The following is a 233,479-nucleotide window of genomic DNA, read 5'->3' on the forward strand; positions in this document are numbered from 1 at the left end:
TGTGTGTGTGTGTGTGTGTGTGTGAGAGAGAGAGAGAGAGAGAGAGAGAGAGAAATAAATATCAGTCATTCTAATATAAACTTCCTCAAGCACTAAAAGGCTGATGCTTTGATAACTGTGACATTTTAAATCCTCTAAAAAAAAACAATAGCACTGCCTTGCTATTACCTGTGGGCTTCCCGTTAGTATGATTTATTTGTGACTCTCAAAAATGATGGAGACAAAAAGAAGTCTGCCTATACATGGGTTATGCAAATGGTTATTAAACTAACCTTACAATGATGCTCTTTTGCTACTAAAATCCTTCTCCAACATAATAGGTTCTGAAATAATTTCCTTTTGAAAGTTATAACAATATAGACCAACAAGGCTTGTGGCCATTTAATAATTAACCAATTTTACTTGGCATAAGCTCTTGTGGAGCCCAGCCACTTCAGCTGTAGTCCATGAAAACTAATGCCAGATACAACTGGTTAGTCTTTAACATGCCACAGGAGTTGGGGTGGAATTTGCTGCAGGAGACTAACATTCCTAACCCACTGGCCTGTTACAGACTGCCAAAATAAAGCTGCTTCGGGTCTCTTTGGAGGTATGCTATTTAAATGATGCATGGGTCCTAAGAGTCCAGAGGTCGCGCCAAAGCCACACTCCATTCCTAAGCACTGGAGTGCAGCTTTTGGTGCAGCTTCCGGATTCTTAGGATGCATGCATCATTTAAACAGCATAGCTCCAAAGAGACCCGAAGCAGCTTTATTTTGGCAGTCTATAACAGGCCACTGAAAAAGGGTGGATTACCACTGGTACAAGTGGAACCAGTGCTGCAGGGCCTTCCATACTGAGGTGCCAGTATGCTGCTGACATCTCACACAGAGACACATGTTTGCTTCTTGTATTGTGATACTGTCAAAATACAGGTGCTTCTAAGAAAGACCCAAGATGGGCAACTGTGGAGCAGTTGGGGCCAATTTTTACCCTGGACTCCCCAAGTGGGTCGCACTGGTGCACCAAAGCCAGCATCTATCTGTCCGTCCATCCATCCCCAGTTGATTTTCCTCATCTTTAGAAAATAGTTCAAATCTCAGCAAAACACAGTGGTTTGCTCCCAACCCCCAAACATCCCAAATACCTTGAACCACTCCCTCCAAAAAGCAAGCCAGAATTGGCCACAAATTAGCCAAAATAGAAAGTGAGCATTATCGAGATGTTTTGAGCCTTTTTTTCCTGGGCCAGCAGAATTGGCCAGATTTTTTTTTTTATTTACTTTTTATTCAAAGACATATATGGCCAGAATTTTTAATGTTTATTTAGCGAGTCTGGAAGCTTCAGAGCCCACACTTGGGGATTCCAAGAACTACATGTGGCCCATGGCCAACGCTTTGCCCACCCTGACCTATCTTGTCCCCATTTCTTAATTCCAGAGCTAATGAAGAAGTGGGAAGAACAAGTAGGAACAGGTAGTGCATGTGGAGTCCTGTCACAGCAGAACTGAAACATATGCAACTCATACCCTCAAAAAGATACATAACTTCACACAGCTATATGAGGAACATGACCTGATGCCACTTTGATAGGAATTAATGGATTTCTCTGTTGGGGGGAAATCCAAAATAAGATGGAGAAAAGAGCAGAATCAATATGGAACCCACAAGAAAACGGATGAGCAGTATGTAATTTGATCAGATTTGGAGAGCCATTTTGAAACATCTTGAGCCCCTTGGCATGCATAGAGTAAGTTCTATGCTATGGCTCGTCTCCAAGCCACTTCTGGCTCCCTTTTCCTTTATCTTCTTTATAATCTCAGCACTAGGTAACATTTTCAAAAGAATTTGGAAAATGGAATTAGAATTATGCAACTTTTGTACTGTTTATCATGAGTTTAACAATTGTGTTCTTAAAGCAAAAGAAGAAGATGTGGGAAGGAAAAAGAGAATTTTTTTTTACTTTGGCCTAAAGAACATACAGCTCAGCATTTACTACACAATTCTTATTTTGCCGATATAGCAAATTTTGAAAGACAACATCATTGTTCTGAAACTTAAAAGGGAAAGGGGATGTTTTTGTAGGCAATCTACATACATTACTGTTTATTGTTTCTTGATAGTTATTATAACTGATCTGTTAACTGATTTTATTTGTATTTTTTTCTTATAAGCTACTCTTTTACAAATAAAAATGACTATTAAATGATCTTGCCATTACTCACACTCTTTTGTGCTTGTATATCCTACCGCCTCATTCTGCATAGTTCTTTCAAAGCTTGGGAATTCTGGGTGCTGACATTTGTTTCCATAACTTTTTGCTGGACACCTGTTCCAAATGCAATTGGAAAAGCTTGTCCACATCCCAGACTTTCAGTTTCTATCCAAAAAGAAAACCTTTTAAAGGCTTAAGGCATACAATACTGTGTTTCACTTTGCTGAGTTCTTGAATGTTTTATGGGAGAATTTTGCACTACAAAATTGTTGTTGTCTGGCTTGTGCAATTTGTTCCAATATGTGCAATGCAAGAACAGTAATTCAGAAGTTCTGTGCTTAAGCGTCAAGGAAAATAAAATATGAATAAGTACCTGATTAAGAGATTGCCCGTTTCATATCTACATTATTAGAAAGGTGCCAAGTGTCATGAACAGAAAGTGCCAAGTCGTGCTATCTAGTCTAGGTTGCCATCAGCACTCCAGGATCTCAGACAGAGAAGTTGCCTCATCCCTTCAACTGTTAACAGGAAATTCTAGGACTTTAAACAGGAAGCTTCCACATTCAGAGTAAGAATCAGTGTTTTCCCACTACTCTGATCTTGCCTTCTGCCAATTCGACCCTGAAATTGTGTGTATATGCCTACAAGTTGCATCTCAACCTATGGTGACGCCATGAATTCCATAGGGGTTTCTTAAGCAACAAATAATCAGAGGTGGTTTTGCCAGTTCCTTCCTGTGAAATATAGCCTATAGCACCTGGTATTTGTTGTCAGTCTTCCATCCAAGTACCAACCAGAACTAACCTTGTTTACCTTCCAAGATCAGATGAGTTCTGGTGGTTTTAGAAAAGGTTCAAGCAGCTCACATAGAGATGAATTTTTTTTTAAAAAAAATAACACCTTCCTCTGCCCTGTTAAAGGAGGGGGTTATGTATGTTTGATTAACCTCTGAGTGAGGTGCTGCTTGGACCCTTCCAAACAATAGTTACCCACTCTCAAAAGAGGTCTCCAGGCTGTCATGGCTCAGCTCTTGCCTCTCACTGATAATTTTATTTTGATTGCACAGTTTGATAGCACTAGGACAAATATTCGAGGCAAGATTGTCCTATCTATATCTAGATATCTTAGGAATCAGCAATGGTGTGTGTGTGTGTGTGTGTGGCTCTCCATTTGGGGCAAGGAGGATTGAGGACATCTAACTTATGTGTACCTAGAATGAAGCATTGATCATAATGGCAACAGCTGTGAAGAAATAAAAAGAGAATAGATAAGGAAGCGTTGAAAGAACTAGAAAAGATTCTAATGAGCAAAGGCATACAACTAAACACCAAAAATTTGTCCAAGCCATAGTATTGCCCATCAACATGTACAGATGTGAGAGCTGGAATGTGAAAAAAGTGGATGAGAAAAAAAAATCATTTGAGATGGGGTACTGGAAAAGAGTACTGAGGATATCATGAGGACAGCCAAAAAGACAAACAAATGGGTTCCAGAACAGATCAAACCAGATCTCCCCCTGGAAGCCAACATGATAAAACTCAGGCTGTCGTATTACGGATACTTCATGAGAAGGCATGACTCATTCAAAAAGACAGTGATGCTGGGAAAGGCTGAGGGCAGTTAAAAGAGAGGAAGACCACATGCCAGATGACTGAACTCAATTAGGGAGGTCATAAACATGAATCTACAAGACTTAAGTATAACAGTGGAGGATAGGAGGACTTAGAGATGTCATATCTATAGGTTCCCCATGAGTCAGGGCCAACTCAAAGCCAGTTAACAACAAACAACAACTTAACTTCAAGATCTAGAGCAAGCATTGTGAAAGAAACAAACAACCAACCAGCCATGGCATCTCCTTTGTTGGGTCCATGAAGATGTCTTAGTTTTCAATAACACATAAGACTTCCTCCCTTATGGATTTTCATTACCTAACCGCTTGGAAATTGGGAGGAAAAAGCCTTCTAAAATTACAACCTAAAAGTAATTACAACCACTTTTCAGAATTTAATATCCTGTCCATTTAAATTTTTTACTAGAGGTTAATGGCAATGAAAACACACTGTTTGCTTACTGATTGTCGGTTGAGTTTCATCACATGGTAACTATTTGGTTCATACAATTGCTGAAGTCAAAGGAAGTAACAATATTAAAAACTGAAGATTAAGCTTTTGGTTAACATAATAATGTGATTCGTTAGAAAATGGAACACGAGTACCTCAAAGTGGCTGCCATCCTAATTTTTAAAAATTATCCAGGCTGCTCTCATTTAAAATTAATTTTGAAAATAATAATAAAACAGCAGAAAGAAGGAGAGTGCATATGTAGGGATTCGGCTTCATGCCCAGTTCATAAAACCTTAAAAACAAGAACTTATAATGGAAGTTTTGACACAGTCTCAACTACGGGGGACTATGACAGTGCCAAGGCCATAAAATCCAACACCACAGAGTTACAACTTTGTACTAAAAATAACATTAAAAGAAACAAATAGAAACACATTAAGAAATTAGACACATACTCTGTTAAAGCTTTTAAAGGCTAATAAAATACCTTAGTGTATAAGAATTGCCGCCAAATAGTATCAAGGACTTCATAAGGAAAAAATAAATTTTAACAAATGCAAGAGCTTCCAGGATACGTGACAATTAAAGGGCTATTCTCTGGACAATTTCAGAATGTGGCAGCCACAGATCAGCCTTTCCTTGATGACTGACTCCCTGCCACTCTCAACATATTTCAGATCTGTGTACCTCACGTGCCATGCATTACATTAAACTTTTGGCACTCTAATGACACCTTCTATTTGGGAGCAGGAGGCTTTCACTGTGCCAGAAGTTACATATATTTTCTGTTTTCTTATTAACTCCTTAAAGTGGTTTTCATATTCTTTTGAGGTATACTCGTAGCCAGCCAGGTATAAAGTTTCATTTGCCTAGTTGAAGTGATAGAACTGCTCCACTGCCAGAACAGCGCCAGAGAGCATAGTCATCCTCTATTCCTGTGTTAGTCAATTACTCTGATATGCTTCAGCTGTGTGACTGGATGGCTTCTGACCCTGGAATGGAATATCATCTTGTGCTCCACCTGAGCATCAAAGAGCCTTTTCACACTACATGGTTAATTCACTATGGCCCAAAACACACAAGACAAAAATTGCAGCTTTTGGCCACTTTGGGGTGGGGCGTGCAAATGGTGCACACCGCTAAAGTGGCCAGAAACTGCTCTGAGGCTGCTGGCAGAAGGAATGGGGAAAATATGCTCTTTGCCATTGGCCCATTCAGGACCATGGCAGCAGCCCACTTTCAGAGTGGGCCATCTGATCCTGCAACTATGAAAGGCTCACCAAGGCTGGAGCATCCAGAGGCTGCTTCAAACCGCTGGTCTGCTTCACCTGTATGATTCTATCTTAACTGCTATGGCACTGTCCTACAGAATCCTAGGGTTTGCAATTTAGTGTCACACTAAACTATATATCCCAAGATTCCATAGAATGTTGCAATGGCAGAATCATAGTGATATAACTGATTTATACAGAGGCTGGATGGCCATCTGTTGGGAGTGCTTTGATTGTTGTCTTCCTGCATGGTAGGCGGTTGGACTGGATGGCCCATCTGGTCTCTTCCAGCTCTACAGTTCCATAATTCTGTGCAGTTATATGGTGACTTGAAATAGCTCTGGTTCTTGGATACTGAAATGTGTTGACTTGGCATAAGGACAATTTTGGAATTGAGATACTCTCCACAAAGTGTCTTCTGATGCCCTGCTCTTAATTTGTGAGGTACTGGATCCTGCTGGCAGGTGGAAGAGGAAGAGTGCCTGATGTTTTAGAACTGTCATTTTAATCCTTAGTGTAGGCATTGCAGGAAATTTTAACCATAGCTTCCAAACCCAGTTGCATGGCATATCTAACCACCAACAGCTGCCAAGGGTTCCATATGCTGATGCCAGGCTTGAGTACCGAAGAGGCATCAGCACAACTGGGAACAGCTTGAATTCATCTGCTAAACTTTTCCTGCAGCTGCTGCAATTAACACAGTCCTGTGATTCAGGACTTTACTTCTGAGTAAATTCAGATACAGATATTACTGCAAACAAATGGCTGCTCCTCATTTACTATTTCTGCCTGATTAGAAATCTATTTCAAGGCCTCTAAGGATGGTACAAAAATCATGGGACCCATATATGGTCAGGCTGTTTTGGTTGTCCACCAAGTATATTTGCTTGAATTTCCTGAGCCACCTCCTAGCCTCTTACCTGCCCTGGAAGTCACACCTGGAAGTGACCTAAACTGATTTCTGTTTGTGATTTCCAGCTGATTTTGCATCCAAAAAATAGCTCACAAGAGGATAGGGGTAAAAGTAGGTTTCCATGCCCAGCATAGCTGCCCACCTGTACTCTAGAGAGTGAACTACACTCTAGGCTGGATGTATTGCGTGCAACTGAAACATATTTTTTTAAAAAATCTTTCTATGAAGGAGATTTAATCCTTCCCCCTTGATAAGTTTTCCCCTAATTTGCCATTGCAATATCTTGCAGTGACTTTATGATTCTATGGGGGGAAAGTTTCAAAATTACCAAAACCACCTCCCTGCTTTTGAGTTTTTCTGCTGGAAAGGAAGAGGAGGTGGGATTTTGGGAGGATCCATCTGGAAGGAAAGGATTATGTTTTTCCCACCTGGTCAAGATAATTCTTGCACTCTCAATCCCTGCCCTTCGTGGTTGACCGCCCAGGGAGGAGATGCCGTAACTACATTGTTACGATTCATAATCAATGCAGCCTTCCGGGAGGGAAAATTTCCATCTAAATTGAAATTAGCAGTGGTTAAACCGCTGCTGAAAAAATCCTCCCTGGACTCCCTGGTGAGAAACAATTATAGACCAGTCTCCCTGTTGCCATTCTTGGGCAAGGTGATCGAGAGAGCGGTCGCCTTCCAACTCCAAGCTGTCTTGGATGAAACTGATTATCTGGACCCATTTCAAACTGGCTTCAGGGCAGGATACGGAGTTGAGACTGCCATGGTCACCTTAGTTGATGATCTCCATCTGGGCATCGACAGGGGAAGGGTGACCTTGTTGGTGCTCTTGGACATCTCAGCGGCTTTTGATATCATTGACCATGGTATCCTTCTGGAGCGCCTGAGGCAGCTGGGCATCGGGGGCACTGTGCTCCAGTGGTTCCGATCCTACCTCTCAGGCAGATTCAAGATGGTGAAGCTGGGGGATACTTGCTCCTCTAAGAGGGAACTGACATCTGGTGTCCCTCAAGGATCTATTCTGTCCCCCATACTATTCAACATTTACACGAAACCACTGGGAGAGATCATCTGGAGACATGGGGCACAGTGTTATCTGTATGCTGATGACACCCAAATATGTTTCTCTATGTCTCCAACTGATTCAGTGACTAAGGATGGCATCTCTCCTCTGAATGCCTGCCTGGAGTCGGTAATGGGCTGGATGAGGGAAAACAAACTCAGACTGAATCCAGAGAAAACGGAAGTACTTGTGATAGGTTCCTCAGGCCTAAGGAAGAAAATTTGTCAACCTGTCCTGGGCGGGGTCACACTTTCCCTGAAGGACGAAGTTCAGAGTTTAGGAGTACTTCTGGACTCGTCCCTGCAATTGACATCTCAAGTAGATGCAATGGCCAGAAGTGCCTGCTATCAACTTTGGTTGAGACGCCACCTGCAACCCTACCTAGACCGAAGGGACCTTGAAACGGTGGTACATGCTCTGGTAACCTCTCGTCTAGATTTCTGTAATGCGCTTTACATGGGGCTACCCTTGTACCAAGTTCAGAAGCTTCAGTTAGTGCAAAATATGGCAGCCAGATTGGTCACCGGTTCATCAAGGTTTGAACATATTACACCTATCTTAAAAGATCTTCACTGGCTCCCTATCTGCTTCCGGGCACAGTACAAGGTGTTGGTTATTACCTATAAAGAGTGTGGGGTGGATTATATAGGGAGATGCAGTCCCCGAGTTACTTACGGGACCGCATCTCCCTATATAATCCGCCCCGCACTCTTAGAACATCAGGTAAGAATCTATGGGAGATAGCAACATCTAAGTATGTTGCTACTTTGCAAAGAGCATTTTCAACATCAGCTCCAAGACTTTGGAACTGTCTCCCTGAGGAGATCCGCTCGGTGACCTCGTTAGAAACATTTAGAAAAGCGATTAAAACCGAGCTTTTTAGCCGAGCATACTCCACCTGATATGAATACCCCGATATGAATGACTTGCCCTGTCTGTGTATGATCCCTGCCTTGTTTGTTGATGCTATTGTTACTGTATGATGTTTTATATTTTATTGTTTTTAGCTGCTTTTAATTGAATTTTTATGTAAACACTTTGTGCTTTTTTAGTCTGTAACCCCGTGTCAATCCACTGGGAGAGGCGGGGAAACATAAATAAATGTTGTTATTATTATTATTATTATTATTATTAATTCATAGTGAAGGCCCCACAACAACAACAACAAAATCAACATCAAAACAATGGTATGCAAAGGAATCTTGTAGCACCTTTGAGACCACCCAAACCAAAGAAGTTGTAGCATAAACTTTTGTAGACTTGGGCTGTTGCCACACTGCAGTAGTAATGTCATTTGACACTGTTTTAACTGTAACGACTCCATCCTGTGGTATGATGGGATTTACAGTTTGTTGTGGCACCGGAACATGGGGAAGTATCTGAGGAAGTAGAGTCATGTAGATCCATGCATCTGATAAAGTAGTCTACGAAAGCTCATGCTACCAGCTTCTTTCACTTAGTCTCAAAGGTGCTACAAGATCCCTTTGTATAGTGATCATATTAAACGAATATTAAAATCACTCCACTGGTTGCCATTTAGTTTCTGGTCAAGGTAGAAACCTTAAGCCCTACATGGTTTGGATCCAGGTTACCTATGAGATGGCCTCCTCCCCTATAATCCACCCCATAAACTCAGGTCCTCTGAGGAGCGTTTACTCCGGTCAGCAAGGACTAGGTTGGCAACCTTTCTCTCAGTTGCTCTTGGACTAGAATGATCTGCCAGAAGAGATTCAACAACTGAATATGCTGGTCTGAATTTAAAACAGCATTAAAATAGTCTCTTCTGACAGGTCTATCCAGATGATTTTTAAATTCTGATTTTTTTATATTATGGATTTTAAACTATGGATGGATTGTTTTAATATGTACTAGTCTTGTTTATTGTTATAAATTGTTGTTAGGTGTTTTAAATGGTTTGTGTGTTTTTAATTTCTGTTATATGTTTTTAACAGATGCTATCTGTTGTATATTAATCAGTTGTTGCTCCCTGCTTTGATCCATGGGGAGAAGTGGGGATGCCGATGATGCTGGTGCAGATGCTATTATATAGTGTGGGTCAGTCGCAGGCTATAAGCAAACCATTTTGTCTTTCTCAAAGGAATACCACACTGTTATTTTTCCTTCAGCTCTTAAGCTCATAAATATGTTTTTAAAAAGCAAGTTTTCCATGGCCAAAATGTGTCAACTGATTTATGCAAAAATATTTGTTGGCATGACACTGGCATTTGCCTTTGCCCGCATCCAAATGGGTCAAAGGATAGTTTTATGGGGAAAACACTCTTACTTGCAGCATGCAAATATTTGAATATTTCTAAGGAGCATTGGCCAGGGCAAGCAACAAGTGTCAAGTGAACACGGCAACCTTCATGGAAGGGGACTATTCGGTTTGGGGTTTTTCAGAGTCTTTTTGCCTGAGCTGCTGCGTTTTAAAAATGTTTGCATAAAATGCTGCTCCTGTAGACTAAACAAACTGAGTGGCTTGGAGACGAGGTTACAGGTGTAAGTGCCAAAATATACAACAGTGAGCTCTCGAAAAGCAGGAAGGTTAAAGCTAATATTTGGGGGAAATCATATTGCCTATTTTCTGCCACAACGTGAATACATTTAAAACGTTTTAAAATACCTCTGCAGGATTCTCTAGGCACAAGTCAAAGTATCTGAGCCTTACTGTGAAATTCTATGAGGCTTGGAGGAAGACTTCTGCAAGGAGTACTTGTCTTCATGTGCACCTGCCTATGTTTTAAGATTGATCTTCCTTCTTCATGAAGCTGAAACTAAAGAATTTCCCTTCTTTGTAGTGGAATGACAAGTAACAGCTGTAATCTTAATTATTATTATATTTTTCATAATGAGGGCAGAACAATGTTACATGTTAAAAGCAACATAACAATGGGAAACCAAGGTCCCCTACAATGACAAGTTACAGCTGACTTATATTTTACACTTATCTTATGGGCATCTTATGGTGTTTTGGATTTCAGACTTTTTTTTATTATTTTGGAATATTTGCATATACATAATAAGATATCTTGGAGATGGGATCCAAGTCTAAACATCAAATGTATTTCATAGACACTTTATAGATATAGTCTGAAAATAATTTTATACATAATATTTTATATAATTTTGTGCATTAATCAAAGTTTGTGTACACTGAATAATCAGAAAGCAAAAGTGTCACTATCTCAGCTCACTATCTCAGCCACCCATGTGGACAATCTTGAATTTTTGAGTATTCTGGATTTTGGAATTCCAGATAAGGGAGACTCAGCCTGTAGTAGGAATGAGTTCTAGGAACAATGTGGTAGGAATATACTAGGAATGGACTGAGAGCCAGCATAGTGTAATGGTTTGAGTGTTGGGCTAGGACTCTGGGGGACCAGAGTTCAGATTCCCACTTGGCCATGAACCCAGTGGGTGGCCTTGGGCAAGTATTCTCTCAGCCTCAGAGAAAGGCAATGACAAATCCACTTTGGACAAATCTTTCCAAGAAAACCCCATGATACATTCACCTTAGGGTCTCCATAATTTGGAAATAACTTAAAGGCAAACTACAACTATGAATGGAAATGAGTTCCTTTTAAAAAGTAACTTTCCAAGCTGTACTGTGGAACTACTTATGAACATGTAATATTTGTGCTTATGTCTTTTTGATAGCTGTTAATTCTTACAGGAGATTTTCATACAGTATGGAGGGTCTGTGTCATAAATAGTGTGAACAACGCATTGAATCAATGGGATTTATGTGTTGACTCATCATTCAACAATTGATTGAGTGGGTCTGCTCTCATTAGCAGTAACCAACAAGATGTCATTGTTGGAGTTAATGTAATTGGGTTGGGTAATATTGCTAAGTCCTCTGAATATGCAGGAAAAAATGCAATACAGAAACACATTTTTAATTAATGTTAGTAGGATATTGATTTGATTGAGTTTCTTTTAGTGCTGTAAGTGATTACCAGCAAGAGACAAGACAAGGTGATGGTCTCTCATGTATGAAATATTTAAGCAAGGGGTGGGAATAATGTAGCCATACATACATCATCGGACGGCAATTCCCATTACAGTATTCCTCACTACTAGTTATGCTAGGGAGTTATCAGTCAAATAGTATCTGGAAGACTGTTTGGCTCCTATCATTGATTTAAGTAGTGTTTAATAGATAATTATGATCGATATGGGCAATGATAGGTTATAACGCCACTATATTATGTTTTGATTATAGTGGCATTTACTTATAATAACCAAATGAGGTTAACTTAATTCCATCAGAGAAGGAGGATGAGGAGTATGGTGATATCAGGTCTTCTGATTAGTGTTAGTATTGATGTCACTATTAATGTTACTGTGCATTAGTACTGTATTGCTAAATCTGCATCAACAGAAGTAGAGTGTCTACATTGTGGGAAGAAATAGCCCCACTCTATTCAGCTTTGGTCAGACAAGACAGCACTTTTCAAGACATTAGCCTTTATTAGTGTGCTTTTTATTTAACAATATTTTTTGGCAAGGGCTTCCTTTCTTACAGAGTATTTATATATTGCAGGTGACTAAAAAGTTCTTGTAAAACTACAGGAGGCTTAACAATATAATTTTCACAATGGATATTTAAAATTTATACAACATGACGGTGGCTGACAGCTGCAACTACTTTCTCTCCCTAGATAAATGACTTGACATTGTCTGTAACCAGATCTGTATTTTGATTGAAAAGCTTCCAGAGATAGCAGCTAACTACTGAGCTATGGCCCCAAATCATTCAAGAGTTCCTTGGAAAACTGAGTTTCCTAGAAAAATATTGCATTGCAGAGACATTCACACCTAAAAGTTGGTAAAACTTCCTTCCTTCCTTCCTTCCTTCCTTCCTTCCTTCCTTCCTTCCTTCTCTCATTCACTTCCTTCTTCCCTCTGGCATCTTCTGCAGCTGCATAAAGGAACTTAAAGGTGCATGTCACAAGTGGCTTTGCTCCATAGCAAAGAATGTATTTTGCACACAGATGATCCCTTGGAGATTGTATATAGTCACTGGGAATGATTCCTGGCTGAAACCCAGAAGAGCTGCTGTGTAGAGCGGGGGGGGGGGGGGGAGGGCAAATGGTTCAAAGGCCAATTTTGCAGCCCAAGGAAAACTCACCATTGGTTGCCGAAGCTCAGAAATATGCTTTTTTAAAAAACCTGTGAGGGGTGGGAGAGTGTGTCTGATTCTAAATGAAAAGCATAGCAGCATTTCTTTTTTAATTTCCATAAAATTTTAAGGGAGGGATAATGTTGGACTTCAGAGGCCATAGTCTGCAAAAATGGCCTTGGATCCCTCCTGTTGAACAGGGAGATGAGAAATGGTTCTTACGTCTGCATGACTATTAGTAGGAAGCTCAACATTACTGGAGAGTCTGGAATATCATTACGCAAAGGGATCTGGCACCACTTCTGAGACATACTGTGTGATAGAGGTTGTAGCATAAGCCTTGTAGACAAGGTCTGAAGAAGTGGACCAAGTGTACAAAAGCTTATGCTACAACTTCTTTCACACAGCTAGTCTCAAACGTATTGCAAGATCCCTTTGCATAATGATTGGAGACTGTATCCCAGTTTGCACAGGATATTCGGCTTGTGTTCAGGTTTATGCCTAGAATCTGTTTGGTGTCTTACATGCAAATTCCCCTTGTGGAAGAGAGGTTGGATGTTATTGACTAAGGGTTGCACCCAAGATTGCCGAAGCAAAGTTGTGCAGGCAGTGCCACTATATACAGAGATGCACATATGGTTGCACAATATTGCTGTTCAACACAAGGGCTGTGTAGCACCAATCACTGCAAGATTTGCATTACATGGCCCTGATGCGAGATCTTGGTAGATGTGGTGCACTGTTGCTGATGGATAGGACAAGGCTAGAGACTAACTTGGCACAGGGATATATAAGATGGAAAGCAGCATAGGTCTACCTGTCAATGTAATGGATGAAGACACCAGGGTTCAAATCCTCACTCAGTAATAGAAGTCCAATGGGCAAGTCATATTCATTGAATCTCAGTAGAGATTTACTCCTCTGAGTAAATCCAAGAAAACTCTATGATAAAGTCACAATTAGTCAGGATAGAATTGAAAGCACCTAACAGCAACCACAAAGCAGGGGCTTCTCAATGGTCCTCCTCCTTCACATTTTTCACCATCCTTTCAGACTAATCTCTCCATCTTTTCCCAGTATTTCCATTTCTCATGTTCAGATAATTAAGAGTGCACTTTATTATTTTTCCCTACCAATTGTGTTTGGAGCTTTTTGGTTACATTTGACCAAGTTCTGGCATTACAAGTGAAGCAGAGTCAATGAAGACCCAACAAACAGAGGTGGGGAATTAAAAGCAAAACTTGGGGGAGTGGGCGGGGAGTATTCAACAATCTCACATGTCCTCCTTCCCCCCAACTTCTTTTGTGCATGTAGAACATGTGTGGGGTTTCGATGTACATACTGTAAATTATTTATTGATGAAAATGCAAGTAAAGCTTTTCTTCCCAACACGGCGTGCATGCATGTGTGTTTCCGTTTGTGGCATCATTTAGGGTTAGGAGATGTCACCAACTGGGTTGGGTGTGTTGTAGCTTTTGTCTGTTCAAAAAGGGATAAAGAGTGTGGATTTCCAAATTGCATACTGAGGGGTAGAATAGTCTCTGTTACACTATACAATTGCAGCATTATTACTCCACTTCGAGTGCCATGACTTCATCCTATGAAATCCTAGGATTTGTAGTTTAGCAAGATACTAAAGCTTTCTGCCATATAATTCTAAACATCTGAGAAAACCACAAATCCCAAGATTTCATAAAATGGAGCTAGGGCAGTTAAAGGAGAGACAAGATTCCCCTAGAGCTTGGCAAAGGTGCTTTCCGGAAAGGAAGGTTACATCTCCCAGAATTCCCCATGTTTCTGGGAGAGTCTGAAAGTTGTCCCAGAAAGGAACTTTGCCAAGCTTTGGGTGAGCTACCAATATCCAAAAAAGCCAACCTTGACGTTGCCATTTTATATCAGGGACACGATTTTACTACCCCATTAAATACAATACTGATAACTCCACTCATTTTTGTATTTTACTGAACACATAACTAGTTGAGGAAAGAAAGAAAGTGACAGAACCTTTCATGGGAGGTCAATGTTTTAAATTTCATTACAAAAATAATGTGGGCAGAGGGAGAAGCCCATGTAACATAACTCAGGGATATAAGTGGCCAAGGAAATGCTTGAGATATGGATGACCCGCCAAGTACAGGATTAGATTAAAATGTCAGATTTTAGAATGCTCCACAGATTGGAGTTTGGACACTTGACAGACGATATTAATCACTTTTTAAAGGATGCTGGCATCAAGGGATTTGCTCTTCATTATCCCCCCTGTTTCTCACTCTCACAAACATGCACAATACATAGTCTAGTTGAGTCCTGCATTCAAATGTGGGGAAGAAATTTTACACATTGGACAATCCCCAAGAGAACTGCCATCCTGTAAGGGAAATTCAAAGGGACTGCATTGTTAGTCTGGGAAATCAATGTGCAAAGGGATCTTGAAGCACCTTTGAGTGAAGCTGGTAAGAGAGAGAACAGTGATGGTGAACCTTTTAGAGGTGGAATGCCCAAACTGCAACCCAAAACTCACTCATATATTGCTAAGTGCAATATCACTCTGGCTTTCTAGTAGCAAACTCTGGCAAACTCTGTGCTGGGGCGATGGCATTCCACCTTTGGCACATGTGCCATAGCTTCGCCATCAATGAGATAGAAGCTGGTAGCATGAACTTTCCTAGACTTGAGTTAACATCTGCATCTGAAGAAATAGAGTCAAGTCTACAAAGTCATGTCACCAGCTTCTTTCTTTCTGTTAGTTTCAAAGGCGCTACAAGATCCCTTTGCACACTGTATGGAAAATAGCATCAATGTATGTATTTATTTATTTTTGCATTTTACAATTCACTTCTAAGGCAAGGGAGGTGGTCTGTGTTTGAAGTATTTTCAATCTTTTTCCTGGTAAGAACTTGAAAAACCCCAGATGTAAAACTCACATATGCATGTGATGAACTGACTCCAAAACCAACCAATCAGAAGGCAGCTGAGGACCAGCCAATAGAATGTGGGCTGGGACTTTTAAAAATTCAGAGCTGACAGTTGGGAGTCAGCTGGAACTGGGACAGTTTATAACTGCAGTTGGGGTTTAGACTCTTGAGGGAGGAGGCTGGTGTCTAGTAGTTGAGTTAACAGTCAAGTCCAAGAGAGGACTGACGTTCCTGAGGGAATAGTCAGTTAGGGAACTGCTTTGTCCAGAGAGGGACCGTATTAGTTTTGGGGAGTCTAGAAAAGAGAGACTCAGTGTAGCCAGACTCTAAAAGAGGGGTTTCGGTTACATTATTTCTTGAGAGATATTATAGCCTTGGTGGCTGAGTTAGTAAAAAGAATTGCCTAAAGAGGGACAGGGAAGTCCTGAGGTGGTTAAAAAATATCTGGGGAAAGAGGAATAACAGTAACAAAGTAAAGAGTACCAATGTAACAAAGTAACACATACCTGAACTAACAGCTGTTTAATGTCGTTCAGTTCAAGTAATAGCTGTTCAAACCCTTTGTTCAATAAAGTTCATATTTTGTTTTATCTAAAGGCTTGTCAGCCATATATATTATATAATCCTGTGAACCTGCCACATAAGAAAGGGGGTTCGTTACATAAATTGTTTGGTGGCAGGGTGGGATTAGAAAACCCCATAGGACTGTCATAAGGTGAAGGAGTGTTGTCGTTACATAAATTGGTGAGCAGCGTTGGGATACGTAAAATCCAGTGGCTGGAAATTTGAGGAGAAGTGTGCTGGAGACAATTGGTGTTACTGGGTTCTGAGTTCAAGTTACCAGAAACCCGAGATTTGATTTGAACTTGAAAAGGAAAAAGTTCAACAGTTCAAATAAGGAGGCATAAGTCAGTGAGGAGAATCTCTGAGCTAATAGTCAAGGGTACTGTGTAAGAGATTACCTGGAGACTGACCAGGCTGGATAAGAGAAGTAATACCAGTCCCTGAGGTAATTTGCTGAGGTAAATTGTAAGGGACTGGAAGAAAAAGAAAGTTGCAGTTTTAGAGTGCCTGGATTTTACAAACCAGGTGGCCAGAAGTGTGCTGAAGTTAAGGGGTCTGAGTGGAAATACCAGATACCCAATAGTAGGTTTAAACTGAAAGAAAGGAAAACCTACAGTTTAAAATCTAGGCGTTGGATTCAGAGGAGTGATCTCTGAGGTATTCATACAAGGGTATTGGTAGGAGATTGCTTGGACACTGACCACGCCAGAAATTAACTAGTCTCTGAGGTAAACATACTGGGTAATTGTAAGAGACTAGTTGACAGAGGAAGGAAAAGCACACATAGTGATTCCTGAGGTAAAAGTCAGTGGTGAAGTAAGGAATCCCTGATCTAACTATAAGGTTCAAGTGGATCTGTGTTATTAAGTGGAAACACATTCACATTTGAGTATTTCCTGAGATAAAAGTTTTAGGTATTTGTAAGGAAATACTATCAACCATGCCTCCTAAGAAAGTTAAACCTCCAGCAGGGACAGAAGTGGTGGAGGAGGAGGAAAAAGAAATTGAAAAAGAAAAGGAAAATACTTATAACAGAGAAATACATGAGAATGAGATGGCTCATGAGAGAGAAATAAATGACATAAAGATAAAGACATGGGATTTAATGTTCAGTTTAAAATCTAGAGTTATTCATATTGTCAAGAATAACATTAATGGGTTCCCTCTATATGATACAAAAATTTCCTATATATGTTACTGGATGTAACTTTGACTTATATGTAACTAATTTTGAAAAAGCTTGTGATGACATGGGGATATCAGACAAGGAGTTTGATTTGCCTAGGCTTAAATTAAAAGACCTGAAACATGAAAAAGAATTAAAAGGAAAAGAATACGAAGGAGAGTTAAGAGAACTGAAATATCAGAGAGAAATGAAAGAAAAAGAATGGCAACATGAGAGGGAAATGAGAAGAAAAGAATATGAGGCACAGCAAAGAGAGATGGAGCTTCAAAAACAGTTGGAAGAACTGAAACATAACAAAGATTTATTAGAAGAAAAATATGAGAAAAAGTTAACAGAAAACTGGATGGTTTTAAAGAAAAGTTTAAAAACCAGGATAAAGTTATTAATACCCTTGAAGAACAAGTAACTGAACTGGAATCTGAAAACCAGACTTTACAAGGTCTTATAGAAGGAAAAACAGAAGAGATTGTTACTTTAAAAACAAGTTTGGACAATAAAGAAAAGATTGTTTCAGAGTTAGAATATATCATTTCTGATATGAAACATTCCTCAAAAAGTGATAATGAAACCCTACATAAATATGAAAAAGATATTACCAGACTACAGGGTTTGCTAGATGAAACAAGTGAGAAATTTATTCAAAAAGAGAGAGAAAAAGAGGCTTTAATGCAAGAAAATAAAAAGTTGCAAGAACAACTATATGATTTTAAACAAGAGAATCAGATTCTGCATCAAAAAGTCAATAAAGGTCAGAGTGAACTTGATAACATAAAGTTAAAAACTGAAGACCTGTACACAGAGATTGCCAAATTGGAAGACAGGCTAAACTCTAAAGACAGAGAAGTTCAGATGCTTTTAAAAAAATTACCACAGAGCCAGTAAACAGACAAAAAGATGGAAAATAAAGTTTTGTCATGTAAAAACAAATTGCAACTCTATTTGCCTTAAACTTCTCAATATAAAGTCCAAGAGTCACAGACAAAAAGAAAAAATAAAGATTACACAGCAAGAAGAAAAAGCTTTACTAGAGCAAGTAGACATAATAAATAAACAGAAAAAATAACAGTCATGGATAATGAAATTAATAGGTCTAATGAGCCTGATGAAAAATTAGCTGTGATCATAGGAACTACAAAGAAAAAATAATTTAGCCAGGAAAAAGAAAAGAGTCCTAAATGTTTAAAACCTTTGGTAAAATCAGATAAAGAGAAAGCCTCCAAGTTAAAGGGAAAACATCCTTATAGAGTCAAAAGGACACAACATCATACAGTCTGCAAGTTTTTAATAATAATTATAAAATTCATGTGTAATCCACCTCTTATAGAAATGGAGGACAAACTTCATAGATCCCAGCTAGACAAACTTTCTATACTTTCAGATCTGACATATATCTGGAAGCTATATATTAAATGGGACAGTGTTGAAAAATGTTTAGTTTTGATCTAACTCAAGGGAATGGTTTAATTCATAGATACTGGAAGAATCTTTAAAAAATAAAACTTGAAAGAATAGATCTATATATACAGAACGTGTTTACATCTATAAACTTCACTGTCAAGCATACTGGTGGTGACCAGATGACAGACAATTGTTGGTGGGACCTGAAAAGCCATCAACCAACTGGGAAAGGAGATTCAACAGAGGAAGAAAAGCCAAAGATCATGATGAACTATCTAGAGAACATGATGATTTTGATAAGGGACACTTTACAGTCTACAGAAGAAGATGTAAAGATTGCTCAACGCACTCAAAAAATTTGGTCCAGTGAAACAGGAAGAAAGAAAGACTTTTTACCAGATGAGGTGTTAAATCCACAACTGATAAAAAGAAACACGTTGTCAGTTACAAGGACTGATCCAGAGAAAACTCCTAAAAAGGACAATGATATAATTGAATTGATAGACTGGAAAACCAATATATTGTTGTTTGCCATTAATATAATGAAAAACGGAATAGTTTCAAAGCCGTACTGGGAACGGGGAAAAGTGGTTGGAGCTAATGTTCCATCAGTCTTCAATCTATTCAAAGAGAGGTTAGAAGACTGAATATATGGTTGGGGAAAAAAATTTTTTTTTAATGGAACATGCAAAGGATCTGAAGTTGGAAGAAAAGGTTATTTAAGTGTTATTAAAGTATTAAAACCCAACAAGTGATATGGGGTATGGTTATAATATGCTAAACTTATAAGAAAAGTAGGGTAAGTTGTTATAACAGGTAAAACTGATATTAGATATGTTTAAAAGGGAAACATACAGAAAAATCCCGAAGATACTTAAGTTGGTAATGGTTATTGATAAAACAAGTATATAAAATATATTAGATGTATAACCTGATGTATATATGATGTTATATATAATATTGATAAACGAGTAAGCATAATTTATAATTGGGGATTCATTGACCAACATAACCATTTGGTTATGTGTGTCAATGAACCTATTAAAGGGGGGAGGTGTGTGATGAACTGACTCCAAAACCAACCAATCAGAAGGCAGCTGAGGACCAGCCAATAGAATGTGGGCTGGGACTTTTAAAAATTCAGAGCTGACAGTTGGGAGTCAGCTGGAACTGGGACAGTTTATAACTTCAGTTGGGGTTTAGATTCTTGAGGGAGGAGGCTGGTGTCTAGTAGTTGAGGGAACAGTCAAGTCCAAGAGAGGACTGTGTTCCAGACGTTCCTGAGGGAATAGTCAGTTAGGGAACTGCTTTGTCCAGAGAGGGACCGTATTACTTTTGGGGAGTCTAGAAAAGAGAGACTCAGTGTAGCCAGACTCTAAAAGAGGGGTTTCGGTTACATTATTTCTTGAGAGATATTATAGCCTTGGTGGCTGAGTTAGTAAAAAGAATTGCCTAAAGAGGGACAGGGAAGTCCTGAGGTGGTTAAAAAAATATCTGGGGAAAGAGGAATAACAGTAACAAAGTAAAGAGTACCAATGTAACAAAGTAACACATACCTGAACTAACAGCTGTTTAATGTCGTTCAGTTCAAGTAACAGCTGTTCAAACCCTTTGTTCAATAAAGTTCATATTTTGTTTTATTTAAAGGCTTGTCGGCCATATATATTATATCCACTCTACTATATTATATAATCCTGTGAACCTGCCACATAAGAAAGGGGGTTTGTTACATAAATTGTTTGGTGGCAGGGTGGGATTAGAAAACCCCATAGGACAGTGATGGTGAACCTATGGCACACGTGCCAGAGGTGGCACTCAGAGCCTTCTCTGTGGGCACACATGCTGTTGCCCTAGCACAGAGTTTGCCAGAGTTTCTTACTAGAAAGCAAGAGGGATGTGGCACTTTGCAATAAATAAGTGGGGTCTGGGTTGCAGTTTGGGCACTCAGTCTGTAAAAGGTTCACCATCACTGCCATAGGACTACCATAAGGTGAAGGAGTGTTGTTGTTACAATGCACAACTTTAATTCTGTCCAGCAAAGAGCTAACACAGAACTCATAATAACCACCGTTTGCATCTCCCTTTCACTGACCAAGCAATAAATACATATATAAATAAATAGCCAAAACACAACAAATAACCCAAAAAGCACAAGGAAGCAAGCAGATTTATAATAAATAATAATGATAATGAATAATTTATTTATATTCCGCCCAATCACTAGGAATCCAGGCAGGTTACAACAGTAAAAATGCATTAGAAATACAATAAAATACTAAATTATCCTTGTTAAGGAAAATGCAACATGGGATATACAGTAGAAGAAATAAAACATGTATGTGAAAGTCACAGTGACTAAGCAAAAGCAATTAAGTAGCCACACAGGTGAAAAAGCTAATGTAATTTAGCAGTCCTGAATGTCAAGGACAGAATTATAGAATGTACAATTGGAAGCACCTGAGATTCATTAAGTGTACAAGGTGAAATGATGAAATTCTTAAGTATAGGTGGAACTATGAGAGCCAATCAAAATGAGTGTACACGCCCACTGGGTGGAAACTGACTAAGTGGGTGGTGTTTGACAATGGCTATAATAATTGCTATGTTTGCCAATGTATTTTGTGAGTAGTTGGAGTGTTGTGGGTAGTTTGGAGATATAGTTGGAGTATTGGAGATTGTGATTTGTAGGGCATATAGTTATTTGTATATAGTAGAATAAAGTAGATCTTTTATATAAGACTACTGAGTTGTCTGGTGTCTTGAGCCAGCAAGATCCTGGAGAAGTTAGAAGACTTCTGAGGAAGAAGAGTGAGAAGGCTTGGAGAGTTTGTCAGGGTCTTCAGCCTATTCTCTGAAACTCTGCTGTTTGGAGAAAAGCACTAACCACTGACCAAAGCTGGTCAGCTCCGCTGCATAACAAAGTGGTGAGTTAGAGCCAGAGGTGAAGAGCTACAACTCCCATCATCCCTGACAATCCTTTCCTAACCCACTCCCCAATATTAAAACTACAATTAAACAATCAGCGTTAAAAATAAAATAAAATGCAATATAGCAAAATATCCACCTCATATTATAATATAGAAGAATCCAATACATCCTAATACATCCTCTATAAAAACATGTTTACATCAGGAACCACTACTGTTTGCTTGTTTCTTAAGGCAACCAGGACTAGTTGGTCTTCCCCTCTTACATTCAAGGTTTTCGTGAGCAAGTTTAGTTCAAGCTCTGGACAATGGAGGAAATGCTCAGGGCAGGACAGGAGAGCATTGTGGAGGATAGCTATGGGTCACACAACACATTTGGAGGACCAAAGGTTGGGAACCACTGGTCTAGAACATCAGTATGCAAAGGGATCTTCTGCTACCTTTGGCGCTAAGAGCCTGATCACACAAGGAGAGGAATTTGTAGCATAAGCCTTCATAGACATGATCTGCTTCCAACGAAGTGTTGCCTAGGAAGTGTGGCTCATTTCAAAATGACTGACAGCTTTCAAAATGACAATCACAGAGAGGTGTCACCTCAGAAGAAGTCATTCAGAAAAATGTTCAGGTTGGCTGGGGCCCGGGGGCTGTAACACCCGCCGCCGGGCGAGGGCGGCGGGCCACCTGCCCGCGCCGGGCCTTCTGGTGGACATGTAAAGAAATTCAGTCATTTTGGAGGCTTGTTCACGATACTATGCAAAAGATGTTTAAAATAAATATACCACACGATCCAAGGCTCTACCTTTTAAATATGACATCTTTACTTAAAAAACATGATGAGAAACGATGTTGGAGAGTTTTATTATATTGTATAACCGCAGCAAGGATTGAAATTGCCAAAAGGTGGAAAACGGACAAAACCCCGTCTTGGGACATTTGGATGCAGAAAATCGAAGAGTATAGAGACTTAGACAAGATTTCTTGCAATGTTAAAAACTATAGTAGGTATAGGAGAAAAGAAGAATGGGAAAGTGTGGTAAATGTCTGGGGGGAAAAATGGGAACTGAATAAAGCTGAGAGGAACACAATAATAATAATGCTTTCTTGCTTCTGTACTTTGCTTTGCAAAAGAATCAATAGTTACAGAAGGCCCATAGATTGAGCCTACAGAGTAAAGTGCAAATGGGCTATGCTGGCCCCCACTCTTTCTTTCTGTGTGTGGCAGTAGCAAACACACTCACATAATCACCCCCTCCTTCCTCTGGAGGGCTCTGAATACAATGGCCTGTGTTTAACCAGCGGCCTTGAAGAGCCTAGCTTAGCCGAGTATGTATCTTACAGTTATCTCTCTGTACATTCCAAGCAAGCAAGCAAATGTAATACCAAGCAAATGTAATGCCAAAAAGACAATGTAGGACATAATGCTGTTTCGCTTTTGTGATTGGCTTACGCTAGGAAAAGTAGAGTTAGAAGGGCATAAAAGAGGATGGCAAGAGGCCCTCGGGGCTGCAGTTTTGATAACGCCCACCTTACTGTGTGTGTGCGTGCTGCTGCCCTGCGCAGAGAATAAAGCGTTTTTTTTATCCTAGCCAATTCGGTCTCTTTGACTCTGCTTGTCCACCGGCAGGCCACGGGCCTTCGGGTTCGTGGATTTGGGGTTCACCCACTACAAAGCTAGCTTTGAAATATGAAATCCCAAAGATGGATATACTTTAAATCTTTCCCCAAGACCCATAACTCAGCAGTGCCAGGGAGAGTGCAGTTGTTCACAAAGGGGGCCTTGTTTGTATATTTACTTATGGGCTAGAAACCCCTGAATTCAAACTTGACCACTGTTGATCTTCAACTTCTGTTGTGATTCATTTCCTACAACTGTCTGGATTAATCTTCGGTTGTCTCATTTCTTTAGAGCTTTGTAAATGCCTCAATTTCTATTACTCTCTCTGGCTTTTCTCTGTAACCAATATATAATCAATGGTTTAAACTGAGATTAAAGGGCAGAAGTAATTTTTCTATTTGTTTTCAGTATCTAGTGGATTGGTTTTAGAGCCTTCAAAGCAGAAATGTTTGTCTAGGATACAATTTGATTTGCTATGGACAATTTGTTATAAAAACCAGAGTGTTCTCTTGACTTGTAATATTATTACTCATGAATGTTTCTTTTCCTCTTCAGCTTTTTTTCTTAATCCTGTTATGTAACCATCCTAGAGGAAGTGATTTGATGTAACTACCCCAAGAAAGAGATGGAAGTCTTGTTTTTATTATTGAGTCATAATTTGAGCTAAGAAAACCCACAGAAGATGTATATTATGTGATTTGTTTATCTTAATAGCTTGGTAAAACAAGCTTTAAACTCTCTGTATTAAGTTTATTATTGAATACTTATGTTGTGATATAAACCAATAAAAAGTCAAAATAAGAGAAAAATGTTCAGGTTGCCCCCTAAATCAAGTTCCAGGTGTTGTTGGTCCGAACTCCCAGAGACCCTAGTCAACACAGGAGATGGCAGCGAACACTGGGCATTGCAGTCCAAGAACATCTGGAGGGCTGCCATAAATAGGGAAATGGAATGAGACTAGTACTCTCTGGCCAATATGATGCATTCTCTATCTCAGCATAGCATAAATATCCAATAGTGGAGTCATGCTATGCCAGTCCTATACTGGATACCTCTTTTCTGCAATGTAAGAAAAACGGTGAGTGCCCCTAACAATCAGCTAATGGCACAATAGGCGATTCGCTGCACAGTTGCAGTATGGGGACGCACATTGCTGAGGTCCAACTCGTATTAAAAGTTTAATGTTTTGAGCCCTCAGTTCCTCCTAGTTTCCAACATGTGTTGGAAGGAATGCACACAAACAGGCAACACATGAGATAAATTTGGTTGCTGGATGAGACAAACAGGAGGTCCCAAAGGAGAAAGTAAGGTCTCACCCATTGTGGCCCATGTCATCCTGGTCAGAGTTGACCTGATCGTATGACCGCTTGCGAGATGGACTTTGCGGCTGATTGTTGGCTTTTTTTTTTTTTTTTTTTTTTTGCCTTTACAAGTACTTTATTGATAGCCTAAACAATTGGCTGACACTAATCCCTCTGGTTCAGCTGTTTCCCAGACTGTAACAACAGAATAATAATGCCAAGTGTCAAAAATCCTAGTTAAAAAAAAATGAGGTAAAGTACATTGAATCCCATAAATAAAGGATCCTTGGTTTCGACAATCTTCTTATTGGGATCATTTGCCACAGTTAATAAGCAAAAAATTAATATGAGTGCCCAGTTCAGATCCATTATACAAAAGTTGGCAATTTGTTGGACTCCTGTCAGTTGCTGAATGGGTCTGGCTGCCCGTCGAGGTCTCGCTACTGGGTCCTCCAGCGAAGTCTGGGTGGCTATATGCTCCGTTGAGGTCTCGCTACTGCCGCCTTGGACTTCTGGGGGCAAACGGAGGGCAGCCCGGCAGGCCGGCTTTTTAAAGAGCGCTGCTCCCACCGGCACCCCTCCCCTCTGTGTCCTCCAAGTCCTCCCTGCTGCGCAGGCGTTGTTCCAGCGCTGGTGCCCTGGACTTCTGGGGGCAAACGGAGGGCATCGGCTGATTGTTGGCTATTTTGAAGGTATCCACCTCCACATCTTCCAAATCTTCTTCCTCCTCCTCATTAACCAAAATCACAATGAGGTCTTCCTCCTCTACTTCTTCCTCCTCTTCATCAGAGATCTCGATGGGATCTTCCTCCTCGTCGTCTTCATCAGAGATCTCGATGGGATCTTCCTCCTCCTCATCTTCATCAGATATCTCAATGAGATCTTCCTCCTCCTCGTCTTCATCAGATATCTCGATCGGATCTTCCTCCTCCTCTTCTTCCTCTGAAATAATGATGGGTTCCTCTCCTCTTCTCCCTCTGATATCACAATGGGTTCTCCCTTTTTTTCTTCCTCCTCCTCCTCCCGATCTGATATTATGATGGGCTCACTCTCAGCTGCAACGTGGACAGCACAATTCTCTTTGTCTCCAGCTGTGGCCTGGATGTCTTTGGGCTGTGAACCAAGAAACCATACACTTCTATGAACGTAACTAATGAATGTCTGCATAAGAAGGATGCTATCAGGTGAGCTCAAGCAATCCACCTTGTTTAAAGTGATGCCTTCACAAAGCAGTAGTAGTTACCATTTAAACAAAGAAAGGATTGAAAGCACTTACTATGACGAGGAAACAGCCAGAGAAGCCAAGAGAGCACTTCAAATGATCAATGAGACCAGAACCAAATGAATATTATGGCTCTGGTCAGTTGAGGTCTCTCCACCTTCAACCTCCTCTAGATCTCAACTAATCCAACTTCCAAGGATCCGTTGGCCAAGGTTCTCCCTGATCTCCAAGGAAACAAAACAAACAAACACATTCCATTCTATTTTGTCCCATCTGACCACTTCCCCACCAGGTCCAAATAGATGGGTTACATTGCTTTCAATGGGATGGTTTCAATGGCATTTTAAAATTTCGTAGTTTTTAGCTGATTCTTTTGGGGAGCTGCCTTGGGTCCCCCTTGGAATAGTAAAATGAAATAAATCTTTGCAACAAAAACTGGAAATGCTGTCTCCCACTTCACAAGAAAGGCAGCATATCAATGAGCTTATGATCTTGATTATGATTTGGATAAGTTGGGTCTCCCTTATCTGAAATGCTTGGGACTAGAAGTGTTTTGGATTACGGACTCATTCAGATTTTGAAATGTTTTCCTAAACATAATGATAAATCTTGGACATAGGGCTCAAGTCTTATCATGATATTCATGTATGTCCATATACGCTTTCTCCACATAGCCTGAAGCTAATTTTATACACATTTATTTTATTTTATTTTATTTATTCATTTATATGTTGCCTTTCTCCCAGGCTGGGAGCCAAGGTGGCTGATAATTTTGTGTATTAAATAAACATTGTCTGGCATTACAAGAAGGGCAACTCTGAGGCTTACACAACTTCTCTGTTTCTTTCTCTTGGGCAGACATCAGGATGCCTAACCTTGAATCAGAAGCATGGTGTGTTAATGAAAAGGTGGAGGAGGGATGAGAAAAAAAGACCACCCAATGCAATTATAGGCTGCTTTGCTAAATATGTGAATGAAAGGACTAAATTAGGCTGACATTTTCATCCTTCATTCTCATAGTGCAGGTATATCCTTTTCTGGGTTGTATGAAGACAACAACAACTGAATATTGAAAACACCATTGCACTTTAAAATCTTATGTATCCAATTTGGCACACATGCAGTTACCCCAAAGTCCCATGCATCCAATGAGGTGCCAGAGCAGGAAATGATTACAGAACTCTTCTTCCTGAGCTGCTCAGCATTAGAGCAACATTTGGGTGCAATCTTAATGCTCTAAATCAAAAATACAAAATAGAAGCAAATGCAATTCAGAAATTATTCTATATAGAATGTATCCTTTTGTTCCCTCCTAGGGGCTGTATGAATGGGCCAAAAGGCTCTCTTTCCCTCTGACCTGGGCAGGATCAAGTAGACCAGACACTGCTCCAGTGCCTCTGGCCCAACCCTAGCCCAGCTGGCCCTTGTCCTGGTTTTAAAAAAAGCCAGCTGTTTGCCAAGGAGTTTCTCAGAAACTCTGTCACAACACCCAGCAGACTAGACAGTGACCACACACCCTTACTTGCCACTGCCACCATTGATCACTGTGAAGACCACAGTTGCAGCCTGAGACATCAGAATGGGTTGCCTGTCCCATGTTTGCCTCTCCTCAAACCAAGAACTCATGAGGTGTCACAGGCATATGGCTTGATGTTCTTATTTCTATTTCAACATTCCTAGATGGGCTGGACAAGACATTTTGAGACAAAGGTACAATGGTGCTCCTCTGGTGCCAGGCACACAAGCCAACTGGGCTGGCAGTTGAATCTCACTTAATAAAATAATAATAATAATAAAAGTTTTATTTATATACCGCAACCTTCCATAGATCAGGGCGGTTTACAACAGTGAAAAATACATAAATCAACAAATCGCGCGCAAACAGTGCATCAAAGAAACAATAAAAACAATAAAAAGGATAAAACCCCAATTAGCCCTTCCTCATGGCCACGGAAGAGGAGGGAGGCCCTAAAAAGATGTTCATGGGGGGAATGCTTGATGAAATAAGAAGGTCTTTAAATCCTTCTTAAATTGGGCCAGGGAGGTAGTCGAGCGGAGCTCAGCGGGCAGCGTATTCCAGAGGGCCGGGGCGGCGATGGAAAACGTCCGCTTAGTGACGGAAGAAAGCCTAGCCCCTGGCACCTTCAGGAGTTGCTGCCCAGATGTTCTGAGGGTGCGGGACGGAATATATGGGGAGAGGCGGTCCTTCAGGTATCCTGGACCCAAGCCATTTAGGGCTTTATAGGTAATTACCAACGCCTTATATTGAGCTCGGAAGCGAATAGGCAGCCAGTGAAGATCTTTTAAAATCGGTGTTATATGGCTGGTCCTGGGAGCACCAGTGACCAGCCGGGCTGCCATATTCTGCACCAATTGTAGCTTCCGAGTTTGGTATAAGGGTTGCCCCATGTAGAGTACATTGCAAAAATCCAATCTTGAGGTTACCAGAGCATGTACGATCGTTTCAAGGTCCCTCTGGGCCAGGTATGGGCGCAGCTGGCGAATCAGCCGAAGCTGATAACATGTGCTCCTGACCGTCGCACTCACCTGAGCAGTCAGGTGAAGCGACGAATCCAGAAGCACCCCCAGACTGCGCACGGAGTCCTTCACAGGGAGCGTGACCCCGTTCAGGACAGGTGGAACCACCACCATTCCAGGACCAGGGGAACCTATCACTAGTACCTCCGTTTTCTCTGGATTCAGCTTGAGTCGGTTTTCCCTCATCCAGCCCATTACTGACTCCAGACAGGCCACAAGAGGAGAGACACCATCCCCAGTCACTGCATCAGTCGGAGACATAGAGAAAATAATTTGGGTGTCATCAGCGTACTGATAACCCCGCGCCCCATGTCTCCGGATGACCTCTCCCAGCGGTTTCATGTAAATGTTAAATAGCATGGGAGACAGAATGGCCCCTTGAGGGACCCCGGTTTTAAGGGGCCTCTCGTCGGAGCATACGTCTCCCAGCTGCACCATCTGGGACCTCCCAGAGAGGTAGGACCGGAACCACTGGAGCGCAGTGCCCCCGATTCCCACCTCCGCTAGGCGCCCCAGAAGGATACCATGGTCTATGGTATCGAAAGCCGCTGAGATGTCCAAGAGCACCAGCAGGGACACGCTTCCCCTGTCGATACCCAGACGGAGATCATCGACCAAGGCGACCATGGCCGTCTCAACCCCGTAACCCGCCCGGAAGCCAGTTTGAAATGGGTCTAGATAATCCGTTTCATCCAAGACCGTCTGAAGTTGGATTGCAACCGCCCTCTCGATCACCTTCCCCAAAAATGGCAGCAGCGAAACTGGCCGATAATTATTATATACCAGGGGGTCGAGGGAGGGCTTTTTCAGAATAGGTTTTACAATGGCCAATTTGAGTTCTGATGGAAATTGGCCCTCCCTCAAAGATGTATTAATAATCCGGCGTAACAACGAAGTTACCGCCGGTCCCCCCTGGGCCGCTAGCCACGAGGGACAGGGATCGAGAGAGCAGGTCGTCTTCCGGACTCTTCCGAGGAGCTTGTCCACATCATCGGTACTCACCAACTCAAATCGATCCAGTACAATAAAGTCCACGGAGGCTCTGGACACCTCTACCCTAGGTTTTGCTTGAATGTCGGCGTTAAGACCTTCGCTTATCCGAGAGGTTTTATCCGCAAAAAAGTCGTTAAATTGGTCACAGCAGGCCTTAGAAGGTTCAAGGATCTGGTTCAGGGAGGGGGGGAGCTGAGTTAGCTCCCTGACCACCCTGAACAACTCTGCTGGACGCGACTCTGCGGACGCAATGCGAGCAGCATAGAACGAATTCTTTGTTGCTCGTATTGCCTCTCCGTAGTCCTCTAACAGTTGGTCTAGGAGAGCCTTGTCGTCTAAGCAAAGGTATTTCCGCCAACGGTACTCTAGCCGTCGCAGTGCCCGCTTCCTAGCCCGGAGGTCTTCCGTATACCAAGGCTTACATTTGGAAGCGGGCCTGAGAGGGCGCTTCGGGGCGATACTGTGTATAGCCCTTGAAAGACCGGTATTCCAGATACCGGTGAGGGCATCAACAGAATCGCCGTCGCTACCAACCATGAGCCCCTCTAAGGCCTCTTGGAACCTTCCAGGTTCCATCAGCCTTCGAGGGTGGACCATCCGAATAGGTCCACCACCCCCGGGGGGGATCTGGGTAGAGACCTTGATTTTTGCCTCTACCAGGAAATGATCCGTCCATGACAAGGGGGAAATATTAACTATTTCCGCCCACGGATTTTCCGCATCCGAACAGAAGACCAAATCGAGAGTATTACCTGCACAATGTGTGGGACCCTGTATCAGCTGGGACAGGCCCATGGCTGCCATGGTTTCCATGAATTCCCGAGCCGCACCGGATGGAACATAGCTGGCCGCAAGAGGGATGTTGAGGTCGCCCAGGACAAGAAGCCTGGGCGTCTCCAACATCAGCTCTGCGACCAACTGTGTCAGCTCGTTAAGGGAGTCCGCTAATGCACGGGGTGGCCGATACACTAACAGAATCCCTAGACTGTCCCTAGCCTTTAGGGTCAGGTAGATACACTCAATATGGGACGTCTGTCGGATGTGGTTCCTGATGAGGGACACGGTGTTCCTATGTATCAAGGCCACACCCCCCCCCGCCCACCTAACCTGCGCTGGTCCTTCACCGAGAACCCAGCAGGCAGGGCCTGAGCCCACACAGCATCCCCTTCAGGCCCTAGCCAGGTCTCGGTAATGCAAGCCAGGTCACATTTTGAGTCCTCCACAAGGTCGTGGAGGATGTGGGTCTTGTTATTGATAGACCTGGCATTGCACAGGAGCAGTGACAGGGTTTGTGGCACGGTTGGAGCGACCCTCAGGTTCCTTTGGTTGGGAGGGGGACCGGAAGGAGGGATAGATATGATGCATCGATCCCTCCTTCCCCTGGAACGTAAGCCCCTTCTCCCACCGCCATACCTCCCCTTGCCCCACACTACCTCAATAGGAGCTCCGCTCAGCACGATGTTATCCCTTCCCTCCCCAGCCTGTGCATTCCCCGCCACCAGTTCCTCCCCCCATCCCACCGTGGCAATATAAAGAGCAGGGGTTTAGCCACCCCAGGCATCCCCTGCTCTAAGGGCTCGAACCCAGCCTCCCTAACCCACCTAAAAAACGCAGCTGCGCAGTTGCGCAGCTGCGCGCTTGCTCTCTGGGGAGCCGCAGATGGTAAGTCCTGGGCGGCTCCTCCGCGTGGGTGCGCAGCAGCGCAGTGTCCTCCAAACACGGAGGGCCGTCCAGCGGCACAGCGGTGGCCCCAGCAGCAGCAACACAGTCCTTGGGGGCGGGCAGAGGCGGGACGGAGGAGGAGGGCCAGACGCGTTGGATTTATCTAGGTCGCTCTCACCGACACGCCCCCTCCTCCGCCTTCCTCCAGGTGTTCCTGGCCCCCGGGATGGGCGCTTGCTCTCTGGGGAGCCGCAGATGGTAAGTCCTGGGCGGCTCCTCCGTGTGGGTGCGCAGCAGCGCAGTGTCCTCCAAACACGGAGGGCCGTCCAGCGGCACAGCGGTGGCCCCAGCAGCAGCAACACAGTCCTTGGGGGCGGGCAGAGGCGGGACGGAGGAGGAGGGCCAGACGCGTTGGATTTATCTAGGTCGCTCTCACCGACACGCCCCCTCCTCCGCCTTCCTCCAGGTGTTCCTGGCCCCCGGGATGGGCGCTTGCTCTCTGGGGAGCCGCAGATGGTAAGTCCTGGGCGGCTCCTCCGCGTGGGTGCGCAGCAGCGCAGTGTCCTCCAAACACGGAGGGCCGTCCAGCGGCACAGCGGTGGCCCCAGCAGCAGCAACACAGTCCTTGGGGGCGGGCAGAGGCGGGACGGAGGAGGAGGGCCAGACGCGTTGGATTTATCTAGGTCGCTCTCACCGACACGCCCCCTCCTCCGCCTTCCTCCAGGTGTTCCTGGCCCCCGGGATGGGCGCTTGCTCTCTGGGGAGCCGCAGATGGTAAGTCCTGGGCGGCTCCTCCGCGTGGGTGCGCAGCAGCGCAGTGTCCTCCAAACACGGAGGGCCGTCCAGCGGCACAGCGGTGGCCCCAGCAGCAGCAACACAGTCCTTGGGGGCGGGCAGAGGCGGGACGGAGGAGGAGGGCCAGACGCGTTGGATTTATCTAGGTCGCTCTCACCGACACGCCCCCTCCTCCGCCTTCCTCCAGGTGTTCCTGGCCCCCGGGATGGGCGCTTGCTCTCTGGGGAGCCGCAGATGGTAAGTCCTGGGCGGCTCCTCCGCGTGGGTGCGCAGCAGCGCAGTGTCCTCCAAACACGGAGGGCCGTCCAGCGGCACAGCGGTGGCCCCAGCAGCAGCAACACAGTCCTTGGGGGCGGGCAGAGGCGGGACGGAGGAGGAGGGCCAGACGCGTTGGATTTATCTAGGTCGCTCTCACCGACACGCCCCCTCCTCCGCCTTCCTCCAGGTGTTCCTGGCCCCCGGGATGGGCGCTTGCTCTCTGGGGAGCCGCAGATGGTAAGTCCTGGGCGGCTCCTCCGCGTGGGTGCGCAGCAGCGCAGTGTCCTCCAAACACGGAGGGCCGTCCAGCGGCACAGCGGTGGCCCCAGCAGCAGCAACACAGTCCTTGGGGGCGGGCAGAGGCGGGACCCTGGTTATGGGACAATATCTCCACTCCAACTGAGGAAACCAGGTTACCTTAGAAGTCATAAGGCATGCAAAGGGGCACACAAAATTCTGTCATCTGACAATTCACTTCCACTCCCCAGTCTTCAATAACTGCTGCCTAAGGTAGTCACTTTACTCTGTAATGGCAGGGCCAGCTTCATTTTCATTTCTTGTCAGCCCTGTTCAGAAAACTGTGCTCCACACTAAACTACAGGTCATATTACATTGCATGAACCATTTAACCATTTTTTTAAAATTACATTTTTAACAACATTTGATTAAGTTTGTGAAGCAGAATCTTACCATTTAAAAAACACAAGATGTTGCATGTAGTGTTTTCAATAGAACAAAATTGCCCATCATTTCCCATGTGATACAAATGCTGGGGGGGAAACATTGATTGTGGAATTTTGTAAACACAATAAAATATTTAATTCACAGATCAGTTTCTCTGCCACACCAATATACGTGATATTTGCCTTCTGAGTTAGAAAGCCAATTTTTTTTCCTGAAGGGGGTTTGGAAGAAAATGCCTAGAAAAGATAGTTATGAGATGAGAAGTTTAAGGATTAATAGTTTATCCCCAATGATGTAATCTCACTCCAATGGCTACCCCCCTCCTTCTCTCTTGTAATTATGCTGTGCATTCCATGAAACAAAAAGCCCAATGCACTTCTCAAAGTTCTGTGTAAATGTACATTTTCCCCAGCATTTAATTCAGCTGCTGCCAAAACATATGTGCCCACAGGAAGACATTAACACCACCATAGGGGATAGAGATAGGGAGAATACAGCAAGAGATATTGGCTGCAGTCCATGTTACAACACCACATGGAGAAAACTATTCCAGATGGAGAGGTATTCCAAAGGAGTTCCGACCCTCTGTCAAATGACAAGGCAGTGGATCAAGTCAGAGATTAGGGCCGGAGAGTTTCTGGAGTTGTTCCCCTTCCTTCCAAATGCCATAAAGTAATCTACCGAATGTGTGCAGTGGCGTATCACCAGATGAAGCACATAATCCACATACCACAAACACACAGTGGGGTTTGTTTAAAGCAATGAGCTATGGCAACTAACCTTTAAGATCATTCCATTTTCCAGAGCAGCTGCACAAAACATCTACTTGAAAGATGTCTCTTGTGTTTTTATTTTGCATTCACCATAGAAAGCTAATATTTTGGTGCAGGCATAGGAATTTGATTTATTTATTTTTTACTCCTCTTAGCCCACTTTTTAAACATATTAAAGTTTAATTGCAACTATAGCCAGTGTTCCTATTTGAATGATAAGCTTTCATAAGCGTGGGAGTTCAGACAAAATGCCGCATCAGGGAACTTTAGAGACATAGGTTTCAGGGGCAATCTTGTACAGTGGGCCTGGGGTTTGGTTTCAGGATCCCTCTTGGATAACAAAATCTGTGGATGTGCAAGTCCCATTTAATACAAGGGCATAATAAAATGGTGTCCCTCAAATACAATGGCAAAATATAGGTTTGCTTTTGGAAATTTATCTATATATTTAAATATTTTCAAGCCATGGGTGGCTTTATGGATTGCCTTCTCCCATACAGTGTCCATTCAGGTCTTCTGGGAAATGTTTGCTTCAGTTGGCCAAGACTGGCAACGGTTTCCTAGAAGACCTTTTCATCTGCTGCCCCCAGACTGGAATGACCTGCCGGAAGAGATATGACAGTTGAAACTCAGACTGCATTTAAAACAGCATTAAAGACACAGCAATTTCAGAAGGCCTATCCAGGCAATTTTAAATCATGACTTTTTAATCTGTATACGAGCCCTAATGAATGTATTTTAATAATTTTATAGTATTATATTTTAACTGGGGGTTTGTGGGGTTTGATTGTGTTTGTATTTGAACATGCTTTTATATATGTGTGTAAATTTACAGCGCTTTATAAATAAAGAATATATATATATATGCATGCGCGCTGACAGGTATAAAGGGCATGGGGAGAGAAAATATTTTCAGATATTTAAAAACCAGTCAAGAAAATGAAGGATATTCTTTCTCAGATATCTTGAGCTCCAAATATCAAGGGCTTTAAAGTTAGTACCAGAACCTTGCATTTAATCTAGATATAAATTGACAACAGCCTCACTCATAAAGAATGTTGTCTTGTCTCTGTAGCCCAAGCCAGTATTGTGTTTGTTACCACGTTTTGAACTAGTTATAATAAATTCACTGAAAGGAAAGGCCTATACCTTTCCTATATAGGAAAGGTGGTCAAAATGTTGATTGGAGTAACTGGAAGATCTCAGGTTTTTCTAGATGAGGTTTGGGTTTTTTTGGTGAGTTTTTCTGGCCTCCATCCAGGGCTTTTATAGGAGTCCAGATGTTATTGCTTCATATTTGTAACCATTCCCTGTGTTTCTACTGCTTCTGCTTTTTTCATTTTACAAAAAGTCTGTTCGAGGTAAAGGTGGAATAGCTGTTGTTTAAGTGATAATACTAGGAGCTCAGCGCAGGCGGTCTGGGACCTTTTCAGCCCTAATGGAATTCCACATCTGGTTTTGGGAACTAGGAATTTCACGTCTGGTTTTCTAGATCCCACACTAGCAGTCTAGGGAGGCAACACAAGTTTGAGTGGGCTGTGCCCTGTTTTAAGTCAAAATTGTTGCAGAGCCATTTTTCACAATCAAAAGTGGTTGTGAGGCTTGGGGGGTACATCTGCCATGCTAACTGTAGAATCCCTGCTCTCAGTAATTTGGACATATCACTATTTTGTGCATAGTACAACTAAATCCAAAAAGATAAAGAAATGTGTCCTTGAACAAATCAATCTCCAAATCTTCTTGGAAGCCAAGATGATCAAGTTGAGGCTGTCACGCTTTGACCACATCATGAGAAGGCATGATGAGGCCAAAGATGGAGGGGTGTAGAAAGAGAGAAAGATCCCAAGCTAGATGGATAGACTCTGTTAAGGAGGCCACAGATATAAGTTTGCATGACCTTAGCTGAGCTGTGGAGAATAGGTAGTTCTAGAAGTGTCTAATTCATGGGGTAACCATGAGTCTGGATTGACTCAATGACAGTTAATAGCAACAACAACCAAACAGAGTGGCAAAAGTAACAAGCAGATGTAGGAAGCCTGAATTTGCCCTGGGATACACTTTATTCCCTTGTGTGCCTTAAAAAAACTGCACAGGGAGACTTCTGCATGGGCATAGCAACAAACTGTATGTAAAGTGAGTAAATTCCATGCTACCTGCCACTATCTGTCCAGTTGCTACAGTCTAGAAGCCTTCTGTATACCACTTCACTCACATAGGAAACAGTTCTGGGTGCAGTACCATTGAGCCTCATGGGTCAAACTGCAGAAATACAAATCTTTTCTCCCGCTTTGTAAAATCCAGCAGTGTGCATGCACACTTGTGAAGAGGAGATAAGGAGCAAAAATCACTGCCATTTTACACAGCTGAATGGACCAATGGCTGTCTTGGTCTAGAGCTGCTCATGAGGCTTTGCATCTTGATTTATATATTTATCACTAGCATGGATCCAGGAGATTTATTTTTAACCCTTCAGCACTAGAAATTTCAAAACCACATAGCCTGAATTGCTTGAACTCTGGGGTGTTTTCTGACCCCAATGAGAATTCCAACTAAGTGTGGGATATAAATATGCCCCTCCAGGAATGTGTGTGCCAAATCAAATATGTTTTCTGCCAGAGTCAGAAAGCATAAGCTGGGATAAAATCCCCACTTATGTTGATATTTTTTCAGATAAAACATGAACTTTTGGGCCTCATTTGCCTCACCCAAATGAACTATAAAGGCCCCACCCATGGAAATTTTATAGGCAAATATGATGTCCCCTCCCCATGTTACCACCAGAAGTGATGCCATGTAATTGCATTGAGATCATGAGCTTGGAGCAATCTGTTCCCATGACAGGATGAAGCTATAGCAATCTCAACTATTTGGAGCTTGGTAGGGCAAATATGAGGGGTGGTGGAGAGTAGTTTAGTTGCATTTGGGGTTTTTTTAGAACACCACTCTCATTATTGATGTGGCTACCTTGTAGTGTTGCTACCTTGTAGCATTTTCTCCCTAAAATAGCTTGCTCATGTGAGATGGAGCTTCTCATGTGTGAACTCACCTTATCTTTCTAGTTCACAGAAGTCTTGCAGTGGTCCATTATTTCAGTGTGAAATTCTTCTAACTTGTACATCTAAGATAATCATCAACAAATCGGCAAATCGGACCTTAATTGACTACTAGCTGAAGTACTGGATGTGCAAATCCAGCCTCTTGACTTCTGTGTGCATACTTGTGAATGCATTGAATAACAAAAGCAAGTGGCATAGGCAATGATATGTATAACTGAAAGCTTCTGCCCATGGAAAAGGAAACTTTTATCATGCAGGAAGACACAATCAAAAGGCTCTTGACAGATGGCCATCCAGACTGTTTAAAAGCCTCTCAAGAAAGAGACCCCACTACCCTTTGAGGCAGCCTATTCCACTGTTGAATAGCTCTCATCATCAAGACTTGGGCCAGGTACAGATGGGCCCTGAATGATGACGTCACGTGCTAGAGTTGCCTCAGGGCAGAGTGCCCCCACGCCCCGCAATCGTAGCACATGACTAGGGTGTCATCGCTGCGCAGCGCCATAGAGATGGTGTGTGCAGTGATGACATCGCTGCTGCACTGCTGCATCCAAATGGAGCAGTGCAGCAGCGATGTGTTTGCACCACTGCAGACTGCTTGCGGCGGTGCAAAAAGGAGCCGTTTCTTAGCGCTCTTTTTTTCCTGCGCAGCAACACTGCACAATTTGGTTGTTGCAGCACTGCTGTGCAGCAACGAAAGGCAGCCTCAGCCCACCCTTTTGGGCCCGTCTGTACCGGGCCATTCTTAAGGTTTAGGTGGAATCTCTTTTCCTATAGTTTGCATCCATTGCTCCATGTCTTTGTCTCTGAAGCAGTAGACAACAAGCTTGTTCCATCCACAATATGAGATCCCTTCAAATAGTCAGGGCTATCAAGTCACATCTTAACCTTCTCTTCTCCAGGCTAAACATACTCAGTGCCCTCAGCCACTCCTCATAAGGCATGTCTTCCAGACCTTTCACCATTATGGTCACCATCCTGGACACGTTCCAGCTTATCAACATCCTTCTTGAATTGGGATGCTCAGAACTGGACACAGCATTAGGTCCAGTTGAGGTATGAACAAAGCACAATAGACTGGCACTATAACTCCTCTTGATCTAAACACTATTCTATTGAGGCAGGGCAGAATTATATTGCTTTCTTTAGCTACTGCAGAGGGAAAGAGAGCGATATGTTAAGATCATTTTGAATTCTAATAAGCATGTCCTCTATTCCATCATCTAAGTCATTGATAAAAATGTTGAATAACAGAGGGCCCTGTGGTATCCAGTGAGTCACATCTCTCCTGGAACAGGAGCCACTGTTGAATACTCTTTGCATTCACATTGTCTAGTTCACATTTTACAAGCTTTTTTGAACAAATATCACAATGACCTTATCAAAGGAGTTACTGAAATCAAGATATGCTACAGACACAAACAGCATTCCCTTCATCTACTAAGCTTGCAACTTTTATCAAAAAAAAGATTAGTCTGATGTGACTTGTTTTTGAGAAACGCATGTTGACCTTTAGTGATTATGACTTTCCTTGCTAAGTGCTTACAGATTGTCTGTTTAAATGATCTGCTCTAGACTCTTTCCTAATATTGGTGTCAGGCTGACTGGGCAGTAATTATTGGGGTCCTCTTTTTCCCCCTTGTTTTTTTAAGAAGGAGACATCATTTGCCTTCCTCCAGTCTGCTGGGATGTCTGTTCTCTAACAATTTTCAAAGATTATTGCCAGTGATTCTGAGATTATTTCTGCCCATTCTTTTACTACTCTTGGATGTAGTTCATCTGGCCCTGGAGACTTACATTTATTTAGAGTAGCCAAGTATTCCTGTACTACCTCTTTACCTATACTGTACTCTATATTGCCCAAGTTGTGCACTGTTTTCCTTTTGGAAGAAGACTGAGGCAAAGGAGGTGTGGTGTAGTTCTGCCTTTTCTCTGTCCCCCATTAACTTTTCACCAACTTCCCTATGTTCCTTGTTCTTTTCATTATAGACATAATGAACAAAAACAAAGCCCTTTTATTTTTGTTAACCTCTCAAGCAAGCCTGAGCTTATTCATTTGAATTCCTCTTTGGTGATTCCTGACCGCCCCCGCCCCCCCATTCCCATTTCTTGTACATGTCCCTTTTAAATCTTAACAGACTTGAACGTTCTTTAGACATCCATCCTGGTTTCTTTTGACACCTGGCAATTTCCCTCCTCATTGGAAGAAACATAATTGAAGAAGAAGGCCTCCCTCCATCCACCATGCAGAGGGAGAGAAGGGCAGGCCAGCTGCATCAGGCCTAACCAGAGTAAGAAGAAGGGCCCTCCCTCCAGTCCATCTGCCATGGTCCAGGCCTCAGAGGGAGAGAAGATCTGCTGGACATTTCCCCTTCCCCACCCCACTCCCTTCTCCTTTTGTGTCTTGTCTCTTTAGATTGTAAGTCTGGGGGCAGGGAATTGTCTAATTAACAATTTGTAAGCCGCTCTGATAGCCTTTTGGCTGAAGTGTGGAGTATAAATTATTATTATTATTATTATTATTATTATTATTATTATTATTAACTGAAGAGTTGCTGAAAGCAGAAAAAAGTAATTGCTCATCAGACAAACCAGCTAGACAGAGTCAAAAGTTGCCAGATCTATTGTTAGCATTTTCTGAAAGCCATTACTGTATTTTCAAAGTAAAAATTGTGGAAATTGGTCCCATGTGTGTATTGCCTAATGTCCATGTTATATTGTAGGTAAGTGGATATTTGCAGGCTTTTGTTCCACCTATGCAAACCAACTGCTGCAACCGAGAAGGAATCAGTGTGTCCACTTCTACGCTGTTGAAGAGGCTCAACAAAACTCTTCTTAGCCTCACTGTATAAAACAGTATTGGGTCTGTTCTTTGGATTGAACTTTTCTCATCACAATGGAGTATCAGATACAAAGTTTGTTCCACACAAAGACTTGAGAGATGTCAAAGAAAGTTCACAACTTGTTATTTATATGCCATGTTATCTTAGGACAATGATAATGCCACCTTTGCTTAACAGAACATCTGAGAAGCCTTTCACATATGAGGTAATTTGGCTAAGAAATATGTAAATATAAATATATGTTGCATAGCATTTAAATGTCAGTTCCCGTTCCAGGAGAACGTTTTCTAGGCCAGGGGAATTACTGTAATATTTAATTATACCTCCCTGTATATTATCAATGAACAACAATATGACATTTCTTATGTGCCACCGACTCATGTGTCTTTTAAAAAATGCTCTGGCATGAACTGCAGTCTCTACAATAAGTGCCTAGTAAAAAAATAGTTCTGTGAAACATAAAGGGAATAAAAATAAGGTACAGACAAAAAAAAGCCTTCCCCAATACATTTGATATAAACCTGTCACTTTCTTTTTTGCTTTACAAGTCCTTTGAAGTAAAACTGAGATTATAACATTCAAACAAGGCTCATAACAACTCTGACTTAACTAGAGTTTGTTGTTGTTAACTGCCCTCAAGATGACCCTTGGATGAGACATCTCCTATCCCTCTGTCCTCCACTGCTCTGCTTAGGTCCTGCAAACATGGGACCACGACTTCCCTCATTGAGTCCATCTGTCTGGTATATGGTCTTTTTCTCTTTCTACTTCCTTCTACCTTTCCTAGCATTATCATCTTTTCTAATGAGTCATGCCTTCTCATCATGTGACCAAAGTACAACAGCTTCAGTTTAATCATCTTGGCTTCCAGGGAGATTTCAAGTTTGATCCCTTGTCTTTTGGGCCATCCACAGTATCCTCAGTGCTCTTCTCCAGCACCAAATCTCAAGAGAGCTGATTTTTTTTCTTACAGTTTTTCACTGTCTAGCTCTCACATCCGTACATGTTGATGGGGAATATAATGGTTTGGATCATTCTAACTTTAGTGCTCAGTTGTTTTATCTTTGCTCTTTAGGATCTTGCTTAGTTCTTTCATAGCTGCCCTTCCTATTCCTAGTCTTCTTCTTCTGGTTTCTTCTGGCTCCTGTCTCCATTCTGATTAATGTTTGATCCAAAGTACGGGAACTTAACTGTTCTGATTTCCTCATTGTCTAGGTTGAATGTATGTACATTCTCTATGGCAATTATTTTTGCTTTATATTCAGCATTAAGCCTGCCATTGCACTTTCTTTGACCTTCCAAATTCTAACTAGAGTAGACCCACTGAATCAACAGACCTTACATATGTGCTGATTTACCAGTTCCCACTGATTCAATCTGTCTGAGCTACCTTGAGTTTAACAACTGCATTTCTCCTAAAGTTATTTTTTGAAAACAAAAATGATATCTGAATTACAGTGGGGCCTAGCTATCTGCAGGCTTGCCATCCACAGATTTAAGCATATGTGAAAGACAAGCCCCATTGTCCCCAATGTTGGTGCATACACACAGCTGCACTAGCAGCTGCACATATGTTTCGTAGCCATTAGGGACAATGGGACTTGAGATATGAAAAAACATGTTTTTTCATATCCATGGGGGAGGGGGTCCGGAACAGATCCTCTGTGGATATGAAGGTCTAACTGTATAACCACTAAGAGCTGCTTTACAGAAACAGAAAAGTTTGCAGTCCACCCAGGACGTATGTATGTGTATGTACAGATTCTTTTTGTCTGTAGAAAAGAGGAATACCTATTCGCTAATGAGCCTGAAATATCAATGATTTCATTTAGAATGGAATTATTTCACCATAACTTTGGCTGAGTATTACTACCGCCTCTTTCCCATTTTAAAATTTAAATAGCACAGAGAAGCCAGTTGCCTTGGGAAGGTCCAATGATTAGAACCAAGTTCTCCTCAGAGGAATTTTGACTCCTTGTTAATGAGTTGGTTTCGAGTAGGAGCTGGGCTGTTTCAGAGACTCCTATTTTGCCATCAGTAAAGTGTGATTTCCTAATAAATTTCCATCAAGCAAACTATTTCTGGTAACTCCCCCTAATTAACACCAGACTGCTAATAATAAATTAGGCTCTATGTGTTTCTGATATAACCAAGATCTTGTCTGAGCACAAGATATTAACGTCCCCAGAAAAGTAAAACTCCGGCCTAAATTAAGCTTTTGCTGGTTAAAAGGATTTATGTGCAGTTCTGTAAGAAAGGCTTTGAAGATCTTTAACACAGGACATTTCAACCAGCAAACCTTTGACTGAAAGATTTGTTCTAGGTTGAGCAATGAAAGGGGATTTATTGTGAAAACACACTGTTGAGTTTTGAGGCTATAAATATTACACTAGATTACAGTTTCTTAATGAATGAATGACAGATCTCTTATTTTTGTTTCTCATTGCGTTTTAATGTTAAATTATATTGTGGGTTGACAGAAACCAACCCTCTGCTGTTAAAACGTCAAACACAGCCTTGATGCCTTTAAGAGTTTGGCTTCTGGAGTTTAATATACTATTTGCAAATAGACTTGCATTTGTCTTTAATTGTAGCCTAAACACTTGGAGCAGAGGCTGAATTCCTGTAAAGCTGACTCTAGCTTTTTATAGTTATGCAGTGTTCCCTTTTCCTTGTACAAACAAGGTAGAAAACAACAGCACATTCTCCTACTCAAAAGATACCCAGCTCATAAGAATCTTATGAGGCTACTGTTATCACGAAGTAATTGACCATGTTACTATAGATGGTTAAGTATCCTAAGGTGAAATCAGAGAATACTCTGTGCTAAGGCTAAATACAGTATCAGATAAACCTCGTTGGAGAAGATAGAATTGCAGTTCCTATTTACTGTCTTCAATTTAGAGAGAGCATCAAACAATCCTTGCTTATAATTCGGTCAAATATTCGGTTTTCTGGCTAGGACTGTGAGAGGATGGGGGCAAATGGGATATGGATCATTTATTTCAGATAAAATACTAGAATGCTTTACCAAACATTTTTAAAAAGGTGAAAAAACACATATGCAGTTCCACAGTCATTTTTATTTATCTATGCTCATATCAGGTTGCTGGCTGCTTTCTGCAACAACTGGATCCAGACACCACTCACTACAGAAGCACAGAAATGTGTTTCAAAAACAGAGCCAAATAATTTTAATAGAAACAATAATAAAACAAAATAGAATAGAATAAGAATAGGCATAGAGATAACCAAAACTTACTAAAGGAAGCAAAACAATGCTCAACGGAACAATCTAGGAAATTTGAAATCATCTATTTCCTATGGGACATCAGATTACCACACTTGCTAAGTATTATCAAGTGCAAAAAATTCTACATTTTGCTGTAGCCCTTGCACAAATTGAACTTTAAATATTTACAGTATATTTACAGAGAATGATGTTCTAAAATCTCTCAGCTCAGATTGATCTTACACCTTAATGCTTGCTGCTCATAGTTTCAGTTTCAACTCTTCTGGAACAGGCTGTCAATTTTGGTGTTCCTAAGCATGCAGGTAAATATACTTTCCATTTCAACAAACAAACAAGCATTTTCAAAATATATGGTGACACAATTTCTTAAACACTGGGCATTCCTTGTTAAGGTCAAAGTTGCTTTGAACACTGTTTTGCAAATTGTTGTATTTCCAGTGGACTGTGGATTGATTACATTTGCTCCATCACTGTCATAGTAGGAAATGGAGACACACAGAAACCATCAAGAAGTAAATGAGTAAAACTTCTAGGGCCTTATTCCCACTACCTTTTAAATCGGATCGCAAATAAGTTTGAACCAATTCAAATGACCTTGGTTCCCACTTATTCTGAATCGCTGAAGCGATTCCTAGAGGGGGGCCATGCTCTAGACCCATTTAACCCACATCTTTTTGATGCTGATTTTTTCTGCTTTTTTGATAAATCTACTCCGCACAAGTGTGAACCACATGTGGATTGGAATCGATTTAAATTTGCGCTTCGACCACCTGGAGTGGGTCCTTTTTGAATCGATTCAGGCATGAATAGGAACCACAAGTGGATTATTTTGGAGGGGAAAATGTGATCAGGGCAAATGTAGTGGGAACCACGGCTCTGCTGCTGAATTGATCCATTGATTCAGATCGCACACTGATTTATCTGTAAATGGGAATGGGGCCTAAAAAGAAATTCCAACCATGTTGGATCCAGACTCAGTCATACTTAGAACAGATGAAATGAGCATCACTGTATCTGGATCCACCTTCAATATTTCTAGAAGTGTCACACCACAAAATAAGTATTTCACCATTATTGGAATCAAATGCCCTGCTAAGAAATTGGTTAGCACTATGACAATCATGCTACAAAAATGAATTATTTTAATTTAATCATGAATTTTTCATCTCTAGACATTATTTATAATTTTTGTTTTCAACACTTGTTTTGCAGAATTTAATAGAGACTAAATTAATAATGTAACAGATTATACAGGCTATACTTCAAGAGGAATGCAGACAACCACTTGCTAAGTTGTGCATGTAGTCACTTGGTTAAGTCAGCCTTTTGCATTATCCTGCCAAGCAGCCAGGAGGATTGTACCTGAGCCAAAACATAGACAAACAGTAAAACTTTCTCTCATCACTTGGTTAGACAATAGCAATTCTTGGCTTAGCAACATGTTGCATGCAAGCTATGGTATACTTTTGTACATCATCATCTGTATCAATTGACACATTCAATAGTTACAGATAAAGTACATTCTTCTTCTCAAAAAAAGAGAACTTATAATTTTATTGCTTCCACTGCACGTACATTAATGAACAGGATAACCCAAGTTGGAAACACAAACTATCCCACAGTCAAGAAAATCACCAGGCATTAAGCTTGACTGGGGCAATGGAAACTATGCAAGGAAGAGCTGGCGTGTGACTGCTTGCAAATAAGAAACAAGAAAACATTCTAAAAACATTGGGTTGGATGGAGAGTTAAAGTCAGGCTAAAATCAATGAGACTTATGTTAGTCATTACTGTAATTCCCACTGATTTCATCAGGTCTGTTCTAAGCATGACTAAATCTGAATCCAGCCCATTCACTGTATGTTTCTAAAGTTCAAAAGCTAAATAGATATACTGTATGTATCATTTCTGTGGAATGAATAAAATGGAAAACTGCGTATTTCATACCCTAAAGTCTAGTCTGTAAACTCATCAAAATATGAGAAAGCTTTCAATAATTGAAAGCAGCAGCACTTTCTTTCTCAGTCATTCTTGAGAAATGTTTGAGAACTAAGAAAAATATGGCTAAATTGTCTTTTTAAATCAACTCTCACCTGGAAAAGATTACTTGAGCTCCCTGGAAAGGATTACTTTGGTTCACAACTACTGTAGATTTCTCTGAACTAAGCTTTCTGTATATATAGGCCACATAAACACTCTTGCATGGGAGACAATCACTTGCTTAGAGATTATTTTAATGGTTTGCCCATGTGGTGATTTATCAGATCATCTCAGGGTGGAATATACGTTATAAACACTTTTTCACACAAGAAAAATTACTGTATCTCTTCTTGCTCTCGATTCCTCTCAGAAAAGGAAATATAAAATATCATCTTTCCATTGCCAGAGAAAGGGACTGAGATATGTAAGAATTGCCTCAACTTATTCATTCACACACACACACACACACACACACACACACACACACAGAGAGAGAGAGAGAGAGAGAGAGAGAGAGAGAGAGATATTATGGCAGACAAGAAAGCATTGTGTATTAAAATGGCAAGTTAACATAATTCACACATTTGTATATAATGAAGGCAGCTAAAAGTAAGACCACTGCAGAAAAGAATAATCTCAGTTTTTATTTACTTTCTTGTGCAATGATACAGTATGAATCTTGTCTTCAAGATAAATCCTCTAAGATAAATCCTTTCTCATTCTCCACCTTTCCCTTTTGTATTTATTCAACCAAAAGAAGTACTATGTGTACACAGAAATAGAAGTACATTTCTAAAAAGATGTAAGAGATAACTTATATTATCTAAACCACTCTTATTCCCCATTAACCCCTGAAACTTCTTATATTTGCTACATTTTAGGGGCAGGTAAGCTGCATTTTTTTCCTGGATGCTCATAAAATCTATTTTCTGCATGGCCAAGTATCTCATTACCTAGTGTATAAAATTTTAGTTATGTGCTCTGCATCATTTAAGGAAAAAAATGAATGCAAATCTCTGTATGTATGAGCAAAAATAATAGGGTTTAGCCATCTTCTATTTCCAATTCCCTAATTATGTATAACATGAATGTACTCTTTCATACCAACAAGCAGTTTCATATTTCTAGTTATACTTTTGAAAAACAAAATATAAACCAGTTTAAAGGATGAAAGCAGATAAGCGTTCCTTCGTAGATGGAAGGCTTCCACAAACAGGGCAATGAAGGTCAGAATTTTCAGTGACTCCCCTTCCTTCCTTCATGCCCCATTCTGCCCTGATGGACTGTGGCACTCACTGAAACAGATGATGGAAAGGATGTAGGGAGGATCAGGGCAAGGTGATACTGAAAACAGCATCCTTCCCTGATTTGCTGGTGGATGTGTTCCATCAACAAAGAGATACTAACGAGGATTCTACTTAAACTGATTAATGATCTACAATGGAATCCCTTCATCCTCTCCAGCTTTACTTGTAAAAAGGTAACAAACTCAATTCTGGAATCATCTTGTGTCTATAAATCTTTTTATCATGTGTTGGCACTTAAATGGCAAAGTAAATTGAGCTACAAAAAGTCACGCATTTTGTACATATTTCTTTTTTTGCAAAAGATAACTTTTTAAAAATAAAAACCAAACCAAAACAACCACGAGAAAATCAGCATAATCCTGAAGGCTTGTTATCATTAAGAAGATCCATCTTCTTTCTTTCTACTACCGTAGCTCACGCTAAATATTCCCTATTGCATTACATGAACTCACATAAGCCCTCACATTTTCCCACAGCTTCATGTCTAAAGTTTTATAACACTACATAAATACTTTACTAAGCCTATTGAAAACCAGCAGAGGACAACTTTTTCTTCCTGTTATTATGTTTGCTTTAGTAACTTCCAAATATTTCAGATGTTTACAGAGTGAGCATGTTTCTTGCACAAGGGCTTGTCCTTCTTGGAGAAGAAAGTCTGACCTTCCAAACTCTCACAGCATATCTGAAAATGGCATAAAATATGTTATTTGTAACTCAAAATATTAATACATATTGATAATAATTACAGTATATACTCATATACAACAGGAAGGTTTAGGGCCAAAATTATGGGTTTTGATATGACCCATGGATACAGTAAGTTGAGGGTAAAACCTAGGGGAATGTAACCAAGGATGTAAAGGGACCTCTCCCAACCACCTAACACTACTTCCTTGTTGCTGGAGGAGAAGGTTTTAACTTCAGATTGAGGAAGGAGGGAATGGAGTTTAATGGGGTGTTTGTTTGATGGGGAGATAAGGTTTTAACATTGGATTGGGGAGGAAGGGAAGTGGAGTTAAATGAGGTATCTGGTGGGGAGAGAGATTCAGAGGAGGATGAGGAGGATGGGAATAGAAGGTTGTAACATCAGACTGAGAAGGAATCACCTCTTTCACATACACTCCCTGCCTGAGCATCTCTTTCAGAAATCATTGCTGAGGCAGAGAGAGTGGGTCATCCAGCCATCTCTTTCAGGACCTTTCTAAGCAGTATTACTGTACTGACCCATGCATAAGTTGACCCAAGATTTTAGGGTTAATTTTGGGCACCAATTTTTTATTTATAGTCAGGTATATATGGTAAGTGCCCAATGTTCTACATCCTCTAGACCTTTCTGGGGGTGGTGCAGGGGAAACTAGGACTTGCAATAAACCATTCAATGTGGAATGCTGCTAAAGTACCAGCCAGCCAAACCTTCTTCCAGGATAGCCATCCTATCCCATGCCACCCAACCAGGAATATGCTAGTTTAATAATGAAAAAACAAACAAAATAAATAACAGTCTCAATGGGTAATTCATAACCATGGCATGTGATACCAAAGAGGGCCTTATAAATAATAAGAATAGAACATGAACCATCTAAAGAAAAGTAAGAGATTAGTTGTAACTTTCTAGAATAGTAGTTCCATAACTAAGAGTTTTCCATGAAAAGGTTGTCTTGCATCACCATCCATCTGATTTTATGTACAGGTGGCACTTTCATTAAACTACAACCTTTTCTTGATGGGATGACCCTATATGCAGCTTTGGATATATATATACTGTTATATCCATTACTGATCTTGAATCTCAGAAAGTGTCAATGCCTTTGCCCTACTAGGGCGGGTTACAGACCGCCCATTTGGGGTGGGCTGCACCTGCCCCTTTCCCCGGTGTATCGGGGCCTCAGCTGCCAGAACGGCAGCCACTGAGGCCCCGATCCACCACTTTCTGGGCTGCGGGGAAGTGGCAAAAGGCCGCTTCCCCGCAGCCTGGAAAGGGGTGCCCTTGGGGCTTCAAGCCCCAAGGACACCCCGCGGTGGCGGGGAGGAGAAGAAAGGGGCTGCTTGGCCCCTTTCTCCTTTGGTCCGCTGGGCGCAGCCGTCTGAAGGCTGCGCCCAACGGACCAAACCAGGAAGGAGCTCCGAAATGGAGCTTCTTCCTGCTCCGCGCTAAGGGCGCACTATGCGCCCTGGCGCGGAGCGAGGACGTCACGTCCGCGCTGCCCTGTATAGAGGCGGCGCAGCCGTGAAGTCCTCATGGCGGCGGCTGTGTGGAACGGCCACCGCCATTTTGTGCGTGCGGAGCGCGCAGTAGGGTTAGGGGGTGCGGAAGCACCGCCCCTTCCTAACCCTAGTGCGCGCTCTGCACGCACAAAACGGCCCGTTTGTAACGGGCCCTTGGGAAAGTATATCTGGACTCAGTGAACCATGTTTCATCTCATCTTGTCTGGACTGAGCTGCCTTTGAAAACTGTTCAGAAACTACAACTAGTTGTGGCATTTGCTATATTGTTATCCAGTGTTTGTTTAAAAATCTGGTCATGGAGCATCTTCACTGGCATACATTTTGTTTCCAAAATCATTCAAAAATGTTAGTTTGTTCATCTGATGTTCTAATTAGCTTGAGGCTAGAATTTCTGTAAGACCACATCTTCCCATCATCTTAGATCACCATTAGAAGCCTCATTGTATGAACTACCACTGTAGGAGGTTAGGTTGCAGAGAAACAGGCAAAGCTTTTTCTGTAGAAGCATCCTGAATTTGGAACTCCAGGGGCCAAAAATAAATAAAGTTACAATAGAGATATTTATACTTACTGAACACACAAAGCAGGTATCATGCCAAGTGTGGCCCAAGGCTTCCAGGAACCTGTCCCCAGCTTCAATGGGGAATTCACAACCATGGCACATGGTACCAAAGAGGGCATAATAATCTGTATAACATGTAAGCATGGCATTTTAAAAGGAATACCTTCATTTGCATAACAAAACAACAAAAACAAACACAATGTTATAAGCATAGATTATTTGACTAACATTCTAGAAATGTATCAAAATGCAACAGAGTTAGTAAGGATCAGGAAGTGTAAGCACAGACTACATTGAAGCATAGCTCCATCCTTACCATTATGTGTCCTTTTCTGCTCCTGGAAGCTGTCAAGCCCCAGGATAAGCTGAGGCTAATGCTTATCAATGGTACGTGGAGGGAAGGAGAAGGCAATTCAGACCATGAACTAGCAGCTGGTATAAGGATGCATCTGTGCTGTAGAAGCAATGCAGTTTGATACTTTGCCATGTCTCCATCTTAGATAATCTTGGGATTTGTAGTTTTGTGTTGTACCAGCACTATTTGGCATAGAAGGCTAAAGATCCTGTAAAATTAAAAATCCCAAGATTCCATAGAATGGAGCTATAGCTCTTAAAGTGATGCCAAACTCCATTATTTCTACAGTGTAGATACACCCTCATCTTGGGAACAGAGAAATGGAGGCCTCCCCCTCTTTGCCGGCCCCTGACGGGGCCCCAGGCCCCGTCAGAGGCCAGCAAAAAAGCCGGCGGGGGCCGCCAGCACTGGAGGCCTCCTCTTGGAGGGTCCCGGCCATCACAACGGGCCTCCCAGAGGCCCGCTGCCGCTGTTGGAGCCCTGTAGCAGGGCCCTGGTGACCACAATGGGCCTCCTAGGGGCCGCCGCCAATGGCGGCTAAGTCTCGTGCGACCTTTCTGTGGTTGCATGAGACTTCACCTCTAGGCCGCCACCATTTTGTTTCTCAAAATGGTGGCGAAAGGTTGCGCGAGACTTCGCCACCATTTTGACAATTAAAATGGCGGCGCCCGGAGCGGTGAAAAGCTGCAATCGGCGGCGGCGGCGGCGGCAGGAGTGGGCAGGGGCCGGCCGAAAGGCCTCTGCGGACTGCATTCGGCCCGTGGGCCGGAGGTTGCCGACTCCTGCTTTAAAGCCATTAGGAAAGCCAGCAAATGCACCAGGGCCATCAATGACTAAAGGCCTTATGGTCCTGCTCATGCTCTGTACATGGTCTCAAACATATTTCTTGCACTATGAGGCTTCTGTTACCTTCTATTCTGATGCAGTTTCCTAACTGTGGAGTCAGTGAAGTGGTTGATCTATAGCAGTTTGCATAATCTAACACTTTGCCATGCTCATGACAACCTGGAAACAAGTAGGAAGGTATGTCTGGAGCTGCCCTCTCCTTTTGGCCTGAACATGGTTGGTGGATCTTGGTCTGGTACCACTGGCAACCCTGATCTGCTGCAGCTTGAAGCTGGCCCCCAATGGGGAAACTCACACATGTGCAGAAGCAGGGCCTGTTTTGGAAGTGCTCCAGGCTCTGAACTGACTTTATCTGGCTTTGAGCTAAGCCATGCTTTCACTGTCTGAATACAGCCCAGTCTGTGTACTGGGACACTCTCTGTTCTTTGCTGATATCCCTTGCGGCTTCTATAAACCATCAGGTGCAGCCTTGTCACACCCACCAAACTACTTTCTCAACACAAAAGAACTTAACAAACTTGAGTGTTGGCTTTGATATAACATATTCAAACAGAGTTGTTTCAAATCTGACAATGCCTTCCCCTCTCCTTTTCACAGTCTCATACTGAAAATGGGTGTATGCCTGTTTGACTTGGCTGCTGTTTACAGTTTCAAGAGGTTTACAAGCTTTTTTTTTTTCTTTTCATGGAAGACAGAAAACAGTAGCCATGGCAGACTGAAAAGCTTCTGTTCTCTGTCCTTTTCAAACCCAGACATAAAGTCTAAGATTTTTCTCCTGTTACGTTAACCATGGTAACAGCAGCATGAAGTAATCTATTCACAGAAAGTTTACAAAAGACAGGTCAGTGATGTGTTAGTTTCATGCCTGGACAACTTAAACAGCAGTCTCTGATTCCAAATGGCAAATAAAATACAGCATTAGAGAAGCTTAGCAGGAGTACTCACTGGATGCAAAACTAGTGTCTTAGGCTACTTTTTCTATTGTGTGGCTTCACTACTGTCCCAAGTTTTGCACTGCTTTTATACTATCTATCCTTAACTGTTGTCATGTCTGAGGCATATTTTGGTTGGAAGAGACCTGTCCCTTGGTTTTGCCAACCCAATTGCTCAAAGGGGAAAGCCCAATATGCTATCACCTAAACATCCTACAAATAAAGGATCCTGGAATGAACATACTAAAAAACAAATATAATAGTGATTTTTTAATTTACATTTCCTATTGTTTGTGACAGACATGGAGCATTATGGGGGGAAAACAACATAATGAAATAATTTACTATTGGAAAAAATCTCTGACTCCCGTTCCCATTTCAGATACATTAACTAGCCAATCTTTACTTCAGCATTGCCACTTTTATAAGCTGTAGCTTCAGTGGCTTCAAATTATGAAGTGTCAGAATAATGAAGTATAGAAAGCAAAGCTGATCCAAAGCTTCTCTTCAACATTAGAGGAATTCAATCCTCCTATGAGTGGATGAATATACACAGGATTAATGAAGAAATTTTTCTGGGTACTCACAAAAGTGCCACTCTCGTGGGTACCAACTCTGCTTCTATCATGTTCTACTGAAGGAATACTACTCAGAAGATGAATCAGACCTTGCTATGTCAGATGGCACAGAACTACCTGCCACACCTGTTGATCCTAGATTTTGAGGGAAGTAGTTGAGAGCTCTGCTCTGGGGTCACAGCAGTTCACTTCATAGCAGTTCATCTCACAGAGTGAATTGCCCAAGAGAACTGCCTATGTAATCTTGAGCATGTGAATGACTAAAGAATTCTTCTGTCATCCCTTTGGTCTAAGTTTACAAACTACAAATAGTAACAAAAATGAAATGCCATGTTGCCTGCATTTTTTCTACCAAATCAGAAAAAGTCACAATAAATTTAACTGAAGAAAGTCCTACTCTGCAAATGTCCAAGGTGTTGCATAAAGTAGGTCTTTTAAATAAAGAAATAATAAATAATGTCAAGTGTAACCATGAGAAATATAACAGGTTAATTTGAAATAATATGAAGTAAGTCAGCAAGACAGCAATCTGCTAAATTATTTTTTTCTCCTGTAGTTTTTCTGATTTGTATCTGACCCCAGTGGTTAAATGCTTACCTGTCTCACAGTAGGGATCACCATCTTCCAAATGGAAAACATTGTTCCGAATGGGCTTGTGGCAAGCCACGCACACAAAGCAGGAAACATGCCAGGTTTGTTTCAAAGCATTTATTACTTCCTAGGGCAGAAGAGAAATAGAGAGAGATAGAAATCCAGAAACTGCTAGATTTAAATTAGAAATGCTGATTTGCTGCTGTTTTGTACACTTCAGTACATTTAAGGCACAGGACACAAATACTGATTTGGAGAAAGGTAGGTCTTGAACCACAGAACTATTCAACTCTACAGTTACTGCGCTATACAAGCTAAAGGTGGTAAAACACAGAAATGTGGTATAAATGCTTAAAATGACTTTTCTCACCACCAGTATACTATTTAATCCTAGTTAAAGGACAAGGGGACTATCCACTAACCCCCCCCCCCACAAAAAACTATAATTCACTAAATGGTTGTGTTTGATTTTACAACCCCCTCTCAGTCTTTAAACCATGGTAATGAGGACCCCTTCACCACAGCTGAATATCTTTCAGTCCAGAAACCAAATTCAATTTCAAAGAACCTTTTGGGGACCACATTCACGTGGTAGGTTGGGTCAAATGCACACAGGTACTCTTAGCTTAAGCTCTTAATGCCATAAAGTAAGCCTTAATAAGTAAGTAAGGTGTTTTAACGTAAGGTGTTTTAATCTTTTAGAATAAGAAATATCCCTCATAAAAGTTGAGAAACTACTAAATCAGGGGTCGGCAACCTACGGCCCGCGGGCCGGATCCGGCCCGCCGAGGCCTTTCTACCGGCCCCCACACAGTCCTGCCACCAATTGCCGCCGATTGCCCCCGTTTCCGCGCCGCTCCGGGCGCCATTTTGTTTTTCAAAATGGCAGCCGAAGTCTCGCGTGACCTTTCCCAGGACGGGAAAGGTCGCGCGAGACTTCGCCGCCATTTTGAAAAACAAAATGGCGGCGGAGGAGGAAGAGAAGGGCCGCGCGGCCTGGGGTGGAGGAGGCAAAGGATGAAGACCCGCGCCGCCCTCCCCGCGGGCCTCACGCCACTCTCCCCGCCTCCCCACAGGGCTTCACGCGGCCCCGCACCGCCCACCTCCTCCTCTGTCTCCTCCGTCCTGCCCCCAGGCCGCGCGGCGCATGGAGGAGGGGGAGGAGAAGAAAGAAGAGGAGGAGGAGGAGGAAGAAGAGGAGGGAGGAAGAGCAGGAGGAGGAAGAGGAGATGGGGGCAGCAGGAGGAGGAAGAGGAGAAGGTGGTGAGAGGCCAGAGGCCACAAGGTTTTTTTTTGTTTTATTTTGCATTCTTTTTAATTGCTAACAAGTCTCCCTGCTTTGACAATGATAGTGTGATGATGATGATATTAATGATGACGATGATGATATAAGCCAGCTTGAGAGGCATGGAGGCACTGTTTCTGAAGCCAAGAGAGTGTCACCTTCCAAAGTGTGTTTTGTGTGCTTTTAATGTTAACAAGTCTCCCTTGCTTTGACAATGATAGTGTGGTGATGGTGATGATGAGTCAGTTTGAGAGGCATGCAACTACTGTTTCAGAAGCTGAGAGAGTGTCACCTTGTAAAGTGTGTTTTGTGTGCTTTTAATGCTAACAAGTCTCCCTTGCTTTGACAATGATAGTGTGCTGCTGCTGCTGCTGATGATGATAATGATAATGATATGAGTCAGCTTGAGAGGCATGCACGCACTGTTTCTGAAGCCAAGAGAGTGTGACTTTCCAAAGTGCCTTTTCTGTGTGTTTTTGGTTCTTTAATGGTGATATTGATATCAGAAAGCCTCTGAGGCAAGGCCAATGTAAATTGCTGTGATTTTTACAAACCCATGCGCAGTGAAGAAAAACCAAAGTCCCTTGTACAAGTACACACTTCTGAGAAGTACACTTGGTCCAAGAACAGTGAAACCACCTTGACATGTTCAATATGCATAGCCATGTTAAACCATGCTAAGTGTTAAACCCAAGGGGTTTGGTTATGGAATAAGCCTCTGAAATATGCAAGAGGCCATGTTAAGTAAAGCCATGTGAAATGCACAACTGTGCTGTTGTGTGTGTTTTGGAATGCAGGTTGGGGGTGTTTGTCCAGAAAGGGACCGAGGAGGAGAGAGCGGGCACACGCCTCCTCCTCCTTGCAGGGCTTCGGTGGAGGCTCCGCCCCGGAGGGTGGCTCCGCCCCAGAGGGTGGAAGCTCCACCCCCAGCATGTAGCCCCGCCCCCGGAGAGTGGAAGCTCCACCCCCCGGCTTTGGCCCCCCGACTTGTCTGAGGGACAGCAACCCGGCCCCCGGCTCCAAAAGGTTGCCTACCCCTGTACTAAATGATGGTTTTATGGGCAAAAAAAAAAAACAAACACCCTCCAAGGAATGCCAGAAGATTTGATTGGAACCCCAAGGGAGCCAGATTCAAACCCAAAGCTTCAAATTTCCTGTGCCTGATTTAAGCAAATGATTTAGGCTAAAAGTTTCCAACTGCAAGTCTAAACCTTTAGTAACATATTGACTTATTACTTACTCCCAGTATCTTCCTCTGGCATCGGGCACATTCTGGGGCAAAAAACTTCTCATAACAGCCTTCACAATAAAGAGCTCCTTTCTCTTCTACAAAGCCAATGTAAGCCATGGAGGTTTTGCAGTGAGCACAATTAAATTCCTCTGGGTGCCAAGACTTCCCTAAGGCCACTAGAAAAGGCCCTCTGTTTTAAATAAACAAACAAAAACGTTATGAAATTTGCAATTAGAAGCACTGAAATGTAAGGCAATTAATGCTAATTTTACATTTGACATGGCATAGTTAAGTATATGCTGATAACAGTATTATGAAAGTATAACTGCTACCTAAACAATATATTGAGAAAATTAATAATTTTAATATAATTTCATTTTTAAAAACTAAGATTTCAAATGGATTTACACAGCTCTGAAGATTATGTATTTTTAAAAAAGCAGGAGTGCAGCAACTTACATATAGCTATACACATCTGTAATCAAAACTAGTTTGAGAATGCAAGCTGATGAAGGATATGTGAGGATAGCCATACTGTAACAATTGTAACAATTACAAAACAACTATAGGCATTACATTTATGTTTCACCTTGAATTAGAACACTAATTTTTAAATGGGAACAAAATGTTTTATTTTTTTAAAAGCAGTCTCTGCATGTCCCTGCAAGTCACCTGTCAACTTATGGTGACCCCGTGAATTTCATAGTTTTTTTAAGGCAAGGATTACTGAGAGGTAGTTTGACATTGCCTTCCTCTGAAATATAGCGTACAAACACCTGGTATTCCTTTATGGTCTCCCATCCAAGACCTAGCCAGGACTGACTCTGCTTGGTTTCCATAGTTAGATGGGTCTGGTGCCTTCAGGGTGAAAGCAGTCTACAGATCAAAATACAACACGCCTTTCCCTTATGGGAAGATCCGTTCTGGACCCCCCTCCCCTGCGTAAGGAAAATTCTGTGAATGTTTGAGTCCCATTGAAAACAAGGGGCTCGTGCATATGGTGCGGTGTGCGCACCATGCGCATGTGTGCCATTGTGTTTTCTGGCATGCGGCTTTCAGAGTAATCTGAAAATTGCGTATGGTGCACCCACATATGGCACGGGAGTACTGTATAACCCAAATTTCAGACTTTGCAGTTTCCAACTCCATAGCATGTCACACCTGCACATCCAACTGAAGATTTAGAAAAACTTCAATATATTATAATAATTAATTTTTAGCCAACTCCAATATCTAATTTATTTAGTATCACAGAATCATAGAGTTGGAAGAGATCTCTAAGGCCATCCAGTCTAACTCTCTGCCATGCAGGAACTCAAAATCACAGCACCTCTGACAGATGGTCATCCAGCCTCTGTTTAAATATCTCCAAAGAAAGAGAATCCACCACACTCTGAGAGAATGTGTTCCACTGTTGAACAGCTCTTACTGTCAAAATGTTCTTCCTAATGTGTAGGTGAAATCTCTTTTGAATCCATTGCTCTATGTTATAGGGAGCATATAACTCCCTTGTTGAAACAGCTTCACTGGCTACCAGTTTGTTTCTGGGCACAATTCAAAGTGCTGGTCATGACCTATAAAGTACTGTACAGCTTAGGTCCAGGCTATTTGAGAGACCACATCTGCCCATACAAAACTGCTAGAGCCTTGAGATCTTCCAGGGAAGGCTTTCTCAGTCCCGTCACCATCCCAAGCTCGCTTGGTAAGAACATGAGAAAGAGGCTTCTCGGTGGCTGCTCCCACCCTCTGGAACACCCTTCCTGGGTAAACCTAGGCTGGCCCTCTCCCTCTTTGCCTTTTGCTGGCAAGCCAAAACATATTTATTTAGGGAGGCTTTTAAACATATAATAACAGCAGGGTTTTTTTTTAAAATATATATATGGGGTGTGTGTTTTAGTTATGTTTTTAACTTTTGTATGTTTTGTATTAATTTTATACTATTTTAACTAGATAATTTTAATGGTTTTTGTATTTTTATTGTGATGTTTTGGGAGAAAGGCGGCATAGAACTGAACTATATAAAATAAATAAATAAGTAAGTAAATTGTACGAGTCTCTGGAGCAGCAGAAAACAAACTTTTTCCATCCCCAATATGACATCCCTTCAAATATTTAAACTTGGCTATCATGTCACCTCTTAACCATCACTTCTCTAGGCTAAACATACCTAACTATCTAAGCCACTCCTCATACAGCCTAAGCTGCTCCTCATAAAGGTTTCCCAACCTTTCACCATTTTGGTCACCTTCCCCTGGACATGCTCCAGCTTGTCAATATCTTTCTTGAACTGTGGTGCCCAGAACTGGACATGATATTCAAGGTGAGGTCTGGCCAAAGCAGAATAGTGTGGCACTATTTCCTCCATCAGTCTAGACACTAGACTTCTACTGATGCCAGGTGACAAATTCTTAACTTTATCAATTTTCACTACCAAAGTACAAAGGCTCTTAGTTTATACAACAAATTATATTAGTTTATACAACAAATTAAATGTCTAGAAAAAGAATGCATGCTATTTCATTTGTAAATCCGTCTTTTTTATACTACATGGCCCCTGTGTATATGTTTCAGAACATACTGCACTGAGTCTTTTTAAAAATTCCTTCATGCAGCTTCATAAAATCAGTTTAGAATTCGAGAGACGCCCCTGCTGTCATGTGGTAACCTGAACAGTGCAAACAGTGACCTAACCTGATACCCTCCAACCTCTGTACAAGCACCTTTTTACATCAATGCCTTTTCAGTTATGTAGCAATCAAACAATACAAGTCCTTATGTACAACAAAGTGCTCTCTTCTCACCGTGTCAGCACAGACTAATTTACCAAACTCATTAGGAAAGGACCAACACTGAAGAGGTTCTTCTGGCCCCAGGTAAGATCAAATTTCCAACTGTCTGCTCTAATATGATATATGTGAGTATGAACAAAGCAGGAAGGGTGTGTGTGGTATTTTGATACCATCTGCTACATTTAGTAAGGAATTTTAAAATACATTTCAGTTTTCTCCTGCCATTTCACAGGTTTGACATTACAATCAAAGCTGTTGAAATCAGTATTAAATCCAATATCTCACTATATTCAGAATACGTTACTGAATTCTGCAGTTGACATTATCATATGTAATGAATAAATCACACATAAGATCAAAACATCCACAGAACATTACTTTCAATGAGTCAGGTGTCAGAACATGTGCTGTGTATAATGTAATGTGAATTAAAATCTGGGCCAATGATACATATTGGAAGAAATGGCTGTTATTCAACTCACAGGATATCTTTAGAGCCAAACATAGAAAACAAAAAATACCCCCTTTGATCTGAGCATACTTTCATGGGATCATGAACAAGTCCTTTAAATATTTTGCTGGACTTTCTGCCTGGTATAGAATGTGTTTTGTGGCCTCTGTTTATTAATGATCAAAGACAGTTTGAAACAAAAGGGCCATCTTCTTGTACTTATTTGGTTTTCTATTATTACACTGTTTTCAGATATTTAGGACCAGTTTTAAAAATGGATTTTTTAAAGACACAGAAGGTGCTCCCATGTATGAAAGAATCTTTCTTAATCAAATGAGTAGATAGTACTTTCTTGGACTTGTCAGAGCACTCCAATAACTGAAAGAGCACAACTATGTAGATTAAGACGCTTGTTGAATGGTATCAATTTATGTCAGTTTACACTGTAACTATAAAGTTGTGGATGAGTACAAAAGCCAGATTTGATTTCTTAAATGTGCATTAATAGATTATAAAATAAAGATTTTTATTCTAAATGTCTCATTTTTATAATGTGCTGATTTCTCAATTTCCTATGTTAGGGCTGAAACAGATGGCCTGGTAAAGCTGCCTTCCAGGTGGCTTGAGAGCATAGCCTTTACATGCCACACCCCCAAGATCTCTGGATGCGGCACTGGCCAATAGCACAGGCGCAGCTTCAAGACACTCCAGGGGTGCGATGTTTACACGCTGCACACCGCTTGATTGCCCAGAAGCTGCCCTGGGGCTGCTAAAAACTTAGGGCCAAAACATATGGCCCTAAAGGGGCCATTTGATGCTCCCCCTAAGAATGCGGGGTGTGGCTGTGGCAACTGCACACCATGCCCCCAACCCAGATTTATGCCGGAACCAAAAGGAGCAGCAAAATGCCACTCCTTTTTGAGCTGGCAAAAAGCCAGCTTTTCTGTCACCACTGCAGCTTTGCGGTGCTCCTGCAGTGTGTAACGTATAAATGCTGCACTGCCAGAATGCTGTAAAGCTGCCCACTGTGTGGTCAGGCAGGCGGCCTGATGCTGGTTTGGGGGCAGCGTTAGAGAATGCAGTGTCTAAACTCCATGCTCTGATGCTGCCCTCAAGCTGGCACAAAGGGACGGTCTGTTTTGCCCCTTAGTTTAAAAACTGTCTTGGAGAAAAACTCGTTGTTGATGGCTGACAAATGCCATGATAAATATTTTAACTTAATAAAAAAGTGAGAGAAAACATGTAAACAAAATTTGAAGATTTCTTTTTCAAAAAATTCTCTTTTACATGCCAGTTACAAGAGGGAAAATACATCAGCCATAAAGGTCCTGAGAAATAGGCATGTGTGCACATGTTTGTCATGTGTTTTTAAAATGACAACTAACTTAGGTCATTGTAGCATTCAAAGACACACCAAGAATCCTTGTATTCTCCCAACTTACCTTCCTTGTGATGCATATTACAAGGATTTAATAGTTATTTTGTACATTGAAAAACCGTTCTATCTTGGATTTTATTATTATTACACGAGTTTTACAAAGAGACCTTTCAGATGAGAATCATATCAATAATTAAAGATGAAAATTAAAAAGTTATGAGATAGCCTCTCTTAAATTTTAGGGACTTGCATGCCATGGTTATTTTATGCCTTTGTGTAAACTAATCAAGTCTACATTAGGTTTGGCTGCAAAACAGGTGTGCAGTGGAATGTCACTTGATCCACTTCTTACCTTTTCATAGGTAATACTGTCTCAAAGGGCATGAACTGTAATTATGCTAAAAACTCAATCCTGAAGGCTATCACAAGCTCCCCAAAGCACTGTAGTGCAAAAGTGTAAGGAGAACATGATATATTGATTAAAGTACTGCCAGGTGACTTTAATATGCATTCTCATTCAGTGTTTAAATATATTCTTATCATTTGATATATTCTTAATTCATCTGTGCTATAAATTTAAGGTGGTCGTCCGTCTGTTTCTGTCTGTTATGTTGTACAGTCAGCCCTCCATCATTTGTGGAAGTTAGGGGCCAAGAACTGCAATGAAAGTGGGAAAACTGCTAATACATTAACTCCCTGCAACATGAAAGATAAAGAGGTCTCTCCCACCAGGAGCACCACACGTAACTCTCTTTGCAACCTTGAAACACACTCAGATGTGGTTTTGCCCAGTTCGTTCCTCCAAAACGAACCTACATACAGTACCTGGTATTTGTTGGTGGTCTCTCATCAAAATATCACCAGGGCTTGCTTGGCTTACAACATCAGATTGGATCTGGTAGCTTTAAGGTATTTAGACCTGAAACTTAGGCCTGATACAAACAGGCAAAAAGTTCCATCCTGGGGCCGAAATTAGGGCTCGGGAGAGCAGAACGACCGCATGCTCCTGAGTCCTACCACGCCATTATGGTGTGCCTCCATCTACATGGGGGCTGCCATGATGACCTACGTGTGGCACAGTGCCCAAATGGCACCGCACTGCATGGATGTCATCAGCATGTGCGAGGGTGCCAATGGTGCCGTGTGCACGGCCTAAAAAGAACCCGCTGGGAGTGGGTTCTTTTTAAGGCTCCCGGAGGCCGCAACACTTGGTGGGGCAGAAAGGGGTGGTGTTTTGGCGCTACTTTCTGCCCATCTGTATCAGGCCTAAGTCCAGTGAAATTTTTTTCCATCACTAAAGTTTAGTGCATGGCGTTCTTCCTCATTTTCTCCTTACAACTCTGTGACATAAGTCACACTGAGAGAGAGAAATTGAAGCAGGACACTCAATGAGCTTCATGGCTCAGTAAGACTGAAAATTTTCAAGTTCCAGTCTGTCCTGGTAACTACACTACGCTAGCTTTTCATGATGATGGTGATACCTTCCCTATGTCAATGACCCACAAATGTACTTTACTACTTTACTTACACCACACTTCAGTTTCTGGTCACAGCTGGGTTTAGGTGTGAGCTCAGTAATCTCAGCAGACTGGGACAATGAATATTATTAAGCCCATCACTGCTAACGTCTGTTGCAGCAATAATAAAGGCCGTCTTTCATCAATGTCATTGGGTCAGTAAGTAGTGGTCTCTTGTTGGATGCTAATTTGGCAGCAACAACCATTTGTCTAGACCAGCAGTTCTCAACCCTTTGGGGGTCGAACAACCCTTTCACAGGGGTCACCTAAGACCATCGGAAAACACATATTTCCGATGGTTTTAGGAACTGAGACACCGCTCCTCTCTCCGGGTGGGTCAACACAACATGAGGAACTGTATTAAAAGGTTGCGGCATTAGGAAGCTTGAGGACCACTGGTCTAGACTATCGTAACATGTGTTACATGCAGCTTCACCATCTGAACATGACAGGTAAACTCCTAACAAACTTTCCTATACATTATTCCTGTATGACGTTTGATATGGATGCCAACTACTATTTTCTTTCTATGTCTTCCAGTATTTGTCTTTAAACATATTTGGGCTGGAACAGATGGCCCTTTAAAGTTGCTGTCCAGGTAGCTTGGGAGCATGGTGTTCATATGCCACACACTCCCATGATGCCCTGAAGTCAGGTGGCTGCCCAGATGTGGGCAGCTTCAAGACACTCCGGTGGCGTGTCAGGGTGAGAATAGCTGCACGCTCCCATGCTGCCCTGAAGCATGGCAGGGTGGAAAAAGCCACCTTTTCTCTGGCTGAAAAAAGAGCAGATCATCTCCCCCCTTCATGCAGTTATCTCTGAGTGCTTATTTAAATACATGCACAATGTATGCAAAAGATATACCAATAAGTTCTTTAAAATCATGTTCTGAAAGGAAAATATTGGCTATTGTATAACACATAATGCTCTGTCTCAAAAGTCTTAGAATGGTCTCAATCTATGCGCAGAGAATTATGCCCTAAAGTATAAACTGTACAGATTAAGAATTTATAAGATACATGTAAAACATATATATATATATATAAGGTGTTACAAACCTAATCACTTGGTTGCAGTGGGCACACATTGGAGTTCGTTTTCCTGCTGGAATATGCTCTGCTCTCTGCACTAAAGTGTCTTCATCTGTTAGTGGAGCTGGTGCTGTAGTTTTTTCACCTGAGACAGTTGCTCCAGGTCTAGCATTATTGTTTGATGTCCAACCACTTCCAACTGGAATAAAATAAAATGGAAGGAAAGCTTAAACTAGGCTTGCCATGAGGGAGTAATAACCTCCACAAAGTTTTGAGGCCTAAAATAGATTTATACTGATAAATTTATCTGATAATGTATGATCAATCTGCTAAATGTATAAATATAGAGTGATTATTTCAGTGGAGGTGCATATGGATTGGTAGATCTCTATGTCATATTTATGAATACTGATATCTTTAAAATGTGTGTTTCCAAATTTACACAGATTCTATCCAAACTGGTGAATCTATGAACACTTAATTGAAATTTTAAAGTCTAAAGAATAAACTAAATTTTCAAGAACTTTTAAAAGTCCAATTTAATCAAAGAACTGACAAATGAGAGAAATTTCAGTCTAACAAGAAACATTTTAAAAGATTGTAAAAAGCCCAAACAAAAGTTAAAACAGGCTGGCAAAACTTCATTCCAACTTCAAAATTCTTACTGACAAATGAAATCTGGATGGCAGCCATAGTTACTGCCTATGTCACATTAGCCTATATCTAATGTGAGAAAATTCAAATGAGTTTGATATTATATATGATCTTCCTATTGCCAATAGACACTTCAAAAAACCTCTAAAGCAAACTCTAAACAACCATAAAGCAACTGTAATCCTATTTTGTTTGAATGCTGCTAGTACAGCATGACTCTGTAGCAAACTACCAATAAGTTAAATAAAGAAAACTTCAAGCAAATAAATGACAGATGAATGGTATTTCCTTCTCTGACAGTGCAAAGAGAAATCTGTTAACTTTAAGAGACAATTTTTAAAAAAGCAAGATGAGGAGTGATATTACTGGCAACACACACACACACACACACACACACACACACACCCCTTGGTCAGCCATAGCCAATGCCGGACCACACCGGCTGACACCCCCCAGAGGAAGGTGTCACCTGGAGGGGTAGTACACCCTCGAAGAATGGGCGGCTGCCTTCCAGGTCTTGGCAATAGGCACACAGGACTCGGAAGGCCAGGGGGAGGTGGCTACCTTTGGGTCCCATGATGCCAGGGCCACATGAGAATCAGAAGGCTGGGGGATGGATAGGAGGTGGCTTTCTTCCAAGTCCCATGCAGCAATGGCCATGCGGGACTCAGAAAGTCAGGGAGTGGGTGGGAGATTGGTTGCCTTCTGTGTCCTGACTCAGAAGGCCAGGAGTGGTGGGGGGTTTGGCTGCCTTCTGAGTCCCACGTGGCAATGACCACATGGGACTCAGAAGGCCGGGGGGCTGCAGAGAGATACAACCATGCCCCCACACCTTGCTGACGCAGCAACATTCTATCCACCATGGCTGCAAGGTGGGGGGAGTGCTCTCTGGCCCCAACTCCCCACACTGGGTAACACCCCAGACAGGGATGCCACTGGCCATGGTCAAGAAAAATATATATATTTAAGAATAGGTATTTTGGTGATTAGTGTCCAGAGTTTCACTCTACAGCACTGAATAACACCTGCACTCATGTATGAACAAAAATGGTACCAAAATTGGAACTGTGAGAAATCTCAGCAATACTCATTACTCTGGGTCCCTTACAAGTGTGCAAATAAAAAAGACACAGAACTGTGACAAATCCAATGTTCAGGGCTCTAAATATCAGCCAATAGGAGACATTCTTGGAGAGTGGCACCTTCAAAACGCTGGCTCCTCGGCCCCCTCTCTGGACCATCTGAAGCCTAGCATCTGAGGCAGGCAATGGGAGAAGTCATTGGAGAGCGGTACCTTCAAAACGCCGGCTACTTGGCCCCCTCCCTGGACCACCTGGAAGAAAGGAGGCAGAGGAGCGTGGCACAGTACTTTATGCCGCTCAAACGCTCCCAGAACACCCAGCTGCACCGGCCTAGAGGATAACGACTTTAGATATGTAATTGATAACAGACTGTTGTTTTGCTACTAGGGAAGAGTTGGGGATAGTCATTTAGATTATTATGCTATATTATGCTTCGATTATTATGCTATGTTATGTATTTTGGATTTTTTGTACTTTGTAATTTTTTAATGTATTTTTTACTTTTTTGAGTAATTAATTCATTGTATTATGTTTGCTCTGATGTAACTGGTGGGGGTGTATTTTGTATTTTATTTCCATTGCTTTGTAATCTACCTTGATTCTGCAAGAAAAGGTGGAATATAAATAAATCATATTATTATTATTATTATCTGAAGTATGACTATGAAAGGTTTCTGCCAATAAGGGAGTTATTCTTTATCCTTTGTCAACAGCCAGTCATTAAAAAATAAACAAACACAAACTGAAATTCAGAATAAAATATTAATAATATAAAGATAAAAATACAGCATGAAAAAACTGTGAGGATGAACTACTTATGGATAAACTGCGCATATAAATTGTTTTCAAAATTAAAAGAACACAGGCACATTTCAAAGTAAATCAATTAACATCAATTTTTTGTTAATCAATACAACAGCTACTCAGGTTTTTTACTTCTGCATTTGATCATTATGATATATATATATATTTAATCCACTTCTATTTTGCCCATTCCATTGCAAGATTAATTTAGTAATTCAAATGTTCTATCTAATCAAACTGTGAAGTTGACAACTTGATGGAAGTTAGGTCAGTTTAGAGATAATACTGGCACCTTTCTGAAACTTTTCCACTCCCTAAGGCAACAGGAAGTATATGAACATTTTTAGCTAAGTGTTACACAGACTTTAATGATGTATACCAGGGACACACCCCTCACAAATACACATGCACACTCTTGTCATACACACATATACAAACCAGAACATATTATACAGTAATACTGGGGACAGGGCTGATTCACCCCCAAATCTGAATTCTTCACTGGAAAACATAGTAGCATTTGCAAGCTTCAAGCTGCTATCTCATATCTCTAAAGCAGTTCACCATGACTCAGTGATTATTCTATAGCAGTTTGTTTTACATTATAAATGTCCTTCAAGTCTACAAATAAGTGGAGATAACAGAAGTGGGAGAGAGAGGTTTTGTCAGAGAAAAGCTTTGTCTGGTGTGGTTTTTGACAAATTGCACCTTTTAATCCAGCCTCACATAGTTTGGTGCTTAATTTTCCAGAAGTCAACTAATAGGAAAATTGTTAGATATTCTTTGGAGATTGCCAAAGGAAATGTGTTTGTGTAGATTTGTATGCCTTTAATGGCCCTAATAATAGTACAAACACATTTGCTGACTATTTTCTCTCTAATAAAGAAGTACTCCTTGGGAAACTGTTCTTATCCAAAACTATTTTTATAACCAAACAGTATGTTTCATAGGTGACAAGCTTAATTTCTAGAAAAACCTGTAGGAGCTCATTGTCTTCATATATCCCAGGTAAAGCCCTGGAACATACATACATATATACACACACACCCCAGAAGAAGGCACTGAAACTTAAGTGAATCTTGCCACAAAATTCATTCTTTCAGCTTAGGTTTTCTAACTATAGTGGGAATATAATAGTAGCCCACTTCATAGGGTTTATCAAAAAGGCAAATAATGAATTCTGAAAAGCATTCTGCAAGTAAAGCATGATATGCAAATGCTAATTAGTAATATATGTCTAAACATTTTCTAACTTCTATTTAATTTCTATTATATATTGTGCTACAATATACAATTATTATATAATAATATACTTTCAGAAAGACCTTTTCGGACAACAGGCAGGTGCTCCCTGGGCCTATATGAAAGGAAAGTGTTTGTGTCTTTTTACAATTCTTTAGTGTATTACTCATGCAGTACTATACTCTGATAATTAAATGAAAGATTTTCCTCAAACCCATCCCTAATATTTTTCTCTCTCACTTGTCTTTTCCCTCTCTCTTTTCTTTTTCTGTACCCTTTCCTTTCTGCTTTTTATCTACATCTTTTCAATAATACTGAAGAAGTAAAATGTGTGTAGAGAACAGTAGACTTGGTAGATACTTGCAGATGCCACTGATTGTATTTGGGATCCCTGGATGCTGCATGCAAAACCTACAATCTACCACTCTTGCTTGCACACCACACTTCTTCACTGGGAGTGTGAGAGCAGTGATTCAGTTACATAGAAAAACATTCTGCACATACTCTGAGACTCTTTTTAAAATTCAGGTTCAGATTCAGGCTCTCCACAACTAGATTCGCTGGCCACTCTTTGTAGCTTTTCCACTTATAGTGATATTTGCAGTGAATCAGTGCCCAGTAACAGAAATAAATCACTCCATCTTAATCTTTTAAAAATAAGGCATTTGATGAACAAGTGAAGTGAATGTATTGGTGCGGATAGAAAGAAGAGATGCAGATTACTGACAAACCAAATGGAAGAGACTGCAAGATGAGATCCCATGTTTTGGAAAAGCCTTCCCCAACCTGACGGTTTCCAGAGTGCTGGACCATCACCATTTCTAGGTAATGATTCTATTTTGGGCTTTGTAGTTCATGTGAGTAAAAATTTTAGGTTCAAGGAAGACAACTTTATAACAACACAAAGAGAACTTTTGAAGGCGTCAGTAACAAAATGTGTTCCCAAAGGTCATCAACAACCTCATGTCACACTCTCTAAATCTCAAGGCATAACACAGCACTAATGTCCCAGCCAACAATTAATTAACAATAATATGGCAAATCAAATGAGTTTAGTTAGTAGTGTTTATTCTGTTTAACAATTAACTTATCAATTAATTTTCAAACCTAATATTCCAAGCTCTGAGGAGGCTTTAGGGTGGTATATCAGTGCTGACCTCTAAGTTGCTGTTGTTTTAATCCATGTAGCAATAATATCAGGCAAATACAGCTATCTTGGATCATAAGAAGGAGAAATACAGGATAAAAAATAAAATAAAACTGTCAAAATGGGGCCAAGCAATAAAATAAACTATAGAATACAATGCAAGTGCAACAGTTTTACATGAGAAACAAGACAGTCAACCTGACAGCCATCTCATAATCATTCTGTATCCGCAGTAGCAAAATGGCACTCCTCTGATATTGTTCTTCCGAAATCTTTCCTTTTCATTTTACAAATGTCTATGCCATACTTTAATATAATGTTCATTCAAGATTATGTCTCCATTTAGAAGTGTGTGTGTGTGGTGGGGGGAGGTCAAGGAATGTGTTTCAGCTGCTCAGTACATCCAACTTCTCCATTCTCCAAGAACCCTGAAAGATTTAGAAGTGGTTCTAAAATTATGTCCATGAGCTCCTTTAGATTCCTGAGATGAATCCATCTTTCTGGCTATAAAGTCATTTAAATTGGCTAGGTGTTCTCTAACCATCCGTTTGTCTACTGGGGGCTATAATTCAATTATTCCAATATTTAATTTCCCCTATTGGCATTATCCCATGAAACTGTATCAGCCAGGCTCTCCCAAATCAAGGAAGAAAGAAGTAAAACCCCAAGTTTGTAGGAACTTGAGACCCAGGTTTAGGTGAAAAGAGGGATATAAATTAAATAAATTAACCACAAAGACATAAATAAAGCCAAACCATCTGCAGATTATTGTCACTCTATCTCCTTAGATGACTGAAATATAACGTTTTGTTTTAATACAGCATGAAAACAGAAACATGAGACTTGTTTTATCAATAGCACACTCTGATACTATCCACAAATAATGACTCACGATACAAATAAATAATTGCACTGGGGAGGGAAGTCTGCTACGTGAGCCAAGCTTTCTCTGACACCCCCACCCACCCCCCCCCCAGCAACAATACAGGCTGAAAAGTTTAATGCCTACTTAAACATAGGATCCTGTAATTCTATAAATAACAAAGCTACTTCTATGAATAAAGTGCCAACATTTCATTTTGAAGTGCTGCAATTTGCTGATTTATATAGCATCATCAGACTACTGGACAAAGGTTTTTCAACACAAATGTGACTTAATATATTCTTACATAATAACAACTCCCCCAGCTCTTATTTCCAGCCTACATGAATGTCGTTTATAAGCTTATAACATATAAATTAAAAAATAATTATGCTAAATGTAGGAGGCACTTATCTTCCCAAAAGCATGGGCTTAGGGAAGGAAAAGAGAAAGGGCAAAGCCGTGTGTGTGTGTGTGAATTTGTGGGATACAATTAAAGCTTTAAATCCCTTCATGATGAAAGGCAGAACAGGAAGGATTATACTGTTATCATTTCTTAAAATGACTGAGAATGCTAGAATGTGTACCATGAAAAATCAGAACAGGTGCATCAGAGGCCCAGTTGTAACTTCAGAGAGTTAGTTTCCTGCTATAGTAGCTAGCCTTTCATCTCTAAAGAGCTCAGATTAAATGGGCTATGAAGTTTCTTAATTAAAATGAACATTCTGCATTGGCTTGGGTCAGGTCACTTTCTCATCTGCAGTATCTTGAACCACTCAAAATTTGGCATAATACAACAGTTTTGATTTTTTTAATGTGTGTGTGTGTTTGAGAGAGAGAGAGAGAGAGAGAGAGAGAGGAAGAGAGAGGGGCGGGGATAGTAAGAGTTAGACAGGAGCCCGAAAGCCCAGTTTATGCTCAATTATATTTTTTGGTTATGTGGTGTTTTCTAGAGTCAACCATACAGTGTTTTGAAAGAGTCAAGCCAAAACAGAATATATTTATACTTCATTCAAGCTTTACACACATTCACAGGAATGAGGGTCATTCAAAACCACCAGAATAATTTCTGAGCAGTTTTAATATGTTTGCTGCTTGTTTCTACCATTAAATTAGATAATGACCACTTTTCAATGTAGAACATAGGGCTATGATCCAGGATTTTGGATTTTATTTAACATGTTGAATATTTTCAAGTTGTGAATGGTTGAATCTGTGGTTGCAAAATCCATGGATATGGATGGCTGATTGTACTTACACTGTAAATAAGGTCCTCATCTAAATGTATTTTTTACTTGATAAGATTCTCATCTAGATGTATGTATAACTAGGTAAGATCCTTGAATGCAAAAATATATAACTGAATACCAAAGTTGAAATCACTGATGCCAATTTCTATGTATAGATGTGAAAATTACAGAAAGAAAATAAATGCATTTGAAATGTAGTGCTGTAGGAGACCAGAAATGTGATTGTTCTATGGAGATACATGGACTGCCAGAAGGACAAATAAATGAGTATGAGAGAAAATCAAGACTGAACCCCTCACTGTCATATTCTGGACATATCATGAAATCACTTAATCTGCTGGAAAAGGCAGTAATGTTTGGCAAAGTGGGAGGAAATTGGAAAATCCAAAATCTGCATCACAGGTGACTTGACAGACTCTTTTGGAGAGCTCTCATTCATAGGGTTGCCATAGGTTGCTGACTTGACAGTACATAACAGCAACAAATATATTATACATGTACAATATTGGCATATAACACATAGTCTATATGTAAATGTAATAAATGCACATACTATTATATATGTACTATATAAGCAAGAATACATAATAATTTGGAAAGAACAACAAGGCCTGTTCAGAATAAAAGCACTGCCCATTATCGTCTTAGTCACCCCCAAAAAAAACAATTGGCTTGTTTTAGTTTCAAAAGACACTCAATAAAGGATTCAGTGGTAGGGAATGTAACTAACACTGCAAACTCTTCTATAAAGCTTACAAAAGTCTGGGGAAAGAAGGGAGGATGGGAAAGGTAGAAGATCTGCTTGGAAAGGAAATTAAGAGCCAGCTCAAGACAACAGGAAACTTAGTTCCTCACTAATTTTACACTAACTCTCACCAACAGCTTCATTTTCATGACCCTTTATATACCCAAGTTAATTTGCTATTGAACCACATTTGTCTCATTGTCCTTTTCAAAGCAATGTAGAAACACCTGAGCTGATTTTGAACTGCCTGCATCTAGTCTAATCATAGCAACCCATGCAAAGTTGGTGTCAAATGCTACCCTTTTGATCTGATAGCACCTTCTTTGCAGAAGTATATGTTACAGGAGAGAATCAGGCTCATTAACTAATCAACCCTTAACAGTCAAACCCCCCTCCCCCCCCCCCCACTTTCTCTTGCCATGAGGTGGGCAGGAAGAATGCTTTGTTTTGTTTAAGACAGCTTTCTGAATATATTCTTGATGATTTACATACATTTTCATCCGACATTAATGCTGGACATATCTTTACTTTAGATTTGTTTTATATATGCATTCTATTTAAACATACTGTTATCTGTCTTGGCCCTGGGCCTTCCTTGCAAAATTGGAATGAAGTTGAAGAACCTTTCTCAACAAGCAACACATAGAAGCATATTAGGAAGGCCAGACATATATGGCAGAGGAACCAGACAACTGGGAAGCTTCTGCAAAGAACTAAGAGTGAGGCAGCAGGGCACAACTCTGTCTAGTTAGTGAGCAGGGGAAACTCAACTGCCATAGGATCTGCACCATGTGAAGAAGAATACTTGTCAGAATAGAGTAGTGGTCCAAGGAGTAGTGGTTTCAGCCTCAAACACCACTGCTGGAAGGCAAAGCTGGTCAGAAGAGGAAAAAGGCATGGATGCATATTAACCCTTTTTCTCCTTAACAGAAGCTAATGGGAATAAATGGAAATATCAGAGAGATGAAGAGTATAAGAGTTCCAGAATAATCTCTCCCCTAGTCATACCACACAATTATAGTGCTATAATTAGAGTTATAATTTCATTATAATCACATTACAATTATAATTGCATCTAAAATATCATGGGAACACTTTATAGAATTCTGGGATTTGCAGTTTAGGAAGAGGCGTTTACATTTTTAGCCAGAGTAACTCTACTGCCTATTCAAACAACAAATCCCTGGATTCCTTAGGATTTTTCCAAGTAATTAGAAGTGGAATCATAGTGCTATAATTGTTTAGTATGTAAGCATCTAGGTATGAATTATTTCACAGCACTTTAATAACTAAATACAAAATACAATAAATATAAACAATTAAAGATTAATCTACCTCTTAACATGTCTTCTAGGTGGTGAAAGAATGATATGAGTGTGTGCATGCATATATACACATGTGTGTGTCTGTGTATATGTACCCAACAATGATTTTGAAAGGTTAACATTCTTAATACCCCAGCGTAAATAGTTGACATTTATGAATAGCTTTGCTGTGGTTTCACAATAGACTTTGCTTGGCTACAAAGGAATTCACATTAGTTAACTTGCAAGAGCTTGTGGTATGCCGCCTCATGACAGAAAAACAATTTGGAATTATTAATGCCAGACAGTCCATTTGTCAGACTCAAACAGCACTGATTATGCTACTGAATCTGCAATTCTACACAAGACTTTCAGGCAACTAAAAATGCAGGCATTTACTTAAATCTGCATTCCACTCAGTTTCAAAGCATTACAGATAGCAGAGGTAAAAATGAAGTAAAAATGAAATCAAATCAGTACTGTGTCAATTTAATTCCCAGGAATCAAGTGGCGTGCCAAACACAAAGTCTATTTATACAGTATTGGATCACTGCAGGATAAATAATCTCACCTTCTTCTATATACATTTGGTACCAGGACACAATTTGAAAGCAGATGGAGTAGAAATGTGGCTTATGTTTAGCACATTTGGATCTACTCAGTGACTTGAACAGATGACCACCTGTGAAGCCCTATATATCTGACCTTGAGTTTCATCATAGAAGATACAAATCTCTCTCTCTCTCTCCCACACACACACACACAGAGAGTTAGCAGAGCAGATACTGATAGATTCCTATATGCATATTTTTAACATTTGATTCTCAGAATTCAGAACAGATGAAATCACAACTTTTATGTGCTATGGTATTTCACTGAAACTGACAATTTCATTAAATAACTGTCCATTTTTATGATGTTCATTTGCTCAGCATAATGATAGTTTCTGTTCATCAATTAGACAAAATTCTAATCTTGTTCATGAAAACACAACTTTTTCTGTGAGGTCGAAGGCCTTCATAGTTGGCATCCATCATTTTCTGTTGGTTTTCCTGGCTATGTGGCCACATTCTGGAAGAATTTATTCCTGATGTTTCACCTGCATCTGCGGATGGCATCTTCAGAGGGTGATGGCATGGAAGTGTGTGGGGTATATCTACTTGTGTGATCCTTGGTTGGGAGGAAGTGATTTACATGTTAATCTCTGTGTTGGTCTGTTGTGAATGGCAAGGCCTTAGAGTGAGAGGATATGCATGATGGGTGTGTGTCTGTTTAATTAGCAATCCATTGTCTGTGTAGAAATGCTCTGACCCTAACCCTTTTCTATTTAGCACAGTTAGAAATGGCAACGAGGGGATGGTAAGAATGTCTAAAATGGAGAATAGCACTGTTCCATTTCCTATAGTGTTCGGCTTATTCACACTGAGCTAGTTCATTGATAGGTTAGCTTCCATGAATAAGTAACAGACAATCAGAGCAGAAACTGAAAACATTTTATTTGTCATAACAAATATTTCTACTGTCCTGGTGAACATTTTTCTAGGTACATATTAGCTCTAAGGTGAATTTTTTTTGCATCAAATGGGACCATTTTCTTATTTCATATTTGTCAGAACAAAGATTTCTGAGTCCCTTCTGAATACCCTTTATATTTTACAAAGGAGAGGGCTTTTTGTTGCAACACTCTGGCTGTGGAACCCTCTACACAAAGAGATTGAATTTGTCCCAACACTATAATCTTTTAAGAACTATATAAAGACATTCCTATTCGGTCAGGCATTGTAGTAGAAATGTTAGTGTGTTCTGATGCCATAGTCTGTTTTCCCCCCCTGCTTAACTGGTTTTGGTCTTCTGTTATTATTATCTGTTGTTTTCTTATATTGTTATATCACTTTTATAATTACTTCAGAAAATTTTAAGTGGTGAGGAGGAATAAGCTCCAACATGTTTTTGCTGTTCCTAAAGCCCCTCATTTTACTCTTAACCTTTCCTCCAAGAAATGGCCAACATCCTCACCATAAGTGTCTGAGGGACATTATTTGGATCTAAAGCTTTATTTATTTACTGGCCCACAGACACATTTTTAGCACACACACACACACGTCCCAAAAAACCCACACACAACTCTTACCAATTGTAAGAAATAGAAAATAGCCAAACATTTTGAGGGTGTGGGTCCAAGAATTCAAAGGTTTGAAGGACAGGGGCCATGTGGGGGCATTTAGGCCATACTTTGTCAATACGTCCTGCCACTCCTAAAATGTGGTAGACAGCACCACAAAAATTAAAGAAGGTCATATTGGGAATTGCTGGTTTTTTTTAATCTTTTGTAACATGTTCGGTTAAAAAAACCCAGCAATTCCCAATATGACCTTCTTTAGGAAGAGAGGACAGGAACTCTGTCTATTTGCTTCAGTTTCATGGAGCTGCATTAAGCAGAGTGAGACATCATTTCCATTTCATAAAAGAATCAAGGAACCAGTGTCCACTTGCAATCATTTCCTAGAGTGAAATTTTATTCAGTTACTGAACAAAGTGTCATTATGTAAGCAGTTTCACATCATAAACAGATGAATAGCTTTTGCATGTAATGGGCAATTTGATGTACAGACCAAAACATATACTGTTTAGATGTTTCACTGAAATGAATGGAGATGAGATACCAAAGACTTGTCACCTACCAGCACAATAAGCAGATCACTTTAAGGTGATATGAGAGTGCATGATATTTGAGTTAGATATCACAGCACACAATATTATGTAAAGTGAAAGTCATACTATAAACCTAGTGAATTCAAGCTTACCTTCCTATCTTTTACATCTTACTGTAGAGATTTTATGGCACAGCCATAAAATCTAGGATACAGTAAAGACTTTTAAAAAGCTGCCGAAATAAAATAAAACTTAGTCAGTTTACAGATATAGCACCATTCAGAGAAAACTCAAAGGGTTTACTTATGAATCAATACTGTAACAAGGGATCTACACACTTTCTGGGTGATTAAACAAGCACACTTACACTCCTTATGTATGCAGAAGTCTGCATTTAATTAAATGAATCTTATTACTACTTTGTTACTTAAATATTTATATATATATATATATATATATATATATATATATATATGTAGAGAGAGAGAGAGAGAGAGAGAGAGAGATTAGAAGCTGCATCATGGCATCTGTCTCCCAGGCAATGGCCAGGTGTGGTTACCTTCAGAAGCTTGCTGCTTCATGAAACTTCAGGCATTTCCACACCCCTGGCTTTACAAATTACCATTTAATATTAACCGATGGGTAGGCGCAATTGTTCAGATCGGGCTCAGGTTTTTCAAAAGTGACACTGACAATTCCAAGCTTTCCTTTTTAAGACTGCTCAAGTTTGAGAGTAAATCAATGTGTAGCTTCCAAACAAACAGAGTTTGCAAGGACATGAATGAAGGCTAATTTCTATTGAATGCAACTAAGAAGTGGAACCAGTGTCTGAATACACGTACACACACATACATACATGTCTTTACTAAACTTCACAGCTCTTTGTTTAGTTCTGAAATGCTTGGCTTACTTTCATCCAAGACTGACCTGCTGAGGAGTTTCCACTGGCATCAAATGATAGTTGCTTTTAATCCATTCATCAGATTCCATATTGTGGAATATCTTCTTATTGACTTACTAACTCTAGACAAATTGTTACTCACTTTGATCAAGATTGAGAAGATATATAAACAAAACCCATATTTATTTTGGCAGAAGGAGGGAGAGAAATATATCTTGGCTCATAAATGCCATTTGAGAAAAACAACCTGATATTGTTGTTGCTTAACTGAAAGAGACTTAGAAAACATCCAGGGATAGCCATGTTGGCCATTTAATAAATCCAGTCAAAAATTCACTGAACAGTGATGCCTTTATTGGCCATGTATGTTGCAATCTTTTTAAGCTTCACTGGCTTCTTCATCAGGCAAGGTGTTACAAATCAAACATGGGGGGGGGGGGGGAATGAAGATATCAGTCATAGGCCTGCATTTTGCATTTTCTCAACTTGGAGCTTAAACAGATGGCCCCGAAGGAACAGCTTCAAGCCTCCCCTCTAAGGACAGATTGGGGCCGCAACGAACACATGCCACGGCCCCAATCCACCTTGAAGGTTGCCAAAAAAGGAGTGGCAAATTGCTGCTCTTTTTTGGGGCCAGCAAAAAGGCAGCTTTTCCTGCCTGCTGCGGCCCATGGGTGGCTTCAAGCTACTGCAACAGAGTGTGACATGTAAATGGTGTGCCACTGGAGTGTGTGGAAGCAGGCCCACCTCTGAGTGCTAGTATAACTTCTTGTCATCTTGGGGACATGCAGCATCTGTACGCCATGCACCCAAGCTGGCTTGTAGCTGGCTTTTCATGCCGATGTATTCTTCCCTTAGTAAACTAAATTTTTTTCACACATTCTTTAAGAAACAGTGATTTTAGGCAATGCACATGGTCTCTGCTGAAATGACATTTCGCCCACTAATGCTGACATCATTCTTCTTTTTATCTTTTATTTAACCGTACCTCTATCTTTTTTCAATAAACCATATTTTCCCTCCAATACACTAATCTAATATTCTCCACTGATCCTGGCCTTCCGTGTATGATCAACAAGGGACAAGGGACAAACTGCAGATGCATTTTGTTTGTAAGTCTTCTCATCTTGTTCCTATGATGGTTGCAATGGATTACAATTTTTTAAAAACCATTAAGAAAGCAAAAACATATTTGACAAAAATGGGACAAAAGAAATAATTAGCAGCTACATTTTTTCCTTCTTACTTGGAAGTTAGCACACAGGGCGCAATGCAGGATGCAATGCAGAAGTTAGCAGAGGGAAACAGTGGGCCTTAATTCTTTGGAATGTACTCCTTTCTGAGTCAGACTTCCCTTCCATACTTCTTTAGTTACTGCAGACTGCAGGTGTGAGAGAACAATCAAGACTGTGAAGGCAAAAAGCCCCACCACTGCCATTCATGATCAGATCCCTATCCAAATCAGGTCCCTCATGGTTACATCTGCTACATTATTTGAAAAATAATACATAATACATTCATTAGCAATTTATCCCCTAAAGATGTCAGGCAAGTGAGTGGTTTTTTTTTTTTAAATCTGGAAGAATTATCTCTTTCTTCAGCCATTTTTATTATTAGATTTGCATTCATCTCAAAGAGTTCTCAAGTTAATGTTATAACCCCCGAAGCAAATAAACATACAAGATAATTACTTTCTGCTACTTCATCCTTCTCCAGCTTTACTTTTACCATCCCTGTGTAAAACAATACTGAAGATGGCTTACTTAACTAAAACAAACAAAAATAAAAACTATGACTGCAACCAGATAAGAGCTATGAAAAAACAGTGACAGCAACCATTAATTAAACTAGTTTTCTAGCATATATACAGACAACCTTGAAACATCCAGTCTTATACTGAAGTTGCTTGATTCAACAAAATGTCATTCCATTTTGCCAGCTCTAAGATCTGTCACACAAGAATCATATTAACTTCACTGAAGCATACCACACAACAGAATGACCACATATGAATGTCATAATAAACCATAATATTTTAGAGGTAAGTTTAATTTAGACTAGTAAGCATGTGGATTCATCCTGACCTATACCGCTACCTTGTTGAGAGAAGGACAAACCAGAGATCTCAGGTCAGATATTGTGCTGTCTGAAGGAAAATCCCTGGTGTCTTTATCTGGACCTAGTGGAAGCAAAATAGCAGAGTGTACTAACATGTTTGCTAACTCCACGATATGCCATAGCTTTACAAATCTCTGGACTATTCTAACAGCCAAGCGTGGGCACTGTTGCCATTAACACTGAACAATTCAAAGAACTGGGATAGTGGCAATACCAGTACTGCAAAGTACAAAGTATTCTGAAAATAACCTCACAGAGTAAGAACCAGCACTGGCCACCTTTGGAGGACTACATAATACTTTAATCAACATACTTTCTCCTACAACACAGAGAAGACTGAAGATTAAACTTGAAGGGGCACTTGTGGTAAATGTAGCATATCAGAAAAGGACACAGTGAACTAAAAATATAAACTGAGATCTAAAAATCAGTCTTAACTGAATCTAACATTTTGTGACAATTAAAAAAAATTGTTTTACACAGGGATGGTAAAAGTAAAGCTGGAGAAGGATGAAGTAACTGGGAACACATGTGGTGATCTATCGCCATCTTGAGGATACTTTGAAATTCCACACTTTTTTACTGTACAGTCAAGCAACCTACTTTAACTTGCACAATTCGAAAAGCAAGTAATGTAAAATATTGTGTTAGGAAACTGGGAGGTTAAAGCTCTTATTAACATTGGAGCTCTAGGCTATACCTTGATAAAAGACCAATTTCACACAGTTTCATAGGATTTCATACATAATGATTTACCATAGCTAATACATGATGCACAAACATACTTGGACAATCTAGCAATGCAGATATTCTAGTTCATTTTGGACCTGCTAGTTACCTGAACGTAGAGATGTGGGTGACATCCATGATCTATCTAGATGCAATTAGCTGAATCTTTGAGATGTATAGTGAAACAAAATTTCCAATTAAACAACGGAAACATATTCTACTGCTCTAAACTGCTGAAGATGTAATTTGGTATGCCTTTTTACTTTGATTTAATAACCAAAGTTTTAAAATTATGTCATATTAATTTTATATGCTTATGGGAAAAGTCTCCTGTCCACAGCCAAATGCACTAAACCAAAATGTGTGGGTGGGTAGTGTCGATAAAATGTCTTAAATACTCCAAATTAAATGTGTCTTAAATATTCTACTAAAAAGGCTTCACTCAGAAATTATTTTTATTGGAATATATATTTTAAGACATGATAAATCAATCGCAAAAACTATTCTTATATTATTTAGACTTTAATAATATTGTCGTATTCATGTTTGCTCGTAAGTAGGTACTCCTGAGTGAAGAGGATTGTCCTTTATCTGTTGAAAGTGGTCCAGAAAGTTTCAAATCAATTCTGGGGATGTCAAGATAAGGAGGACTCCTTTTTCATATGTGGGAGACTTGTAAGAAGGTGAAAAGTTAATGGTCTAAGATTTATATGTTAATTCAAAAATTTCTAACGGTAGATTTTGTAATGTTACCACAAATGTTTTTGTTGGCATTATGGATAAAGAAGTGAATAGTAAATATAGATCACTTCTTCACTATATGACAAGAGCAACAAGAATATTGCTTGCACAAACTTGGAAATGAACTGAAGTATTGGCGATGGAAGAATGGATTATACAGGTTGCTGAGTTAGCCCAAATGGCCAAATTAATATTGGCCTGTTACAGACTGCCAAAATAAAGCTGCTTCGGGTCTCTTTGGAGGTATGCTGTTTAAATGATGCATGCATCCTAAGAATCCGGAAGCTGCACCAAAGCTGCACTCCAGTGCTTAGGAATGGAGTGTGGCTTTGGCGCGACCTCCGGACTCTTAGGACCCATGCATCATTTAAATAGCATACCTCCAAAGAGACCCGAAGCAGCTTTATTTTGGCAGTCTGTAACAGGCCATTGGTTCTTAAGGATATGGAAACTGAGGACTTTTTGAAAGACTGGAAACCATTTATTTAAATCTAATGATGTAATCACCTGTGGCTATAGTCATTAACAATTTTAGTAGGATTTTTTAGCTTGATCTCTAATGGTAGAATAATATTTTCCTCTTATTTTTCATTTCATTACAGTCAGGACTGGGGGGTGGTCAGAGCCTTACTGTGTATTAGGTGTATGTCTCCTCCTCCACTTTTTCTTTTCTTTTTTTTTTCTCTTTCTCTTCCTTCTCTTTGTTATCTTTGTCTATTATTTTGATTGCAAATTTAAATCTGTTTGTACTGAAAGCGAATACAAGTTAATCTCATTAAATAAATATACAGTATGCGTTTATTATGTTTATTATACCAACTCCAAGGCAAGCCTGTCATGGGGTTTTCATGGCAAGATTAGTTCGGAGGGGGCTTGTCTTTGCCTTCCTTTAAGGCAAAGTGTGTGTGACCTTCCCAAGGTCAGCCAGTGGATTTCCATGGGCAAGCAGGGATTGCTCAAATTAACGTGTACTGTGTCATTTGTTATGTTACTACTGTCCTTATATTTACAAAACAATGCATATTTTAAAGTAGAAAACTGCCTATAGAAAAAGTACTGTAATTCAAAGATTTTTCCCACACCCTATAAAAGTACATTACATCACTCAGATGAGCTGATGCTCTCTTACTCATTTTAAAGCTGAATGTAGATAGATATAGTCCAGTCTGCATACCTCATTTGATCAGCAACACTCTATTGTGGCCCCCGCCACACTGCTGAATCAATGCAATCTGACACCAAACTGTATTAATTATGCAGTGTAGGTACAGCCTGTGTCCCATTGTGTGACTGCTGTTCCATCTTCCTCTTTTTCCTTCTCAGCTAAATGTCACTGAGACTTGCTGAGGAGCTCAACAAGAAACATGTTCATCAACTGAGAGGGACATGAAAAGCAACATTTAAATAAGGATGATGGTGTACTGAAAGAGTCATTCCAGTGCACCATCTTCCCTATTTAAACTGTGCCTCCCTGCTTCCTAGGCAGCTACAGAAAGTCTGTATCTTTGATTAACAACTTTTGGAACACAGACAATTCAAATGATGCAACAGCTCACAAATGAAACAAAGCTGCAAGTGTATTCATGAAGAATGCAGATATAAAGAATTACAGTACAAAAGATCTATAGCGCTGTGAAGAAAGAAAATTATAACTCTGTGCAATATTTGCTTGAAAGCAGCTGAAATTTGCATTATATTTTTATGGAAAGCTTAAAATGGACCAGTGAGGCCCTCCTGACTAAAGAAACAATGATACTTCAAAATTACAGGGGAGAGAGAATCACTAGTTTCACAGATTAAGGGCCAATATGCACACACAGCTCAGGTAAACAGATTCTACATATGCCAGAAAGAAGAAATAATCTACTGTATCATTCTCTCTACTGTATAGTTTTATCAGTTATTTATATGTGTTAGTTCTATCTTTATTTACTTTTCTTCCATTATGAGACTCAAAGTGACTCCCCACAGTTTCCCACTCAGACACTGACCAGACATAGTACTTAAATTCAGCAAGGTGCCTCCATTTTACATTTTCAGACAATGTCCAGGGTTTATTTTTGTAAATCCTACAGATAGGGCTTATTTAAAATATGACATCAAGGGCAAGAATGTAATGATCTATGGTATATGCAGTTCTCAAAGGGTCCCAATTAACAGTATATGCATCTGGGATGTGCCTAATGCCAAGCTCTATGTATGCACTATGCTGCAGATGTTACCTATGTGGAAGCCAGGTCATAGATTTATTTAACAGAAGAGCTGAGAGAGGAATTGAAAGTACTAAGATGAATATCTGGGTGTAGGTCTGCGGATTTTAAACAAATGGTAATTATTCACAAGCAACAATAAATATGCATAAACCTTCCCTCCCTCCCCAAAGAGGAAACATCTCTATGGTTCCCTGGTTGCTTTCACTCTGTGCGTGCATATGGGGTTTTCCATCAGTATTTTATTGATTGTATCTTTGTATTTGTATTTTGCATTTATTTTATCAGATGTAATCCTGCCTCGATCTGCAGGGAGAGGCGGGAAATAATAATAATAATAACAACAACAACAACAACAACAACAACAACAACAACAAGTCCAACTGTTAGTATCTCAGCTGCCTATTCTGTAACAGGCCTCTTGCATGCCCTCACAGTCTTTTTGTCCCTTGCTGGTCACCTCAGTTCTTAAACAAAGCTTTCAATTCAGATGGTGAGTCCAACCTTCTTCTCCCATTAGAATCACTGTAGGGGTGGGCTTTACTGTCTTACTTTTTTACTTGGCCACTGTGATGTAACAGTCCTTAAGAATAAAAAATTAAATTACATACTTAAGATGGCATTTCTTAATATTTTGGAATCAGTATTGGTTGTGAATGTGGTTTTACTTTCATCAGGGCATAATATGACATGAGACTGTGGATTCAGAGAATCATGGAATTGTAGAGTTGGAAGGATGTTGTGGTCCAACCGCTTGCTCAATTCCTGAATAACAGGGATATGTCATCAGTTTTTTATTTATCCTGCCATGCTGTAGGAGAGGACTTTATTTCAAATTAAAAAAAACCCCAAAGTAAACCAAAATAGACATGAACTTTAAAAAATATTTTGTATCAGCTTACTTTTCCATATGAAAACTTTTGCAATCCTAAATAAGTAAATAAAACCAGGAGTTGGAAAATTTACCTGGCTGATTAGAAGACTGCCAGCCTGAGGTTTTGACAGCATATTGAGGTTCTGTTGGCTTCAAGGCTGGTACCGATGTTGCACTGGCAGACACTGTCCTATTCACATCATTTTCTGAGTTTTCAGGCATATTTCTTACTGTGGCAGCAGTATATTGAGCAGGTTCCAGAGAATCACTATATGGAGACAAAATGCTATCTTAGTTTAAAGCTATCACAAAACAAGAGTAGATTACCAAATAAAATAAAATAAAAAACAAAACAAAAAACCCCAAAACCAAAACAAAATATAAACATTTGGTTAATTTTAGCTGAAATTGCTAAGCCGTGCAAATACACTGAGCCTTCATTGTTATCACACTCACTCATTCATACCTACTTACAAATGTTATAGATGGACTTGATTTATTAGGGACCAATTGGATGCATTATGGCACTTCTACAATACTTAGAAAACTGATGACTAGTAAAGCCTAAAATTACAGTGTGCAATACCATGTGTTTCTGATAATGCTCAATAGAGCACTGTTAAAGAAAATAAGGCATGAATAAAATAAACAATGGTATTTAAGAGCGCTAACAAACTTGAACTACTTTAGTGTGAAAGTAGAGGAATACTCGGTGCAGAGATAAACTTAGTCTCTGGAGGTATTGGTCTTACAGAAAGCCCCCACCTGACCCACACCCCCAAATTCAGACAATAAAGTATTACTTCACTTACTCTGACATGTGTGACACCTGCTTTGCTGTATTTAGGAGTTTCCTGCTTTGGCTGAGTGGCCTTGAGCTTCTTCCTCAATGTCCCACCCATGGTCTAGAACCACTGGTGGAATGCAGGAATGTATCTTACAGAATACAATTATCAACTATTTGTCTTATGACAATTTAGTCAAAATCGTGAAATTAACTAGAAAAATACTGAGAGATATATTAATTACATAGTTGTTAAATAGTATTAAGGTCCAGTGTTCTGGAAGTTTTTAAGGCTCAAGTGAAAAATTCAAAAAAGCATGTCAACAGTTTTGAGAAATAACAAAATGTTATTTTTACGTTTGAATTGCGGTGTAAGACAGGATTAGAAATCTAGTGCTTTCATTATTAAAACACTGACCTCATATATCAGGTTTTCCAATACATTCTATGTATATACACCCCTCCCCCCCATGTGCAGAGCTTTCCTTTACACTGTCATGGGAGGGAGGTGGGATCAATTAGCATTTTATTGTATTTCTAATGCATTTTTACTGTTGTAACCTGCCCGGATTCTTAGTGATTAGGATAGTGATAAATACAGTGTGCCTGCGTTATACGCAGGCGCGCTTTACGCGGACTTGAGTGTATGCGCTCAAGCCGCAGGGCAGCGCGCCCATTCAAATGAATGGGGTGCGCACCCATGGCGCCCCGCACGCTCCCGTGCTGCTGCGCACAAATGAATGGGGCTTGAGCATAGGCGGAATTCGCCTTACGCAGGGGGTCCGGAACGGATCCCCGCGTAAGGCAAGGGCCCACTGTAAATCAACAACAACAACATTATTATTATTATTATTATTATTATTATTATTATTATGTTTTGGATGTTTTACACTTTACCTGGAGTAGCCTCACAGCAGTTCTCCCATTGCTGCCACACAGGCTACTCTAGCAACCTCTTAAAACACAAGGCTAGGGCATATTATATATGAATATACAGGTTGAGTATCCCTTATCTGAAATGCCTGGACCAGACATGTTTTTGACTTTTTCAGCTTTTGGAATATTTGCATATACATAATGAGATACCTTGAAGATGGGAGCCAGGTCTAAATATGAATTTCATGTATGCTTCCTGTACATCCCTTATATTCATAGCCTGAAGGTAATTTTACACACGATATCTGTAATAGTTTTGTGCATGAAACTAAGTTTGTATACATTAAAACATGAGAAAGCAAAGGGATCACTATCTTGGTCACCCATGTGGGCTATTTTGCATTTGGGTATTCTGGATAAGAGATACTCAGCCTGTATTAATACTGCTTTTGCTGGTCTCCCAGGATGCAAGGGATAATTCAAAACAAAACTGTTGATATGTAAAACAATAAAAATGAGAGTATTTGCAATGAAGAATTTGCTGAAACAGTGATGGTGGTGTATAAAGGGAAAGAAAAAAATTGATGTCTTCAAAATGATTCCAAAAAGTAAATCCACATTAGCTGCTTTCTACTGACACAGACTATTGATTTATTGAGCCAATATCTTACTGACTGCAGTGGTTCTCTTGGGTTTCAGACAGGAATCTTTTCCAGACCTACTTGGAGATGCCAGGAAATGAACCTAGAGACCTTTCCATGCCAAACATGTACTTTATCACTGAGCAACATTTCCCTTTCCATATATTCATATACAGCTGAGTTAGTGTAACATGGACTATAACCCTGTGTTCATTTAAGCAAACTGTGGTTCAAAACACACTGGAGAAATACAGTTGGCCCTTCTTATACATGGATATTTTATACATCGATTCAAGCATCCACGGTTTGAAAACGTTAAAAAAAGGTAAAAATTTCAAATATCAAACCTTCATTTTTCATTTTTTATAAGGGACACCATTTTGCTATGTCATTATATTTAATGGGACTTGAGCATCCACGGATTTTCTTATCCACGAGGGATCTTGGAACCAAACCCCAGCGTATAACAAGGGTCCACTGTAATCCAGTTTGAGATCACTTTCTGCCCTAGCTCAATGGTAAGAAATTCTGAGAACTGTGGTTTTGTAAATTATTTAGCCTTCTCTGTCAGAGAGCTCCGGTGCCACAATAAATTACACTTCCCATAATCCCCTAGCACTGAGCCAGGGCAGTTAAAGCAGTCTCAAGGTGGATTATTTCTGCAGTATGTTTTGGACCTAAATCAGCTTTAGATCAGCAAACAACTTTCACAGCTTAGTGCATTGCCTGCAAGGGAGAGTCTATAAATGAACAATACCGCTCACTCTGGAAAGCCAGAAAAAGCACAGCCAATTCTCTGGCAGATGTTCTATAAAGCCTACCCTTTTGACTCAACAACAGCCCTCTTCTTCATACTCTAGTCTAAAATAATTTACTTTTAACATAGTGAACACCCTTTGCTTTGGAAAGCAATTGAAATCAAGGCTGTTCCTCTTCCTGAAACAACGGGAAATTTCAGGAATACTAAAATACCCTCAGAGGCTGAAAATTTGTTTCTTTTCATTAAAACAAACAAACAAACATTATTTCATTTATGTTGCCTTTCTTCATAAAAAGGTACCCAAGGCAGGGTTCACAAAATAACAAACAAACAAACATGCTGTCACTAAGTACCAGTTGATCACCACCATTTCATAGCTCTTGTTCGCCTAATGGCTGTTCATGGAAAGAATGAATGGGTAATTCCCCGTTAACAGACAAACCATAGTTCTCAGATTTCACACAGATAAACCATAGTTCTCAGGTTTCACACAGACAAACCATAGTTCTCAGATTTCACACTTCTGCTTTATAATTAATTAATGAAATAATTAATTAATTAAAAATGCCTCTACTTGCTGCAGATTCCAAGATATGGGGCACAATGAACAGCCACCATTCTGTCTATTCATTTTGCAAGCACCTAATCCTGTTCCTGTATTTTCAGTCAATGACTGAACTTGTAACAACAGATACACCTCCTGTCTAGAGAAGAAATAGCCATGTTCATTTTATAGCTCCCCCGCCTTCCCTGGTGGGAAATGATTGTTGCTACATTAATCAAATTAAGAAATCCAGCCTTTTAGTGCAGATATAATTGGACGAAAGTGTGCATACCCCCAAAATAATAGCAGTGGAAAAGACAGAAATTCGTGGTCTTTCTAACTCAGATTTTATTTAAAATCAAAGCAGAACATTGATTTATTTACAGTGCATAAACATTTACAAAGGACCTTGTCAATTCATGAAAATAAAGTCTATCACTTTAGGTACTGTACATTATGTATTATGCCAGCCTTGCAAAATAACCCAAATGTATTGTAGCAGTTATTCTAAGGGGAAGCAAGAGTGATATACGAAAGCCTGCAATATAGTCTAGTGTTGTTACCCAGTGTCCTTGTATGTTTTCTGTAGGGAACATGATGGTAGGGTTAACTGTGAAGTTGATTGTAGCAGAATTATAACTTATTAAACCACTGAGAAAGCTGTCATGTATTTGTGTGTACATACAGCTTTACAAGAGGCTCAATTTTTAATTTATTTTTCTTCCCAGAGGCTGCGGGATGAGGCCTCTTCCCTTTTCTCTTACTGTAGAGGACTTGGAGCAGAGGCCATAACAAAAGTCATTTGTTCTCTCTCTCATGTACTACAGTAAAAAAGTCCCAATGCTCATCTTGTAGACTGTAGTGTACAATCCAATGGAGACCAAATGACATGTTTTTTTAAAACCTCAGCAGTCTCAGGGGCATTCCCTAGTTCATTCTAAAATTATGACAATTTTTTTAAACTATGTTTTTACTGCTGTAAACTACCTTGAGACTCAAACTGGGAAAATGCATGAAATAAATAAACACAAATATACTAATAGTATCATATCACCAACTAGAACTTAATTTGAATGTTTCTTTGTTGGTGTTGTGTGTCATAGGCCCCTGCACAATACACAGTTTTAATTGCCATGAATTCCTATGCAATCCCAGAGTTTGTAGTTCAAAGTACTTTGGCTGAGAATTCTAAATGTTTTTCCTTAAAATTCAGATCCAAGGATTCCACAGAGTCAAACCATCACAGTTAATTGGAATCGTACTGATATAATTTTGATGTGATCCATGATTTCCCCCATTCCCCTTAGAAAATTCTTCTAAATGTTCATGATCCTTCTGAAAGGGATGGAACCATTGCTTAATGATAGACAACTAGTTCTGCACACAAAAAGCCACATTTCCTTGCACAGGCAAAGGAAATGTATATAAAATTATACACTGTGGGAACTGTATAAGGGGACAATAGTATGAATAGATTGTTTCTATGCAGAGAACTGTGGGTATTTTTATGTTGAAAAGGCTGAAGCTTCCATGAAACTTTTGATTTATGGCTCACTTCAGTGCCTACTGAGCATAGCAGGAGACACTCTATTAAAATTTGCAGCAGCCCTCACACACCAATAAGATTGGAACTGTTTGTGTAAGATTTACTTAACCAAATCAGAGAACACTTTTGTTTCCTCCAGGCTTGGTTCCAGTAGTACTCTTTATATCACATTCAAGTAATCAGGGAAATGCTGTCAATATGGAACATACTTGACTGAAAAAGTGCTAATTTTCACAGCGCCAGCTTCCTAACACAACTCTGTCTATAAGTCAGAGACTGATTAATGGGCCAGTGTTCTGAGGAAAGAAAATCCCACATTAATATTGAGAAATCCTACCAGAGGAGTTGCTCATCTGTCAAGTCCATTTTTAATGTATTGAACAAAGAGGCTCACGAATGAGCTCCAGGGCAACACTATATGTTTCTCAAGGGAGTCCATCTACCATCATTAAAAGAAGTTAAGAAAAAAGAAGAAAAATACTGTCTCCTCCATTTAACTTGAGATTTCCTTGTGCCACAGAGAGTTTCCTTGAACTAATACAGTTTCCTCTGACTTCCAGGTTCAAGAGCTAAGTCCAAATTTCTTTTCTTTTTTAAAGATCACAGAATGTTTTATTTTTTTTTATGTCTTAAAAAAACCAAGGTAGGCAGAGGATGTTCATTAATGTAGTTTACTGTAATTTTCTGACAGGTTGGTTCTGATCAAATAAAGAATGGGGTTTAAAATGTCTCATCTAGGCTGAACAAGTAGAAACTTAAATCAGTAGTGAAGTTGAAGGCTTTCACGGCTGGCATCCATGGGTATTTCGAGCTATGTTGCTGTGTTCTGGAAGAGTTTATTCCTGATGTTTTGCCAGCAACTATGGTTGGCATCTTCAGAGAATGCTGGCATGGACGTGAGCGGGGTATATATATACTGTGTGACCCTTGGTTGAAAGGAAGTGATTTACATGTTAATCTGTGTGTTGGTCTGTTGTTGAATGACAAGGTCTCAGGGTGTCTCTTTAATTAGTGATCTATTGTCTGCTGGGAAATATATCCCACTCACTTCCATGCCAGCATTCTCTGAAGATTCCCTCCACAGATGCTGGCAAAACGTCAGGAATAAATTCTTCCAGAACATGGCCACATAGCCCGAAAAACCCACAAAAACTATTAAATCAGTAGCTTGTGAAATTTCACAGGGAGAAGGAAATGCTAACATGCTGTGACAGCTAAAGTTTCCTTTCCCACTCTTCTCTCTCTTATCCCCAGCATCTGTCCACTACACCTTTCCCTCGAAACTGGTTATATCCATTACTTTTTCTGCCTGATTCCTCCGTCTCATGCTTTCAATATCTAATGGCTAGAACAAATACAGCAGGAAAGTCATATTTATCATTCAGGTGTCTGCCCTATTCACACATAAAGTGGAGAAAATGGACATTTAAGGATATGTTCATAAGAATGAGAGTTGCTGACTCTTTCCCCAATCTCCCCAAGCTTTGATTCTTAAATGCTTAAAGTAGAAATGGCCCCTAAGGGTCAAAACATTGTTTTGAAATTTGTTTTAAAAAAAAATATTTTTGTCCCCAATGCCCTCCGGTGTTTTTGGCCCAGGAGAGGCCTTTACTAAAACAGGAGGTTACTTGTTCCTGGTTTAAATAAATAAATAAATAAATAAATAAATAAATAAATATTTGGGGGGGGGGTGTTTCCTGGCTAGAAAATGGCCCAGAGGACAAAAACATGGTGAAAATACCCCCATGAGACCTAAAAATCATTGGGGGGCATATAATTGATTTTATTGTGGTGGGTGTGGTGATGGGTGGCCCACCAAGTCTTCCTAGGGAATTAATGCAGCCTCTAGCCTCCCAAAGTTGCCCCCCAGCCTATAATGCTGAAGAGTTCCCCAAGGTTGGTGAGAAAGAGCTCAGCTTCTCATCCACCATCAGTTGTGTCACATCCAATTCAATTTAAAGCCAGACACCTCCATTCCTTTTAATAAACATGTGTATGTGTACCTTCCAATCACCGTTTAACATATGGCAACTCTATGAATTTCATAGGGTTTTCTTAGGCCAGGAATTCTCAGAAATGGTTTTGCTAGTTCCATCTTCTGAAATAAAGTCTGCAGCACCTGCTGTTCATTGGCAGTCTTCCATCCAAATAGTAACCAGGGCTGACCTTACTTAGCTTCCAAGAGCAGACAGTATCTGGTGCCTTTAGGGTATTTAGGCCAGGGAGACAAAAACAGATGTTTGGCACATCCAGTTTGTCTAGGTGCGACATTTATTTTCCACAGCAGATATGAATAACAGCAATTCAATTCAGAGGCACACAATAAAGATGGGGCCAACTTTCTTCCATCAGTGACTACCCAGTGAGAATGAAGTCAACTCCTGCCTGCATATATCCAACCGAGATTCTGTTTCTTAGCCACTCAAAACTGTGACAGAATATCTGGACTGCTGAAATAATTTCCTTGCAAGTCATTCCATCACCAGTAGCACTAGTGTCCTGTGCTTGATACCACTGAAGGACCTGGAACTGCCATGGACCCGGTGTAGATCCTCTTCGTCCAAAGGCTGCATTGCCATTGCTTCACTTTATACCTTTTTTTGCACAAGGGGGGGGGGGGGTTGCATAGCCTTCTTCTCTTTCCCCCCATTTACTCCAACAGATGGTGCCCTGTTTTCCCTACTTCTATTCCCTAGAGTAGATGTTTAGGGCCAGTCATGGAGCCACTTTCTACTGAAAATCAGAAATATAGGGAGTTTGGTGCCTGTGGGCCTTGGCAATACCAATGTGATTGCTATTCCTGCCTCTTTCCATTTTCCTGCCCACCCACAATAGTAATTGTGGCACTTTCCCAGCGACTTATTTGACGGATAGTTGAGTAAGCACTGGGAAAGCTAGTGATGACAGGGCATTGAACCAGAAGGAGAAAGAAAGAGAAACCCACCCAAGACCAAAGCTGTAAGAGAACTATTTTCTCATTTCAATTCACAGCAGAGAGCCACGCTGACAATTTGCCAGAAATCCGATACTTGAGTATGAACTTCTGACTTTTGAGGTTACATTTCAGGATATTCTGCTTGCAATTTTAGGATTTAGAAACCTGCTTCAATCCTCAGAGATTTGTGGAAAAGACACAAAATAGCATTAATGAAATTTAGCAGAGGCTGCAGTGACTAATGAAGAATTAGAACAATAGAGCCACTTAAGTAAAAGTTAATGAGATACACAAGAGCTGAACTATGCAAAGCTTTTGCTTAACTCATGTCCTCTGTTTCTCCAAAAAAGCATTAATCTGATAAAGCAAATCTGCACATATATAAATTTTAGATAATAAATTTTGCTCCTTTCCATCTATCTAATTTACTATCTTACTTCTGAAGAACAAGAAAATCTCCTTAAGGGTTTTTAAGGGGGGAAAGTACGGGCAATTGGTTGAATCAAATCAGTCCTTTTGCACAGAAAATTTAATAATGTGTTTCAACACAGAGCAGGGTTTCCTCTTAAGAAAAACAGGTACTTCCAAGATGAATAGATTTGAAGTTTATTACATGAGTAGCAAGTAAGCACAAAACTTGTGTATAAAAGTATGTTCAGAAAGAAAAAGAAAAAAGAAAGAAAAAACAACAAAGAACTGGGCAGCCATTTCAGGAACAGCTACTGAATTAAATCCAGGCATTTGCAGAAATCCTAAGAACAGTTCCAACAGGGGCACAATTTTTATTCTCCACTAGTCAGACCTTTTGTGGTAACCATTATGCCTACCAAATAGTAGAGAACACTGAAACAAGTGGTATGGAAAGATTGCTAGAATGTTAACGGCTTATAGCTCATGATCACATTGATGAGTTCATAGTGATCACTATAAAGAAGTTGTACTTTCTACCTTCACTACAACTGTTCAATGTTGTTTAACAAAGCTGTTCTGTTTTTTGAAGGACCTTTTTATAATTTCAGGAAGAAAGTCAGTCTCAGAAAAAAACAGAGGCTTGCTTAGAGGTTTGCCACATATGATCTGTTTGCCACATATTTTGCTGGAAACAAAAGATGTTTAGATCAGCTCTGGCTTGGGTTCCAGTTTGCAAATATGCCAAGAGAATCTAGGCATAAAGTAAAATCTTTTATATTTTGAGTGTGCTTTATCAACTTAAACATGTTGCTTATACTATCAACTCTTAGTGACTTTCATACGCATGCCTGGCTATCTTTTCTAAATCTTAACATTAAGTGAAGCTACTGCCTCATTTTTATTTTTGTAAATTTCCTTGAGGACTAAGATTGCCTAAGTATGGTAAATATATTTTAAATGAAAATAAATGTGGAAAAAAAGGTTATATGTGTGTGCAATGTTCAATCTACTAGTTTTTGGTGGGGTTTTTTTTTTGGGGGGGGGTGTTATGTGGCCATGTTCTAGAAGAGTTTATTCTTGTTTTTCTGAAGATGCCAGCCACAGATGCTGGCACAACTTCAGGAATAAACTCTTCTAGAACATGGCCACATAGCCTGAAAAACTCACAAAAAACAGGGGAGCACCTGTCTTTTTACCTTACTCTGCACCATGCCTCTATTTGATACTGAAGGGGTCTTTATTTTGCCTTAGACTGCTCCTCAGTGGTCTTCCTCACATAGTATTCCTCTTTGGTTCATACAGCATCTTTGCCTATCACCTGACATTAAAAGATACCAAAACTCCTTGTTTCTTTGCAAGGAAGATGACATAGCAAACCAATAACAATAGCAATAGCAAGTACATTTCTATACTCTTTATCAGTGAATTAGCACTCCTTAAGCAGTTTACAATGTGTAAACCACTTGCCTCCAACAAACTGGATACTCATTTCACTGGCCTATGAAAGTATGCATGGCTGAGTGGACTTTGGGGCCCTTCTATAGGATCGAACGTACAACATTGTGGCTGCACTACCATCATTTAACCACTGCACAACCAGGGCTCCAGTTGTAAGGAAGTCTCTTCATGGTGTATGATATCTAGACATTGGCCCATAGGCCCTTTCCTTAGGCACACCCTACATTGCAGTAGAATCACAACATATAATGTTTCTTTTGAGAACAACCTGGTGAGGAAGGTTATATTTTATAGGTGGGGATAAGAGGCTGAGAGAAATTGAATTGTCAAATGTCACAGGGTAAGAGCACAACCAATCTGGATTTTAGATTAAATTTCATCAATTCCTGATCCAACAATTTCTTGTTACAGATCTAACCACTGGTTCTATCAAGTGGAAATTGCGAACTCCTACACAAAAATTTAAAATAAGCTGAACCCTGCTGGGAAATTTTGATTTATCTGTTAAAAGGAAGTGAAAATTCACAGTGGGATACAAAATCTGTCTATGGGACGAGGATAGAAGAAGCACGAAATGCTGATGGAAGACTTCTATGTTGATAATTTCACTGAAAATTTTACTCTGGAAGGATAAGCAACCCTACTTCTGAGGAAGTGATCTTAAGACACACAAACTTCTGCTGGACACATCAGATCAATCAGATCTGCTCAACATTGTTGTTTTCAAGGTATATATCTACTGGTACAGTTGTTTGGAATAGTGGCCATGTAGACACTGTATTAGAGAAGACGCTTAAAATAAGGGGAGCACACAAACTCATTTCCACAGCCAACATGTTCTAAATGGTGTGTCCTTTAAGTATCCTCCTAGGCAGAGTTTATATGTGAACAAGTCATGCACCATTTGGCAAATCTTGAAATTGCATACCCATCTGGGCAAAGCTAGCTGCCCAGGTCTTTCTTCACAGAATCAACACCTGTTGCTCATGGATAAGTGTCTAACAAACAGTTAGGGCCAGGTCTGTACCAAAACAAATTTAAAATGTGAATAGTTGCTGTTCCGTTCTTGAAAACTGAGGAGCAGGAATGTAGAAGACATCTGAAAAAGAGCTGTGTATTTGTAACTGTTTCTAGAGAAGTATGAATAAATAAAGCAATCATTTCTGAGCAGAGTGAAGGAGAGAATGCAAAAAGCCAGTCAGTCATACAGCTGTATGCTTCTACTAGCTACACTGAAAATGTGTAAAGGTCAAGTTACCTTTCATGTCAACATTAAATCTAAAAATATGAAAAAAAATATGCCTCTCAGAAGCAACAATCAATCAGACCTATCTCATTCTAGGTTTCCACAGAACACAACTATTGTATATACCTGTCTGTAAGTAAACTCTATCTGTCTGTCTGTCTATCTATCTATCTATCTATCTATCTATCTATCTATCTATCATCTATCATCTATCTATCTATCTATCTGCCCAAAAATTGACCCCATAATCCTTGGTCGACATATATACAGGTCAATATTGTAATGCTGATGGTTGCAGCTCATTCAGTGACAAACACACACACATACACCTTCCTCCCCACTTTCCCTCCATGCCTGGGAATGGGCTACTGGAAGGAAAGAGAGTACATGGCAATTTTTATTTCTCTTGGACCAATAGCTGATCCAGTCACACACACACACACACACACACACACACACACCTTCCTCCTTACTTTTCATATTCCAGCTGGCAGACAATTGTGGACAGGCCAGCGGTAAAGAGCTTCAATTCCTGGGAGAGTGTACTGTAAAAGTAAGTTTCTTGTAGGAATTGATATATAATATCAATATATAATATATATCCCACTCACTTCCATGCCAGCATCCTCTGAAGATGCCAGCCATGAATGCTGGCAAAACGTCAGAAACAAACTCTTCTAGAACATGGCCACATAGCCTAAAAAACTCACCAAAAACTGGATGCCAGCCATGAAAGCCTTCAACTTCACATTGGTGCCAGTGACTGTTCAACCAGACACCAAGGGAAAAAATGGCTGCAATCGAGGCTCTTTGCTGCTTCCTCCCTGCAGTAGAGAAACAGCCTCTGTCCACTGCCAGGGAAATGCTGAAGAAACACCATGGAACTGAGGAGCCTCAAAGTTTTACCCTCGACTTATCCATGGGTCACACCAAAATCTGTAGCTTTGGCCCCAAAACTTGCCGTTGATTTATACATGAGATCAAATTATAGTCAGGTAAATACAGTATATAAACCCAATAAATATGTCTACCTATTTAAAATAGTAATTAGCCATAGGCAGTACATGCCACTACCATCCTATTCATTGTATTCCACTATTCTTTCCCTGGGGTTTTGGGATTGCACAAAACTTATTTAATCTATATCCTGTCTTACTCACAATATGGGACTCAATGTGAGCTTCAAAAAGAATCCACCAGTTCCATCATTTAAAACAGATGTTTTCAAAAGTCTACAATCATGATACAGCATGTGAAAAGTGCAGGGGTGGCTGGGTTCAAAAACGTCACATGGCTCACACACAGACATGAAAACCTTAGACAAACTTGTATTGTAAATTTTCTTGAGTTGTGAATTCTCTTATGTTTGAGACAACTCCTCGCATAGTTACTTATTTCATTGCAAGTATTTAATATCCTGCTTTTCAACCTGAAAGCTTCTACACTGGATTACAAAGAGTGGATGAAATTACACACTAAACAATAGAATCCATTAAAAACTTGCAGACCAACAAAAAGTCTCAGTGGAATACTATATTTAATAACCCATTAGAGCTTATTTGATTTTTAAAAGCATAGGCAAATAAGATTTTTAAAAGTCTAGGGAACAATATACACCATTAAAATTACCAGAACAGGTAAAAGTCAGAATAGAGCATTATGTAATAAAGCAATTAAAAAAAAACCCAATTTAGGTTAGCTTGAATTTTAAAATATGGGGGGGGGGGGGGGAATAAGTTTGTCTCATTTTCAGAAGAGAGATTCAGTTCCAGGTCAATGTCCCTCAAGAAAACATCCTATTTAGAACCAATGCAAGACAAAATGACCTAATGCCAGTGAACACCTGTCTCACCTATCATAGCATAGGCAGGATTCAGAACGCATCATGGGAGATCTTAATATTTGCCCATGTCCATTGTAGAAAAGTTATGTCCACTTCACCAAGAGTATTTCCATGCCTTGACATATGAGGAAACTTCTTCCTTTGGAGGTCTTCAGGTCCATTGTTTTAACTTCAATTAACTTCATATGTTTATCTTTCCTTTATGAAGGAAAGTAGGGCCCATTACAAACAGGCCTTTTAGTACGGAGTCAGTCCGTATTAGGGTTAGGAAGGTGCGATGCTTCCGCACCCCCCTAACCCTAGTACGGACTGAGTCCGTACAAAATGGCCGTTTCGGAGCTCCTTCCTGGTTTGCGCTGCTGGGCGCAGCCTTCACACGGCTGTGCCCAGCGGCGCAAAGGAGAAAGGGGCCAAGCGGCCCCTTTCTCCTCCTCCCCGCTGCCGCGGGATGTCCTTGGGGCGTGAAGCCCCAAGGACACCCCTTTCCAGGCTGTGGGGAAGCGGCCTTTTGCCGCTTCCCCGCAGCCTGGAAAGAGGCGGATCGGGGCCTCAGCCGCTGCCGTTCTGGCCGCTGAGTACCCGATACCCCGGGGAAAGGGGCGGGTACAGGCCGCCTCAAAGGGGCGGTCTGTAACGCGCCTAGGTTTCTTTTCACATCATTAAATTAGCTGTGGTGGCGCAGTGGTTAAATGCCTGTACTGCAGCCATTCACAGTCACAAGGTTGTGAGTTCGATCCCAAGGCTCCAGGGTCGACAGAGCCTGGCATCCTTCCGTAGGTTGCTAAAATGAGTACTCAGCTTGTTGGGGGCAATTAGCTTACACATTGTAAACCACTTAGAGGGTGCTTAAGTGCACTGATAAGTGGTATAGAAATGTACTTGCAATTGCTATTGCTATATTAAATTATTAATACTGCAATGCTAAACAGGTCTACACAAAAGAAAATGCTACTGAGAATAACAGTATTTATTCTAAGTAATGGTTGTAATGTTGCAGCTTGGGGCTCTCCTGGACTCATCAGGTGCCCCCTACTCCAGATGAAAACAACAACAACAACAACAACAACAACAACTGAGGCACTAAATTAGTACTGCCACCTCTGGAAGCTCACTGGAGTGGCAATCATCCCTTAAAACAAGATGCATCTTCCGTCCCTGGGACATTACAAAACCAGAACCAGCTACAAATCGAATACTTCTGATTTTATTTTTCAGGGTTGTTGGGTTTTGAGGACTGAACATATAAAATGTAGGATGTACAGACCCGCAGTCCAGACAAATAATATTTTCTTCTTCTTTAAACATATTGCAATTATTGTATTAGAAACAATGTTACTGTTAGAAATCAATTTTTTTACATTGTAACTGTTATTTTTTTAAACAACGTATCAAGTTCATTTTTAAACATAAAATGCTGCCAATGCAGCATTTGCTATATTTACAGATAAATTCTATGTATGCTACCTGAATTCTGTGGAGCTGTCTTCTGAATAAGGCTTGAACCCAAGGAAGGGGCCTGGGGGCAGGGAATCCCAATTTTGGGACATAATCTCTAGCACAGCTTCTAATTAAAATTAGAATAATTTGGAATGATTAAGACATGCTTTTAAAAACAATATGACCTTTCAATCTGCAGTTTCTGGAACTTTAAACAACAGAATACCAACAGGTGTAAAAATAAACCTGCCATTTCTTACTGGTTGCAGAGAAAAGAGAAATATTTGGAAAAATTGCCTGTGTGATGGCAATATAAAGAGTGCTTGGTGCCAGAGTCACAAAAGACACAAAAGGAAAAGTTTTACAGGGAAGTGTCTTACTTTCCTTCCCATAATTCAATTTTGTTTTTGTTTTTTAAAAAACTTTCCACTGTAAAATTACAAAGACAAATGTTTATGTTGCTAAAGGTAACAGTGTTCCTGTGCTTCATAAGGAAAAAGAATTGCCAAGCTTACAAAAAGGGTGTGGAGCATAAAGACAAGCAGGGCAGTGTTAATTGGAGCTCTTTTTATCTCACTCAGTTTCTATTAAAAAGACATAAACACAACTAGAGAGAGATTCCCAGTTCTATTAAGTTCAAAGAAGAATTTGTTTTTTCAGCAACAAGCTACATCCATCTCTTCAACACACACATACCACACACACATCTCCTCATAACTCCAACTCATAAACACATTTCTTGTAGGTTTTATGAAATTAAATCTCCCATGAAATTACAGTGGTCATGCTAAAAATGGTAATATCATAGAAGCTATTCATTCAAAAATTGTTTTTAATTTTTACTGTACTGCTTGATGGTCTGGGTCTCTTTTAACTATGAGCATTTGATCTAAAGTCTTATTTTGGTGGGGTTATTGTGATTGTTCATCGAATCATAGCATTGATATTTTGTTTGGTATTTTATTAGTTCTATGTTATAAATAATGACGAGGGTTTTACATGCAAACACAGCCTAATAATAAATCTAATATTCTAAAAATTAGAATTTTTTTTAAAAATGGAAAGATCAATTGAAAGTAGATAAATCAGCCAATTTAACTATCTGGGCTGCCACTAAAGTTATATCCTAACTTCTAATCCCTAGATTTTACAGCTCCTTGGGAAAGCACATTGGTGTGGCAGATGTATGTATGTATATGTTTGAAAGTTTCCCTGATTTTTGGCATTATTAATTAGGAAGCCGCATTCTTCTGCAAATGCAGTCCTGGCACCCTGCAAACCCTGATTGAAAAGTTGGTCAGCACAGACTCATTGGCCTCCCTCCATGATTAACTCCACTCCTTTACTTTGACAGAGTCAACGATGGCTGAGTTACAAGTTCACAGATGTTAACTATAGTTTATGTAAATCTTGTTGAACCATAAGGCCATTTCAGACCACAATTCTAGTTCATGAAAACTCTATGGTTAAGGTTAACTATTAGTAATTCATTCCATGCTACAGGAGAGTAGAGGAGGAAATGGAAAAGAACATCTCCTTCTGAGGCAAGTTTCTCATTTGAAAATCATTGTTTGCAGGGAACCAGTGTTACATCTGTATTGGGCCAGACAACAGATTCACACCTCAATCACCGACCCTTGCCCTAGTCTAAAAGGCAAGTTTATTCTAGTGCTACACTTGCACACAAACAAATAAAAATTATGTATAGCAGGATATGAATCATCCAACGTCTTTGGGAATCCTCAGATGTCAGACTAGTCCAGTTCAAAGATGCAGGAAAAGCAAGGAATGCATGATAGCAAGGGTATACTGTAGTGGTCAGATGAGTGGAAGCACACTAAAGTGTCTGCAATTACAACTGTGCAAATGTAACACCAGATCATTTACTTAAAGTACAGCCTATAAAGTTTGACTGTTTTCAATTGATTGTGCTGCTAGAACCAGAACCCTTCTATAGACATGGTTTTGTAGTATTTTTTTTTCATATGCCTATTAATTGGGGAAAAAAACCCTCACTCTACCTTCTTTTTCTGCACCCCAACAGTGGCTATAACTGGCATAACCAACCAGACTTGAAAAGAAGCAAAGACAAAGTTTTATAAAGTACAAAAATGTCACAAAAAGGACAACTGTCTGGTTATGGAACAGGCATTCATAGTTCAAGAAACTTGTGATACAACAAAACAAATCCCTCCTTATACTGTGACATTTAGGTATTTTGAACTATGCCTACTCCTGAGGCACATTAATACTAAATGGCCCATGCATGCAGTGCTAGAGGAAACTAGTTTGCTAGACACAATAAATGAGCTAGCTGCATCTAAACCATCAAAACACAGACGTCTGGTTTGTAGGTTAAATACAAAGCTTCCAAGGAACATTGGTTCTAATATTACCATAGTTGTGGTCAGGAAGTCTGACACAGAACAAAATGTCCCACCCCATCAGGAAACATGAAACACTTTATGGAGTACAGCTGGCAGATGTGTGTAAAATCATTTGTTGCCCCATTTACCGAAAGGAACATTCTCGCAATATTAAAGCACTGAAAAACTGAGGACTAGGAGCTCCTGTTCCAGTAATACACTTTTAGAACAATATGAATTTCCCTCATTGATAGCCATGTTGCCTGCATCTCATTTAAAAATCTCGATACCACTATGGCAATACTTTCCTACCTGAGGCTTAATGGAAAGGTCACACAACTTTAAATAAAGCAAAATGGCTCAGTGCCACGAATCACTTCATATTTTCAAAATGAGTTGGAAGGCTAGCATCATCTTGCATATTTTAAATTAACATAATCTGCATACTATGATGGGAACTAGTGGTGGACATGAATCATGTGTACCATGTAGTCCTGCTGCTATGTCTGGAGCAGTTAACTGGAAAATGCTCTTTCTGTCTCACCATTTCCCTCATCCATGTTATTATGCTGGAACAGACATAATGCTGGCAGTGGCTAATTGGTACTAGTGGAAACAAAACACCACTAAATACTAAATCCTCCTTTCTTTTCCACCCCCAGTAATACTGGATAGGGAAAAACTTGTAAGTATTATAGAAACAGTACATATTAGTGTATGTGATTTAATTCAAAATAGTCTTTAAAATGTGCAGGTTAGATGGTAAAAGTGTGGGACAAGCGGACAGAGTGCTAAAAAGATGTGTCTTATGTTAGGACCAATTCTTACTATCTCCAGTTCTTTTGCATGTCCAAAATACTTGTTGATTTTCTTGATGGTCTGCTTTCCAGAGGCGGAGGTTTAATAATAGGAGTAATGAGAAGAGCATCCAAGAGAGAACGGTAAGTATTCTGATGGGAGAGTCTGGTGAGTATTTAGAAAGAATATGTAAATAAACCTATTATTTAAATAAAGTACAAAGCTAACTATGCATGTTATGGCAATGCTAAGTAAATTTCTCAGTTTGACATAAATGGGTTGCCAATTAAAGAACATTTTTTAAGAGAACTCTGTGTGAAAAAAACCCAGTCCCGCACCCTCAAATGAAATGAGTTGCAATGTTGGTTGAACTATATGATGCTCCTCAACCATCAAGGGAAAGATACTGTGCTACACCAGGAATAACCAAGATCTAGGAAGGCAGCTTTTCTTGTCAGATTTACCAAGCCTCTACAGATGTCTTCCAAGAGGCCTCCAGGTTCAATTCAAATATTTATTTGAGAGACATATTGTTGTTTTTGAAATTATGAACTAGGCAATATTACATGCTGATTCTGCCAATTCCAAGCTTTAGCAATAGCACTGTATCAAAACTGCAATACTGTTAAGATTTCAAATCTTTAATGGATTGATAACATAACCTATAGCTTATGTTCCAAGTGGTACACCCAACCTACAGCTTATTGTTTGTGTGTGGTATGCCAACCCATTTTTGCAGTCCTTGTTGCTCCTATTTGCTACTTTTTCTGTAACTATATTACTGCAAAGCTATCAGCATTCTCCTTTATTTTCTGGATTGCAGATTAGCGGTGCCCTATGATGTAATTATTGCTATAATAATGGCAAGGACCTGAGTGACTGCAATGGAATTTTGGTGCCAGTAAGAGCAAACACTGCAACAGTGCAGCAGATGGAGAGTTCTTGCAGCCCCCAACCCCAGCCATGTACTCACCTCTGATTTAAATAATTAGAATCACACACTCAGGTTTTGAAGTCATTACAAAATCCCAAGGTAGCAAACTGGTTTTTTTGTTTTATGTATAATCAACCCAAGGCATGAGTAGAAGTATCTCACAGCTCTATTAATCATGCCATGGCAGCTTACACTGTATATATTTGAAAGTGGCTGGATAAGTGGAGACCATTTTTCTTGGTCTGTGGGTCCAACTCATTAATTCAGTCAGTGAGGAGGAAAATGGTGAATAGGTATCTTGAGGTTCAGACAGATGACCTGAGGCTCTGGATCATTAAAGATTCTGTTAAAATTAGCCATTTTAAATTTCACACATTTATGCAATGGACAGGATTTTTTCTTTATAACATTCATAGGTATTTAAAGGCTACAACTCAACATCTACCTGGCCCGTATAGCAACAGCAGCAGACACAGCAGCAGCAGCACTATTCCTAACTTGTGATGATATCACCTTTGAAAATGAAGTTGAAGGGATAGCAGAAAGTGATAGGCAACTTTCCAATGGATTTTCCAGAGGCAATTTCCTAGTGTAGAAGGTTAGAGAGGAAAGTGAAAGTACAGAGAAAGTTGTGCAAGCAACATACATTACACCAGTTATTTCAAAAATCATTTGAAAAGTCTTAAGCCCAATCTATCATACAGCCACACTGATATTTGTCTCAATTGTGTCAGAAATTCTGAAAGGTTTTTTCTTTAATGAGGAAGAAAAACCTTTTTCATGGATGGCTGAGATAGTGACACCTTTCTTTTCTGATGGTTCAGTGTATACAAACTTTGTTTTGTGCACAAAATTATTTCAACTATTGTATAAAATTACCTTCAGTCTATGTGTACAATGTGTATATTAAACATAAATGAATTTTGTGTTTGGACTTGGGTCCCATCTCCAAGATACCTCATTATGTACATATATGCAAATACAGGTATTCCTAAAACCAGTTTCCCCCCTCAAATCCTCAACACTTCTGGTCCCAAGCAATTTGTATAAAAGAGAAACAACCTGTATTACTGTTGCATATTTACTGCCAGAAAGATGAAGAGATTTGTAGGATTTTATGCTTTGGGCATCAAAATTTCTTGGTTAGCTCTTGAACTGTGAACCCTGACTTTGATGGAAAGAATACCATTTGCTGGTCCATCTAAAGACGCAAAATACCTTGGAGGGGCCCTGATGTGACCTTTAGTCTAATTTCAAAAGCTCTCTGCAAGTGAATTTGCAAGAACCATTAGTCCTCCCCCGCATCCAGCATGCTAGGCAGAAAGGAAGAAGCAGTGTGAGAAACAGAGAGTATAAAACTATATGCTTCTTTCCATATGAAAAAGAATTACTTGGTGACAGTGGTTGGTAGGGCAAAGAGGAAGAGAGAGGGGGAGAGAGAAATATATTTAAACATTCCTAAATGGGATCAGATCATATAAATAGTACTTATTGATCAGAAAGATTTTAAATCTGCAGGCTTTAATATTCTCCTTGTTGATAATTGCCCTCAAATGGACCTCAGTTTTTAAAGAATACAGTATATTTTATGTGGTGATAATTGGTGGATAACAGGTACTTGGAAGCTGGGGAGAAAAGAACTGGTTAGAAAACTCAGGAAAGCTGCTGGAATTAAAACTGAAATTGTTTCAGAGACATTTAGGGTATTTGGGCTGAAAGGAGGAAAAAATTTCTTGCACAGCTAGAAATAGCAATAGTCTTTATCAAACAATATCAAAGATGACTGCAAACTATTTATTTAAAATCATCAATCCTACTATTGAAATTTTCTTTGATTGTTTATTCCTGTATGGCAGAGTGTGCTTGGACTTTATAGCCCTCGAAGTCTCTTCCAACTCTATGATTCTATGATTTGTTTGGAAAACAAAATCCCTTTTAACAATTTGGGTCATTTCAGGGAGTGGCATTTCATCTAAATCTGAAAGTGCCCAGTACCAGAAGAGTTTAAAACATTGGGAGCAATCAGTATGAGTCAGGTGAATGAACCTGGGCTGTATCTTTTTTTGCTGTTGTTACAGGGAAAGTTTTTTATGATAGTGAGCTGAAGGGAAGTAGTAACTTGAGAGAGAGAGATAAAAGAAGGAAAAAGGTGAGTCAGTCTCTAACAGGTTACCCTAGAGAAAGTGTGGATGCTGAGATGGAGGAAAACTACCATAAGAATATCAGCTTTATCTGACTGCTTGATTCATAATGTGGTTGTGGGGAGTCTGTAACCCTTCTGGCCTACAATTCCCATCATCCTTAGCCAATGATAAGGGATGATGGGAGTTTCAGTCAAACAGCTCCTGGAAGGTCCTACATTCTCTGTCCTTGATTTATAAGTTTTCTAAAAAAATATTATTGGAGATTTTGGTCATCCACAGCAGGTCAAAATCAGTGTAGCAGTTTCACACTTCCTTTTCAGCTTAAACAAATGTCAGGTCTACATTTTAAGTCAGTACCTTTCTCTAACCTAATTATGAAAAAAATATAACATAGGATTATTACATGGCTATTATTCTTAACAGTATAAAAATTGATTAAATCATCATCTTCACCTCTTCCTCTGACATCCTTTTATCTTAAGAAAAGGGGACTTTCATTTCAGATCATCTTCTAGATCATTAGTTTAACCTTTTTCTTTAATGACTTATATGGGATACTAAAAGAACAGTAGCTGCCTCCTCATTAAAACAGTAATAAAGGAAAATGCATGAAGTTATTTTGAGCAACACTGATATTTGAAAGATATTAAGCCAAATGTATCTTCAAGGTTACTGGTCCCACAGAAAAAATAAGTACAGGTGTGGTAAAGTCAGTGTAACTTTGTACCATTAAGCTTCCAAGAACTTTATTATATGTATTATTTTCTCCTGGTTCCAAATTTATGGCAATTGAAAAGTTATTCACAAATATTACATTCAGTTTTTGTTGAGAAATCTGTGTTACTTTGATGTGAGGCTTTTATTTTGGGGGTTTTTTTTGGAAAGAAAAGTATTCACTTTTTCAGCTTCATTTTGGTGGACAGGGTTATTATCTCTTAACGTGATTATGCACAAATATAAAATACATTCTGGAAGGTTTATATTAAGCAACAAACACAGTATTGAGGTTTTAATAAATCTGGTGTTTTAATACCTGCCAGTAAGTTGGGGTACCAGTGCAGGTTTCACAGGCTGGACAGCTAAAGTAGATTCCACAGAAGCAACTGGGTAGACCAGTGGCTCAGAAGTCTGAGTTGCTTCTGTGCTCATCACAGGAAGGTTTCTTTTATTATCAGCTCCATCTGCTCTCAACGATGCAGCATCTGGGGCACTCAACACTGGAGAACCAGTTTTTATCCTATTTGACCTTAATTCAACAGTAATTATTAAATGTTAAACACAAATACTTCACTAAAATGCTAACCAAAGCAATACATTGCCTAACAAAAAGCAAAAAAGAGCTAAAACACTACTTGATTGTTTTTTGTGGGTTTTTCGGGCTACGTGGCCATGTTCTAGAAGAGTTTCTTCCTGACGTTTTGCCAGCATCTGTGGCTGGCATCTGATGCTGGTGAAACGTCAGGAAGAAACTCTTCTAGAACATGGCCACATAGCCCGAAAACCCCATGAAAATCTATGGATGCCAGTCATGAAAGCCTTTGACACTCCTTTATTTATTACAAATTAGAAGTGCTCAAAGCGCAGAAAAATCTTGCATGTATGTCGCCAAGTATCCTAGTTATTTTCTTTCTCGTTAGGTTAGTTCTGGTAGCCATCTCTGTATATGTCTATAGATACCTTGGCTGATGATCAAGACTCAAGGATCACAGCGCATCTCAGAAATATCACTCTCAGTAAGTGTACATGCATGTGTGCGTATACACATATATCCATGTCTGTATGTACACAAACCTCGTATTTTCAAAAAGGCAGAGGGAGCATTTTATCCATTAAAAATGTATCAGCCAGGTAGAGTACATCTGCCACCCAGTCAAGATATATGCAATGTTATTAACAATCACTGGAAATTGTTTTTCTTATGTGGGGAGTGGTAATTAAAACAGAATTGTAATTTATGACAACTGAAGACTAAGTCTGTGTAAATTTGCATTTATGTGTCTAACTGACACCAGTTTTTCAGTGTCCTCAGGAACTACCGTGTTTCCCCGAAAATAAGACATACATATATAATAAACCGTAGCAGGATTTCTAAGCATTTGCACAATTTAAGAGATATTGTTACTGACTGCTGCCATCTTGTGGGCTACAGGACATCTGGCAGTAAAAATGTTTATACTACCTATCTATTCTCAAGATACTATCTTAATACTATTTATTAAGCCAGCCAAAGCATGCTGGTGAACTGCCATCAATTAACAATTCTAGATAGCAGGAAAGCACAGGATTAGCTTTAGAATAGTTCTTATTTATTTTTTTACTTGAAAATGAGTCTTCTAATGATATAAAGAAAGGCAACACAGTGAAATGAAGTGACACTTGTTTTGCTCCAAATCTACCAGATAAGAGGCACTTAGAATATTCAGATCTTGATCTTGCAACTTTTGGTGGTGTGTGTAAAATCTTCAACATTTCCATAACCATTCTGGAAAGAAGGTGCCAACCCTAGCACAATAGAGCTACAGACCCCAAAACGTAAGAAGAGAAGGTGAGCTATAACAAAGAGAAAAAAGAAGCAGCTGCAAAAATTTTGCGGTAGTAAAGATAATTATCTCACTCCCTCTCTCAACTCTCAATTTGATGAACATTTTGATAGCTTCAAAGAAAAGATAAATGACCAGTAGTTATCATTTATGATGCAATAAAATCAGAGTGCAAGTAATAGGTGTGAAACTACCTAGTATAAGTTGATGCTCTTTTAGACACAATGGCTACTTGTTGGTTAATGTTTAAAATATGAACAACAGCAGGTGGATGAGGTGCACACTTGGGTAGGGCTTCCAAAGGATTCCTGAAAATAAGGTCTCTGGAGAAGAAAAATGTCAAAGTAAATTTACAACAAAAATACTATCTTCAACAATCCTTTTAAGGACCCTCTATACTGTTCACTTTTTTGTGCTGTGTTCCTGCTAACTTTTAACTAGGAGGCACTCTGAAAGCACTTTTAAAAGAAAATAAGTTCCTTTTGTAGGCATGATTACCTCCATCCAAGCTTTGTTAGGACAGATGCCACAAATAATTGGCTATCAACATCGGGAACAAAATATAGTGCTAGATTTCATCACCTAATCCTTAAAAGGGGTTTAATCATACTTACAAAGCAAATCTGCTAAAATTCATAGGTCCTAAGTTTTGTTGTGACTAAATATCTGATTTAAATTGACACAGGTCCTATACAGACTGGCACTTTGCGCCAGTCTGTGGCCAAAATTAGGATTTTGTAGGGCTGGGTGTCCGCACGTGTGCACCCGTCCATACGGGGCACGCAACAATTACATCCGTGCGGCACAGCTTCCAAACAGTACTGTACCGCACGGATATCATTGTTGTGTGCAAGGGCGCCAATGGCGCCTAGTGCAAAAAGAACCCACCAGGAGCAGGTTCTTTTTAAGTCTCTATCAAGGTACTGAATCTGGAAAACAGGTTCTTTCCCAATGGTAATTTTCTAAATTGTGTTTCAGAAGCTTGTTGAGAAACAGTGTTCCTTCAATAGAAGCAGAAGCAGAAGCAGAAGCACAAGTTTTCATTTATATACTGCCTTTTCGCCAGAAATGGGACTCAAGGTGACTTGAGTAGAAATTGAATGAAATGCAAACAAAAATAAAACAGACATAAAGTAATACTTAAAAAGGTAATTGAAGTATCCACAGAATTAAAATCATTTAAAAGATAGATGTTAAAAGGTAATGGGAGAAAAAATAACTGACCAGAACAGATTATTAAAAAGGTCTTGCAGTCAGTTTTCAAGAGCCAGTCTTCAAAATGAGTCCCATTTTGAGAGACAGGTGAGATATAAATAAAATGAAATCAACTAATCGATACTTTTCACTGTTGACAGAAGGATAACAAGTAAAAAGCATGAAAAGGAGGAAGAAAAGAAGAGAAATGTGTCAGTAGCTTTGAGACTATTTTTAAATATTTTTTGCTGAGCTTTTGTATCACATTCTCTCCCACTCCCACAAATGTATAAATATGCTTTATACCTGAAGAATTAATAGCACTTGGTACTGCATCCAAAGAAGTAGTTTACACACAGGAAGCTCATGCACAAATAAAAAACAGTCTTAAACATTCTGACACATTTCTTTTTTTTTCTCCCAGTTCCTTCATCCTTTTAATGCTGCAAGAGACTCACAAGGCTGCATTTTTTAAAAAGTAGAAAGCTAGTGCGGCCTCCATAGAAAGGATATTATAGAGTCAAGGGGCAGCCATGGAGATGACACTCTCCTGGGTTAACATCCTTTAGGGCCTAGGCAAGCTCAACTTGGAAATATATTCAAAATGTCTAATGGAAAACTGAAATCCTGAAATTACACATGATGACTATAACCAATAGTTGTTAAGATAGCAAATCATATAAATAGATTAATGATTGCTAGCAGTTCTATGGGGCATCAACCTCACACATCTGGATAACAATACATTATTTCTCCCCAACCTGGCACATTCCTGATGCATCAGCTTACAGTACCCACAGGCAGGACTTAGTCTGGATGGGAAGGAGAGGAGCTATTCCAAAATGTATCACACTTTGAATATCAGAAGTCATTAGAGTAGTACTTGATTCCAAAGCAAATAAACTGTGTAAGTTTCCTGACTGTAAAATATTGTGTTTGAGAAATGGTGTCTGATATTCTTGTTTGGTGGGAATTGGTTCTTATAAGCACACATGGATGTCCTTGTAAATTTGAGATTGTTACTATGATGCTATTAAAGTGGGATACCATATATACTCAACCATAAGTCGACCTCATGTATAAGTTAAGGGCAGGTTTTGAGGACAAAATTATGGATTTTGCCATGACCCATGGACGAGTCAAGAGTAAAACTTGGAGGCTCCTTCAGTGTGCGTATGGGAATTATCACATCCAAGGCTTACTGTGCTTAAATCGCTGGTAAAACGCTCCAGAAGCACAGAGGTGTGATAGCCAGTTGCACTTCTAAAGCGTCATTGAAATCTCCCCTCTCCTCTCCTGTCACAGAGCAGCCATTTCTTCAATAATGGGAACTTCTGTTATGAAGAAATGGCTGCTCCATAAATGCTTTGCTGACAGGAGAGGTGAGGGGATGCCTCAGTGACACTTCAGAAGCATGACCGGCTATCACATCTTCGTGCTTCTGGAGCGGTTTGCTGGCAATTTAAACATGGTAAGCCTCCATGTGACAATTCCCTATGTGTGCGTACAGCAAAAGTGACTCTAATTGAGGCTTTTTGCTTTGGCATTTCAACTTTGGTTTCATCCTTGACTCTCCAGAAAGCAGCAGGCAGCATGAGCAAGAGAGGGACTCTGGTTGTTTAATAGCAATAAATCACCCAGGACTCTTTCTGCTTGGCTCAAGAGAAAAAGAAACTCTTTCCTGACCACATGCGGAAATCTGAAAGAGCTGCTATCACATTACCATACTGACTCATAAGTAAGTCGACCTGGGATTCTGAGGTCAATTTTTGGGCATAATTTTTTTTTAGACTTATAGACAAGTATATATGGTAACTCATTTGGGATAGCTATATATCTATATCTATCTAGATATAGATGGAATGTTTTAAAAACATTTTAGAATGATTACAAACAAATATTTACCTCTTGAAAGATGTAGTGGAAGCAGCAGGTCCAGAAAGTTTGGTAGAAGAAACAGTGATAGGAGATGGGTCTCTTAGCAAGAAGGAGGTAGTTGAATTTGCTTCTGCCCTGACAGTAGTTTGTTTCAACTCACTTTTCAAGGTCAGAAAATAAGATCATAACGAAAATTTTAAAATCTGTATCTTAATATGATTTTACCCATTATGTTTGTGCTTAGAATATTAATCTCTTATTCTGATAGACTGTAGATGCTGGCATGATGAAATATTAACATTGCCAAAGCAGAAAATTGTTGTGTGTTGTAGATTTCCTAGCAGTCATTCAAAACAGTAAAGGGTGAACAGATTCAGTTCAGAATTTTGTGAACATTCTACACTTAGGGACTAGCAAGATTTTCCTCTATACAGGAGCTGAGTGAGCTCTTAATCTACATGCCACATAGTATATATATATGGAGGGAACAAATGATCAGTTTTAATTTCCCCACCCACTGACTAACTCCATACTCAAGCAATAAGTAGTGTGGTTAGGTAATGAAAACTATGACAAAGGTGACGTTTAATCTTTCAGATGTAAACCACTTACCGCTAACTCCTTAAAAATAATACTGACCTTTAAAAGTATTACCAATGTGTGTAATGTAGGACATAAAATAAGTTTACCCAATAAAGTTAAGTCATGCAAGTGACTTGTGACTCAATGGAACAAGAAGAGAAAAGCAGACCTTTGAGCTGGGGAAAGTAACACTGGTTGTTCTGACACATCAGACATCTCACAGGTCTGGGTAGCTACTGAAATGGGATGCTGTGTTTCCAGTCCATTGATTAAATCTGTAGAGAAGCTTTATACAAATGATAAATACAGAACACACACATGGTTTGTGTTACTAGCCACCTGCTTTTAGGCTATGTAATATTTAGGATTACATTTTCAAGAGACAGAAAGTTGCTAACTTGAAGCTACTCACAAATGTCAGTCTGAAAGAGCAGTCATTACTATAACAATTAGCAGTGGAGTTGTTTTCAGTAAAAGGGCTTAAGTTCAGGGCAGAAAGCTGTCTGATGCACAAGTACTAGATAATGACCAAGGAATATACAAAGACACAAATACCTATTAATTGTTATTAGCATTTCTTTTGAGAACTGTCACCATATCAGCAATAATGGTAAAGCTAAATAATTTTCTGATCATTTTATTCATCTGTTTATTTCCCATATCCAATGTATATGGAGTGTTTTCTCTCCCTCTGAAAGGCCATACAACTTTTAATATCAAATGTGAGACTTTTCCCTGTGGTCTAGAAGCCCTCTTCTGGCTTATTTATACAAATTGCAATATTCACATGTTTCCTCACACAAGAACTACTATTACTGATTAGGAGATTACAAATTATTGTTGTAACTGAGTAAAACTCACTGTTCCCTACAGCCTGCTCCTACTATTTATATTAGATGAAATTTGTTGCCTTGTAGTGTAACATGCTTTCTAATCTGACTGACAAATAAGTCTGCAGAATCTACATAAAGTTTGCTAGTATTTTAATGTACCTTACTATTTTTACTTATGGACTACATAAACCTCATATGTACCAGATGTGCACAGCAAAATGAATTAATGGTTAAGAGGGGTTAAAAGTAATGGTTAAGAGTGCTAGCTGGGGCTTGAAAAATCCAAGGTAATGTCCCCACTCAGCCATAAAACTCATAGGGTGATCTTGGGCCAGTCACTTTTGCTCAGCTCTACTGTGATGATAAGTGGAGAGAAAGAGAGCTATATATCACTTCAAGCTCAGTGAGGGAAAGGCCAGATATAAAAGTAGCAAATAAATAACTTAAGGTCCACTAACCACTGTTTGTGGCTCTTTTCCATATCTCTGAAGACACAATAAAGTCTTGCTTGGGTACAGATAAGAGAGTATCTGCTTCCATACATCTGCAATACTCTTTCCCCTCCCAGATGTCTTTTGAAGCTGGCTCAGTATATTACCGCCAGTTGGTTAAACTGAATACTCACATACCTATCTGCATCTGACTGCTAGGACAGTGAAAGTCTTACACACCTTTATCCCTGAACTCAGTAAGCAGTGATAAGTTATGAAGTAATTGAATCAGAGACTGAAGAAAAGTGAGAACAACGACAGAGACAAGGGGTTCGGGGGACAACAGGAGAATAGCTGAGAGATGATATATCCACAAATTTATGGGGCAGAAAAAAAGAGTAAGGAGGCAACATTAATAGAAAAACATCATATTTGCAGTCATAAATGCAATTCATCTATATATCAACACCCAAGCTTAGGGTTGGGAAGCCTGTTATCAGATATTTGCAAGACAAGAGCCTAGGCTGAGGCTAAAATAAAATCTGGTAGATATTAACAGCCTCTAAGTATTTCAACAGAATGGAAGAAAAATTCAGGTAAGATGAATACTCGCTATTGCCAGGAAAAAAGTTTTTTCTTGGGCTATACAAACATGATGATGATAAAAACTTAAGAGCTTGGAAGCAACTAGAGCACTTTTCATCCCTTCAAAGTAGCCAAATGCTGGCATAGAGTTTTGGGGATATGTGGATGCATTGCACATGATTAAGTGTCACACATATCCACATGCATTAAGAAATAGCAATAAAACACAAGAATGTTGATATTATGGGTTGCAGAGAAAAGAAAGCAACAGAGGAATGGGGCTACAATAAAGTCTGTAGGAAAGGAAAAGAGAGAACAACACAGGTTTCAGGGAGAGTGGGATTGAGGGGGGAAAGGAGCTTGTGTTGTGGAGAAGCATAAAAAAGGAGGCATGAAGAGTTCAGAGAAACCTGTAGCATGCAATCCATGGAGTCCAAGCAATTCATATTTCTCTTTCTGCTCCCATTTCTCCAAAACCCAATATACAAACTTGATAAACTTTCAGAGTAATCCAACACATGTGCAGCACTTTCAAAGATTCACATGTACTTCACAAGCATTACCTAATCTTTATAACTGTATGAGTTGAGATTAATGCTATCTTCCCTAAAAGTGTAGAAAGACCTCATCAAAGGCCACTGGGTGAGTTAATGGTCAAGATGACATTTGAACCAGGAATTTTCTGACCCACAGCTGAATCTCTTTAGTAATATACGGCAATATCTGATGTAGAACCTTACTAGGTACTACAGAGGTAATGAATAAAAAAGTGAATCCATAAAAATAAATAAAAACTTCATATGCAGTCTAGTATAAAGGGGGAAATAAAATCTCTCTCTCTCTCTCTCTCACACACACACAGAAGCTATTAAAAATGGAAAGATATGGCATTCCACATTATTTTTAAAAAACCAAGCATCTGTAAGGATTTAATACAAGCCACAATGGTTTTCTCATAATGAAAGACCTTCAACAGTTGAACCAATAGTCTGAACTGAAATACACAGCACAATAATGTTTTTGAACATTCAGTATATTTATTGTAGGCTACCCTCTACACTTTTGTGTACACACGTTAAACAGAGATGCAGTGTATTATTCAATGTACAAATGTGTGACAGTTCAAGTAATTATTTTCATGAAATAAGAATTATTTTAAAAACTCTAATATGGACTTCACTGGACTCCATCCACCCTACCTTGCAGCGGAAGAGCTTGTGAGTCTGCATCTGTTTTAACAGATTTGATCACATATAACCAACATACAAATATTAAGAAGAATGTACTATGGGTCAGTGCCTTTATATCTATCATGTAACAACAAATCACGAGCACCCCTTAGTAGTTTTATAAGTGCCATAGTGTTCCAGTTTTTTCTGCACACGTGGCTGTTAAATGTCAAACAAGTGAATAGTTACCTCCAATCTCCATTTTCTGTTTGACTTTCCCTAGAGATAATTCAACAGATAACAATTCACATATTGCTAAAGAAAGACCTGTTGTTTCCATGAAATAAATACTATTGGAGAAAACCTTTCAAGCAAATGTATTTGCAAATAATATTCTATTCAAAAGTGTTTTTTTACAAAAAAGGATGTATAAGGGGGAAAATGAAATTCATCCAACCACGTTGCTTTTATTACAACAAGATGTCTTTTTCAGTAATTCCAGATATGTGTGTAACAACCATTAACAGAGTTCAAAAAACTTCAAAGAAAAATTCAAGGGGGAGATTGATGAACTTAAAGACAACATTTATTAAGTACTCCTCAAGCATTATAAAGGCAGCAATTATTATTTACTATAATACATTATATTACAGAAAATTATGCATAAAAATGGCTAATAAAGTCAAAGAATTGCAAACTGTTATAAATATAGTGTATATCCAATAGCACCTACTATGTTCAATTTTAAAATATGTCCCTAAGATAACATTATTCACTCTTGAAGCTATGCCCAGGGAGAGGTTGAAAACATCCTTATGTGGCATTTTCTCTCACGTACAGCTAATCAGATCTAGGCTAATATTGCTAAAATCCCTTTAACTGGAACCAAAGAAGTTCCACCTTTCCTTTATCTGCTCTAAAATACACCAAAGAGTGCTATATAGTAAAAAGATAATACTGAAAGATCAAAATATTGATTTTATTTCACACAATGCTATATAGGAAGAGTAGAATGCCTCTTTCCCAAGTTAACCTTTCCTGCAGCCTATTTTCTCCTAAGCATCTTGTGCCATGGGCTGTAATTTATATCCTGCAGCTAAGACTCTGCCTCTTTTTTCAGAAGTGGTACCCTATTTGTCAAGCCATTATGAATATTCTAGGTCAAGTGTATGTTGATTTCCTCTTCTGGTACTAACTTCAAAACAAACATGTTCATCTCAATCTTTATATATAAGTAGGAAATTATTAGAAAAAAGTATAGAAAAGGCTGTAATTTATCTTGTAATTTAATCTTATTTTTCCCCTCATTTCATTCCTTGCAAGAAAAAGAGGACGAGGAAGAGGACATGCTTTTGTCTTTTTTTTAAAAAAAGAAATAACTTGTGAAGTCACTGGACGTTAAGGACACGTGCTGAGACGCCATGGTGCCAGTCACGTAATTTTGTATATCTGGGACCTATGACGTGGGTGGGAACCTTTTCCCTGCAGAAAGAAGTGACAGAAGAGACAGATGAAAGGAAAGAGGTCTGCAATCTAAATCCACTTCATGTGTAAACCAAAACATGCAGAATTCATGCACTACTGAAAATACAACTAGCACTTTGATAAAACTTTATTAAATTATTAGCACTTTGATAAAACTTTATTAAAAAGGGGGAATTTTTCACCCTTGTATCTATGAAGAGACATTTTAGAGTGCATATGGGCTAAAATACCAAAACCCAAACTGAAAGCCATACAGCATAACTACAGCCCAGATGGTCACAACCTATTTCACAACCACTTTGCAATGCACTGCTAGAACCACAAGAGATACTTTACATATACAAATTCTACAATGTATTCTATATAAATTGGAGGGTGTGTGTGTGTTTGTGTGTATGTAACTTCAAGTCACCTGTTGACTTATGGGGACTGCATGTGTTTCATGGTGTTTTCTTAGGGAAGGAATACTCAGAGGTGGTTTTGCCAGTCCCTGCATTTGAGCTATAGCCTATAATACCTGGTATTTGTTAGGGCTTTCCTATCCAGGTATCCAGGGCTGACCCTGCTAAGCTTCAAAGGTCAGATGGGATCTGGGGCCTTTAGGATGTTTAGGTATTCCAAACAGATTCTACAATGCAAAAAACCACAACTAATTCAGAACTGCTTAGTTAAACACAGATTTAAAGAACATCTATATCATAGTCAAAATGAATCCTGTGTGTTTTTTTTAAAACAAAAATTAAAAAGGCCAATGTTGAAACGATAAGACCTTTCATGCTTTGGTAGTCTAACAGAAGCTAAACTGCACTTTTGTCCACCCACCCTTTACCTATCTACGACATTCCTCCCTCCACCTCCACTGTCAATCAATATTCCTTAGAAGATGTTGGAAAGGATGAATGCCTGTGGAGAAGACCACATCCAGAACAGGAAGACTAAAGGATACAAAGAAGGCTTAGACATACCTCTACATGTGCATGTGCACAAGAAACCTGTCTGGGTATCTGGGGAATTACACAAGCCTATCTCACTGGTAATGTGACTTCACACTTAGAGCAAGCATTCAAAAGCATTGCAATTCAAGCTTAACAAGTTCATAATTATTGGCCAATATTTTATTAGTGCATCACTGTGAGAAACTGACCACATTTTAAAAGATAAAGAAAAGGGAGAAGAGTTCTGAAGGCAGCTGAAAAATGAACAGGCAATTTGCTCTAAACATCTGGTTAAGAATTCCAATATTTTAGTGGGAAACACATTTTACATCAGCAAATGTCTGATTTCCTGCTGTCCTGCTTCTCCTCAATTCTCTATGTATGTACTGAAAACTCCTCAAAATGGGCCAACTTTTAAAAAACATACACACTCAAAGGCCAATTCTAAAACCTACTGCATACAACGTGCAAATAAGGCTTACATAAACATACTTGCTTAAACTTGCTTAACATCAAATGAATTTTCACACTCAAACATGCATACAGGCATTTTCACACCATCAGTTATAAATAAACCATGCAACACATCAAAACGTATTTGAGATCATTAACTTACTTTGTCTTTTTTGGATTATCAGGTTCTGGTTCTTTCACTGCAAATAAAGAAAGTGCTTGCTAAATGTCCATGAACTTGTCACATAATTTTTCAATAATGCTCCAGTGATCTTTGGAAGCACAATGCTTAATTTCGTATGAATGATGATGACTGTGACATCACAATAAACCAAAATTCTAAAACAACTGCTTATTGCACATAAACAGAATGCATGTAGACACAGGTAAATTATTCCTACTTGGCTTCCCTTGCAAACAGCAGCAGCTAAAAATCCTGGAAAACTTCTATGCATAGTTTGTTTAGTGTGCAGTGGAAAACAAGAACATTGGCTTTTCTCTTGTCCAACAAGCCAAAGTTCTAAACCAACACAGCTGTTTCTGTTTGCAGGAAAAGTAACAAAGTAGCACAGAAGGATGCTACTTATATATAAACAAACACATTAATTAAACAAGCCACTGATACAAAGCCTCTTCAGTGCTTTCAAAAGCCACACAATTTCAAAAGACAGTTCATTTGTTCCACATGATGAAGTGGAAGTAGCCACAATCTAAAATCTTATGAGGTTCACAAAATTAGTTTCTAATAGTTTGCCTGTTGAAGCTTCTCTGATATAGAATATACTTACAAGCTGCACTACCATTCACGTGAATTATCACATGATTAGGCTACATTCTCAAACACTCTTTTTACACTTAATTTTTTATTGCTGTGTGCTTTCAGGTTATTCCCAACTTGTGGCAATCCAACCCTAAAGTCATGAATTTTGTTTGGCTGAGGCTGAGAGGATGTGGTTTGCCCAAGGACACCCAGTGGGTTTCATGGCATAGCAGGAATTCGTACCAGAGTTGTAGTCCAACACTCAAACCACTATTCCATGCTGGCTCTCTATTTGATTTTTTTACCTTATGTTATTAATAAATGGTGAGACTACTGGCAGAGTAAGAATTCCCTTTCTATTTCTTGCACAGACAGTACTATTGATGTAGTGTGTGTGTGGGGGGGGGGGGGGGAGAGACCTACATATAATTGTTAGTCTTAACTACAGTAGATCCATTTTTGGAAACTCAGTAAATCAACACTTACTTAAGTTCCATTGGTTTAACTGTAGTCTACTATAGCTGAAGCTAACAACTGCATTTAGGACAAACAGTCAAGGTTGGAGGGAAAAGGAGAAAATGTATAAAATCTCAGCATGCTCCTTCTTGTTAATCCTCTATCAACATCAGAATTACAAAATTTGCAATTTCAAGAATATTTGTAGAAAAATCATCTTCATTTAAATCCAATGTTACAACAAACTAGAGTAAACTACTGGAATGTCTCAGGTTACTTTTCAGTAACAGCAGCCAACATCTTCTGGACCTAATCCCTCCCCTTCCTCCACAGCCATCCTCTTTTCCTTACATTTAATGTCTTATTAGACTGTAATCCTGAGGGAAGGGAATTGTCAAATTAACAATTTGAAAACCACTGTGAGAGCCTTTTGAGCTGAAGGGCAGGATATAAATATGCTAATGACTGAATGGCCCCATTCATTTCTACTGGTTTATTCTAGCTGGAATAAATATTGGCTATACTCCTTACACTTCTTACAATATTTGAAAGCAAACTTCCAAGACATGTGCATGCATGTTACACATTTTATGCGTAACAAGATGCATCTCCCCCTTCCTTTCTCTTTCTTTTTCTCCCTCACATACATACACATAATTTTATGTGCCTCCATTTTTCATTAAAAAACCCAAGTGATTACTCACTGTGTTCGGTCCCAGTAATCTGGGCCAGGATGCGGAAGGAACGTGACTGGGTAGTTCCTGTTCTTGGATGCCAGTCCTCAGTATCCTCAATCAGGCGTTTCTTGCTATGATTGCTATGAGTTGGTGGGTGGTAAAATTCTGTATTTGTATAAACAACATGCTTCCGTGGTGGACTAAAATAATGAAAAAAAGATATAAACTAGTAAGAAAAATGTAAGTTGAGTAGCAATATTATTTTTTCTGCTACCTTGACTAAGGTAAAGATGCTAAACATCTGTGTTAAAATGAACTTCATTGGAATGTAGAGTCAGTTATTTCAAGGTATGGATTGTTTGACATATTCATTTCCAAATGAGATATCCAATTTATGGCATCCTTATCCACCTGTCCTGACCTCTAGAAGTGAAGCAAAAGCTCCACATTCTCAGAGATGAGAGTCATTTTAATGCTTACTTCCCGGCCATGCCCACATAAAAGGCAGTTTTATACAAGACATAAGACTAAGGTAAAGTATTTACATATAAATGATTGGTTCTATCCACAGTCATTTAAAAGTGTTTTCCTCTTACTCAGTTACCAATGCATTCATGCATAATCTATAATCCATGCCATAATTTGTTGGAGTGTCAACTAGAGGTGTGAAGGCCCAGAAGAGAAAGATACAAAAAGGGGAAACCATTTTTTTCCTCATTTCCCCCCAGTTCCCCCCCCCCAAAGAAAAACTGGAAAAAATGAATTATGGAATATTTATTTTAGATTAATATATATTGTTTGAGACAAGGTGTCTAAATATTTATGTATCCAAATTGACTGCAATTCCTGGACCTGATTTTCTTTTCTTGTTTTTTTTTTGGGGGGGATGAGTGTTTCATGAATGACTGACACTAGGTAGGCCTAGATGAGGCAAAATAATTTCTTTTGCTAGCTGATGCTTTCTCCTGTTTACATTGGGGGTTTTCCTGCACCTCATAAATTGGCAAAACCAAAGAGAATCTTTACAGTTCAAGTTTACACTTTGCAGTTCAGGACCCTGTATCTCTCCATTCATAACAGAAAAATTGCACATTTTTAAAAAGTATAATTATATTTGTAATAACTGTCTGAAGAAATCTTCCTTTTAAAGATTGCAAACAATGGTATTACAATCACATTTTAAATCCCACTTTTTTGGGGGGGATGACCCCCCCATACCCTTCCCCCATGGTTTCAAGATTTCTGGATATTTTACACCTCTATCGTTAATAGAACATGCAAATGAACAGCTGAATATTTTATACCATTTAAAACAAATTGTTAATAATACAGAAATCAATGCAGCTAAGTTCTTTACCAAGGCTGCATCTTATGAATTGGCTTCATTTCTAATGCAACTAACTGAATTACATGGGGAAAGTTTACATTTTTAATATAATTTAGTTTATTTAACAATCTAAGAAGTTTGCAGCCATCAGCAATTTCAGGTGCAATAGGAAATTCTGGGCTCTCTGTGGAGCTGTTAGTGTGGCGAACCTTGTAATTGAAATACATGCATATTTTGGATAGAATACTGAGCCTAGTGACCTCATTTTCTCTCTAGCAACTTTGCTCAATATTATCTTAACTCATCCTGGTACAATTTAATTTTGAGTACACATGTGGGATTAAAAACTATTTTTGAAGGCGCTTCCCCCAACCCATCCAACTCTCGGAAGCCAGGAAAAGCAAACAGGAGTTCACATGGATGAACAGTTCACCCCCCTTTATCACACCCATAAAATCTCCATCTGAAAACAGTACACACAGTGGAACTACAGACATGCATGCTAACAGTTACCGTTTGGGTGGATTTTTCCTGTTATGTATTTGAAAGAGCAAGACAGCAGAATAAAAAGAGTCCAGTATAACCAGGAAGGAAAAGATAAAAAAAGAAAAGAAAGAAGAAGAGTCACAACTTATTTTTAAGTTTTGAAATTAAATTATTTTTCTTTCAGACACTTTTTTACTACTTTATATAAACAAGTATTATTGTTGTCCACTACAAAAGACACTGCTTGGTGATAGGACAGAGCGTTCAACAGAACTAATGGCAATAACAACAACAATAAAATTACCCAGTAGCCACAGCTACTTATGGTCTCACAACCTTTGGATATTCTTATTTGCAAACTTTTATCAAGTTAACTGAAGCAATCCTACATGCTATATCATATCCATGAAGAAAAACTATCCTATTTGAAAAGCTGGGCCTCCAAAGCTTGTTCTCCTTTTCTGTCTGGGTAACACAGACCACAAACTGAGAAGTCCTTGTGTCAGTTGTCTTCATTAGAGAATAATTAAATGCAAACATTAGTTCTAAATTGTCACATGTTAGATAACCCTAACAGAGTTTTAGAGCTGAAAGAAACACTGCAGGCTATTTAATCCTACTCATCCTCAAGATAGGATGCAGCTGCAGCATCCCAAACAACTTTTCCTCTGTGAATGTGCCTTCAAGTTACTTGTTTCCTCTCTGTGCATATGTGCCTTCAGGTTGCCCATCCACTTATGGTAATTCCATGAATTCCAAAGGAGTTTTCCTAGGCAAGGAATACTCAGAAGTATTTGTTGGCAGTGTCCCATCCAAGATCTGGTGAACCTTCTTCCTTCTATATAAGTATCTCCAGTGCAGGAGAGCTGATCCCCTCCTAGATTCCCTTGTTTCATTGTCTAGCTACTCTTATCATTATGAAGTTTCCACCAATGTTTAGTTGAAATTTTCTTCACTGAAGCTTCCATCCTTTAAACCACTTTGAACAACCATTTCAGTATAGATTTATGAAACTGAAAGGAGGAAGAGATAAACCATCCTTGAAAACAGTACTAGATGGCCTACAGTACTTGAGTTAATCACTTCAAGCATACTTGATGTGATACAATTATGTAACTTCTCCTTTAAAATTTATTTGAAACAAGGTACTGAAGAAAAACTGATTTGAATTCAGAAGTTGACAGAGGATAGCTACCAAAATTGACAGAGGATAGCTACCAAAATCAGCATTATTTTATGTATTGTTATAAAGCAAGAGTAGCTTAAATATTAAGAGGCAAACTATATTAGTGAAGTACTTACACTTCATCAGGGTTACTGAAGTAAGGAGACACAGAACAAAAGACAGACAATGTAGGAGATTCCAGGTCATGGAGTACAGATAAGAAATCACATAAAAATGAAGTAAGAAAAAGTTAATAAAAATTAATTGTGAAATTAAAGCCATGTAAGAAGACAACTCACTCTATATAAGTAAGATTTAATTGCAAGTTGATTTAATAATTTACAAGCCTATTAGTTAATAGCTAACCAATTTTACTTTGGCAATATTCTAGCATATTTTTGTTGGCTCTTTCTAGCAGTTACCAAGACTGGTAGCAAGATGGTGCCACATGCAAAGATAAAGCTATAATACAGTATCTTTCTCCAGAAGTCAATCTGTATATACTAGGGATTTTAATTTTCTCATGCCAAAAGGTGAGGTGGATTGCATTAAAGGAGCTGCTGTAGTTATCTTAAATTTAATTGTAGGAAGTTTTAAACATTAACATATTTAGCAACATTCAGTGGTCTCAATTACAACCACTTTGAAAGTCTAAATTGCTGCTGTTAGACATTAATAAAACTGGCCAACACAAATCTTTTCTGTTTGCCACTCACAAAAGCCACACATATATGAAATGAACAGTAAATGATTTAATGTTTTAAAAAATCCTCACGCCAAATCCAGTGTGTTACATTCTTTTTCAAAAAAAGCCAGAGCAGATATGATTTTTAAAATTCTGACACACACACACACACACACACAACAGTCATACATGCCTGTTATTTAGAAACACAAAAAATACAATCCAAATGCCAATGATACTAACTTTGTTGCTGATGTTGCCTGAAAAGGAAGAAAGCATTTATTTTTTTTTTACTATAATAGCTTCCTTACTGCTCTGTTTTAACATATTGCAGGTCTGCATCTACATCCAAATGCATTCACAAATTTTTACCTGAAATAGGCCAGCAACCTTGTAAGAAAATATTTTAACCAGTGAGGAGTGAAGTGAACTGTCTTATGCAAAAGAATAGCTTTCATGCAAGAATTGACAAGCCATGCTATTAAAAAAGAACAGCAAATAGTCACTTAAAGAGCAACAAGGCAAATGTCACCTAAGCCATGCTACATATTTGAATATATACTCGCCCTTCTGTTTTGCAGACTTGGAGTCCTTGTCCCTTGCCCATTTGAGGGTGGCAAATGGAGGGCAATAAAATGGGACACATGCCCACCACAGTTCTTGCAAATCACGCCCCCTGGAATGGAGCGGGGACGCGATTGGAACGCCCGGCGGCAGACTGCAGCGTTCCTCCATGCGGTAAGATGCGTTCTGGGGCCCATTCCGTCCCCAGAACGCTCCCTTTTTAGTACACAACTAGCCCATTCCTAGGTCAGTGCAATAAACTTCCTAGACTATGAGCACTGATGAAACATGAATAACATCATGATGTTAATCGTAAGTATCTTTCCAAAGAATAGCTTGAGGAGGAGGTCCAATAGCAAATGAGTGCTAAAAAGGGAGTGCTAAGAGTGCTAAGTTCAAATCTTAGCCCGGCATGTATTTTCCCATGATGAGTTTAGGTCATTTATTTGGGGATAACAACAGTGGCAATTAATTTGTAATAATTGATTGAATATCCTGTGTGAAATACTTATGGGGAAAAAAGTCAGCGATACTAAATACATACATAACACAATCTTATACTGCTCAGAAATAAATGCTATTGTGTTTAGTAGACCTTACTCCTGGGTAACTATGTACATGATCATAGCCTAAATGTTTGCAGGTAAGGGGTTAATAATGCTCAATATGCATTATGTCTCTTATATAAATATTTCATGTTACACATTTTGTTTCAGCCTAAGAAATTAGGAATGACTGAATGTTTGTTTAAACATACAAGGTCCATCAATTATCAACTCATTTCATTTAATTAGCTTGTAGTTTTCTGTACTCAATTTTGCTCATGCTATGCCTCTAAGGCACAAGAACAAGACTTACTAATTGCTTATGCTTAATACTAAAGTACACTACATATGTAGATGTGATGTGCTACTGACTACCAAAGACCTTCAGTAAACAGATTGTATTACTGAGGTCTAAATATATTTATAAAAAGGGCAGTGCAACATCTTACTGTTTAATCAGCACTACATCTTCCATGTGTAAGCAAATTCTTCTCACACTAATAATTACTCAAGCATCATTTGAAACCATAATATTTTCAGTACAGCTAAGTCCAACAAGTCTACAGCTTTTTCACTTCAGCAGATAATATCAATTAATATTTGCAAACAGAGTATATTGGCAGAGGGGTTCTGAATACTTGAAGATTGCTACATGTGTATCCAAACTGTAATAGTGCTTCCAGTACCTAACCAGGGAGGCATACAATGAAGAAGCCTTACACTTACTATGCAGCACTGCAATGAAAAAAGTTTTTGAAAGGAAATAAATATAAATGTAATTAGTTTGTTTATTCTGGTTTCATACATCAGAGTTTCATTGATCTTACTACATTATTTAGTAAATAAGAGTGGGAAGTTAGTACAGTTTGGCAGAGAGTTCCTTGGAGTTATACCTTAATAAACTCAATATGCAAGTCTATATACATGTTTGGTATCTCACATTTATAGTCAAGATAATAAGATTAAAGATAAAAGGGCTTCTTAAATATCACAACTCAAGAGAACAGTGTGCTAGTGATGTTCCACTAGATTTTCTATGTATCTGTGTGGACCACAATGTACATATTGTTGTAGTCCAACAAAGTAATTTTCTCCAAGGTCTGGACTGAACAGCATTTGAGGTAGTGACTCTGGCTCACACCAACTATGCTCTTGACTACTTATTTTTGGCTCAGGTTTCAAAGGAAATATCCTGGAAAGATTTTTGGGGACACCCACTGTATTTAAAATAATCTTGCAATATTATAGAGACATTTTTAAATGTTTATATCTGAAACAGAGAAAAAGAGAACTCTGCAAGAATATAAACTAGGACCAGATAAAATACATTACTCGACAAAATGGGCTCTCCATCTGCCCTTTCTCCATTCCTCAAGATGAAGTGTTACAACTCTCAGTATGAAACTGTGCAGTGTGCACGGTGAAGGCTATTTCCTCTTCAGTGTCCTGTTACAGTCTGAAAGATTTTTCACAATTCTAAAAGAATGTCTAAAAAAACATCTTCTGTCATTCAAAGCCTGCTTCTTCCCTTATTGAAATGAGATTTACATTATACTATAAACAATATAATGCTTCAAAGGTCTGCAGAATGGCCTGTCAATTAAATGTTTCAAATACAGTATCATTAAACCTACAATTCAGTACTTTTTGTAATGTATCATCATGATGTAACAGAACAGATCCAAGCTCTTTACAGTCTTTCCATGTATTTCCAATATTCGGAGGTGAATGTCATTGCTTATGCATTCATGGCACCATCCACACTAGTCTTTTTCCCACATAAGGTCGGCCGTTAAGAAAATGATATAGTTGAAGCAGCCCTAATTGCCAAGGAACTGCATAATGAAGACTAACCTACAGACTTCAAATGGGGCTGGGAGAGTATGAAGGGAGATTTGAGGTGCCCCCCCCCCAACCCTATGAGGCTGCCACCTCACAGAGCAGGGGGGAGTGCAAGACAGTTCACTGACCTGCACACCAATCCCAGTGACGCCCTGCTTCACAGCCCAGTTTTGTCCCAAGAACAAAGCTGGACTGTGGAAGAAGGGGATGGGTGAATGCTTGCAGGGTAGTGTTCCCTCTTCCTCCCTCCACCCCCCACGGTTTGGCCTCTACTTGCAAGTAAAGGCCAGGTTGCAGAGAAGGCTTAGGGAAGCTGCCTCCATAATTGAGGGCCACTGAAAATCTTCCGGTGGGCTGCATGCGGCCCCTGGGCCGTATATTTTAAATGACATACATTTGTGCACATGAATATAACGGAGTCATGGGTTGATCGGTTTCTCTCTGTGTGTAACAAAATCTGGTAGGAGCATGAGGAAAATTAAGTATAGTTGTCACAAATCACTGAACAAGGACACTGCATATTTGGGGGGGGGGAAGCTTCTGCTCATTACAAATAGAGGCCTGAACACATGGGCCAAAAGGTGCAGCTTCCAGCTGCTTTGGTGGTATGGTGTGCAGGTGATGCATCCCCCAGATCTGCCGGAAGTCACTCTGTCTAAGGTGGTCCAAAGTCACCGGAAAAGGAGCATAGACAAAGCACTCCTTGCCAGCAGCCCATTTAGGACCACAGTGGCAGACTACAAGATTATTAATTTAGAGGAAAACCATGGCAGTTGAATTATACAAAAGATAGATAGATAGATAGATAGATAGATAGATAGATAGATAGATAGATAGATAGGCAAGCCTAATGAGTATTTCAGACAATAGTAGCACCATAGAAAAGTTTTTAAAAAATATTTCACAGGGTAGGAAGACCAATCAATAAACTGCATTGGGAAGATTTTTTAAAAACTCTGAAAGTGAAAAACAAAATGTCCTGAAGCTACCTACCCATTTTGCTCTTTATTTTCAACCTGGTTCTCTTTGAATCCTCTGCGTTGCCCCTCTGTCACCTCCTGTGCATTTTCGTTGAATGGGGAATTCAAGGATGCATTGTGTGTGGGTTGCCATGGGATATTAACTGCAGGTTTGGCAGCACTCAATACAGGTGAACGCTGGTCAGGATTTGATTTGGCATTAGCATGCAATCCGGAGGCAGTGAATTGGGGAGGCGTGACAGTAGCCAGTGGTGTAGGGGAAGCATGTGATGAAAAATTTGCATGGGCTGGAGTGAAGGCAGACGATGGTGATGGAATGGAAGTGACCTTGGGGGATGACACTGCCCCAAATGGCCTTGGGGCTTTATTGAAGGCCATGTTGGTTGTGGATGAAACTTTGGGCACGACTGTGGATGCAATGGGCACAGGCTTAACTAGCTCCTTAGGTTCTACCTATGTGAAATAAAAACACAAGAATACACAAAAAGGCCACACCCACAGGCAAATATAAATGGCATGCAAAATATCATTGGCACCTGTAGCATTTCTTCTTGAAACACAGACTGATGACTAATGATGAAATACATTGACTTAGCTTTACCCATAAAGAACTAGTAATAACAACACATATGACATGCATTAACAATGGGAGAAAAGCTGAACATGCACAAGCTGGGAACCTTAAGATTTTAGGAATATCTTGACCAAGATGTTTCACGTTTAATTCATTCTCACTCTTGGGCAGTTAAAGAGGAAAAGGAGACTCACCCAGTGCAACAAGTACAGACTGTAGAAGGTACAAATTTAGTAATAAATCTTTTATTGGAAGGGGATGCAGAACTAGAGAACCTTTTGATTAGCCCCATGTTCCTGAGGGAGCTTTGTATTTCCGTTACTTAAAAAACCATCACCTCTAGGAAAAATGGTTAAACTCTTTTAGAACTGAGGAAAATTGCAAAAGCAGTTTAATTTAGCTCATAAGCCTCTGTTGTTGAAATACTGAGAGGACTTCAAAAGTTCTACTGGACCAATCCAAACTGCCCCTAAAGTAGTTCTTTGTATCTTGGCTTTCATTTAAAATGTAAGAAACTGTTAGCAATAAGCCAAAAATTTCCAGCTTCACAGCACAACTTCTCTGCAGTTTGATAATTTATAATGCCTGCTTATTTCAATACTAGTTGTTAGTTTGTATGTTTGGTTTGTATACTGTTAGGTTTCAGAGACGTAGTACAGAGCTACTTTTCTTCACCTTCAGTGAAAAGATTAGTGCACAGCATTTTGAACATGAAATTTCAGAATAAGATGTGAAACACCTATTCAAACATAGTTTCTTTGTAGCAAACTGGCCACATGTTTCAGCTCAAATGGGATATGCTCAAATATGTCAAAAACATATTTGAGCATATCCCATTCCAGCTGTAACTAGCAAGCACATTTCTGCACTGCTTACCAATGTACTAAGTGGTAACTTTGAATCTCACACTTCTAGTGCATCCCTATGCAAGAACAATGCTTTTGTCTATGCACATTCTACTATGATACCTTAAATTAAACTAGTTGTTCATTATGTTCATGTCACAAACCATATATACACCATTCCTTTTCAGAAGGCCTTATATACCACAACTGAACTCCAGAAGAAAAGGAATGAGGTATTAAATATGAAATAAGATTTTTTTTTAGCATTTTTTTTTAGCATTTTAGAAACCAATTACAACAGGTATTTTCTAAAGATATTTGATTTTGAATGCAATCTTGAACTATGGCCTTATCCTGACAAATTCCGTTACCCTCAAAATGGAGACAAGGAAAGAGCCCATCTCAAGTGTGTGGAAGCCCAAGGTAGGGATTTATAGATCATGACAAACATCCTGAAATGCCATATTTAAGGAAGAGAAGTTCAGATCCACTCTCTGAAGAAAGGCAGGATACACACTGAGTAAGTAAACAAATAAAATACCAATGTTGCACTGGAAGAGCTCTTCAAACAATGGTGTTTGTCAAAAGAATAATTAGCTAGCTATTTCCATGAATTTAAAGAAGGGGGGGATTCTTACCTGCTGCACAGGTACAGGATCAGGCTTGGGAGCTGCAGGTGCTCTGAAAGATACAGAATAGAAATGGGCCATTTCAATTCAAAGGGAATCTGTCCTCTGTGTAATAGCAATTACCCAAAAATCTAAGTTTAGCCTCTAAGGTAGCAAATTGCAATCAATTTTAAACCTTCTTGTTAAGTACATACTTAATTGTTAAGTACAAGGTAGTCAAAGCAGAGTAGAACATCAATGAACCCACAAAGCTTTATGCAGGATATTAGTTTTCTTAGATTTTAAAGTCTTTTTTGCAAATTTCAAGAATCCAGTTACCTACTTCAGTACTTTATACGCTGTCTTGACTCCCAGTTTCGTTGAAAGGATAGTGTATAGATAACATTCATCATCATCATCAACAACAACAACAACAAGAAAAACAACCATGATGGTGCTTGAAAAGGGAAACATTTGTATCCTGGCACTAAACAAGAACTTGTTCAGACTATGTTCAATGCATAACTGAATTGTTACGTTGGAAATTATAAATAAAACAAAGCACTCCAAAAGAAGTTTATCTTTTACAGGAGGCTGAAAGCAAGAAGGGGAAAGAAAAATGTAATTCCCATTAGGTATTACAAGTTAAAGTTGCCACTAATCTGTACCTCAAGCAAAATTGAGGGAGAATTCCCAGGTTCCTGCATGAGCAAAACACTTAATATCTACACTTCAACGTTTCCCGTTGAAAACCATGAACAGACACCATCTCCAGCTGTCTTCCATATTCTTTCTCAGCCATTTTGGAGGGTCTGAATGTATGTCCACATAATCTGCTAGTCCTAGATCACTGTAGGTTTTTTTTAAGCTAAAAATCCCCTGGGATTTGGGGTCTTAGGATGGCATACACTTTAGTGTTGCAAGAATGAGCTTATCCACCCCTGGTCTCACACATCCTCCACAGCTCTGGCAATGCCAAAATGAGATCAGGAATTGCTAGTCTCCTTTAAATTAAGGAATGAAACTTTGGTTAGTGAGGCAAAAAGAACCAGCTTCAAAAACTGTGGTGTGAAGTTTATTTGTTTCTAGTAACCTTAGTAAAAATTAGCCACCATTTGTCCCGGTCCAGGTATCAGTAAAGCTAAATACAATTTCTTAAGAGCTTTCACATTCACATTAATTAATTCAGACTAATTACCAGTAAGAAGAACAAGAGCAAATGAGGCCCTTTGAGCCTCCATGAAAAACATGTATTTCTTCAGATTCACTTCCAATGGATAGGATTAAATAACCTTAATGCTGACAAAACACCTGGTATATCAATTTTCATGTACAATGGCAAACTAATCGACCATTTCATAGCACACAAAAAAGGAACAAACAAAGCTTAAATATGAGGAAAGCTTTAGTTATTGCTGTTGCTAATTTTTCTCATAGTTGTGCAGATAAAGTGAAAAAACAGGTATTGCTCTCATAACTACCTTCATCATCACTGGAACAAAGGGAGTAGGAGAAACTAATATTTGGGCATCTAAAATTTCAACTAAGTATCTTAAATCTATCTATCCCTTTTTATTTTTTTTATCCCGCCTTTCTCCCAAAGTGGGACTCAAGGTGGCTAACATATATTAAAAACACAACAATTAAAATTGTACAATTAAAATAATAAAAATATAAAATTACAAATACAAAATTTAAAATATACAATGTTAAAATAATCTAAACCAATCCCCCATCCCCCGATAAAACCAGCCCTGCTTGATTTTAAAAAGCTTGCTGGAATAACAATGTCTTTGCTTGCCGGCGAAAAGCCACCAGGGAGGGAGGGAGCCAGCCTAGCCTCCCGTGGAAGGGAGTGCCACAGGGTTTAGGCTTTTGCCCTAAACTACTGTACAGTGGGCAATTGATATCTGCTGGGGTTTGGTTCTAAGACTCCTGTGGATACTGAAATCCGTGGATATTCAAGACCCATTAAATATTATAGTATAGCATAGTATAATGGTGCCCCTTGTATATAATGGCAAAATCAAGCTTTGCTTTTTTGAATTTATTATGATGAGCTTCATGAGTGCAATGATTAATGCTGGGTAGTCCAGATTCTAGTCCCACTGAGGGATGAATCTCATTGGGTGATCTTGGGCCAGGATTTTTTTTTTTTTTAGTTTAACCTACCTCACAGGGCTATTGTGGAATAAAAGGTAAGTGGGGAGAGTCATGTACACTGCCTCAAGGTCAAAGGAGTAAAGGCATGATGCATATATAAGTAATTAACTAACTAACTAACTAAAAATGAACAACTAGCCTATAGAGAGCAACTTCAAACTATGCAAAGCTCTGGCTTGAGGCCGAACATAGTTAACGTTTAAAAAGTCCAGATGTAATATTTTACCATGGGGAAAAACAAAACAAAAAGCAGATTTGTATGGAAGAGTGGAGAAGTCATGGGATGCAGCAAGTTACTCTGAGCAACCTTAATCTCAGAAAAGAAACTAGAAAATGTTATGTCCACATCAGAATCAGCTGTCCTTTATGAATTACTGAGAAAGAAACTGATAATATTAATTGGTTGAGGGCACTGTTAATCAATAGTTTCATTTGACAGTATATAATATAGGCCAGGGCATCTAGAGAGAAACATTTTGCAGAAGTGGAAGGAGAACAACAATTCCCATTACTTTCTGAAGCCCCCAGTGTAAGTACCTCCACCCCAAAACTTCTCTGCAGTAGGTTTTGGTTGTTGTTGTTTTTTAAAGCATCACAGCAGTCCACAATAAGAAGGGGAACCAAATCCAGAAGCAAACTAGGCTACTATATTTGGGGGGGGGGGGGGGTGTGCGCGCACACATGAACCTTCAAATTGTCTATGGACCTATGGCAACTCCATAGATTTCATAGGGTTTTCTCTGGCAAGGAATACTCAGAGGTGGTTTTGTCTGTTCTTTCCTTTGAAATACAGCCTACTGAAACTGCTATGTGTAGGCAGACTCCCATCCAAATACTAAGTAGGATTGACCCTCCTTAGCTTCAAAAACCAGATGGGATCTAGAGTATTTAGACCACACCTTGCTTTATTCAATGGAACTCCCGACAGATTACACAAGTGTTTTCCTACCCAGAAATTGAGCAAACCCAACCCAGGTCAGCTTCAGTAAGGCTGCTGTATCATAAACCTTAAGACAAGAACCCTGATAATTTAGATGTGTTTCTATCAAGAAAAAGGTTTAAATCCTGGGATTATTCATGTGATTGCCTATAACATTAGTGTTTAAAAATGTACTCGTTACCATTCAGATGATAATGAAGGGGATACCTCAGGTGCTTCTGGTTAAGGCTTTTAGCAAGCTACACCCCTGCTTTCTTCATTAATTTCACAGAGAGCCAAAACATAGTATTGCACTGATAACCCTCCTGTGCTTTCCCACTCCTTCTTCTATCTGTTTTCTTACCACTGGCAACCCATCAAGAAGTAACAGACAGAATAGTTGTATGATATCTTTGACTGGCAGTACTAGCTGCTATACATCTGGAAGGACAGTAAGAAAATAATAAATCTACATCATGTCATTCCAGTATTCAGCAAGACCATTAGAAGATATTAGAAGATTAAGAGTCAGGTTTTGGGTTTTTTTTAAACAGAAAAATTTGAAACAGAACAAATTAAGGTTAAAACTATGGTGAGGGTTACTGATTATTAATACTTCAGGCCAAATTGTTGACTTTCTTTCAGCCTCAAAGACAGACTAATGTTTTTGACACAAAGCTAACACTAACATTTTAATGTGCCAGAAAACCTTTATGTGGAAACACCGATTTCACCTCTCCCACAGGATTCCAATTACATTTTTGTAATTATATGGTCCAGTAATATGGAGCTAACAAGTTTTGAGGTTATGGGGAACAATATATTCACCAATGAAGGCCTAAATCTAATTGCTGATCGCAACCACTACAGACCCCTTGAACCAAATGCTGGATGCTAAGTCAACAGTTATGTAAATACCACTGATTCATTCCATTTATTCCATTTTAATTATGTTAGATTTAGCCCCAAAGATTTTTCCCATCTTGCTTAACACTCTCATTACTATTATTAGCCAGTTATTATAGTAAAATGCACTTTCTGACCCATTAACTGAAGAACTATCAAATGGAATTTAGAGGGTTAGAGGATTAAATTATGTTATAAACTGACCATCAGAGGATGCCTTTGTTAGAAAAGGTGCAATAACAACATCTAACAGCACCAAGAACTTGATGACAGCTTTATTGCAGGAAATGAACATTTATTCCTAGTCAAAATTACTACAGTAGAAGAACTTCAGTAACACAGCCAGAAGAAACTATCTGATTATAGATTTTGGTACGTCATGCTAAAACAGAGAATTATTATTTATTTGTATAAATCTTTTTTCCATGAACTAAATGAAGAAATCACATATTAATATTAATAGCAGCCAGCTTTGCCTTTTCATCCTAGTAAAAATGCCCTAGCACTTGAAATAAAATGCTGATCACAACTTTTAACTGCAGCAATATATAAAGACAGACATGTATATTAAGGCATACTAAGTGTAATTTACATTTTCCCATGGAGAACTTAATACTTCTACTTCCTGTCAGCTAATGAAACATTATTTTCCTTCCCACGTTTATTTTACAGCAAATTATAAGGTTCCTTCTAATGAGAGTACTTGAAATGTTCACAGGGGGGGAAATGGCAAAGCATTAAAGACAATTAGAGCCATTTCATAAAATGGCTAACCTTTGAGGTAAGACATTAAACAAAACTTCAAATGCTTAAAAGGAGGAGGAGAAGAGCACACACTATCAAAAGGATGATTTCAAAAAGTATTTTAGCATACATTTAAAATAGACCTACTTGCTTCACTTACCTAACCCAGGCACCCAAAATAGAGCTTACAAAATAATGTTTATAATCTTCCCCACAGATGTTCTTTTCTAATACCAAATTAATATTTACCAATCTGTGCTGTCAATTTCATTGATTTACACCTGACAACTAAAACAAAAGTGTTATGCTTCTGGCAAACACCCCCATCTTCTTTTTAATTATTACTAAATGGGTAGCCACATTAGTCTGTTGCAGAAAAAAACAAGAGACCTGTGGCATTTAAAGAGGAACACATTTATTACAGCATGAGCCTTTATAGATTGTATCCCACTTCATTTTATGCAAAGTGGGTTATCCAGTATTTCAAGTATGTTTTACTTTTTTCAATGTCTGCTACTGTTAAATAATTAAATTCCACTTTAATTCGACTCAGGATCAAGATGCCTGAGAGAAAGCCCTCTTTTCTGCCCACCTTCTCAGGCCCATATGGTGAGAACATGGAAAAGTGGCTTCTCACTGGCTGCTCCCAATCAAGATATTGGGGTTCAAGGAATGGGTGACAGGTAGTTTGCACCAGAGAGGCACATGGTTTGGTCAGAGAGCCTGAGACCTCTGTAGCCAAAAAGTTACTTTGCTTCTTGTGTTTTTCCAGGTCAGCATCTGTACTCTAGAATGCCTTCCCTGCAGCTCCTTGAGAGTTAGCATCTTGTTGTCTGTTTTAGACAGTTCTTAAAGATAGACTATTATTAAAAATAAATATTTTAAAAATTAAAAATAAGTATTATTTTTTAAAAAATACACTTGTTTGCTCAGCCTTCTTATTAGTTTTTTCTTATACAGTACTATATGCTTTTTTTTAACTTGTAATGTTCATTGTGATGTGGTGTGTTTACAGCAAGTCACACTCTCTCAACTTCAAAAGGAAGGCAAGGGCAAAAAAATTTGCTTCCATTTTCAGACATGTTCCTGACCTAGTTAGCGTGTCTCTTGCAAAGGTTATGTTCCTAAATCCAGGGAACCAGGCCAATACATTCCCTTGGGAAGTGTGCATGATGATACCCATCTAGACAGGCCTCCTTCATTGCCTTTCTTTACTATGCCTGCCAGCTCTCCTGTGTGTTTCAGTATGGGAGATGTCATTATTCTTTAAAAGGAAAATATTCTACAGTGCAATTCAGGATAAGAATATTTAAACCAGTAATATCAAGGAGAAGACCATAACTTGGCATGATCCATTGGTCAGAGACAGAGCAGCTGTAGGGATCTGCTTCCCCTGACCCTGCAAGAAAGAACACTCTGCTCCAACTGCCAGCTGCTCTGGGACTGTAGCATAGAAGCAATGCACACTTCAGCTTCTGATGTTGGCCAGGAATTAAGAACTGGGAAGTTGCCCTCCCTTTGCCTCAAGCAATAATATTAAATTAAGAAGGAGTGCAACCTTGCCTGATCTGTTGGCTAGATATTAACAAAAATTTAATGAAGCAGGGAGACTGTGTCTCCTCTGCCGACCAGAAATAACACCAAACTCCAACTTACAGCTAGCCTAGGACTGCAAAGCAGAAGGAAATAATGTACTAGCCCCATCCCTAGATCAGAGAATTAAAGACTTTATTAACATAGGAGCATTTTAACATAAGGAACATAAAATAACACACCTGATCCAAAGAATGCAATTGCAAATAGTATAGCCATACCTCAGTTAACAAAGCCTATGACAACAAAACTTCTTTTTATAAACTTTTTATGCTTGCCTATCCTCCTTTCCCTCTGTGTTCTTTGTCTAACTGAATTTTTTTTAACAACATCACCAGTAGGAAGATGGTAAAGGAAGGCTGGAGAAACACTTTCAGTCAATAAAGCTTGAGCTGGGCAAGAGTAGGACTGTACTATATTGCTCCTACTGCAGCTGTGTGTGCATCCCTAATATAGACAACTCCAAAATCTCTTCCTGAGCATATGTGAACAGCTAAGCAGATAGAAAAGGGGTAGAGAGATAAGCCTGTCCTACTACCTTGCCCCAGCATGTTTTTTTTAAAAAAACAAAAACAAAACAGACCTATAAGTTTGACCACTAAAAAAAATGCAAATCATAAGAATAGAGAAGGCTGATGAAAAATCATCCTTGCAGGCATTCAAGTGGTCACTAGAACTTTCAGAATGTTTAAACAAAGCTTATCTCAGCTGATTATTTCATTTCACATGTACATATTGTTGTTGTTTTATGCCTTCAAGTCATTTCCAAGTTACGGCGATCTAAGGCAACCCTATCACAGGGTTTTCTTGGCAAGTTTTTCTCAGAGAGGGTTTGTTATTGCCATCCTCTGAGTCTGAGAGAGTGTAACTTGCCAAAGATCACTCACTGGGTTTTCATAGCTGAGCCAGGATTCAAACCTTCGTCTCCAGAGTCATAGTCTAACATGCAAACCACTACACTACACTGTTAGCTTTGAATAAAAAGGTTGCTAAAACAGATTGAACTGTTGTTTTTTGTGGTGTGGGAATTCAATCCTGTTCTTTCCATGTTATTTCTGCTTCTGGTACCAAATGTTATGTTAAAGAAATAACACTCAGGAACACATCTACTTGGTCAACTGAAGAATATTTGTAATATAATTGTATATAAATAGTACTGTATATACTCAACTATAAATCGATCTCATGTATATGTCAAGGTCAAGTTTTGGGTCCAAAATTATGGATTTTGCCATGACCCATGGATAGGTCAAGGGTAAAGCTTGGAGGCTCTTTGAGTGTGTGTATGTGTGTGTATGGCAAGAAAGACTCTCATTGAGGCGTTTTGCTTCATCATTTCAGCTTTTGTTTCAGCCAGGAGTGAGATAAACAGCAGTATCAATCAATCACTCAGGACTCTTTCTGCTTGGCTACAGAAAGAAATAAACTCCTCTTTGCACCACATAGGAAAATCTGAACGAGCTGCCTTCACATTTCCATAGTGACCCGTAAATAAATCGACTTGGGATTTTGGAGTCAATTTTTGGGCATAAATTTTTAGACTTATAGACAAGTATATATGGTATATGTAAAGCAAATTTCATTCCTAGAATAAATTAGAATATTAAAACATAGTCTAATAAAATAAAAAAGAGCACACGAAGGAGACCAAAAATGTATTTTACTTTTAGATCACAGGCAAGTGATCAGTAATATACTCAAACAATAACATCCCAAATCCAAAAACAGTGATACTTTTATTGGGCCAACCAAAATGTTCATAATGCAAGCTTTTACAGCCCCACTGGTTTCTTCATCAACAAAGGTGTAAAAATCATACAGGAAAAAGAAAAAAATATGACAATATTGGAATTACCGGTCTATTTTTTTTATTTATTTATTTTTGGTCAAGATGTTGTTAAAGTTGTTCTCAGTTAAGAAAGTATGGAGAGATATCCATGTATGCAGAGGCTATTCTTTTTGGCCATGCAGGTTCTGAGAGACAGAGTCATAAAGTCCAACTAACAATTTAACTCACTTAGCAACACGAAAAGAAATCCCCTATGAGATGGAGGTTGTTTCTGTTCTGTGTGGGTCACAGAACAGTTTATTTTTATTTTATTGCATGTATTTTAAGACTCTTTGTCTCTCAGTGCAATTCTATAGTATGCTTTTGCTGGAAGCTGACTAGAGCGTTGCCATGGAGAACCTAGAAAATGCGTTGAAAGAACACTTCTTTGTTCATTTCAGGTAAGAAAAGCAGTGTTCCAGATTATACATAACTTTGGTATTACATGGAACAGATCCCTCATGGAGTACAATACAAGGAGTACTGTATTATTACCTATGATTTATAAGACAGCTTGAGAACTGTTTGACTGAAAGGTATGGTACCCACCATCATTTTTCCAAGCCCCCTCAATAAAATTTGCATTTATTGTTTCAGCATCTTTCTATTAGATTTACTGACCAAAATAAATTTATTTACTGTACCTGGCTGAACTCTTTCAGGTAACTACAGGAGGTCCTTGGTATTCTCTGGTGTTTGGTTCGAGGACTCCTTGTGGATACCAAAATCCATGGATATTCAAGTCCCATTAAATACATGGAATAATATGTAATGGATGGTGTCTCTTATACTGTATAAAATAGCAAGGTTTGCTTTTTGGAATTCATATATATATATATATATATATATATATATATATATATTTCAAGTTATGGATGCTTGAATTTGTAGATACAGAGGCAGTAGAAAGGAGCTTCAGCTGTACACTGTATATTTAGTACATGTACATCCTATTTTTATGTTTAAATGCAACTGTGGAGTAAAATGGTATTTAATCAGGATTACAGGATGCTATTTCATAGCTCAGCAAAGTGTCTTCAGCTGATCTAAAATGTTTTGTATGGTACCAAGCAGCTATTTTTAAAAAAAGAATGCCAACAAAACTAAATGTCACCAGAGATCATGCCACCACCCAAAGCATCTGTATTATTTTAAGCAGTTATGATAAATGCTGGCCAAACTAACATTGTTTCCTTTTGTCATCTTCTCTATATCCAAATGGACAGGTCTTAAAATAAATTGTACAAGGACAATGGTGTCCCATTCTGCATGTTGCCTAGCAAGTCCTAATGCCAAATGAACAGCTACTGGTACAAAAGACACTATGCATAAGGTGAACAGCCTGATTAATCTCTCCTAACTAAGAGCAGAGAGCAAAAGGAGGAAGGTTATGTGATGGTTTAAAGTAGTCCCATTCCAGACAATCAAAGTAGTGTGTTCAAGAGCAGAAAGGTCTTTCCTTACTTGCTTATGCTCACAAAAAATTTTCCTGTCAGTAACACAGTGCATGTGCAACCAGTGCAACACTGGTTGTAGGCATGAATAGACCTCCTCTGAGAGAAAGCCAAAACATAGGGGTGAACAGGTTTATATAATTTACATTGCACCTTTACATCTCTAACTGTTAAAATTTAATGAAGCCAAAACTGTGTGTTGCATACTTAGTAAATAAAATCTGCATGCTTACAGATATGTGAAGTCATACCTGGCTCAAAAATTCTGAGAGTCCTAGTCCAAAAAAGCATATCTTCCAAACACTAATCAGGGTTGTACTAATATCTCTACAACAGATACAATTAACATTTCTTACAAATGTATTAAGTCACCAAGATCAACAGCAACATCTGAAAATATCACAATGTGCCATTTTAAACTTGTGACATGAAGGCCAGACACAGCATTGTACAGCTTACAGTGGCTCTGCTGGAGGTGTGTGTAAGACTTGTGTCTGACCTTTTAGTTAACTCTAATGTCAACAGCAACCTTTATAAAGCAACCTAACAGGAATTCCAGTCTCCTGAGGTAAAAACAACAGAGCTTGCCAGGTGAGAGGGTGGAGTAGAAACAAATACAGACCATCAACAATTATTTTGCCTGCTTGCAAAGATGTATGTATTTCCTTACAAATTCCCCACTAAAACCAGAATTAAACTAGTTTGATAAAAAAAAATTCACAGCATAATAGGAGTTGCAGTTGTTACAACTTTTAATTAGCTTGAATGGGTTCAATGAACTGATAGCAGCTGATTTTTTAATGTTCTTGAGAATGAGAGGGTATGGATGTGATCCACATCACAGGTGGAACATTACCCTGGGCACCATGCATATGCAGAATTCATCAGCCTAAATCCATTGTCATGCTAACATCTAACTAGAAGAAAATAGCTATCTTTCAAGTCCCCTGTCATGACAAGCCCTCCATTCCATCCCAAAATTGTTCCAGAGAGCTTCTTGCAGAAAACATCTGCAAGACCACATTAGTCCCACCCTTGGTTTAACAATACAAAATATAATTTGATTGCACAAATTCTCTGGATAAACTACTGACAGCCCCAGTATATGAGTTTATTAGCAATTAGTGCCTACTACATAACATTATATATTTTGTTGGGGGAGAACCCACAAATGCAACTACAATAGTTCAACATCCTCTGAAAATGTATCTAAGTATTCAAGAACACAAGGTCCCCCTTTTTTGTTATTTGCCACCATGACCCTCCTGACCCTGTAAAAAGGAGGAATAAAGAGAACAGAATAATAAAAGACTTATAACAGGAATGCACACATCCCCTCCCCCCAGCTGCTACAGCTCTTTTAAAAAGTTCATTCCCAATGAATGAATGTCAATCATCAGCGAAATAAAGACCACTACTGTATTAGGATGTCAGGTGAATTAGTCTTTACGTCATTGCAACAAGTCTGGTGGCTAAATATGGGAATAGAAAGGCTTTGGAACGGCTAATCCAGCATTCCACAATTACTCGAGGAGAGATACTTTCACTTCATAATAGGAAGTAGTCTCGCCTGACTGTGAAAGACAATTGGGACATTACTGTGTGGTTGCCATGGGTCAGCAGTTTCCGTTCTGAAGGATTTAATAAGGATGTTACATATTGAAAGGTTTGTTTGTGGGTTGCAGTTTGGCATTTCAGAAATATGAAGAAATAAGAGCTCTGTGCAGTCACTTGGAGAATATAGCGACTTAAGTAAGTAAATGTCTCAGCTGCAAAAGCAATGAAAAAAATGCCACATTTTTTAATATTTGGTATTGCTCCATTAAAGATTCTCTCTCTCTCTTTTAAAAAGAGTTCCTAATCCTTGACTTGATATAATACAAAAGTTAACATGAAAAACAGAAGAGTACACTAAGTTAACAAATACAGAAATATGTTAAGATTGTTTGTCAAATCAATGAATTAATGTCCAAAATTACACATAACATTGATTTCACAATCTTCTCCCCAATACAGCCATTTCTAAGTTGCTGGAGAATTGGGGGGGGGGGGGGGGCAGCTGCTAAGCCATGATGCATCTAGACTTTTTTCCTGATCTCTGTAGCTTACAGGCAACGTATCGCCGGGGGGGGGGGGGGGATTTTGTCCATTGCACATGGAACAATGCATACAAGGGAACTGTGATGTTATAAGTCAGACCTAAAGCATTCCAATTACTGAACAGGATGACAGCTCATTAATCTTCTTAAATTTTTATGGTCTGCCAAAAGCCCTAATTGGAGGTAGTTCACATCCAAAGAATGACATCTTTTTTTAAAAAAAAAAAATCAATTTTAATCTTCCCAACAATATAAAATAGCTGATGGTGTGAGGCCTTAGACAGAATAACTTACGATAGAACTGGGGATGCCATCCTTAATCAATCCTTCCTGCAACAGTGATAGGATTTCATGTTAACTCAAGCCTCACACTTGCATCCTACCCATCATTTGGCTACTACAAAATCACTGAAGCAAGAGACTCAAGAGTAGTGGGTGAATCAGCAAAAAGTTTAGGGGAAATGGACACTCGGCAATTTTATTTAAACAGTGTGTTGCACTAAAATGCAATGAATGTATTTTAAAAAATGTTAAAATACAAAGCTAGCGATCTATAAAAAGTAGTTCAAGCCTGTGGGCCATACCCTACAGACATACACGTAAAATGAACAATCAGTACTGGGCCAGAAAACTACAAATCCCATGGGAACATATACAGTACAAAAATATCAGTTCATTTGTGTAAGATACTTATAAGGTGTATGGGGACATCCCGTCTCTATGGGTATTTGGTCCATTGGGAGCTACAACTTACAGTGGAACCTAAGGCTGAGAGACAGTATCTTTCCAAGATTGTTTCAGTAGGTATTCATGATTCATGCTTTTTTAGTTATATGGTCTTTGTTACTATTTATATGGCAATGTATGTGACCCATTTTCATTTTATCTTTACAGTTTGTACATGACCACTGAGGAAGACACATATGTCAAAACGCGTTTGGTCAATATCTAGTATTTTGTAATGGACATACTGCATTATCCCTTTTTAATTTGTTAGTCATTGTGCACTCTCTAACCGGTTGTATACCCTTTTATCTCATTTTGTGAGGCACAAATGAACTGATATTTTTTGTACTGTATATGTACAGTACTGAATCAGTAAGGCTCTTACCTTTCTAAGATTCTTGCATTTTCTTTTTTACTGGGGTTCTCAATGTGAAATCTGAAATAGCAGAGAACCATCCTGAAAGACATCTCAGTCTGCTCACCACTACTAATCTTCTTCTACAACACAGTCACAAGAGAATGTACACTGTGTTTTAAGGCAAATTCTCAGTTCACACACAATCCAGTATGAAAGTGATCATAGAATCATAGGGTGGGAAGAGACCACAAAGGTAATCCAGTCCAATCCCCTGCCATGCAGGAACTCACAATCAAAGCACCATCAAGTGGCCATCCAGCTTCCATTTAAAAACCTTCAAGGAAGGATGAACTAAGCAACCCAAAAATATCTACAGCAAAAGCAATGTGTTAAATTCAACCTCACACAGAAGGGAACTTCTGTAATGCCACTACAATTCTGAAGGGCTCAAAGTTTCATATATATTTATTTTCTCTGGTTCAGATTTGGTAAATGAAAGAATCCATTTCTTCCAACACTAAGAATTACACTGCATTGGTTAAACACAAAATACAGTAGTACTACATTAGCCAGAAAGTCATTTCATATTAGACCTACACAGAAAAGTGGAGGAAGGAAATTCTCAGTGTAACAAAAGAAAATACTCCCTCTACAAAACAGGAATCAAAGTAATGGAAGTGCAGAGGAAAAACAAAAGACGCATCTGTGCTTTGAATCAGAGGTCACTGATCCAGTTTTCTAAAGAATTATTATCAAGCTGTTTTTAAATAATCCCTTGAACTTTTGAAAGGTGAGTGGTAGCTTCTGAACAATACTTTGGTTTAAAAATACCCATGGAAATGAAGGGAAAAAAGTCAGACATAAACAAATTTGTCAGCCACATTCTGATCAGTATAGCTCTATCTATCTAAAGGCTTCCCTTTAAAGATAATCTAATAAAAACAAAACAAAAAGACTTTTTTTTTGTTTTAAATAAAATAGGAGACACACTAAAGGAGACTCAAACCAAGAAGCAGGAGCATTTAATAACAGTTCAAAACAACATTCCTCTCCAAGAGCTTCTTTCTTAAATATATCCTTTGTTCTTGTTATTATTTTCTTTAGACAGTTTAGTCTTCTCATGCTAGGAATATTATTTTGAGACACAAATAGTGAAGATTTATTTTCAAAGGTTTGCCTCTTCACTACCTAGTTGTGGTCTGATTAAATTCTGTGCACACCAAAGCAGTTCTGTCTTATTCAAAAAGGAAGAAAGAAAATGTCCCATTCCTAATCTATTACACATGTAACATACATAAGAGAGAGACAAGATAGAACATACAAGAGAAACATAAGAACATAACAGCAGGCCTACTGGATTTGACAAAAAGCCTATCTAATCCAGTTCCCAATTTCCCCCAGTAGCTACCCAGGAACTTATGGGAAGCCCATAAGCAGAAAGGAGAGACTATAGCCCTCTTCCACTACCCTTCCCCAGAAATTCACATGCATATTTTGGTATTCAGAGATTAATAGACATGTCTCTGAATACCTGCATCTCCAACTGGTATTCATTTGGTGGGCAATGAATACTCACCAGTACCCACTAACTGCCTTCCTGTTGTTGTTGTTTTTATGTGACTGCAAATCATTTACAACTTGCTATGATTGTAGGCTGAAACCCCCTGATCATGGGGGGTTCTCAGGTTGAGTGTGTCTGACTTGCTCAAGGTCACCCAGTGGGTTTCTATGACTGAGTGGAAAATCGAACCCTGACCTCCAAAGTTGAATGCTAGTCCAACATTCAAACCACCACATCCTGTTGGCTCTCCCAAATGACTTATCGACCACAGCTTGGAATTATTTAAATAACATTTTTATTTATTTATATAAATATATACATTTATATAAATATATAAATTCCACAAAACAAACATTGCCATTTTATCTAAGGGGTGCCATGTTGCTATCCCATTGTATAGCAACTTGAGCATCCACAGATTTTGGTATCAAAGGCAAGTCCTTGAACCAAACCCCAATGGATACTAAGGTCCCACTATAGTTCCTCCCCCCATTTTCTCTCTCTCTCCCCACCCACCTCACTTTTTTGCCTGCCCGAAAATCTCTCGAGCTTCATTGGATGTCCTCCTGATTCTGGGAGCTTGGGGGGGGGGGGGGGACAAAGAGAGAGGGTGAAAAGGAGTTCTCCATTACACCTTAGATAAGGAATGGCCAAATTTCCAAAGAGCAACCAGAAGAGGCACTGCATCACTTCCTGTTGCCATTTTGCAGGAGAAATTAAGGTATTTATGGCAGTTCTGGAAAGGGCCTTTTTAAAAAACACATTTGTAAGCATTTGGGTGGCCTTTGACATGATTTTCAGATTAAAAACTGCTTGATAATCACAGAGCTTTAAAAAAAGGATTGTGGCATACTACTGGAGGGTTTTATATCTATATCTATAGTTCCCAGTCTTTGGGCCCAAACAGACAGGCCAAATAAAGCTGCTTCAGGTCTCTTTGGAGGTATGCTCTTTAAATGATGCATGCATCCTAAGAGGTTGGAAGCCGCACCGAAGCCATGCTCCAGCCCTAAGGACTGCAGCGCAGCTTTGACGCAATTTCTGGCCTCTTAAGATGTGTGTGTCATTTAAAGAGCATACCTCCAAAGAGACCCGAAGCAGCTTTATTTTGGCCTATCTGTTCGGGCCCTTTTATACCTTTCAGTTATTGATCTCTATCAAAAACCATGTTGCTGTGGAACATTCAATTCAACTCTGTTTAAAGACGATGCACCATTCTGTCTTCAGTAGCATAGAAAATAATTTATTTAAGTTTGTGTTAAATGACGAACTGAAATTGTTCAAAACAAGACAAGCATCTGGTTTCCATCTATTCTTGTGGGAAACAAGAAGGCACTCTGGCTTTGACAGAAAAATGAAATACTGGGAAGCAAAAACCCTACTAAGTCATTGGAGAGGTTGGAATGCAATGAAAGAAGCTGGTGTGTTCACAAACTTCAATTGATTGATTACATACATCAGATGATATGCCCAAACAAAAGTATACTATTCACAAAGCAAATAATTTAAAGTGGAACCTACCAGTGAATTTACTAGATAAGGGAGATACTCTGACTAGTTTACTATCACCTCCCTCCCTCTCTCTCAGTCTCTCAAGTTTCATTCTCATCTTGTCAGCCTGATACATGCAAGCCCTCTGGAAAGGGAATATATCAGTGTTGTGCTCTGTTCAATGCCTGACACACAGTTGATACTAAAAAAGATAGTGTTCCTAGCTGTTGCAGCTGCTGAGAACATTATCTCCATCACTCCCTGAGTGTCATTCTTAAAAAGAACAAAACATTTAAAATAATGTACATGCACATGTATTTTTAAGTGGATGAGAGAGACAGACTGTATCTAACAACATAAGCCACAGAAGTACATTCCTTTATATTGTCCCTAATTACACTTTCCATTCTTCTGAGCTTTCAAGCATACACTGTGCAGTTATTCAACTGTTTCGTTACAAATCACAGTATAATAGAAGTCCCCTTAGTACATGAAATGTGGATGCCTGAATAGGAGAACCCCAACTGAGCAGAGTTCTTGTTCAACCTGAGCTCTGCATAAGCAAAATTTCAATTTACAGATAGGCTTGTGCAAAGCAGAGGCATAGTAAAACCTATATTTTTTACTATATAGTACAAAAACCTATTATTTTGTACAAACAGTGATAATTTTATTAGACCAACCAAAATGCACAATATATATGTTGCAAGCTTTCAAAGCTCCACTGGCTTCTTCATCAGGCAAGGTGCTAAAAACATACAGGAGAAAAAATGGAAGATGTTAGTTTCATTCTGTTGTTGCTGTTCTCAGTTTAGATGATATGGAGAAGTTATTCATGCAGGCTGGCCCCTCCTCCCTCTGGCCATGTGGGTACTGAGAGATTCTCAATGTCCAGGCAGTTTAACTTCCATTTGCAACACAAAAACATACTACCTTTGCAACCCAGTATGTCTCCATCCATTGTGAGGCCACCAAGGCAGAGAGCACTGAATTTCTCAAGAAGCCTTCATGCTTTTGCATAAGGAAAACATTTAGGTGATGCTGAGGAATACTAAAGAGAGCCAATGGACTGGGACTTTACTATTTGAGCTTTCTATCTCCAACAAAGGTAAAACAATTTTTGTTAAAAAAAAATGGGACTCTATTGGCATGTTTTCCTTATGCAAAAGCATGAAGGCTTCTTGAGAAATTCAGTGCTCTCTGCCTTGGTGGCCTCACAATGGATGGAGACATACTGGGTTGCAAAGGTAGTATGTTTTTGTGTTGCAAATGGAAGTTAAACTGCCTGGACATTGAGAATCTCTCAGTACCCACATGGCCAGAGGGAGGAGGGGCCAGCCTGCATGAATAACTTCTCCATATCATCTAAACTGAGAACAGCAACAACAAAATGAAACTAACATCTTCCATTTTTTCTCCATGGAGCCCTTTTGCGCGGAGGAAAGGGCCGAAGAGAAGGGGGCTGGGACGTGTACCCAGCCTCCTCCTCTTCCTCAGCTTCTCCTTCCTCCGTTCGCCCTCCCAGGCCCAAGGCAGCGCTGCCTTTGGTTTGGGAAGGTGAGGTGGGAAAGGGAAATGGCCCATGCCAGCTTCTCTTTCCCTCCTCGCCCTCCCAGGCCCAAGGCAGCATTGCCTTCAGTTTGGGAAGGCGAGGAGGGAGTGTAAAGGGTGGGGGAAGAAGCTGGCTTCCTCCTCCTCCTACCCGCGGGGCTTCGCCAGGCCGGAGGTGTCCTTCAGAGGACACCTCTGGCCTGGGGCAGCCCCAAGGATGGGAGCAGGGGCCGCTGGCTTTCTCCTCCTCCCGCCCGCGGGGGTTCGCCAGGCCGGAGGCGTCCTTCAGAGGACACCTCCAGCCTGGGGCAGCCCCAGGGACAGGAGCAGGGCCTGCGGACCCTTTGCTCCTGCCCCCCAAGGGCCCTTACTGGTCCTCAGATGTCTCTGAGAGACAGCTGGAGGCCGGGAAAGGTCGCGGGGAAAGCCCCGCCCCTGGAGGGTGGAAGCCCCGCCCTCAGAGGGTGGAAGCCCCGCCTCTGGTACAGGCCCCCACCCCCGGAGGGTGGAATCTCCACCCTTGGAACAGCGACCTAAAAAGGTTCGCCATCACTGCTTTAGTAGAACACATTTTAAAGTGCTAAGAGAGATTTGCTACTAACCATTAGAAGGAAACTATGTTGCAAAAAAAAAAAAAAAAAACAAGCATTTTTGTTGTACTGTTAAAACTTTGCAAATTTATTATGTTGTAAACTTTTCTGGACTACAATCCATTTCATCAGATGCATGAATCACTATCCTCAGTTGTCTGATATTTTATTATAGTTTACAATTTGCGATTTGGGGTCAATTTGGAGAGGATAGAGGGTAAAGTAAAGCAAAAATGGTGCACAGGTTCTGTGATATAAGGTGTCAAAAAACTATTTTTGCTGCCAACTATGACAGTCGGAAATTATTTCATAGGTATTTCTACTGAAAGAACACTGTCTAAAGCTTCTGGGATCCAGGAAGGATTAAAAGCAGATGGAGAATATGGGACTGGAAACTGGCACAAATTCATAAGACAACATTCTCACTTAAACAATGCTAAGATGCCAGGTCTGGAACCAGAGGACAATTTATTTGATCTTTGCTTGCTTAATCCTGTGATAAGCTGCCTCTGCCTCCAGCTGTCAGGTAGCAGACACTAGTGACTCATATCCTGTATGGGGTTGAAACACTGAGTCATTTGCTATCAGAACACTCCAAGGATCTTCCAAGCTAGGCATCAAATAAAGACTAAAAACCAGGAATGCTGCCACTTCCTTTCCTGTATAAGCTGTCACTGTCCCACAAGTCCTCCCAGAAAAAAATGAGAAAAGTACTTGTTCTTGCAAAATGTAAAACAGTAAAGTGGGGGGGGGGGGGGATTAAAACCTGTTTCTTTGGATTTTACCTATAAACTACATGACTTCTCATCACAGATAATGGGGATAAAAAAGCAGGAAACAAACATAAAACTAATCTATTAAGATTTTTTTTTACTATAACCTGTTTGTTAGTGACAGACATTAAAGATTATGTGCATAAACAGAGGAAGAACTCCATTTATTTTCAAGTTCTGATCTGACACAAAATGACCATGTTAATGGCAGCTGATTTAGTTGTTTCACCATTAACACATGCAAATACAGTGGACCCTTGTTATACGCTGGTGTTTGGTTCCAAGATCCCCCATGTATAACAAAATCCGTGTATGCTCAAGTCCCATTAAATATAATGGCAGAGCAAAACGGTGTCCCTTATAAAAAATGGAAAATCAAGGTTTGATCATTGAAATTTATACTTTTTGGAACATTTTCAACCCGTGTATGCTTGAATCCGTGTATAACAAATCCGTGTATAAGAAGGGCTGACTGTAATTATTTTACTGGACACAGTAATGGTGTAAGTTAAAACTACCCATAGGCTGCAAATCCAAGGGCCCAGTCAGGTATACCTTGTGTTAAAAAGAATGCATCTCAGACACATTTCCAGAAATATCATGAATTTGCTAAAAGAAGAAACAAATCACACTAGAAAAAGTAAAAAGGATTTGACAGTATGTCACTCTACTAATGTAAATTATCTAACTATCCTGCAGCAGTGGAGACAGTAAGTAGTACTGGAACACCGACTTGTCTGAAAGATGTACTCTCCAACACTGACATCCTGGTGGCTGGCATGGTGGATGAGCTGTAATCAACACTATGATGAACAGAATGCATGCTCAGACTTATTCATGGCAGCTTTTCATGTTTAAAAGGTTAAAACATGTTAAAAACTGGTTCCTGGACTGAACTGAAACTGAATGCATTTCATCTGCACTGCCATCCCTCTGGCCATCCCACCCCCCTCCACGCCGGACCCACCCACCCGCCGCTGGTATAGTGTGAAGTTTCACTTGGTTGCCTAGGGGCCGCGTAGGAATTTCCCCCTTTTCCAGGGTTTTTTTCTCCTACACCACACTGTTTCCAGTGGCATAAGGGAGATTGGCTGAGGTGGTATCACAATAATACATGATTTGGTTTGAAATTTGTTGATTCTAATTGGACATGTTATTTATATTTTGCATAAATCTTTGGATTTGATCTCAGTGAACACCTTGGACACCCTACTGGGTGTTAGGAAAATTTCTGGAAGCAGCTCTACAGGTATTGTAACTGGGGGGTGGATGAAAGGAATGGACCTTGGGTCTGGCTGGAAGGTATACCCTGACTTTAATCTTAGCAGATTGGGAAGGAGGACTTCTTGCTGGGCTTCCTTATGCAGGCTGTCCAACGGCAACCCAACTTATGGACTGTCGTTGAGGGCCCAGGTGTTATCGGAGGACGCCTGCCTGCCTGCCTGACACCAGCTGCGCGCGCCCCCGCGCCGGGAGGACTCTTGCCGCCTCGGCGGCGTCTGAAGGAGGGGAGGAGCAAGCCGGTGGGAGCGGCTTCCTCCTCATAAGCCGGCCCGCCGGCCCCCGTTCTGAGGACGCCTGCCTGCCACCAGCTGCGCGCGCCCCCGCGCCGGGAGGACTCTTGCCGCCTCGGCAGCGTCTGAAGGAGGGGAGGAGCAAGCCGGTGGGAGCGGCTTCCTCCTCATAAGCCGGCCCGCCGGCCCCCGTTCTGAGGACGCCTGCCTGCCTGCCTGACACCAGCTGCGCGCGCCCCCGCGCCGGGAGGACTCTTGCCGCCTCGGCGGCGTCTGAAGGAGGGGAGGAGCAAGCCGGTGGGAGCGGCTTCCTCCTCATAAGCCGGTCCGCCGGCCCCCGTTCTGAGGACGCCTGCCTGCCTGCCTGACACCAGCTGCGCGCCCCCCCGCGCCGGGAGGACTCTTGCCGCCTCGGCGGCGTCTGAAGGAGGGGAGGAGCAAGCCGGTGGGAGCGGCTTCCTCCTCATAAGCCGGCCCGCCGGCCCCCGTTCTGAGGACGCCTGCCTGCCTGCCTGACACCAGCTGCGCGCGCCCCCGCGCCGGGAGGACTCTTGCCGCCTCGGCGGCGTCTGAAGGAGGGGAGGAGCAAGCCGGTGGGAGCGGCTTCCTCCTCATAAGCCGGCCCGCCGGCCCCCGTTCTGAGGACGCCTGCCTGCCTGCCTGCCACCAGCTGCGCGCGCCTAGAGATTTTTTTTTTTTTTTTTTTTTTTGGGCAAAGTACTGGCGTCTCCTCCCTAGGAGGAACAGGAATTCATCTGCTCGCCAGAATGTCATTCGGCTTGAGCATGGCCTTGTAATTGGGGTAATTTGGATTGTTTGCACCCTAGGAATGACACTCTTTTCTGTCTTCCTTTGCTGTTGCGGGGGTCTCTTGTTGTTATTGGGTTTGGGGGTGGATATGGGATGTGGGAGGCCAGCTGTGGTGGCGGATGCATATGGAATGGGAGCCCCGATTGAGGTTGTGTGGGGCAAGGGGAGATATGGCGGTAGGAAAGTGGATTGGTGTCAAAATGGAAGGAGAGATCGATGCGTCATACCTATCTCTCCTTCCTTCCACTCTCCTAACCAAAGAGGCCTGAGGGTCAGCCCAGTCGTACCACAAACCCTGTTACTGCTCCTATGCAACGCCAGGTCCATAAAAAATAAGACCCACATTATGTACGATCTCTTACAGGATAAAAACTGTGACCTGGCGTGCATCACTGAGACCTGGCTGGGGCCTGAGAGCGAGGCAGTGTGGGCCCAGGCCCTTCCAGCCGGGTACTCAGTTAAGGACCAGATCAGGTTAGGTGGGCGGGGTGGTGGTGTTGCCTTGGTTCATAAAAAACACTCTCTCCTTAACCAGGATCCCAGTCCGGAAAACAGACCACATCGAATGTATTTACCTGTCCCTGAGGGCTAGAGACAGTCTGGGGATTCTGTTGGTCTACCGACCACCCCGTGCTCTAACAGACTCCCTGGCCGAGCTGACACAGCTGGTCTCGGAACTGGTGTTGGAGTCCCCTAGGCTTCTTGTCCTGGGGGACCTCAACATCCCTTTCGAGGCCAGTGATATTCCAACAGGTGCAGCTCGGGAGTTCATGACTACCATGACAGCCGTGGGCCTGTCTCAACTAGTCTCAGGGCCAACACATTGTGCTGGTAATACTCTTGATGTGATCTTCAGTACGGACATGGAGGTTCCGTGGGTAGAGATCTCTAATGTCTCTCCCTTGTCATGGACGGATCATTTCTTGGTTGAGGCCAGAATCAAGGCTTCTACCTTTATCCCCCCTGGGGGTGGCGGACCTATTAGGATGGTCCACCCTCGAAGGCTGATGGAACCCATAAGGTTCCAAGAAGCCCTAGAGGGGTATACGACTGGCTCTGACGGCGATTCTGTTGATGCCCTAACTGACATCTGGGATACTAATCTCTCTAGGGCTATACACAGTATCGCTCCCAAGCGTCCTTTCCGGCCTGCTTCCAATAAACAACCCTGGTATACGGAAGATCTCAGGGAAAGGAAGCGGGTCGCGCAACGACTAGAGCATAAATGGCGAAGACATCAGCGCTTGTCTGACAGGACACTCCTTCGCTCTCATTTGAGAGCTTATGGAGTGGCAATACGTGCAGCGAAGAACTCTTTCTATGCTGCACGCATTGCGTCCGCAGAGTCGCGTCCAGCAGAGCTGTTCAGGGTCGTGAGGGAGCTAACTCGGCTCCCTCCCTCCCTGAGCCCTATTTTGGAGTCATCTAAAGCCTGCTGTGATGATTTTAACAACTTCTTTGCGGATAAAATCTCTCGGATAAGGGCTGATCTCGACGCCAGTATTTGTGCAGATCCTGTAGGAGAGGTGTCCGAAGCGTCCGTGGCCCCTGTTATACTGGATCACTTTGAGTTTGTTAGTACCGAGGAAGTGGACAAGATCCTTCGAAGTGTTAGGAGGACGACTTGCTCCCTTGATCCCTGTCCCTCATGGCTGACAGCTCAGGGGGGAGATGCGGTGCGACTTATGTTGCATCGCATAATTAATATATCCCTAAGTGAGGGTCAATTTCCATCTAAATTAAAATTAGCAGTGGTCAAACCCCTGCTAAAGAAGCCCTCCTTAGACCCCCTGATTTATAACAACTATCGGCCCATCTCGCTGTTGCCTTTTTTGGGGAAGGTGATCGAGAGAGCAGTCGCTTTCCAGCTTCAATCGATCTTGGATGACACCGATTTTCTGGACCCATTTCAAACCGGCTTCCGGGTGGGCTATGGAGTTGAGACTGCCATGGTCGCCTTAGTTGATGACCTCCGTCTGGGCATGGACAGGGGGAGCGTGTCCCTGTTAGTGCTCTTGGACATCTCGGCGGCCTTCGATACCATCGACCATGGTATCCTTCTGGGACGCCTGAGGGAGTTGGGAATTGGGGGCACTGCTTTGCGGTGGTTCCGTTCCTACCTCTCGGGCAGATCCCAGATGGTGGAGCTCGGGGACTGTCGCTCCGACAGGAGGGACCTGACATCTGGTGTCCCTCAGGGAGCGATTTTGTCCCCTATGCTATTTAACATTTACATGAAGCCGCTGGGAGAGATCATCCGGAGACATGGGGCGAGGTGTTATCAGTACGCTGATGACACCCAGATAGTTTTCTCTATGTCTCCGACTGATGCAGTAACTAAGGATGGCATCTCTCCTCTGAATGCCTGCCTGGAGTCGGTAATGGGCTGGATGAGGGAGAACAAACTCAGTGTGAATCCAGGGAAAACGGAAGTACTGGTGATAGGTTCCCCGGCTTCGGGTAGTGAGATCTGTCACCCGGTCCTGAACGGGGTCACGCTCCCCCTGAAGGACTCGGTGCGCAGCTTGGGTGTACTCCTTGACTCGTCGCTCCAGCTGACTTCTCAGGTGGATGCGACGGTCAGGAGTGCTTGTTATCAGCTTCGGCTGATACGCCAGCTGCGTCCCTACCTGGACCGTAAGGACCTTGAATCTGTTGTACATGCTTTGGTAACCTCTCGATTGGATTTCTGCAACGTGCTCTACATGGGGCAACCCTTGTACCAAACCCGGAAGCTGCAATTAGTGCAGAACATGGCAGCCAGATTGGTCGCTGGTAGTTCCAGGTCAGACCATATAACACCTATTCTAAAAGATCTTCACTGGCTGCCTATTCGCTTCCGAGCTCAATACAAGGTGTTGGTTTTGACCTATAAAGCCCTAAATGGCTTGGGCCCAGGGTACTTGGAGGACCGCCTCTCCCCATATAATCCGCCCCACACACTCAGAACATCCGGGACAAACCTGTTGAAGGTCCCTAGGTCTAACCTTGTACGGACCTCTCAGAGGGCTTTTGCCATCGCTGCCCCTTCATCTTGGAATAAGCTCCCCGCAGAGCTTCGCTCCGCCACCTCACTAGCTATCTTCAAGAAAAATCTGAAGACGTATTTATTTCGGTTGGCCTTCCCGCCTTAGTTAGACTGTTTTTTCCTGCCCTTTTTTCCCCTTTTGACCCCGGTTTGCTGTAAATTAACTCTTCTTTTCCTCTGCCCTTGACACGCACATTTTTATTGATCTCCTGTTCCTGTTTTTGTAGTAATGTTTTTAACTTTTATATTGAATTTTTCTTCCTCTATTGTACTGTTTTTAAATTTTGTAAGCCGCCCTGATCATATCTATGGAAGGGCGGGGTAGAAATAAAATTTATTATTATTATTATTATTATCGTCCTTGATAAGCTGCAGAGGTAGTCTGCGGTAAGACACCGGTATGCAGCTTTCCCTGTCTCCCACATTTGTTTTGGTTATGATACTAGTTGCAGTTCCGTTAAGAACTTAATAAATAGGTCAATAAATGGCCCTGTTTTAAACCCATACATCTTGTGTCTGGTCTCTTTATTCCAAGGGTAAGGTAGCAATTTCTCAAAACAAATCACAGGCTAGAAAATGTGTACACATGCACATTGGACTCAAGAACTTTTAAACCTTTTAGCTACCAAGTAATTCAATTTAGACATTCCTTTTTCTATGGATGTCCCACACCGATGCAGAAGTATTATTATTTATTATTATTATTAACCTTATTAATAATTATTATTATTAATTAGAAATTCTTAACACCAGTTATGCTGATTTCATTCCCTATATAAGGATATAGGAAATGGGAAGCTGGAATATATAATTTCAAATGGAATTTCAAATGGAGATGTGTTATTAAGTGAGATTTTAGTTCTGTATTAGAAAGTGAAGAGTCTGCAAATGAATTTATGTGGATGCTTGAAAGTTTGGGACTACACAACTGCTGAAACATTTTATTTAAAAATTAACTGATCATGCCTTTCAGGGTCACAAAACTGATGGGTATTACATAACAAATAGGTGCCATCAGACAGACAAAGAACTGCAAGCATTCCAGTATGCGAAGACAAATAACTATTTTTCCCCATGATGACAGAGGTGCTACTAAAAGTAAACAAATAAAAAGTTTCTACCTTTGCAGATTCATAGTCAGTTTGCCAGTACAGGTCTTGATCTTGTTCTGTGCTTCCAGATGAGTCATGCCGTCAGCACTTATTCCATCAATAGTGAGAACTATGTCACCGATTCCAACGTTTGCATTAGCTGCTTTGCCTCCATCACTCAACTGAAAGATCACAAATAAAACAGTACCAACATTATTATATTTTAAATAATTTCCACTTTTTAAAATTGCAATCTTTTGAGACTATGGGCCCATTCATATTATATTACCGTAGTGCTATGATTCTACTTTAGATGCCATGATCCCATCCTATGTAATCCTGGGATTTGCAGTTTAGGAAGGGACATTTAGAATTTTCAGCTAGAGCACTCTAACATCCCATGAAACTACAAAGTCCATGTTTCCATAATATGACATCATGGCAGCTGAAGGGGAATAAACGGCATTGCTCATCTACACAAAATTGGGGCTGAGAAATGTAAATTGTCAGTAGCATACACACTGGAAAGAGCTGAACTGATAAATATTCTCTTCCCTGGATCAGTTGAACATTTTTGTGCACATTCATTCATTGTATGCCAGCCATTCTTCAGCTCTACCAAAACCATTTTTATCTCCCTAAATTGAACCATGGACACAGAACTCTAGTTCCTTCCTTCTTGCACTGAAATACTGTTATCCATCAAGCTCAAGTGAAGATATTAACAGAACAAAATGACATGAAAACTAGACAGGATCTGCATGTTACGTTACATAAATGGAAGCCCAAGACAAGACTCAGCATACTTGTACACAGCATATTTGTAAGAAGGTACAAGTTTCCCAGATCCCACCCCTTTACCACATATCTACCTATGAATGTCAACGGCCCCCCCCCCCAAAAAATAAATAAATAAACACTCTTCTGACTTGGAAGAGTCTCCAGAACAATGTCAGATGGAGCATGGTGAGAAGGAGAAATGACACTCTTCTGCTATTAACTTATTTAATTTAACTTACAAGCAAAACAGGTATGTGTCAGTTACGGAGTAGATGTATTCTGAACATTATGTCTTTAGCAGAAAATTTGATACCAAAGGCAAAAATAACAGGGGAAAAATATAGATTACTACACCATAATTTTTATTTAAATTTCAAACTAACAATGTGCATGTGAACTGAAACAAATAGGTAAGGTAAGGTTTGAGAGCCAGTGCAGTGTAGTGGTTTGAGTGTAGGACTAGGACTCTGCAGATTAAGATTTGATTCCCTGCTCAGCCATGGAAACCTGATGGATTACCTTGGACAAGTTGCTTCCTCTCAGCCCTAGAAAACCCTGTGTAGATTTGCCTCAGGGTCACCATAAGTCAGAAATGTCTTGAAGGCGCACCACAACCACCACCACCACAATGCTTGCATAACAAACAAAAGTATTTTTAATCATATAGAGAGCACTTAAAAACTTCTTCCAAAATGCATCCAGGAATTATTTTTTCTTTCACCAACTTCCACTTTTCTTACAATGTCCATTTCTGTGGCCAAATTTATAGATAGATGGTATTCTGACGGCAGCTGTTGTTTTCTTGCCTGTTGTAGGCAGACAAACACAGGTATAGATAGATCAACTATAGTTGGATCAACTTTCCTGGCCCAAGCTTTACTGAATAGTTTACTATAGGCATACTTCTGCAAACTAGCAACAAAAGTCTGTGGTCATTCAGCCCTCCTCCCAGTGTTTATCTTGCTAAAAACACAGAGAGATAGAGGAGTAGGAGGAAAGAGGGTCTAAGCCAGTGGTTCCCAACTTGTGGGTCGGGACCCCTTTGGGGGTGGAATGACCCTTTCATGGGGGTCGCCTAAGACCATTGGAAAACACCTATTTAATTACAGTTATGAAGTAGCAACAAAAATAATTTCATGGATTTGGGTCACCACAACATGAGGAAGGGTATTAAAGGGTCACGGCATTAGGAAGGTTGGGAACCACTGGTCTAAGCAGATGTAAAAAGGCTTTATACAAAGGAACATCTCTGTCAGGGGCTGTGTTAACTGTGGTATTCCTATATTGGTAATCTTCTAAATTATCACTTGATAATTCATCAATATGAAGTAAAAATCTCATTCTGCATGAAGGATAGAGCCTGATTTCATAGCTTTTAACTAAACTTTCTAATATTTAAAAATCTAGAGTACCTTAATTGTAATATCCAAACCCAATTTTGAATTATTTCTCCCTTCTTCAATATCCACTCTACAATCCTCCAAAGAGGTATAGGAACTGAAGAAGATATTGAGGAAAGAATCTTTCTATGAGCTTCCTTAACTGATATTATTTTCAAGTTAAGCTTGGTTAGTCTACTTTAAAATGATTATTCCATACTGCAAGGCTTACTTTTACCCTTTATTATAAGAACAAAAATAAAAATATTATTAACTGGCAATATATCAATATGGAATAAAAAGCTAAAGATGTATTGCATGAAATAGAGAGCTATCCTTATAGCTTTAACAGAGCTATTTGATACTTAAAGACTGACAGCAGTTTTGTGACTAACGTCAGCTTCAGATTATTTGTCTTACCTGAAAAGAATGGATACAGAACAATTATTCATCAACAAGTAAATGAATAGCATCACTATTGGGAATATATATGAAGTTTTAAGAGAACCTAGAGATGGAAAGAACTGGTTATCCTTTCCATTCAGCCTGCCAATGTGGAATTATTCCCTACTGTATGTTCATGTGTGCTTCTGTTCTGTCTAGTTTCAAGTGTCTCACAGCATGGGATTTCCATAGATTTCTCTAAGAATTTATTACATCCATACACTGTTATACAGACCTGACTGTTGAGAAATTAATTACTTCTGGCCCATTCACATAAAGTACATTCAGTTTGGGGAGGAAAACTTTTTCCAGTGCACACTTTTCCATCCATTACTTCTAAGTATTGACTATAATTCATTTATCAGTGATAAATCATGCTTGACTCTAGGTTTCCATTCTTACCAATCCACTTCAACTCCTTTAATGTTTATTTGGTAATGCTATACGAATTCACTCAATTGATTATATTTATCTACCTGTCTTGCAGACAAAAATATGACTGCTTCTCTTATATTTTTCCGCATACTGAACCTCTGTTGCCTAACATATTGATTAATATTTAAACTACTATAACTAACTAGAAAGCACAGAACTCAGTCTAGCATGTAGAGAATGTGAGACAAAGGCATTCAACACATACCTCTCACATTTAAATACAACTCACTGCATACATACAACCATTCACACTCAAAGTTACTGCACTCAGATGTTCCGCTGGAATGCTAATCTAATAAATTAACAGGCCAGCAAAACACCTAAGTATATTTCAACATTATCAAGTCCTTGTGGAATAATTATGCACAGAATAACTTTACAGATGGCCCATATTCGACATAAAAATCAGGCAGAAACATAGTAGAAACTCTTTGACATCAACTATTGAAAATAACTATTTCAGACTAAATAGTGAAGGATCAAATGTTTGAAGCTTCTCGTGCAAGAAAGGCTAAACTAACCTGGATCCTATTTCATGACATACTAGTTTAGTGAACTAATTAGCTTTATATTAACACCTAGCAGGGAAGTTTAACACTAGTAGATGCAGCAGCAAATTATAGCTTCCAGATTTGGACACAAAAAGGCAAAACAGAGCATAAATACAGAAATGCTGGAGCAGAGTGCTAAGAATGCCATGGACAGCCTGAAACTCAAACAAAATGCCTGCTTTCTTCCTAGAAGCCAAGTTGACCAACTGAGGCTGTTATATTTTGGACACATCATGAAAAGGTACAGCTCACCTGAAAATATGATAATGCTAGGAAAGATGGAAGATAGTAGAAAGACAGGATGGTCATATATTAGATGGATAGTTTCAATCAATGAGACCATAGCCCTGAGCCTGCAGGACCTAAGCAGAGCAGCTGAGAACAGAGAGGCTTGAAGGTGTCTCACGCATGGTGTCACCATGAGTCGATATCGACTCAGGGGCAGTTAAAAACTAGAAAAATCTGGCCTGCAGTTAATGTGGTCCCGAAGGCTATTTTCGTGGGTCCCCCCGGCAATCAATTTTTTTTGACCTGAAAATGCACAAAAGGCCAGGGAAGCAATTTTGTTATGTTTCTGTCCTCCCCGGGCTGGTTTAGGCTTGGAAGAGGCTTTTTTAATCAACAAGTGATGACCAAGAATTCACTTGAATAAAGCATGTGTGGGGAAGTTGTAAGAAAAAAGTTACCAAGTACTAAAAGCCTAGCTAATCTATAACTAAATCATCATCATCATCATTTATTTATATAGCATCATAAATTTACATGGCGCTTTACACCGTAAAGTTACATGGCATCTAACAACTGAAAATAATGGGTTCTGTTGGAGGCATACAATGTAAAATGTGTGATACACATTCAAACAAAGGGAAGGAAGGAAGAATAATGTAAAACTATACAAAAATAAAACTATACAATACTCTTATAAAACAAATTACCTAGGTGAAACACAGCTTTTGGAAAAGTATTTTATTATGGTGTAACATAGGAGTGGGCAACTGTGGCGGCAAAGAATGCTAATTTCTCCCCAGAGCCACACCAACCAATCATTCCCCCCAACACATATATGCACACCAAGCTCAATAACCTCAATTTTCTTCTGCAGACACTCTCAAAATGGCAGTAGGAGTAAACACAACTTCAGTTCTTGTTGCCATTTGAGAGGCACTACAAAATGGTGACAGCAAGTGAAGGCAGTCTCTTTCTCTTGCTATTTTAAGAATGGTTGTAGAACAAAATAGAATTACTAGGAAAGCATGGGGTTAAAGTGTGCTTGTGGGAGTGTTTTTGCATATTTTCATGCATAAGAATTTTTTCTATTGTTAGGGCTAAAAAATGTCCCAAAAATATAATGAAGGGTTTTTGCAGGGGTTAAAGGGCTCGAGGGACTCAGGGACCACAGGCAAACCACTCTCTCTCAGACTCTGAAAGAGTCAATGGCAAAGCTTCTATGAATAATTTTGCCAAGAAAATCCTATGATAGGGTCACCATAAGTAGGAGTTTACTTTAATGCACATAACAAGAAATAAATCTCATTGTCTCCTGGAAAACATTTCTCGTCTCTTTGAAACAAGCCCATTTTAAAGCCTTTTTTTAAAGTGCCAAACATATTAAAACTAGTTTATCCACATTACTGCTTTTGAATGTTTATTTCACAATACACACATAATATACAGCAGATGCTAGAAACTCTGGTATAACCGGACTGTGGCTATGAAATGACACTCAGATTTGCTGCTCCCTTTGGTGACCATATGCTGCTTTTTTTTACAGAATGAAAGCTAGATGTCTGATTTAGAATAGTTCATGCAACAAATCAAACTCAGCCAAGTGCTATTAATAGGGATCATCATCTTTATTCCTCATGTATCCTCTTATAACCTGATAGCAACCTGTTAGTGAAATCAGGGACTGGGATATTCTTAATTCCTCTTCCTGAAATGAAATCAAACACAAAAAAGTGATCTTGTTTAATAGCTAGTTTAGGCAATGCATTAGCCTCAAGAGGTCTGGTCCCAAAACAGAGTTCTGTTTCTACTCCCCACCACCACATAAACTTTTTTTTTCCTGTTCTAAGATAGTACAAATTTGAGGAAAATCCTACATTTTATAATTGTATTAGGAAGAAGAACAGGTGCTGCCCCCCATCCCATTACACACCTCATGTTTAAATTCCTCTCCCTCTATTTTTCCCACTGGTCTCAAACCTGTTCAGAATAACCAAGACCTTCTCTTTTGTTTGCTAACCAGAAAATCTTATGTTTTGCACACTGTTGGTAGACGTTCTTCCACACACAAAAACAAAACAAAAACAAAACCCTAAGTGCCAGTAGTTTTTAAAATCACCACAGATTTCTAACGCCTAGTTAGGACAAATGACAAAGGACTTTATCACACAAAGGGCTTACCGTGAATAAATTGCCATGCAAATGTTTAAAAAGTGCGATTGGGGTTCACATGCCTACATGCTACAAATAAATGGGTCCTAGAACAAATAAAGCCTTAATTCCCCCTAGAAGGCAACATGACTAAACTGAGACTGTCATACTTTGGACATGCCATGAGAAGACATGGCTCACTAGAAAAGAAAATAACGCCTGGTAAGGTAGAAAGCAGCAGGAAAAGAGGAAGACTGACAGCAGTTAACAACAAGAAAGAGTTCTAGGAAGTGGTCCTATCAGGAAAATTTTGGGGAAAGCCAGATTTTATAATTTAAACTTTAACTAGAAATGCCAATTAATAATGATATTCAAGTTCATTTAATAAATTAAAGTTGCTGAATTCACATGCAGCGTATTGTTGCTGAATGGCTAGTTCATTAAGTGAAAGATAAAGAAAATCTGATGTAGATGTCAAAAGAAAATTCATAACTTTCTAGAAAAATCCCATAGTTTTGTGCTCTTTTTGAATTCCTCTCTTGCTGAATGTTTTTCTTTCTCAGTGCCTTTTAAATTCTTTCCCTATCTTCCTCTTTCTATCTCTGTCTGGGAACTAGACAGAATCTGAATCATTCTAAGCCATCGGAAGAGGGATGACTCAGATGGCAACTACAGCTGAAAAGAGAGGGCTCATAGGGCAATGCTATTTGAAAAGAACTGGGACGAAGGCATGGAAGAATGCACAGCCACATGGTCTGATGAACCCAATCCTTTTAATACTTCACTTGTTTAATCATTTTATTTGGTTGGTTTTTTATTTGTTCACATATTTTCAAAATCATCATCTATAAGATCATATTCTATCACTGTTGCATCCTGGTATAGGACTGAAAATTCCAAAAGATGTTGTTGTTTTACTGTTGTTAAAGACAACTAGACTTACTTGGACAAGCAAGAGAAATATAATACAGGAAATGTAAATTTTCTAACACTTTTAGGCATAAAATCTTTATTACTTCAAGATTACGGCTTGGAGTACACATGTCCTGTGAGGTAGAAAAGGGTGTTTTCATGTAGTTCATTAGTATTTAAAATATATGAAAAAAATTGTCACAGTTCAGAACATATGTACATTCAAACAGGATAAAACCACAGAAAGCTAAAATAACATATGAAGTTTAGTATCTAATTTGGGTTGCCATTCCATCAACTTGAATAGACTTTGCTATCTAGTTAACTGAAATCAAATTGATTTAAATTTAAGTGTTAAATTGCTTTTTTGAAGGACTTCACTTTAATTATTTATATCACACTAGAATTCATTAGTGAGAAATACTTTAGACATCATTTTTAATAATATTCAAAGATGTAGATTTCACTGGCGTCATTCCAACATTCCTTCAGCGTAGGATAACTGCATATTCTCATGCAAACCTCCACTATTGTGGACCATATACCTTCCCCTAAATTACTGTAAAGCCCTTGAAGCCTCCCCACATGGACATTTCATGTTTTTCAGCAAGCAGGCAGGATCAGAGAAGGATCTGACTACCTCGCCATAGCTGGATGCACAATGATTACAGAAGTGTTGAGACTCCCAGAAGACACCAGCAGATCTCGACATGATGTCATCACTGTGCATCTAGCTATGGGGGGTTTAGCCAGATACTCCTCCAATCCTACCTTTACACCACAAAGTACAGAATGGTCATGTGGCGCAACTTTAAGGGCTTTTCAGTAAGTTCGGGGGGCACTGGAAAGGAAGGGGAAAGGACCCTATAGCACCCAAAAAAGGACATATGTACCCAAACTGACATTCATGCATTTACCCAAACTGACATTCATCCCTATGAGAACATCACTCACCATAAGGTAGATAAACACTCAACAATTATTCTCAACTTTTTTCAGTTCATCAAAATAGGATCCATTTGACCCATCCTTATCCTTTTCTACAATCTCCTCAAATTCTCAAAATCTGGAGCATAAAGAGACCATCTATGAAATATTTGAATCAAAAGAATGAATAATTGGTACCCCCCAACCCCCCAATAGAGATGGCTGCAAGTTTGTTTGGCAAGGTCCATTTTATATGGTTTAATTTGTATAAACTTCTGAATTTAGGGCAAGATGTGTTCATTTCACACTGAAAGGTTGTCTATTGTGCAGTTGTCTATTGTGCAATTGGGAAAGCATCTAGCTCCCTGGAAGGATGGATTGATGGTGTTACAGAAAGGAACTGATGCTTTTGCCATTCAACAATTTATATTTTGCATCTGAAGGATATGTTTAGCACTGCAGAAGAACTTGTTGGAGCCCAAAGCCTAGCATGAAAATGTACATGACATTTGCTGGTACTGTAAATGTCATTAGACACATACCATGCCACACTATGTCAGTCCTCAGTAAGAAGGATTCCAGAATACTATTCATGCACTCATTCTACTCCCTTAGCTGCTTAAAAAGATAAATTTATACTTGGGTAATCTTGCTTAGGAAATTTAGCTTCCTGTACAGTTTCATCTGCGAATTTACACTAGAGGACTTCTGTTTACTGTGAATGTGCAGTAAAATTAAAGTGGCACCATGCAATCAAATAGTTAACACAGCAACAGCTAATTCAAAAGTTTAATGGAAGTGTACCCCTTCAGACTTTGAGTGGGGACAGAATTTTATTTCATTGTTTTTATGTACAGAGCTGTGAAAATCTACAGCGCTATATAAATTATTATTATTATTATTATTATTATTATTATTATTATTATTTTAAATCCTGCCTTTCTTTCACTGAAGATATAGAACACCAAAATCTCCCTTCCAGAACTTCTTCAGACACATTGCTGCTTGTAGCACTGAGACTGATCATGTCAGAGGGTCAATGACTAACTTATGTAGATAAGGTAGCTAAGGAAACTTGGAACTGTCAGATAGGGGAGATGTAGACAAACTGATACATAATGTGCTAGTATTCTAAGACTTTATTTTATTTTGTTTTATTTGTTTTATACAGGGGACCATTTCCCATCTGCACTAGAAGTACATAAACCCTAAGATACCTGTGCCACATGTTTTAGACAAATGTGTGTAGAACATTTCTTCGGCAGCAGTGCACTATATGCATTCCAGTACACTTTGTAGCTGCAGTTACGGAATCCTAGTGGTAGTTGTTAGATATGTATTTAGATGTTACAGGTTTTTTTAAAAAAAATATTCCTGGTGACCATCTTACTAGGAACCATACTTCAGCACAAGTTCCAAGATATGTAGGCAGATTGGTAAAGCTTTTTTTCCCTCTGAAATCTGATGGAGATATATGTAGAGTAGCAAGAAGATATATCACAACAGGAAGTGTTATTTTATAGTGAGAATGGGAAGTATGACAAGCAAGGATGTGGAGTCAGAAGCAATTTTGGATGAAGTCAGAAAAAATGTACCAATTCCAAACAAAACAAACAATTCTAGCCTCCAAACAAAAACTTACAGTATAATAACAGTATATGATAAATATATCATTTATACTATATTTTACCTTTTAATTTATTAAATTGCCTATTTTGTTGCTTATTTACTTTCATAGGAATTAAAGAAAATATTTTTGTTCAGAAATTTTAATCAAATAAATATAGTTTATGTTCTGTTAATCTAAGAAATCTCATACAACCCAATCCACAAAATCTGCCTTTATTGGCCAAGTGAAATGCACATGAAAGCTTTCAAAGTTCCACTGGCTTCATCCAGTAAAAGATGTTTTAAAAATCCTCCAGGAGAAGAAAAGATCAGCTTCCCTTACATCACATTAACTGTTCATCACCACCCATTAACTAAAAGGAACTGCCTCAAAGATCTACGTGGGTAGTTCTGCTTACTGAAAGCTTGAAATAATGAACTACAGATTTCTTTCTAATTAGTGGCACTTGGTATAAGGGTCCCCGGAAAAGTCATTCAAACCAATCAACTCTCACTCTCAGAAGGTACAAATTTACTACACTTATGACATTCTGAAACCTTTCATTATATCCTATTGAATTGATAATATGGGGGTCTTAACAGCCACTAGATTTAACTGGTCTGGAAGAAAACTACCTCTTTCAGTACTCAGATATGATACTCAAGCAATGCTTGGATTTGTGGAAAAATTCCCACAAAATCTACTTAGTTTCACTTGATTGAAACCCTCTAGGGAAGGCAATATATAAAAATAAATACATGACTATTTGATACGTTTTGAAAAGGACATTTTAGAGCAATAAAAACCAGTGGTTTTGGAAGGAATGCTTCAACATAAACTGTATTTAGAAGAAAGCTCCTTTCGTTCTTAATCCAAATGGGACTATTAGAACATTCAACAGTGTAAAAGCTCATTTGTTTGTTTTTCATTTCATTTGCAGTGGATAAGTCACACCTTCTTGGGAATACGATGTGCAAAACCAAGGTTCCAAATTCTGTAATGCTTCCACTTTAGCAGTTCCTGCTTGTCACATTTTTTCCAGTCTTCTACCCATTTAATTAGATTTCTAATACATTTTGAACTATAATGGTCATAGATGTTTAGGATCAGAACTAATGAGGCATTCTGTACCATATACTATTTTTAAGAGAGTTCTGAGATAGAGAGGAACACTAAAATCCAAACTACAAAGGTCTTAATTTATCCACTAACATTCTTACTCACTCACATATATTTAGTCTAGATATTTCATAACAAGTTGTGAAAAAGAACAGGTTTAAGTTTAGAACATTTTTCAAGGTTTTGTACCACAAAAGAGAAACAACAAAGCTTCCTGCAGATAAATGTTTCTTTCCTTTCATAGCCAGTGTTTCAAAGAAAAAGAGTGGAATGAGATATCATTTTTAAATACTTTCACAGTTGAGATGAAAGCTTCAGTGTTTTTTGCTTGTAATTTCATAAGCACAACATACATATTTGTTTTACATGGGTGACTGTTTGATCACATTGTACCAAGGCTGCACAATTGATATTCTGTTCTCAAACTATGTAGGTTGATAATATTCTAGCATCTACAATGCTCCATCTCCACCATCCCATTCTTTAGTCTAAAGCAGTGCTTCCCAAACTTAGGTCCTCCAGGTGTTTTGGACTTCAACTCCCAGAAGCCCCAGCCAGCTTGGCCAACAGGAATTCTGAAACCTGAAATTCAAAACATCTGGAAGACTACAGTTTGGGAATCATAGGTCCAAGCTCTTAGCACCTGAACCTCTACCTTGGTAACAACAACTTTTTATTACCAAGTAATGTTTTGGTTCAGCATTACTGTTTACCATTTTCTGTTTCTGTAACTGAACATATTCACAAGAAAAGCTAATTTGGTTTAGTTTTGTAAGCACCATGTACAATTTTTGTGTTTTAGTAACATAGGTCCAAAATACACTGCAGAAATAATCCAGTTTGAGATTGTTTTAACTGCCCTGGCTCAATGCTAGTGAATTCTGGGAACTGTAGTTTTGTGAGACATTTCAGCCCTCCTTTTCCATGGCTTGAAAATATTCCCAAAAGATATAAATTCCAAAAAGCAGGCCTTGATTTGGCCATTTTATATAAGGGACACCATTTTACTAGGCCACTGTATTTAAAGGGACTGGAGCATCCATGGATTTTGGTATCCATAGGGGTTACTGGAACCAAACCCCAATGGATACCAAGGACCCACTGTAGTTTTAAAATGAGAAGACTAACATTTAATATTTTTGTTGCTATGGTCTAACACGTCTATCTCATCTGAGGTTAATAAAAGCACATGTACAACTCCACAGCTAGTATTCTCTTCCTGGAAAATGAAACTGAGGTCAGCATTTATTGTTAGAGAACTTCATTTAGCTTAGTCCTAACAGTTAAAATGTTGCCACTTTTTGTAACATCTGTCTAGCCAATTAAAAATGATAGCTGGTCAAATTCTACCATCTTTTATATGTAAAATGAGTATTGAAAATAATGACAATGATTAAAAACATCTCTACCAAGCAATGAGTTCTACTTTCAGTAACAACTTAAAAGAAAGGCCCAACATTAACGCTCTGGGGAAGGCAAAAGTTATTTAGAGCCTTGGCACACTATACTGGCATGTCACTGCTGTACTCTGCCTTGCATATTAAATTTCAGTACAGCTACATAATGAACCTTTACATTCATCTCTAACCTCTGAAATATATGGCCTATAGCAGGTTTTTTTTTAAAATGTATGTTTTCCCTCCAAGAGCTTTATTTAGATTTTAGTGAAAGCTTCTGCTATGCCAAAATGTGCAAATAAGTTTACAAGGAACTGGAAAACACAACAGATGCCGGGGGGGGGGGGGGGGTGTATGAAAATAGAATATTCACTCCATACCAACATTTTGTATAAATGTTTTATCTGCTTCCAAACATTCAAGATTCAGAAGCACTTTTGAGGGGAAGTTTAAAGTGCAATATTGAACATTATTCCTGCCCTGTTTTTTGTTAAGTCTTTAAACCATTTTTAAATTAGTACTTTCCCAAATTTCCAATTTCTACTGCTGTGCTTTATGAACAAGCAGGCAGGACTTCATTTCTAAGAGAAACCAGACACAAACAGTAGCATAATCAGATTCCACATACTCATACTTGGGACTGCAGCATTCCCAAGCAGACTTTGGAACCTAAATTCCAAAGTGATGGACATCAAAGGTCACATACGTCATACATACACACTCTGGAACTGGAGACACTGTGTTCTCATGTAGGTTAGCATACCTAACATTAGTTTGTTGGGTCAAATCAGCAATACATCATCCAAATAAACCTTTTTAAAAAAAAACACCAGCTCTTGCTCATTCAGCACTTGATGATATTGTATCAGAGGAAACTACAGCATCATGCTTACATGCATACAGTTCTCTGCACAATGGAAATCTTTAACTGCCATGATTTCAGAGTAAAATAAGACACGTTTTGCAAATCTGAGCTACTGTATGTTGATGAATACTCCATGAATGGTACTTAAAGTTAAGACTTCTGTTAAAATAATTATAACTAAGAGCCATAAGGGGCTAACAAATCACGAGGTACAGAAAAAGTTGGTCTTCCTCCAGTCAGCAGATGAACAGGAGAAAACCTGGGAATCTACCTTACACTGCCTTGAGTTGAAGCAAATCAGATGGTAGGTTATGAATCAAATAAAATAGATAAATAGGTGCATTGATGACACCATTACATGTTGAGATCATCCTAATTATATGGAGTACAGATTATTATTGTTTTATATAAGGAAATATAGAAGAATACATAGTCATAAAAGGCTACATGTACCTACCTAAAATATTTATTCCAAAAATAAATTATCCGGATTGAGAATTTCACTTACTAACTTTGCTTGGTGTATAACCAAGCAGCTAATGTTGAATGTGACAAACCAAAATCTTCCTCCTAACCCTGAAGTTGCAAAAGAAAGAATTACTCCATGCTCTCTCCAGCCCAGCTTCAGGGGTATTGTAGGGTGCTTTTTGTGTACCACGATTTAGAAGTATTGGACAAGCAGAACAAATGTTCATCTCGCCCTATGAGCTGGTGGGGAGAAGAAGTAGAGTGTCTACTGTTTAGGCCCCGGTCATTAATCTTAGGAAACTGATAATTACTGATAATTACCCCAGAAACAACTGACTTTTAGATGAAAACCAATAAGCTATGCAAGTGAATACAACAGAGCAAGTATGCATATATATTTTCTAAACTCAGCTTTTGTTATTTGTTTGAAATAAAACACTGCACAATTTACAAAGGTATAATTATGGAAACTATGAAAGGCTGAATAGCCTAATCTCTCCACAAATACAAAATATACTGGAAACTTTTGCAAAACTGTCTGCATGTTTTTAATAATAAAAACACATATTTTAATAACAGTTAAAGCATACAAAGGATTTACTACACTTTCCACCACTAGTCTGCATTCTGATATATTTCCTTTGCAGCAGATTCATATTTTTAAAATCCCACTTCTATGAACGCACATACCTGAAACTGGATTACATCTTTGTCTATATATGCAAAATGGTTTTCATCAGCCGATGCCAATATCCGCACAATATTTACTTTTTTTTATTTGACCTATTCTGATCAAGATTAGTCAATTCTTGGTAACCCAGTTCATTTACTAGGGTGGTGAATTAAGGTGGGGGTAGGGGGAAGCAGGGACTCAAGAGATAATGCCTGCCATGCCTATGTATTTTATATACATAACAAAAATGTTAAAATAGTTTGGTTTGGAATTGTGGGAAAAGAGGTCATGGGAATTGCCAGGAGTCTGTTAGCATCTGGATGGACTGTTGCAATAAAAAGATGTGGACCATATCATTAGTTTGGCATATGGGTACAAATATAACAGGATGTACTACAGTAAGCAACACACTGGGGAAGCCAAGGGAAAGAAAGTATTCAAAAACTGCAATAGATCATAGGAACTTTCCCCCTTGGCTGTTAAGAGAGAAGACAGACATGCCCCCTTAAAGTTCCATAAACACACAGCTGTATGGTTGCTAGCTTGCAGCACACAGGCCTTTAATCAAAACTTGGAAAAGTCAATTGAAAAAGAAGGGCAGAATCAGGGATTTTGAGACTGACAATCCAAAAAAATCTACAAACCAAATTTTTCTAAGCATGGCATTTATGCAATAACTACAGTTTTATGTTTAAAATAGGGCTACTAGTTACGGGAACTTAAATTTGTTGGACATGTATTTTCACCTCAGTGTAGCTGACCACTGCTGTAAGAAGGTGAAATATCCGAACATCATGTTGTCTACACTCTTCAAATAACCAAGATAAATAATTAAACCACTTAGTTGGATTAAGATTTATTAGAGTAGAACACTGACATCAGTGAGACTTATTCTGGGTAGCTGTGTTGGACATACAGCAAAATAAATAACATCCAAGATCCACGAAATGGCAATACCTTTACTGAACCAACCCAAAATGCACAAAACTCTTAATGTAAGTCTTTGAAGATACACGGGCTTCTTCATCAGACAAAGGGGTTGAAAGTTACCCAGAAAAACAAATATGACAATGTTAGAGTTACAGACCTACATTTTGTCAAGGTGTTCTTGTTGTTTTTCCTAGTTAAGATGATATGGAGGGATACAACCCATTCCTTTTGGCCATGTGGGCTCTGTATTTTATCCAGTTTGTGTGGCCCAATAAAGCCATCATTTTTGGTGGATTTTGGATGTGTACATCAGTGAGACTTGATTAACTTAGTTCATTTTACTGAATTGTTCTAATCTAAGTATAAACAAGTCTCAAGCTAACTCTCTCTCTGCATTTCTTCATCAAATATAATATTGTTGAAAAACAGGACACTGACTACTTTGGGCACGTCATTTTTTTAAAAAAGTTATTTTATACCTTATATTTCTGCAGAGATCAGTGATGCTGTTGGATGTGAACTGTGCTAATTTCTAGTACTGTACTGTGTTACTATATCCAAAGATATGCTTAAAACAGATTATAGATCCATGTCAGTCTGGTTTCAGACCTGGCTATCAGACAGAAACCGCTTTGGTAGCCTTGATGGATGACCTACACAGGGAACTGGACAGGGAAAGTGTCTCCCTGTTGGTTCTACTAGACCTCTCAGCAGCTTTCAATACCATCGACCATGGTATTCTGAGTTGCCTCTCTGGGATGGGGCTTGGAGGTACTGTTCTACAGTGGCTCCATTCCTTCTTGGTGGGGCATTCTCAGAAGGGGTGATGGGAGATTCCTGTTCGACTCCTTGGCCTTTGGCCTGTGGAGTTCCTCAGGGCCCCATCCTGTCCCCTATGCTTTTTAACATCTACATGAAACTGCTGGGAGAGGTTGTTGGAAGTTTTGGAGTAAGGTGTCACCTGCATGCTGATGATACCCATCTCTATCACTCCTTTCCACCTAATTCCAAGGAAGCTCTTCTTGTCCTAAACCGGTGTCTGGCTGCTGTAATGGATTGGATGAGGGCAAACAAATTGAAGCTTAATCAGACAAGACAGAGGTGCTCCTGGTCAGTCTAAAGACAGATCCAGGAATAGGGATTCAGCTTGTATTAGATTGGGTTACATTCCCCCTGAAAACTCAGGTTTGTAGTTTGGGGGTACTTCTGAATTCAGCACTGAGCCTGGAAGCACAGGTATCAGTGGTGTCCAGGAGTGCTTTTGCACAGCTAAAACTCATGCACCAACTGCACCTATTCCTGGAGAAGTCAGACTTGGCCAATGTGGTACATGCCTTGGTTACATCACATTTGGACTACTGTAATGCGCTCTACGTGGGGCTGCCTTTGAAAAGTGCTCAGAAACTTCAGCTGGTCTAAAGAGCTGCAGCCAGGCTGTTAACTGGAACTGGCTACAGGGAGCATACAACTCCCTTGTTGCAACAGCTCCACTGGCTGCCAGTTGGTTTCCAGGCACAATTAAAAGTGCTGGTTTGACTTATAAAGCCCTGTATGGCCTGGGCTATCTGAAGGACCATATCTTCCTGTACAAGCCCCCCAGAGCACTGAGATCATCAGGAGAGGCCCTTCTCTCAGGTGTACTTGGTGGGAATAAGAGAGAAGGCCTTTTCAGTGACTGCTCCCAAGCTTTGGAACTCTCTCCCTGGGGAGGCCAGGATGGCACCATCCCTGCTGTTCTTCTGGCAGCAGATAAAGATATTCTTGTGCCAGCAGGTCTTTGTGAACTGATAAGTACTGGATTTTAATGTTGTGTATTGTTATGAATCTTAATGGTTTTTGTTTTAACATTTTATATTTCAATTTATAACTGTTTTAACTCTTAAAATTGTTTGTTTTTAAATTTTATATTTCTATATTTTAATATTCTTGTACTGTTTTTAACTTTATTGTTTTATATTTGCTGTTTGCTGCCTTGAGTCCCTATGCTGGGAGAAAGGCGGGATATAAGAAAATAATAATAATAATAATAATAATAATAACAACTTAAGATAGAGAGAAGAGAAAAAGGTTGGTAGCATAAGCTTTCATAGACTAAAGGATTGTCTGCACTGCCCAAACCAACGAGTCCAAGCTGTTTATATGACGTACGAAGTGAAAGTGGGTGGAAACTGACATTATTTGATGTAATGGTTTTAATTTGTATAATTGTAACGTTTTTATTGAAGTTTTATTTATGTATTGCAATTTTTAGTCTGCATTCTGTATTTTGTCATTGCAATACTTACTTGTACACCGCTTTGATCACTGCGGAAAAGCAGTTTATAAATAAAACTTATTATTATTATTATTAAGTCATGTTCCAAGGCTAATAACCAGAGCAAATAGAAGCTCTGATACCCCATCTTAACACAGAAAATGTGCATCATCCCACCTGCATATAAACAGTGTGGTGTCAATATGGGACTGCAGGAAAGCAAAAATACAAAAGTACAACAAACAGGGTAAGTCACCAACAATGCAATGGATGTAATTACAACACACAAAAACCAGACAGTCCAAAAAGGGGCATGTATGGTGGGCCTCTATGATTGTGTTTTGCCAGTGTATCACTGGGCACGCCAATGCACCAGGTGGTGTGTCGCACTTGCAATCGTGTGGCTGGTCACAGAGGTGTTCAATGTGATGACAACTGGGTAGGAGGAAGGAGGTAATTGGCAGTCATAGGCAGTTTGTTCATGTGATGGTGTGTATGCATGGTGGGACAACAAAAAACAACAACTGAGCAGCGGGGCTTGACACTGCACCATATGGACTGCCCATGGGTGTTCAGCCCACCTTTGAAGTTGGTAGTGAGGACAACGGGGTTCCCACCCACTTTCACAAAACCCAGGATCAAGCTACATTTTCCTGTCAGTCTGCTCAAGCCCTAAGTCTGTTTCATCAGATGCACTTGATAAAACACATTTAAGTCCATGAAAGCCTGTGCTATCAATTTCTTTCTCTGTTAGTCTCAAAAGTGCTACAAGATCCCTTTGCATACTGATCCAAATTAACATGGCTAGGTCTTTGAATTCTATATTCAAAGATATCCATGATGGTAGGGAATTTATCTGCAATGGCTGTCAGATCAGAGTTCTGTTTGTTTAAAACCAAGCCAAACTTGTGGCCACAAAAGGGCCCTCAGCCAATATCTATGTTTGTATGTGTGTGTGTTCTCACTTCAACTCCTCCTACATTCTAGCCATGGGAAAGTGAAGCTACTGTAGTTAACAGACAGAAGCTTAGCATTATTGGGGAGGGGATTTCCACCCAACAAGGTCAAATTCAACCACAATAAATTATTTTTAGTGTAGTTTCCTATGTGCACACTCTGCTTCAGAAAGTATTTTATTGTCAGAAAGATGCTGACCACACCACCTTATCAGATTGGCAGCAACATTCCAGATGACACTGACTTTTGAACAACCCCAAATTAAAACAATATGTAGCTTTCTGTTGCCCAAAGAAAACTGAAATAAGGAACCATATGTACAGCTCACTTTAAAAAAAAAGCTATTTCACTTAAAGTATAATCAGATTATCATAAAATTATAAATGCTGTTTTTTTCCTTAATTAAAAACTATTTATTTTTAAAAAGCTCAATAAACTCTGGCTCTTTGATAAATAACCCAGACCTACATTTTATTATTATTATTTTAGAAATTTATAACCTGCCTTTCTATGAAAAAAAATATTCAGCAATTGTATACTGTACAATAAAAAATTAAGTCACAATTTTAAAACAATAGCAACAGAATAAAACAACAGTATACAAATGGTTATAAAAACCTATAGATTGAAAACAGAGAAAGGCTCAACATAACGATACAGTACCTGCTGGAATAGTTCCAGGAGTTCATTTAAAAGCAGTCAAGGATACAACATACAACACCATATATCCTACAACAAAAAAATGGTCCTCTTGTCTCCAATTGCTCCGCTTCTGCTGCCAGAAGGTTCTCTGTAACTGAGTACAAACCTTAAGCAGGTTTATATGGAGGATGCAAATCCTGTGAGATGATGGTCCCAAACCACTTAAGAGTTCTGAAGATGAAAACCAGGGTCATGAATTGAGACAAAGGGCTTGCCTACATGACCTATAATATGTCAAATTCCCCCAGGCTGGCTGAGTTCTGTTTATACTACACAGCCCCCAAACCCTGGACCCAATTGGGATTTCCATCCCTTGTCTCATATTAAAAAGACTTATGGTCACAATGAAGCACCCAGCACTGATAACATGGCTGGGTACCTCATTCTGACTTCAGAGCAATGCAGCAGGGACACTCACAGGGACCTTGTGGGAAAGCAGCTGCTCATTGTTTCCCAAAAACCTGCAGCAGGTAAGCAAGAATTCAGGTGGAATTCAGGGCCAGAATACTGCAGCCAGCAGTATTCTGGCAAATGTAGTTGAGCTCAAAAATAAGTTAGAGATCAAAGAATGCCACACAAAATGGAGTAGTATGGTTTGGCCAGCCAATCCCATGCCTACTCCACTGAAGTTTTACAGTTATTTTTAACATGGATTTCCCCCCTCTGTAACCGTCGTTCTTTCCTACAGCCAATAGTCATGGACCTTCAGAAGACCACAGAATAAGCAGAACAGGATCAACCCACATATTAACCATGAGCCATGCAACAACATTATAAACTAAATATCTGGTCTATGGGAGATCTATAGCTATTGCTATAAGTTCATCATCAAGAAGTCTCACTTTCCTATATACAGTGGGCCCTTGGTATCCACTGGGGTTTGGTTCCAGGTCCCCTAGTGGATACCAAAATCTGTGGATGCTAAAGTCCTATTAAATACAATGGCAAGTAAAATGGTGTTCCTTATATAAAATGGAAAAATCAAGGTTTGCTTTTTAGAATTTATAATTTTTTTAATATTTTCAAACAGTGGATAAAAAAATCTGTGAATAAGGAGGGCCAACTGTACTACGTAATGTCAACAGCACCTCTACAAATTCAAATTGTCCTAAAATAAGTAACATTTAGCATTTATATGTTGTGAAAATAGTCAAGGGTAGAAATCAAGAGGGAAATAAAGTCACATAGAGCAGCTGTGTGAAGAGTTACTGTACAAAGAAAGCATTTGGCAGTATCTACTAAAATATACATATAGTGGGACATGTTACTATGCTTCTTAACTTTAGCAAGAATAAACCGAGAGCATGCATGCATATATATGCTATACAGATTACTAATATAAATACATGTGTATTTGAAGTTATTGTCCTAAAAAATAAGATAAGCAACACAGAATCACATTAGCTATGTCTGGCTTAGGGGTTTTATGCATAGGCCAAAAGGCCCAAGTTTCCCCTGGCTTTATATCATTTAGATGAGACAAACCCCAGGACAGGATTGGGCCTAATCCTGCCTCTCCAGATATGATCCAGCCTGACCCTGGGGTAAATAGCCTTTGCCCTGGGCTAATTTACCCCTGGTTTTAGGCAGAGTTTCTAGGACTATGGCCAGCAAGGTATGGAGGACCCCCTGTGCTACTTATCTTGCCAGCTGTCACTCTGACTAAAGAAGGCCCCCATCGCTGTGTCTTATGTGGGAACAGGGTGCCTGGCCATGTGAGTGCAGCCAGGTGCCCTGTTTCCATGTCAGAATTGGCAAGAGACAGGGGGCTTTCCTCAGTCGAGGCAATAGCCAGCATGATAAGGAGTGCACATTTGTCCCAATCCTGGGTTGATGCAGGGATGGGTATGTGAACACCGCTCCCCCCATTCCCATGCTGACCCAGGGACCAACCCAGGCTGAGCCCATATTAGTCTGGCCCATTTCAGGCCCTAAATCAGTTCTAAACCCAAATCTTTACAGGCATACACTAAAAATAATGACACTATTTTAAAAAATGTTTGCAATGAACACTTCTGTATATAGAGAACTGGCCTAGACTACTCACAAAGCATACAAAATAGCAACAATTTAATTAGGTCAGGTATCAAAGTTCATGGCACACAATCTTGCACTGGTCAGCATTTGACTTATAAAGCCCTGTACAGGTCCAAACTGTAAAGAGATTATCCCTATGCAGAAGCCGGACACTCTTAAAAAACAAGGGATATCAGAAAAGGATCTTACGGCAGTTTTCACCTCTTTTTTAAAAAGTCAGACAAAAAGGTAGACATTAAGACAAATGTTTCCTATCTATACTACCTGAGCAACAATACTACAGTATCAATTTACAACTGTATACCAATGTAATAGTTAAGGCATCTACTATAAAGCATTTATTTTTCTTGGCATACTGTTTTACATGAGAATCAAAATGTGATCCTTCCCAGAGAGCACATCTTTGTTCCAAACAGCTAATACTCCAATCTCTTTAAATAGAGTGCTTCCTCTAACTTCATCCAAAATAACAAAAATGCAAACCACTACTTTTTCTTCCTTGTGTTCAGTTCAGACATAGCTTTACAAAATACCAAAAAAGGAAATGCCTTTTTGTTAGATACCAGTCTGCCACTTAACTAGGCTTGGACTAAGTACATACCATAAAGGGGAAAATACTGTCAAGGCTATTTGGAATTTCTGCACCATACTGACAAATCTGGAAATGATTACCACAACCTCACTTAGCTTAATAGCTCACAATCTTCTCCAGAAGACTGAAATGTCTATCACAGATGCTGCAATCACAAAAGAATCTCCACCATATTAACTGAAAGACCAATCAAAACAATCATGTGTTTGGAGCACCCCAATCTGCAATTGGCTTTTACACACAGCCTACAGAATTGCATACCAAGAAGCAGTATACAGTTTCCAAACTGCAATCAAATGGTTGTTTTGTACATGTGTCACTGAAAAGAATTTTAGGTCACATCTCTTTGCTGTTTATTTAGGCACTTTGCAGACAGCAAAGCTTCTTGGGAAAGTCTTGCATATGTCATAAAACTATTTCCATTAGCAAAAAGTAACAAGACACATAAACTTCATCAGAAGTGGGAACCTTTGGAGATGTGGGAATATGGCAGGATCATATGATATGACAAACAGCTACAAAGGGACAGAACCAGGGAAGCAGAAATATAATTTCCAGTTGCCCATTCCTTATTTTGAAGCCAGGTTTGTCCATAATGTTAAATTTTGACATTCCAACACGACTGGGACTAGGGGCTTGTCTTAAAAAAACTGTTTATAAAAATTATAAAATGACACTGGCTGCTGAGGGATGATGGGGAGGTTACTTAGCAAAGGACTGACATCTATACCACTGCACCACTTGCTCCAGTTTGCTATAGTGCCATAGCCACAGTCACAGCAACAGCAGATGGTAGCCTCAGAGGCTCGACAGGACAAAGAACTCTAAATTGATTATTATATTACATTATAATTTTAAAAACATGACAAAATATGGAAGTTTAATCTTCTAAAATACTATTTAACCATCATGTCCTTCAGGAGTAGGAATTCTTAACAGGATGATCTCATGTGACTGAAGTATTCCATTTTCCATTTTTACTACCTGCCATGATTTGCTAATGAATATTTGTATATTGTGAGAGAGCTGCCAAACAGATGATAGAAAATGGGGAAGATTAATTCCCTTAATCCCCATCTGTAGCTAAAAGAGAACAAAGATGCTATATAAGCCACGAAAACATATGTTTAAAAGATATTTGGGTTTTATGTAAAGAGTGTTTGCTTTACCACTAAAGCATAACATGCATAGAGAGTTAAGCAGTAAAAATCATGGGCTCTTGCAGAGCTTAAATCCACTTTCATGGAACATCGAGAAAATGTCAACAAAGTCAGGATCAATTACCTGGCCAAGACTCCTGGAACCTTCTTCCCCCGCGAGCAAGAGCCATCACTTCTTTAACCAGCTTCAAAACGGAGTTGAAGACCATCCTGTTCAGGGCAGCGTTCCCAGGCATTGCATAATTGTCACTTGCTATTTGATGTTCTTTTCTTGCCTGTTTTATTGAATCATTTCCTGTATTGCTATGTATTTTATATGTATTATCCTACTAGAGAGGCCCCTTCCCCACCACCACTCCCTTTGTGTCATGTCTTTTTAGATTGTAAGCCTGAGGGCAGGGAACCGTCCAATTAAAAAGATTGTATGTACAGCGCTGTGTAAATTTACAGCGCTTTATAAATAAAGGTTAATAATAATAATAATAATAATAAGACACAGGTTTTCAAGAAGTGGCAAACCTAACAGTGGTAGTGAGGCTAAAAGAAAAATAATAATAAAAGAGACAGTAATAACATAGGTTTAGGGTTAGTCTGGAGTAACAAACACTTGTGCTTGAGGCAAAGCACAAAAATCAGTGTGTATAGAGTCATTGTACTGTCTATTCTCCTTTATGGGTCTGAAACATGGGTAACCTATCGCCAACACCTACGACTCGTCGAACACTTTCATCAACGCTGTTTACGTACAATTCTAAATATACACTGGACTGACTATGTGACAAATGTTGCTGTCCTTGAGCAAGAAGGGATCACCAGCATTGAGGCCATGCTATTGAGAATGCAGCTGCGCTGGGCAGGACACAGTTCTTGGATGGAGGACCATCGCTTCCCAAAAACAACACTCTATGGTGAACTCACCACAGGCCAGCGTAAGAGGGGCGCCCCAAAGAAGAGATACAGTGAGCCCTTTTTTTATGCGTGGGGATCCGTTCCAGATCCCCCTGCATAAAAAAAATGTGTATGCTCAAGTCCCATTAAAAATAATGGGGCTCGTGCATGGTGCGGTGGTGCACGCCATGGGCACGCACTCCATTAGTCTTAGTGGGATGCGCCACCCCTTGCGCCCCACGGGCTCCCGTGGGCTCCCTTCTGGTTTTCGGCGTATGCTGAAAGTCACGTGTGGTGCATCCATGTATGACGCGGGCGCACTGTACAAGGACTCCCTGAAACAACATCTGAGGCTTGGCCAAATCAGTCACCAACAATGGTCCGCCCTGGTCTCGCACCGGGAGGCACCGAGACACACTATCCATGATGCTGCAGCCTTTTTCGATAACTCATGCCGAACAAGTCTCAAAGAGAAACGACAACGGAGAAAGAACCACAACTTGGAAATATCACCCAAGGAGACATTCTGCTGTGCTTTCTGCAACCGGACTTGTTTATTTTGTTTTAAAATACTGCTCAATAAAGCATTCTCTTCACCCATTTGCTATTTAGAGCAAGAATGTTTAGGCAATATAGGTCTTTCCTTCATGCCTCTATTCACACCATCTCTTAAGCTTTTCCCAAATGCTGAATGATCCATTGTAATGCATGGTCATCAACAATCCATGTATCTAAGTAACCAGACCATGTCATAGAGTCATAGAGTTGGAAGAGACCACACGGGCCATCAAGTCCAACCCCCTGCCATGCAGGAAATCCAATCAAAGCATCCCCAATAGATGGCCATCTAGCCTCTGCTTAAAGACCTCCAAGGAAGGAGACTCCACTACACTCCGAGGGAGTGTGTTCCACTGTCGAACAGCCCTTACTGTCAGGATTGTAAGCCTGAGGGCAGGGAACCATCCAATTAAAAAGATTGTATGTACAGCGCTGTGTAAATTTACAGCGCTTTATAAATAAAGGTTAATAATAATAATAATAATAAGACACAGGTTTTCAAGAAGTGGCAAACCTAACAGTGGTAGTGAGGCTAAAAGAAAAATGTTGAGGTGGAATCTCTTTTCCTGTAGCTTGCATCCATCGTTCCGGGTCCTGTTCTCTGGAGCAGCAGAAAACAAGCTTGCTCCCTCCTCAATATGACATCCTTTCAAATATTTAAACAGGGCTATCATATCACCTCTTAACCTTCTCTTCTCCAGGCTAAACATCCCCAGCTCCCTGAGTCGTTCCTCATAGGGCAAGGTTTCCAGACCTTTCACCATTTTAGTCGCCCTCCTTTGGACACGCTCCAGTTTCTCAATGTCCTTTTTGAATTGTGGTGCCCAGAACTGGACACAATATTCCAGGTGGGGCCTGACCAGAGCAGAATACAGTGGCACTATTACTTCTCTTGATCTAGACACTATACTTTTATTGATGCAGCCTAAAATTGCATTGGCCTTTTTAGCTGCCGCATCACACTGTTCACTCATGTTCAACTTGTCTGTCCCAGAGGTCTGTGGTCACATAAACATAGATCTGTGGTCACATAGAGTCTTCCTTCTTTCTTTCTTCTTCCTGCCTCAAGATGATGGTGCCAGCTCCCATGAGCTACTCCTTTTACCTTAAACTTTTCTCAGTCAATTTATGTGGACTATGTTTGTATCTTATGAACATGCATTTCAAAGCAGCTTAGTTAGGTAACTTAAATATTGCCCCTTTGCCAGAGTTATATAAGAGAGATTAGGGTTTAGCACATTCTGCTGCAAACTCTTCTAAGGCACCTCTGAATTTTATCAGTCTTCATCTTTCCACAAAAAAAAAGTCATTATCACATCAGTAATCTACCCCTAATATAAAATAGTTAATTTAAGGAACTTCATGGAAAAAAGGGTCTCTTTCTCTCTCACACACGCACACACACTACTTCTGGGAAAGTAACTCTGCTTCTAAACTTCCTAAAGAACTATCTTCTCCCAGTATCCCTTCAACCAATTATTAAAATGAATTCCCAACTACTGAAAAGTCTGGCGAGTAAAGGTTGTTATAAGGGTGGGAAAGGTACAGGAAACTGTCCTTTTCTGGCTTCCTTGGGCTGATTTATCTTAAACTCTAGTGCACTGTGATACGATTGTAGCAACATAATATCCAAGGGGAAAGCAACAGTACAATTAAAGGAAGGGATGCAAGAAATATTTATATGTCTAGGCTTATCAAACATTTTTCAAGCAGAGGCTCCGATAAATACCTGAGAGTTTTAGCAGGTCTTTATGGTCAAATTACAGAAGATAGCTGTATCAGGCTGTTGCATCAAACTTAGTGAGACATAGATCTTCATGCATTAAAAGTCTAGTTTGGGAGATGTGTCTAGTAGTTACTTAAACACTATAGGTGCCCTCCTCCAAGAATAAAATGAACATGAGCTAGGGTGGAGGAGGAAAGAATACAAAAAGCCAAGCAATGCAAAACATAGCAAATAGGTGTGCCACTGTATTGCACATCAGAAAAAGCGAATCCAAGGAATAAAACAGATCCAGCCAGCATGGGTGTGACCCACTCCTGACAAGCAGCCAAATTGTATATTGTATATTGAAATTATATATCATGTATATGATGTAAGATAGAAGATTACACTCTTGTCTAATATAGATATTCCCAGTAAATCCAATTAATTTAATATGTAGCAAGCTTTCAAAAAGAAAAAGAAAAGAAAGCTTTACCATCACCACCGATATCAGACAAAATAATTTAAAGTTATTGCATGCATCCATTTATGGCCTTAACTGAAAAGGGACTGTTGTATTTCTACAGTTCAGAAGTCAGCTATGAAAAACATTTTATTTGGTCAAAGAAATACCAATTTTCCCACTATTTTAAGTAAACAAATGATAATCTTCTGTCATGCATTTCCATTTATGGATAGCAGGATAACATCGAGTCCCCCCCCCCTTTTTCTATAAAGTTAGGAACCCATATTATCTTCTGGCTCTCTTCCAAGAAAAACAAACAAACCCTTCAACACTATGTCTCTTCTCACAATACCCTTAAAGATAACCATCTTTAAATGAATAATGAGAAAACGGTTTGACTAAAAATAGCTCAATAAAATGGTGGGGACATTGAACTGGAGCAACCAGCCCTCTGGGCTCTAAATGAAAAGAAGAAAAACAAGGTCTCATTCTTCTTTGTTTATATTAAATAGAATGCATCTGAATGGGATTCCCCCAAAGGCATATTTTGGACATTTTACAAACAGCTTTTCCCCCTTGACATGAAAACAGATGCAACATGGGTGGCTTCTCATGCTATTTTTTTTTTTTTAATTACAGATGGTTCTTACCCTCTTCTTGAAAATACATGAAAGCGGCAAACAGGAATAAACTAGATACCTATTTCCCTTTCTATCAAGGGGAAAAGCTATAGCTGTCTGTACAGACTGCCACAGCTAAGAAGCATGTGGGAACAAATACTAGAGTTGTTGTTTCAATGCTGCAAGAGAAAACATTACCTGCAATTTCATCCCTGCTGGAGCTTGCTGTGTTACTTCTGTCCTACTTCCCTAAGGCACTCCTGCCTAACTGCTGTTTGACTTTCACTATTTAAGAAAACTCTGCTGCCATATGTTAAGCGATTAAGCATTTGTCCAAACTTATCTGATGTTTCTGATGCTAAGAAAGGTTCCAGACTCTTATTGATTGGATATTGATAATATTTGCTCCTTTAAAAAAACATTTACTGGCATCTCCCAATGATCTTGCAAAACATGCAACTATTATGAACACTCTAATTTTCAAATGGGAGAAGAGAGGCTTGCCTAAGGCCAGATAGTCTGGCTCCCAGCCCAACTCTTTCCATAGGATTACACTTTAATGATCATCACATCATCTTAATAAGGCCATTTGAAACAGGATAGAACACCACAAGGCATATTTCTACACAAATGGCTTACAGACACTGCTGCTCTTATCCAAGTATTACATTGAGGAGTTTCATTAGGGATTTTTTTAAAAAAACCTTACAACATAGCTACATGTTTTAAATCCTACAACCTGCCAAAATGTTATTGTGTGTTAAGCAAACTACAACTTTTATGATCAATTACACAGAGCATTAAAAAAGACACTCAACCCCATCCTTTCTCATGGGACAAAAATTAATGACTGTCTTTTTTGCAATCTATTTTTGCAAGAGAGCATTATTAATTCCAGAATTCACAAGTTACTGACCCACAAGTACCAAGTATTCCCATATTTAGCTAGTTAACTAAAACCCACAGTATTTGATGCCATTAAATGGAAAGAGTCTGACTACAGAGGAAAATGGCTTGTTTTTCAGCACTAAGTGTTAGTTCAGCAAAAGAGAGAATTGGTCTGTTCAGGATGTTTAAAAATCATTTGAAAGGCCTATGTACTGTACTCTATTTTTTCAGTTTTCCAACCCTTTTAAACAGGGTTTAAAAATATATATTAGAAATTTGACCTTTCTAATGCTATTAGATCTTGCCTCTTCTGTTGTCACTGCAACTGCATTTGCCTCAGATAAAACCTCTTGTACCTCTTGCTGCTATAAGGTAATCAATAAATCTGATGCTGGAAAGATTTCAGCTAAGGCAATATACGGACGGATGTGCTGTATTTTCGGGTGGGGGCAAAAGCTAAACATGCAGAGACAAAGCTTCATTTGTTGTTCTTGGTGAACCAGCTGCCATTTCTAAAGACACAGACTATTTAAAAAAACACCACAGATTTCACAAGGCCTAGAGACAGATGGGGCTGTATGCTGCTGGTGGGAAGGGGCAGAGAAGAAGAGAGAATGTGCTGGTCAACTGGGGTTTGGTTCTAAGATTCTCTGTGAACACCAAAATCCATGGATGTTCAAGTCTTATTAAATGCAATGGATAGTAAAATGGCATGTCTTATATAAAATGGCAAAATCAAGGTTTGATTTTCTGTAATTTTTTAAAAAGTGTTTTCAAGCCGTGAATGGTTGAATCCATGGACAAAGAATCTGTAGATATGGAGAGCCAACTGTATTCTGCTGGAAAACACCTATTTCCTTCTTATCCAGTACAAAGCACTGGTAAATAAATGATTGAAAACCTACAATGTATGATCTCTAAGCACAGAGCCACATTCACTGACATCAAGACTCAAATCAATATGCAGAACCAACCACAGCAAAGGAATGAGCATGAAGAGGATTCACATTACATCTAGTACAGGGATGAGAAATCTGAGACCAATCAGATATAAATCAGCCACAGAATGGCCAATGATGAAGGATGATGGGAGATGTGCTTCAAGAATATCTAAAGCATCACAGGTTCCCCAGCCTTGGTCTTGCATTTACCTCTTCAATGCCTGTTGTTAATTATCTTTTTGGCACTAGCAACTACAACAACACAGGACTAGGGAGAAAGGCAGGAAACTCTACATGTATCATCTGCATCAGAACACCTAGAAGCTATGAAAAACTGTAGCAGTAGCTGCACGTGAAAGGAAAACAAACACTGAGGTATATTATATGGATGCTAGGGGCATCATTTCTGTACTAGGATTATTTCCTCCAATATCTATACAGAGATGCAGTTGACACATCTAACTAGTGAGGGTGTGATGAGGGAAAAACATGTCTCATTTTTTATCCTGTCCAACAATTCTTTATTATTTTGGTCCACAACACACTGAAAAAATCATCCAGTGTGAGACTGCTTTAACTGCCCTGGCTCAATGGCTAGTGAATCCTGGGAATTGTAGTTTATTGTGGCATCAAAGCTCTCTGACAGAGAAGGCTAAATGTCTCACAAAACTACAGTTCTCAGACTTCCCTAGCATTGAGCCAGGGCAGTTAAAGCAGTGTCAAACTGGGTTATTTCTCCAGTGTTTTTGGACATAAATGTTAGTAAATCAAAAGCCACTTCAAGAAGACTAGTTAGTAGTAAGGGCATAAATACTCTTTCCTTTTAAAAGAATGCCTATTCTACAGAGATGTTATGCTTTAGTAAGGATTCATGCTGGTATTCCAACGTCACTATATTTTGAATGATCTTTTGGCTGTTTATCATTGAGTTCCCTGGCATGTGTTTATTCCATTGTATTTTCCCAAGTCTCTCTCCCTCTTTCTTTTCTTCCTTGCAATGCCCTCCATGTTACTGTACTTCTTCCATCCTATGCACAGATGTTAACCTTTAAATCAAATACAACCCCATTAATGTTGTAGATCTTCTTGTTCTAGATCTCCCCATGATCCAACCTCTTCCTTGGATTTTAAAATGAGCTGAAAATAGTAAGCTTGCTATGGAAACTGGGAAGGTAAAGTAGCATGAGGTTTTTTATAATGTTGCATAGCTTGCAATTAGCATAGATCAAAGCCTCTTGCTGTCTCTACTCATTTGAGCAAACTGCCCTAAGTCCAAAAAGTGAAATCATTATTTCCACTTCAAACAGGTAGTTACCAAATTTGTTGGCACAAGCAGATGGGTTCCCATGAAGGGAACTTTCTTTGGGCACTCGCTGAATGTGGCATTTGCTTTTATGGACACTCTTGCTAAGAATAAATCCATTAGAAACTAGTTTCTATTTAGCAACTGTTTTAAAAGTGCTGTTCAAAAGTATTTTTAAACTTACCTTGCATGCAGCAGTGCTGTGATGCCAGCTCACAATACAAAGGCCATAAAAATAACTCCCTCTCACAGTCCAGAATGAATTGCATGCATGACTGCCCCAAACCCAAGAAGGTCACAACAGACAGCAGGACCTTTGTAAAGGGCACATAAACAGCTCTGCTCCTTTGTTCATGCATTTCTTTATCAGCATTTAATTAGCTGGAACTTTTGGCAATACTAGGAAGAGAAAATTGTTGCACTGTACACTCTGTTCCAATGTTCCAACATCACAACATAGTTCCCTTCTATTATCAGAGAAGCAATTGATTAGCATACCAGAATGAAGTACACTAATTCCAGAGCAAAAAGCACACCATACAAAGGAATACATGATAGACATTAATTGTAACCTAAATTTGAGAGGTGATTATTAATAACATACTGAAAAATTAAGCTTATTGAATCCAACTACCTGTGCGTGCTCTCTCTCTCTCTCTCTCTCTCTCTCTCTCTCACACACACACACACACACACACACACACACACACAGAATGGACTGAGTACAGATCACTTTTATTTCAAAGCAAAGCTGCACAGCAAAGTTTCCTAATGGGAGACTAGAGTCTAAAAAGAAAAGCAATAAAAATACATGACAACCTGAGAATTCTTAATCCTAAGATCCACTATTTACTCTAGGTTGATTTGGGGATCTTTGTGTGGAAGAAAATTTCTGTTACCTTATGACAGAAATATGAGGTTTTTTTAAAAAAAATATTCTTTCAGTCAGATTTCATAAGTGTTCTGTATACCCTAGTAAAAGTATCACAACACTGACAATTTTAAAACGTTTTCTGGGAGTTGGGTGGAGTTTAAGCTATTTTAGACAACAAAAATTCAGTCCTAATTTTAAAAAGTGTAGATATAAGCTGCTAGCATGTTCAAAAGGAAAACCAAATGTATAAGTACGCTTCAGGCTAATAAATATGCATTCATCAGTTCTCCCATGGCTATCTATAAAAAAAGGACTAAAGACTTGTCCTATCCATCTTCGAAGATACAATATAGCCCTGACAGCACCTCTGGACATTCACCCAGCTATATGTTAAGTCTACCGACATGTGACTTCTTGCAATGTCTAAAGTTTATTTTACATAGAGTATCTTTTACTGAAGGTCCTAAATACCCTAAAAACACCAGATCCTGTCTGATCCTGGAAGCTAAGCAGAATCAGCCCTGCTTAGTACTTGGATGGGAGACCACCACTGAATACCAGGTGCTGGGTAGTGTATTTCAGATGAATAAACTGGCAAAACTACCTCTGAGTATTTTTTGCCTAAGAAAATTGCCATAAGTAATTTGAAGGCACACACACAAACAATATAAATACAACCTATTTTTAATTATTACAATATAAAGTATGTTACGATGAAGCATAAAAATGAAGGAATCCAGGATGCCACCTTCATAACCACAATAAGGTCCTGTTTATATGTAACTGTAATGCAAATTCCCTTTTTTCTGGAAATAAATTTTGCAAAAAAAATTATGCTGAACTGAAATAGTAACAGGAAACTATGTTCTGTGTTAGGAAACCATAGGGCTGCCCTATCTACACTCCCTCATCCCAAGCAACAGAACAATTCCTGAAACAGTAATTAGTTTTTCTACAAGGAGCCAGCAGCTTGCAGACTGGCACTGGTCTATGGACTACCTCTTTGAGTAGCTGTGTGATAAAAGACTCTAATTTAAATCAAACTCTTCTACTGCTATGTTGCAGCTCAGATGCACATAAAGATAAAACATACATACCAATGAAGTACAAGTTCTAATCCACACATCAAACTGATAGGAAACTTTTTTAGTGTTGTGACTATTTTTAGTTTAGTTTTAGTGACTATTTTAAAACATGACACATTTCAAGATCCTAATGCCATATGATGGTGGGGCATCTCCCACTTTCTTAAAAACCAGCTGAATTTCTAGGGTTCATACAACAAAGGAATTTTGCAATTAGATCATGTTACCAAAATATTAATTTTCACTGGTTCCAAGTAATGCATGATGCAGAAAGCTTCATATAAAATGAGTTTTTGAAAAAAGAAAAAAAAGCAGTGCTTGCTTACCCGAGAGATTGTCAAAGGCATGTTGAAGTCTTTGCCACCTTGAAGCCTGAAACCCCAAGGGGCTGGACCAACCAAAGATACACTGTAATTGTTCATGGTGTTCAGCACTCCAATTCAAACCACAAATGTCTGTAAGAGAAGTTTAAAGATTACTTGGATATTGAGCCACACACACAGACAATAATGAGTTCAGCATAAAGTGAGTAATTCCCCCCACAGAAGTCTGTTCATGCCTAAGGACACCAGTCAAAGAAACTATAATGTAGAGGTGTGAATTATGGACTCCCTCCAGCTGTTTTTCTGGCTTTCAAGACTGGACATCTTGAACCTGATGTCTTGAACCAAGAATCCCTGAACCGTCCCCTTTTCTACCCCTCCCAAAAGGGTTAACTGCCTCTGCTGGAATAGCAATTTACCTTTTAAATAACTTGCATCTCCCTATCCTAACCTATTCAGGAATAAAAAAGATTATTTTCCCCCAAAACCACAAGTAGCCACTTCTAGTGTTGCTTTGTTTGGAATTTAAAGCTTCCCTAGGGCTCCCAGGGGCAGATCCACTGCAGTTGCCTACCCCTTTTATAAATAAAGTGTGACTCCCAACAACAGAGAGCACTGCTTTTAACTTTTAGAATGTTACTTAAGGTCTGTTATCTGCAGTCTACAAATATTCAGGGAGACAATTCCAAGACTACTGAGCAACAAATGAAAAAGGATAGAGCCAAGCCAAAGAAAGGGAACTCTTGGTTGGGTGAGCAACCTAGAGTTCATAGAACAAATTTCAGTTGAAGAAGGCTGATTTTGGGTATTTCTACACCACATTTTTGGCAAAGTTGCTTTGAAAATAGATTGCAGGGCTGAACCCCTGATCAAGTTATGCCCTGGATACTTGTTTCTGCTCAAAGGCTCTAGCAAAGTCTTTCCAAAGCTTCTCGTTCCCTTCTGAAAGGCAAATGCTTTCACTAACTATTCATTAGCGCAATGCACTGAAATTTCAGCACACAAAAGACATCTAGGTCTGTGGTGGCAAACCTATGGCATACGTGTCCTCACTGGCATGCAAAGCCATCTCTGAGGGCACAGAGAGAGATGGGAGGGTGGGGGAAGAGGAAAAACAAGCATGTGCATATTTTTCCTCTTCCCCATCCTCCCGCCATGCCTTTAACTGCCTCCGGGGAAGTCCTGCCGCTAGAAGGCGGAAGTCCCACCCCAGAAGTCCCACTCCCTGGCACCAGATGACAGCTGGTGCATGAACACCTTTCAGTTTGGGCACGCAGTCTCTAAAAGGTTCACCATCACTGATCTAGGTGATATCTGTTCTAGTTCCAGAGCTCTGAGAAGAACTCAGACGTTGATAGAGATCACTAACAGAGGGAGTCAAGAAATCTAGTCATTTCAATGTGACCTGATGGGTCTAAACTGGAAATTTAGTTGCATACCAACTCAGTCTTACCTCAGGATAAGGAACAGATCTTTTTTTCTTGTTACTACGTGCCTTCAAGCCCTTTCCAACTTAGTTAGGGCAATCCTAAGGTGAACCTATTGTGTGGTTTTCTTGGCAAGATTTGATTGAAGAGACTACTAAAATACTATTCTTCTTTACAAATGAATGACAAATCTGCACTTTCTTAAAGAAAAAAATAATTATATCTTTTGCTTTAAAAATGCTGATTGAGCTTTATAGATACTGCAAGCTGGAATCCTCTTGGTTAGTCCCAATAAGAACAGACCCAATGAATCAGTTTTTGAATGGAGAGTCAACTTGTCATTAAATCCAATTAATTCAATGAGTCTACTTTAGTGAAGAGTACCAATGGGATTCAGGCCATGTATACACTGCAATTAGAAAGGCTACAATAAGCAGAGTAAGGACTATTTTACCTTTTCCAACAAATTCAGTCTAAGTTCTCTTGCTGAAACATTTCAGCTAATTCATCTCACACAGAGCAGTAATCACAAAAAGTTATATAGCACATGCCAATAATATGAATATCAAATATTCCTGCAATATGTCTACAGCATATTTCTTGAAACTTGGCAAAAAAATGCCTTTCTTGTTGACCAGAATCCAAGGTAACTGCTTAAACTTCACATCAGATAAAATTTTGTAATATTGCCTGAGTAGAAGCTGTCTTCTGTTTTTCCTATTTGGAAAGACTTAGAGGTGCCATAGACTGTAAAATGAAACCAAAGCAGGTCATTAAAAGAACCTAAAATTTAAGGTGGAACTTCAATTAGCCATGTGATGTGGGTATAGCCATACATAATGGGTTATTTCTTTGAAGCCTATTTATTTTTCTGTATTTAGGGAAGAAGGCAATTCCACGCAGCTGAAAGCATTGTGCATCTAGCCCTAGTCACAGTGCCAAAATAAGCATATATGCACCACAACAGTAGCATGGACTCACAATCATCCATGCATTTAGATTCCCTAAAAAGAAAGAACAAACACCTCTAAAGTTACTGAATACCCACCCTAGCATAACTGAACTAGACACAATCTAATGGTTGCTGAATGAACGAATACCTCTGACATGTCCCCTTCTGCAGGATTGAGTCTTCTTGTAGGGATTAAATTTTCTATTCCACTGCTGCCCACAGGATCAAGCCAGACACACAGTGGGGTGTCAGAGCAGTGTGTAATACAGGTCTTCAGTGTCCACTCACTCATTGTCACAGAAGCAAAATTCAAAGATACAGCCAAGATAGTCTGTAAAATCAGTATATAGAGAGATCTTGTAGCATCTTTGAGACTAACTGAAAGAAAGAAGTGGGCAGTGTGAGCTTTCATAGATTAAAAATGCATCTGAGGAAACAGACTTTAGTCTATAAAAGCTCATACTTTCAATTTCTTTCTTTCAGTTAGTCTCAATTGGGCTACAAGATCTCTCTACATACTGATTGTCATAGACACACACTTCCCTTTTCAGGAGCCACTTGATTAACACAATGAATATCCATAAAAATGAAGCCAGCTTGGATCCCATACCAAGAGAAAGGCAGACTATAAATTTAATAAATCAATTAACTACAAATAGTCTGTCAGTTTTTGTAAATGCCACACTGCATATTAGAAATTGTTTAGATAACCACAAAATGGAAGCACAAGAGATTTTTTTATTGCCCTCAACCTTTGTCTCCACACCATTTCAGACTTTCTCATCTTGGATGTTGGGCTATTTCTTCCTCTAACCTTTTGTCAATGTTCAAGAACCCAGAGCAAATAAGAGGTTGCAGTCAAATGGCATTTAGTTCCTTATGTCTTTTTCCCCAAATTGCTGGTTTGAGTGCTGGCCTATGACTCAAGGAGACCAGGGTTCAAATCCCTACTCAGCCACACAATCCCACTCGGTGACCTTAGGCAAGTGACACTCTCTCAGTCTCGGGAGAGAGAGGCAAAGGCAAAGCCCCTCTGAACAAATCTTACCAAGAGAACTGCATGAAATGCTTGCCTAAGGGTTGCCATAAGCTGGAATAACAACTTGAAGGCACACAACAACAACACTATGAAGGCAGACAACTTTGATAGGTTGGGAGCCAGTTTTCTATCCCTGGAATCCTCCAGCAGATGCACAGACCCCCAGAAGATGTCAAAATAATTATGAAATACAGAAATGACCCAAGTCCACCACAGGTGTATTTTTTAAAAAACACATTAACCCATGTGGGGTTCCCTGAAAACTTTAAAAATCTTTTGGATGCTTCAGAGAGAGAGAATTCCCCCTTTTTGCCATTAAAAAGCTGGTCCAGGCAAGGCTGGGAGCAGTAAGAGTGGCAAAAACTGTGATGAACATTGCATGTGACTCCAGGGCCATACTTTTCTTATCAGTATACCAACAGAGTACACCATGGTCATAGTCCAATGTCACTTTCATTTCCTTCCTCTACTTATATGAACCTAAGAAGGAATGACACAGTAACATGTGGTTGTTTTTTTTAAAAAGTACTTCTCTAAAATAAGCAAGAGCCACCAGGAATGCGGAAATCTTGACCATAGATCTTTTAGGCAGAATCAACATGAGCTTTTTTTCTCCACAATAAATCATTGATCGCTCTCCCAGAAACAACTTGAACAATATCAGTTGCATAAAAACTGCATAAAGAAGCCTAAATATGGGTGAATACAAAACTCAGACAGCTACAAATGACTAGATTGCACAGAAAAAAACAAGCCAAGTGCCAATATTATTTTAGGAGAATCTGCACAGTTAAATCTTTTTTGAAACATTTCTAGTTTGTGTCAATATCTGAAGTATACCATAAGAATCTATTAGCTACAAGGCAGGGGGAGAAAATTCCTTACAAGCTACGTTCTAACAACCAACTTTCCTGTTGGAATTCCTACTTTTCTGCCCAGTTAATAAAGGTCCTAACAATAAGGAGCAAATAGAGCCACCAAACAATTATTCACTGTTCAATCTGCCCTGCCCTGAATGTGGCTTATCACACAACTATACATACATGGATACATGCATGCATACACACACACACACACACACACACACACACAACTTCACACTATCTTTAAACTGGTATACCAGAAAATTGCAAAAACAGTCTAAAAGACCTGCAGTGAAACTGGAGTTTATAGACAAAGAAAGGGAAAGGTACCAAAAGGACCCAATATAAGAACCAGGGCTCCCCATCTACTAAATGAGATAAAGCTACTCAATTTCTACTTCTCAGGGTGTATCCTGCAGAAGTAAAGAAGTCTGACACCACTTTAACTACCATGACTCTATCCTACAGAATCCTGGGATCTGTAATTTGGTGAGGCACTAGCGCAATAATTGTTCAGAGGAGGTTTTCCAGGCCATCCTCTGAGAAAAGAGAGTGTGACTTGCCCAAGGTCACCCAGTGGGTTTTCACATGGCTGAGCTGGGATTTGAACCTAGGTCTCCAGAGTCCGGTTAGCCCAACACTCAAACCACTATATCACATTGGTGCTCTCTGTCTGTCTGTCTGTCTCTCTCTCTCTCTCTCTCTCTCTCACACACACACACACAATATGTTCACATTGGCTCTTCCCTAGAGCCAGACCCAAACACTTTTAATGCATACAGTTTGAAGGCATGTTGTCTCAACCTCACATTGGCTAGCTCTGGCTTTCTCTCTCTCCTACACACACAAAGGCATAGCCATGTTAGTCTGTAGAACCAGTCTGTAGAGAGATCTTGTAGCACCTTTGAGACTCACTGAAAGGAAGAAGTTGGTTGCATTGGCTTTCCTAAACTTCAGTCTACTTCCTCTCCACATGCATCTGAGGGAGTAGACTGAAGTCTAGGAAAGCTCATGCTGCCAACTTGTTTTTTTCAGTGAGTCTCAAAGGTGCTACAAGATCTCTCTCTATACACAAGTGCACATATATAAATAGATATAATATTTTCACACTGGCTCTCCTCGCCTTCCCTAGAACTAGAGCCAGACTTTGAATGCACACTTTGGAGGTTCATTGCTTCAGCTTCACATTAGTTTCACATTCAAAGATATAGCCATCTTAATCTGTGGAATCAGTCTGGAGAGAGATCTTGTAGCACCTTTAAGACTAACTGAAAGAAAGAAGTTGGTTGTATGGGCTTTCCTAAACTTCAGTCTACTTCCTCAGATGCATTTGAATCCAAGTGCTACAAGATCTCTCTACAAACACACATATATAGACATATATAATATTTTCACAGTGGCTTTCCTAACCTGCCCTAGAACCATTCCCAAAGACTTTTGATGCACCCTTTGGAGGTGCATTGCCTCAACCTCACATTAGTTCTCTCTCTCTCTCTCTCTCTCTCTCTCTCACACACACACACACACACACACATACACACATAATACTTTCACAATGGCCCTCCTAGCCTTCCCTAGAGCCAACCCATAGACTTTTAATACACACACTGGAAGCACAAAACCTCCCATTGACTCAGACAATACTTTCCCAGTGGCTCTCTTCGCCTTCCCTTGAGCCGGACCCAAAGCTTTTCAATTCACTCTTCGGAGGCGCAAAAGCTCTCTCTCAGACGCACACACTTCCCCAGTGGCTCTCCTTGCCTTCCCTGCTTCCAGGACCCTCTTTGCCTCCTCCACCTGCAGCCCTGCAGCCGAGGACCCTGGAGCCTCCAGCGCAGCCCTCACCTTCTCCAGCCCAGCAGCAGCTCCCCTTCACTTGACAGGGGAGCCCTGGGAAGGCGCGCTGCTCTCCCACTCGCCCGCCCCGGTCCCCCCACTCCCACTCCCCCACTCACTCCAGAGAGGGCTCCTTCTTCCCCGGCTCCTGCTGCTGCTGCTGCTGCTGCTGCTTGGCAGCTGTGGAGGGCAGGCAGCAAAGGCTCCCGGCTGGCTTGCTCTGGCAGTGGCCTGGGGCTCTTGTTTGCACTTCCGCCCCTTTGGCTGGGCTCCTCCCTTGTCCAGCTCTCTCTCAGCTGAGGGAGAAAGAGGCCAGAGCCAAGCTGGCAGGGAGGCCAGAGGGAAGGGAAGAGCCAGCAGCACCAGGCTGCCCCAGGCTCTCTTCAAGCCCCTTCTCCACTGCAGAAATAATCCACTTTATAACTGCCCTGACTCCAGTGGCCTCCCTAGGGTTGGTGTCACACACACACACACAGACACACAGACACACACACACCCATTTGGGCCTCTTCCCATTTCACACCCCACAGACTCCTCAGTCATGCTCCCCTCTCCCTATTTTGCACTAATGTCACTCCGAAATCCTAATTTCCCCACTACTGAATGTAGCACTAAAATAGTTCTGACATAACAAAACGGTTAGCAAAAATATTTATTTGTTCTTATTTATTTTTATTCATTTATTTCCTTCCTCTCCCGCCTTTCTCCCCGAGGCGGCTCACAACAAACGCTCCTAAAAATGTAGCCCTGTTTAAAAAAACACACAATTAAAACGTCAGCTAAAATAAAAAGGGCACTTTCCAGTCATGACCACAGAATGCACGGCCTGGACGTATGTACATGGATACCTGGGGACCGTTTGGTTAAGATGTGGCATTCTTCAAGAACATTTTTAAATTTCAATTTTTTCCAAAAAAAATAAAATTTTGAAATGTGAAATTCAAGTTTAAAAAAATTCCAGGCTCTCTTCTTTCTCCTCTCACTGAGCTTCACCCCACTCTCACCATCTCTTAAAGCATTTGAAAGAGAGACCAATGAATGACACAGCCTGTTTCTGCCAAAAGGTAAGTGTTTCAGAAGCAGTGGTGTCACCTCCTCCTTAGGGCTTCACCTGGTGCAGTCTGCACACACAGACACACCCCAGTGCTATCGGATTCTGGAAACTAGTTTGTTGTGGCACCAGAGCTCTCTGACACACAGTGCCTAACACACTGCAGAAATAATCCAGTTTGACACCATTCTGGAGACCGTCGTTTGTTGTGGCGCCAGAGCTCTCTGCTCAAGAGGCCCAAAGCACAGAGGCCCAAACCACACTGCAGAAATAATCCAGTTCATGACCACTTTAACTGCCATGGCTCAGTGCTAAGGAATCCCGGGAACTGTAGTTTATTGTGGTGCCAGTGCTCTCTCTGACGTAGGGCCAAAGCACACTGCAAAACTAATCCAGTTTGAGACCGCTTTTTAAACTGCCTTAGCTCAGTGCTAGGGATTTCTAGAAATTGTAGTTTCTTTTGGCTCCAGAACCGTCTATTGTCTCTTTTTGGGAGAAAAGTGGGATAGAAATTAAACAAATAAACAAGTCAATAAGACTAAATGAGTCCCTATATTGGGAGAAAAGTGAGATATAAGATAATAATAATAATAATAATAATAATAGACTCACAAAAACTACAGTTCCCAGAATTCCCTAGGGCAGTTAAGGCAGTCTCAAATTGGGTTATTTCTGCAGTGTGTTTTGGACCAGAGAAGGCTAAATAGCTCACAAAACTACAAATCCCAGAATTGCATAGCCATGTTAATTAAAGTGGTAACAATCACTGCTTTAAAGTGGTGCCAACTGCTATTTCTGCCGAGTGAATGCAGCCCCAGTCTCCCTGATGAAGCTGGATCCACGTTGCAGAAATAATTCCAGTTTGAGACCGCTTTAACTGCCCTGGCTCAATGCAATGAAATTCTGGGTATGGTAGTTTGCCGTGGCAGCAGAGAAGAGCAAATCTTTTTTAATGATAAATAAATAAATAAAAATATTTAGATAAAAATATCTGAGGATTTCAGGGAGGTGTACAATGAAATCAGTTTAGGGCAAAAAAATAATACTAGGAGAGAAGTGGGATATAAATTAAATAAATAAACAAATAAACCACCACATCAAATAATATAAACAACAATAATAATAACATAATGCAATAGTAATACAATAATAATTTAATTTGTTATTAACAGCCATCAAGTTGACTCCAACTTATGGCAACCTGATGAATGAGGGACCTCTGTTGGGGGGTATAGCATCTCCACTCTTCGTTTAAATCTTCCCTTGATTTCTTGGATCTTATGGCAGAGATCTCTTGTTCTTCCTTTTCATTGTTGTTGTTGTCATCTTCTATTTCTCCACACTGATTATTATAGTAGTAGGATGGAGCCATGACCATTAAAGTGTTGTCAAACCATTCATTCTGCAGTGTGGCAGCATCTAGCAAAAGGCCAGAACAATAAAATGGGAGACAACATGATTGGTTTTACTCTGTGACTTGGTTGTTTCTTCACTTGCCTGTGTAATTCTGGGCACTGCTAGTTGTTTGATTGGTGCTCCAGTTCCAGCAAGATGTTTGTGTCTGAAGTCTGAGCTGAACTGTCAAGGAAGAGAAGTATTACCAATGTTTTTGAATTATTTTTCTAGTTCTGAAGACAGACTGTACAAAGTGCCCTTTCACTACACTTCATCCTTGTGGATATAAACTGAAGTCAGACAGGTATAGCCTCATCCTGCCACATGTGTGAGATTTATCAACTGGTGACTATGACCTCTAATTGGTTCTGACTTGTTCCGTATCCTATACTCTGTTGTGGTGATGTGTGAGTGGACTGCTTGTTGTTTGGTTAAGGCAACACTTATACAACTGCCATTGATTCAGTGGGATGGAATTCCCATCTGTATCTGAGACTAGCAATTGGTTTTAGGCCATAATTTCAGCAGCCTAATTTAGACATGAAAAATAACTTTGTTGTTCCTTTTGTTTAACAATTAAGTACTATAAATCCTTGTCAATCTTGCAAATCATGTAGGGATTTGCCATTCTAACCTACTTTCTGCCCTAGCAAGCATAGTTGTAGAGGACACACTCCTTTGAGTGTGGGAATTAATGGCTTGTAGTGCTGCCTGAAGGTTCCCCCACCCCACTCCACACTGTAAATAGTAGTTTTAGAGATTAAAAAATGAAAAAAAATAATAATACCTTGCCCAGTTAATAGACTATATTGCCTACCAGCTTCTTTCTTTCAGTTAGTCTCAATGGTGCTACAAGGTCCCTTTGCATACTTATTAAAATTAAATTGCCCCAAAATAAAACTGCAATATCCTGGTACTGTATGTGGAGTGGAGCCAGTGTGGTATAATGGTAAACTTGTTAGACTGGACCTGGTGAGACCAGGATTCAAATCCCTCTTTGGCCACAGTACTCACTGAGCAACCTTGTGCCAATCATTCACTCCGAGGCTAACATTTTTCTTAGGGGAATTGTTAAACTATGTATACTGTCTTGAGTTTATCAGATGAAAGGTTGGTTGCTGTGTTTTTTTAGAACAAGGATAAACACAAAAGACATGTTTTTCAATAACCAGGTGCGTTTATCAAGATAAGTGCAGCTGTTCCTCTTTCTTGACTGTTACTATGTTTTTGCAGTACAGGCCTGGTCCTGAATGTGCTGACTGTTGACTTTGTACCAGACTAGATTGCCAGCATTGGCAAAAGAAGTTCTGTTACCAACATGCTAGGTCATGTCAGCCGTTCCTTACCACCTACAGTGACGTATGTACTTATCACCTCCTGAGTGCATGCATGAAAGGAATTCACTATTGTAAGTAGGTCTGTTTTCTGCCTCAGAGGACACTAGTACCTTGCAGAGTAACCATTTACATATCACCAAAAAAGGAGAAAGGAAACACATCATTAAAAAAAACAGGACAAGGAGAGTGCATTTTGTACCAAATATGAACGTGCTAATATGGAATGTGAATGGCTGTTATTTTAAAACATTTAAAGAGAAATATAATCCATTTCACCACAATGTGGAGAGGCTGTGACCGGATGCGTGTACGTCTGCGCATCCTGAGATCCAAGTGGTACTTGATGGGCAACTTGGAGGCCCTCTTTCTCTTCTTATAGCTTTTTGGCCAAATTCCCTATTCATGCTGACAGTAACACAGGTTACAGGCTTATTTAGAAGTTTTTAAGCAGAGTAAAGTCGAAGGCTTTCATGGCCGGCATCCATAGTTTTTTGTGGGTTTTTCGGGCTATGTGGCCACATGGAACATGGCCACATAGCCCGAAAAACCCACAAAAAACTTTTTAAGCAGAGGTTGGATGGCCATCTCACAAGAGTGCTTTAGTTATATATTCCTTCATGACACTCTCTCAGTCTCGGATGATGGCAATGATAACCCCCCTCTGAAGACACTTGCCAAGAAGAGTCCATGATAGGTTCACCTTAGGGTTGCCATAAGTCAGAAAATGACTTGAAGCACAGAGCCAAATAAAAACAATCTTCATGACTGGAGCTTGGACTAGATTGCCCTTGTGGTCCCTTCCAGCTCTATGAATCCATGATTCTAAGTGAAAGCAGAGAAAGAAATAAGGTAGTAGCAATGAGGAAAAGAGGAGGAAGGCAGTTGTGGGAGTAAAAGGCTGCGTATTACATGCTGCCTTTTTCTTAAACACCTGGTTTCTATGGGGAGGAATGAGTTCACAGAGCCAAGCCACTATGGGAGAAGATGGCTCGATCAAGGTCCAGTCCTGGGGCATACCCTTCCTCATATTACTTTAGTTCTGTGGATACCCTGAACTCTGCGGACGACAGGCATTTGAGAAACAAGCAACAGAGAGCCAGCAGATAACTCCTTCCACTGCAACTGACTGCCTTGCACAAGCACTCAGAAAATGAAACTTCTGGTATAATGGACCATTGTACAGAAGCAGTCCAGCTAGGGGATCCCAGCCTCAGTATTTATTCTGGGTGTGTGCTAAAAATGCTTCAGTCTCAATAGAGGATTGTACTTGATAAAGCAGAACACATGGCTGTCTTATGTCTGATGTTACATGCTTTGGTGAAAAGGGTGTTATAAATAAACACTGTTGTTGCCGTTGCCATTGTCACTGACTGGTTTTGTAGTTTGCGGTTTTCTGTCTTTGGTCCTCGAGATGTTTTGGATTTCCTCTCCTATAATTTCCTAGGTATTCAGTGTTAACTCTGGACACACAAAGTATGACATTCAAATGAAGAACACCAAGGGTGAAACAGACCGCTCCAAAGAAGTGGCTTCTGGCCACCCCTTTGCTTGCCGGGTTGGTGCTGTGGCAACCTCATGCCATACTCTCAACACAGTCATTTCCTGGTGCAAAAAGGAGCAGCAGAAAGTCATTCCCTTTGGTGCTGGCGAAAGGGTGCCTTTGCCACTGTGGTGGTGTTTCTTCAGTGTTTATTTGACACATTTTGTATAAACAGTGCATCACCAAATGCCATGGATCTGCTGCCCGTGTGGTCAGCAATGCAGCTTTCCAGTGGACTGGGAGCATGCTGCTGTCTGAAAACCACACCCTCACTCTGCTGGGAGGCTGGATTTTCTTGGCTGTTTCACCTCTAAGTATAACAAATGAGGAAGGGGGGGGATATGATTTTCAAATATAAAATATGTTATCTCCCTGAGATTCTTCCCCCCTCTTTCATTCTGAGGACTAGAGAAGAGCATCCAGGGTTTGAAATTTAATAACCTGATAGATAATTTTCCAGGTGATACACTCTCCCTGGAGTCTTCTTTTTTCACCCTGTATTTTGCATATTTTGAGGGAGTTTTTGTATCGTGTTCTTGTGAAAAAATCTCAACAGGCCGAGTTTTGCAAAAGTGGGATTCAGGGACCATGTTTAGCTCACATGCTTTATTTTGCCCACCTTGGAAAATATTCACCTTGGAAAAAGTGGGACTTCCTTCTCACCAAGTGTCTTGAATTGTACTGTAATTTATACTGATATCAATGACAAGTGAAGTCTGTGTCTAAATGTTCTTTTATTATTTTTTTTTTTTTGGCCTAAAGCTGCTATGTATGAAATCTGGCTGCTCAAATTTACAAAGCTTTATTTGAGAAGCAGTATTGGAAGGAAGGCTGTTATCAATAGAAATATAAGGAAAATTATAAAACCCACCACTTCTAACTGAGTATCAAAAATTAAAAATCTAGGCGGGACATTTGTACATGTGTGTATTGTGTTGTAAATCTCCAAAGGGCCTAATAGGCAATGAGAGCAAGAGTGTATGAATCAGCCATTCTCTTTCTCAGACTAAAGCCAAGCAACTTTGTTTAATTCCATTGCCTTGACAACAGGGAGTGGATGTACTCAGAGTACTCTTTTATTTTTAAAGGGCAGGTACCAGCTATCTCAGCTGAAGAACAAAAAGTTCCTCATTGCTATGCACAAGCACACATACTATGGTATGCAAATCAATATTGAAATCTCTTGGTGGATCCTTCAATTTTTTTAATGTTTAATATATTTTAAAAATAGGGTATTTTGGCAGATAATAGGCTGGCTGTATATGTGTGTAAATGTGTATTTGCCTTCAAATTACCTGTCAACCTATTGCAGCCTCATTAATTTCCTAGGGTTTTCTGAGGCAAGGAATACTCACAAGTGGTTTTGCCAGTCCCTTTCTCTGAAATATAGGCGGGATACAGACGGGCAAAAAGGGGTGTATTCATGACGTCATGAAGGTAGAGCCTTCAGACGGCCCTTACCTGAATGCCGCCATGAACACGCCCCCCGCACGCCCCAAGCAGGAAGAGGCGGCATTAAAAAGGTGCTGCTTTTCTCAGCTTCTTTTCCGTTTGATGCGCAGCTGCGCAGCTCCATCTGTAAGCTGCTGCACCGGTACGCCAGAACTGCTACGCCACTAATTTAAGTTGCCCATTTAAAAGCTCCGAGTCAGCTGCGTCGCATAATGAGTCGGGGTCCTGGAACATGCGCAGTTTGCAGTCAGGCTTTAATTGCAGCGTCAGCTGCCATGCAGGTGTGGAAGCTGCAGCACAGCTGCAGCGCATTTTAAGACTCGTAACCCTAACCCTAACCCTAACCCTAGAGCAACATGTACGCATGCGCTGCTTGGAAAGTTTGGACTTTAAAGTGAGTCCCTACACACATTCCTGTGCTATTTTCACCTAACAATAAAAACCGCTAAAACTGTAAATATTTACATATGTACAAGGGAGGTGATGGGGGATGGCAGGGGGACAGCGGTGGCAGCGGCGACAGCTGTGGCTGTGCATTGCAGATTCAGCAGGGGCGCGGGGACCAAAGGAGCGGAGGCATCCATGATGCTGGTGACACTGGCAAAGTGCAAGCGGACAAGGATGCCAACACCAGCTGATCACCAGCTGGCAGGAGACCACCATTGTTCTTGGGCAGAGCGGGGGAAAAAGTTTTAAAGGGGCTTGGGCACTTTAAATGTGCCCATAGGCTTTCTGCCGCCGCTGCTTAGCGCTGCAGCTGCGCAGCTGCGCATCCGCCAGCCGGCAAAGGAAAAAAAAAGCCCCGTTTTTGGCCGCCCGTGAGGAAGCTGCCTCTCTCTTTGCAGCGTCCTCCGAGGCGGCGGTTTGGAAACTGCGGGTCAGAAACGGCCCCAGGTGAGGCGCCTTCACTGCCCCCCATGTGGAAGCCCCATCTCCTGAGCCACGCCCCCAGGGCGGGCGGTCTGAAGGCTCCGTATTCAGCAGAATACACCTCCAAGACGTCTTCCCCTGCCCGTTTGTATCCCGCCACAGCCTACAGCACTGGTATTCATCAGAGGTCTAAACCTAGGATGCAAAAACACTGCTGCTGATTTTTCACAAAATGATCTCCCCCAGGGAAAAAAACAAAAGAAAGAAAAGATATTAACAACCCACAGCACAATACTCTCTGGGCTGGGCAATTAGTGAATTAAATGGTTTGAGGCACAACAGCAGTTACTATAAATGCCTTATACTGGGGTAAATACAGCTGAGATCTGGCACCAATTTTAGGATATTAGCATTGGCAATTATTTTTGCTCAAACTGTTAAATTAGGGAATATGGTACAAGAGCCCAATCTACAACTTACAGCACTATTAAGTTAATTTTAGTAGACAAATATACAGGTTAGAGATGCACTGGGTCTTTTTTCAAAAATAAAACAGCCTTGCTAGGTTAGATCAAAGTGTCCCTACTTAGTGTCTTCTTACTACAGTGGATTTTTGGATTGATCCTGCAGGGAAGCCCACAAGAAAAAATTTTGGGCAATTGTTTTCTTTCACATATCCTGGCAACAAGTGAAACACAGGCTGCATCTGCACTGCAAAAATAATCCAGTTTGACACCACTTTAACTGCCATGGCTCAATGCCATGGAATTCTGGGATTTGTAGTTTTGTGAGGCACCAGAATTCTCTGACAGAGAAGGCTGTCTCTGAAAACTAAGATTCCCAGAATTCCATAGTGCTCAGCCATGGCATTTAAAGTGGTGTCAAATTGGATTATTTCTGTATTGCGGATGCACCCATAGACCTACAGTCTCTGAGCCTGAAGGCAGAATATTGCCATCATGACCAGTAACCACTGATAGACTCACATTCCATTCACATTTCAAAATGAAATCAAAGTGAATTTGCTGTTTTGATGGCTTTAAAAAATCAGTAAGCTTTCCTACAATGTATGGAAGCATTTAGAATATTCCATGCACACTTTTTTTAATACACAGCCCATGGAGCAGGGGGAGGGGAGGCTCAAGCCACATTGAGATTAATGCAGGGGGGAGGGCTGACTCCTTCTTGCGGGACCACACTTTTACAGTTGAGCCTTCTCAGAAATGATCAGAATTATCGGAAATTATCAGAATTACCATAAATTATGACTCAGAAGTGTACTAAGTACTAAGAAATATTAAAATTTCTATTGTTGTTAAGCCCTCCCAGGAATAATAAAGGTTATTTGCAATGTTTCCTACGAATACTTACTTGGTAATATTGATCATAGGGAGGGCACTTCTGAGTACACACTATGCTTGTAAAACTCTTTGTATTTAAGGATGTTTCAGTGATAATGGATGGGAAAAGTAATTGGCCTCCCCCATCAAGTAAGTAACATTAATAACAACTTTCCTGCCAATGCTGCCTCAGTTTAAAGGCAATTCCAGGGTCCCTGTCAGAATAATTCCTGTGACAACTCTGTAAAGTGGGTATATCATCACAATATTGTTAACCTAATCCCATACTATGGAGAAGGTAAATAAAGAATAGAGGTAGGTTGTCACAGGGCAGATGGGGGCCACTGTGAGCCTACAGATGTTGTTGGAGTGCTGCTTCCTGCCACTGGCTATGCTGGCAAGTTCTGATGGGAGTTGTAGTCCAACTTCTAGAGATTTGCAGTTGCTCACTCTACCAGAAGGACTAACCAGTAGCCCATCTTCCTTTGAATGACAAAGAAATAGCCAGACACTTCTTTTGAAAGGAGGAAGCACTGGGTGAATCTCTTCCCCCTGTATGAGAGACTTCTGTCTCTTTTGGGTGGAAATGATTTAGCTATTATGTTTGTGAAGAATCAGCCAGGGCTGAGGAGAGATAGGAATGGAAGTTCAAAATCCCTGAGGCCTGAACCTCTGGAAGACCTGGGCTACTGTGGACCTGGTCAGTGAAAACAAACAATAATACATTGCAAGATACAGTTTGGTACCCCAAAAGACCAGAATGTCTGTTGCTAAATCCCAGCATATTAAAATCTTCCAAAATTACGGACATGTATTTGTATGGTTCAGACATGGTAAAGCACAAAATTCACCTTGGGCCTTCACACACTACACAATTATAGAACTATGTTTCCTTTTAACTATCAAGCCTGCATCCTACAAAATACTGGGGTTTGTAAGTTCATACCCTGCAACATTTCACAGATGAAAAACAGAACATGTGTGGCCAAGTAACATCAGAGTATCATCAAACTTTATTAATGAGGCAGGACACGCAGGCTAGGAGATGCTGCAGCAGTTTGCTTTTGCCTTAGCCAACTGGGATGCACAAGAGTCAGGCTTCTCTTTGCCTTTCCCTCTTGATGAATTAATTGAGTAAAATCTAGTTTTCCATTCTGAACTCAGTTTGCAGCCATTGATGTAAACCAGGGACAAAGGGGGAGAGTGGGAGGAGGACAGAGAAACTGGGGCATTTTTAAAGCACCTAAAAAGTGGGACAACAGAAGATTAATCATGACTTTCCCTGCCATCTCAATAACTTCTTTATTCGTCATGGTATCCTTAGACTAGACCATTGCTTCAGAATTGGTATTGAAAGTATACAGAGGTCTTGAAGTACTTGAATTTTTTTCTGCAGTAAACCCATCTGATGTAAGTTTTCCCGAAATTTAAGAGAAAGTGGTCATACCATTCCCCCACTCAGTCTTCAATAGCACAAAATATATGAATCAAGCAAATAGTTCCTTCTACAGCAATTGCATCAAAATAGAGGCCAGTCCTAGATTTTCACTGTCTAGAACAGAAAGTGAGGGAGAAAATGAAATCCCTACAAATTTGCTGTCTCTAGTATTCATAGACCTATCCAAAGAGACCTATTCCAAAAGATCTGGTAAATCAAAGGGAAATTCAAACCAAGAACCAGGACACTCTATGACAATAAAAATAACATAATTCAAGATCAGGAAGGAATAAAAAGATGCTGGATGCAGTACACAGAAGAGCTATTTAAAATGGATAACAAAATGAAGGACATATAGATCAAAGAGTCATATTCATACTAATAGAATCAACAAAATGAAGGACATATGGATCAAAGAGTTATATCCACACTAACAGAATCAACACCAGTGCTAACCAACATATGTCAACAGATACGGAAAACAAAATGATGGCCAACAAATTGGAAACAATCAATATACATCCCCATCCACAAAAAAGAGATTCAAAAGACTGTAGCAACTATAGGACTATAACTCTAATCTCTCATGCAAGCAAAATCATCTCAAAATTCTGCAACATAGACTCCAGCCATACATGGAGAGAGAAATCCCAGAGGTGCAGGCAAGATTCAGGAAAGGAAGAGGTACTAGGGACCATATTGCAAACATATGTTGGCTAATGGAGCACACCAAAGAATTCCAAAAGAAGATCAGCATGCACGTTATAGACTATAGCAAGGCCTTTGACTGCATAGATTACAAAAGACTGTGGAACGCCCTTAAAGCAGAAAGAGAGGAAGGAGACATTCTAGATGGATGGACTCTATTAAGGAGGTCATGGATATGAATTTGCAGGACCTGAACATAGCAATTTGAATGGAATAGTCCAGACAAGAGATCTGTGTATTCTGGAGCAAAGCTACAGGATGTGTCTGAGCAGACTGAGCTATATTTGCTTTTCTCTTGAGATCAGTTTTTGAGCATGGCTACATTGTAAAGCTTTTATGAACAACTAGAATTGTATAGGCAAGGAGTCAGCCAATAATATTTGTGTTTAGTCCAAATCTGGCATTGGAATTAAAAGTTCTATCATTTCCAACAGTTAACAATTGTGTTTTTTGAACTCACTGGTATGTGAGAGGTGAGAAGGGCCAAAATTGCCATTCCCACAGTAAATAAGAATTCAGCTGACAGGAAAGGTTGGAGAGGGAAATGGTGTACATTTATGTGTGAAATGCTTCACATTGTTGGGCTGTTTCAACACCCCAGTCTTTAAGAGAACACAAACTCCTAGACTTGATCACTTTCTGCAGCTAGAATAGCAACCAAAACATACATTTTCTTCATGGCTGAATACCATTTTTATAGTCAATTTATCTACACATTAGCAGCAGGAAATGAAACCTGTATTGGACTAATGGATTATGGTTGGGACTGGAATAGAAATTGAGAGCATCCAAATATCTCCAGGTGAGTTCTGTTAATCTCAGAAAGAAAAAAGACTGTTTTTCTGGGCAACTCAAAAGTGATGACAAAAGTTATGAGCTTGGAAGCAACTGAGTGGTTTATTATTCCTTCAAAGTGGTCAGAATGGCTTGCAAGCCCAGAGCTTGGTGGAGTCCTGCTTGCGTCAGACGGTGTCAGATGCCACAGAGAGATCCAAGTAAAATGAGAATTGACAGCAATTTGGATTAGCATTTTGAGGACAAGGTAATTTGAAGGCTTTGACCAGTACAGAATGCAAAGAATGCTTCCCCCCCTTGTTGGGGAGATTATTCTCCTACTCCATTTATTTATTTTAAGTCTGGAACTCAGCCTATTCTATCAAAACATTAAACATTTGGTCTCACAATGTTGCACCAATGCAACAAGATACTGAGAATGTTGCTTTAGTGCAGCCACACTGGTAATTCAACTCTTTCCCTGCCTAAAATACCCTAAAGGCACCAGATCCCATCTGATCTTGGAAGCTAAGGAGAGTCAGCCCTGGTTAGCCCTTGGATGGGAGACCATCAGTGAATATCAAGTTCTGTAGGCTATATTTCAGAGGAAGGAACTGGCAAAACTATACCTGAATATGTGTTGCCTAAAAAAACCCTCCAACCATACATGGAGAGAGAAATCCCAAAGGTACAAGCAGGGTCCAGGAAAGGAAGAGGCACTAGGGACTACACTGTAAACATATGATGGCTAGTGGAGCATACCAAGGAATTCCAAAAGAAAAGCAGCAGTGCTATATAGACTATAGTAAAGCCTTTGATAACATAGATCATGAAACACTATGAAACACCCTTAAAGACATGGGAGTCCCAACACATCTGATAGTCCTGAAGAGTAATCTGTACTTAGGACAAGGGGTTACTGTCGGAACAGAACACAGAGAAACAGAACAGTTCCCAATTAGCAAAGCAGGCAGGCAAGGCTGCATTCTTTCACCCTGTCTGTTCAACCTATATGCAGTGCATATTATATGGAAAGTAGGCTTGGACATAGAAGAAGAAGTGAAAATAGGAGGAAGGAATATCAGCAATCTAAGATATGCAGACGACACCATACTGCTAGCAGAAAACATCACAAACCTAGAGCAACTACTTTGCTGCTGCAGAGAGGCTGCTTTGCCTGGCACTACAGGAACAGCTTCTGAGGTATCCAGCTTCCTTTTCTGGCCCACCTGGTTGCAGTTTGGAGTTCTTTCTGGGGTGGCTAAAAATCTTTACCCAAGATTTATGATTGAGAGACAGTGTGGTGTTGTGGTTTGCACACTGGACTATGACTCTGGAGACCAGGATACAGATCCCTGCTCAGCCATGGAAACCCACTGGGTGACCTTGAGCAATTCACATTCTCTCAGCCTCAGAGGAAGCCAAAGCCAAAGCCCCTAAAAACAAATCTTGCCAAGAAAACCACATGATAGGCTTGCCTTAAGGTCACCATAAGTTGGAAATGATTTGAAGGCACACAACAACAACAACAACAACAACAACAACACCATTATTTTTTTCTTTGCAATTTACTTATTTTACAATGTAAATCAAAAACTATAAAAAACCCAGCTTCACTTATATACCGCTTCATACTGAACTAAGGTAATTGCTAATTTGGATGCAAACCTGAATCAAGCTTGAGCCCTTTCACTGGTATTGAACTCGCAACCTTATGGTTTTGAGTGAGTGACTGCAGTATAGGCATTTAACCACTGTGCCACCAGGGCTCCTATCAACAAATAGCAATACTAAAGTCCACCTCAACATCAGGAAGAACTTCCTGACAGTAAGGGCTGTTCGACAGTGGAACACACTCCCTCGGAGTGTAGTGGAGTCTCCTTCCTTGGAGGTCTTTAAGCAGAGACTAGATGGCCATCTGCTGGGGATGCTTTGATTTGGATTTCCTGCATGGCAGGGGGTTGGACTGGATGGCCCGTGTGGTCTTTTCCAACTTTATGATTCTATGATTCTATGATAATGAGAAAGACAAAAAAAACATGCAACTTAGTTGGGTACCAGGCCTCTGCCCCACATCTGGACTGCCTGGCCCAACCAATTTGTACTAGCTTTCCTCCTTGTAATCCTTGGTGGGAGGCACAGTGGTAAAATCAAAAAGTGGATTTGCCACCCACATAAAGGACAATCCACTGCCCACACTTGTATTGCAGGGTCTACACTGTTTAACATCCAAAGATACCTATTTTTCAAAACCTGAAAAGGACTCCTGCTACATCCTGTTTTGTGAGGGGTATTTGAGGAAGTCCATTTGGTTTAGGAGCGTCCCTAGAATTGTTGCAGTTGCCTACTTGAGCTTTAAATAATAAGAAAAAGCAGTGTTCAGTGGATAGTGGAAGGGAAGGAGAGATACATATAACTGCAATTAACATTGACATTGTGGAGGAATGCAAAAAATACATTTGCAAAGAAATAAAGAGCAGATTGAAGTTTTTTTCCTGGGCTCACTTCACAGCAAATCCTGAATGTTATCTCAATATTTCTTTCTATACCTCAAATGCTCCCCTTTATTGGCCCCAAGACATCCTTAACATGACCTCTTAGCATTAAAAGAAGATACTGTACTGCCAAAGGGTGACATTATGCATCTGATTTTTTCTCTGTGTGTCTCTTTTGGCATCATTATCTAGGTCATGCAATTATCTCAGATTGCAGGACAGGCTTAAAACCACCAGTGTCAGTACATCATAACAACTATTAATGAATCAAAAGACTGAGGAATAATCAGTTGAGTTGAGGGTGGGGTGGGGTGTCACTGCTCCTGAATGAATGTAATTGGTGCTCCATCCACTTTCCAAAATTTCCCCAGCTAGCATACAAAAATGTAAATGAGGTATATAAAAAAGCACATTTTAATGTAAACAAAAATAAGCACAACACCTTATATCATATTAACATATAAGAGTTTCTTCCTGACATTTTGCCAGCGTCTCCTTGAAATATTACTTGCTAGCTTGATTTTTAACGTGGGAAACATGGTTTTTTAATGGCATCAACACAGGGCTGTCTCCAACTGTAGATATATTTTTAGGAAGCTAGGATGTATATGCAGTGGTGAGAAAATGCATAGGATATTATTGTTTGAACTATGCTTAACCTTTGACTCTGCTCTGACATTTGCCTTGACTATGGAATCTGTAAATAAAAATGCAGAGGGATTTATAGGCACCTTTCCTGGGAAAAGGAGAGGAGGATAATGCACAGATGACATCAGTAAATGTTTTTATACTACAAAGAATCTGGAAAAGGACATTCAGACTTCAGTTGCATCTACACTGCAGAAATAATGTTGTGTCAAACGGCATATGATGTAAAATGAAAGACTAGGGAGATATTCCTACTTCAATAGCAGAATGGAATTTTAAAAATTCTTAAACTATTAGGCATCCACTGATGACTTCCGTATCAATCTGTCTTTTATTCTGAATCTTAAAGGGGCTATCCATGGTGCTAAACTGATTTGCAAAACAAAATCCAATGTTTTTAGACAGCTCCTTTAAAATTCAGAGTTAAATATGATGCAAATTCTGTGTCCCACTGATGTCAGCCTTCTATATCCACAGATTCTGCATCCACTGATTCAACCAACCATAGGCTGAAAATATGCACACAGAGAGAAAAAGCAAACCTTGATTTTGCCATTTTATATAAGGGATACTCGTAATCAGTGTATTATTTTATAATGTATTTGATGTGTTCGATATTTTATTTTATTATTTTTGTATGCTTTTTATGGATTTTTACAATGTTTTGATGTTATATTTGTTTTGACTGATTGCTTTCTTTTTGTAATGACATATGCTACACAAATAAACTTATTTATTTACTATAAGGGATATCATTTTACTACCCCATTGTACAGTGGGCCTTTGGTATCCACTGGGGTTTGATTCCAGGAGCCTCCATGGATACCAAAACCCATGGATGGTAAGGTCACATTAAATACAGTGGTATAGTAAAATGGTGTCCCTTAGATTGTAAGCCTGAGGGCAGGGAACTGTCTAACTAAAAGATTGTATGTACAGCGCTTGGCCTCCCATCCTCCTCGCTGCTGCCTCCTCCGCCATCGCGGGAAAGGCTGGGTGCTGCTTGTGGAGGCGGAGGAGGAGGCCGAGGCGGCAAGAACGAGGCTTGGCCTCCTGTCCTCCTGGCCGCCTCCGCCTCCGCAGGAAAGGTCGGGTGCTGCTCGTGGAGGCCACATAAGCCGCACCCGCATATAACGTGGGCGCACTGTATATATATAAATTCCAAAAAGCAAAGCTTGATTTTATCATTTTATATAAGGGACACCATTTTACTATACCACTGTATTTAATGTGACCTTACCATCCATGGGTTTTGGTATCCACGGAAGCTCCTGGAATCAAACCCCAGTGGATACCAAAGGCCCACTGTACAATGGGGTAGTAAAATTATGGCGGAGGCGGCGGCGGCGGTGAGGATGCGGGACGCGGCGGTGTGGCAACGGAGCAGGTAAGCAGGGAGGGGAAGGGGGAGGGAAGGAGAGTAGGTAGATAGGGAGGGAGGGAGGGAGGGAGGGAGGGAGGGAGGGAGGGAGGGAGGGAAAGAGGAGGGGAGGAGAGGGACTTTTGTCCCCAATGGTGGCGCGTATGCACATACGCTGCCACTGGGGACAATTTCCCTGGATTTGCCATGCACGTATGCTCAAATCCGTGCATGGCAAATCCGTGTATAAGGAGGTCCGACTGTATTCTATTTTCATCTGGCCTGCTTATTTATTCTGGATTATACCCTATGAAGTTTTCCTGAAATTGTCAGCAAAAACTGAAATAAGCTTGGGGGGGAGGGGGCTAGTACTCATTAATCTACTGGTACTCAAGCTTTTTATCCTCAGTGTCCCATCCCCCCCTTTATTCCCCCCCCCCCCGTGGATATCACAGGCACCCCAACATAGTATATGAATAAAAATATTTTGGTTATTTAGTGTGAATATTTTCATCCACATATTCATGTATATTCCTATTTTAGCATTTTATAAAGAAATAATATTGAAATTAGAAGAGTTTTATGTAAGCAACTCTTAACTCAACAAATGTGCAAATTTTACACATAAAATTTTTGGGAAGGAAGAGGAGGCACCAGAGCTTCCAAATCTCAGCCCCCGCCCCACCCCCCAATCAACTCTTGTGCCCCCCTGGAGGTCCCACTCCGCCATTTGAGAACCACTGTATTAATCCTTCCTGAAGTTTTTTAACATTACATTTAGAAACTGGCACACTTTAAAACACTGTCATCCCCAGTGATCATTATTTATGTACATCTCTGCCTAAAGATCATTTGCCGTTCTTCACTATTTTAGTGAATCCTAGGACAGAAGCAATCTGGGACTCACCCAAACTGAACCCAATTCAGATTAGCTTCCTGTTTGAAGTCCTGTTTGTTACTCTCTCTGGAACCAGATAGATAACTCAAGGAGAATGAGAGTCATGGCATTACCAGTTTTCAACATGAAATCAGCCAACCTGATAGCAGGAATGATGTCAGTCTTTCTGGTTCGATAAAAGAGTAGCCAACGATCTCTGGAATGAGAAGCATTCTGACTGACTCCTATGGAGAAGGACTGTGTGTTCTATTAATATACTCACTACTTCGGTTCCATGGAACATACTGGCTCTTCTGCTGTTGTTTTATTTTCTCCTTTCATGATACAGAAAGGGAGAGAATAGGATGGTCTTTAGATCTCCAGACAGGCAAAGAAAACCAGATCCCTTTGAAATATAAAGTTAATATGAAGCATTGAGGCTTGTCCAGCAGTGAGACTATATTTCATAGTTATTTCCAAGTTATAGTTTCATCAGTTGTAAAGCAAACAAACAAATAAACAATCATGAATCTTTAAAAATATTTTCAGAGCTCTTAGTTGTCCTGAAAGTGGCAGAGTCAAAATCAGTTTCATTTCTATACTATCTTGTGTTTAGATTACTGGCTCCCACTTTTGGTTTGGTGCAACTGCTGCTATCGGTTTGGCAAAGCAGGGCAGAGAACTATTTCTGACTATTTATGTCAGTTGAGTTCTAATCACAAAGAGAATAAGCCTCTTACAATCTCCTCCATGTGATAGTCAGCTGCTGCTAAGTTTGAAGATGTTTTGGACAATTGTTGAGCAGCAACCAACTGTATCCATCTTACTTATGTTCTCAAAATTCATAAAATTATAATTATATGATGACAGCCTGATAGTACCTGAGCCATGTGTTGTTGTTGTTGTTGTTGTTGTTGTTGTTGTTGTTATTCCTGCCTTTTCCCCATGGGACTCAAGGTAGATTACAAATTATTAAAATCAATTGTTTGTCTTCTAAGTTGTTTCCAACTTAGAAGGTGAACCACATGGCAACAAGTGGAATACTGGAGACTGGTCAATAGTTATCTAATATAATAGGATCCAAGGGAAAGTTTTTCAACAGAGGTCTCACAACAGCTTTCTGTAGGAATCTTAGTGCAAAGGGACATTAATCACTCCCGTTACTCTGACCTGTTTGATGCACCAGAAGACGCAAGGGTCTACAACTCAGCTGAGTTCTATAATATGTGCTTACTTTACTGACAGAAGGAAACAAGGAAGGAAAGGGTATGTCTCATCAAGTCTCAAGAGTAATAGAACAAAGAATGTTGCAATTGACATGAAGCTGCCAAAGTTTAGGAGGGACTATGTTGGACCAGAGGTTGAAAATTTTGCTTCTTTTAGACTGCAGCTCTCAGAATTCCCCAACCAGCATGAATGGCTGGGCAATTTGGTGAGCTTTAGTTGTATCACAGTAAGCTAAGTATATTTATTCACCTCCTAAACTAGAAGTAGTATAGAAAGCATTGGTGCTACTGGAAGGATAGTCTTTGAAGATAAGTGCCTTACTGTATTCTTCCTATCTGAGATCCATTTTCTCTGAAATTACTTGCAGAAGATTAGTAGATTGAGCTTCAGTGATTTTCCATAGGAAAGATGTTCCTGTTCCTGAATGCAATTATGTTTATTATCCCCCCTGGCCTAATAGCATATTTGCATCTCGCTGTTCAGGATTTCAGAAGGCTCTGTTGTCAGCAGTACCCTGGATAATAACATCCCTTTAGAATAGGAGAAGGTAATAAAAACTTTTATCTCTAGATAACAGATATTAATCTGCACCGGAGCCACAAAAGGAAACATTTTCATTACTCCCTAGCCAGTGGGTCTCTTCCAGAGACAGAATTACAAAAGAATACTAGGTATGCATTTGGGAATATGGTGAGCATAGTGTTTCTTGATTTCATCAGCGCATTTGATAAGGCTTCTCATGATATCTTTCTTGACAAGATGAAAAAAATCTGTGTTGGACACTACTACTTTTAGGTGGATTCACTGCTGGTTGAGCATCCATACTCAACAAGTGCTAATTAATGGCTCAGCATATTCCTAAAGGGAGATCTTGGTATTTTATAAATGTCCCAAATGAAAGTGCAGGGGGCTGATTATCATATTTGGGGATGAAACTAACTAGGGGGGTAGCTAACACCACAGAAGAAGATGCTATCAAAAATGATAAAAACAGGACTGGAGCTATTAAACTCAACAACAATAAATAAAGACAAGTCAAAAGTACAAAATAGAGATGTGGCTTGGCAGCAGTATACTTGGAAAGGGACTGGATGTCTTAGTTTATCATAAATCAAATATAAGCCTGCACTGCAGTGAAGAGCTAGAAAAGTAAATGCAATCTTGATATGGGTTAACATAAGGATGCTGTCTAGGTCACAGGAAGTAACAAGTCTAACTTTGTTAGTCAAGACACATTTGGATTTCTGTAGCCAGGCCTGGGTACCACATATTAAGAAAGACATTAGGAAAAATTAGAGTGTATCTAGAGAAGAACAACCCAACCAGAAGTCAGCCCACCTTCTGAAGCAGTCTGCGCCATTGCTGAAATTGCACATTTTAAGGCTGTTTTTTCATAATCTTGAATCAAACTCTCCTCTCCCCATGTAGTACAAATGGAGCAGGGAGGGTGACAAATTCAAACCTGCAACTCTGCATATGTAAACTTAGCTTGTAGGCCTAGTGGTTGCAAAGCTCTCACTGTTACAATTTCCCCCCTCAAAGGCTATGCTGAATATTTATTGTCTTTCAGTATTCATCAGCTCAGCATGGGGTTAAATGAAGACATGAGGGACTGAGGTTGTGGACAGGGATTGGGGATTGTTTACCTTATTAAGTGTGCAAGGTAACCAACAGGTTTTCTGATTATGTATCAGCATTTAGCTTTTATTTGTTAGCCCCCATCCTGCCCATCTCACTAATTCAGCACCACCACAGCCTACGTTGGCAGTAATAACAAGGAGAAAAAGAAACTCCTAATGATTTTACCATTTACCAGGAGTATTATTCAGATATTTAAGGCCATGGGAGTTAGATGGAATCCTGCAGCCCTTCACAGCTTAATAGTCTTGGGGATGAACTGGAAACCCCTAATGTTGGTCTCAGGAACTAGTCCTAGAGCCCAGAAAGGAATCTATAAATCAGTGGCTGGCATCCTATCAATGGAATACACAATGACATTACACCTTCTTATGTCTGTTTTTGGTTACTATGGAGATTGGTAATCCTTTCCTCCCTCTGCATTGACAGATATAACTCCTAGATCTACCATACAGCCTTGTAACCCCCACCCCCAGCCAATCCATGCTTGGAGGATTGTAGAAACATCTATATCCACATACCCAGATGCAAAATGATTATGTCAGCAAAGAAGACCTCCAGAAGATCCCAGCATTCCTCAGTAGATGATATCATCACTTCACATCTGGTTGAGGGAACATAGTCAGATGCCTCTGTGATTCCCCACTTCGTCTCTGGAATGGCCATGGGTATGGGCTGCAGAAGTTCTATAGTAATTCCAGGGGCTCATCATAGTATACGTCTGCATGTGGAAATGCCAGGGTAAATGGGTTTTCATGTGAGGGAGATGGAATCCTTATGAATTAATTCAATTTCCCCCACTCACAGCACTCCAATCCAGGTTGCTGCTGCACTGACTATGCAGATGGACAAAGCAGGGAGAGGTCCACTCCATGACGTTCATCCATCCAAGTTTCTATAATATACATCTGATTGTCCTCTTTATCTACAAAGAAGCTGTGGATATTATGTGCTTTATTACAGATCAACTGGGCATTCAGGAGCCTCACCAACAGGTCACAGGGTGGGCTAGCACGGCACCTTAAATTTTGGAGGATGAGGGAAGGACGAAAACACAAGAGTCTATCCCACTTTTCCCTTATCTGGCATGCCTGAATCTCACCACCACACTTCCTTCCTCTGCTTGAGATCCTACCCAAAAGGGGAGCCCGTTTCTCCTTCTTCCCTTGGATTCTCTGAAACCTATACACAATATTTAACAAATATAAAGATAAGAAACAAACAAATGGTGAAATACTAATACAGTCACTCAAAGCAACTGTGCAAGGCCTCTGGTAGGGCAGATTTTAAATACGTGACAGAAAACACCAGTAAAAGTTAAGTGTTGATACCAAAAAGGGATTGAAAGTATCATTTGGCAGGGTACTTCCAATTACAGAGACACCCACCACAGCAAAAAGAGGCTAAAGGTATCATTTAGCAAGGTGTTTCCTATCCCAAATTCATTCCTCACATCTGCCTTGACATACACCTCTCTAACTACTTCAGGGAGCATATGTCCTCTACTTACTATAAATATTTGATGGCTGCTAATTTTAAACATATTATTGTAGTGTAAAACCAGAGGAGCAGGCTGTTTCCTCGTTGCCAACATGCAAACATTTGCATTGTGCCTTGTACTCACAGGGCTAAGTGCTGCAAATGTTAGGTTTATGTTGGAATTAAAAACTGAATTTTAAACATTAAAAAATCTAGGTCATTTTTATAATTGTATGGAATAATTATTTTGGCCTAAATCCAATTGTTAGTGCCAACTAGCCTAAACCCATTGAAATGATGGAACTTATATAAATGTTGACTTACCGAGTTCCTAATGATTAAATCTGTATTTTCTAGTCTGGTTAAACAATTGTATTTAAGGCAGGGGTAGGCAAACCCTCCAGATGTTGTTGGACAACAATTCCCATCAACTTCCTAGCCAGCGCAGATAATGGTCTGGAATGCTAGGAGGAGTTGCAAATTAACCTCTAGAAGGTTGCACTTTACCTATCTCTGTTTTAGGCCTGTGTTTCTAAACTGCACCTCTGGGCCCAACTTTGAAATACATTTTCCCTTTAATTTATTTATTTGTGTAAATCAGAATGCTAAAGAATAAAACCATTTGGGGTAAAACATTTGGAGTTCAAAAGAATTAAAATATTTAATAGTCTTGGCAGACAGTAAATAGCTTATAAATAAAATATTTGCTTATTTGTTAATTAAAAGTTCATTATAAAAGCCTGAGATAAATAATGACTAACGACCAAATGTTTGATGTCCAATTTCATCATTCAAAAATTAATTACCATTTTATACATCAAATAGTCCTGTAATGACAGCCAACATGATTTGAGTGTTGGACTATGGAGTTTACTGCACGGGCCCTGAAACAGGCCCGTTGCATTCTAAAACGTGCGCGCGCAGGGGCGCACACGGAAGAGGATGGGGCTGAGGATGGCATTTTACCGCACACTGGAATGCCGCCTTTGACACCGGGTGTTCCAATCGCATCCCCATTCCGTTCCAGAGGGCGCCATTTCTGAGAACTGTTCTAAAGCGTTCTCAGAAATGGTGCCCTCTGGAACGGAACGGGACGTGATTGGAATGCCCGGCAGCAAAGGCGGCATTCCAATGTGCAGTAAAATGCCATCCTCAGCCCCATCCCGTTTTGTGTGCGCACATGTGCGTGCATGTTTTAGAATGCAACAAGCCCATTTCAGGGCCCCGTGCGGTAAACTCATATGACTCTAGAGACTCTTGGCCATGGAAACCATGCCTCGGAGGAAGGCAAAGGCAAACTTCCTCTGAACAAATTCTGCCAAGAAAATCCAATGGTCGATTTGCTTTAGGGTCATCATAAGCCAGAAATGGTATCAAGGCACACAAGAACAACAACAAAATCTTATAGTCTTGGGAGACCAAAATATTAGCCTCACCGTATCAACCCAAGTATGACTGGGATGAGCCCTGAATCTGGTCAGGAAGAAACACACGCACACACACAGTGTTGGTCAAGGCCTTCCAATCCTGACCACTGAGGCTCCCAATCAACCAAGAGCTCAGCTTTATTCTGAAAACACCTAGCATTTATAGAACTTTCTAGCTTAAGCAAGCATTTGTAAAGTAAACGCCAAGCATGAAACCAATACTCTTCCCTTCTCTCTCCCTTGCACATCACCCCTCTGAGAAGAGGTAGCATTGGCTTGTTTTGTTCTAATCCCAGAGCCGTGAAAGCTATCATCACTCTTAGGGGCTGAACAGATTGCCCCTTTCAGCACTGGATCTGGGTCATGGCAACTACTGTACATGCTGTGGCCCTAATCTGGCTTTTCCGCAGTGCAAAAAGGAGCTGCAAAAAGTGGCTCCTTTTTGAATTGTGGAAAGGGCACCATAGCTGATGGTGCCATGGCTTTACAGTGCTCCTTTGGTGCTGTGTCATCTGGACCCAGTGCCAGAGGAATGCCGTGATGCCATCTACTGTGTGGTGGGGTGCACAGCATCCTGCTGACATGGGGGCAGAGTCAGGGCATGCGTTGTGCAGTTGCCATGCCCCCACTTCACCCCGATGCTGGCTTTTATCACTGGTCTGTTGAGGCTGTTAGTTAGCTAACTCTGAGCACAAACTTACAACAGTATTTGAAATATCAGCAACTTTAACAAAATTAAGATCAAACAGTTCTGTGTCCATTAGGAAACTAAATGCAATAAAATGAGGCCTGCTTAAAATGTAGGATAAAAGACCCTAAAGACATATTTTATGCTAACAGTAGCAGCTTAAAGACTCTTGTGACATAAAATTTCAAAGGCTATTAGCTGACTTGAGTGTTATCGAGGTATATACAAATGCATGAGGAGGGAATTGGAGGAAGAGTGAATGTAGCTATCTACAATCCCTTTCCATAATGACAAGCCATATGTAATTTCTCTCCCTTCCTTCTCCCCTCCCCCCCCCCCCCCGCCGCCATCTCTCTTTTGTATGGAGTGTGTAACAGAGATCTGGTGGTGAAATGCACTCTCTTTATAATTTATTATTGTACTGACAGGTGCAGAAGAGCTTGTTAGCTTGAAATTGTACCAAAATACCAGCCAAAGTCATAGAAGGACTTCATATCAAACACTGATCCAAAGCATCATAGAGATGCCTGAAAAATAAAAGCAAGATGAGCCTTGCTGGATCACACAATAGGTTCATCTAGCCAGGCATCCAGTATCCCACAATGGCCAACAGTTCTAGTAGATGGGAAATGGGTGGAAGAGACAGTGGGACACAGAGAGGGGAAGGCAAAAGGGGGGAACTCTATTTTCTCTATCCATGTCTCACATAATTTTCTACACCTGTCATCTGTTTCTTACAAGAAATAAATCCAGATCTGTCCTTACAACAAAGATTTATTGATCCTCCAAAAATCTACCATCACGAAGCTTTTCTGGCAATGCAATATTTCTTTAGAGGGATCTTATTTATCAAAGGATAAATGAAGGCAGTGTTGGCTGTTTCTCATTTTAAGCAGAGGTGCCAAATTGAATACTTATCTTATAGCTACATACTTTTGAAGCTACATACTGAATGAGTGATTGCATAGCCTGGAAGTACTTCGGGATTGTGGGTGTTTTTATGATTCAATACATCTTGTGAAGTCAGGGATGTTCCAATATATTTTGCTGCCTGGGATGAAGAGCGAGAGGACACACCCTTTCCAAATGGCAGTCATATCTATTGATCAGTCATTATTCTAATGTTCAGTCAGTATTCTAATATTCTAATGCACATTTTGTGCAATTGGAAAATAAAATGTGCAGTAGTAAATAGGTTTCTATTCAGTTGGTAATCAAGGACAAGGTGATTCTTTGAGAAAAAGATAAAGAAACAGAAAATCACCTTTGAATGTATTATTAAACCTTTATTATTAGTTTATTATTGGGATCAACTATCTCGCTGATCCATCTGGAGTCAAAAAGAATACACACATAAAGATTTGCCTAGCTGCTTTGGATACAACTGTGTTGCTGCAGAGAGTTGTCAAATATCAAATGCATCCTGTTTGTACCATGGCACCTACAAAGTATTGTTTTTCATTGCCAGTTTTTGTAATGACTTTCTCCATGACATAATTTTTTGTTAAATTTTAATTCATAGTATCATTGTATCTTAAGGATAGGGAAAATTGCTCTTTATTCAAAATCTCAGTGAGGCTGTTTTGGGATGCATCTACACTGCAATAATAATGTAGGTTGACACCGCTTTAACTGATATAACTCCATGCTATGGGATTCCAGGAATTGTGGTTTGTTGTGACACCAGAGCCCTTTGACAGAAAAGGCCAAATACACCACAAAACTACAGTTCTCAGGATTTCATAGCACTGAACCATGACATCAAAAGCACTGTCAAATTGGATTATTTCTGCAGTGTGGGTATAGCTTTGGTCTCTTTATATGATGCACTGCATGGTCATCCAAAATGTCATGTAGAGTGTGTAGGCCATCTGCTATCTGGAACAACCACCTCAGTCTGCTTAATGGTAGGGCTGGCCCTTTTAGTACCTAATAATCGTTGCAATCAAAATGTCATCCATTTAAAATAGGCTACAAATGAGTCCCAAGATGCATCCCAACCCAGCCCCATACATGATAAATTTCTAAAGGTTCTGGTGTTCCAACGGCTCAGGTGTGCTCTAATGTCTAGGGTATAATGTAGAGTTACATGCATGTTACATGCATCTGAGGAAATGTGCTGTAGTTCACAAAATCTTGTGCTAAAATAAACCTGTTAGTCTTGAAGGTGTCATAGAATGCTTAATTGTTCTTGGAAAGTAATGACAGCTATCTCTTCTCATGTCAATAAGGTGAAGGCCAGGATCAAGCTACTTGCCTGAGAGATTAGAAGGCTTAAAAACTAACATCAGCTGAAGACTAAAAGGTAGTAGGTAACAGATATTTCCTCTTCAAGTGACCCAAGAATGTAAATAATGGGAAGGGTAAGCAAAATAAGTGCATTGTTCTCAAAACAAGCCTGCCTTCTTCAATGAAATTTTTCTTCAGTTCCAAATTTTGGCAAAAGGGGCATCATAAATAAGTTTTGTTGTTGTTGTTGTTTCTAACATTGATCATTCATCAGCAATACTAAAAATACCAGTTTCAGATATTGGCTGTCACCTATGGTAGTTATTATATCTAAAAATTTGGGAATTACGAAGAGATCAGTTACTTATTGTTATTAATTTCATCACATCAAAGTGAATTATAATTTTGTTTTACCATTATATTAATTATGCTAAATCTTTTCTATCCACTAAGATCATCTATAGTTGCTAAGAGGAGGCTATAATATTGTTCACAGTAAATGCAAAGTTAGTGAAAGTACTGCAGTTTGCACAGAAAGGGGAGGACCTCTGCAAGCCACCCTAATGGCTTAGATTGTAACTAATCCCATTAATATCTCATTAGGAAACAAATTCTAATTTGATGAATGAATACATTTCTTTTGCTCACATATATACATATTATACAAATGTGTGTTGTTCACTGTCTCACCTGAAGCATCCTACGGCATTATTTTCCTTGATCTTATGAAGACATAGTTAAACTCTTACACAGTTTCATTCAAACATGTACATGAGAAGCACACCACATCATCTGACTAGTGATCCATGGACTATAGCATCTGCCGCTTGCTATGCTCCATATTATTCAGTGTCTATGTGTGTGCATGGATACACTGCTGTGGGCATGTGCATGTCCGCTGCCCATTAAATAATAAGGGGTATGACCACATTTCCCCCCATCTGGAGGGAGCCCTGGAACTGTACCCCTGCAGATAGGAAGCATCCACTGTATATTCATAAATGATCTCTCTCTGGTCCAAAACACACCGCAGAAATAATCCAGTTTCAGACTGCTTTAACTGCCTTGGCTCAGTGCTAGGGAATCCTGGGAATTGTAGTTTATTCTGGGACCAGAGCTCTCTGACAATGAAGGCTAAATGTCTCACTAAATGACAGTTCCCAGAATTCCCTAGCATTGAGCCAGGGCATTAAAACAGTCTCAAACTGGATTATTTCTGCAGTGTGTTTTGGACCTCTGTCTCTTTCTTTACATGGGACATTTAGATTAGATAATTTTTCCTAACACTTACAGCAAATCATGCTGCATTCCTGTACCTGCCTTCCTCAGAGTAAATCCCAATGAGTATAAAGGAATTTACCATTACATTGAGGATGGACAATATGGTTACATATGGATACTGACAGTTCCTTATGTTGCACTGGTGAGTATATGGAAAGAATGCCTTTAATGAAGTGTTTTGCCTTTATCCATGACAAAATTCATCCAAGCTTTTCCAGAGCCTTGGGATACTTGGGAATGCAATGAAAACTTTCATTATCTGCACCTGTACATTACCAATAGGGAAACATACTTTAATTAATGTGCATCAATTTTAATCTAAGAGAAAATAAAAGCATTCAGATACTGATTAAGTCCTAATGCATTATCTGTTAAGGGAACCAGCAGGGAGCTTTTAAAATGAATGTGTTAGCAATCTGTTTTTACAACCAGAATAATCACTTATCTGCATGGTCCGACAAGCAAAATCTGCAGATGGTGATTATTTCCAGCCAGAAATCTAGAGGAGTAAAAATAAATCAGATGTGAAGTGCTCCATATAACTTGTTTTCCCTATCCTGATGCTTCCTTGTATAGGGTGACCAGATGGCCTCCTGTTACATGTCCCACATTGCAACATTTTGTCCAAAGAAATTCCAAAATATCCTCTATTTTGAGCATGACTAAGTACCATGAATTTGCATTTATTTTTATAATAATAAAAATAAATTATTTGGTAATGTCCTACATTTTTATTAAATGTTCTACATTTTATGGTGCCACGTCCTTTGGTCTCCCTGTTCCTTGTACATGGGACAAGACAACCTTATGCATGTGCACACGCATGCACACATTTAAGAAAGGAAGTTTCTTTTGACAGCAAACAGTGGCACAAAAATGCTGGAATTCTATTGGTAACTTGCACCATTGTAACAGTCTGTTACACAGTTATACTGAGATAGCAGAGGGAAAGTAACAAAACTTTCTGTTGCCAAAAAAGCAGGTTGAAACCTGACAGAGCAACTTTCTGTCCTGACACAGACATATTTCGTTTCTGTCCTCCCCGCTACTGTTCCTGCCCCCCGAACATTTTGCATAACACCATGCTGTCACTGTCAGTTACCGGAGCATAGTTACTCTGACCAATGAATGGCATTGATTACATCTGCAGTTAGTGCTAAGATGTACTATAAGTCCCTAAATAGATACCTGTAGTATCAAATCATACTTCTGAAGCACTCTAGTACAAAAGTCTTCACTTGTTTTTAGATACAAGTGGGTCTTAATCTGGACATGCAAAATGAGATCTGCTTTGTCTTGTCTGATGAAGACTGATAATTTTATTCAGGCTCCAGATAAGTTGTTGTGTGCCTTCAAGTCACGTCTGACTTGTGGTGACCCTGAAACAAACCTACCATGGGGTTTTCTTGGCAAGATTTGTTCAGAATGTGTTTGCCACTGCCTTTTGCTGAGATTGAGAGATTGTGACTTGACCAAGGTCTCCTAGGTTGCCATGGCTGAGCAGGAATTTAATAATAATAATAATATGTTTTATTTATAGACCGCTATTCTGCGATGATCATAGCGGTGTACAGTAAAATCGTTAATACAATAAAAATACAGTTAAAGGAGGGAGAAGTCTCATCCTTCAGGCAGTCCAAGATGTTGCTGGTCTGCCTGATGGCTCCCTCTGAGGCCGAGATGACAGTTGAGGAGGGAGGGGCCTCTTCCTTCAGGCAGTCCAAGATGTTGCTTTGAACCCTGGTCTCTCATAGTTCTAGTCCAGCACTCAAACCACAACACCAGGCTTGCTTTTTGACACAGGTACCTGGTATTAAAAAGTTTGTTAAAGTCTGAATACTGTTCCCTAATAGGGCTCATAATGGAGGACTGTTTTTTTCCTAGTTCAAAAGTAGGGTTGAATATGGAAAGCAACCTGATCTTAAGGGGTCAATTCTGCCACTATGCATTAGGGCATTAATAGGAGCAGATTCAAGATGGCAGCCAGTATGAAACTGATGAAAGAACAAGAAGAAATCCACAAATGTGGAATGAAAACGTTCAGTCATATACAATTTGATTAAAGTATCCTAATGACATGGCTACATTTTATTGTTCCTGACAATTCTCTGTATGAAAATGGTACACATTCAGAATCACAACCAGCTTTCCTGCACAGTACTTTTTTCAACACTCCTAAGGTAAATGTAAAATCAAGATCCACCACCCCATCACTGTCTCTGAATAGACGACATACTTTCTTATTTTAGATTTTTACTTTACATGTCTAGTTTTTTTCTCTTTTTTTCTCTTTCTGAAAAAAAGGGAAGCTAAGCAAACAAAACAATTCTGAGCTATAGCTTATGTTATACCAGCTTTTTGCAACTTGAGGGCCTTAAGATGTGTTGCACTGCAACCCCATCTTCCTCACCCAGCATGGCCAACTGTAATCCAATACATTTGGTTGGCATGAGGTCATGGAAGGGTATGCTAGCCACCTTATTCATCAACAGGATCATTCTCCCACATCCTTTTCTCCACTGCCTGTATTCTCTGAGAACTCTTTCACCAGTAGACCTTCTGTGGCACTTGCCCAGATGATTCAATTCACGAAGCAAACCAACAGAAAGAAGTCTAAGAAGCTATATTCTATCAGCATAGTCCATTTATCACCATAGTCCAACTGGTCCATTTAGTCCATTGACTGAAAGTAGCTTTATAGGGTTCCAGTCAGAGATCTTGCCCAGTCCTTTCTGGAGAGGCCAGAGACTACTTATTAAATTAATTAACTCATACCCCAACTTTCTACCAGTAGCACTGGGTAGAAGAAATACTGGGTATCAGAAGCACTGGGTACACATTGGGTACCAGAAACACCCAAGGTGGTACACAACAAAGCATATGCTAGACCTTGGATTTCTTTTCCTTCTCTCCCCCCCCCCCTGTGCTTTAACAGACAACTTTAACTTCCCAACAACGGGGGTATGCCTCAAAATGAGTGAGCACTTTGCCACTGTGCTGTAATATTTTAAATCAGGAGGTGGTTGTTGTTGTTGTTATTGTTGTTGTGTGTGTCTTCAATTCATTTCCAATTTATGGTGATTCTAAGATGAACCTATAATGGGGCTTTGTTGGCAAGTTTCTTCACAGGGGGCTTGCCTAAGGCTGAGAAAGTGCAACTTGTCCAGTGTCATCCAGTGGCTTTACATGGTTGAGCCAGGATTTGAACCCTGTTCTGCAGAGTCATAATCCAATGCTGAAACCAATACACCACACTGGCACTCCTAATTCAGAGCCCAAAATGAAATTATTATGAAACAATTCATTGGATTTTTTTTGTGTGCACTTATATAGTTTTCTTTTGTAGTCAGGGACATTCAGGGGCATATTATTGTTTTAGGTGGCTTTAAAAATATTTTGTTCTCTTGGTGTGGTGTAATGATCTGAGTGCTGGACTGCAACTGGACACCAAGGTTCAATTCCCAGCTCGACCATGAAACCCACTGGGTGACCTTGGGCAAGTCACATGCTCTCAGCCTCAGGCAATGGCAAACCTCCTTTGAACAAATCTTGCCAAGAAAACCCCACAATAGGGTCACATTAGGATTGCCAGAAGTCAGAAATGATTTGAAGGCACACAAAACAGCAACAACAAAGTGTGCCTAATATGCTACCCCAGAATGAAGAATACAGTAAGGTTATGAATGCAATCCATCAACTATTTCAAGTACCTCCCAGATAAAAACTTATAATTCCTTTATTTTTTTAAAAAATCTAGAATTCACATTTATGAACTGAATTTGACTAAAGTAGATATTCACATTCCTGATTGTAAATTTTGAACAGCTTCATAACTGAGAAGCAAACATTGGTGTTTATGAGAACATTGCTGGCATTGGTATGTTTTACATGGAAGTTTGTGTGAAATAAGTATGACATATGAGCCATATGTTTGTTTTATTGAAATCATATGTGAAATGGTCAAGGTAAAGCAGCAAAGCAGCTAAACTGCCTAGTAGAGAGGTAGGCAGTAATAGGGAAAAAGTTATAGGCAGTTTCCCCATATAGACTTTTGGAAAGAGTCGATGTAATGAACTATAAACAAAACAGAAGCTGTGGCCTTCACAGCTGACCTTCCACATAAAGCTTATTTACAAGGTCTGGAACAGTAGCTCATCCCGACTAACAGAAAAGGAGGCCTTGAAACCAGGAGAGGTAAAAACAGTAACATTGCACCTGGATTATAAGCTTTGGGGGGAACCATCCTGATGATTGACAGAGCTCCTGTTTGGAAAAAGGGAGGTCACCGCATGAATAAATGAACCATGACTGTATTATTTATCTTATAATTTTGTGGCGGCTTTGCTAACTTGGAAAGAATTTTTAGAATGATTGGCATAGTGCAGCTAGCCTCTTAGTCTTCTGAGCCTTCTCTGGTTTCCATTTGGCTGATAATTAGCTTTTTGTTTATTCCTTCCTTTGTCCATAGGGCTGTCTCATGGAGGTGGTGCCACAGGGGCAGCTGTACCCATCACACACCAAGATGAACTGGGGATTATTCCTTCTCCCCTAATTAGAGAGATAATGGCTGCATCTGTACTGCAGAAATAATCTGATTTGATACTGTTTTAGAGGCTATGGCTCCATGCTATGGAATTCTGGGAACGGTAGTTTGTTGTGTCACCAGAGACAGCAAACTACCATTTCCAGAATTTCATAACATGGCACCATGGCCACTAAAGCAGTATCAAACCAGATTATTTCCTCAGTATGGATGCAGCCCTTGAGGAACATTTAATCCAGCCTACTTGTTTCTAGCCAGAAAGTAGATGCTGAAGAGACAGTGAGTCCTGGAACCACTAGAAATGGGAGGGAGGAAGCTAACTAAGCTAACATAGACTTCCGGAAAGTCTTTGTAAATTGTAGCAACAAATCCATTAATCCTTGCAAACTGTAACAAGCTTCTGCTCTAGATTTACAAAAGATCTTTCCTTTTTCTTGGAGATGAATCCTCCAAATCTGGAGAATTGGCACTCTTATCTCTTGAATGAAAATGATTAATGAAAAGTGGAGATTTAAGACTAGGCCCTGAGATAGTCCTGTCCTGGAATGTCTAATTGCCAGCCAAATCCCACTCAGAAGACCCAAGCAGGACAAGAGGACAAAAGTTCTCTCCTTAAGTATGTTTCCCAACAACTCATATGATTAAACTTTATGACAGTTGACATTTTCTAATCCTCCATGAATATGGCCTTGGGGCTTATTGCTTGGGGTTTTAAATTGGCTCCAGCCTCTTGGGCTGCAGCTGGGATATGGATTGGAGGTGGGGATTATCACACACTAAATCACCACTGATCCCCAGCCGCCATCAGTCTGGGTACCAGCCATGCCTTGCCAGCACTTTTTAGAAATCAGAAAGCTTTCTGACTTCTAAAAAGTGCTGGCCGAGTGTGGCTTGGACTCGGCTGGGACCTGGGCTGATGGCAGTCGGCGATTTGGCGGTGATTTAGTGTGTGATAATTCTGCTTCCATCCCACATCCTGGCTGTAGCCTGGGAGGCTGGAGTCAACTTAAAAACGATAAGTTCGCTTGTCAAGAATGACTTATACATGAGGCGACAGAAGCTTTAGGAGAAGTGGTGATAAAATCTAGAATGATTTTCTCTCTGTGGAGTTAGTGGTTCTACAGGACACAGAATCATAGAGTTGGAAGAGACCTCAAGGGTAATCAAGTCCAACCCCTTGCCATGCAGAAGCATACAATCAAAGCATCCATGACAGATGGCCATCCAACCTCTGTTTAAAAATCTCCAAAGGAGACACCACTGTACCCTGAGGAAGCATATTCCACTGTCAAATAGCTCTTACTCTCAGGAAGTTTTTCTGAATATTGAGGTGGAATCTCTTTTCCTGTAATTTGAATCTAGTGCTCCGGGTCCTGTTCTCTGGAGCAGCAGAAAACAAGCTTGCTCTTTTGTGGCAACCCCATGGGTAAAACCGTGGGGTCGTGACCCTCTCTCAGGATAGCAATGCTCATCAAGATTGAGACGTGGCAGTTCTATTGGCAAACCATAGGACTTCGACCCTCTCTCAAGATGACAATGCTTTATCCATAATTAGATAGATAAGCCCATGTTGATTCGGCTGGCTTAGCTGGTCTCCATATCCTGCTTCCTTGCCTCAAGAGCACGCACCAAGCATGCACTGATCACGCACCTGTCATGCCAGTCCGGTGACCTAGGAGCAAGGCTATCATCAATGATTGTAAGGAAAACAACGGACTAATGTAAGCAAAATGACAATAAAAGGCCCAGCCAGAAACCTGGCTGGGGGGAAGCTGGTGAGGAGGCTTGTGAACCCCACTCTCGTCTCTGCGTCTCCTTGCCGCAACACTCTTTCTTCCATAGGACATTTTTTTTCAAATATTTAAACATGGCTATAATGTCACACTTAACCTTCTCTTCTCCAAGCTTAACATAACCCAGCTCCATAAGCTGTTCCTCATACGGCATGGTTTCCAGACCTTTCACCATTTTCATCACCCACTTTTGGACATGCTCCAGCTTCTCGACATCCTTTTTGAACTGTGGTGCCCAGAACTGGACACAGTTCAACTTGTGGTCTACTTGGACTCCTAGATCCCTTTCACATGTACTGTTGTCAACCAGGTGCACCCCATCCTATATCTGTGCATTTCATTTTTTTCTGCTTAAGTGTAGTATCCTACATTTCTCCCTGTTAACAGCTTTCTAATCTATTAAGGTCATTTTGCATTTTGATCCTCTCCTCTGGGATTTTAGCTCCCCCTCCTAATTTGGTGTCAGCCCTTCAGTGGAGGGCTGCTGTTACATTACTATGTAGCAGAGCTGGCAAAGTGCCTATTACAGATCAGTGTGGAATGCACATTGGATTATCTTGCCAGTGTCTCATAACACACCTTTGCAATTTGGTAAGGGGGTTCTTTGCACCTGTGCTACGTAGCTAGATATACACAAAATTACATAAAATTAACAGATCATATACTGTAGAATTCTGGTGTTCATCTACGATGAGTTGAAGGATATGAATACGCTTGTATGGTCATTGCTCACTCACTTTGGAGTAAGCCTCACCAAACACAATGGGATATACATCTGAGTAACTATCTACCAGATGGTCCTGTTTATTGGGTGTATTGCACTGTTTACTGGGGAGGTCATTAAATCTTGTTAAGAATTTATGGATAATGCCTAGATGAAATTTGTCCCTCTTAAGCTGTGCCCAGCTTTGCCACCAGAGATAAGATGTTCATTCTGTCTAATGGCTGGCCTGGCGTCTGGCCCATGAAGTCACTGAAAACAGTTGGTTTGCAGGCTACTGATAGTGCCATTCAAGACATGTCCTTTAGGCACAAATGGCCTGACACTCTGCCACTCCCAGGTTCCGTAGTTCATAAGGAACCTGAGACAGTCAAATCCCAATGCTTTACAAAGGTTTGAAATGATGAGTGCCAAGCTAAGGAAGCTCTGGTGCCTCTGTTCCATGTGCCCACACCCAGAATTTTAATTCAGGGTGAAAAGAGCCCTTAGTGATTTGAGTCCCATAACATAAACAAACAGAGGAGGCACGCCCATGGTGAACATTTCAAATATAGAAATCATTGTTCTTGTCTTGCCAAAGAGTAATCTAAGGGACCAAAGTTGTTATGTGTTCCTCGGGGTCAAATACAGTGGCGATAGCAGACTGGAGACAGGAAAGGAATCAAAAGCTTGTTCCATTTGATTATCAATGCGCCGTATATCTTTGACAGCCTATGTGGCCCTTGCAGGCCTGATTATAAGCATGTTTATTTGTTTCTAATGACATGTGATGGGCAATTCCAATGTTTTTCATGAAAAACAACCTCAGGACATCTTAACTTTAAGCAGAGGACCGAGGAAGGGTTCCTCTCATTTTCCCCCAGTCATAAGCAAAATGATGATGGGAGAACCTATATACCAAGGGAACATTTTGAGAAGAGAAACCTTCTAACTGCTCTGATTTAGTAGAGATTTACCATACAGTCAATCTCATGCATAACTTGAGGGCAGGTTTTAGGGCCCAAATTATGGATTTTGATTTAACCTGTGGATACATTGAAGTAAAGCTTGGGAGTATGTAACAAAGGATCTAAGGATGAAGCAAAGGAAATTGATGGCAAAGAACTTAGAAAATTACAGCAGGCATAACTGTTTGTGTTCACCATAAAGTCTGGATGGATGAGAGAGCAGAAAGGGGAGGGGGATCAGGGTTTCCAGAACAGATTGAGCTCTTGCCTTTCACAAGAAGATATTTCTTTTTTGTTTGTTTGTTTATATGTTTCAATAAGAGTTAAAGTAGAGTTATAAGAGTTAAACTTACATTAACCCATGGATAAGTTGACTCAGTTTTTTTGGATCAAATTTTGACTCAAATTTCTAGACTGATACATAAAAGCCCTGTTTAAATATTTGAAGGGATGTCATGTTGAGGAGGGAGCAAGCTTGTTTTCTGCTGCTCCAGAGACTAGAACGCGGAACAATGGATGCAAACTGCAGGAAAAGAGATTCCACCTCAACATTAGGAGGAACGTCCTGACCAGGGGTAGGCAATCTTTTTGAGCCGGGGGCCGGGTTGCTGTCCCTCGGACAACTGGGGGGCCAAAGCCAAAAAATAAATAATTAAATAATTTTTTTAAAAATTAAATATATAAATAACCAGGACAAATGTAGGACAAAATTTTCAAATGGAAGACACTTTTTTTTAAAAAATGGAGGACACGCGAAAAAATTTGCTGATTTTTAAAAAACTGTTAATATAAATGCATGTTTCTGAGGCTTCTATAGACAATTGCCCCCCAAAGGCCCTGGCGGCAATTGGTGGCAGGATTGGGCTGGGACCGGTCCCAAGGCCTCGCTGGGCCGCATCCGGCCCGCGGGCCACAGGTTGCCTACCCCTGGTCCTGACAGTAAGGGCTGTTCGACAGTGGAACAAACTCCCTCGGAGTGTAGTGGAGTCTCCTTCCTTAGAGGTCTTTAAACAGAGGCTGGATGGCCCTTGTGGTCTGTTCTATCTCTACGATTCTATGATTCTATGAGTATCAGTATATACTGTAATACTCTGTTGTCACACTTTTTCATCTGCTTTTAAAAATGTTTCTATTTCCTCCTCCCACTTTCACCTCTTTTTCTGGCTCAATCCAATTGCTGAAAACTGAGTTTAAAGTACAAAAGTAGTTTGCCCACCATTAACTCAACAGGAGAGAGAAGAGTGGAGTCTTGCCACTCCCAGTAGGCTCAGGCAAAGGTAAACTGCTGCAGTCTCTCCTAGCTTGTTTTCTTTCTCAATAATAACTTTTGTCATCTTGACCATACTTTGATGTTGCTGTATCACACATGCCTCGGTTTTCATCTGTGAAATGTTGGAGGACATGAAAAGAATGATGGGAAAGGACTAGGTAGTTCCTTTCCTTCAGTTGTGTCCTGTAGGCCCTCTGCTCCTTATTTCATCAGCCCACATATACTTGTCATCCCTCCACCCCAAAATCCCACAACCAAATTTAGGAAGAACTGCCTCTCATTTGCTATTTGGTCCATGGGGTGTGGGGAGCAAGGAAACAGCACTATGAATAAATAACATAAAACGTCAAGCAAAAATAGATATCAGCCACAAGCTAAAGTAAGTCCATATTTATACCGAACAATTAAATGGCTGTTGAAATAAACATGGCAATAACATAGCAGTTGGTGTTCATATGGCACATTTCCCAAAGTGTTTCATAGCTATTAACCCAGTAATCCTAACCACCATCCTGTTAAAAAAAAGGGTCAGTACTCTAAGGATACATTCTAAAAATAGTAGTCTATTCCCTATCATACGTTTAAGTAGTACAGTCAGTCCAGTGTACCATCTCAGGATTTTGTTACCTCGTTATGATGCATTTGTTGCCCAGGGTTAAGTATCGGGCTACATTTTACACTGATCTAGTTGGAAGCAGAGAAATATGCAGTCACATTCATGCAGGGGATGATGGCTGCATCTACACTGCAGAAATAATTCAGTTTGACAACAGCACTTTATTTGCTATGGTTCAATGTTATGGGATCCTGAGATTTGTAGTTTGTTGTGGAACCAGAGCTCACTGACAGAGAAGTCTACATATCTCACAAAACTATAGGATCATAGAATTCCATAGCAGTGAGTCATGACACTTAGAACTTTATCGCATTGGCTCCTTCCGTTCCATTTTGAGCACGGAACGGAAGGAGCAGGGACGAGTGCGGAACGAGTGGGGGACGGATTTTACCGCACGCACCCGTCCCTCATTCGTTCCGTTCCCCCTCTCTTCCATTCTTAATCTGATCCAGAGGGGGAAATTTTTGAGAACTGTTCTGAACAGTTCTCAAAAAGAGTTCCCTCTGGAACGGAATGGGCAGGGAAGAGAGGGGGAACGGAACGAGTGAGGGACGGGTGTGTGCGGTAAAATCCGTCCCCCACTCATTTCCATTTCCTGCCAGGCCGGGCTGAGAACCCGGTGCGATAAACTTCTTAAAGTGGTGTCAAACTGCATGATTTCTGCAGTGCAGATGCAGCCAATGTGACTGGGGAGGCAACAAAGGTAGAGACAGCTAGTTAGAATTCCCACTTTTGCTTGTCTACTCTTTCTCTTCACCACCTAAAGCCTGATACTCAGCACTTAATTTCAGTTACTTCCAAACACTTCTAACCCATTCCTTAATCAGATAGAGAAGGGTTAGTTGTCATTGTGTGCTTTCAAGTTGTTTCTGACTTTTGTGACCCTAAGGTGAACCTATCTCAGGGTTTTCTTGGCAAGTTTTTTCAGAGTGGGTTTGCCAATGTCATCCTCTTAGGCTGAGAGAGTATGACTTGCCCAATGTGACCCAGTGGGTTTTCATAGCCAAGCCAGGATTCAAACCCTGCTCTCCAGAGTCATAGTACAATGTGCAAACCACTACACCACACTGGCTCTCGGAGAGAGAAAGGTAGCAAACATCAATGCTTCTCTCTTTCTGTGATTTGTAGTTCACTCTAATAGAACTTTCTTCTCACAGTCATTGGCTGGTAGATGCAGGTTCTATGACAGGCTAATGCTGTCTTGGCTTTATATGTTGAAAAGGCAGCAAAAGGAAACAGTAAGAAGCAGAAGGCAGCAAAAACGTCAAAAACAAGATAACTTCAAATTGTCATTGGCTGTATCTACACTGCCAAACTAATACAGTTTATACTGCTTTAAATTACCATGGCTCAATGTGATGAAATTCTGGATTTGTAGTTTTGTGAGGCATTTAGTTTTCTCCATCAGAGAGCTGTAGTGCCACAACAAACTACAAATCCCTGGATTCCATAAGATGGAGCCATTAGCCTCATTATCTCTGCTATTGTTGGAAGAAGCCCATCTCTTTAACATATGGACACAAGATTGTTCACTCTGTTTTCAGGGAATCCTTTCCTGAGTTGATATGCTAGCATGCCCTTGTCAGGAAGGCCTAAACCCATGTCCCCATGCCTCATGATGAAGGGGGCAAAGAAAATTTGAATTTTGGGGGAGAGGGAGCAGATGCAGCCCTCTGAGTTCTCCTCGACAGCTAATGTGCCATCCTAATATTCCACAGTTACCACCCTTGGCAGCAAGAACTATAAGTTACAGTCCACTGGCATTGTTGGTCCTACCCTTTTGCCTTGTCCATGCCTAGCTCATTTATGGAAATGTATGTAGTGTCACAATTTTGTTGCAGTTCACTTGTAATCTTCCTGTATTTTCTCTCTCATCCTTCCGACTATAAAAATAATTAAAATTAAAATTGGTAAAACTATTGAGAAAGGAAAAGAATACACTTTGATTGAAGAACCCCTTGTTGTCTTGCTTGCTCACAGTGTACTGTAGGGAGCTTGAAAACAAGTTTCAGTATGTTTTCTAGATATATATATATTTGGAAAACGCGATTGAAAAGGACAAACTACTAGCAAAGTAGGTGCCATCAAACTTTAAACAACCTCACTTGTGACATCTAGTGGCTAAGTCATTTCAAGCTTTATTACACTCGCCTGATGACATGACATCACTGGAATAATGCTCCGTAAAGTGGAAGGCAGTAGGAAACATGGAAAATCCATATTACAGATAGCTTGGCTCAATAAAGGAAGTCATGGCCCTACATTTGCAAGACCTAAATAGGTCTGTTGATGACAGGAGCTAAGGGAAGTCTCTTATTCATGGGGCTGTCACAAATTGAAGCTGACTTGACAGCAAAAAACAAACAAACAAACAAAACATCACAGACCTTTAATGACTAACTGAATAAGTTAAGACAGAGATAGATGTGATCCCTTTCTTCAAGCGTGTCATGTCATGTCAAGTAGCTGGTTTTCTGTTCCTCCAGAGATTAAATCATGAAGCAATGGATTCAAACCAAAGAAAAGTGATTCCACCTAAACATTAAGAACATTTAAAAAAAACTATAAGAGTAATTTGATGGGGGAATAGGTTGCCTTGGAGGGTAATGGACTCTCCAACTTTGGAGGTCTTTAAAGAGGTTGAAGGGGCTTCTTTTAGGTGTGATTTAGTTGTATATTCCTGCACGGAAGGGGGTTAGACTACATGGTGCTTGTGGTCCCTTCCACCTGCAGGATTCTATTATTCTGCAATTCTATTAATATAGAGGAATAAAGATGATCCAAACCTTTCTTTTTGCCATGTTTAGACATCAACAATTCTCAGCCAAACATTACTAGGCAATATTTGAAGGAGGTGAAAATAATGTATGGAAAGGTTGTGAGCCAGCAGGGTATAGTGGTTTGAGTGTTGGACTACAACTCTGGAGACCAGGGTTCAAATCCCCACTCAACCATGAAAACCCACTGTGTGACCTTGGACAGGTCACATTCTCTTAGCTTCAGGGGAAAGCAAAAACAAAACTCCCTCTGAAAAAAAATCTTGTCAAGAAAACCATGTGATAGGTTCGCCTTATGGTTACCTTAAGTCAGAAAATGACTTGAAGGAACACAGCAAAGGTACATTCTTTGCCACATTACATGTCTATATTATATTAAATCTATATTATATTAAATCTCAAGTGTGTTCCTCACCCTGAAAAAGAAATCTCAGGATAAGTTACTATGTTATGTTATATATTATTAGTACTATCTCCAAGAGTACATTGTTTGGGGCCTAACTACAGTCAGCTCTCCTTCTCCACAGATTTTTTATCCACAAATATCCATGGCTTGAAAATATCTTAAAAATATATAAATTCCAAAAAGCAAACCTCAATTTTGTCATTTTATATAATGGACAGCATTTTACTATGTCATTGTATTTAATGGGACTTGAGCAGCCACAGATTTTGTTATCCATGGGAGGTCCTGGAACTAAACCCCAGCAGATACCAAGGGCTGCTGTAGATATAATAAATAGCAGTACTAAACATTTAAACCTGCATGACAGGAATTACTTGGTAGCAGATATCTTTCATGGCAAAGAGGACAGCAATTAGAAGTGTTTCAAGTATTCCTTTTAAGACTAACCTCCAGTTATCCGATTCTTCCTCACTCCTCACAATCTGATTTTTGATAGCAGATGTGAACCAGATGGCCAAAACAAAAAGTAGTGTGATGCCTTCAGACAAGAGTGATGGCTGTAGGCAGGGGAGTCAGGGAGGAAGGAGAATTCAGTCTCCAACTGTGTGATTGGCCATACCATTTTGGTCTTTACACATTGTTGTCAGAATGCCCACTAACTAATGCAAGGATGGAGGGTGTGTAGCTCTCCAGATGTTGTGGAATTCCACCATTCATCTCCCTTGGCTATATCAGCTAGAGCTGTTAGGAGCTACACTTCAACATCTGGAAAGCAAAATGTTCCCCACCCTTAAACTGATGGATAGCAGCATTGTGCAGACCTTCAGGCTAATTGAATCTCTCTGGTCTCTTTTGTTTGGATGGATGGATTGTTGCAATAAACTGTATCAGGAAATACAACCGATGCAGTAATCTCTTGCTTATCAAACCTTTTGCCACAATAAATTTCATAGATTGTGTGCCTTCGAGTAATTTCTGACTTATGGTGAACTTATCGTTGGGTTTTCTTGGCAAGTTTCTTCAGAAGGGGTTTGCCATTGGCATTCTCTGAGCCTGAGAAAGTGTGACTTGTCCAGGAACACCCAGTGGATTACCATGGCTGGGCTGGGATTTGAACCCTGGTCTCCCAGTGTCCTAATCAAACACTCAAATATTAACACACACACACAAACACACAATTTCAGGATTTTATCTATAAATTGGAATAAGGTTAGCTATACTTCACAAAGTCCATGTGATGACAAGCAAGGTGATATGAACAAGGTGACACTTTCATAGGGGCATATTGATGCCAAAGGTATGCAGACTTGCAAGGTTGCATAGGAAACTGTTTGGCTTTATTGACTACCCTGCCACAGCAATGAGTGAGGCAAGTGGAGGAGTTTCTTAGTTACACTACATATTGAAGCCAATGCATACGACCAGAATTATAACAAAGAGAACAGATAAGAGTTTGATGAGAGATTGTGTAATGTTTGACACCATTGAAATTATCAGCAGTAAATACCCAGTGAGATCAGAAATGTGGGCTGGGTTGCCTGTTGGTGAAATGTTGGGTGGTTCCCTTGGAGCATAACAGTCATCTGATTGTAGTTATTCTGCTTGCCAGGGAACTTTTCCAGACTCCTGCTTCAGTGAGACTTTCATTTATTTCCATATATGTTTTACTGAAATAAATAGAACCAATAGATACTCAGCTATGCTTTATTGAAAATGTGGATGACAGAGAGAAGCGTTCAAATACCCACTCAGTGATGGAAATCCACTGGATGGCCTTGGGAACTCTCTCAGCCATAGAGGTAGGGAGCAGCAAACCCCCTCTGAACAAATCTTGCCAAGAAACCCCACGATAGGCTTTCTCTAGAGTTGAGTTTCCACAAATTCAGGTTCTGGGTTGGGGAATGTTCCAATTTGAAGAAAGACCCTACCCCATCTGCGTACACATTGACCAGCAAAAGGAGCATTTATAAATATGGATGTTACTGTTCATGGCTTTCAAACTGCGATTTCACTGGGAAAGCAGCAGCTTTGGTGATAATCATTGCACGACGACACCTCTGAACCATAGCTGCCCTGTCCCTTTTTATTCATAGAGGAAACCTATGAATGCCAGTTACGTGGCATCAGTGTTGCCTCCTTTCCTGGCCACCCTCCAGCTCACTATTCTGATTACATTCTTTTATTTTTCTATTCACTTTTTTCCTTTCAACCTTTTAAGACTTAAATCATGGCAGCAGGGCTCTGGAACTGCACAAGGAAAGTAAAATAACCCAAAAGGCATGCTGGGCAGGGATAACGTCAGGAAGAGAGTGTGATGGCGGTATGAGCCCATCCTGAGATTGAGAGAGATGCAGTGATGGCTGCCTGGAAAGCGGTATGTTCCCATTTTATTATAACTAGCACGACTTCTTTGAGAATGGGGCTCATGCGATAAAGTCACACTGTCATTTATGGATCACTTGATCCATAATGTGGACATGTGGTGTTGAAGTCAATGTGTGCAAATGTTTGAAATAAACCATGGAATTATTTTGGTCCAGTGGATCGTAAAAAAATAAATCCAGATCAGCTGTCCAAGCTTATCCATGATCAATTTCCCTTTAATTAATCTCCCTCTGTCTCATCCTTACTTACAAGGGATGATGCAATCAGTTTCAACCTCCAGGGCACTCTTTAGGAAGGATTTCCTTACCAACATTTAAAAAGTAAATTAAATTAGGTTCTATAGTTGGCTTGTACTACTAACAGCAAGATAAGTGGAGGACACAGTCATAGTCAAAGAAGCACCAGACAGAAGCAAAAGGCTTGGTTAAGTTTTCTTACCATCTAAAGCTGAATGTATTGGAGACAATAAATGTTATTAGGAACATTTATCTCTGAAGGTTTGTTAAAGCAGAATACCTTAATAACCATACCATCCACATGTGGCTGGTTTATGACTGATAAACAAGTATTGTTATTTTAAAAGATGACCTACATGTTTGCATTATTGTTTAGTGCAAGTGCTTCTTAAGATTCATACGTTTCCCATTCAATTCAACAGCACTTACTTTCTATGGAGATGTGCATAATATAGCAATAATCTATCAGTCAAGGTAAAACAGGGGCTGACTTCAAGTACTGCTCAGTTCCAGAGAGGTAGGTGTGTAGCAATGTCATGGTCTCTTCACTCATGAGAAGCTGGGAAAGATGGATCTTCCATACCACTTCTTTCCCCCTCTTCTGAATGTTAACATTTTTTCCCCAAAGAGAGCTTTTTCAGTGAACACATTTGCTGACTGTATTTCTCTTTTTCTATATGAGAAAGCACTGCTATGGTTGCATTTCAAGCAACATAGCTGAATAACTGTCACATATCAATCCTGATTAGGAGAAGGAAGAAGATATAACTCATCTAAGCTGCTGAAGATTGTCATTTTCTCATCCATGGAGTCAGGGCCATAGGGAAGTGCATTGATGGCTGTGCACTCCGTGCAAGAATTTTCTCAAATATATGTTTAGTATATTAATCAGTACTTCTGTGAATTCTTGTCTAGAGATGTAGCTTGGATGGGGAAAAATGAGGGCATCACTTCCTAAAGAAGAATTCCATGCTCCCAAATGAAACTTTGTTTCAGTCCCCAAATTTCTAGCTTTGTAGAGAATGAGACACAGAAAATCATTCTTACCTAGAATGAATATTTGCTATGTTTCCATTCCCTTGGTGACTTTGTGGCACTTTTCTTTGGCTACCTAACCTGCATTTCTAGATGCTCAGTGGAAGCTTTATGTTTAGCTGGCATGCTAGAAATATGGAGAGTGAAATAAGATTTCATTTGGGAGTTGCAGAATTTAGCAGAATTCTCATTTCAAGTGGCAATTCCCTCACCTTGCACTCCATACCATTTCTAAACCTACTCAGACAGTCAGTTTAAATGTCGCCCCCAAACTCTGGAACGACCTGCCGAATGAGATCCGTCAGATAACATCATTAGACAGCTTTAAAAAAGCGGTCAAGACGGATCTCTTCCGGCAGGCCTTTCCAGACTAACCATCCCGGCCCAGGTTCCCTGATTCCCTCATTCCTCCCGTGGCCCCATCTTAGTGATGGTCGAGGATCAACAGAGGGATATCAGGGTTTTTAGTTTTAATTGCTGTTTTTATGCTTGATATTGTGTTTTTAATATGTTATACTGTTTAATATTGTCTTAAGGGGGGAGGGATAAAGTGTTTTTAATTGTTATATTTTATATTTTACTGTTGTCAACCGCCCGGATTGGTTTGCCACAGGGCGGTATATAAATTATTATTATTATTATTATT

At 39.9% G+C, this 233,479-nt stretch overlaps 1 protein-coding gene across 6 annotated transcripts; it reads right to left on the minus strand.

Annotated features, from left to right (window-relative positions):
* Positions 1 to 42,430: 42,430 nt before the first annotated feature.
* LOC149313132 (PDZ and LIM domain protein 5-like) lies at positions 42,431 to 189,227 on the minus strand. Of its 6 annotated transcripts, XM_089526106.1 has the most exons (21): positions 182,737 to 182,846; positions 150,546 to 150,697; positions 125,347 to 125,389; positions 123,303 to 123,742; positions 118,811 to 118,825; positions 117,536 to 117,553; positions 115,723 to 115,895; positions 113,966 to 114,002; positions 111,179 to 111,208; positions 108,081 to 108,197; positions 107,357 to 107,464; positions 104,452 to 104,580; positions 102,751 to 102,963; positions 100,019 to 100,159; positions 98,670 to 98,804; positions 81,087 to 81,262; positions 61,707 to 61,878; positions 54,523 to 54,703; positions 52,004 to 52,124; positions 48,705 to 48,820; positions 42,431 to 46,589 (listed from the first exon to the last, which is right to left on the minus strand). In XM_089526106.1, the coding sequence occupies exons 1-21, from the start codon at positions 182,830 to 182,832 to the stop codon at positions 46,500 to 46,502; spliced, it is 2,703 nt and encodes a 900-aa protein (XP_089382232.1). In that variant the 5' UTR covers positions 182,833 to 182,846; the 3' UTR covers positions 42,431 to 46,499. The 6 variants fall into 6 exon arrangements, with proteins under 6 accessions (XP_089382232.1, XP_089382227.1, XP_089382228.1 ...); XM_089526101.1 differs by lacking the exons at positions 98,670 to 98,804; positions 100,019 to 100,159; positions 102,751 to 102,963; ... (2 more) ...; positions 108,081 to 108,197; positions 111,179 to 111,208 and adding an exon at positions 188,970 to 189,227 and having other exon boundaries at positions 45,225 to 46,589; positions 182,737 to 182,865; XM_089526102.1 differs by lacking the exons at positions 98,670 to 98,804; positions 100,019 to 100,159; positions 102,751 to 102,963; ... (2 more) ...; positions 108,081 to 108,197; positions 111,179 to 111,208 and adding an exon at positions 185,261 to 185,395 and having other exon boundaries at positions 45,225 to 46,589; positions 182,737 to 182,865.
* Positions 189,228 to 233,479: the final 44,252 nt, after the last annotated feature.

The sequence above is a fragment of the Sceloporus occidentalis genome, unplaced genomic scaffold (assembly GCF_023333645.1).
Source record: "Sceloporus occidentalis isolate IW3139 unplaced genomic scaffold, rSceOcc1.0.p SCAF_5, whole genome shotgun sequence".
NCBI lineage: Eukaryota > Metazoa > Chordata > Lepidosauria > Squamata > Phrynosomatidae > Sceloporus > Sceloporus occidentalis.

Coding starts and splice junctions, on each gene's coding strand:
- LOC149313132 (XM_089526106.1), bottom strand. CDS start 182,832: ATGAACAATTACAGTGTATCTTTGGTTGGTCCAGCCCCTTGGGGTTTC. Junction 125,390..150,545: donor CTGACTATGAATCTGCAAAG/GTAGAAACTTTT, acceptor TGTATCTTTCAG/AGCACCTGCAGCTCCCAAGC. Junction 52,125..54,522: donor GCCAGAGGAAGATACTGGGA/GTAAGTAATAAG, acceptor CTTCTGCCCTAG/GAAGTAATAAATGCTTTGAA.